The sequence below is a fragment of the Acinonyx jubatus genome, chromosome B3 (assembly GCF_027475565.1).
Source record: "Acinonyx jubatus isolate Ajub_Pintada_27869175 chromosome B3, VMU_Ajub_asm_v1.0, whole genome shotgun sequence".
NCBI lineage: Eukaryota > Metazoa > Chordata > Mammalia > Carnivora > Felidae > Acinonyx > Acinonyx jubatus.
The window spans coordinates 82,839,921-83,128,278 of NC_069386.1; the positions used below are offsets into that span (position 1 = coordinate 82,839,921).

General features: G+C 40.3%; 5 protein-coding genes and 2 pseudogenes across 16 annotated transcripts; 2 read left to right on the forward strand and 5 right to left on the reverse strand.

The window, feature by feature from the left end:
• Window positions 1-1,390: 1,390 nt before the first annotated feature.
• On the reverse strand, window positions 1,391-25,714 carry PPP2R3C (protein phosphatase 2 regulatory subunit B''gamma). 4 transcript variants are annotated; one of them, XM_015085345.3, is made up of 13 exons: window positions 25,329-25,714; window positions 20,261-20,388; window positions 17,120-17,224; window positions 16,359-16,471; window positions 15,823-15,920; window positions 14,120-14,190; window positions 10,824-10,956; window positions 10,357-10,412; window positions 10,204-10,279; window positions 9,346-9,482; window positions 7,072-7,209; window positions 3,753-3,812; window positions 1,391-1,701 (listed from the first exon to the last, which is right to left on the reverse strand). In XM_015085345.3, exons 1-13 carry the CDS (start codon window positions 25,384-25,386, stop codon window positions 1,513-1,515), a joined length of 1,362 nt encoding a protein of 453 aa, XP_014940831.3. In that variant the 5' UTR covers window positions 25,387-25,714; the 3' UTR covers window positions 1,391-1,512. The 4 variants fall into 4 exon arrangements, with proteins under 4 accessions (XP_014940831.3, XP_014940833.3, XP_053080337.1 ...); XM_015085347.3 differs by having other exon boundaries at window positions 25,338-25,687; XM_053224361.1 differs by having other exon boundaries at window positions 1,640-1,701; window positions 3,731-3,812; window positions 25,329-25,687.
• A 162-nt stretch (window positions 25,715-25,876) lies between these two features.
• PRORP (protein only RNase P catalytic subunit) lies at window positions 25,877-158,380 on the forward strand. Of its 6 annotated transcripts, none has more exons than XR_008299360.1 (8): window positions 25,883-26,032; window positions 26,392-27,674; window positions 29,551-29,598; window positions 30,074-30,206; window positions 77,385-77,492; window positions 153,502-153,650; window positions 155,218-155,756; window positions 156,371-156,502. XR_008299360.1 is itself a non-coding variant. In XM_027065578.2 (8 exons), the coding sequence occupies exons 2-8, from the start codon at window positions 26,689-26,691 to the stop codon at window positions 158,201-158,203; spliced, it is 1,752 nt and encodes a 583-aa protein (XP_026921379.1). In that variant the 5' UTR covers window positions 25,896-26,032; window positions 26,392-26,688; the 3' UTR covers window positions 158,204-158,380. The 6 variants fall into 6 exon arrangements, 3 of the variants coding, with proteins under 3 accessions (XP_026921381.1, XP_026921379.1, XP_026921380.1); XM_027065578.2 differs by lacking the exon at window positions 155,218-155,756 and adding an exon at window positions 158,072-158,380 and having other exon boundaries at window positions 25,896-26,032; window positions 156,371-156,566; XM_027065580.2 differs by lacking the exons at window positions 26,392-27,674; window positions 155,218-155,756 and adding an exon at window positions 158,072-158,380 and having other exon boundaries at window positions 25,877-26,032; window positions 156,371-156,566.
• On the reverse strand, window positions 104,456-105,012 carry LOC106987105 (60S ribosomal protein L23a-like; annotated as a pseudogene).
• Window positions 158,381-163,899: 5,519 nt separating the features above from the next.
• PSMA6 (proteasome 20S subunit alpha 6) lies at window positions 163,900-193,932 on the forward strand. Of its 3 annotated transcripts, none has more exons than XM_027065589.2 (7): window positions 163,900-164,039; window positions 185,983-186,077; window positions 186,586-186,667; window positions 187,387-187,542; window positions 190,346-190,524; window positions 191,823-191,917; window positions 193,532-193,925. In XM_027065589.2, the coding sequence occupies exons 1-7, from the start codon at window positions 164,021-164,023 to the stop codon at window positions 193,587-193,589; spliced, it is 684 nt and encodes a 227-aa protein (XP_026921390.1). In that variant the 5' UTR covers window positions 163,900-164,020; the 3' UTR covers window positions 193,590-193,925. The 3 variants fall into 3 exon arrangements, with proteins under 3 accessions (XP_026921390.1, XP_014917078.1, XP_014917076.1); XM_015061590.3 differs by lacking the exon at window positions 163,900-164,039 and adding an exon at window positions 175,107-175,280 and having other exon boundaries at window positions 193,532-193,915; XM_015061592.3 differs by lacking the exons at window positions 163,900-164,039; window positions 191,823-191,917 and adding an exon at window positions 175,106-175,280 and having other exon boundaries at window positions 193,532-193,932.
• A 5,405-nt stretch (window positions 193,933-199,337) lies between these two features.
• LOC128316022 (uncharacterized) lies at window positions 199,338-237,443 on the reverse strand. 2 transcript variants are annotated; one of them, XR_008299365.1, is made up of 3 exons: window positions 237,243-237,443; window positions 207,206-207,288; window positions 199,338-203,149 (listed from the first exon to the last, which is right to left on the reverse strand). XR_008299365.1 is itself a non-coding variant. In XM_053224365.1 (3 exons), exons 2-3 carry the CDS (start codon window positions 233,713-233,715, stop codon window positions 231,029-231,031), a joined length of 648 nt encoding a protein of 215 aa, XP_053080340.1. In that variant the 5' UTR covers window positions 233,716-233,818; window positions 237,243-237,443; the 3' UTR covers window positions 230,913-231,028. The 2 variants fall into 2 exon arrangements, 1 of the variants encoding a protein (XP_053080340.1); XM_053224365.1 differs by lacking the exons at window positions 199,338-203,149; window positions 207,206-207,288 and adding exons at window positions 230,913-231,616; window positions 233,656-233,818.
• Window positions 237,444-257,422: 19,979 nt separating this feature from the next.
• NFKBIA (NFKB inhibitor alpha) lies at window positions 257,423-260,704 on the reverse strand. Its single transcript, XM_027065590.2, has 6 exons — window positions 260,361-260,704; window positions 259,656-259,764; window positions 259,110-259,320; window positions 258,728-258,816; window positions 258,340-258,600; window positions 257,423-258,011 (listed from the first exon to the last, which is right to left on the reverse strand). Exons 1-6 carry the CDS (start codon window positions 260,585-260,587, stop codon window positions 257,964-257,966), a joined length of 945 nt encoding a protein of 314 aa, XP_026921391.1. The 5' UTR covers window positions 260,588-260,704; the 3' UTR covers window positions 257,423-257,963.
• Window positions 260,705-277,374: 16,670 nt separating this feature from the next.
• LOC106965531 (ferritin heavy chain-like) lies at window positions 277,375-278,248 on the reverse strand (annotated as a pseudogene).
• Window positions 278,249-288,358: the final 10,110 nt, after the last annotated feature.

Below are 288,358 nucleotides of genomic sequence, written 5' to 3' on the forward strand. Positions count from 1 at the left end.
GCTGCTCTTAAAAGCTTTTTCACAAACTTAAAGCTTTCAGAGATTAATGGTTGTTCAAAACAGCATTAAGCTTTCAGTCTTAAATATTTTTATATAAAATATGGCTTCAGAGAAACTCTAACATAGGGTACAGTAGGCCCGTTAAGGAAATCTTTTATCAGTGAACACGAACATCTGGCCATTAAGTTCTTCAACTAAAATTTGAAGGATTTAGGAAAGATAATTTTTCATCTGGAATCTTCAGTTACAAGGATTTGTGGTATGGTACTTCATGGTATATGATGGTAATTTTTGGTCATGGGTGTAAACTCTTTAATTTAGTACTTAAAGGATTAATCTTCAGATTATGTAATTAATGTCACCATAAATTTTAGTTTACCAGTAGCGCTAAAACATGTTAACCTGACCTCCTCCAATTTGTTTTAAACTTCATTTGAGATAGAACCTCTAACTCAGATATTTATTGGTTTATCCAGTGAAGGCATGCATATCTAAAGATGATCTGAATCTTCTCTCTTGAAAGGCACTAGATCTGAAAGTTTACCTAGAAACTCTTCTGATTGTAGTAGAAGGAAGATGAATTATGAAGGTTTTGTTTCTTAAATTTCACTTTCTCTACTTGTCCAACAGTGGCCAGTTTGTAATGTTTATATAGTTATTCACTATGCCTTAAATTTTTATACTTTACTTATGCAAACTATAAAATTTCCCAGAAATGCATTAAATGGTTTTGTCTTATTTTTAAGCCTCTTTCACTTTTCCTTCCTTTTCAACTCTTTTTATAATTACTATTTTCTTTGGATCATAGTTCATGATATTTTGCCCTCTTCTAATCTTTTTTCTCATAAACAAATTAAACACAGAACAGTATAATTGAGAATCTTTACACTGAGTTAATTTCTCTAACAAAATCCTTAACGAAATGGAGTTTTGTACAGTGTAACCCTGGTACTGGTTAATAAAGCTAGACAGATTTTTAAAAATACAATAGTGTTTTTAGTTGAAATATTAACTTGAATACTTTTTATTGAAACATCCTAAAAAGAAACATCACGTCCAAAGACTTCTAACCCAGAAATGAAATGGCTCTCTTCTAATGAATGGGTAAGTTTATAATCTCTGATACACTTAATGCTTTAGAAGACTCAAGGTTAAGTGACCACATATAAATAAATTATCCCTCAAATATGCAAATTCTTAATGTCTAATGTCAGAAATATCCCATGAAAACTTCATTTCTGAAGATGATATAGGTTTAAAGTGGACTCCTACCTTTACCAAATCACACTTGCCTTACTTGAGCTAAGTGGAACCAGAATTTACTACCTCCTAAAACATTTCATCCTATTGCTTTCCAACTACTGCAAACAAAATTCCAATAACCAGAACATTTGCTGTGTTCTATAGGCATATAAAGTATTTTATTTAGGCCATTTCTAAGGATCCAGCTTGAAAGGTTTTGCATGCAGCATTCAAGTTTATCTTAATGAACACAGTCTAGTCTTTGAGAGATCATGTATCATCAAGGTCTGCAGAGTTTTCATTGTCATTTGCAACAAGGGCTTCTCTGTTCTCATAAGTCCAGAAGCCATTCAGATCGATTAGAATGGTGGTGACTGTGTCTCCTTGATTACTGTTGATTAAATCCTGAAGAGAGATTTTCAAAGGATCCTTTGGTTTAACCATGTCAAAGATTTCATCCTGTGAGAGAGAAAAAAATACAATGAAACCTGGTACCTGATGAACTTAATTTCTTTCATATAGTGATGTGAAATTCAAGGCTGGCACTTGACCTCACGTAAAATTTTTTGTTCTAGTTTTTTCTTTTCCATTTAACAGACAACTCCTTTTCCCTACACACAATCAAATTTTTACTGGAAGATTCCTTAGGTATGTGGCATCTATCTCTCATCTTAAGAGAGAAAGAAACTGAGGCTTGGAGTTTCATCTGATCCAAGCTATATAGCTAATTAGTGGTAAAACTAATGCAGTGTTCTTTGAATACATGATAAGTATCTTATACTTTAATGTTGTCTTCTAATTGTTGGTAAAGCAAGGTCTTGATTTAAGTGCAAACTCAGCTCAAACTAAAAACTTAAATGCTTCCAGAGCCAAGATAATGACAACGCTTCATTTCCAATAGTGATGTCAATGTTTTATACTCTGGATCTAAGATGGGTGGTGGGTGAGGGACATTCAGTATCAAGGAATTCCAGAATGACCATGAAATTGTGCTAAAAGTTACTGGAATAGATGGAAAAATCTCTTCTATATTATGAGATATACTATATGAATATTTACAAGGAATTAGGTGCACGTTTTCTAATCTTTTTGCAGGAAAATTACTCAGGATTTAGTAGCATTTAAAGGGGGAGATTACATTTTAAAAAGATTAGAAGAATTCAGGTAAATGAAATCTATGAGCTTTTAATCTTGTATGTTTGTGAAACGTCCCTTTCTAGGTTAGTGGCAATTTAAAATTACTAATTCTCAGGTTGCCTGTTGCATAGTTTCAGATTTGTCTCATTTATTATTATTATTATTGTTTTATACTTAATTAAAACTGGATGTGTTATTTTATTATTTACTTAGCCTGAACCTGAATCTGTACTAGATACTGAATGTTTTTCATAGCTGGTAAAGTCTACAAAAATGCTAAGTAGCAGCACGTGTTTCAAATAGTGGTAGTTTTCATATTGTAAGACTGATGTCTCCGTAATAGTATCAAAGCAAGCAAGACCTTTGAAGTAGCAGATTTAAAAAGTGTCCAAACCTAAATATAGTTGATTCTTGAACAATATGGACTTGAAATGGATGGGTCCGCTTAGACATAGATATTTTTGATAAATACAGTATACAGTAAATGCATTTTCTTTTCCTTACGATTTTCTCAATATTTTTTCCCTAGCTTCATTTTTAAAAATATAGTATATAAAACATGTAATATATAAAATATGTGTTAACTGTTTATGTTATTGTTTATGTGAGGCTTCCAGTCAAAAGTAGGCTATTAATTAAGTTCCAGGGGGTCAAAAGTTATAGGTGGGGGAGAGGGGGGCGCCTGGGTGGCTCAGTTGGTTAAGCATCTGACTCTTGATTTCAGCTCAGGTCATGATCTCACGGTTCCGTGGGATCGAGTCTTGCATTGGGCTCTGTTGACAGCGTGGAGCCTGCTTGGGATCCTCTCCCTCTCTTTGCCTCTCCCCTGCTTGCACACACACTCTCTTTCTCTCTCAAAATAAATAAACATTTTTTAAAAAGTTATACGTGAATTTCCAACTGCTTGGGTGAGCAGGGAGGGTATTGCCCCTAGCTCCTGTGTTGTTCAAGGGTCAACTATAGTTACCAAGTTAAAAATTCATTTTAACTTGGAATAGGCTGCCAAAGGATGCAGGTTATATGGATTCTCTTAATTTTCAATCAAATGAATGAATGCTTCCGATGAAAATACAGACTGACATGCTAAAATCATTAACTATACAAATCATTAGTCCAAGTGTGGTCTCAGTTACTAATGATTTAAATATTGGTTCAGAGCAAGTAACAGCAAATACTTGATTTCATTCACTTCATAGTTCATAAGTTTCTTTCATATAAAATTTCATTTAATATAGGTGATTATCTGTATTACATATATTAAAAGAAAAGGTAGAGGAGCCTGGCTGGCTCAGTTAGTAGAGCATGCAACTCCTGGTCATGACTTCATGCTCTATGTGGGTGTAGAGCTTACTGAAAAGGAAAGAAAAGGTAACCTTGACATCTTGAAATGAAACCGGATCTTGTCCATGGATTTTCATTAGTTCCTGTATGGCCTGTATGGATAGAAATAAGTCTGTAAATAAAAAATGCACAACAGCCCCCTTCCTGTCCCAAGGCCCCTTTCTAGTTCCACTTCCTTTCCTATCAGACCACAAGCCTTGTCATTTCAACCACTCTTGCCAATATTCTCAACTTCCTTGACCTTGCTTCACATCCAGTCGGCCAAACTTAAACAATTTCAGTGTAACTACCAACCTTTCAAGATACATAACGTTGCTATTGAGAATCCCAGAAAAAAAGTCTACAGATTATTGCTACCATATAGGAATGGTCTCCAACCTCAGACCGGCCTTTACATGGCCTAGCGATTAATCTGTGATGCCTGATCCACTCATTTTCCAGGAATGCTGTTCAAACCCTCACCGTTCTTTTTTTTTTTTTTTTTTTAATTTTTTAATGTATGTTTATTTTTGAGAGAGAGAGCGCGGGAGCAGGAAAGGGGAAGAGAAAGAGAATCCAAAGCAGGTTCCAGGATCTGAGCTGTCAGCACAGAGCCTGACACGGGGCTTGAACCCACAAACCGTGAGATCATGACCTGAGCTGAAGTAGGCCACTTAACCTACTGAGCCACCTAGGCGCCCCATACCCTCACCATTCTTTAAGACACCCAAGGGGCGCCTGGGTGGCGCAGTCGGTTAAGCGTCTGACTTCAGCCAGGTCACGATCTCGCGGTCCGTGAGTTCGAGCCCCGCGTCAGGCTCTGGGCTGATGGCTCGGAGCCTGGAGCCTGTTTCCGATTCTGTGTCTCCCTCTCTCTCTGCCCCTCCCCCGTTCATGCTCTGTCTCTCTCTGTCCCAAAATAAATAAAAAACGTTAAAAAAAAAAAAAGACACCCAATATGCCACCTCTGCCTCCCACCCTATACTTTGCCTTCTACTTGACAGAAAAAAATGTAAGCAAAACTCCCTCAAACTTTTTTATAACCTTTAAGAACAACAACAACAAAAAACCCTAACTAAAGAAACTACTGTGATCCAGTTGGACTAATAAATATTTTAGGTGAGAGTCATTCACTGGAAAATTCTTGGTAAATAGTCAAATAAATACGTTGCAGGTGCTTACTCAGTATGTGGTGCCACTGGTATCAGTGTGTGCACATGGCATCTCTTTGAAGTAGATGAGAATCTTTAAGTACACCCCCAGCTACTAGAGGGGTAGACCTGGAGGCATGATCTAGAGTGCAACATCTAGGCCCGCTTTATAACTGGAATATTGACGTACAAAGACTTTATGAACAGCTTAGGACTGCAGGACTCAGTACCAATAAATAATTACCTTAGCCCACACAACCAAGCCTAAATACTTTGATAAAATAAATGAGAGCAAGCAGGAGGGGCAGAGGGAGAGAGAAAGAATATTAAGCACACAGCTCGATTTTGCGACCGTGGAATCATGACCTGAGCTGAAATCAAGAATCGGACACTAAGTGAATGAGCCACCCAGGCACCCCAATATAAAATATTTGACAAAATTTAGTATTATAAGAATGTTATAAAGAAATCTTTTTGAAAAAGAGTTGAGGGTTTAATTTCCAAAAGATACATTTACTTTGCTTTCCTAAAATTGAATCTTCATTGAATAGGTCTGCCTAAAGTGGGAGATCCCTATGATGAGTTGGTATTATATTCTTATATTAGCCATTGACTCAGTTTCTAAAAAATGTATACTAATACTGCAATTGTAATTTATCCTAATATTTGCAGTCATTACGACCTAGGAAATCATAATGGAAGTTTTAGAGAATTTAACATGAAACTAAGAAATACATAGTATGAAACTCAGAAACCAAATAGTTATTTTTAAAATATCTAAAATTTTTAAATGGCAAAGAGAAAGCCTCTGGAGAAAATGGTTTATGAGAAAGATATGAAAATGTCATTTTTATCATTTAAAAAAAGCCATTTCTTCCTACTGGTGTCTTAACCATATAAAAATCACTTAGTCTTCTAAGGTAATGGAATGAAATACTACTATACAAAATTATTCTACCAAATGGAAAAGTCACCAAATTTAGGAATGATTTGTCTTAAAAGGGCAGACATTCCTACTTTTATACCTTGTGCACCTGAAGGCTTATCAGATAAGATACAATTAAATTTCCCTTCAGAACTCATCATGTTATTCCCTGAGACCACCTAAGGTGCAATATAAGTACTTCAGCAATAATGTTTTCATGCTGAAATGTGGCACACAATTCTAGCCAGTTTTAAATTTATTATTATTATTCCTATTTCTAAGTTACTTTCTTTTTGTTTATTAGAGAGTGCACGTGTGACACAGGGGTGAGGGGCAGAGGGAGAGAGAGAATCCCAAGCAGGCTCTGGGCTGACAGCATAGAACCTGACGTGGGGCTCAATCCCATGAGTCTGGGATCATGACCTGAGCCGAAATCAAGAGTCAGATGCCCAACTGACTGAGTCACCCAGGCTCCCCTAGCCAGTTCTAAAATTATTTTAAATATGATAATAAGGGGCACTTGGGTGGCTCAGTCAGTTAAGCGTCCAACTTCAGCTCGGGTCATGATCCCACAGTCTGTGAGTGTGAACCCCATGTCGGGCTCTGTGCTGACAGCTTGGAGCCTGGAGCCTGCTTCGGATTCTGTGTCTCTCTCTGCTCCTCCCCTGCTTGTGTTCTGTCTGTATCTCTCTCTCAAAAATAAATATTAAAAATATATACATACAAAAATAATTTTTTTTTTTACAGCACAGCATTTAAAAGAATCTATTACTGGGGCGCCTGGGTGGCTCAGTCGGTTGGGCGTCTGACTTCGGCTCAGGTCATGACCTCACCATCCGTGAGTTCAAGCCCCACATCAGGCTCTGTGCTGACAGCTCAGAGCCTGGAGACCACCTCGGATTCTGTGTCTCCCTCTCTCTCTGGCCCTCCCCTGTTCATGCTCCGTCTCTCTCTGTCTCAAAAAAATAAACATTTAAAAAAATAAATAAATAAAAAATAAAAGAATCTACTACTACCAAAGTCTGCAAAAGTTCTACCTTTTCTGAACTGTTTAATTGAAGCTTCTGTAGGATTTTACACATTAGTTTTTGATCACCAAACAACGAATTTCTCATGCATATCTGTATCTCCATGTCCAGTATAACCCCTTCCATATTTGCACTTTTTTAGTGTTCTACAACTAATCTAATCAGATTTTAGTCAATTTAAATAGGAAAAAAAAAAAAAAAAAAACTAAAAGCAGACTTGATTTGCTTCTAACATCTATTAGTAAACGTTTTGTTAAATGAGACTTACCCTGAAGAAGTAATTAAGTGAGAAGACATTCAGATATCCTTTGTTCTCAATATCAAGTAATTTGAAAATATACTGCAGAGCTGCAGGTTCTTTTCGATTCTCTAACGCAAGAACAAAGTCCAGGTAGGTCTTATAGTCCTACAGAAAAGAAAAGGATGTTCATTAGAAGCCTTATTTGGAATTAATTTTTCAAGTGAGTATCTAATGAATTGAAGCCATTTTACAATCAAAGATGGCAATTTTTTTTAATATGAAATGAGACATCCACTTGTATACTTAATATTGGTTTCTAGGAATTCTACTTAGCAGTTAATCTGTATTGGGAATAGTCTGGGGGACACAGCTCATTTTCTTACGAGAGATTTGCTGCTTTAAGGAGTAATTTTCTTTGATTATGCCTTTGAAATGGACAGGACAGTGACCAAGCTATTGTACAATGCCACTAAATTAGCATCTTCATTTCAATGTCGTCAGTTTTGGGGGTGGGGGGAAGTTTATCTGGAATGAATAGAATAGTATGTTTAAATAGTTACTTTGAAATACTGTTTAAACATTTTTAAATCAGATGATTTCCAGTAAGAAGCCATCTTAAGACTACCAGACATTCTACTTTAACTGAAACTGTTCTGCAAAGAAATGGAAAAAAGCACAAATAAAAGCTAGAATGACATAAGGAGAACAGAAAGCTTTCTCTACAAAAAAGGCATATTCAGATTACTTTTGCATGGTGAAAAGAACACTTGAGAGATTCTCACTTAGAAAAAAAATTTATATTCTTGGAAAATACTTCTTTAGGCTAACATTAAGAATTTCTTTTTGCATAAATTGCAATATAAAGAGCTAAAGAGATGCAGCCTCATCATGGTCTAACTCCGTTCACAGTTGAAGCCTCTGGTTTACTTTATTCACCAGAAGTCATTAGAATAGTACAAGCTCCTCACTCTTGAGTGTAGACAGCCCTAGGAGTCACAAAGCAGAGTTTCTGCACCTTTCCCTCCTTTTCCTGTGCCACCAGCTATCAATTATGTTATTCAGAAAACTGCTTATTAAAGCTAAATGATAAAACCTAAAACCCCAATTCTCTTCTGACAATATGACCATTTCTTTAAAAAATTTTTTTTTTCAACATTTATTTTTTTGGGGACAGAGAGAGACAGAGCATGAACGGGGGAGGGGCAGAGAGAGAGGGAGACACAGAATCGGAAACAGGCTCCAGGCTCTGAGCCATCAGCCCAGAGCCTGACGCAGGGCTCGAACTCACGGACTGCGAGATCGTGACCTGGCTGAAGTCAGACGCTCAACCGACTGCGCCACCCAGGCGCCCCGACCATTTCTTAACTGTCATTCGTTTGACAATTTATCAGATCCCTAACATGTGTTTTTAACAGCAAGGATGGTGATTTTAAAACGCTAGATGGGCACCCAGGTGGCTCAGTCAGTTAAGTGTCCAACTCGGTTTCAGCTCAGGTCGTGATCTCACATTTCATGAGTTGGAGCCCCACAGTGGGCTCTGTGCCGACAGTGTGGAGCCTGCTTGGGATTCTCTCCCCTCTTACCTAACTGCCCTTCCTCCGTGCACTCTCACTCTCTCTCAAAATAAATAAACAAAAAAACATAAAATACTAGTTAGAATTTCCTAAAGTATTTTGCATTGTTGTGATAAAAGGACAGGTGCATGTTAATTGTTAGGTACTAACATAGCCACTTACAGAAAATAATACAACCTGATTCTTAGATTTAAACCATGGCATCTGTGGTACTATACCTGACCTGGTAGTTTAAAGAATGAATCATCTATATGAAAACAGTCGATAGGATTTGCCCATTTGAGATTTTTTTTTTGTTTTCTCACTAGTCCATACTCTTCAGGGGAGGTGGACAGAGGATAGGCTAAATGGGTGATGGGTATTAAGGAGGACACGTGGACACGTGTTGTGATGAGCACTGGGTGTTATATAAGTGATGAATCACTAAATTCTACTCCTTAAACTAATATTACACAGTATGTTAACTAGAATTTAAATAAAAACTTGAAACATTAAAAAAAAAAAAGAGACGATTATGAAATGAAAATATTAAAATTTTGTATTTGTCCTGAGTCCATGTTTAAAGTGAACTTTCCTTAAGATCAAAGTCTCCAAAACTCAAACAATTTGATTAGTTCGGACTTTTTAAGATACATGTAAAAATAATGCTGTATCACATCAAGAAAAGGGTTTGTGGGAGTTGCGGGAGCCTAAATTTTTAAAACTTATCAGAGCTTTAAACTACTACCATTTCTCCATCATAAGTGAGACACTCCTGGAAAACACGGTCTAAGAAGACATTGGTCATGGTTGCTGTTCCATAGCGGGAGAGTTCTTCTTTACTGAGCATGCCATTGTGATCCTTATCAAGATTCAAATACTGGCCTTGGGAACAAAAGTTATAAAAAGACATGACAAAAGTAAAATTCTAATTAGAATACAAAAGAATAAACACAAAAAGTTCTTTCTATTGGCTAATACTTTGATTTTCAAACTATATTAGGGTAGTGCCCTAAGATCAACTATTCCTGGACTCTGTCACACCAGCCCTTAAGCTAGAACCAGTTAAAGAAAACCCATCATGAAGGCCATGGCCTTTGGGCTATTCCGCATCATTATTTGTTTTCAGTTTGCAGGCGTTTAAAACTTTCCTAGGTGTTGAAATTAGAGAGAGATAGGGGTCAATAAAAAGCACTGAAATGTTAGTATTTGAAAGCAGAGATCAAAGATGCCAAAATGAGTCAGAAGACCACCCAAGAGAATAGTGTAGCAGACTAATGAAACTAAAGGAAATAAGCAAACAGTCCCTAGAACACCTGCCTCTGGATACTGACAGCAGTGGCATTTTAATCACAATGCAAGATAATAGCTGATGTTCATAAAGATGCTCCTGAGTCATTAAGAAAGGGTCAAATTACATTCTGTATGTTCTATTAAAGAGCAAGAAAATGACAAGTAAATTTTAGTAATTTATAATACTAGCTCTTAAGGTAATTAGAATACTTTGATCCTAAGCTAAATTAGCCTATGTATAAAACTGTTCTTTGAACACCAATTAACTGAGGAAAGGATAACTCAAATTTTAGCATTGTGATAGGAACCATACCATAAACCCTTAAGGCAGAAGGTGCAGAAAACCAATTAGTTTCTTGACTCTCTTTGGACAGTTCCTCATCCCTTAACTAAATAAACACAGAGACATGATTAGAAGACAGTAACTGTCAAGTGATATAATTAAGTATTTTAAAAACATATTTACCTCCAATAAATCATCTAGGAAGCTGCATGCTAAAATATCTTGAATTTTAATTTTCCCTTTAAAGAACAAACACAATTTCATTTAAAAAAAAATAGAGGAACTCAATTTTATAAAGGTATTTTAGAAGAGTAATCACACAATTGGTATTTTAAAGTTTCATATTTTACATCAAAAAGAACCAATTCTCCGTATATTACATAACAGGAAGAGCAAGTATCAGAACAGAATAACTGTTTTTTAGAACTGGAAGGAGCCACTGATTAACCAATTCATACACCATTTTAGAGGTTAGGTGACATGCCCAGTGTCACACAGCTCGTTATAGTTGGTGCAAATAAATCATAAAAGATATTTATATATTAAGGGCAATGACATGTTAGAAAAATAAATGACATCTTAATGACTTCTCTGCTTATTAAGATTTAGAATAATATCCTTATAATATCTAAGATAAGATTTTCTTTTACCTGTTCTTAGAGGGTCTAAAAAGAAGAAGAACTTCCTAACTGCTGTACAAACATAAAAGGAGTAAAAAGACTTTTCCAGCCCATCTAATTGTGGCAAAGTAGGGATAAGTTCCAATATGTAGTTTTCTAAGTCCTGAAAGAATAAAACAAATCAAAATGTTAAATCAAAGTGTTAAATGTCTAATCTTGTTTCTTCATTAGATACTGGAATATTGAATTTCAGTCCTAAAAATCATTCAGCATTAATAGTATATTAACTATGTGAGTGGTAAAACTTTAATTAAACTACTTAAATTAGTTATATAACTATGTGAGTGGTAAACATATTAAATTGTGTTTCTACAAATTTATTTTTTATTTCAATTTTAACATATTTTTGAGTAATACATTCTACAAAATTCCAAATTCAAAAGGAACAAAAAGTATTCATTGAAAGTCTCGTCTATTTCCTCTTCCCAGAGGTAACCTATATCAGCTTCTGATGCATCTTTCCAAAATAACTTATGCACATACAAACCAATACATATATATGTCTATTTCTCTTTCTCTTAAAAAAATTTTTTTAATGTTTACTTATTTTTGAGAGAGAGAGAGACCGACCATGAGCAGGCGAGGGGCAGGGAGAGAAGGAGACACAGAATCCGAAGCAGGCTCCAGGCTCTGAGCTCTCAGCACAGAGCCCGACATGGGGCTCAAATTCACAAGCCTTTGAGCTGTGAGACCATGACCTGAAGTTGGCTGCTTAACTAACTGAACCACCCAGGAGCCCCTCTCTTTCTCTTTTTATGAAGGATATAGCAGCAAACTATGCAAATTCTTCTGTATCTTGCTTTTATCACTTAACAACATACTTTACAGTCATTCAATCCTGGCTCTCAAAGAGCTTCTTGCTTTTATTTTTTAAATTTTTGTATTTAAATTTTTAAAAAAATATTTATTTTTGAGAGAGGGAGAAAGAGAAAGAGAGAGAGAGAGAGAGAGAGAGAGAGAGAGAGAGAGAGAGAGAGAGAGAGAAAGGGGGACAGGGGCAGAGAGAGAGGGAGGCACAGAATCTGAAGCAGGCTCCAAGCTGTGAGCTGTGAGCACAGAGCCTGATGTGGGGCTTGAACTCACAAACCATGAGATTATGACCTGAGTTGAAATCGGACGCCTACCCGACTGAGCCACTTAGGCACCCCAAGGTTCTTGTTTTTAAATAGTTATGTATTTTTTCATTGTACAGATGTACCATAATCCATTTATTTTCAAAAAAAAAAATTTTTTTATTTATTTATTTTTGAGAGAGAGAGAGAGAGAGAGAGAGAGAGAGAGAGAGAGAGAGAGCATGCAAGCAGGTGAGGGGCAGAGAGAGAGGGAGACAGAGAATCCAAAGCAGGCTCCAGGCTCTGGGCTGTCAGCACAGAGCTGGACGCGGGGCTCGAACTCATGAGCATGAGATCATGACCTGGGCGCTCAACCGACTGAGCCACCCAGGCACCCCAATTTTTATTTATTTTTTTGCTCTCTTTTCATTTTTTTAATTAATTCATTTTTAAATTTACATCCAAGTTAGTTAGCATATAGTGCAACAATGATTTCAAGAGTAGATTCTTTAATGCCTCTACCTGTTTAGTCCATCCCCCCTCCCATGAACCCCTCCAGCAACCCTGTTTGTTCTCTATACTTAAGAGTCTCTTAACGTTTTGTCCTCCTCCTTGTTTTTATATAATTTTGCTTCCCTTCCTTTATGTTCATCTGTTTTGTATCTTAAATTCCTCAAATCAGTGAGGACATATGATATTTGTCTTTCTCTGGCTAATTTCGCTTAACTTAATACACTCTAGTTCCATCCATGTAGTTGTAAATGTGTACCATAATCCATTTAACCAGTCTTCTACTGATGGACATTTAGACTGTTTCTAATCTTTTGTGATACTAAAAACAATACTCCAGGGACAATAAGCTAATTTTCCATTCACAGATATTATGAGAGAACATGGGACATAATTTCTGTAAGTGAAATTGCTGAGTCAAAGAATGTGCATGTTCAGGGGCGCCTGGGTGGCTCAGTCGGTTAAGTGTCCAACTTTGGCTCAAGTCATGATCTCACGGTCAGTGAGTTCAAGCCCTGCATTGGGCTCTGTGCTGACAGCTCAGAGCCCGGAGCCTGCTTTGGATTCTGTCTCCATCTCTCTCTGCCCCTCCCCCACTCATGCTCTTTTCTCTCAAAAATGAATAAACGTTAAAAAAATTTTTTTTAAGAATGTGCATGTTCATAATTTTGATAGACACTGGCAAATTTCCCACCTTGCCCCAAAAGCCCACACCTACTTTACACTCCCACCAGCAAGTCAAGGCTAAACCAACAGTTCCCAAATTGTGCCCCAGGAATGCTGCAGTAAGCTCACAGGGGTGCAGCAGCGTATTTTCAAAATAGTGAACAGTGACATCTGCCAGAGAGTACATAATAGATGTCACTATGAGCTAGAGCTATGAGCTCAAGGTAGTTCACATTTTCAACACTGATTGAGATATGTGCTTTTTAATGACATCAATCTTTGCAAAGCTACGTTCTTGATGGTTGTGGTGATAAAGCAAGTACCACAGGAAAATTAGTATGGAATAGGAAATGAGGATGACTGTCCAATCTAATTGCCAAGTTTGACTACCCATACATTGCTCCATGGGCACAGATTCCGTTAGTAATTGTAATTTAAGAATGAAGCAAAAGTATTACTTATTTTCAACTTATGTGTATTATTTTTTTCAAATGGCTAATACAATAATAAGCTTAATGGATACTTTCATAAATTGTTTAGAACCAGCTGGTTAATAAATGCAACTGCTAGGTATTTCTTCTGATGTAGAGGAACTATGCAAAAATTACGGAGATACTAAGGGCACCATGAATTGAGAGTCTGGGAAACCACACCCTATTTTATATTCCCTTCTTAAATGCATTATCGAACTTTTTGATCTTTGTCAGCCTGAAAAATTCCTGGCCCTATCATTTATGACACTCATGAATAACCAAAAGCTTTCCTCTGTTTCTTTAATGAGTTTTAATGCTGTTAAAACACTATATTCTTTTTATTTTCTTTTTGAAAGGCTCTTTTTAGAAGTTGGAGAAAAAAAGTTGGAGGAAAAGAATCTAAAAAGGAATTCTTGTGGTCAATGTACATTTTAAAAGTTTTTTGGGGGAAACACATTATTTGCAAAAACAAAAACAATATAAGAATCACCTGTAACCCAACCAGTGATAACTACTGTTAACATTTTGGTGTCTACAGTAATTATTAAAATAGGTTAATACTTACAGATTCCCGAAGGTACCCTTGTCCAGCAACATCATATAAACTGAGTCCTATTCTTGTTTGATGAAGCCAAACTGACAATACATAAGAAGATGAAATGTAATTTTAAGATCTGTCCTTTAGCATATATTTGGATAAAAGGAGATAGACAGCTAGATTAGGGGGACAAACTAGTAACTCTACAAACATTTCTCACACATATATTACCCCAAAATTGTTTGTAATGAAATATACCATATAATTAATGGCAGATATCAACACGTCTACCCTGCCTAAAGTGACAATAAAGTTCATGCCCTTGAGAATATTGTTCTACATCCATTAAACTTGGTGTTTCACCAAAAAGGGACAGCAATTATAATGTTATGCCTTCAATGAAGGTGCATTTATTCTACCGAGGTTATTACTGTGACTAAGTATTAGTTAAAAATCATACATCTAGAACTTCACAGATCTTTCTGGAACTTAATAGGAATCATAACTCCAGGATGTTTAATAAAAACTCCTAGAATGTGATGCTACAATTTTGAATTTGAAACTATCCTCAGGCAACTCAACCTACAATACAGCTGACCCTTGAACAACATGGGTCTGAACTGTGTGGGCCCACTTATACATGGATTTTTTTTCAATAAATACAGTATAGTACTATAAATGTACTTTCTCTTCCTTATGTTTTTTTTTTTTTTTTCTCCAAGTAGGCTTCATGCCCAGTGCAGAGCCCAATGCAGGGCCCAATGCAGGGCTTGAACTCACGACCCTGAGATCAAGACCTGAACTAAGATCAAGAGTTGGAGACTGAACTGACTGAGCCACCCAGGCACCCCTTTTTTTTAAGTAATCTCTACAAACAACATGGGGCTCGAACGTACAACCCTGAGATCAAGAGTTATACACTCCACTAACTGAGCTAGCCAGGTGCCCCACCTTACAATTTTCTTAACATTCTTTTCTCTGGTTTCCTTTATTGTAAGAATACAGTATGGAATACATATAACATATATAATATGGGTTAATCAACTGTTTATATTATTGGAAAAGCTTCCAGTCAATAACAAGCTATTAACAGGTCAGTTTTGGGGGAGTCAAAACTTATACTCATTTTGACTACATGGGAGGTCAGTACCCCAACCCTTGTGTTGTTCAAGAGTCAACTGTATATTGGTGAAATAGAATTACCAGTGAATTAAAATAATTTAAATCACCATATATTAAAACTCTTGGTTTAGCCTTTAATATATAGTATGTATGTATGTATGTATTTATTTAATTTATTTAGAAAAAGAGAGCATACAAGTGGGGGAGAGGGGCAGAGGGAGAGAGAGAGAATCTCAAGCAGGCTCTACACTCAGTGCAGAGCCCAACGAGGGGCTTAATCCCATGACCTTGGGATCACGACTTGAGCCAAAATGAAGAGTTGGATACTTAACCAACTGAGCCACCCAGGCACCCCTAATATTTTTTAGTTAGTATCTTTAGGATACATGTTTTTGTTTTGTTTATAATGAACCCAAATTTATGGTAAGAAATCTCAGCTCTAGTAAATTCCAGGAGAGAAATGGAGTAATAAGAAAACAAATCTGGGTCAAATTCTGCTATTCAGACTTACTAAGAGAGTTGTTTCACATGGAAGGGATACTATAAAAGCATGTACCAAAAACTCTTTGATTCCCAGAGGAATTTAAGCACAATGAAAATGAAATCACCTTTCCTCATGACATAATTGAAGAATTGCATAATAGAAATTCTTCCGTAAGAGTCTGTATGAAGGAGTTTAGCAAAGACTTTTGCTGTAAAAAACTGCCTAAGGAAAGGAAATAAAGATTAAAACCATATGCCAACATAATATAAAAATGACTTCTATATTGGATTAGTTAACAACAACACGAATCCAAAGAATTAAAAATCAAAACGAAAAAAATCAAAGTGAGAATCGTAGTTCAAAACTTAAAATATTAAGTCATACGTCTTTGTATTTTATCATCCTAAGAATGAAAGCCCATACTGTTGTAAATAAACGTACTATATATATGTAGTTGCAAGGTACGTAAATACTCCATATTATAAAGTATTATTTCTTTTAACAACTTCATACCAATAGAATTTTGACTAATTTTATTAAACTTGATTAATAACTCAAATGGACTCAAATTGTCACCCCACTGGCTTATATTTTCATTAACATTTATTTGAGGCATTTAAAATGTTTAACATACTCCTTTGTTAGTTATACTATTCTTACTTGCACTTTGGTCCAGCTTTTTCACCAACTTTCAAAAAATTTTCATAATTAATCATTGCTTCCTCTCCAATCATAGGTGGTGTTTGGTGCTTATCCAGCAAAAACCATAAGTTCTTAGGAGAATTGCAGAAATGAAGATGTTACAGTTAACAAAACAAAATTTAACATTGGTTAAATGTGTTATTTCCATTAAAATGGTAGCGTGATAGAAATTTAGTATTAAGATGAATCTTATCCCCTATTATCCTTTTGATTACTAAGAACATAATACAAATAGCTAGCATTTATTGAATGCCTAAGTTTAAAGTTTTCTTATACAGCACTTCCTTAATCCATAAACTATGTGACATAGACACTGTTACCTCTACTTTATAAATGAGATTTGGAGCACAGAAATGTTAAGTCCATTGTCCAAGATCACAGAGCCTGGCTAGGATGTGAACCCCCCCAGTTTGACCCCATACTTGTGGCTCTCAACTTTGGCCTTGTTAGGTCACCTAGGGACTTTATTTTTTATTTTTTTTCAATATATGAAGTTTATTGTCAAATTGGTTTCCACCTAGGGACTTTAAAAAACAAAACTATTTTGGGGAGAACTGTGCCCAGGCAAGTTCTGCAGCTGACTTTGACAGGAACCATTGCTCCAGGGCCTTCACCCACTCTGCAGCAGTGATTCCATTAAGAAACCCTGAGATCCTGTATGACTTTAGTACAAATACAAAATAGCTAACATCCAAAGCAACCTTTTATTCTATGCTTACCTGTAATTCTTCATTATCTAATAGTTCTCTGCTTTTCCTCTGCAGAAAGACAGCTCTGGATTCCTCTCTTAATTTTTGTAGTAAGACTTCATCTTCAGCTGGCAGCTAAAAATACACTAGAGTTAATTTCTCTACACCTAAATTCTAGGATTTACACAGTTCTGGATTATGTAAAATATATTTGGCCTCATAAAATAGTACATAAATTAAGTACACACCCTCAAATTACTTTTTGCATCTCAATTTTTCTTAACTTCAAGTTATTAATTTAAAAAGTTCATTTAGGGGCACCTGGGTGGCCCAGTCAGTTCTAAGTGTCCAACTTCGGCTCAGGACATAATCTCATGGTTCGTTGAGTTTGAGCCCTGCATCGGACTCTCTGCTGTCAGTGCAGAGCCCATTTCAGATCCTCTGTCCCTACCTCTCTATGCCCCTCCCCTACTTGTATGCACACACACTCTCTCTCTCTCAAAAATAAACACACATTTAAAAAAAAGATCCACAGAGAATTCAATGATCAGCAAGACCATATCCCTGCCTAGAAAGAACTAACGGTCCAGCCCAAGTTTCATTTTATATTCTCAGAGTGCTCTTTCCACTATAACCTTAGACTGACAGAATGAAATTAGGACTGAAGATAGACCGCCTTAGCAGAATATGACTTCTGAGCCTGGATGATCTTACTCCTTGGAAATGGTCAAGCCAGTGTCTATTATGTTCCCCTCCAAGTAGAGGGTGTGCCCACTGGAGTGATTTCCATAAACAGGGCTTAAAAATGACTCATTCCAATTCGACTTCAAACAATTTGCTTCAAGGATTTCTTCTTCCATATCTCTGCCCCATTAAATGTGGCTAAGTAACCATAATCCAAATTAGCCATGATTTCCACCTTTCATTTCCAAGAATTAAGATGCCATCCCTCCCATGAAAAGGAAGAAGTATTGGGAAGTAAGGCTGGGGATGAAACTCTGACTGTGCTCCAATGGCTAATCAACCAGCTAATCTGCCAAGGAGAGAAGTGGTGACCAAAGATAAAGATACTAGGTTCTCCAAGGCTGTGGAAAGACAGAGAGAGAAGAAACAACAAAAAGAACATCCCACAAATCCGCATCTGCAGACAGGAAACCATCTGGGATCTGGAAGAGGTCACAGAGAGAAGGAAGAAACAGAAATGGGACATAGGGGTTTCCCTCAGGAACCACAATGGTGAGCCAAAGGTTAGTACTGGAAATACAGGAAAATGGACTGCTGGGTTCAGAAATGGGATCATATCAACATCTAAGGGCTGTTCCTGGGTTAGTAAGATACTATTTCATAATCCTGATTAAATGAAATCATGAATATAAAATGCTCTGAAGTACACTGGCACTCAATAAATGTCAATTCCCTTCCTGTGCCCCCAGACTACCGAAAATTTTCAGTTGTCTAGTGGACTGTTTAAGAAATTATGAAATACAAAAAGCAGAAGTATGTATGGTATCATCCCATTTTTGGTAAACACATACATGTACACAGAAGTATGTAGAAGAATTCATGCAAAAATACTTATATGTCTGCAATGTTATGGGAGAATATCAGCTGTATTTTCTCTTTTCCATGACAAATGTGGCTTAGTTATGTAATTTTTAAAAAGATTTTATTTTTAAGTAATTTCTACACCTGATGTGGGGCTCAAACTCATGACCCCAAGATCAAGATTTGGATGCTCTACCAATTGAGCAAGCCAGGCACCCCTAGTCATATAATTCTTAAAAGACTGCCAAACAGTATTATAAAAAGGTTTCCAATAAAAATGGTTTACTTGGAAAAAGTTTTTTTTTAATATGAAATTTATTGTCAAATTGGTTTCCATACAACACCCAGTGCTTCTTCCAACAGGTGCCCTCCTCAATGACCATTACCCACCCCACCCTCCTTCCCACCCCCCCCCATCAACCCTCAGTTTATTCTTAGTTTTTAAGAGTTTCCTATGGTTTGGCTCCCTCCCGCTCTAACTTTTTTTTTTTTCCTTCCCCTCCCCCATGGTCTTCTGTTAAGTTTCTCAGGATCCACATAGGAGTGAAAACACATGGTATCTATCTTTCTCTGTATGACTTATTTCACTTAGCATAACACTCTCCAGTTCCATCCACGTTGCTACAAAGGCCATATTTCATTCTTTCTTATTGCCAAGTAGTATTCCATTGTGTATACAAACCACAATCTCTTTATCCATTCATCAGTTGATGGACTTTTAGGCTCTTTCCATAATTTGGCTATTGTTAAAGTGCTGCTATAAACATTGGGGTACAAGTGCCCCTCTGCATCATCACTCCTGTATCCCTTGGGTGAATTCTTAGCAGTGCTATTGCTGGGTCATAGGGTAGAACTATTTTTAATTTTTTGAGGAATGTCCACACTGTTTTACTTGGAAAAAGTTTGTACTTGAAGAAATAAGTTTGTACTTGAAGAATATCTGGATAATTCACTTATATTAATACATTGCTCCTACTTTCTTTGTAAATATTGTTATAATTGAGTTTAGAAGGTAACAGGTTTAAGAGACATTCTGCTAAAATTCCACAGTTAACTTTTCTACAGTAGTCACATTTTACATAATACTGAATAGGTCTTATTCCTTCAACTTCAGCTCTAAGTAGCTTTCTTAAGGTCTTACTGTTTACTATAATCTTTATCAAAGACTTCACGGTTTTGGCATGAGGAAACATAATTGAGTCTAACTTTTCAAGTTTTCCATTTTAATCTATTTTTCAGTTCAACCTTGAGCAAAATGTATTATACCTTAGAACACGAGTAAAAGACAAAAGTTAAAAATGGTGATCAGCCAAGTAAACCTAAGTCTTATAAAAAGACAACATAATCCAACAGAATACCTACCACAAATATCCATAGGAAAATGAGGAATAAAAAGCCAGTAACCCAAAAAAAGGGGGCCAAGTAACAACTTTGTGTTCTTATACCAATTTATATCAAGCCCTGAGATATATCAATTCCAAAACAGTAAGATCAACTACAATGAAAGACTATATAAAATTTTAAATATAATCCTGTATTTACACAAAATAAAAGATGCTGATCCCATTTTAAAAATTACATTTCATTTATAAACTCTGTTAAGACATTTGCTTAGATACCACTTACCCTATAATAAAACCGGGGAATGGTCTTATAGAATTCATTTGTGTTTTTCCTATCTCCTTTCCATTCTGAGTAGTATTTGGTAAATAAATCCATTTCTTCATCTTTTAATTCTTGTTCAGTTTTTTTTTCTGGTAACAAAATAGATTAAAAGGGAAAAGCACTTTTGGAATAAGTATTTTTTACCATAGGGTAATTACAGTGCAAAAAAGACATTGAAAATTGTGCTTAGATACTGAACATCTATATTAATTTTCTGAAAACAGGAAGAATCACTATCTTCCACTGAAAAAGCCTCCCCTGCAACTTCAACCATATCTCAGCTGCTCCTTTCACTTCTTTTTATCACTATACTTGTCTCTTCCTCAAGTCACTGCCTCCCTTACAGACTTCTGGCATGTTCATGATTCATTCCATTAAAAGTACTTACTGAGCACCTACTATGTATAGAGCACTATTAGACACTGGGGCTAGAGCAGTAAGAAAACAGTCCTGGACCTCATATGAGTTTCAGCTTGCAATCACTGTTCCTCTACCTAATGCAAACCCCGTCCATCTGAGCTCAGACCTCAGGATGCTATTACCCACCAAACCACCTGCAGCTGGCCTATAGCCATCATATTTAGTCAGTCTGCCAGTTTGTTGACCATAGCAACTGGTGCAGTGTTCTTCACCTCAATGTCTTGCATTAATCATCAAGGAAGGATAACGTTTATGAGAGTAACCATGACACCTCAACTCTGAAGAGGGGGTCACCTCTGTCACTCAGTTCCATGGCAAGACCACAGATCTTATCTGCTCCTAAATATACTAACCTTACATAAAATCTTAAACTCTCATATACCCTCAGATAACTTTTCTCTCCTTCTGGTATTCAAAACCTCACTGTCATCATACCTACACTTCAGCCTCACTGAAATCTTCAATTCTGGGGTCTATTTTCTCAATAGTTTATTTTCCTCCTCCTCTTCCTCTTTCCACTTCCTTCCAACATGCCTATAGTTGTTCCCCTAAACCTCTCTTATGCCTGCATTTCTGCCACATGTGCCATGTTAATTCCTAACCTTGGACCACACTGTCGATTCTCTTATTTTCTGGCCATTTATTTTTGTTACTCTTTCTTCCTCATTTCAACTTTTGTAGTGTGACTTCTAAGTCCCAAGTGTATGTCACTAACACAGACACTGCTCTTGAACTCTAAACTCATACATTCAAAACAAAATATTTTCATCCTCACACTCCAATATACCTAATAATTTCCCATTCCTCACCTCACTACTCTTCTCCTAATTCCATGTTTCTATCCCAGTTAATGGTATTCATCCAGTCACCCAAGCCCAAACCCCTAGAGTCATTTTCATTATTTCACTCATTCTTTTTTCACTCAACTATTCTAGGGACACACAAATATATGTGTGAGTGGACACATGCACATGTGTCCATACATACACACAACACTTTCAACAGTGTCTGGGAAAGCTTCATGGAGATGAAACTGGGCAAAAAACTGAAGAAGGCAAGGAAGCAGGCTATCCAGATATCATGGGAGAAGGGCATACCAGGCAAGGAAATAGCCAGTGTCAAGGCCCTAAGATAGAGGAGTGTGCCTGCTGTGTCCAGGGAAGAGGGAGGCAGTGAGTGTGGCTGTAGCAAAGTGGGCCAGAGGAAACGTAGATGAGGGAAGGCAGATTAATGGGAGACAAGGCCACTAGCTCATTGGTGAGGGAGAGAGCCACCAGAAACAATTAGGAGGCTAATGCAGTAATCCAGGTGACAGATGGTGGAGGCCTGGATCATGGTGGCTGCAATGGAGGCAGTTAGGAGTAAATATTCTAGATATATTTTCTTTTTAGTCCCAGGATTTGCAAACACACTGGATGTGGATATCAGAGAAAAAGAGCAGTTGAACATATCTCTAAAGATTTTGACCTGAGCAGATGGGGTGGCCAATATCAAAAAGGTGGAAAGCTACCAGTGAGCAAGTTAGAAAGGAAAGCAGGAGTTCAATCTTGGATAAATTAAGATTAAGATATCTATTACAGGGGTGCTTGGGTGGCTCAGTTGGTTGAGCATCCGACTCTTGATTTCAGCGCAGGTCATGACCCCAGGGTCATGGGATCAAACCCCACTCCTCACTGAGCATGCAGCCTGCTTAAGATTTTCTCTCTCTCTCTCTCTCTCTCTGTCTCTGTCTCTCCCTCTCTCCCTCTGTCTCTGTCTCCCTCTGCCTCTCTCCTGGATTGTGCACATGCTCTCTCTCTCTCTCTCAAAAAAAAAAAAAAAAGATTCCTATTAAAACCAAGTGGCCATGTCAAGTAGGCAATTAGATATATGAGTCTGGCATTTGGGAAGTGGAAATACACATTTAAGAGACAAAAGCAAATATACAGTATTTAAAGCCTTAAAAATAATGGTTAATTTCACCATGAAGGTAAGTGTAGATAGAGAATAGAATAGAAGCTGACCAAGGACTTAGCTTTGGGCACTCTGATGGTAAATTGCTGGGGAGAAGAAAACAAAGATTGAGAAGGGATGACTGGTGAGGTGAGAAGAAAACTAAGGGAGTGTGTCTCCCAGAAACCAAGAGAGATAAGTATACTTAGGACGAGAGTGAACTACTATATCCCTGGCAGGTCAAGGAAAGTGAGGACTAAACACTGACCACTGGAACAACACAGAGATCACTAATGATCTTGACAAGCAGGAATTACAGTACAGATTTAATCAACAGGTTTTTTTTTTTAAAGTTATTTATTTTTGACAGAGAGAGAGAGAGAGAGAGAGACAGAGCATAAGTGGGGGAGGGGCAGACAGAGGGAGACACAGAATCCGAAGCAGGCTCCAGGCTCCGAGCTGTCAGCAGGGAGCCCAATGTGGGGCTTGAACTCATGGATGGCAAGATCATGACCCGAGCCGAAGTCAGACGCCCAACCGACTGAGCCACCCAGGCGCCCCATAATCAACAGTTCTTTTAACAAGCAATAATATAAGGTGAACAGGGAAATGAGGCAGAGCTAAGAGGCAGAAGTTTAAGACAAGAACATTTCTTAAGGTGAGAGAAATACCACCATGTTTAAATACTGATAGGAATGACTGAGAAAGAAAACCTGGTGCAGGAGACAGAGACAACTGCAGGAGTACACCTTTGAATAGGTAAAAATGGGATCTAGCACACTACTGAAGGAAACAGCCTTAAATAGAAGCTGTACAACCTAAATGATTTACTTATTATTTTATTTATCTCTCCCAACACTAAAGCTTAAGTTCTACAAGGACTTTTTTTTATCTGTTTTGTTTACTGCTATAGCCTAGAACAGTACTTGGCACATAACAAGCATGCAATGGGGTGGGTTTAAGAGCGAAGCAGAGGGGACGCCCAGGTGCCCCAGTGGGTTGGGCGTCTGACTCAGGTCATGATCTCACAGCTTGTGAGTTTGAGCCCCCACGTCGGGCTCTGTGCTGACAGCTCAAAGCCTGGAGTCTGCTTCAGATTCTGTGTCTCCCTCTCTCTCTGACCCTCCCCTGTTCACACTGTGTGTCTATCTCTCAAAAATAAATAAACATTAAAAAAAAAAAAAGAGCAAAGCAGAGAATGGGGCACGTGGGTGGCTCAGTCGGTTAGGCCTCTGACTTTGGCTCAGGTCATGATCTTGTGGTTCATGAGTTTGAACCCCACATTGGGCTCTGTGCTGACAGTTAGGGGCATGGAGCCTGCTTCGGATTCTGTGTCTCTCTCTCTCTGCCCGCCCCCTGCTCGCACTCTGTGTGTCTCTCTCTCTCAAAAAATAAATAAATGTTATAAAAAATTCAAAAAAGAGAAGAGTGACGAGGATGTACATGTAACTTTTCCTATAAACGGCACAGAAAAATGTAGCAAAAGCTGGAAGGAGATGTGAGAAGAAATGTTTTTCTGGGGCGCCTGGGTGGCTCAGTTGGTTAAGCGTCCGACTTCAGCTCAAGTCATGATCTGGCGGCCCATGAGTTCGAGCCCCGCATCGGGCTCTGTGCTGACAGCTCAGAGCCTGGAGCCTGCCTAAGATTCTGTGTCTCCCTCTCTCTCTGCCCCTCCCCTGCTCATGCTCTATCTCTGTCTCTCAAAAATAAAATAAATGTTTAAAAAAATATTTTTCTTACATGGAGTATATTATAACATGTTTGTCAGTTGATGGAAATGATCCAATAAAGAAGGAAAATCTGATAATAGCTGAGAGAGAAGATGAGAGTGAATAAAAGAAAGAGAGCATGATCTAATGTTGGAGTGGAGGAATTGTCTCAAATAGGAGCAGGGACAATTAGTTCATTTTAACAGTAAAGGCAGAGTGTATGGGCATCTACGGTGAGGAAAGGGCTGATAGAAATGGTAAGTGGGTACAGGTGAGCTCCGACTTTCTCAAATACATATACAAGTTCATCAACTGAAGATCAAGAGTAGGTAGGGTATACTGGAGAACTGGATGTCTGGAAGATGAAAACTGCCAGAACTGAGTGTAAGGAAACAAGGAATATGCGTAAATAAATGACTGAAATACTTCCTTTAGGTTCGTGGACATGAACTAAAAGTGAGACCATTCACCATGGTTTCGTTTTTCTCCAGCCACTTTTGGCTACCCTGAAGGCACGTGTGAAATAGGAAAGATAGTTTTAACCAGGTTGGTTAACAGGCAAGCGTGAAGGTGAAGGGAAGGGATAAGGGAAAAATATATTATGAAATCTAAAATGTATAAGGAGGGAAGTAAAAAAAAGTGTAATAAAAAGACAAAAGATCAATGGATTATAGGTTACAGTAGGATTAAAGAGTTGTTGGGACTGGGATTCTCAATTATTCCTCAAAAGCCTAGGTCACAGCCACGTAAGTTGGTGCTAAGGTAGCTCCTCATTCCGCAACTCCTTTTCCCGGGAAGTGGGGATCAAACCTTTCAGTAACCCTAAATCACAGTCCAACTGCCTTTATCGAGAGAGCTTCCATAGAAGCGTAAAGTGCGGCTCCCAGGAGCTGCTTCTCCCGCATCTCCCCGTATCTTCAGGAATTTAGGGCCTGGCTATCTCTGCGAGCAGCCCCTCCCCAACTCACTGTTAGTACCGGTGCTGGGCGTCGCTAATCGCCGGCGAAGAATTTCTTTCCAGTCCATGGCTGACTCCCGCGCAGAAGCTCCTGCATTTGCTGTTTACTAACCGCTCCACCCCCTACCAGCTCAGACAGCAATCACCGCCCAATCCCGTAAAGGTCAGGAATATTCAATCGCCATGTTGGACATGGGCGGAAGTCGGCTGAAGAGGCGAACAAACGATTATTGCCACTGCGGCGAATACGGCTAATCACGTTAACAGCGGGCAACACGGACTTGAAAGGGACGTTAAAAACAATCCTCTGCAAGTCAGCACCCAACTTCACCAAGTCCAATTTGAAAGGTTCAGGATAAGGAAGCCCCACGTGTTCTTTAACTTGGGGCTTAGGCGCGTATGGGCCACGTGACTCAGGAGTCCTTAAGCGTTTCCGGCCCGGGGATGGGGCGGGGGGAAGGTTTTCTTCCTTCACAATTTCTTTTCATTGCTCATTGCTGATATCTAGAGGCCATAAAGGTTCTCTGAATGTAGCAGACGTCAACAGTCAATTCTGCCACTAAAAGCTTCAAAGTAGTTTTTTTAATCGTCCTACGGCCCAGCGAAACCCTCGCGTTGAGTTCTGTCACGACCCCGCGGTCCGGGCCCTCGCGGTGCATTCTGGATGCGGTAGTTTCCGCCGTGTTTATGGTTGCGTCCAGCGTGAGTGCTGAGGTGAGTTGTTGAATGGAGTGAACATTGTTTGCGATCGGTTCGTACACAGCAGGCAGTGACCTTTGTGTACCTCCCTTGCTTACTTGAATTGTTGGCTCTGCTGTCTCCCCACCTCCCCTGCCCTCATATCCTTACCTGACGTCTTTGGCGGCCTGGGAGGGTTGTAATGCAGGCCCAGGGCTCCTAGACTTGGGCTTTCGCCGCTGTCCATGCTGCTGCTAGGTCTGGGGTTGGGGACTCCTGGTAGCGGTTTTCCACTTTAAGCCCTTCCGTCAGCAAGGCTCCCATGGGATCCTACCTTTTTTCAAGGGCACACACGCGAAACAAATTGGACGGACCTCCTTGTGCTTTTTCCTCAGGTTTATAGGTTGGAATTTATCTGCCACCAGAAGATTCCTGCCCTATCGCCTGGTTCTGGGACTTGTGACTAACATTGGCTGTCCCTGGATGGTTGTTTAATGGAGAGAACTCACTAGACTTCGTTGTATTAATAGCCCAAAAAGCAGATCCTTGATTTGTCTGTGAGAAAATGAAAATCATCTTTTAAGAAATTGTGCTTTGGTTCTTCGCCCCTCACGCCCAATTCCTTAATTACGCTGTAGAAGTAGGGGCTTTATGAACATCTCTCTAATTATATCTGGTGCTGATCTCACCGCATGATGACTTTCTGTTTCACTGGTATTCGAAGCCTTCCTAAGTTTTGGAAGAGCAACCCATACCTTAGCGTAGGCCCAGGACACTCTTATTTCTCTCTCTTTCTCAAAGACTATTGTGGCATCAGGAACCAACAGAAGTGGTTTTCTCTTAAAACGGCGTCTCCACAAAATACTAAAGCAGTGAATCTTCTGATTGCCAAGGCCAGATATCTCAGGAAAGGAGATGAAGGCAGTAATCAAGTTTCTTCTGATTCCCATCTTTTTGCTGCTGGAGCAGCTAAGAAGAGATCACAGATGAATACTCATAGGGAAGATCATGGCTTGCCACCTGTGAGGAACACTATTCAACTTCCAACAAGACCTCTGAATTCAGAAGAGTGGGATAAATTCAAGGAAGATTTCAAAGGAAAGGCTAATTTTGAAAGTTGGATCATTTCACAAATGGCTCACTGCCATAGCTCTATAGATGTGGCCAAATCTTTGTTAGCCTGGGTAGCTGCAAAAAACAATGGTATTGTAGGCTATGATTTGCTGGTCAAGTATTTGTATCTCTGCGTCTTTCATAAACATATATCAGAAGTTATTGATGTCTATGAAATCATGAAAGCCAGATACAAGAGGTTAGAACCTGGAGGATATACTCTTCTCATCCAAGGATTAATCCACTCAGACAGATGGAAAGAGGCCTTGCTGCTGTTAGAGGATATCAAAAAAGTCATGATTCCTTCAAAAAAGAACTACAATGATTGTATCGAGGGAGCCCTCCTTCACCAAGATGTAAACCTAGCGTGGAATTTGTATCAGGAATTGTTGGGTCATAATCTTATTCCTATGTTGAAAACTTTAAAAGCATTCTTTGATTTTGGAAAAAACATAAAAGATGATCAGTATTCAAACAAGCTATTTGACATTCTTTTGTATCTAAGAAATAATCATCTATATCCTGGGGAATCATTTGCACACAGTATAAAAACATGGTTTGAGAGGTAATTTTAATTTTTTTATATGTATGTTTTTAATTGAATACTGTTACCTAAAAGCAGCTGCCTCCTTTTTTTGTTGCTGAGAATTACTCTATTCAAATTATACTTTCCTTCCTTGAGATTTATTTCTCCTTAAAGACAACATTTTCTCTCTTTAAAAAAAGTAATAGCATAAACAAGGTGTTGTATTTTCCATTCATCACATAAAAGGGAAATTATAGATCATTTGTATGTTTTTATGTATTTTTTCTGTTTGGAAGGATCATCTGTTTTTTCTGAGGTATTCACTTCGATGTGCCTACCAATAGTACTTATGGCTGGAGTTTATAGCAAGAAAACTGGAGCTGTCTTTGGATCATATTAGTATTTTCAGAAGTTCTTCTGAAACCTAGTGACTGGTATCTGTTTAATCTATGCATTTCATCAACTTGGATGTTTAGAACAGATAAGGGAAGCCTGAGCAGACATGATATGCGAGTGTTAAAAATGGAAAATCTCTTCATTCCAGTTCATTTTGTATCTTTCCATCACCCAACTGCTCTCTCCAAGGCTCTCTGCTTTCCATTTGCTTTTTGTTCACATTCCTGGCTGTGACCCTATTTATTGCTTCAGTTTTTTATTCACTGATTCACTACTAATTTTTTTTAGGCACTTTCAAAAAAATTCATTCTTTTTCTGTTTTTCTCTTTTCAACTATATGTATATCCTTTGCACAGAGCTTTGAAGTAGCAATCATGTTTAATTATCTTATTTAACAAATTTGTTGAATATGAGTGGAGGAGCTAGATTGTGAAATTATTTGAATGCCAAGGATTTTGGGTTTTGTTCTGTTACCTTAGAGTAGAGTTCCAGGGCACCTGGCTCAGTCGGTTAAGCATCCTACTCTTAATTTTGGCTCAGGTCATGAGACCTAATCTCAGGGTTATGAGATTGAGCCCTGTGTCAGGCTCCACGCTGAGCATGGAGCCTGCTTAAGATTGTCTCCCTCTCTCTCTCTCTCTGCCCCTTCCCTGCTCTCTTGCGTGTGCACTCACTCTCCTCTCTCTCTCAAAAAATAAATTAAAAAATAAAAATAAAAAAGGTAATTGCCAAAACAGAAAAAAAGGTTGGAGAGGGATTAAGATTGGAAATAGGAAGATCTGTTTGGAGGCAATTGTAGGTTTGAATGAGAGATGATGAGATCCTGAATTATGAACTAGGGAAGGAGAAGGCAACAGAGTCCTTAGAAACTGATGGTAGTATATGTGAGAGAAAAAAAAGGAATACATTGATTGAGCAAATAAATCAGGTAGTTTTGAATGCTTCCATTTGGGTAGGCACTTTGGGTGTTTTGTGATGTAAGATCTATTATGATGGCATTCACAACCTAATGGAGAATGCAATACTTGACAGTTAATAGTGGTGTATAAGAAGATAGTGTAAGGGAAGGAATTACTCTGGGCAGGAACAATCTCTGGCAGCTTCATGGAGAAAGAGTTGAGTTTGATTTAGAGGTTACACTATTAATGTTAGCTGCACAATCCCGTGAAAGTAGATTTAGACTTGAAGATGAGGGTTGAATGACCAGAGGAGAAGTGAAGGGAAGGAGGTCCACAGTAGGGTACTGTTCCCTCCTTAGCCCCATCACAGTGTATCACCCACTCTTCTAATTAAACCATCCTGGGGAAGTATCCTGAACATTTCAGAGCTCTTGCCTGCCGAGTTTCTAAATACAGTTTCTAAATAAAATGCCTATTTTTTGGTTCTATGGGAATCTGACCTTTTTTCTTTTTTTTAAAAAATTAGAATTATTATCTCATTTATTTTATCAATTTGTTTATATTGTTTCAAGTTTTAGGAATCTGACATAATGATTTGGTGTTGTAATCTTTTTTTGTAGTGTTCCTGGGGAACAATGGAAAGGACAGTTCACAACAATCCAGGGAAGGTAAAGACCAGTATTTTATTTTTAACTTGTTTGATTCAGGTTTAGGAGGTTTTGTTGCTACCGATCAAAAACATTTTAAGAATATTTTAGAAATAGGATAATTAAGAGAGTACCCAAGAAAAAAAGCCATATTTGGCATATGGAGGATTTGCAGTGCTCAACATGTTTTTCCCATAGGTGCAGTGAGCCTCATGTGAAGCCTCAGAGATATTTTGCCCTACAGATCTGGGACCCAGTTGTGTTTTGGGAATAAGTTTAAATACTTTATCTGGATGCCCAGCAGTCTACTTTTTTGGGTTTTCTGGCATACCTAATGTGTGTTATTATCAGTTTTACAAAAAATTGCATGTGATGATCACAAAGATTATAACATTCTTTTTAAATTACCTTTCAATTTCTTTCTGTCCTAGGATTATTCATTCTAGAGAAAATTCTTTTCCAGGATACCATTTAACACAAACTTTTGTAATTACAGTGGTCAGTGTTCGGGCTGTGGAAAAACCATAGAGTCTCTTCACCTGAGTCCAGAAGAGTATGAATTTCTCAAGGAAAAAATCATGAGGGATGTGATAGATGGAGGTGATCAATACAAAAAGACAACCCCTCAGGTGAGTCCTGAACAGGATTTATTCCTTTTTTGGATTGCTTTTCTAGAGTAGGGGTTGGCAATTTTTTTCTATAAAAGACTGATAGTAAATATTTTAGGCTTTGTGGGCCAGTAAATATTTTGGGCTTTGTGGGCCATACAGTCTCTGTTGCAACTTTTCAACTTGAAATACAATACATAATATAGTACATAAATGAATGAGCATGGCTGTGTTACAGTAAAACTATATTAATGAAAGTAACAGTGGGCTGGATTTGGCCTGCCAGCTATAGTTGCCAACCTTTAGGAGAGACTGCTTAGAATTTAATAGAATAATTGGGGTAGACTGTCATCCATGTATTGAAGTCAGTTCTGTTTCGTGTAGATGCAAATCCACTAAAGCCAAAAAGATAGGTGCTTATTTTTTTGTCTAAGTATTTCCAGAAAACTGTGTTCAGTAAATTCCCATGAAAACATGGCTTTTCACAACCCTTCTAATCAAGAGAATTTAAGGTAACTTGACAAAATTATTTCCAAATTTTCTAAGTATTGAATTTGATTCTGTAAGTCATTTTTAATAGCTTCATTTTGCTAATCTTCAGTACTTTATACTGGTTCACTAAGATTAAGTTGAAGAACTAAAACGCTTTTACAACTTGGGGAAAAATTGCTTATCATCTTACTAAATGTGTTTTCTTCAAGATACCAAATAAAAATAAGAAGTAAAAATAGTTTTGCCTTCTCCCCTTGACTTAAAATTGTCACAGAAGGCCCCTAGATCGTATGAAAACTTTTAATCCTCAAAATAAAGTCAAAATATGGTCCATAAAAACGTTAGCTTCATTTTATGGAATACCTTTTAGCTAACTTTATTGATAAATAAAATTAGTTAACGTTTATTAATGATGCTAAGTATTTTATATTCATTATCTTATATATTATTTAATTTTTATAACCACCCTAAAAGGTACTATTTTATTTCTGTTTTATAGAGAGAGTGACTGAGGCTTTGGGAGATTAAATCTGCCCAAGGACCCCTCACTAGGACTGACTGACCCTAAAACCTTTACTGTCACACTCTATTGCCTCTCACTGCATGACAGTCCATAGTTCCATATAAATCTGACAGCCAGCTGGTTGGAGCAGCTTTAAGAATTTCTGCCAGCTGAAATACGATTTAAATAAATAAATTCCATTTCCCTTATCAAACATCTGTTGAACGCTTATCTGTATTTTCTACAGTAGATCTTAAGATAGATGCAAGGTTGTATACAAATTATGCTGTTTGCTGCCAAAAACTTAACCATTTCTGTTGTGGATTAATTGAAGTTTTCTCACCTTTCATTTTTTATTTAATAGTCTTCAACCTAAAGGAAAAATGAAAGAATAGCACAATAGACACCTACATACTCTTCATTTTGAGTAACCAATTGTTACCATGCCATTTATGCATTCCCTCCGTATGTTTTTATGAGTTATATAAATGTAGATTGTGGGGGCACCTGGGTGTCTCTCAGTTGGTTGAGCATCTAACTCTTGTTGTCAGCTCAGGTCATGATCTCAAGGTTTGTAAGTTCAAACCCACATTGAACTGTTAGTGTGGAGCCTGCTTGGGATTCTCTCTCTCTCTCTCTCTCTCTCTGTCTCTCTCTCTGTCTCTCTCTCTTCTTTCTCTGCCCCTCCCCTGCTCGCTCTTTCTTTCAAAATAAACAAATAAAAAAAAAAATAATAGGTTGTAGACATATTACCTTAAATATTTCAGCCTGTATCTTCTAAGAATAAGAAAATTCTGTTATTAAATACCATTATCACATCTAAGAACCTTCATATTAATATAACTTAATAAAAGGCACATATTCAAATTTTCCCAGTTGCCTCCTTGAAATGTATTTTATAACTTTCCCCCCCACTGATCCAGGATTCAGTCAAGATTTGTTCATTGCTTTTGGTGGTTAGGTCTCTCTAAATCAAGAGCAGCCCCTCCCACACTGCTTTTTTTTTTTTTTTTTTAATGACATTGATGTTTTTTTTGAAAAGTCTAGGTGTTTTGTCTTATACTGGACTTCTCAAACTTTGTACCTGTGAATCATTTGAAGGTCTGGTTAAAATGCAAATTATGATTGAGTTGTCTAGGGTCCCAAGACTCTGTATTTTGAACAAGCTCCCAGATGATATGATTCTGGTCTTTAGACCACATTTTGAGCAATAAGACTTTAGAGTGATTGATTGCTTTTTATTCATTAATTCAGTATAAAAGATTTTGGGTAAAGTATGTGGGTGATGCTGTGTGCTTACTGCAACCACATAATACTAGGTTATTTTCACTATTGATGCTAAGTTTCATCACTTGATTAAGAGGACAACTGCCAGATATCTCCATTATAAAGGTACATTTTCCCCTTTGTAATCTTTGTAATTAAAAAGTGGGGTGCCTGGGTGGCATAGTTGGTTAAGCGTCTAACTCTTGATCTCGGCTCAGGTCATGATCTCACATTTCATGAGTTGGAGCCCAGCACCGGCTCTGTGCTGATGGTGCAGAGCTTGCTTTGGATTTGGGGCACCTGGGTGGCTCAGTCACTTGGGCGTCTGACTTTGGCTCAGGTCACGATCTCATGGTTTGGTTTGTGAGTTCGAGCCCTGCATCGGGCTCTGTGCTGACAGCTCAGTCTGGAGCCTGCTTTGGGTTCTGTGTCTCCCTGTCTCTCTCTGCTCCTCCCCTGTTCACACATGTGCACATGCATACTCTCTCTAAAAAATAAATAAACATTTAAAAAGTAATCTGTGGAGTAATATTTCAGGACTAAGCAGATATCCTGTCACTCTTGCGGATTTCCTGTTAACTCTTCACCTAGTGTTTTTCACATCATGGAGATGATCTCTACTTTTGGAGGTTGCACAGTGGTGATCTTCGAGTTATTTTATTCCTTCCACATTTATTAACTGGTACTATTCTATAAATGGTTTTTCTCTTTCTTGGAGCTCTTTTGTTTGTTTGTTTGTTTTTTAAACATTATTTTTGAGACAGAGAGAGAGAGAGCATGAACAGGGGAGGGTCAGAGAAAGAGGGAGACACAGAATCTGAAACAGGCTCCAGGCTCTGAGCTGTCTGAGCCTGACGTGGGGCTCGAACCCATGGACTGCGAGATCATGACCTGAGCTGAAGTCGGACGCCTAACCAACTGAGCCACCCAGGCGCCCCTGTTTTGTTTTTTTAATATTCTATATAGGCATAAGGACAAGGACTTTCTTTTTTTAATTAATTGTGTTAGAATCCATTACCATCATTATTCTTTTTGATGCTCAAATTGTCTTGGATTTATCTTTTAGGAGCCCCCTTCAAGCCATCTCCTGTTTCTTTTTGGCATTTCACCACTACCCTATCAGTTTTTGCCCCCAGCTTTTGCACTTCTCTTCTTTCTGACACAATCACTAATAGAATACTTTTGTTTGACACCTCTCAGTGGTTAAACATTGCTGTAATTCCTTTTTAATGAATATCACTTTAAATCTAGATTAATAGAAGGAAGATTTGTTAGTATTCTCTTTTGGAAAAGACTTAGAACCCAGAGCACATCTTCTCGTTGGACAGCGTTATACTGCAAGAGGAGTTGCAGGCTCCAGACTATGGTGAGAGTAGCAGAGAGTAGTCATATATTTAATTACTGTAATTGACAAAGTAACTGATTATATTCACCGAAGGATTGGAATATTTTAGGGCAAGGGAAATTATTCTCTCTTTTCAGTATGCTTCCCCTTTCCCCCTGAAGGTCTCCAACCCTATATTCCATCTCTTGAAACTGCCTTTCACCTTCAAGCTGTTAACATAATAATAATTGCACCATTTATGGAATGATTATCATATGTCAGGTACTTCAAGATCTGTTATACTCACAACAACATTGCAAGGATATCACCCTTCTGAAGATGAGGAGCTCAGGATAAGCAATGTATCCATGGTTAAAGAGCAGTGAAGAAAGTCATATGATGTGGCTGGATTGTTCAGGGTTTAGTTTTTGTGGTATTGGTGGAGGAGAAGGGGCAGGGATGGATCCAGAGCACCGCTAGTGGATTGGAGTAGAACCAACTCTTTTTCTGGGACTAGAGCCCAAGGCAAATCTGTCATTTGAAGGTGTGAGAAAGCATATAGCCTAAGACCCCTTGAGGAGAGTTTTAAGCCTTGGAAGTTTGGAATATATGGGAGAGGATTGGAGAAAGTATTACTGGATGGTGCTGAAGTCCCAACTGAGGGTGGAGAGCATAAGTTTGTAATGGCATTGATCTGTGAGACATGTTCAGCATTCCTGGGCCATCTAGGAATAGGAATAGGGAAAGCAGATAGATGGGTTGGTACAGGATTTTGCTAATCTGGTATAGTTGAGGGAAAACAGGAGTTGAAGGTGTAGGTGAAAGGATGGATCAGTTAATGGGCCAGGAGATCAAGCTTGATAGGAAGGAAGTAAAGATGGGTGGGAGCTCATGGATTAGGAGACAATAGACATAAAAGTGGATTGGAGGCTCATTGAGGTTGAAGAGCAAGCATAAAAGGAGTGAGAATGACAAACAGGAGATTTTGATCAGTGTGTATTAGAGTTTAGATGTTAGAGATTGAGTGCTCTACAGTGATGACAAAGTCCAGAGTATGACAGTTAAGCAGATGAAGAGACTGAGAGCCACAAGTGCTAGATGGTCATCCACAGATTTATTGAGTGTCCATATGATAATTTTTTTAATAATAATTTTAAAATTATTTAAATAATTAAATAAATTGTTATTTAAATAAATTTAAATTTATTCATGTGGCTTTTTAAAATAGCCACATTTTATGGAATGCTTACCAGGTGCCAGGCACTGTGCTTTGTTATTTAGGCTGGTGATGAGGACTGAGTCGGATGGCAAATTCTTGATGCATGTAGAAATGTCTGGGGTGACACAGGTGATAGCAAAGAGGAGGAGTCAGCAAAGTATGGCCTGCAGACCAAATCCAGCCCACCACGTGGTTTTATGAATAAAGTTTTATTGGAACACAGCCATATGCATTCATTTCTGTATTGTCTATGGCTGCTTTTGCCTTGCAGAATTGGGTACCTATCAAAAGAGACCATGTGGCCCATAAAACCTAAACTGTTTACTATCTGGCCCTTTACAGAAAAATTTGCTGACCACTGGTATAGATGAATATCATAAGCCTTAGTTGATGTGAGGATTGGAGTCAGTGATTTTGAAATTTTATTTATTTTTGAGAGAGAGTGAGAGAGAGAGATGACAGTGTGAGCAGGAGAGGGGCAGAGAGAAAGAAGGAGATGCAGAATGCGAAGCAGGTTCCAGGCTCTGAGCTGTCAGCACAGAGCCTGATGCTGGGCTAGAACTCATGAACTGCGAGATCATGACCTGAGCCGAAGTCAGACGCTTAACCAACTGAGCCACCCAGGCACCCCAAGACATGGTGATTTTGAGGGAGCAGTGGGTACTAGAAGAGGGCCTTTTCTTTCTACTCAGTCCTATAGCATGCTTTGAGAGAATAGGTTCCCTAAGAACTAAGTAACTAAGAAATCATTGGTAACCTCAGGAAGAGTAGTTTTGATACTACACTGGAGGCCAAAGCCAGCCATGTTAGAGCAACTGAGTGAACACACATTGAGTGTAAACTATACTTTTGAGAAGATTAGATGAAAATCAATTAGAAGAAATGGGATAGTTGTGGCTGGAGGATGGTAGACGTCAAGGGAGGGGATATAGGGAGATGGGAGAGACTTGTGCATGTTTAGGTGATGGAGAAAAGGTGTCAGTAAAGATAAAAATGTTGAATAAGCAGGACACGTAAGAGAGAGAATGGATTATGAATGACCCAGCTTCAGAAGTAGGAGGAGTTGCCAAAAAGAGCACAAATGGGGAGGTTAGAAATGAGAGTTCTTATTTGAGACTGTAGAAAAGAAAGTGAAGATGGGTGCAGATATAGATAATATATAGGTAAGAGGGAGAGAAATTTGAGGGAAGTGACATCTGTGTCAAATGGATATAAGGTGAGAGATTGGAGTCAAGTGGAAAGTCTAGTCAACACTAGAGACAGTAGAGACGGTTTGGAATGGTTCTTAAGGAGAATGGCAGAAATGCTAACTCAGGGCAGAAGGATTATGACAGGGTGGGTGCTGAGATTTGAATCAGTAATTTGTAGACATTACATGAATGTATGATTTAATATTTTTCTGACAGAGCTTGACTCACCTAGAATGGTAGTAGTGAAGACAAAATGTAACATTGGTTCAGATTTTGGGTTTTGTTGGTTAGGGGTGACAATATGATAGGGAGCAAGGGAAGGCAGTTCTGACACAGTAGTTAACATGATCAGCATGGGGCTCAGACTAGATGAGGAAGAAGGTCAGAGAGCACTGTCTAGGAGAGTTTAAGGGACTAGTAGTCTCAATGTGGGGTAAAAGAAAAGGTATAGTGGGAATAAAGGAAAGAATACGAGAAGGCTGAGGTCAGAGAGCAGGTGAAATATTTGAGGTTAAGATTTCACAGGAATAGCCATACCACGCTCTGGCCAGATCCAGCATCTGGTTTGGCATATACCCCAGGGTAAAGTTCAGCACCAGAGTATACCACAAACTGGATGGTTTAAACAACAGAAATTTATTTTTGCACAGTTCTGGACACTAGTTGTCCAAGATCAAAACATTGGCAGGTTTGGTTTCTCCTGAGGCTTCTCTCCTTGACTGGCAGATCACCCCTTTCTTGCTTTATCTGCATATAGACTTGCTCTGTGTTTGAGCATCCCCGGTTTCTCTTTGTCCAAATTTCCTTTTCATCCAAGGACACCAGTCAAATTGGATTAAGGCCCGTCCTATGGCCTCATTTTACCTTAAACCACTTCTTATCTCCAAATATAGTCACATTCTGTGGTACTTAGGGTTAGGACTTCTTCAACATATGAATTCTGAGATGGCCACAATTCAGTCTATAACACCATTCATTGCAATATGTATTAAAACTATGTTGTATTCAGCATTTTCAGTTCTTTTGTACTAGGAACAAATAGCTGAAACTGAGTTCAATATTGCTTTCTATAGTTTGCTTATAATTTAGAAATGGAAGGTATAAACCAAGGAGTAAATATCCCATCCATGTTGAGTTTCTTTGTCTACTTAAGGAAAAAGTATGATATCAGCTGACCTCCATAAGCACCTAAAATGAATTCATCAAATAGAATTCTTTTGTTCAAATGAGATGGCACCCTCTGATAAAATCGTTTTCAACCTTGGCTGCTGATTAGAATAGTTTGGGAGATGTTTACAAATTAATGATACCTGGACTCCACCCTCTGTAGATTTTGGCTTTAAATGTACAGTTCAGTGGTATTAAATATATTCACATTGTTGTGTAACCATCATCCATCCCCAGAACTTCTTTCATCTTTTTTTCATATCTCTTTTCATCTTGTAAAACTGAAACTATACCATTAAATAATAACTTCCCATTCTCTCCTCCCTCCCAGCTGCTTGCAACCACTGTTATACTTTGTGTCTTTATGATTCTCACTACTGCAAGTACCTCATATAAATGGAATCATACAGTATTTGCCTTTTTGACTGGGTTATTTCACTTAGCATAATGTCCTCAACATTCATCCATGTTGTAGCATAGTGCAGACATTTCTTCCTTTTTTTCTTTTTAAGTTTTAAAAAATGTTTATTTTGAGAGAGAGAGAGAGAGAGAGAGAGAGAGAATGTGGGGGAGGGGCAGAGAGAGGGAGACACAGAATCTGAAGCAGGCTTCAGGCTCTGAGCTGTCAGCACAGAGCCTTATGCAGGGCTCGAACTCAAGAACCTTGAGACCATGACTTGAGCCAAAGTCAGATGCTAAACAGACTGAGCCACCCATCTGCCCTTCCTTCCTTTTTAAGGCTGAATAATATTCCATTGTATGTATGTACCATATTTTGTTTATCCATTCATCCAGCAATGGATACTTCAGTTGATTCTACATTTTAGCTATTATGAAAATGCTGTTTATGAGCATAGGTGTACAGATACCTCTTTGAGGTTCTGCTTGCTGTTCTTTTGGGTATGTTACTGGAAGTGGAATTGCTATATCATACGGCTAAATCTGTTTTTAATTTTTTGAGGAACTGTGTTACACAGTAGCTGCACCATTTGACATTCACACCAACAATGCACAAGGATTCCACTGTCTCCACATCCTTGCCAACACTTGTTTTCTTTTCTTTTATTTATTTTTTTTAATTTTATTTTTTATTTTTTTTAATTTACATCCAAATTAGCATATAGTGCAACAATGATTTCAGGAGTAGATTCCTTAGTGCCCCTTACCCATTTAGCCAATCCCCCCTCCCACAACCCCTCCAGCAACCCTCAGTTTGTTCTCCATATTTATGAGTCTCTTCTGTTTTGTCTCCCTCCCTGTTTTTATATTATTTTTGTTTCCCTTCCCTTATATCTATCTTTTTTGTCTCTTAAAGTCCTCAAATGAGTGAAGTCATATGATTTTTGTCTTTCTCTGACTAATTTCACTCAGCATAATACCCTCCAGTTCCATCCATGTAGTTGCAAATGGCAAGATTTCGTTCTTTTTGATTGCCGAGTAATACTCCAGTGTGTGTGTGTGTGTGTGTGTGTGTGTGTGTGTATGTGTGTGTGTGTGTACATCTTCTTTATCCATTCATCCATCGAGGGACATTTGGGCTCTTTCCATACTTTGGCTATTGTTGATCTTTTCTTTTTTTTAAATAGTATCTCTTCTAATGAGGTGGTATCTCATTGTAGTATCTCTTCTAATGAGGTGGTATCTCATTGTAGTTTTAGATTTGTATTTCCCTAATGGTTAGTGATGTTAAGCATCTTTTCATGTGCTCTTTGGCCATTTGTATATCCTCTTTGGAGAAATGCCTATTCAATTCCTTTGCCCATTTTTGAACCAGGATTTTGTTTTTTGTTGTTGAGTTTTAAGTGGTCTCTATATATTCTGGATATTAATTTCTTATCAGATAATATGATTTACAAATATCTCCTATTCTATGAGTTGTCTCTTTACTCTATTGATAGTGTCTCTTGATGCACAAAATTTTTTTATTATTGTGAAGTCCAATTTGTTTGTTGTTTTTTTTGTTACCATATGTCTTTGGTGTCATATCCAAAAAAATCATTGTTGAATTCAGTTTTTGTTCTGTTTTCTTCTAAAAGTTTTACTCTTTTAGGTCTTAATATTTAGATCTTTGATTCATTTTGAGTTCATGTTTGTGTATGGTGTTATGTAAGGGTCCAGCTTCATTCTTTTGCATGTCAATATCCAGTTTTCCCAGCACCATTTGTTGAAAGACTGCCCTTTCCCCATTGAATGGCTTGGCACCCTTGTCAGAAATCATTTGACTATGGATGAGAGGGTCTGGGTTTATGTCTATTCTGTTGGTCTGTATGTGTGTTTTTACACCAGTACTACACTGTTTTGATTACTGTAACTTTATAGTAAGTTTTAAAATCAGGAAGTATGAGTTTTGTTCTTTTTAAAGATTGTTTTGGCTATTCAGGGTCCTTTGAGATCCTATATGAAGTTTAGGATGAGTTTTTCTATTTCTACAAAAAATATCATTTGGATTTTAATAGGGATTGCATTGAATTTGTAGATTGCTTTGGGTAGTATCAACATTTTAACAAGGTTAAGTCTTCTAGTTCAGGAACATAGGATGTGTTTCCATTTATTTATGTCTTTAATTTCTTTCAGCAATCTTTTGTGGTTTTCATTATAAAGTGTTTCACTTCCTTGGTTAGGTTACTTCCTAACTATTTCATCCTTTTTGATACTATTGTAAATTGAATTGTTTTCGTCATTTATTTTTTAGATTGTTCATTGTTAGTTTATAGAAATGCAACCAGTTTTTGTATGTTGACTTTGTAATCTGCTACTTTGCTGAACTGATATATTGTAACAGCTTTTTTTGGGTGTGGAATCTTTAGGATTTTTTGCATATAAGATCAAGTCATCTGCAAACAAAAATAATTTTACATCTTCCTTTCTGACTTGGATGCCTTTTACTTATTTTACATGATTAAATTGCTCTAGCTAGAACTTCCAGTACTATGTTAAGTAGAAGTAGAAGGCATCCTTGCCTTGGTCTTGATCTTAGAGGAAAAGCTCTCAGTCTTTCACCATTGAATATTATGTTTGCTGTAGGTTTTTCACATATGGCTTTTATATTGAGGTAGTTTATTCCTAGTTTTTGGGTTTTTTTTTAATCATGAAAAGGGTTTTTTGTCAAATGCTTTTCTGCATCAGTTGAGATGATCATGTGTTTTATTTTTCCTTTATTCTGTTGATGTGGCCTATTACATTGATAGATTTTCGTATGTTGAACCATCCATGCGTTCCAGGAATAGACCTGCTTGGTCATATTGTGTAATCCCTTTAATATGCTGCTAAATTTTGCTTGCTGGTATTTTGTTGAGGATTTTTGCATCACTGTTCATGGAGGATCTTGGTATGTAGTTTTTTTGTAGTGTCTTTCTCTAGCTTTGGTAGAGCCAGTGTAATGCTGGCCTCCAAGAATGAATTAGGAAGTATTCTCTCCTCTTCAGTTTTTTGGAAAAGCTTGAGAAGGATTGATATTAATTCTCTTTTGTAGAATTCACCAGTGAGCCATCAGGTCCAAGATGTTGTTGCCGCTGTTGTTATTGTTGTTGTTGTTGTTGGGAGATTTTCTTACTGGTTCTGTTTCCTTACTACATATAGGTATATTCAGATTTTCTTTTTCTTTGTGATTATGCCTTGTTGTCTGTACCTCTGTGATCAAAAGCAGCGATCAGCAGAGCGTAGATCCCCAGTATTTGGAAGACAGGATCCTTTTTGTCCACCCAGGCTCCCATAATGCGTGCAAGCTGCTCTAGGAACATGACAGATGCCTGCCATTTGGCTTCGGGTGTGGAATGGGTAGTTGCTACTGTATTAAGTGTTAAAACTGAACAAAATTAACCACTGTTTATCATACAAGGCTCCTTCTGCAATTTGCAAGCCTTCAACAGACTCCAGAGTTCCAAAATAGTTACATCAGACAAATTCTGTCAGTGTAATTGTTATCTAGGTGGGAGAGACAAATTCCTGGTGCTTTCATCTCCACCATCTTCCCCTCAACTTAGTGAGTTTTGACACATATATACTCCCGTGGAACTGTCACCACAGTCAATATAATGAATATATCATCTCCAAAAGTTTCTTTGTGCTACTTTCTAATGACTCCTGTACCTCACTCTTTCCTTGCCCCATGCCCCATAAACACCATGGAAGCACACCATATATAGTATTTTTTGTCTGTTTTTTTTTAATATTGAGCATAATTTTGAGATTTCATTCATATTTTGTGTCTCAATCAATTTTATTCCGAGTAACATTCTGTTGGGGTGGATATACCACAACTTATAAATTCTTTCATTTATTGATGGACATTTGGGTTATTTCCATTTTGGGGCTATTACAAATATAGCTAATAAGAACATTCTTTTATGCGGTGCCTGGGTGGCACAGTCAGTTAAGTGTCTGGCTCTTGATTTCCACTCAGGTCATGATCTCATGGTTCATGAGTTTGAACCCTATCTTGGGCTCTGTGCTGACAGGATAGAGCCTGCTTGGGATTCTGTCTCTGGCTTTCTCTCTCTGCCCCTCCCCCACACATTCATGTACTCTCTCTCTCAAATTAGTAAATTAAAAAAATATAAAAGAACATTCTTGTACAAGAGTTTGTGCTTTGTTCCTCTGTGTTTGTTTCCTAGGGGTGCCTAAGGATGCCAAATTGCTACAAACTGGGTAACTTAAAACATCTGTTCTTTCATAGTTCTGGAGGCTAGAAGTCCAAAATCAAGGTATTTGTTGGGCCATGCTCCTTCTGAAGGCTCTAGGGAAGAATCCTTCTCTTTTTCTAGCTTCACAAGCTCTTGACTCCTGGTAATCCTTGGTTTTTCTTGGCTTTTAGGTGTATTTCTCTCCTTCTTTGTGTGCCATATTTTCTTTTGTCTTTCTTTTCTTTTGTTTTTAATGTTTATTTTGAGAAAGAGACACACACAGAGTACGAGTGGGAGAGAGGCAGAGAGAGAAGGAGACATAGAAGCTGAAGCAGGCTCCAGGCTCTGAGCTGTCAGCACAGAGCCCGATGCGGGGCTCAAACTCATGGACTGCAAGATAATGACCTGAGCCGAAGTCAGACGCTTAACCAACTGAGCCACCCAGGCACCCCTGTGTGCCATCTCTTCTTATGAGCACATTAGTCATTGGATTCAGGGCTCATCTTATTCCAGTATGATCTCATCTTAGCTAATTATAACTGCATCCAGATAAGGTCACATTCTGGGTGGACATGAATTAAAAAAAAAATTTTTTTTTTAAATGTTTGTTCATTTTTGAGAGAGTGAGAGATAGCACGAGCAGGGAAGGGGCAGAGAGAGAGAGAGAGAGAGGGAGACACAGAATCCAAAGCAGGCTCCAGGCTCTGAGCTGTCAGCACAGAACCCAACACAGGGCTCAAACCCACGAACCATGAGATCATGACCTGAGCTGAAATCAGATGCTTAACCGACTGAGCCACCCAGGCGCTCCTGGGTGGGCATGAATTTTAGAAGGCATACTAACCACTAAAACTTTTCTTTCTCTTGGGTACGTATCTAGCAGTAGAGTGGTTGGGTCTTATGGTAGGTGTGTGTGTGTAGCTTTTTAAGAAACTGCCAAACTGTTTTCCAAAGTGGTTGTCCCATTTTATATTTTTATTAGCACTATATGAACATTACAGTTGTTCCACATCCTGGTCAACACTTACTATGATGTCTCTTTACCTTTAGCTACTCTAATGGATCTGAAGTAGTATTTCATTGTTTGTTTGCATTTTTTTTAACATTTTTTTTATTTTTGAGAGATAGAGTGGGACAGAACACAAGTGGGGGAGGGGCAGAGAGAGTTGGGGGAGACACAGAATCCAAAGCAGGCTCCAGGCTCTGAGCTGTCAGCACAGATCCCTACTGGGGCTTGAACTCACAGACAGTGAAATCATGACCTGAGCCGCAGTCGCACGCTTGACTGACTGAGCCACCAGGCACCCCTCTCGTTGTTTTAATTTATGTTTTCCTAATGACTGATAATGTTGAGCATCTTTTTATGTGCTTTGGTGAGTGCCTGTTCAGATATTTTGCCCATTGTTAAAACTGGGTTGCTTTCTTATTTAGTTGTAACAGTTTATACGTTCTAGATATACTTCCTATGTCAGATAGATCTTCTGCAAATATCTTTACTGTCTGTGGCTTGCCTTTCATTTTTATAAAATAGAGATTTGATTTAATTGTTCTGGTTTTAGGTCCCAGGCATCAGGATTTTCAAAAGCTCCCAGGTGATTTTAAAGTGCAGCCAACGTTGGGGCACCCGTGTGGCTGAGTCAGTTAAGCGTCTGAATTCGGCTCAGGTCACGATCTCACAGTTTGTGGGTTTGATCCCTGCATCGGGCTCTGTGCTGACAGCTCAGAGCCTGAGTCTGCTTTGGATTCTGTGTCTCCCTCTCTCTCTCTGCCCCTTCCTCACTTTTGCTCTATCTTTCTCTCTTTCAAAAATAAACATTAAAAAATTTTTTTTTAAATAAAGTGTAACCAGGGTCAAGAACCACTGCTTCTGATGTGAGGTTTTGGTCTACAGCCATACCACGATGAATGCATCCAATCTTGTCTAATGTGATGTTTTGCAGAACCCTAATGTATGTATGGCAGCTTCTTTTCTACAGGATAATTTTGGGAGAAAACCTCAGTCATAGGTAAATTTTTAGCTTTTCTGTTTTAAACCTTTGTTTACTGTACTTAGACATCACAGCCAGCAGATGGCAATAGTATCACATGTAAAAATTATCGTATAGTCAGATCAATTAGGTTAAAGGATTTGCTAACCTTATTTATTTATTAAACTGAAAGAAAGGCACCTGGGTGGCTTGGTCAATTAAGTGTCTGACTTTGGCTCAGGTCATGATCTCGTGGTTTATGAGTTCAAGTCCTGCATCAGGCTCTGTGCTGAATGCTCAGAGCCTGGACCCTGCTTTGGATTCTATGTCTCCCTCTCTCTCTGCCCCTCTCTTGCTCCTGCTCTCTCTTTCTCAAAAATAAATAAACATTAAAAAAATCTTTTAAAAAATTATTAAGCCAAAAGAGATGCATGTCATTTTTAAGTCTGGTTAGTGACAGTAGGTAAAGATAGGAGCTGTATAAGTGAATTTTAAGTGAACAAAGCAGAACTCTGAATGGTATGTGTATCTTGCTGATTTAACTATATGAAACTAATTGAGAGAAGATCATTGGAGATCAAAAAGTGTATTTGGAGGACACCTGAGTGGCTCAGTTGGTTAAGCATCTGATTCTTGGCTTTGGCTCAGTCATGATCTCATAGTTCATGAGTTTGAGCCCCACATCAGGCTCCACAGCTGGCAGCGTGGAGCCTGCTTGGGATTCTCTGTCTCCCTCCCTCTCTGCCCCTCCCCCACTTACACTGTCTCCGTCTTTCTCAAAATAAATAAACCTTTTTAAAAAGTGCATTTGGGGGGCACCTGGGTGGCTCAGTCAGTTGAACGTCCAACTCCAGCTTAGGTCATTATCTCACAGTTCATGAGTTCTAACCCCACATCAGACTCTGTGCTGACAGCTCAGAACCTGGAGCCTGCTTCAGATTCTGTGTCTCCCTCTCTCTCTGCCCCTTCCCTGCTCACACTCTCTCTCTCTAAAATAAATGAAACATTAAAAAAAATTTTTAAGTGCATTTGGAGCTATGTAGATACTGCTAGTTTAATATTAATAGTTAATAATTAATGTTAATTTTTAATATTAAGATTTCCTCCCTTTATTTTCCTTCATTCTAAGCAGTAATGTTACTTTACAGTCCGATTTTTTTTTTTAATTCAACTGCTAAGTCTGAATTCACTTCTTTCTGCGGCGCCTGGGTGGCGCAGTCGGTTAAGCGTCCGACTTCAGCTCAGGTCACGATCTCGCGGTCCATGAGTTCGAGCCCCGCGTCGGGCTCTGGGCTGATGGCTCAGAGCCTGGAGCCTGTTTCCGAGTCTGTGTCTCCCTCTCTCTCTCTCTGCCCCTCCCCCATTCATGCTCTGTCTCTCTCTGTCCCAAAAATAAATAAACGTTGAAAAAAAAATTTTGAATTCACTTCTTTCTTTAATCTTTTTATTAGGAAAAATTTCAAACATCTGTCAAGGAGAGAGACTGGTATAATGAACCGCTAGCTCAATGATCATTAACTCATGGCCACTTTTAGTTCATGAACACTTCCACCTGTTTCTTGTTTGCTCCTCAGATTGTGAAGCAAATGTGATCTTAATCATTTGTCCTGTTAATTATAAATTCACTTCACTTGTTTCTCTTACCTAAAAAATTCTTTACACAGTGATTTTTTCTTTTCTTTTTTTTTAATTTTTTTTTCAACGTTTCTTTATTTTGGGGACAGAGAGAGACAGAGCATGAACGGGGGAGGGGCAGAGAGAGAGGGAGACACAGACTCGGAAACAGGCTCCAGGCTCTGAGCCATCAGCCCAGAGCCCGACGCGGGGCTCGAACTCACGCACGCGAGATCGTGACCTGGCTGAAGTCGGACGCTTAACCGACTGCGCCACCCAGGCACCCCCACAGTGATTTTTTCTTAAAAACTAAGAAACACTTGGGCACCTGGGTGGCTTAGTCAGTTAAGCGTCCCACCCCTGATCAGGTCATGGTCTCACAGTTCGTGGATTCGAGCCCCACGCCGGGCTCTGTGTGGACAGCTCAGAGCCTGGAGCCTGCTTCAGATTCTGTGTCTCCCTCTCTCTCTGCCCCTGCCCCACTCACCCTCTCTCTCTCTCTCTCAAAAATAAACATTAAAAAAAAAACAACAACAAACTAAGAATACTTTAGAACAGTAAAAATTGTCAAACTTTTTGGTCTCAAGACCCTTTTACATTCTTTTTTTTTTTTTAAGATTTTTTTTTTAATCTCTCCACCCTATGTGGAGCTCAAACTTACAATCCCAAGACCAAGAGTTGCACGCTCCACCAACTGAGCCAGCCACGTGCCCCACAACCTTTTTATAGCTTAATATTAAGGACTCCTGAGAGATTTTATGTGAGATTATATCTATTGATAATTACTGGATTAGAAATTAAAACTGAGAACCTTTAAAAATATTAATTTAAAACGACAATGTAAATACTATTACATGTTAACATAAATAATATTTCCTTAGTAATAACTATCATCCAAAACAAAAAAAAATTTGTGAAAAGAGAGGCATTGTCATATATTTGGAAGTCTCTTTAATCACATAACTTAATAGAAGACAGCTGAATTTTTATGTCTGCTTCTGTACTCAGTCTATTGTATGTGATTTTGACTGAAGCCTATGAAAAAAATGTGACCTCATATAGGTAAACATAAAAAAGTTAAGAGTATTTTATTGACATTTTCAGGTAACTGTGGTTATTCTTTGATATTCTACCAAAACTCCACACTTTTGAGCAAATGAGAATGGAAAAGGCAGATAACATGTTAGTATTATTATAAAAATCATTTTTAACCTCACAGAGTTCCCAAAGGGGTCTTACAGATGCCCAGAAGTCTGCAAACCACAGTGTGGGAACCACTGCTCTAGAAATATTCCACTGCAGATGTAGTTTCCTTTTTCTAACTCTTTAAAAAGTTTAAGTAAAATTTATTTCTCTCAGTTTTATTCTACAGACATTAACAAAAGAAGTTAAAGACAACAGTCTCACTACTCAGCTTATTTTCTATTTAGGGTCTTCTCTTTTAGCTCTTATTGAGACTTACTTCCTGACCATTGGTCACTTTCCAAAATGGAGGTGCCTTTTGTTCTAATTATAAAAATGATGTTTATTAATTATTTAAAAACTACAGTTAAAATAGATAATTCTAAAGAAGGAAATAATAGCCTACCAGGGTCCTCTCAGTTTGAACTTTTAATAAAACTTTGTTTTTAACTCTAAATGAAACTTTAATCACAATAGCAGTCCCCCATAATCCTGTGATTTAGGACTTCTTAAAAAAAACTTTAATGACTTGGGATTCTGTTTTCTGAAAAAGAAATTGGTGGAAGGCAAATCACCTATAGTACATATTTAATTGAGTTTTTGTTACGGAACCTGGTCTGGATCACCCAGTGGAAGAACCAAGCGGCACACGGCACTCAGAGATCTTGGAAGGCAGGAGGTTTATTTTACACCTGTGGGCTCAGAGGAGCTAACTCTCCAGAGGTCTGAGCCCCGAGCATACGCAGAGGGAACAATTTATAGTCTGTTACTTACGCATTTCGCATTAGTAGTAATTTGGAGCAATGCTGCAAGCAGGGTGGGAGGAAGAACCTGGAAGGGGAGCCTTCGGTCGGGGACAGGAATTTTCCTATTAGTCCTGTCAGCCATCTTATAACAGATTTTTCCCTATCATTTTTAGGGCTAAGTTTAAGTCAAACCATTTGTTCTGCTTGATGATATCTCTTGAGTTAAATGACAGAAGGGAGACCTTCTGGTGTTTCTCTAACTACAGATTTAAGACAGCACACGTGACCCAAATGAATGTCAGTATAAGAAGTGATCCAATGAGGGGTGCCTGGGTGGCTCAGTCAGTTGAGCGTCCAACTCTTGATTTCAGCCCAGGTCATGATTTCACAGTTCGTGAATTTGAGCCCCGCATCGGGCTCCTCACTGCTAGTGTGTAGCTTGGTTTTCTCTCTCCCTCTCTCTGCCCCTCCTGTGCATGCATGCACTCTCTCAAAATAAACTTAAAAAAAAAAAAAGAACTGATCTAATGTAGGTGTTTGTTGTTGTTTTTAGTTTGGGTGGCAGCTGCAAACTTGAAAGATGTGAACTAACTGAGCCCTTTGTTGCAGTCTTCAGAACTTTGCTCTCTCAGCTTTTTGGGTTTGAAGCTCCAGTTATCTCTCTCTTTTTTTTTTGCTCGTTATCTTTTACATGAACTATGAGGTTCCCCCTGCCCCAGATTTTAAAAAATGTTGAATGGCAAATGGCAAACTTGAGGGGTTTGGTAGTTTAAGAAGAAAACCTGAGAAAGAAATTTAATTATATGCAAAGTATAGTTTTAAATCCATGTATTTTGAAGTCTTTATTTATAAAAGCCCATTAATGAATATAGTTCTTAACTTAAAAACATTTTACCAATGCATACTTAATTAATCACTAATTTTATTCCCCATTCCCTCTTCTTCAGCTTCACAATTGAAAACTGGAAGGGACACTTGGGTGGCTCAGTCAGTTAAGCGTCTGACTCTTGGTTTCAGCTCAGGTCATGATCTCACGGTTCATGAGTTCCAGCATGGGGCTCTGCTGATAGCATGGAGCCTCGTTGGGATTCTGTCTCTCCCTCTCTCTCTCTGCCCCTCCCTTGCTCGCTCGCTCACTCTCTCTCAAAATAAATAAATAAACTTAAAAAAAAAAAAAAGGAAAACTGGAAAATAGGCATGTAATCTCTAGATTGTCCAGGGTGTTGGTGCAAGAATTATGGTAAAATGTAATTAGAAAACTTAGGTAAAACTTCTAGAAAAATCAGTGAGTTTAGAAGTACAGGAAAGGTGAAAATGTAGAAAGAAACAGGCTGATTCTTTGCAGTGGACTTCTCAATGTGAAATATTCTCCTTATTTCTATATTCTTCATTTTCTCTTATATAGTACTTACTGAAATTCTTCCAACTGGGATCAAGTCATTTTTATTAGAATTAACTTTAAGCAGTGCATTTCCTCCTGATGCTTTGCCGAGTCTTGTTTTACAAGGGAATGAGAATTGTGTGTGGTCGTGGGTGTTGGGTGGCTGCTGTTTTAGAACTGGGTGGTCATAGAGAACATAAAACATATTTCCAGGCAGATTTGAAGACAATGCTAGAATAGGAGGTTTCATGGAGATTACAGTGTTACAGGCAGAGGATAAAGGTGCTTTTAGACCCTTGATCTTAGCCAAAAGGCCGAGAAGCTTTAATAACGGTGCTTTTAGTATAAGTGATTTGAACAAGGTGGGAGTGTGCAAAGGAGAAACTTGACTAATTTTTCTCTTAGGCCAAGGGCAAGGAAGTCTGGTCTTTCTTATACGCTGTGATCTTTTCTCCCTTAGATTCAGGCTGGTACAGTTTTTGTTATAATGTAGTTCCATTATCTAGTTTGGCATGGAAACCAAGTCATTTCTTTCTTTCTTTCTTTTTTCTTAAGTTTATTTCTTTTTGAGAGAGAGAGAGAGAGAGAGAGAGAAAGCAAAGTGGGGAAGGGGCAGAGGGAGAGGGAGAGAGAGTCTGCTGACAGATTCCCCTGAACCATGAGAACCTGAGCTGAAGTCAGATGCTCAGTCCAACTGAGTCCCCAGGTGTCCCAAACCAAGTCATTTCTTATAAACTTGTATTTATGAGAAAAATATTGTGAGTTCTAAATGACCATTTTATAAGTGAATTTTTAGAAATAATGTGTTGGAAGTGGAGCACTACCCAGAGTGACCACACTTTTAAGTTTTCTTTTCCTTAGAAACTGCTGCCCTAGGTTTCTGATTCAGTTTTTTCTTTCACTATTGAATAAATGTAGTAGTTTTTATTGCCTTTTCATTTGTTCTCCCTAGAGAATAGAATGGTGTAAATAAGAGATTAGAAACGATAACAAACTGGTTCTGAAGACTGTTTACTTCTGAGGAAAGAGAAAATTATTAATGTGAAATGGCAGCAGCAGAAATATTGAGAATAAGGGCAGAAGGTCTCCTTCATCCTTCATAGCTCCAAATTCCTGATCTTTGTAAAGATGCCCTTCTTCCAGCCTTTCTTCTGTCAGTAAATAAAACTTTCTCCTTCTAGTTATTTAGATATCAATATAAATGTCACTCATTCTTGACTTCTCTCTTTCCTTCATACCCTTCTTCCTGTCTACCAGAAAGTTCTGTTGATTTCCTTCAAAGGATATCGGACCATTTCTCATCACCTTTATTCACTACTACCAAGTTTTTGATCTAAGCCACCATCATCGCTAGACCAAGCAATTGCAGTAGCCTCCTAACTGGTTTCCCTGTTTCCCAGCGCCCAAGTTTGTTTTCAGCCAGAGTGATCCTTTTAAATCCATGTTGGATCATATCTCTTCTCTGCTGAAAACTTTCCAAGAGCTTTCCATGTCACTCAGGCTGAAAGTCAGTCTTTACAGTGACCTGAAAGGCTCTGCCTAGTCTGGCATCCCATAGCCTCTCAGATCTTGCTCCATTCCAGCTGTATTGGACTCTTGTGTGTTTCTTTTCTTTTTCTTTATATTTCCTTCTTATTTCTCAATCCTACCAGATATGCTCCTACCTCAGGACCTTCACCCTTGCTATTTCCTCTTCCTCCCAATATCTGCATGATTATTTATCCACTGTTAACTCTTTTCTGAAGTATAGACTTCTTAGAATGGTTCTTTCTGACCACTGCATTTAAAATTGCATATATACCCTCACACCTTGCCCAAGCACTCTGTCCCTGCTTTATTTTTTCCATAGCACTTATTACCATCTGACATTACTGTATATTTTATTAGCTTTTAATATTTTTTTTTCACATATTAGAATAGAAGCTCCATGATAGTAGGAATTTTTGTCTGTTTGAACTCTGTGGTATTCCCATATCTTAGAACAATGCTTGGCATGAAGATTCTCACTTTGTTGAATTAATGAATAATAGTTACCATTTACTAAATGCTGACTATGTATCAGGCACTGTGTTAGACCTTTGTTATCTTTAATCCTTTTGATAATTCTCTAGGGAAAGCAGCATCTCTTATTTGTTAGGTCTCAGAGAGGTTAAGGGACTTTGCCAAGACAAGCTTTTTGGCAGAGCTAGGATTAGAACTCAAGTAACAGAGCTAAGATTAGAACCCAAGTCTCTAAAATCTGAGTTCTCTTCATTAAGCTTACCTGTGTTCATAACGAAATACTAGGTCACTATGAAATTTAATAAGATTGTTTAGTGTTCTTCATTTGATAAAGGAAAGTATGCAATGTATTTCTAACAATTTCTGTCTTGGATTATCTTGACTTTAAAAAATTAATATAGAGGGGCACCTGGGTGGCTCAGTCAGTTAGGCATCTGACTTCAGCTCAGGTCATGATCTCGCAGTTCATGAGTTCGAGCCCTGCGTTGGGCTCTGTGCTGACAGCTTGGAGCCTGGAGTCTGCTTGGATTCTGTGCCTCCTTCTCTCTGCCCCTCCCCTACTTGCACTCTGTCTCTCTTTCTCTCAAAAATAAAAAAAACACATTTAAAAAAAATGTAAAGATTAATATGGAATAAAGTTGGTTATTTAAAGGAGCATGCCTCAGTTATCTTGAACATTTACTTATATATAGAATATATTATTCCCCCAACATGCAAGGTAGAAGGGAGTGTTTATATTCTTGAAGAAATTTGAGAGATCCTTTCAAATATTAATTTTGCTTTTTAATTAGTTTTAACTATGTTTTTTAAAATAAAGCATGCATTTATATAAGGCTTATTATATGTTAGTCACTTTTGTGAGGATTTTATAGCTATTAACTCATTTAACATCATCTTCATAACCATTGGCAAGTTACTTCATTGCAATAGTGTCTGTTTATCTGCAGTTTCACTTTCTGCGGTTTCAGCAACCTGTAGTTAGCTGTGGTCTGGAAGCTGACTATCCTCCTTCTGACGAATTGTCAGAAGGTCGGTAGTAGCCTAAAGCTGCATCACAATGCCTGTCATTCATCTCACTTTATCTCATCACATAGGCATTTTATCACCTCATATCATCACAAGAAGAAGGCTGAGTACAATACAATAGATATTTTGAGAGAGAGGGAGAGTGCATTCACATAACTTCTGTACAGTATGTTGTTATAATTGTTCTATTTTGTTATTAGTTATTACTGTTCATCTCTTACTGTGCCTAATTTGCAAATTAAACTTTATCGCAGGTTTGTATGTATGAAAAAATATAATGTATTTGGGTTTGGTACTATTCCTGGTTTCAGACACCCACTGGGTCTTGGAATATATCCTCTGCAGATAAGGAAGGACTACCGTATTCTTGTTCTCTGTTCCCTCATCATTAAACAGAGCAGATTGAAAAATAAAATTACATTAAACAGAGCAGATTGGACTCCATGATCTCCAAGGCCCCTTCCAGGTCTGAAATGTCAAGACTTTCTAACTGTTGCCAGGCAATTTAGTTATGTTTTAGTTAGATAAGGTAGTCTTTCCCTAGTGGGAGTAGAGATGAGGGTGGAGCCCTGAAAACAGTACAGAGTAGAAGAGGAAGTTGTGATTTAGATGAATAAAAATGCAGAACTTGGGGGTGCCTGGGTGGCTCAGTCAGTTGAGCATCTGACTCTTGATTTTGGCTCAGGTTGTGATCCCAGGGTTGTGGGATCAAGCCCTGCATTGGGCACCATGCTGAGCATGGAGCCTGCATAAAATTCTCTCTTTCTCTCCCTCTGCCCCTCTCCCCTGCTCATGTGCTCTCTCTCTCTCTCTCTAAAAAAACAAAACAATGCAGAATCTGTATCTAGCACAGTATCAGTCTGGGAAGGAAGAAAGGGAGCATCAAATCATTGTTGAGGTTTCAGTGGTGTGAAGCTCTTTCCCTCCCTGCCTTTCAAAGGTAGAAATTTGAAGTTAAGTTTTCAGCAGAGCATATGACACCTCCTTAATATTCAGTACTACTTTTTAGCAATAGGTTGAAACTTGGCCAGTGTTTCTTCTCTCCCTAGGTTTCAAGAAATAGGAGATAAGAGTTAAGAATCTGGTACATGAAAGTGTCAAACTTGAATCTGATCAAGCATCTATAGCCAGCTACTTATTTATAGGAAATATAGGGGAAATGTTACACCTAGAGTATACAGTACCGAATCCAGTCCATGGGAAACTCTGAGACAACCTAGTATCTTCTAATAAATCAATTGCAAGGAAACAGAGACCTGTAAATCAAAAGCAGTTTGTAATATATCAATCATTTGCAGAGTGTGTACTGTATTTGGCTTTTAATTCCTGATTTGAACAATCAGGGAAATCTGAACACTGATTGTTGGAGACACTAAGAAATTATTGTTTATTATTTTTTAGGTATAATAATGCTAGTGAGTTATCTTTTAAAAACTTTATATTTTAGGGGCATCTGGGTGGCTCAGTTGGTTAGGCATCCAACTCTTGATTTTGGCTCAGGTCATGATCTCATGGTTCATGAGTTCAAGCCCTGAGTTGGGCTCTGTGCTGACAGCATGGAATCTGCTTGGGATTCCCTCTCTCTCTCTCTCTCTCTCTTTCTCCCCCCCCCATGTATTCTCACTCTGTCTCTCAAAAATAAACATTTAAAAAACTTTATAATTTAGAGCTACACTCTAAAATATTTATGGATGAAAGATGTGATGCCCAAGATATGCTTCAAAAATAGCTGGGAAATGGGGGATGGAATGGGTACAGTTACATATGAAACAAGATTAGCCATGAGTTGATAAAGTTAGTTTGTGGGTTCATTGGGATTTATTATATTATTCTACTTTGTATATGTTTGAAATTTCTATTGTAAAGGTCTTTTTAAAAACCGACATAAATACACATATGCTTTCAGGATAGAAATTGTGAAGAGGGAGTTTAATAAAACAATGCATCTTTAGTGAATTTCATGCAGAGGCAACATCTTTCTATAATATTTTCCCCAAACATATATTAATTGTCAAATACAAAAGTAGTTTAGAAATGTCACGATAGAAAGTGAAAATCCCCTTCTTTCATCAAATATTTAAAAATACTGAAAATTGTCATGTCTTTTGCACATGATAAATATTCTTTTTTGCATTTATGAAATGCATGAAAGATGAAATTTAGATCAAGAGCAGGAGAGAGATTTTCTATTGAACTACATTGCTTTTGCTTTGCAAAAAGATTAATGTCTGTTCTGGAGTTAAAAAAAATCTTTTACATGTTAATCCATTCTGTAGTGAAAATGATAGCTAAAGTGGCAATCTGGAATGCTCCAGTGTGCATCTACTCCTGTCTTTAGTGCAGGTGGCAACTGCAGATTAATTCCAGTGTGGTTGGGCCTTCCATGAAGGGAAATTTGAACCCAAGAGCTTATGTTCTCAAGCAGTGCTAATTGGAAGATGTGGAGTAAGGGGATTTCCACTCTTTGTTAATAAGATCTCCAGGCGTATTTCCTCTTTGTTTTTGCATTTTCCTGAGCTATGAAGCAGCTGCAGGGTAGTAAAATGTGATTTCCTGCACTTGCAAGTACTGGGTTTACTTCTGGAGACTTATAATTGGAAGAGTGGAATGCATATGGATTGAGCTATTCACACAGCTGATTTAAACAGTTGTGTTGTTTTGTTTGTTTATAAATTCACTGCATTTGTGCCATTTATTCCGATGATTTGAAGTAGCAGATAACTCAGTTGTCTCAGAGGTGGGCATCCATCTTGACAGACCACTGCTTTATTTAACAGTAAGCTTCTTTGCAAACTGAAAAACTATGAATGCCAGAATTGCATTCTGTCATCTTAATAAAAATATTATATCTCCTTTGCAGATTAATGAAATGTAAATGCTTGTCTTTGGGGTTGAACTTATTATTTAACCTATAAATTCTCCAAAATGAGAAAAATGAGAAGGGGTATTTTTCAGGAACATGGGATAAGGCCATATCAGGTACTGCACATGGGTGCAGTGTCACTGGGAAGTGAAAAGAACTTATTAGAATAAATGCTCAGGAGCTATTAAGCATTAGGTGAAAGGGGAAAGGCATTATCAAAAATGTATACCTTTTCTGTAGTCATTGTCTCATGGCCTAATAACCATGGTTCATTTTTTCAAAATATGTTTAGGGGCCTATATTTTCGTAAATATAAATGGGCCAGTCCTCTGGATATAGAAATTTTTGAAGTGACCTCTTTTCAGGTTGCTTAATATTGTGTTAATAGTATAAGGCTTCTGTGTCTGCAATCCGAGAAACTCCATATGATTATTAGAAAACAAGAACCGATTATTATTTTTAATGTTTCCAACTTTATTGAGATGCAATTGACATATAACATTGTATTAGTTTAAGGTGTATAACATAGTGATTGGATATATATAAGGAACTGATTGTTGTATAAAGTACCAAAATAACCTGACAGATCACTTCCAGAACTAGCAGAGCTGACCGATCAGATCTGAAGCACAGCATTCATTATTCCCAACTGTCAGCTATGTTATCAGTGAAGCTGAGCTAGTATTAAAATCCAAAGTGTTTACTTTTAATTTAACATTATTGTGTTAGAATAAAACTTTTAAAGTAGAATAACCTTATAAAGCAAAGGAATAATAGTAGATTTGGGGAGGAGGGAAAAGGAACATAACTCTTCCTCCCCTTGTTTTGTAATTAACTCTGGTGGTTCTTAGGTCTTGTTCCATGGGATTCTGAGACCCCAGAAACTTTAGTAAAATTATGTGTAAATATGTGTGCAGTGTTTCAAGTGGGTTTTGGATTAGTAGGTAGACACCACACTTATATCCAGGGTAAAATTAGATTAAATTCCCTGTTTATATAGCTACGGACACCAAAATTTATCAGACAATGGCCAAATATAGGGGCGCCTGGGTGGCTCAATCGGTTAAACGTCCAACTCCAGCTCAGGTCATGATCTCGTGGTCTGTAGGTTCGAGCCCTCAGCTCAGGTCATGATCTCGTGGTCTGTAGGTTCGAGCCCTGCATCAGGCTCTGTGCTGACAGCTCAGAGCCTGAGCCTGCTTCAGATTCTGTGTCTCCCTCTCTCTGCCCCTCTCCTGCTTGAGCTGTGTCTCTCTCTTTCTCTCAAAAATAAACATTAAAAAGAGAAAGAAAGAAAGGAAAGAAAGAAAATGGCCAAATATAGAAGAAACAAGTGCAGTGTATTTCAGCAAACTTTCCCTAGGTCCCTGGAGTCCCTAATGGGGCTGAGCAGCCAGTGACAATGGCCATCCAAGGTAGGATCTCCCTATGTTAATTCATATTGCATCACAGATCTTTTATACCTAGGCTGACCACTGTTTACAGAGACAATCTGGATGCCTCCTTTAAGAGGACTTTTATGAGTATTGGGCTCTTCTGGACTCCATAGCCCCTCCTCACCAGAGGAGAAACCACATTTCCCTGCAATGGAATGGATTTTTCTCCTGGAAGAAGACCCAGAGCCTTTATAGTGTCCCTGATGGGATTTTTTTCCCTCAGCTTTAATGGTGTTTTGTCTAAGTGACTCCCAAATTGTTTTCTTTAATTCTGACTATTCTCTTGAATGCCAGGTCAATGTAATCAACTGCCTTTGTGACATTTATATGTAATATGCCATTATGAACTCAAATTCAGCGTGTCACAAATCAAATTCTTCATAAACACTTCTTCTCTTCCATCTTCTAGCTTCTGATCACACACCATTGAGTTTCTTTTTGTAACTTTCCTCTTTGCCACTGAGACTGAAGAGAGTAAAACTGCTTTTGACTCCTCTCGTATCCTTAACCTTTGTGGCTAATCAGTCATGAATCCTGTTGTGCAGTATTGCTCTCATCTGCCTGCGCTTGTCCATTTCCACTATTTCCATCCCTTCACTACTTCTTTCCTCAACCTCAGCTCCCATTTTACTTCCCAACTGGTTTTCATGTGTCTGCACTCTCCTCCTTCCATCTCTCTTTCACACTATTGCTAGATCAGTTTTATCAAAACACTGATTTAGTTGTATTATTCCCTTACCCAAAAACCTTTTGCAGTTTCCCATTCCTACCCTAAAAGTAGCTCCTTTTCTGGTCACGACCCACTTTTTTAGCCTCGTCTCTTATTCTCCTCTACAAACACCTGCTGCAGCCAGAGCTGACTCACTGGCTCTGGCCTCCTTTGCTGCTTTTTTCCTCTGCTTTTTCTCCTCCTCTAAAATGTACACTTGTCTCCAAACCCTTTTCAGACTTTTCCTGACCTCTCTAGTCTGCATTTATCTTTTCTTCTTTTGAACTTGTAGCATTTCTGAACCCTGCCACACACTTGTCGTTGACCGTGTACTGTGTGTTCTCATTCTAGTGCTTGGTTTTTCACATCAGTATCTGTTATCTCTTCACTCACATTGTAAACTCTTGGAAGGGCAAGATGCCCTTCTTTGTATTCTCCACAATGCTTGGAATCCAGTAGGCATGCAGTAACTATTGTTTATGTATTATCACTCCAATGTTTATATTTCTTTTTTTTTCAATGTTTCTATTTCTTATGTAATAGCTACCATTTACTTAATATATTGTTTAATCTTTACAATGATTTTGAGGGAACAAGTATTTTATATACTTTACAGATGAGGAAATTGAGGCTCAAAGAAGTTCAGTAGCTTGCCAAAGCCACACTACAAGTCATGAATCCAGGATTCAAACCCAAGTCTTTGGATTCAATTACACATGCTATTTACACTTGTTAGTAATTCTACTTCCTTACTAGTTTGATGATGCATGTTTTTTGAGGGTGGAAGAGTGCTTAACACTTACCTTGCTATTACTTGCTTAATTAATGGTAGCAGAAAAGATGTGCAAACATGGATTAGCAGTAATTGCTAACAGGGATAATGCAAACAGATGCAAACTGTGCCAAGCAAACTGTGTCAGAGTTCACAGGAAACTAAAATTTCCCCTTAGTCTCGTTGCTTACTGGTGTAGTGACTCATCTTCCAGTTGTACGTTGTTTTTAAGCGACTCAATATTTGTTTAGGTTGGACATGGGAGGGAAAACCACTGATGAGATGTACAAGACACGTCATTTGAGCTTATGAGTATTCCCGGGATATCCCCAAGATGTCTGCCTGTGTATTCTTGCCTCTCCCATTTGCTGTTTCAGTCTTTCATCTTTTGGATTTCTTTCAGAGTGAAAATCACTTCCCAGTTCCTTTCTGCCTTCCATGTAGACAGCTTCAGTGGGCTACTTTTTACTACTGTGATGCACAGGGATTTACTGTCTGCTTCTTTTACCTTAGTCAGATTTTGTATTGTTTACTCAGGCACTAGAAATCCCAGCAATTTTAAATTTTCCCTTCTCTCTTCTCCCTTTTCTATTCTTGATTTTTTTTTCACTGAAAGAGGACAAAAAGACAGCCCAAACCATTTTCTTTTTTAATTAGCAATAAAAATGAGTATAGATGATAGATTCATTCAGCTTTACTGCTAATGAGAAGACTTTAAACTTTGATGGCTTTTGCAGATACAATGTTGTTTCTGCTTTATAAATAAAAGAAATAGCTTATTCAGCTCAATAAAGTAATGAGTTAAGTAGGAGTCAGAAATAGAGGTTCTGTATCTTTTACATAGTCATTAACTTTTTTTTTTTTTCTGTATACTCATTTTTCTAAGAGGGTTGTTTGGAGGACAGAATCAGAAGATATATTCAATTGTAAAGCATAAAGTAGTTTTCAAGGATGCACGACAGGCAATCCCAGGGGAGAACATTTGGTTTATAAATTATCTTTACTTGTGTATGGCAAGGGCAGTGGATCTCGTCTTAGACCAAAGCCCTTCTGAAGGGGGTGGGCTGAACAGTTTCTTTGGCCCCTGAATCAGAACACTTGGGGGAAAAAATGAAGTGTAGACATGCTTTCCTCACACATCTGGAGGCAGGTTATTGATACTTACAGGGATCCATCTATTTTACCACGATGTTAAGATAGGAGCAGGGATAGTTATTTTCCTGGTATCCTTTTTTAAAACCAAAGAGTTATATCTGGTGACAAACTATTGGTAAAACTTGTGCTACTGTTTCTACTTACCTAATGCACATGTTAGAGGCTTGTGTAGTGTAGACTTTTTGTAGTCAAATCACTTAATTTTATGGAGTCCTTACAATAGCTCTTTAAAGTAGGTACGTAGCTCTACTTTATACCAGAGGAATCTTGAGGTCCAGAAAAGTCAAGTGACTTGACCAAAGTCATATAAGCTAATGGGTGGCCCAGCAGAGAAGATGCAAACCCAGATCGGCTCCTTTAGTACCCCCACAGCTCCTCTGAGGGTTTGTACTTGTTCCTGGGAGGGATAATAATAATAATACAGTGTCCAAGGTTATTGTTAAAGGAAACATTTTGAATTTGATCATTTTTTAGGGTAGACAATGAAAAATCTGTAATGATTCTTAAAAAGAGCCTTGGGCAGCCCTCTGTAATTTGCTTTTCTCTGGGAATTCTTTTTGAGGGCTTCAAGTTCTGTCTATATATAGTGCTAAATTTTTCTTTAAGACTTTTCCTTGTTTGAAAAGTGTTTATTTTCTGATTTTTTTTTCTTGGAAAAGTTCTTCAATGAGCTTTAGCTGTGCAATATTTTAAATTTTGTTTTGTTTTGGGATCATCCATTGAAGGGACTTAAATTTTCTGTTTGCTTCCCAGGAAGGAGGGAAGTTAGTTAGGTACAGTGTTGGTGCTCTAGAGCTGGTTCCTGGTTGGTTGTGAAGTAGAGGGGATTTCCAGGATGTGTAAGCATGGATGAACTCCTTTAACTAAAAGCAGAATTAAAAAAAAAAAGTGATTTAACAGCATTTCTGGGAGCCAGGTTTGTCGTGTTTCCTCGTCTGGTTTTTTCCTTTCTAATTTGGGAGCAAGAGTCTGCAATTAAAAATGGATTGCCTTTTTGGGGCGCCTGGGTGGCTTAGTTGGTTGAGTGTCTGACTTTGGCTCAGTTCATGATCTCATGGTTTATGGGTTTGAGCCCCACATTGGGCTTTGTGCTGACAGTGTAGAGCCTGCTTCAGATTCTCTCTCTCCCTCTCTCTCTCTGCCCCTCCCCTGCTTGCGTGCGTGTACTCTCTCAAAAATAAACATTAAAATAAATTTTTAAAAATTATTTTTAATGTATTGCCTTTTTGTCTTTCTGTTAGCTGGTCTTAAAAAAATTTTTTTTTAATGTTTATTTTTGAGAGAGAGAGAGAGAGAGCGAATGGGGGAGAGGCAGAGAGAAGGAGACACAGAATCTGGAGCAGGTTCCAGGCTCTGAGCTGTCAGCACAGAGCGCAACATGAGGCTCAAACTCATGAACTGTGAGATCATGACCTTAGCCGAAGTCAGACCCTTAACCAACTGAGCACCCCAGGCTCCCCTTAGCTGGTCTTTATAACTCAGTCAGGGTATGATATGAACAGAAAGGAGAGTGGGATTATAAAGAATACAGCTTTTTATTCTACCTAGAAGTTTAATTTATTTATTTGTTTATTTTATTTTAGAGAGAGAGGGAGAGGGGCAGAGGGAAAGAGAAAGAGAATCTTAAGCAGGCTCCATGCTCAGCACAGAGCCCGTCATAGGGCTCTATCCTCTACCCTGGGATCATGACCTGAGCTGGAATCATGAGTTGCATGCTTAACTGGGTTTGCCACCCAGGCACCCTTAGGAGTTTAATTTTTAAACTATTTTTACCCGAATCAGATCTGTTTCCCCAAAGCCCATGCAAGATTTAGGAAATAACTTTAAGGGGTGCCTGGGTGGCTCAGTCAATTGGGAGTCCAACTCTTAGTTTCAGCTCAGGTTATGATGTCATGTTTCGTGGTTTTGAGCCCTGCATTGGTCTCCATGCTGTCAGTGAGGAGCCTGCTTGGGATTCTCTCTCTCTCTCTCTCTCTCTCTCTCTCTCTCTCTGCCCCTCCTGTGCTTGCTCTCTCTGTCTCTCAAAAACAAATAAATACAAATTTTAAAAATTTTTAAAAAGAAAAATGACTTTAAGCTTGTGAGTATGTACCATTCTGTCTGGGATATTTAGTAGAAAAATCTATGTGAAAATCACTTACCTGCTAGAGAACACTTGTCTTCAACTCTGAATTCTAGATAGTTGAGAATTTTTTAAGGGAAATTTCCAGTCCTTTTTGCAATTAATAGTACGCTATCATTTGTGTTTCAAAGCAAAAGATAGATTATCTTCTTCCCCCCACTCCTCTTCCTTTTCTTCCTCTCTTCTTTTTCTAGCTGTATAGTTTTGCATTGTATAGGATTGTAATGGAACGCAAGGGGTTTACCACTTGGAGGGCATCAAATTAAACACAACCCAAGGTAAATATTGAAAGCAAAGAAAAAGAACTTTCATTACTTGTTACAAGTAAGGAGACAAGGAGATAGCTCCCAAAGCCTGCCTGCCTCTGGGATTAGTACAGAAAGTTTTTATTCAGTGTGTTAGGGGGTGGGGCAGAGAGCTTGCAGACAGCTTTTGTTCAGTTGCACATGCCTAGCATGGCAACATGCTAGTGAGTACATTGTATGTTCAAACAATGGCAGAAAACTCTGCTGATAGCAAGAGATGTTAGTATTATAAGAAGCTAAAGGTAACTTCACGTCAGCTCCCGGGGGCTCCTGCACAGCTCCTTAACTCGAATCCAGCTCAAACTGGCTCATGTAAAAGGGCTGTCAGGCAAGACACAACTAGCAAGGGCTATCAAGTGAAACACCTAATTAGTGTCTCTTTGGCTGGAACTGTTGATTCTGCAAAACAAAATACATTCCTTCCCTACTTTTGTCCCTTCTCCTTCTCCTTTCTGTTTGATAGCTTTCAGCCCTCTTATTTGAATAACTTCCCTTTGTATCCTAGCTAACAGAATGACCATAATTTATTTATTAAAGGATATTTAGGTTGTCTAAATTAAATCTTACTATTGCAAAAATGCCACAGTGAATCACCTTACACATTTGCAATTTCTCACATATTCCAAGATACCGGTAACATAGATTACTGCAAGTTGAATTGCTAGGGCAATGGAAAAAATCAATTTTGATTGGCCTCCATGGAAATTTATATATATATATATATATATATATATATATATATATATATACACACACACACACACACACACACACACACACACACACACACACTGATCAGCAAAGTATGAGAATTTTTGTTTCTCCACACTTTTGTGTTCCAGTGTCATCAAACATTTTGATTTTTGCCTATCTGAAGTAAAAAAGGGAATCTCAGTATAGGATTAATTTACATTTTTCTTTTTTTTTTTAATTTCTTTAATGTTTATTTTTGAGAAACAGAGCATAAGCAGGGGAGGGGCACAGAGAGAGAGGGAGACACAGAATCTGAAGCAGGCTCCAGGCTCTGAGCAGTCAGCACAGAGCCCGATGCAGGGCTTGAACGCACGAACCGCGAGATCATGACCTGAGCCGAAGTCGGACGCTTAACCAACTGAGCCACCTACGTGCTCCTACATTTTTCTTAATGAATAAGTTAAGCATTTTTTCATAGGTTTAAAAACCACTTGTATTTCTTTTCTGCAAACTGCTTGCTTCTGTCTTGCTAATTTTTGAGTTACTGAGAGTTTTATTGATTTTTAGGAGCTTTTTATCTGAAAAATTATGATTTGGATTTTTTGAGACTTTCATGTTTCTTTCTTTCTTTCTTTCTTTCTTTCTTTCTTTCTTTCTTTCTTTCTTTCTTTCTTTCCTTCCTTCCTTCCTTCCTTCCTTCCTTCCTTCCTTCCTTCCTTCTCTTACGTTGTTTCTTCCCATGCAAAATTTTAAATAGTAAAATTTGTCAAACTTTTCTCTATGGCTTTTGGGCTTTATATTTTTAGGAAGACCTTTTCTATTACAAGATTATTTAAAAATGAACAAAGCAACAAACCAAAAAAAAAAAAAACCCTCCTTTTGTCCCCCACTGCTTTTGTTTTCCCTCACATTTTTGATGCATTTGGAGTTTTTTATGGTGTAGATGTAGTATAGTTCCAACTTGACTTTTTTTGCCCCAGCTAATTGCCTAGTTGTGTCAACAACATTTATATAACAACCTATCTTTTCCTCTAGTAGGTTGGTATCCCACTTTTAACATATATCAAATTCCCATATATATTTGGGTCTGTGTCTTGGACTTTCTATTCTAATTCATTAATCTCTGTACCTGACCATACTGTTTTGATTATTGTAGTTTTATAATATATCGTAATATAGTAGAATTAATCCTTAGAGTTCTGACCCTTATTTTAATAAACTTTCAAGGGACAAATATTACAGGCTTATGATAAAATGTATTAATAATGTTCCCTTGGACAAAATCGTGTTTTGTATGTATGACAGAGTCTCATTATTTTTAATTTTTTTTGGCTACAATTCAAGCACAAACTATATTTTATGTAACAACCAATGTTACAAGTGAAAAAAATTTACATACAAAAAATTATGTCCTCTTGGTACATGTGTTGTATTCTAATTGTATACTTTCCCCCCACAAATGCTGGTTGCAACCTATTAAACTAATTTTGTAACCCAGTACAGAGCTGTGACCTGCAGTTGAAAAATACCTTATTAGAATTCTATTTAGGTGAAATCCCATTAGTCTATAGTAGTCATTTTTTTTTTTTTTTTTGGAGGGGGGGAGTAGGAGGAAGGGGGATATCTCATCCTAAATAAATAAGGAAGACCACTTCAAAGCAAGTAGAATTTCTCAACAAAAGAACTCAGAAAAGACATTTGCATTTCTCTCCCATTGTTTGCAAGTACTTTATAGGAGAACAAAGTAGTCTTGATTGGTGTGCCTTGTATAAGAACTTAGGCCACTTTTGAATGCAAACTGTTGCAGTCAGTCTGGAAAATAGAACTGCCCTACAATCCAGCAATGGCATTGCTGGGTATTTACCCAAAGAATAGAAAAGCACTAACTCCAAGGGATACATGCACCCCTATGTTTATTGCAGCATTATTTACAATAGTCCTGATAGGGTAGTAGCCCAATTGTTGAGGATATGGGGAAAGGGGAACCCTCTCAACCTATTGGTGGGAATGCAAACTGGTGCAGCCAATCTTGGCAAACAGTGTGAAGTTTCCTCAGAAAGTTAAAGGTAGAATTACCCTATGACCCAACAATTGCACTGGTAGGTATTTATCCAAAAGATACAAAAATACTGATCTGAGAAGGCACATGCACCCCAATGTTTATAGCAGCACTATTAACAATAGCCAAATTATGGAAAAAGCCCAAATGTCCATTGGCTGATGAGCAAATAAAGAAGATGTGAGATATATATTACTCCGTAATCAGAAAGAATGAAATCTTGCCTTTGCAACAACATGGATAGAACCCAGAGTATATTTTGCTAAGCAAAATAAGATAGTCAGAGAAAGACAAGTACCATATGATTTCACTCATGTAGAATTTAAGAAACAAAACAGATGAACATAAGGGAAGAGAAAGAAAAATAAAATAAGATAAAAACAGAGAGGAAGGCAAACCATAAGAGACTCTTAACTATAGAGAACAAACTGAGGGTTGCTGGAAGGGAGGTGGGGGGGGATGGGCTAAATAGGTGATGGGCATTAAAGAGACCACTTGTGATGAGCACTGGGTGTTATATGTAAGTGATGAGTCACTACATTCTACTCCTGAAACCAATACTACACTATATGTTAACTAACTTGAATTTAAACAAAATCTTATAAGAAAATACATTTAAAAAGAAAAATTAAATAAAAAGTAGCCTGATAGATGAATGGATAAAGTTGTGGGCTGTGTGTGTGTGTGTGTGTGTGTGTGTGTGTGTGTGTGTGTGTGATGGAATATTACTCAGCCATAAAAAAGAATGAAATCTTGCCGTTTGCAACAGCATGGATAGAACTAGGGAGTGTAATACTAAGCAAAATAAGAGAAAGACAAATACCATAGATTTCTCTCTTATGTGGAATTTAAGAAACAAAACAAATGAGCAAAGGGGGAAAAAAGAGATAGAGAGGTAAACCAAGAAACAAACTCTTAACTGTAGAGAACAAAGTGATGGTTACCAGAGGGGAAGTGAGGGGGTGATGGGTAAAATAGGTGATGGGGATTAAGGAGTACAGTTGTCCTGATGAGCACTGAGTGGTTAAAATAAAAGCTTTTATTTATTTATTTATTTAAAACTAAAAGAACAGCTTTTTTTGTTCTGTTTATTTACTTTTGAGAGAGAGAGAGAGAGAGAGAGAGTGCCAGTGGAGGAAGGGCAGAGAGAGAGGGACAGAGGATCCTAAGCAGGCTGTGTACTCACAGCAGCAAGCCCGATGTGGGACTCGAACTGAGAACCGTGAGATCATGATCTGAGTGGAAGTCACACACCGAACCATCTGGGCTGCCCAGGCACCCCAAAATAAAAACTTGAAGAAAAAAAAAAGAAAAGTACATAGGCCGCTTTTTAAATTGGACTATTTGGGGTTTTTTGCTATTGAGTTTGAGTTCTTAATATATTTTTCATATTCCCTATCATATATATGGGCTGGAAATATTTTTTCAAACTATTGCAGAAGCCTTTTAGCTTGATGTAGTCCTACTTTTTATTTTATTGCTTTGCTTTAGGTATGATTTCCAAAAAATTATTACTAAGACCCATGTGAAGGAGCTTTTTTCCCCCTGTTTTCTTCTAGAAGTTTCATGGTTTCAGGTTTTACATCTAAGTCTTTAATCCAGTTTGAGTTGATTTTTGTTAGTGGTGTAAGATAGGGGTGAAGTTTCATTGTTTTAAATGAATATCCAGTTTTCCCAGCACCACTTATTGAAGAGACTATCTTTTCTCCATTGAATATTCTTGGCTCCCTTGTTAAATTTTAGTTGACTGTATATGCTTGGACTTATTTCTAGGCTCTCCATTCTGTTTCATGGGTGTATTTGTTCTTAGGCTGATATCATACTGTCTTAATTATTATAGTCTTATAGTGTAGCTTGAAATCAGGAAGTATGATGCCTTGTTCTTTGTTCTTTTTCAGTATTTCTTTGGCTACTTGGGGTCTTCGTGTTTCCATATAAATTTTAGGAGTATTTTTTCTATTTCTATTTTAAAAATGCTGTTGGAATCTTGATAGGGATTGCATTGAATCTATAGATGGCTTTTTGATAGTATTGGCATTTTAACAGTATTAATTCTTCCAATTCATCAACATAGGATACTTTTCCATTTATTTGTATCTTCTTAGATTTCTTTCATCATTGTATGAAAAGTGGACAAAGGACCTGAATAGACATTTGTCCAAAGAAGTTATATGAATGGGAGCGCCTGGGTAGCTCAGTCGGTTAAGCATCCGACTTCAGCTCGTGTCATGATCTTACAGTTAGTGAATTCGAGCCTCACATCTGGCTCTGTGCTGACAGCTCAGAGCTTGGAGTCTGATTCTATGTCTCCCTCTCTCTGCCCCTCCCCCACTCGTGCTGTCTGTCTGTCTCTCTCTCTCAAAAATAAATAAACATTTAAAAAAAAGAAGTTATATGAATGGTCAATAGGTACATGAAAAGATTCTCAACATTACTAGTTATTAGGGAAATGCAAATTAAAACCACAATGAGATATCACATTACAACCTGTTAGAATGGCCATCTTCAGGGAGCCTGGGTGGCTCAGTTGGTTAAGCATCTGACTCTTGATTTCGGCTCAGGTCATGATCCCAGTGTCTTGGGATCAGGCCCCGGATTGAGGTCTGTGCTCAGTGTGGAGCCTGCTTAAGATTCTGTCTCTCTCCCTCTGCCTACCTTGCACATGTACTCTCTCTCTCTAAAACAAACAAAAAGAATGACCATTGTCCTGAAGACAAGAGATAAATACTGGTGTGGATATGGAGAAAAGGAAATCCTTATGTACTGTTGGTGGGATTGTAATTTGGTACAGCCACTATGGGAAACAGTATGAAATATGGAAGTTCTTCAAAAAACTAAAAATTCTAGTTCTGGGAACATATCCAAAGGAAATGAAAATACTAACTCAAAAAGATATCTACACTGCCATCTTCTTAGCATTATTTACAATAGCAAAGACAGGGAAATGACCTAACTGTCCATCGATGGATGAATGGATAAAGAAGTTACACACACACACACACACACACACACACACACACACACGACGGGAATATTATTTAGTCATAAAAAAACAAGGAAATTTTACCATTTATGACAATATGGATCGACCTTGAAGGCATTATGTTAAATGAAATAAGTCAGACAAAGACACTGTTATGATCTCACTTATATGTGGAATCTAATTAAAAAAAAAAAAAAAAAGCAAAACCCCCACCGAACTCAAACAAAAAGAGATCAGACTTGTGGTTACCAGAGGCAGGAGGTCGTGAGGAGAATTAGGGGAAGATGGTCAAAAGATACAAACTTCCTGTTATAAGATAAATAAGTACTCGGTATGTAATATACAGCATGATGACTGTAGCTAACACTGCTGTAGGATATCTAGGAAAGTTGTTTGGAAAGTAGCTCTTTAGAGATCTCATCACAAGGAGAAAATTTTTTTTCCTCTTATTGTCCCTATATGAAATGATGTTAATTAAATCTATTGTGACAATCATTTTATAATATATGTAAAGCGAATCTTCATACTGTACACCTAAAACTTATACAGTGATGTATGTCATTTATTTCTCAATAAAATGGAAAAAAAGAGCATAGGCCACAATTTATTAGTATGTACTGTCCAGGAAGAAGGAAAAATTATTCCGAAGCAGGTGCTGTGGGGTTCAGGCCCTTCTGAGGACTACTCCACCATCTTCAAACATAGTCATTTGGTTTTCTTCTGGCTTTTGTGGTTGCCAGCTTGATTTTGGTTTCTCTGAGCTGTTGTAGAACATATGAGAGCATGGACTTCTAGGTTTTAAATCCCAAGTCCACCACTTACTAGTTATGTGACTGGCTTAACTTCTCTGTGCTTTCATTTTCCTAATCTGTTAAGTTCCTAACCACTTTTTAGGAAGAAGAAAGTTAATATATGAAAAGCGCTTAGAATTCTTGTTTTTCTCTATTTTGTGATCTGCTTGTCACATAGAAAACCCTATAAAAGTCTTTCTGTAACTCTTATTTGACTTGGATGTATATAGGATTTTTTCTTCAACCTCAAAATTAAAAATTTTGTGAGAAGAGGACTAGGTGAATTTTTTCATTAAGTTTCCCTGAATTTCATGAATCCTTAAAGACTTAGATTTTTTGTTTAATATTAGGAAAGATTTTTTTTTAATGATTAGTTCTCATCTTTTGTTCTTTTTAAAAAAGTTTTTTAACATTTATTTGTTTTTGAGAGACAGAGAGAGGCAGAGCATGAGCAGGGTAAGGGCAGAGAGAGAGAGAAGGAGACACAGAATCTGAAGCAGGCTCCAGGTTCTGAGCTGTTAACACAGAGCCCAACATGGGGCTCGAACCCATGAACTGTGAGATCATGACCTAAGCCGAAGTTGGACACTTAACGGACTAAGCCACCCAGGCACCCCAGTTCTCATCTTTTTGTCTGATTTATTCCTCATTGTTGTGAGGCTTAAGTTGTCTCTGTTCTCTGTCCTTTGTATCTATAATGTTTTTTTCTCTTAACATTTTCTTTTAGTTCTTTTCCTCTGCATTCTTGTAGAATTTCTCAAAGTTGGTTCACCAAATCCATGTTCTGGTAAATTACTAATCTAATCTTTATGGCTTTTCATGGAGATTTAAATTCTGCAGTTGCAATTCGTTTTTTCTTGCATTTCTTTTACTTTTGCCAGGTCTCTTTCTTCATAAATGCAACTGAATTTGTCCTCAATAATAAATAAACAATAATAAAATATGTCCTCTATCCCCTGAGTTTTTGTTGTTTCTGAACTTCTGCTTCTGCTTTTGCTACACTACCCATTCTTTCTGGCCATTTTACCCACTCTGGTTTTCTCTAGCACCTGTGTGCCAATGACTGAAAGATATATATAGCTCTAGCCCTCACATTCTCACCGAACCCCAAACTTCCTGTTGGCCATCTTCCTGAATACCATCCTTTCAGTGACAGGATGAGAGTGGTAAACTATTTTATTCTTTGTCTGTAAATGTCTATTTGAATGGTAGTTTAATTACATGGAATTTAATGTCTTTCCTCAACACTTTGATGATAGTATTGCAATACCTTCTGGTCTCTATTTTAGTTACTATTGAGAAGATTGCTTTGGTCCAATTTTTTTTTTTTAAGTTTTTTATTTAAGTAATCCCTACACTTAATATAGGGCTCGAATTCACGACCCCAAGATGAAGAGTCGCACACTCCTCCAACTGAGCCAACCAGGTGCCCTATCAGTCCAATTTTTGTTCTGTATATCATCTCCATCCTCCTGGTTGCTCTTTAAAATTGTTTTCACTTCTGTTTCACTATGATATGTATTATGAATGTATTTCTTTTTCCTGCTTGGGATTCACTGAGCTTCCTGAATCTGATGTTTCATATCTTGAATCACTTCTGAATAATTCTCAGCCCTTATATCTTCAAATATTGCCTCTCCTGAAATTCCCATTAGACATTTGTGAGACCCTTTCACTCTCCTCTATGTCTCTTACTCTTTCTTTCTTTCTTTCTTTCTTTCTTTCTTTCTTTCTTTCTTTCTTTTAATATTTATTTTGGGCAGAGCACAAGTCAGGGAGGGGCAGAGAGAGGGGAACAGGGGATCCAAAGCAGGCTCTGAGCTGACAGGCTTCCAGCAGTGAGCCCAATGTGGGAGCTCGAACTCACGAACCTCAAGATCATGACCTGAGCTGAAGTCATACACTGTACTGACTGAGACACTGAGGTGCTCCTACTCTTTCTTTCATATTATTTCATCTTGTTATATTTCTGAATTGCATTCTGGGTAACATTTTTAGATCTATCTTCTAATTCACTACTTCTTACCTCATATGTGTCTGTTCTTCTCTCTACCCATTTATTTCTGGGCTTTTCCCCTATTGTTTCAATAATTTACAGACCACAGAATTCACCATTTTAAGTGAACAGTTCAATGATTTTGAGTAAATTTATATACTTGTGTGGCTACCACCATGATTCAGCTTTAGAATACTTCTTTCACCAAAAACTTTCATCATGCCCTTTGGAGGTCAGTCCCTGCTCCTACTCCTATAACCCAGCAACCACTGAGCTGCTGTCTGTCTCTGTAGTTTTGTCTTTACTAATAGTTGCGTATAAATAGAATCATATAATCTGTAATGTTTTTGTCTTTCACTTAAAATAATGCTGTGTATTTGTTTTTACAATATATTAGATTTAGTTTGAAATATAGTGTTTTTGAGTTTTTGTTACATGTATCAGTTATTTTTCATTGCTGAGTGTATTTAAGTATGTTAATACATCAGAGTTTGTTCATTCACCAACTGATGGACATTTGGATTTTCTCCCATCCGTTTAGTTTCAGTTAGTTATTTTAGGATGTTAATTTTAGAACTTCTCTTTCAAATTGTTTTCTTCATTTTTTTCATGGTCTCTTTCTTTTCTTACAGTTTTGATTCTTTTTGTACATTTTAATTATTTTTACATATTTTATAATGTCTCTTAGGTTTCTCCATTTTTCCTTTTGCCTGAACTCTTTGGGCATTAATCCTTAGGTGTGTCAGAAGACTCCCACATGGTAGATTGTTTACTCTTGTGTTTTTTAATTTTAAATTGGTGAGTTCGGTTTTAGAAGGACTTGCTCTTTCTATGAGTGTCCCTTTGTTGCCTAGATTATCGGTATTATCTCTCTGGAGAGGTTTGGTATTTGCTTCTGCCAAGTGTCCAAGAGATGTTACTGGATCAGAACCAGGTGTGTGTGTGTGTGTGTGTGTGTGTGTGTGTGTGTGTGTGCGCGCGCGCGCGTGCGTGTTTTAAAGTAAGCTCTGCTCCCAACATAGGGCTTGAACTCATGACCCTGAGATCAAGAGTTACATGCTCTACTGAAAGAGCCTGCCAGGCGCCTCTGGATCAGAACTAGTTTTTATGTAATTTCTCAGTGGAACATTTTAAAACACATTTAAAACACAAACCTGGAGTTTCTTTTTGTTCAGGGATTTTTTTCCTCCTACTTAGATCCCTGGTAGAGATAGAAAGGGTGGTGTATTGTGTTTTGACATCAGTGTTCCCATCTGTAAAGGTTCCTCTTTTATTTGGGAATTCACTTCCAATTTCTCCCTTCATTTGGAAGGTTTGATATATCTCCAGGTTCCAAGGTGGTATCAGAAACCAGGCTCCTGTTTGCTAATACCCACTCCATTCCTTTTCTTGTCTCCTAGACAACATTAGCATCAATTTTTATCCTTACCATTCTGATTTTCAGATTTGGCTTTATCTCTGGCACTGGGATACTTTTTCTTTTTCTCTTTCTTTCTTTCTTTCTTTCTCTCTTTCAAGTTCAACCATGCATAGGTATTTTTGTTGTATTTTACACAGCCTTTTAGAAACTTCTGGCAGAAAGGGTTTGTTGGGGTTTTTTTCATCTTTCTGGAATCAGAAAACTCAGATAAGATTGTAAGTATTTAAAAACAGAGTAGCATAGTATAGTAGTTCTAGCTATAATTACTAAATGAAAAACATCTCCTAAAATATAACTTGTTATTAAGGGAGTGTAAGCTTTCTAAGACTATTAGTTGTTAGATTGCAGTGACATTTTCTAGACATACAATTTCGTTTTTCTTTGGCTACAGTAAGGCAATCATTTTAGTGTTCTTTTTATTTCACACTTATTTGTATCTCATGGGGTAAAGAAGGTATGCAAAGAAATTTGTCCATTAGATGCAGAGATGGATTTTTTATTGTGGTTCCATGTTAAGAACAGTGCTTCCCACCAAAATAGCTGGTATTCCCCTGTTTTTCCATATCTGTTATGACTAAAGCCAGTTGTTTTAATACTCCCTTTCTTCTAATCTTTGGAAAATATAATGATTGTTGTAGTACATTGGATATAATTAACATGTTGAGTTCATTGTTTCTTTTATGATGTAAAGTTTTGAGTATACATTGTTGTAGTCCTGTTTCCCCTGAGTTGCCATTGTAGAGGAGGATGTTAACTCAATACAATAAATGAGAGAGATCTGTTTTGAATTTCCTGGTGAGGTTTATATCAAAGTGTCCTAAGTAAACTGCTATAAACATATGGACCATCATTTCAAAAAATTGAAGAATTTAACCTCTTCTAGGTAGAAAGGTAAAAGAGAAGTTTTAGCATCTCTTGGAATATCATTTGTTGAGAAAAATCAGTTGCTTAACCTCTTTGCCTTCTCATCCATAATGTAGGAGGAGTAATAAACAGAAGAGTCAATTTCTATTGCCATGTATATTGTGAGAGTCATTTATAATTAGGAAGTCAGATCTTTGATGGCAGGTGCTGGAATCATCTGTGTAATGTATATGCTGTCCCATTCTTTTATTTCTTTTTTTGATGCACATATTTGGATCATTTTGCTACTCATTTATGATTAGGTAACAACTACAAAACAATAAATATCAATTCTGCTTCTTTGTTTCAAATAAGAAATTGGATATGATACAGAATTTAAAACTTTTGATTAGCTGTTTTAGAATTGTTTTACATTTATTTCCTCTTTCCCATATTGTAGTAATAAACAAGAATTGAATTTTTAAAACTTAAACTCAAAACATAATACATAAAAACTTTATAGTTATTTGAACTTTCAAATTGCCTAATCATTAATCATCAAACGTTCAAAGCTTTTGGTGTTTAGTTAAGGGCCTTGGTTGTTCTTTCCTCTGCCTAAAAGGCTCTTCCCTCAGAGGAAGCATGGTTGTTGACCCCTTCACTTCATTCAAGTCTTTGTTTAAATGTTACCTGATTAGAAAGACCTTTTTCTTTCACCATATCTAAAGTAGAGAGGGGCTTGGAAGAGTTGGGGTAACACCCTGCCCTGATTAAATTTTCTTCAAGGCACTTTTCTCTACCTAAAATTAAATATCTATTTGTTAACTTGGTATTGCTTGTTTCCTCTACGAATATATAAATTTCTTTAGCTCAGTGAATTTGTTCACTATTCTGTTCTGTTCCTAGGAAGAAGAATATTATTTGGCACATAACACATGTTCAATGAAAATCTATTGACTGACCAAGTGAATGTGTGAATGTATTATAAACTTGTGGTCTGCAGGTGGAATCTAGCCCAAAAATGTTTTTTGTTTGAGCTTCTTTGTATTTTATTCTTTTTAATAGTTATTTAACAGTGTTTCAAAATGCCAGATTTTTTATTTTCCTTGAAAAATTAAATCTCCTAGCCCTGGGTATTTATTTCATGTGGCAGCAATTAGCTGGACTGAGCACTGGGCTACTCCCTTTGTAAGGGACCTACATTCTCCAGTTTGTCAGCCTTTACTTCTTTCTATAGAATCTTGGACCATGAGACTTACACTATTTGCTATTTGTCATTTTGCCTGCTCTGTTGTGTTTTCATAGACTTGGCCCATTTTACTTATTTAGGTCACCTGCCTGGTCCTTGTAGACATTTGAGCTAACAATCTCTATTGCAAGTTATGGTGTTTGTAATTCCTATGCAGTAACACCTCTTAGATTTAAGCCTAGAAGTGTAAAATGAGTAAAGATGACAGCAGTTGTGACTTTTTATTGAAGGAAATATATGTTGAATTTGTAAAGCCTATATGTCACACAAATGAATTCCTTTTAGGCCAATGAGCACACAATAAGATGCTCAACATCATTAGTCATTTGGGAAATGTACATCAAAACCGCACTGAGGTACCATTTCACATCTGAAAGTATGAGTATAATAAAAAACACATAAAATAACAAGTATCGGTGAGGCTGTCGAGAAATTGGAAGCCTTGTACATTGTAGTTGGGAATGTAAAATGGTATAGCTACTTGGAAGACAGTCTAGCAGTTCCTCAAAAAGTTAAACAGAGAGTTACTATTATTACATATGGTAGCTCATGACAGTTTCCCTCCTAGATGTATACCCAAGAGTAATGAAACATACATCCATCTAAAATTTGTACACAGATGTTCATTGCAACATTGTGTGTAATATCCAAGAAGTGGAAATAATCCAAATGTCCATCAACTAATGAATGGATAAATAAAATGTGGTATAATCCATACAATGGAATATTATTTGGCAATAGAAAGGAATGAAGTACTCATTTATGTTATAATACTAATGAACCTTGAAAACATTATATTGAGTGAAAGAAGTCAGTCACAAAAGACTATATATTTGTATAATTCAGTTTGCCACGTGGTAAGGTAGTGGAATGGGGGTTGACTGCTGAGCATGGAGTTTCTAGTAGGAAAGACAGAACTAAAATTGGATTGTAGTAATGTTGCACAACCTGTGAATTGTATACAAGTGAAACCTTGAATTGCAACTGACTTGTTCTGCAAGTGTTCTGCAAGACAAGAAAATATTTCTAATAAATTTTAACTTGATAAACGAACGATGTTTTGCAACATGAATAATAAGTGATGCCGAATGCGTGGTCACATGATTAAAACTGAGATGGCATGATCACAACTGAGCCAATGGTTCTGGAAATTTGATTTGGTATACAAGTGCTTTGGATTACAAGCGTGTTTCTGGAAGGAATTATGCTCACAAACCAAGGTTTTACCACACTTCAAATGAGTGAATTATATGGTATATGAATTATGTATCAATAAATTTTTTTCAAAAGAACTTCTTTTATTAGTCAAGAAACAAATGATCAAAAGATTGGTGGATTTTCATACTTTAAATCATTAGCCAATCTAATCAAGTACAATCCCAGCAACAGCACTAGAAAGAAATAATTTAAATTTACCCTCCATTAAAACACTTAAGCTTGCAGATTTGTATAGGCCTGTGCCATAGTTAATATGCTGTCTCAGTAGGTCACCTCTTTCTTTGTCATGCCTTATCAGCATGATCTACTCAGTGGCTTTTGAGTGCAACGACATATAAACTTGTTTAGTTTGAAAAGTGAGCATCTTGGATACACACAGAAAGCATTACAAAGTAATAAATTGTTACTCCTCGACTGGTAATATTTAGTAAATGGAGATTTCGTAATGGGGGAAAAGCCCAATCTGACATTTAAAATTTTTCTGTGTATTAGATATGAATCAGGAGGCTAAATCTCCAGATGGAATTTTACTACACATTCTATGATTGCACAGAGGTTCCTGAGACTCACCTTTCAAACAAACCATCACAAGTATAACCTTTTCCATTCTGTGATTTTAAGGGATTTCCAAGTCTTGTTAACATAGAATATCGGAACTGGAAGGGGACTTTGTAAGTTATCTAGTTTGACTCTTGATTTTCCAAATGTCCATTTTGTCAGTCATGGTGAACTGCCTTGCTTTGTCATTACTCCTGAGGTGAATACAACATAGTACTAAGAGCAACACCACAATGATATATTGGAAGTATAGTGGGAAATCTTTTCCATGTTAATTAGTGAAACCTGAATTTTAGAATTTAATGCACTTGTTTTGTTTCCCTTGGTTCATTCAGACCAAAACAAGAAATGGTCATATTGTATGCAAACTGTTTTAATTCTCCTTGATAGTTTTATTTCCATTTATAAAAAACAGTATTCCTATTGCAACTTTATTTAGTTAGTTTTGATATTAGTTGGAACTTTCTAAACATTTTTCAGGAAATATATTTGAGCAAAGAAATTTTTAAAAAGTGTTATGCTGAGTAGAAAGGAAAGAGGTTGGTCCCATACAACTGGAGTTGGCAAGGATAGAAAAGCTAAAGAAGTCAAGTGAGAAATGAAAGCATGCATATGGATTAGTGGTTGTTTTATTTTATTTTTAATTAATTTAGTTAAAAAAATTTTTTTTCAACGTTTATTTATTTTTGGGACAGAGAGAGACAGAGCATGAACAGGGGAGGGGCAGAGAGAGAGGGAGACACAGAATCGGAAACAGGCTCCAGGCTCTGAGCCATCAGCCCAGAGCCCGATGCGGGGCTCGAACTCAAGGACCGCGAGATCGTGACCTGGCTGAAGTCGGACGCTTAACCGACTGCGCCACCCAGGTGCCCCTAATTAATTTAGTTTTAAATGAAGCCTGGTTGACATACAACATTATAGTAGTTTCAGGTGTACAACATAGTGATTCAACATTTATATACATTATGAAATGCTTACTGAGGTAAGTATAGTTATCATCTGTCACCATACAAAGTTACTACAGTATTATTGATTATATTTCCTATGCTGTACTTTACATCCTTATGACTTATTTTAAAACTGTAAGATTGGGTGGCTCAGTCAGTTAAGTGTCTGACTCTTGATTTTGGCTCAGATCATGATCTCAAGGTCATGAGATCTAGCCCTGCATCGAGATCCATGCTCAGCATGGAGCCTGCTTGGGATTCTCTCCCTCCCTCTCCCTCTGCCTCTCCCTCACTTGTGCATGCTCTCTCTCCCTCTTTCTCAAAAAAAGATTTAAAAGAAGAAGAATAATAAAACACCATACTGTCGTTCACATTTTGCATTTCCTCTAATTTCTGCCTGCTTTCGGTCATTGTCTAGTATCTTCAAATAGTTGGTTTTTATGTAAAATTTATATTATCTCATAGTCCAGGACAGACTATTCCATCATTACCAGAAATGGAGCTCCTTCTCCTCCTTTTCTTCCTTCCATAGCACTCATCACATTTGACATTTAATATAATTTATTAACTTATGTGTTTATTTTATGTCTCCTTCCACTAAAATGCAGATTCCACTAAGTTAGAGTTTTATCTGTCTGGTAACTGCTGGGCACACAGTAGATGCCCCACAAATATTTGTTGAATAACCCAACTCTTCAAAATAGCCAGAAGTAAATAAAAACCTCTTGATGACCAAAGAGCTATTGTAGAGCCTTGTTCTTTCAACACAGTTGCACTAGTAGACTGACATATCTAAGGTTTACTTCTCCTTGGCATACAGAACAGGATATAGAGATTTTGACATTTCATTCTCATCATGACTACCATGTAAGTCAGTTTAGTAGGCAATAGCTAGGTGCAGATCGAATGAAATAGCATGTGAAAGTACTCTAGGAAGTGTACAGTGCTATGAGATTATAAGGTATATCAGTTAATTACATGTGGTTGCATTTATTAGTCTGGTCTTTTTGGATTTCATTTTGAAAGTATCTTTGTGTGCATTTAAAAAAATTTTTTTAATGTTTATTTTTTTATTTTTGAGAGAGAGAGAGAGAGAGCAGGGGAGCGGTCAGAGAGAGAGAGAGAGACAGAATCTGAACCAGCCTCCAGGCTCTGAGCTGTCAGCACAGAGGCCAATGCGGGGCTTGAACCCACAAACTGTGAGATCATGACCAGACCCTGAAGTCGGGTGATTAACTGAGCTACCCAGGTGCCCCTTTTTGTGTGTATTTTTAAGGGATGGATATATTTACTTATCAGAACAATAATAAAAGTCATAACAGTGTGTTTATGATAAAGCCCTTGCTAACTTTTATTGTTTTATCTGGCTTTTCTTTTTTAGGAACTTGAGAGATTTCAGAACTTTGTAAAATGCTGTCCTCCTTTTGATATCGTCATTGATGGGCTCAATGTTGCCAAAACATTTCCTAAAGCTCGTGAATCTCAAGTTGTAAGTACAAGTTTTATTTTGTTATTCCAAATCTCTAGAAATATTTAGTGTACTTATTTGTGATCTTCCTTGGATGTGTTAACTCCCCATTTTTCCTTCCTCTAAAAATAAGCTCCTAAAGGTGTCACAGTAACCAACCACTTATCTAAGATTCACTGTTTTCATCTCTGGCAAGAAAGTGACTCTTATAGGCTGGCCAAGAGTGATTAAAAAGCCATGTAGTAGAGGGCCATTTCAGCCCTCTTTCTTTCTTTCTTTCTTTCTTTCTTTCTTTCTTTCTTTCTTTCTTTCTTTCTTTCCTTCCTTCCTTCCTTCCTTCCTTCCTTCCTTCCTTCCTTCCTTCTTTCTTTCTTTCTTTCTTTAAAATTTTTTAAATGTTTATTTTTGAGAGAGAGAGAGAGAAAGGGAGAGAGCACAAGTGGGGGAGGGGCTGAGAGAGAGGAAGACACAGCAGGCTCCAGGCTCCCAAGTTGCCAGCACAGAGCCCAAGGTGGGACTCGAACTCATGAACTGCAAGATCATGACCTGAGCCGAAGTCAGACACTTAACCAATTGCACCACCCAGGTGCCCTCAGCCTTTTTACTTATATAACCTTTAACTAACCTTCTTCTACATCTCTACTCTTTCTTTGGGGTTACTCTGTCATTTCCCTGTGAGTCACATTCCTCTATTTGAAAATTTTCAACATAATCTAAGAGATGTTAATATACCCATACTTGTTTTTTCTAAACATAGTATGTTCATAAATGAATCTAACCAGCTCTTTTTTTTGTAAGGTAATCATTTGTTCTATAAGTTTATAAGTGTCCTGTAGTTTCTAATAGGAATATCATGATTTTTAATAGCAGTTATATAAAATCTTACATATAATTTATAGCAATTTTTATACTCTATAGCAATTATTTTAATCCTCATTTTTATAGATTAGAATACTAGAAAAGTGAAGCCAATTTTGTATAGTAAATCTGTAGAAAGCAGTCATAACATCAGAATTAAATTGTAGACAGCTCCTGGATTTCAAGCTTGTGGTTCTTACTGCTGGCAATCTATGGCCATTCATCTGTAGTTAATCTGTGTTATTTCTTAAAAATTACTGCCAATTTAAAAGCTTTTTCTCAGAGATGCGACTAGTCCCATTTGGCCATTTATACTCAGAAAAGCTTACAAGTACCAAGGACAAGGTTGATTTACAGAAATTTCTTTATGTGTCTATCCTTTATGCCTACATTTTTATGGTCAAGTATGTACTTTTCAATCCTTTATTTTTAAAAAACACAAAAGCAAGTTGAAAATATTTTTGTCCTTTAGGTACTTGAAGGGTTATTTGAGGCAGCAATATTGAAAAGGGCAAAGCCAGAAAATGAAGCATAAAATTACTATCACTAGTACATGGTGGAGCTCAAAATCAGAACTTCCTCAGCTAATCTGTGTAAAGTTTTGTATTTGTTTACCTTTTATTTGACATTCAGCTTCACACAAAGCAGTAAAAATTGGCTTGCCAGAAATATATAGCCCAAATTGGGTGAACATTTTTGGGGAAAGTAACACGTTGAAAATGCTGTAGTGGATACATCCCCTAGTATTATAGGAGATTTTTTTTTTTTTTAACATTTATTTATTTTTGAGACAGAGAGAGACAGAGCATGAATGGGGGAGGGTCAGAGAGAGGGAGACACAGAATCCGAAACAGGCTCCAGGCTCTGAGCTGTCAGCACAGAGCCCGACGCGGGGCTTGAACTCACGGACCACAAGATCATGACCTGAGCTGAAGTTGGACGCTTAACCGACCGAGCCACCCAGGTGCCCCTATAGGAGAAAATTTTTTACATTTGGAAAGATCTTAGCAGATTTTGGCAAACCAAGAGGCAAAGAACAAAATTAACCTGTGAAATCATAGGCAGCTGCCACCACTTTTAGCTTTCACTCTTAAAATAATTTAATGTTAACAACACTTTATGTGGACAGGTAACTGTTATTACTCAGCTCGTAAAAGCACCCTTATCTTGTAGCAGTACATTGGTATTATATTTGGGAAACTGCAGCTCAGAGGCTCTCAGCTTAGAGATGCCACCTGAATAAGGAAAAAGGAAAAAATTTGCTTCTCAAGTTTTTTCTCAAATCTCCGAATCTAGAGATTTATATTTAAAAAAATACAGATATATCATATTTCTCATAGGCCTCTCTCCCCCCCCTTTTTTTTTATATCTATTGTCAGACCCTCTTGTGGCTTAGTTTTATTCTTTAACACTTTGTAGGTTGTCAGAACTAGCTTCCCAGTTTTTCTGTTAACCTTGTAAATAGAATTTTAGCTTAGAAGTTAAGAATAAGGATTCCAGAGTCAGACTTTTTGAATTCTAGTTCTGGTTCTTCCACTTTCAGTAGCTTTCATGGTTTGAACAAATTACTTAACCTCTCTGTGCCTTAGTTTCCCAGTGTGTAAAATGGAGATAATAATAGTACCTATCTCACAAAGATGTTATAAAGAATAAATGAGTTAATATATGTAAGCATTTGGCACATTGTAAGTATCTAATAGGTGTAACTATTATTGTGATTACTATTCAGATTGATTTCCTATCTGGAACCGTAATTCTTGCTTTCAGTAGACCCTTATTTGGCAGTTTTTTTCCGTCGTATCATCTATGTAAATAGAATTAAAATACAAAACTCTGCCTTAGTATTAGACTGAATCTAGGTCAGGTATTCAAATAATAATTGAGAATTGAAGGCAGTACTACCAAAAACTTAAGAAAAATTTTAAATGCAATGATGTTTTTAAAAATGTTTTTACGTTTATTTTTGAGAGAGAGAGAGCGAGGGCAAGTGGGGGAAGGGCAGAGAGAGGGAGACAGAGGATCCAAAGCGGGTTCTGTGCTGACAGCAGATACCCCAATGCGGGGCTGGAACTCAAGAACCACAAGATCATGACCTGAGCCTAAGTTAGATGCTTAACCTACTGAGCCACCCAGGCGCCCCTAATGTGATGATTTTAAGAAATTTTAGTTTCCTCTGATTATAAAAGTAATGCATGTAGAAAATTTGGAAATTACAGTAAATAAAATTATATATAGCCCTATCATTCAACAATAATCATTGTCAGTGTTTTATTTCCTTGCAGTGTTTTTCCATTTTCTTACCTAATTGAGCTTCAACTGTGTAATGACTATATATCTGCATTTTAATTCACAGTTGTTGAAAGCTCTCAATAAAAACGAAATTCTAAAAGGTGTAGAACTACCCATTTAAAAATATTTGAGGGGTGTCTTGGTGGCTCAGTTGGTTAAGCATCTAACTCTTGATTTTGGCTCAGGTCATGATTTCGCAGTTCTTGAGATCAAGCCCTGCTTCGGGCTCTGCACTGACAGCACAGAGAGACTGCTTGGGATTCTCTCTCTCCCTTTCTGTCTGCCCCTCCCTCGCTCATGTACATACTTTCTCAAAACTCTCAAATAAATAAACTTAAATAAACAGTTAAAAAAATAAAATATTTGAGATGGAAGCACCTTAAAAGAGCACATAAAAAGGGGTACCTGGGTGGCTCAGTCTGTTAAGCCTCTGACTCTTGATTTTGGCTCAGGTCATGATCTCCAGAGAACTCTTAATGACATTGAAGAATTACCTTCCTGAATGGCACCCCCAAGGCATGGGTATAAGATTAAATGACCTTTTAAGCTAATGACCCTTTAGAAAGTTTAATCTTGATTCAGGGGCCAAATCTAGACAAGCAAGTCATTTTGGAGAAAATAAAATAGCTGAATCCAGCTAGCAAACTGAATATTTAGTGAACTACCCTTTAAAAAAATTTTTTTTAATTAAAAAAATTTTTTTTCCTCATGATAAGTGCACCCCTTAATTCCCATTACCTATTTCACCTACCCACTCCCTCTTCCCCTCTGGTAAATCCATCAATTTGTTCCCTGTAGTTGAGTCTGTATCTTGGTTTGTCTTTCTCTTTTTCCCTCTGCTCATTTGTTTTGTTTTGTTTCTTAAACTCCACAAATGAGTGAAATCATGGTATTTGTCTTTATCTCTATTTTCTTTTTTTTAATGCAAGATTTTTTTAATGTTTACTTTTGAGAGAGAGAGAGAGAGAGAGAGAGCGAGCATGAGCAGGGGAGGGGAAAAGAGAGAGATACAGAGGATCTGAAACAGACTCCATGCTTGACAGTGGAGAGCCCAATGTGGGGCTCAAACGCACAAACTGCACGATCATGACCTGAGCCAAAGTCCGACACTTAATTCACTGAGCCACCCAGGTGCCCTGGTGTTTGTCTTTTTCTGACTTATTTCATTTTCACATTATACTCTCTAGCTCTGTCCATGCTGTTGAAAAGGGCCAAATTTCATTCTTTTTTTTGGCTAAATGATATTTCATTATATATATATATATACCATATATATATACCATTTCTTTTTTATCCATTCATCTGTCGATGGACACTTGTGCTGCTTCCGTTGTTTGGCTATTGTAAATAATGCCACGGTAAACATAGGGGTATATGTATCCTTTTGAATTAGTGTTTTTTTGTATTTTTTGGGTAAGTACCCAGTAGTGCATTTACTGGATTACAGGGTAGTTTTTACTTTAATTTTTTGAGGAACTTCCATACTGTTTTCCACAATGACTGCACCAGTTTGCGTTCCCGTCAACAGTGTGAGAGTCTTCCTTTTTCTCCACATTCTCGTCAACACTTGCTGTTTCTTGTGTTTTTTATTTTAACCATTCTCACAGGTGTGAGGAAATATCTCATGTAACTTGATTTGCATTTCCCTGATGATGACTGATGTTGATCATCTTGTCATGTGTCTGCTGGCCATCTAGATGTCCTTTTTTTTTTTTTTTGAATGTTTATTTATTTTGAGAGAGAGAGTGCACGAGTAGGGGAGAGGCAGAGAGAGAGGGAAAGAGAAAATCCCAAGCAGACTCCACTCTCAGTGTGGAGCCCAAAGTGCAGCTCAATCTCAACAACCATGAGATCATGACTTAGCTGAAATCAAGAGTCCAATGCTTAACTGACTGAACCACCCAGGCTCCCCTGGATGTCTTCTTTGGAGAAATGTTTGTTCATGTCTTCTGCTCATTTTTTAATTGGATTGTTTGTTTTTTGGGGGTGTTGAGTTGTATCAGTTCTTTTTTATTTTGAATACTAACCCTTTATAGGATATGTTGTTTGCAAATATCTTTTCCCATTCAGTAGGTTCCCCTTTAATTTTGTTGACTGTTTTCCTTCACTGTGCAGAAATTTTTTATTTTGATGTAGTTCCAGTGGTTTATTTTTGCTTTTTATTTCCCTTGCCTCAAGAGACCTATCTAGAAAAATGTTGCTAGGGCCAATGTCAGAGCAATTGCTGCATGTGCTCTCTTCAAGGATTTGTATGGTTTCAGGTCTCACATGTAGGCCTTTAGTCCATTTTTAGTTTATTTCTGTGTATGGTGTAAGAAATTGTCCAGTTTCATTCTTTTGCATGTAGCTGTCCTTTCCCAGCACCATTTGTTTAAGAAACTGTCTTTTTCCCACTGTATACTCATTCTTCTTTTATCGAAGATTAATTGACCGTATATTTGTGGGTTTATTTCTGCGTTTTATGTTCTATTCCATTGATCTACGTGTCTGTTTTTGTGCCAGTACCATACTGTTTTGACCACTACAACTTTGTAGTAAGTTTTGAAGTATGGAATTGTGATACCTTCCCTTTTTTTCTTTTTCAAGATTGCTTTGGCTATTTGGGGTCTTTTGTGGTTCCATACAAATTTTAGGATTGATTATTCTAGTTCTATGAAAAATGCTGTTGGTATTTTGATAAGGATTGCATTAAATCTGTATATTGCTTTGAGTAATACAGAGATTTTAACAATATTTGTTCCTCAACCCATAAGCATAGAATGTTATTCCATTTCTTTGTGTCCTCTTGAATTTCTTTCATCAGCATTTTATAGCTTTCAGAGTACAGGTCTTTAATCTCTTTGGTTAAGTTTATTCCTAGATATTTTTTATTGTTTTTGGTACAATTGTAAATGGGACTGTTTTCTTCATTTCACTTTCTGCCGCTTCCTTATTAGTGTATAGAAATGCAACAGCTTTCTCTACATTGATTTTGTATCCTGCAACTTTACTGAATTTATCAGTTTTAGTAGTTTTTTGATGGAGTCTTTAGGGTTTTCTATATATAATATCATGTTATCTGCAGATAATGAGAGTTTTACTTCTCCCTTACCAGTTTGGATGCCTTATATTTCTTTATGTTGTCAAATTGCTGTGGCTAGGATTTCCAGTACTATGTTGAATATAAATGGTGAGAGTAGACATTCTTGTCTTGTTCCTGACCTTAGGGGAAAAGCTCTCTTTTTCCCCTTTGAGTATGATGTTTGCTGTGGGTTTTTCATATAAGGTCTTTAGTATGTTGAGGTACATTCTCTGTAGACCTACTTTGCAGAGGTTTTTTTTTTTAATCATAAATAGATGTTATACTTTATTGAATTCTTTTTCTGCATCTATTGAAATGACCTTATGTTTATTATCCTTTCTTTTATTGATGTGATATATTATACTGATTGTTTTGTGAATATTGAACCACCCTTGCATTCCCAGAATAAATCCTACTTGATCATGGTATATGATTTTTTTAATGTATTGTTGGATTTAGTTTGCTAATATTTTGTTGAGGATTTTTGCATCTGTGGTCATGAGAGATACTGGTCTGTAGTTCTCTCTCTCTCTTTTAATCTTTTATCTGGTATTGGTATGAGGGTAATGTTGTCCTCATAGAATGAATTTATAAGTTTTCCTTCCTCTCCTATTTTTTGGAATAGTTTGAGAAGAATAGGCATTAACTCTTTTTTAAGTGTTCAGTAGATTTTGCCTGTAAAGCTGTCTGGTTCTAGACTTTTGTTTTTTGGGAGTTTTTTGATTACTGCTTCAATTTCATTGCTGGTAATTCGTCTGTTCAAATTTTCACTTTCTTCCTGCTTTATTTATTTATATGTTTCTAGGAATTTATTCATTTTTCCTAAGTTGTCCAATTTGTTGGCATGTAGGTTTTCGTAATATTGTTACAGTTGTTTATATTTCTATGGTGTTGGTTGTTATTTCATATTTCATTAGTGATTTTGTTTATTTGGATCCTCTCTCTCTTCCTCTTTTTATTTTTTTTAGATGAGTCTGGCTAGAGGTTTACCAGTTTTGTTGATCTCCTCAAAGAACCAGCTCCTGGTTTCATTGATCTGTTCTGTTGTTTTTTTAGTTTGTATATCATTTATTTCTGCTCTTATCTTTATTATTTACTTCCTTTTGCTGGGTTTGGGCTTTGCTTATTCTTTTTCTAGCTCCTTCAGGTATATGGTTAAGTTGTTTAGTTGAGATTTTTTTTTGCTTCTTGAGGTAGGCCTATATTGCTATATGCTTCTTCCTTAGAACCACTTTTGCTGCACTGTGTGGACATGTTTTCTGCTCTCTTGGATCTATAATTGGGAGTAGAATTGCCAGGTCATATGGTAATTCTCTGTTTAAACTTTTGAGGAACTGCCAAACTTCCAAAGCAGCTGCACCATTTTACATCTCCATAACAGTATATAAGAGTTCCAGTTTTTCTGCATCCTCACCAACATGTTACTATCATTCTTTTTTATTATAACCATTCTAGTGTATACGAAGTGGAATTTTTTGTGGGTTTTGATTTGCATTTCTAATGACATAGGATGTTAAGCATCCTTTTATGTTTGTTGGCCATTTGCATGTCTTCTTTGGAGAAATACCTATTAAAATCCTCTATTTGGGTGGCACCTGGGTGGCTCCATTGGTTGAGTGTCTGACTCTTGATTTTGGCTCAGGTCGTGATCTCATGGTTTGTGAGTTCAAGCCCTGTCTCAGGCTCTGCACTGGCAACAGAGAGCCTGCTTGGGATTCTGTGTCGCTCTCTCTTTCTGTCCTTCCCCTGCTTGCGTTTTCTCTCTCTCATTCTCTCTGTCTTTCTCTTTCAAAAGTAAATAAATAAACATTTAAAAAATACTCTATTTTTTAATAGTAACTTGTCTTTTTATTGTTGAGTTGTATTTTTTATATATTCTGAATATTAGATCTTTATCAGGTAAATGATTTGCAAATATATTCTCCCAATTAGATTGTCTTTTGAAGCACAAAAGTTTTTAATTTTAATGAAGTCCAGTTTATCTATTGTTTTTCTTTTGTTGCCTGTCATTGTTGGTGTCATATCTAAAAAAAAATCATTGCCAAAAATAAATTAAAAATAATAATAATAATAATAATAATAATAATACATAAAAATTAAAATATCATTGCCTAATCCTAGATCATGAAAATTTATGCCTATGTTTTCTTCTAAGAGTTCTATAGTTTTAGTTCCTGCATTTATGGTTTCTGAATATTTAGAGATATAGTCATGGGTAAATGATAAGCAATAATTTAGAAGATAGATTCAGATAGGACTACCTTTGACTGTTTCTGATTCATTTGTTTAATCTTCAGTAAATCTGGGGAAAATAAGACTTGTTACTAATCTTGTAGATATTTTTCAAATGTAAAGTGTATCCTGCTTAAAAATATATATATTTAGTTTCAAATTTTCAGGAGAAGAAAAGATCCAATTTGTATTTTTATTTTGAAAAGTGGGAAGGGTTCTGGGTGACCAGTGGTTAATTATATAGTCTCCTTTTTGAGGACAGTTAGAACATCTTAGCCAGGAATTACAATGTAGATTCAGTTACTGTTTGCTGAGCACCTATTCCATGTCAGATATTGTTTTAAGATGTGAGGATATGTCTGTAGGCCAATAAATGCTAGGAACATAATTGGGCTAATAGGTATGTTATCTAAGCAAGACATTTGTAGTATATTGTGCATTTTGTTGTCCATTAACAGTGATTCTTATATTTGTATATGATTCTTTTTTTAAAAATTTACTTCAAATGTCAGAGTAGAGAATAACGTTTACCCAAAATACATGGGCTAAAAATTTTTTTAATAAGTATTGCAAAACAGTTTTCATAACATTCAGTTCTCCAGAATGTGTTGTAATTTGGGAGAAACTAAATTTGATTAAATTTTAAACTTTGACTAAAGTATCAGGTATGAACTCTTGCTCCATTGAACCCTTGACTCACTTGAACTGGTATCTCTTTAGCATTACCTTCTGCAAGATACAGTATTTTGGATTTTCTTCAATTGCATTTATTGTCTTTTAATTTAATAAACTTATCTTTTTAGCGTAGTTTTAGGTTCATGAATCTCTTTATTAACAGCCATCCAACAGCATGCTATTTTGACTCTTACAAATACTTCTAAGGAAAGGGGCACCTGGGTGGTTCAGTTGGTTAAGCTTCCAACTTCAACTTAGGTCATGATCTCACGGTTCATGGGTTCGAGCCCCGTGTAGGGCTTTGTGCTGACAGCTCAGAGCCTGGAGCCTGCTTCGGATTCTGTGTCTCCCTCTCTCTCTGCCCCTCCCCTGCTCACACTCTGTCTCTCTCTCTCTCCTTCAAAAATAAATAAAATATTATAAAATAAAATAAATCCACAAGTCTTCGGAGGAAAAGCTTTGCATAGCCAGAGGTAGAAATTAACTTGTATTTTTTAGAGCTTAAGTGAATAAGTTATTGGCACCACCATCTTCCTAGTTGTTCAAGTCAAAAACCAAAGATTCTAGCCTCAATTGCTCTTTTTCACTAGCTCCAAATCCAGTTGACTGACAAGTTTTTTTGTTGTTTTTATTTGCTTAAAAACAATTTTTTTAATGTTTATTTTTGAGAGACAGAGACAAGCAGGGGAGGGGTAGAGAGAGAGAGAGAGGGAGACACAGAATTCGAAGCAGGCCCCAGGCTCTGAGCTTTCAGCACAGAGCCCAGCACGGGGTTTGAACTCATGAACCACAAGGCGAACTGAGATGAAGTCGGATGCTTAACTGACTGAACCACCCAGGTGCCCCGATGACAAGTTTTATTGGTCATAACCCCCAGATATATCCCATAATCTTATCTCTTTCCATCTCCATTCACATCATCTCTCATCTAAACTCCTAAGTGGTCTCCTTGCTTTTTCACCCTTGCCCTAATGTCTTTCAGTTACACTTAGAATGAAATCCAAGTTCCTTATCATGGATTATAGTACTGTTGTTTTTTCTTTCAATGAATAATGGGCACACTAGCATTTTTCCTGTTCCTCAAACACACTGAACTTGTTCCTGCCTTAAAGTCTTTGTACTTGCTATTCCTTCAGCCTTTAATGTTCTTTCTTCTTAAAATGGCGGGGTCATTATCAGCACCTCAGAGGCCTTCCCTAATTCTTCTGAAGTAACCCCAGTCTGCTTTCCTACCTTCTGCCTGCATTTTCAGTTACATCAACCTTATTTACTTTGATAATGGATTAAAAATGGCCACAGATTCTTTGCAGTTCCTCTCATATGGAGATGGAGTCTGTTTCCCCACATTTTAAATCTGGGCTTGCTCTATGACTTGCTTTGGCCAGTAGAATGTGGCACAAGTGACATTGTGGGACTTCTGGGCAAGGGCGCAAGAGGTCATGCGGCTCTGCTGTCACTCTCAAGGAATTACCACCTTGTGAACAAGCCTACATCAGTCTCCTTAAGAATGAGATGCCACATAGAGAGAGAGGGAGAGGGAAAAACAGGGCAAGAAAGATCAGGGACACAGCCATCCCAACTAAGGCTCCAAACATATGAGTAAGGTCATCTGGGACCAGACAGCCTCTGGACAACCTGCCAACTGATTGTGAACACATGGATTGGCCTAACCAATGCCATGTGGAGCAGAATAACTGTCCAACTGAGCCCAACCTAAGTTGCCAACCCATAATACTGTGAGAAAATAAGTGGTTATTTTAACCCAAGTTTCAGGGTAGTTAATTATACAGCAATAGTTATTTAATTCCTTCATAGCACTTAGTATCTACAATTTCCGATACATGTCTCTGTTTACTGTATTAACCTCCATCAGAATGAAAATGCCCCAATATTGAAGATCTTGTACATCTTGTTTACAGTTATAGTTTCAGCACTGAGAAAAGGGCCTTACACATAGTAAATTGCTCACTAGATACTTAGTAAATGAATGAAAGAATGAACAAATGGATATAGAGTTACAGGAAATTATATAAACTGTTAGAAATAACTGGGTTTGGGGGTTAACTCTGAAAGACTTTTTGAGTTTCACTCTGCAACTTCATTCACTTCCTAGCTTTGTGATCTAGGCTGTTAAAGCTCTTCATGCCTTCTGTAAAGATCAAATGAACTAATCATTGAAAAGCACTTATTGCAGTGCCTGGCACATAGTCCAATAAATTTAAGCAGAAAAAAAAAAACAAAAAAAAAACCACCACCACCTTGTGAGTGCATTTAGTTGTCCATGGTCTTAACTTTGTAGGTACCAAAGTATGGTAGTTTTTTATGATGCGTTTAGTTTCCTAATTTAAATATAACTGACAATCCGCTCTTAGTTTTTTCAATTTGGGGGTCTTCATTGTTTTGAACTGATGCTTAGAATCTAAACCTGAGTGTCTAAATAAATGGCTAACTTTTCTGTAAAATAATTAAATAAGAAATATATTAATGGTACAGAGAAAATAAAAGACTGTATTAGTATTCATTAGGATAGGTTATGTAATGCTGCAGTCATAAACCCAAAATTTCTGGGGCGCCCGGGTGGCTGAGTGGGTTAAGCATCCAACTCCTGACTTTGGCTCAGGTCATGATCTCGTGGTTTGTGAGATTTTCTCCCTCTCTGTCTCTGTCTCTATCTCGAAATAAATAAATAAAATTAAAAAAAAATTAACCCAAATTTCAATGGCTTAAAACAAATTATTTCTTGTTCATGCTGCATGTTCAGTGTGGATCATCTGTCTCATTGTCATCCTTATTCCAGGATTCCGCATAATTTTCTGAAATATTGCCAGTCACTGTGACAGAGGGAAAAGGGAAGGTGTAGAGCACATGCTGACTCATAAAGCTTCTACTCAGATCTGATACCTATCACTTCTGCTCATAATTTATTAGCAGCTAATGCAAGCTATGCAGCTACACCTGAGTTCAGTAAGATGGGGACTGGGGGGAAATCCTACCACATGTGCCCAGAAGGAGAAGGAGAATTAATGTTTTTGAATAGCTCTAATGACTACCACACTGAGGTTGGTGATGTCTTGCTTGTTACAATGGTCAAGTGTAGCCCAGGAGCTAGAAATGAGTTTCAGCATGACCATGCAAACTGTCTTCACCTAGGTTCTTTTTTCCAATATCAGTTTCCTTCACCATGGTTTTATGCAGAATGAACTGATGGTTGATTTTTTTTTTTTTCTAGAATGAACAGATAGGAATTCTAAAGTCTCCATGACTCATATTTTACACACACTTTCACAACTTTCATTTTCAGGATGAGTTTTTCTTTTGAGCCACCAATTCATCATTAATAATTGGCCATGTGAGATCATCTTGAGGGGACAGGGACACCGTACTAACCTTTTACCTAGAAAATAAAAGGATATAAATTGGAAGGGTTCTTATTTTGAGTTTTCTCTCTTGTCTCCCCTGCCAAACACACACACACACAGGCTCACGCTCCTACCCATAATTCAGTCCTAGTGTCCTTGTTCCTTGCTCCGTTTGCAGCTTGCATTTTGGATTTTCGTTTGTTCATAATAAGCTCCTTTAGTAGAGGGTATAGTATATAGGGGGAAAAGTACATCATTTTAGTTAATTTTGCTAGCTGTTCAAAACTCTGCTACCAATTTTTGTCGATAACTGAGAATTGGTTAAAATAGCTTCTACAGAATGAAAATATATAATGTAATTTAAAAGAATTATGGCCAGACATCAGCACTGAATGCTTTATCCTTACAGCGTGCTTGAGGCATTGAATAGAAAGTAGTTTGGTGGAAACACTGCAGAATTTGTTTTGATTGCCACCTCTTAGTTGGTTTTACTATAGTGAGAGAAATACTGGGTATTAGCCAGTAAAGGTTATTTGGCAGTAGCATTTACTTAGCAATGAGTTCTCTCTTTTTTTCTGCCACCCAAGTTATTTTATTTCTTTTGGTTGATTTACATAGTCTCTTGTAAATGTTTCAATACCATAAAAAAACCTAAGATACAATAAACTATGCTCAGTGTTTTGTGTGGTGTGTGTGTGATCTTGGGCATTTTTTTTTTTCTCAAACTGTAGAAATATTGTAGAGTTTAACACCAACTGTGCTTGAAATTATGTTTTTTTTTTTTTTTTTTTTTTTAGCGTTTATTTATTTTTGAGACAGAGAGAGACAGAGCATGAACGGGGGAGGGTCAGAGAGAGGGAGACACAGAATCCGAAACAGGCTCCAGGCTCTGAGCTGTCAGCACAGAGCCCGACGCGGGGCTCGAACTCACGGACCGCAAGATCATGACCTGAGCCGAAGTTGGCTGCTTAACCAACTGAGCCACCCCGGCGCCCCGAAATTATGTTTTAATAATATTAAAGTAGCACAGAAACTCTTAAATTATCTTACTGTGTTTGCAGTGGCAAATGTTAGATTAAGTATTGAAGTATTTATATTAATAATACCTTCTTAACTTTTAAATACTTTTCTCCATATAGTTTTTCTTCCTACTTAAAGACTAGCTCTTAAGGACTGGCTTTAGAGGTAGAAGGTCTTGTTCCTTGGGTCTCAAAACTAGGATGTCATGCTGCTATTGTTGCCTTCAGAAAACATGTACTAACCCCCATGTTTCCTCTGAGAAGGTGTTTGAGTAACTTTTTTCTGTACTGAAATGTCAAATTGAAAACTTGTCATTTTTCCCAGTTTACTTTCGTAAGTTTCGTTGATTACTAATAATTGGAAATAAGTGATTGGAGATTGTTTCTAAACATGTTCTTAATTTTAGTCAACTGGTTAACAATAGTTTCTTTCCAGTGGAATTTAAAGACTGGTTCTTTCAGTGTTTTTAAGGCTAGGAGCTGTAAGAACAATTATGAATCCAGTTTTTTCTAGGTTAAACTCTAATCCGGCAAAGGACTTCACTGTTCACTTTATGTTTCTTTAGAAAAAATTAACATATTTTTAAAGAAAAAAAACTTTGAAATAAATATGTAGTATTACAAACTTAACCTCTAGTGATTCGGCTATATTTTAGAATATTGACTCTCAGACTTTAATGTGCCTCAGAATCACCTTGAGGGCTTGTTAAAACAGGATGCAGGCCCTACCCCCAGAGTTCCTGATTCTGAAGGTCTGGGGGTGGGGCTGAGAAGGTAATGCTGATGCTGCTGGTTTGGGGACCACATTTTGAGAACCACTATAATATAAAGACAGTTTCTCAGAAGTGTGTTCATACTGCTTTACAAAAACAAGCAGTTTATAAAAGGTAAACACTCAAAATTATTAGAAGTCTTAATAATTTTTAGATCGGGATTCTGCTTTTTTAACTGAATATATGAAACTCATTTTAAGGTACTGAAACTTGGTCCTAAGAATAATATACTTCTTCCACTTTCAAAGTAGAAGTTTGTTATGTTTCCATAACCAACAGTTACATTAACAAGTTGTTATATTAGCATTATGATGATTTTCAGGTACCTAGAATATGACTTTAAAAAAATATGTTAAGTAGCCCAAAGAGAATGTGCTAACTGGGGAAAGCCTAAGACTCAATTAATTAATTATAGGGAGTATCAAACCAGTGGAATTGCTTGTTTCTCTCTAGGGCATCTGAAATAATCACCCAAATAAGTCATTGTTAGTATGTATTTATAAGCCTAAGATTAAAAGAAAATCAGTGGTAACTATAAACTTGGACTGTGAATCTTAAGGCAGCTAACCTGTAGCAGCATTTAAGTTCTGTTTTATTGGGATTTTGGAAGGGCTGATAAGAGTTCTCTAATCTATAAACTTACTACATGGGAGAGAAAAAGTAGGTCTAATCTTGATTCCTTATTTTTAGAATAATTATATCTAGCTAGTCAAAGATGATCTAAGTGACTTGGGGAAATAAATAGGCATTAGTGAATGCCAATCTAGAATTTACTGAAAAACACAAAATATGTTCCTTTTCTTACTATTCATCTTTCATGACATGATAACTCAAGGAGGTCACATTACCTGCAATCAAATAATGCCACACTGACTAGGTACTTCCTTTCATCCACGTGCAATTCCACCCACTCTACCTGCCTGACACACATAAGAATTCTGTTTTGTTATGTGACTGCTAGAATAGTCGACACCACTCAAAATTATTCTTACATGTACCAACTGCTAATGGGGTGAATGATCAACTGTCACATAAGTGGGGTTTTGGTGAAGTAATCAAGGGAATAAGTAGAAAGATGAATGAAGCCAGGCAAAATTTCTATAATGATGTTAGCCTCATGTCTCTTTCTTTCCAGACATCTCCAAAAAGGTATTATTTTGCATAGTGTTTGAAAGAAAATTTCCCCCATTGCGTTACTCATTCAAGTGATTGTGTGTCTTAGAACAGCATTGTTAGGAATACAGCGTTGCCAGGCTTCCATATCTGTTGTCTCTCTGACAAAATCTCAATGACAAGTTGATTCTTCTCTTGATGTGCCACTGATAATGTTTGTGTGATAACTGTTTGGGGTGTGGTGAGATTATCTTTGTGAATCGTTATTGTGTGTACCTTGCTTCTATGACAATGTTTTAAAACACTTCTCAGGAATGTGGTAGGCAGAGCTCCCTATGAAAATATAATACCCACTTTAATCAAAATTTAAAAATATATATTTGTTAAATCTCTAAGGTAAACAGCAATTCCAGAATGAGTAGTAAGTTTACTTAAACATGTTTTTGAAGTTATATCAATTATTCTTACCTATTATTATAGTGGTAATACTTTATTAGTCATTAATTTTATATTAAAATATTTATTTTAAAATAATTCTCCTTTTAAAATAACTTCTATTTCAGACTTTTAACTACTGAAAGGCTGATTTTTCTCCCAGTCAAATACAATGAAGATCGATTGATTGAGATCAATTCAGATCTTAGATTTTATTGCAATATTTCATTTAGACGTGGTTTTTTTTCCTAGATAGTATTAGGAAGTGTATATAGTTCTTCAGGTATTCATCTCCCCCTCCACCATAGCTATTCTTTATTTGTAGATTATCTGTGTCCCACTTTGTTCTATGAGATAAAAGATGATTATAATAATGTGTACACTGCAGGGGCGCCTGGGTAGCTCAGTCGGTTGAGCGTTTGACTTCAGCCCAGGTCATGATCTTGCAGTTTGTGAGTTCGAGCCCCACATCGGGCTGGCTGCTCTCAGCGCAGAGCCTGCTTCAGATCTTCTTTCCCCCCCTACTCCACCCCCGTCCCTCCCCTTCTCATACTCTCTCTCTCAAAAATAAATAAAGCATTAAAAATTAAAAAAAAAAATAGTGTGTGTAATGCAGAAAATAAACTTAAAATAAGTTAAAATAAAATGAACTTAAAATAAGAGCACAAAGGGAATATAAGCTTAGGAAAAACAAGAGGCTTGAGTTTGGTTCCACAAAATTTATACCATGCAGTACTCTAGTAATTTGGCTGTAAATTCTGTCAACAGACTTGAAGATGAAAACATGATTGCGGAAGAGTAGGGGTTTGTCCTTTTATCTGCCTGTACATCATTCATAAGCACTCCACACTGCCATTTATAAACACTCTCTTTCCTAAAAGAGATTCTCACAGGGACTGGGATGGGTTTTGGGAGAGTGAAGAGATAATCAGAAAGTAGAGCAGTTTGAAGACACACAATTCTGGTACACCTTCTAAGGAAGTTATTTCCACTGTAAGGTTCATTGATTTGGGGGATTCATGTAATTCATAAGACCAAATGGAAACAAATTGTTTTGGGAAAGTACCGTTATTTCTAATATTTGAACCAAAGAGATTTCACTTGCAGGCCTTTTTAGTACAGGGCATGTGGGCACTGTGGGTGCTCTTTACAACACCCTTGTTAGGACCAGGCGAATGGACTGTGTAAGTATCAGCAGTAAAGGAGTCAGAAGAATAATATACGAGCTTGAGAGAACAGGCCTCAATAACTCATTATCATTAATGCTGTCTCAAGTTGGTGAGAAGGCCTGGTAGCAGAACTCATGCTTCTTGACCTCTTTGGAAAATGGGTAAGCTGGTTTTTCACTTTGGATCCACAGTAATCCACAGTGGTACTACACCTTGTTTTTATTTTATTTTTTATTTATTTTTAAAAAATTTTTATTTATTTTTGACAGAAAAAGAGACAGAGCATGAGCGGGAGAGGGGCAGAGAGAGAGGGAGACACAGAATCCGAAAAAGGCTCCAGGCTCCGAGCTGTCAGCACAGAGCCTCACGCAGGGCTTGAACTCACTAACTATGAGATCATGACCTGAGCCGAAGTCGGATGCTCAGCCAACTGAGCCACCCAGGCGCAACCTAGACCTTGTTTTTAAAATGTATAATTTGATTTCAGTTTTTTAAAAAATCTGGCTAGGAAACATATATCTTTAATACACTGCCTATGTAGCAAGCACTCTTAAGATTTAAAGAGATACTCAGGTGGGTTGGAGTATCTGAAGTGCCTCTGGTTTTTGTTAAGTAATTATAGCAAATACCATTTATTTTATGTGAAAAAAGAAGCTTGCAAACTCAACATCATTTAATTTAATCAGTGTAGTGCTTTCTCACTCAGTCTTGTGTAAATCATAAATGCCTAGAAAGTACTTGTGTACATAAAGTTACAAAATTAATCTTAATTGAAGCTTTCCGATTATTATAGATATCCCTCTCCACAAAAATATCTGCACATATTATGATATGAATGGCAGGAAAACCTCTTGAAAATGTTCTCATTGTTTAGGAAAGAGATAACAGGCAATTTTACTGGGTTTAAGCTTAGAAGATAAATGGAAATAGCACTTCCTCTTAAAATGGACCAAAATAACCCTGCAAAATACACATAAAGTGTTTTATCAATATCAGTCTTTTACCAAAATAAGAACTTGAAAGTGAAAACTGCAAAGCCGCATAGTTCTATGGTTATGAAAACATTCTAAGTATACCAAATTCTTTATTACTTCCAATATTTTGTTTTATTAATTCCATTTCAATGTCCACTACCTGGTTGTCATTCTGACATGTCATCAGAGAGAAAAAAATGACATTAAGATATCATAACATCTGTCATAGGGCCTCATCCAGAAATACCACCTTACATTTAATCATTACATCTTGTTAGACTCCTCTTCCCTGTGACAGTTTCTCAGACTTTATTTTGATGACCTTGACAGTTTTGAGGGGTGCTGGGCAGGTATTACATAGAATGTCCCTCGGTTGGGGTTTGTATGATGTTTTTCTCATGATTAGTGTGGGGTTATGGGTTTTGGGGAGGAAGACCATGGAGGTAAATTACCAGTCCCATAACATGATATTAAATGTACATAGTATCAACATGACTTATCCCTCCTGTTGTTACATGTGATCACCTGGCTGAGGAAGTGTTTGTCAGACTTCTCCAATATGATATTGAAGTTTTTCTTTTTCCCCCTCTTTTCATGTTGTAATCTTCAGAAGGAAGTCAGTATGCAGCCACATGTGGAGAGGAGGGAGTTATGTTCTTCCTTCTTGGAGGCAGAGGATTTACATAAATTATTTTAGATTCTTCTACATGGGAAATGTGTGTATTGTCCCCCATTTACTTATTTATTTAATGCTTATTTATAGTAGTATGGACTCATGGATATTTTATTTTATACTTTGGGTTATAATCTAATATTTATTTTGTTGTTCAATATATTCTAGCTTTGGCAATTGCAAACTTTTTGTTGGCTCCTGTGTCTCTTTGACATACCCCCATCATTGTCAATGTTGTGAGCATTTCCTTACTTTCTGGCACCACAGTGTAACTCAGTTGTACAACATTCTTTTTTGAAAGCTAGAAAACACAGGTAATTAAGTAGGCTGCATCAGTCTCCATTGAAGGGAAAGATGCTGTCTCCATTTTTGATTATTGAGAACAATAAACAAGAAAGGTTAGTGTTTTTTCTACTTTTACTCCATTTTTCAATATCAAATAATACTTGTTTCTGCCACTTAGTGTAACAGTTTTGCCCAGTCACCTTTGATTTTTTTCCCCCAGGGGTTAATCTTATTTGTGTGTTGCCTGTTTTGGAGGATCAGCGTGTATTTTGAATTTTCTTTTTCCTTTTTTGTTTCCTTAGCAGTGGAGTAGGAAAGGTAACAGCTCAAAGGATAAATTGAAATAATTAGCATAAACTTGTTCAGAGCAGCTCTACTATTACTGTGTCTCAAGTAATCAAAAAGTGGTCGTTACCCATCTGATAAACACTAGTTACCTCTAAAAGGGAAGGGTTATATAGAATGTTGGCTTTCTGTATTTGTGTAGTTTTAGAATTTTTTTAAATAATGAACTTACATTTCTTTTATAATCTGGAAAATAGTAAAGGCTTATTTTTAGAGTCAGTGGAGATGAAAAGAAAAAAACTTGCCTTTTCTGTGGTTTGAAATGCTTTGGAACTTAAGGACTTTTCCCCCCACACCTGATGTACTCAAGACTTGTAGTTATTTTGCATTAATATTGTTTACCTGTACCTGTACTAGTGAAATTGGCATATCTGCCCAATTGTTTTATGTAATCGCAGTGCCTGCTTTAACATGGAGATTTTTGGTATTCTCTGACAGTCGTTTCAGAAGTGTAAAACTTTTCTTTAATGAAGTTACAGATATATTGTAGGTAGAGAAGACCACTTACAAAAAGACATACAGTTTTGGTGTGTTGCTGCGGAAGGAATAGGTGGGAATCTTTCCCACTGGTTCTTTGTTCTGCTGCTTTTCCATGCTATCCTGAGACTTGATTTCTTTCTTTCTTTTTTTATATCCACTGGGTTCTCTATTCTATGCACACTGACCCTTACACCCTAAGGTTACTTACCTGTTCTTTTCCCTCTCTTCTTCACCCACCAACTTGGACCTGCCAACTCAAGGGAACCCCTCCACATTTTCCCTGGGATATGGCACGATCTCAAAATAAGAATGTCACTGCAGCCAGTAATCTGTTTACCTCCACACCCCCACAAGAGCCCCTAAAAAATGGCTATCCCATTTCGAAATTAGGATATTTTAAATAAAACATTGATAGAGTTTTGTTTATATTTCTTTGTGCCATAAAATGTGTCTTTTTGTCCTCTCCGTGTGTTCTTATTTTTATTAAAGTATACCATAAAACAACCAGACATTTGTGTTATATAACTCAAAGCCAAAGAGGTTTTGTTTTACTATAACATTTTGTTTGCCAGAGTTTAAGTACAGCATAGTCACTTTCTAATAAAATCTTCTGCAAATCAACAAAAATAAGTTTAACTCTCTGTGCTCAGAATTCAGTTCAGTAAATACTAAGTTACTATTGTGTGGTTCTGGAAATGGTCTTATGGTGTTTGCCCTCAGAAAACTCACAACCTAGAAGTGATAAGACACATATTCAAATGAGGGAGGAGCAGGAGTATTAACATCATTAGTGAGATGTAGATCAGGAGATTAGGTAAAGACTTCATGAACAAGGTGGCATTTGAGATGAACTTCATCAGGCAGAGTCAGTGGGCAAGGGTGGTCTAAGCAGAGGCAATGGTTTGAGTCATGAGTGTTTAAAGGCAGAAAATAAAGGCACACTTGAAGACTAGTGAGTAGACCACTAGTAGTTGGAACATAGCTTACTTGTTTGGTAGTAGTGGGAGATAAGGTTGAAAATGTTGGTTGTGGCCCTGGTTTGGAGCACCTTAAATATAATATTGAAGGGTTGGAATTTTCTTTCAGTCATTCAGCAACTAGGTACAGTGGTAAATCAAAACAGGCATGATCATCACCCCTGTGGAGTTTATAGCCTGACGTTATAATAATCCTAGAAATATGTGTAAAATTGCAGTTGTGATAAATGATACGAAACAAACAAACAGAAGGTACATGGTGCTATGAAGACATTTAAGAAAACAAAAACAAAACTTGACCTGGACAAGGAGATCAGGAAAGGTTTCCTTGAAGAAATGGCAAATGGGTTGAGGTCAGAGGGATGAATAGGAGTTAACTAAGTAGAGAAAGATAACAAAAAAGGAAGTATTTTAGGTAGAGAATAGCATGTGCAAAGGCCCTTGGTGGGGGCTGGTTAACAGGAAGATGACAAGTATGAGAGACTGAAAGGTCAGGATGGTAGGATTGGAAAAGGTCCAGACATTATAGACTTCAAGGAGTTGGTTCTTTATCCTAAGAGTGATAGAAAGCAGGGAATTGACATAATGCAGTTTTCATTTTAAAAGTATAATTCTGGCTGTAGTGTGGAAAGTGAATCAGTGATTTCCAGTTAAGGCGGTTCCATTAATTCACACTTTGATGTACCACTTCTATACATCTATATATCAATGATAGATGAACTATAGAAACTACAAACTAAAAAGATATTGCCAAGCTCAAAAACAAAACAAAGCATAAACAAAACCTTCAGTAGAACTGTAACCACAGGCCTGCTTAGCTCTGAGTCCTAGAATAGGCATGGAGTCAGGGATTTAACTCCTTTGGGGTAGGAAAGACTAAAAGTGTGCCATGTGAGTGGGGCTTTATTGTTTAAAGCTAGAGCAGGAGCAAAGATTCTCAAAATGGCAGAGGAAGCTGGGGTACTGGGGTGGGGGGGTTGGGGGGGGACCTTTTAACTACCACTTGAAGTTAATGGCCTGTCAACTAGTTGCAAGCCCCAGGAATGAAGATGGAAGAATACTCTAGCAACTCACCAGTGACAGGATCTGTGATATCCCCATCAACAAAGGACTCAGGAACTAGGGAGATGAGTAATCCCAAAACTTTTAGGCAGGGATAGAATCAGCATAATGGCAGCTAAGAATGTGAAAGAGAAAAGAACCAAAAACTCTAAACTTAAAATGAAAATAAGTCTACAAACCAAAACTCAAAGTGTGAAGAAATTTAATGCTAAGAAAGAAAACCAACAAAACAATTAAAACATAAATTTACAGGGGCACCTGGGTGGATCAGTTGGTTGAGCATCTGACTCTTGATTTCAGCTCAGGTCTTGATCCCAGGGTCTTGGGATTGAGCCCAACATTGGGCTCCATGCTGAATATGGAACCTGCTTGGGATTCTCTCTCTTCCTCTGCTTGTCTCCTCTGCTTATGTGCTCTTGCTCTCTCTCTCTCTCTCTCTCCCTTTCTCTCTCCCTAAAATAAAATAAATAAAAAACACATAAATTTATAGATCAAATTAATTCTGTAAAGTTTCAAATATTTTAAAGTATGTTTAATATATTTGCTCAGATTCAAATGAATATATTCTATTTAAGGCAAGCAAGAAAATATGAAGCAAATGAAACAGAAACAGATGTTTAAAAGAATCAGAACTCTTGAATGAAAAATAGTCATTGAAATAATTCAGTAGACATAATAAACTCTAGACTGGCCACAATGAAAAAATTTATGAATTGGAAGTTGGTACTGAGAAACTCACCCAGAATGAAGCATACAAAGATAAATTTAGAGAGGGAGAGACTAGGTAGAAGATGGACGAATCTTCAAATATTTAGGAATTAAACCGAGAATTTGGTAATGAACTGGATTGGGGGGGTGTTAATTGGAGGAAGTGATCAAAGATGATATCAAGGAATGGGTTTGTTTAACTGGACAGAAGGTGATGCCATTTCCTGAGAGGTTGGAAGACAATTGGAGGGAAAATTATGAGTCTGCCTTTAGATATGTTGAGTTTGATGCCTCTGGGGTATCCAAAAGGAGATACCTAATAGATAGTTGGGCATATAGCCCTACGATGCAAAAGAGGAGTCTGGGCAGGAGGTAGAAATTTTAACTCAAATGCCTATAGGTGATAATTGAAACCATATGGAATGAAAAAGGAGTAATTCTAAGACAAAGCTTTAAGGCACTCCAATATATAAACCAGTATATAGAAGAGGATAAGCTTGCAAAGGACATGGAAGAGTACCTACACAGATGATAGGTAAACTGGAAGAGTAAGTATGTTATGGCAGCCAAGGGAAGAGAATGTTTCAAAAGGGAGCAGAGATTAATATTTGCAAATATTATACAACTATCATGGGGGAATGAGGATCAGGAGGTGTCATTGAATATAGTGATATGGAGATGATTGGTGACCATAGAGTGAGCTATGGAGGTGGAGAGAAGAGATAAGCAGTCAAATGGAGTAGCTTGGACTACACACTCTGTGTGTCTCTCCTTTATCACTTACACAGAACATCCCACACTTTACTTAACTTGTGACACCAGATGTGTGGGTATTTCACACATCAAGCAATTATCTGTGATACCAGCTGGTTGTCCTACAATTGAGTTAAATTTTTTTGATACTAACTGCAGTTAGCGCAGACTCCATAAGTTAAGGGCTCTCCCTCAAGATTCCCTATACCCCTTAAATACCAATTGCAGTTCCCAGGTTGTCACCTGTACTTCTGACTGATCAGCTATAAATTGGAGGTTCCCATGACCCCTCCTCAAGTTTTATCATTTGCTAGAATGGCTCATGGAACTCAGGGAAACACTTATGATTACCAGTTTATTATATAATAAAGGATATGGTAAAAAATACAGATGAACAGCCAGATGAGGAAATACATAGGGCAAGGTCTGGAAAAGTCCTAAGTACAGGAGCTTCCATACTGGTGGAGTTGGGGTGTGCTACCCTCTTGGCATGTAGATGTATTGACCACCCTGGAAGCTTTCCAAACCCCATACTTGAGGATTTTTATGGAGGCTTCATCATTTAGTTATGATCATTAACTCAGTTCCCAGCCCCTCTTCCTTTCCTGGAGGATGAGGGGCTAGGGCTGAAAGTTCCAAGCTTCCAATCATGGTTTGGTCTTTCTGTGGTGATCAGCCCCTGTCCTGAAGCTATCCAGGAGCTCACCAGGAGTCACCTCCTTAGAAAAAAAGATGCTCCTGTCACCCAGGAAATTCTAAGGAATTTAGGAGCTCTGCATCATGAACTGGGATCAGAGACCAAATATTAAAACAAAAGATGAGCTCCTAGTATTCGTATCACTTAGGAAATTATAAGGGTTTTAGGGACTCTATGCTGGGAACCAGGGCAGAGACCAATATATGTATACTTTTCATTATGTCACAAGGAATAAAGGAAATTGAGGCTGTGAAGTAGGAAGGATAGAAACAGGGCAGTATCTGAAGGGGGATAAAGTAAGTAGACATGTGAGAGAAGATCCAGGTTGGGGTTGAAGCTGACTATGTAAGAGAAAAAGAGTGAATGGTTAGTGTATTAAAGAAGGTGGAAAGCAATAGGGTCCAGAGCATAGAAGGAGGAATTAGCCAAAACAGGAAGTATGGAGGGAAGAAGAACGCAGTGTATACGGATATTTTCCAAGAGAGGATGTATTATTTGACTGTGGAACTTTTTTCACAGAGCATTTTGAAGGGCATATTCTTCAAAATACACTTGGGGAAATTTTGCCTTAAAGCATAACCAACCGTCTTCCAAACTTTCTCAGTCATCAAGTACTATTCACTTGTTATATGAGAAGCTGTAACAGATATTCGAAATTAGTGTTTTTAATGCTTTTTAATCCTGGACTCCTTTTAGAATAAATTAAAAGTAATTTTAGATAGTAAAATGTTCTTTATACTTTCTTAAGATTAGTCTATAAAAGCAAAGAAATTGTATATTAATGTAGATTTAAACCTTATTTAGTTTTGCTTGATCTTACCACTAATAACATCTAGATTTTAGTGTAAGGGTATTCTTTTGATAGAATTGATCATTTTGTTACTGTGTTGAGGCAAAAAAAAAAAGAAACCTGAAAATCAAGCAAGAATATCCGAAAGGTTTTTTTATTGAATTAGTTAATTAAATTCTGAACTACTAAATATGTACCCCTTATGTAGTTATCTAGAGCTTGGTATTTCACAAATGGTATCTGTTATCTCCTTTAATCTGGCAACCACAAAAAACTTCCTGCAGAGGAAGAGGTAATTTTCTGTTTACTTACCCTTCTCCTTTAAAATTTTTATCTTCCACTTTAACTTTGTTACAGGTGATACTCATGTCACATGGTCGTGTTACTGGAAAGTCATATTGGGAGATGATTTGTAAAAGAAATGAGAAAATTAAGAATTTCACATGTGCCAGAAACTGTTCTAAGCCCTTTACGTATGTTATCTCATTTATTCCTCACAGCAGTCTTATAAGGGGTCATTTCCATTTTACAGATGTAGAAACAAGGGGTTGAAAAAGTCAAGAAACTTGCCCATGATAAATTTACACTTAGTAAATGTCAGAATTGAGACTCAAACCCAGGCTCTCTAACAGCAGAGGCTAAGACTAATAACACTGTGTTATATTCTTTTCTATCGATCTTGCCAGCTTTCCATACATCTGTTCTATTAACAAAGAAAAGCAGCTTCAGAAGTGAAAGGAAAGCCATCAGTGGCATTTGTTTATTTTAATTAAGTATTGACATGATCTTGAAATAGAAAATGTTCACAGTCTACCAAACACTTGAGACTTGTAATATCACCATAATTTTTTGCTTTTGTACATGTTGCTTCTGTAGTATGGCTAAGTTCTTCTTGCCTTTCAGGGCTCAGCTTGGGAATCCTCTCTCATTCCTAAAACCCCTTCCCCACATTCCCTGTCTTCTCCCAGAGGTCATCTTTTGTCTGGGCAGTTGGCCTCTTAATGTGTGCTCTCTGAGTACCCCGCTCTCATCTCTGGTGTAGCATCAGTCACACGATTGCAATTATCTTAAGCTCCTTGATAGCAGGAACTGTTCTTTTTAGAAATTTCGACATCCAGCACAGTGTCTGGCATATGCTAAGTATACGCAAAAGGTTGAGTGAATGTTTGACCCAAAGTGTATTTTTAGACTTGTGGAATGTTTCGTGGCTACGATAGTGGTTCTTATGATAGACAACGTACCTTTTGTTTGGCTCTCCATTTCTTTCTGGTGAATAGTGTTTTTCATATCCCTAAAGGCTTGAGGTCATCAGATGGGAAAAGAGTGGGGGAATGCTATTAGCGAATTCCCTGAGTAGGGTAGAGGACACTGGTGTTACTCTTACTTCCCTTCGCAGTGAGAAGGGGGCCAAGCTGTAGAGTTAGGGGGAGGATAGTGGCACTCACATGAAACCTCAGAGTCTGTTAGTAGCTTATGGTTTACTGGTTAAGACCTCTGATTTAAATATTGGCTACGTCTACACTGTGCAGGCCCATAGCTATTTTATACTTTATATTCTCACCAACCAGCACCAGGTTTAAACCTTTTGGTCAAGGTGATAGATCATTCCTAAATATTCACCCCTGACCTGAAGCCAATCTCTTTTTCTCCATCACAAGTCTGTAGACTAGCAACATCATCATATATCAGATGTCAGAAAAACTGCACACCATTCCCACCACCAATGTTTTTTGACCAGTGACATAAGACAGTGAGCTTCTTTAGGCCTCATTCATCTGTTTTCTAATGTGAGAGTTTTTATGTTCATGAGACCATAGAACTAACCTGGATTGTTTCTCAAGGTCCATTCCATTTCTATTTTAGGACACATAATTTATATTAATTATTTAGCAGTGTTCCAGTGCTGCTCATTGAGAAAGTCAATGAGAAGTTTTCTTCTCTGTAGTGATTATACATTTGCCATTTGTTTGTCATTGTTGATGACAGTGTTAAAATTCTAACACATGAACTTCATTACATTCAGTATGTTGATTTTTAACCCCTGAAGTTTGCTGATAGTAGATTATTATCACGTGGAGTCGTCTCTTTTTGAATTCTTTTCTCAAGGTGGTTGTGTTTCTTTTATTTTTTCTTCAGGACTAACAGCCTAATAATGCTGAACAAATGAATACTGTCAAGCCATTTACCTAAGGACGCCAGAGCCTTTTGGGCATGCGCCTACATTTATATCCTACATGACATAAATGCTGAAGTGTTTTCCTGGGCCTTTTAACTCTCTACTCTTTTTTTTTTTTTTTTATGTTGAAAAAATTTATATTTAGATTTAGCCAGCTGGACTCAGTTTAGATGATCCCAATTTTGTTGGCAACATCCAAAGCATCATAGTCAGGAGCCAGTTGAACATATGCTTTCTTTTCTCCATCAGGCCTGATCAGAGTGTAGACCTTGGCCACGTCAATGTCATAGAGCTTCTTCACAGCCTGTTTGATCTGGTGCTTGTTGGCCTTGACATCCACAATGAACACAAGAGTGTTGTTGTCTTCTATTTTCTTCATGGCTGACTCGGTAGTCAGGGGGAATTTGATGATGGCATAGTGGTCAAGGTTGTTTCTCCTGGGGGCACTCTTTAGAGGATATTTGGGCTGCCTTCGGAGACACAGTGTCTTGGGCCCTCGAAATGTAGGTGACCTGCGGATCTTTTTTTTATGACTGTGGACAACTTTCAGCACTGCTTTCTTGGCCTTCAAAGCCTTTGCTTTGGCTTCGGCTTTGGGAGGGGCAGGGGCTTCCTTCTGCCTTCGCTGCCATCTTCATGAAAGGGATTAACTCTCTACTCTTAAAAAAAAGTTTTTGAATGTAAAATAAAAGACCTTATAGTTTTATTGAAAAGCCTTACTTCCTGAAGGCAGAATTCAGATAACAAATATAAAGAACTGTAGTTGTCAGAAAAAAATACTTTCTTCACTATTACTATGCATACATTAATAGTTCATTGTCCTGTTCTCCACCAACAAAGAAACTGCAAAGTATACATTTTAACAGCAATGGTATCTGGAACAGGCCTCCTAACCCTCCAGTTTAATCCATATCAGCTACTATTCCATGCTGAGACAATGCTTACTGTTTCCCTTTTTTTTTCAACATTTTATTATGAAACATTTTAAAAATACATTAAAGTTTAAAGAATTTACAGCGAACGTCTGTACACCCATCTCCTTGATTCTGCTATTAACATTTTACTATACTTGTTTTGTTAGCTGTTTGTCTTTCTTTCATCTATTCATTAATTAGTGTGGATTTTAAAAATATATTTCAAAGTAGATTATAGCTGTCTATATCTATTCTCTTTGATCAGTGTATATATTCCTGTCCAAACTGGCTGGATTTAAGTGCGCAGACATGACCACTTCTTCTGACTCCTCTTAAGTTCTTAACGCATATTACCAGCCTTATTGGTACAGTGCTGTCAGCTTATACAGAGTGGTTTTCACAGAACAGACCAGTAACATTCTAGAGTAACATTGTAGATCAGCACTATTCAATAGAAATATGTTAGATTAAATCTTCTAATAGCCATATAAAAAAATTAAGAGAAACAAGTGAAATAACATTAAACCTTATTTAACCCAGCATGTCCAAAATGTTATCATTTCAGCATGTAATTAATATTTTTTAAATTACTGATGAAACATTTTATATTCTATGTGAATAGTAATTTTCATAGAAATCCAGTGCACCTCAGTTCTACTTAGTTATATTTCAAGTGCTCAATAGTAACGTAGCTAATTGCTACCATATTGGACAAGATAGTTCTAGACTTTTAAACCTCAGGAGTATATTTCTTCTGATAAATGTCCATGCCTGAATATAATGACTTAGCAATCAATTTCCTAATGAATGCAAAAGAAGTAGTGGTATGTATCACAGCAAGCCATACCCTTTTGTGTTGAGGTCATTTTTATTCTTAGTTCCCTTGTTAGAAACGTATTAGTCCACTCCCTCTAATCATTTCTCTTGATTTCTTGGCATCAATACTTAGAGTTGAATTGCATTCCCTATAGCAATATTTAATGTATTTTTTTATTAGTTTTCTGCCCCCTACCTCTAGTTTCAAGCTGTGCCAGTTTACCTTCTCCTTTTTTTGCTAGAGCGGTGTCTCTAAAACAGATAAGATCTTTATATTGCAATTGTAAAAATAAAAAATAAATGCTAGTGTTAAAATATTAACCAGCATAGAATTATAAAAATTAAAAATTAATTAGTGGTGAAATTGTTCTGTATCCTGATCGTGGTATTGATAAAACTCATAGAATTGCATATATGTGTGTGCATGTGTGCACACACGCACAGACACACTCAAACTCACAAATGGAAAAAAAGAAATTGATTAGGTGTTAACGAAGTTTTGACTAGGAGAAAGACATTTGGCTGAATAACTAGAAGAATGTTCCTATGTATAAATTGAGCTATCGTTAATTATTTGTTGGAAGACATCTAAATTCTTTCTTTCTTTCTTTCTTTCTCCCTTCCCTTCCCTTCCCTTCCCTTCCCTTCCCTTCCCTTCCCTTCCCTTCCCTTCCCTTCCCTTCCCTTCCTTCCTTCCCTTCCCTTCCCTTCCCTTCCCTTCCCTTCCCTTCCCTTCCCTTCCCTTCCCTTCCCTTCCCTTCCCTTCCCTTCCCTTCCCTTCCCTTCCCTTCCCTTCCCTCCTTCCCTTCCCTTCCTTCCCTTCCCTTCCCTTCCCTCCCTTCCCTTCCCTTCCTTCCCTTCCCTTCCTTCCCTTCCCTTCCCTTCCCTTCCCTTCCCTTCCCTTCCCTTCCCTTCCCTTCCCTTCCCTTCCCTTCCCTTCCTTCCCTTCCCTTCCCTTCCCTTCCCTTCCCTTCCCTTCCCTTCCCTTCCTTCCCTTCCCTTCCCTTCCCTTCCCTTCCCTTCCCTTCCCTTCCCTTCCCTTCCCTTCCCTTCCTTCCCTTCCCTTCCCTTCCCTTCCCTTCCCTTCCCTTCCCTTCCCTTCCCTTCCCTTCCCTTCCCTTCCCTTCCCTTCCTTCCCTTCCCTTCCCTTCCCTTCCCTTCCCTTCCCTTCCCTTCCCTTCCCTTCCCTTCCCTTCCTTCCCTTCCCTTCCCTTCCCTTCCCTTCCCTTCCCTTCCCTTCCCTTCCCTTCCCTTCCCTTCCCTTCCCTTCCTTCCCTTCCCTTCCCTTCCCTTCCCTTCCCTTCCCTTCCCTTCCCTTCCCTTCCCTTCCCTTCCCTTCCCTTCCCTTCCCTTCCTTCCTTCCCTTCCCTTCCCTTCCTTCCCTTCCCTTCCCTTCCCTTCCCTTCCCTTCCCTCCCTTCCCTTCCCTTCCCTTCCCTTCCCTTCCCTTCCCTTCCCTTCCCTTCCTTCCCTTCCCTTCCCTTCCCTTCCCTTCCCTTCCCTTCCCTTCCCTTCCCTTCCCTTCCCTTCCCTTCCTTCCCTTCCCTTCCCTTCCCTTCCCTTCCCTTCCCTTCCCTTCCCTTCCCTTCCCTTCCCTTCCCTTCCCTTCCCTTCCCTTCCCTTCCCTTCCCTTCCCTTCCCTTCCCTTCCCTTCCCTTCCCTTCCCTTCCCTTCCCTTCCCTTCCCTTCCTTCCCTTCCCTTCCTTCCCTTCCCTTCCCTTCCCTTCCCTTCCCTTCCCTTCCCTTCCCTTCCCTTCCCTTCCCTTCCCTTCCCTTCCCTTCCCTTCCCTTCCCTTCCCTTCCCTTCCCTTCCTTCCCTTCCCTTCCCTTCCCTTCCCTTCCTTCCCTTCCCTTCCCTTCCCTTCCCTTCCCTTCCCTTCCCTTCCCTTCCCTTCCCTTCCCTTCCCTTTCCACTAACAAAATACTTAGTTTCAGGGGCGCCTGGGTGGCTCAGTCGGTTGAGTGTCTGACTCTTGATTTTGATTTTGGCCCAGGTCATGATCTCACAGTTCATGAGTTCAAGCCCTGTGTCAGGGTTATCCCTACTTGGGATCCTCTCTCTCTCTCTCTCTCACCATCACCCTCCCCTTCCCCCCCTCTCCTGGCCATTCTCTCTCTCAAAATAAATATATAAACTTTAAAAAAATCTAATTTTGGATAGTGAAGATGCATCATCTCGTTCTCTGTTTTCAGAATGGATGAGGAAAAGTCAAAGTTATATAAAACATTTCTGATTTCAGTTACATCTGGGTGGTTTTCATTTTTAACATTTAGCTCGTAGTTAGGAGTCTTGACTGAGCCCATGGAGAAGAGTTAGACTGGGAAGTCAGCAGAAGTGGCAAGAATAGCTAGTATTCTGACAGTGGCAGAATTTCGTAAGAAGAAGCTCATGTTGGTAAGTGTTAATTATCTTGAAAATCAACACATGTGACTAGCTAGAAATACCTGAAACATTGCCTAATTTAGATACTAGATAAATAAACTAATTTAAATATCTGGAATACTTAGATATGCCCACTAAACTTCTGGAAAGAGAAGAAAAAGAGCACAACAGTTCACCTCCTCCAGTTTTCTTCAGTAGAACAAGTCACTATAGGCTTTATGCCCACATCACATTGCACTATAATGGACAGTCATATATATAGGATTCGCTCAGTTGCTACAGTGGAACTGGTGAACAATTTTTAGTGGGTGTTCAACACTGTAAAGATTAATTTTATGTTTTTTCTTAGGTACCCATTTTGTTGTCTTCACATTTCACAATCACCTTATTCGTTTGTTTTTCTTTGTTTACTGGTTCTCATTTTGCTTTCTCTCTTCCATGAGAGCAGAGACCTTGCCTCTTTTATTCACTGCTATATTCCCAGCACCTAAAACCATGCCTTGCAGACAATAGCTGCTCAGTAAATATTTGTCAAAAGAATTAATGATTCTTACTTTTATAGATGCATCAATAGACAAATAACTATCAATCAGGAATAAGTATCATGTGCCCAGTATTCAGTATACTTTAAAGGCTATTAAAATGCTGCTGATGATAGAAGCCATACTTTATTCTTTTATTCAACACTTGTCACATGTCTTTTCTTTTTTTTTTTTTTTTTTGCTAATCATCCTCCAAATAAGAGGAAAACACAGGGTGTTCTTTCAAAGAATACTGCCTATCAGGGAAGTAGGTATACTGTTCAGATCTACAAATAGGAGAATAAAAGCTGAAATAGTCCCTATATTATTCATATTTTTGGAAAAGAGTTATATACTGTTTCTTTCCCTTTATGAATAGACATTCATAAACCAGCCTAAGTAGTGAAATTGTAGGACTTTACTCCAGAATAATATCCCAGTACATTAGGTCAGTTATCTGATAGCAGATTTTTTTCAGAAGCCCCAAACTAATATTGAATCTGTTCTCACTAAAGAATAGATTTAGAGAATAATTTTTTTAGAACTAAACAGAATGATTTTACTTTCTTATCTACTGTTGCTTTTTATAATTTTTTTTAACGTTTATTTATTTTTGAGAGAGACAGAGCATGAACGGGGGAGGGGCAGAGAGAGAGGGAGACACAGAATCAGAAGCAGGCTCCAGCCTCTGAGCCATCAGCCCAGAGCCTGACGCAGGGCTCGAACTCACGGACCGCGAGATCGTGACCTGAGCTGAAGTCGGACGCTTAACCGACTGAGCCACCCAGGCGCCCCTACTGTTGCTTTTTATAATAAGGATGTGTTATTAATAGATGCAAAGGTTGTGAGGTATTATAAATTCTTTTTTTTTTTTTAATTTAGAGAGAGAGAGAGAGAGAGAGAGAGAGATAGGGAGCAAGAGCAGAGGAGAGGGGCAGAGGGAGAGATTGAGAATCCCAAGCAGTCTCCATGCTTAGCGTACAGCCCAACACGGGCCTCAGTCCCACAACACTGGGATCATGACCTGACCCAAAATCAATAGTTGGTCACTCACCCAACTGAGCCACCCAAGCGCTCCTATAAATTCTTATTCTGATTTGTATCAAGCAACAGGCAAGAATGTACGTGCCCTTCTAAAATAATACTTTTATTTTTATTTATTTATTAAAAAAATTTATGTTTATTTTTGAGAGAGAAAGAGAGAGTGCAAGTGGGGGAGGGGAAGAGAGAGAGAGGGAGACACAGGATCTGAAGCCGGTGCTGACAGCTCAGAGCCTGACGCTGGGCTCGAACCCGTGAACCATGAAATCATGACCAGAGCCAAGGTCAGACACTTAACCGACTGAGCCACCCAGGCGCCCCTTCTAAAATAATTCTTTTAAATGGCTGGGTGCCTAGAGTACTTTTTGAGTTTAGGCTCTCATACTTACCAAAGAATGGCAGAGTATTATTTTTTTTTTTAATCTTTAAAAAATGTGTTTAGGGGCACCCGGGTGGCTTGGTCAGTTGAGTGTCCGACTCGATTTCAGCTCAGGTCATGGTCTCACAATTTGTGAGATCGAGCCCTGCATCCGACACGGCACTGACAGCATGTGGAGGCTGCTTGTGATTTTCTCCCTCTCTCTCTGCTCCTTCCCTGCTTGTGCGCGCGCGCGCACACACGCACACACACACACACACACACACACACACACACTCTTTCTCTCTCTCAAAATAAATAAGTAAACTTTAAAAAATTTTTTTTTTTTTTAAATTTTCTAATGTGCTTAATAAAAAATGAAAAGAAAAAAAAATACTCTGGTTAAGATCTAATGTGGGGCTCTATTCTCAGCTCTGCTGCTACCTCCCTTTGTGATTTGGGTAGTGTTTCCTTTCTGAACCCCAAATTCCTATTTATAAAATGAGGAGACCAGGCTTAATATACTAAGAGACTCTCAGTTCTAAAACTTAGTGATTCCAGCAGACTCCCTGTGAAAAACAATGCATTTCTTCCAAAAGAGGGTGCTGTGGTATTTCTGAGAGCCTTAGCATTTTCTTGAAAAGAACTGAACAGAGGTAGAATCTCAGCTTAATTTTATGTCTTCAGACTACCAACCTTTGAGAAATAGCATCTCATACCCTAAATTTATATAGATAAGGTAATATAAACCAATTCTTAATGTTATTGATGTTTCTAAAAGCTTTTCTTTAATGTTGACTTTAGAAAATCTGGCAAATAATATTTCAAAGAAAAAATTTTCAGTACACATAATCTCAACACTCAGTATTAATATTTTGGTGTATTTCTATTCTTTTTTTTTTGTCTCATTCAATTTTTTACCAGTGAGTGTGTATGTGTGGGTGTGTGTGGGTGGGTGTGTATGTAAATATATATATGTATATGTATATATATATGTATATGTATGTATGTAGAATGTGTGTATATGTATATATTTAGATCTTTGATCTATTTCAGTTGATTTTTATGTATGGTATAAGGTATGATCTAGCTTGACCATAAATGTGAATATTTATTTCAGGACCCTCAATTCTATTCCACTGATCTGTATGTTTGTTCTTATGTCAGTACCACATAGTGTTAATTACTGTAGCTTTGTTGTAAGTTTTGAAATTGAAAAATGTGAGTCTCCACCTTCTTTTTTTTATTGTTTTGGTCATTCTAAGTCCCTTAAATTTCCATGGGAATTTTAGGATCAGCTTGTCAATTTCTACATAAAAGCCAGCTGATGTTTTGGTATAGGGATTACATTGAATCTAAAGTATCTTGTTTTCATTTGTATTTTTTAAGTAAATAATGAGACTGACAGTTTTCATGTTTGTTAGCAGTTTTGATTTCTTCTGTGAATTTATGTTATTTCTGTAAGTTTATATGTTTATGCTTTTTTTTCTGTTGGCCTAAAATTTATTTTGTTTGTATGCATTCTTTATAAAGCAAGTATATTGGACCTTATTATATTTATTACAAATATTTTCCCAAGCTTTTAGTTTTTAAGTGGCCTAATCTAATTTTTTCTTTGTTTCTTTGGAAAATTTCCCCCTTCCTAAATTCATTCTTTTTAGGAAATCAGATGAATCTTGGCCACTGTGGTCCAAAAAGCCATTTAGAGGTAGATTACATTTTTAAACTTATTTTTAAAATATATAAATAGAACTGTTTTATTAGTCCTAAAACAACAAAATTTTAAATACTTTATAATAATTATATCAGAGATGTTGTCAGTCTATCCTAATTCCTTAGTTTTATTTTGGGGTTGTTTTTGATTCCCCCTCTGCCCCGCACCCCACAACAAACCTCACCAAAGTACCTTAGTATAATTTGCTAGATTTACTTGGTGTTAAAAGACTTTCCTATGCACGCACACATCACTGGGTTTTCAGTAGAGCAGTGTAACTTCAAGTTTTTACATGTAACCTCCTTCAAGATTCCCGTGTTCTTTTAATTCTGAGAAAGACTTTGATTTGCCTTGCCTTGCCTGTGTTCTCTGTTCTTAGTTCTTTTCCTGTGTCAGAAACTGTAAGAGTGGCTATTCCTTTTTCATTTTCTTTTCTTTCTTTTTTAATGTTTCTCATACTAATTAGCCAGCTTCAAGCTACAGAGTTTCTTCTTATTTTTTTTTTCTGTTCAGTCCTCTTCATTCTCTACCTCTTTCATCTCCTTCTTTCTAACTTGCTCTCTGAAGTAGAACATTCCTCGTTCTATCTTAATCAGGAGTGTTGAGACCAGATAGCGTAGCCCAGGGGTTCTTAAACTTGGCACTATTGACATTTTAGGCCAGATAATTCTTTGTTTGAGGTTATGTTGTTCATTGTTGTTGTTGTCCATGCTTAGCAGGATCCCGGGCCTATGCCCACTTAGATGCCACAGAGATGCAGTCTCTCTGACTGCTTCATCTATAAAAGGAGGACAAATACCTACCCATTGGATTTTAGTGAGAATTAAATTTAAAAATGCAATTTAAATGTTGATAAGTGCTCAGTTAATAGGTGATGTTATCATCATCATCACCATTCCATTGCTTACCTCCTCTAGTGAGCTCTGAGATATCACATGGGCACATCTCAAAAATTTTCCCAGATTCTACCACTCTACTCTTATTTCAGGCTAAAAATAATCTCTTTCTCTTTGGAATTCCTATTTTGTCTCTGTCTTGTAGCATTTGCCACTCGTTATGTTATAGTTTGTTGTTGTTGTTGTTGTTTGTTTTTTTTAATTTACATCCAAGTTAGTTAGCATATAGTGCAATAATGATTTCAGGAGTAGATTCCTTAATGCCCCTTACCCATTTAGCCTATCGCCTCTCCCACAACCCCCGCCCCCCCCAGTAACCCTCTGTTTGTTCTCCATATTTAAGAGTTTCTTATGTTTTGTCTCCCTACTGTTTTTTTTAATTTTTTTATGTTTATTTATTTTTGAGAGAGAGAGACAGAGTGCAAGCAGGGGAGGGGCAAAAAGAGAGGGGGACACAGAATCTGAAGCAGGCTCCAGGCTCCAAGCTGTCGGCATAGAGCCTGATGCGGGGCTCGAACTCAAACTGTGAGATCACGACCTGAGCCGAAGTCAGATGCTTAACTGACTGAGCTACCCAGGCACCCCTCCCTCCCTGGTTTTTATATTATTTTTGCTTCTCTTCCCTTGTGTTCATCTGTTCTGTGTTTTAAAGTTCTCATATGAGTGAAGTCATATGATACTTGTCTTTCTCTGACTGACCAGTTTTGCTTAGCATAATACCCTCTAGTTCCATCCACGTAGTTGCAAATGGCAAGATTTCATTCTTTTTGATTGCTGAGTAATACTCCATTGTATATATATACCACATCTTCTTTATCCATTCACCCATCGATGAACATTTGTTACAGTCCATGTTTTTTCTTCCCTACATGTCACTCTATTTCTTGCAGTTCTCTGTATTTTTCACCTTTGTGGCTCAACACATTCTCACATAGTACACTGTCGTTAAATATTTTGAACAACTAAATAAATTTAGACACTGGTGGACCAGCTCAGGGTAGCCTGTTAACACCAATAGAATAATAACTTGGGAGACACCATGACAGACGGCTTAAGAGCGCAGGAGCAAAGGTATCTGGGTTTGGATCTCCCAAATCTGGGTTTGGATCTGTCTTTCTTATTATCTGTGTGCAGCCCAACTCCATCACACACTAGGCTGTTTGATAAAATGGTTTTGTGATTAGCAAATAAAACTTATATTGGAAGGAGAAAAATACTCCTTTTTATTTAAAGTATTTGGTCTTATGAAAACAGTTTCGAGGTGTAAAAATCACTGGTGACATATAGTTAAGATTTATTCCTTTTTCTTAGTTGTGCTATCCCCCTTTTTAATTAACAATCCAAAAAGTGTGAAATTGGAATGTCATTATTTTTGGGTATTTACATTTTCTTTAAAAGCTTAAGAAATAGTCACAGATTTTTTAAAGCCCATTTTGTAAATTAATAGCAAGTTATGGGCAGAATAAGATGGGCCTACAGAAACATTTTTTTCTACAAAGGGACATACAGCATTTATGAAAGTTAGTGGCCTACACGTGACATTGTTTAGACACTGAGTATTTGAAAAGTGTTTGGTGGACCCTCAGAAGAGCATACTTTGTCCCTTACCTGCATAATTTGGATTAGCTACCATTTCCTAAGTGACCATACATGACATTTGGATGGAGTCCACATCTAAATCCTACGTGTTAGACATAGCTTCATGCATTTGTTAAAGATAAGTTGGTACCATCAACTTCACAACATTACCAGTTAATTTTTTTGTAGTTTCTGTATGCCAACAGAAATGCTACTTGATTGTATTAAAATACTTACCCTTTTCTTTACTGCATGAAGAGTAGAGGTGTCAGTTTCAGGAAACATCGCAGAAAAGCTTTCCTGAGTGGTAGCTTTCCATATGGTCTCGGTTTTTCTGGTTTTCTGTTTTTTTTTGGTTTTGTTTTGTTTTGGTTTTTTGCTAAGCAGGAAATGACTAGAAACAAAGATTCTTCAATTTAGAAGTTCTCACAAATCTACTTGTCTCATTTCTCCCTGTCTCCATATTCATGTCTGTTTCTCAGTGTCCCTGACCTCTCTCCTGTCTCTTGTAGTCCTTGGATTTAGGACTCATCTGGGTAATCCAGGATGATCTCACCTTGGAGATCCTTAACTTGATTACATCTTAAAAGACTCTTTTCTCAAACAAGTTCACAGTTTCCAGACATTAGGACATGGATATATCTTTTTGAGGTTCACTATTCAACCCACACCCTAATCTCACTCCACTTCCTGCCAGATTCACTTTGCAACACCCTGATAAGGAGCTGCAATGTTCATGGTCATGGCACATTCATCATTTCTCATCTCTACCTATCTTGTTTATGAGCAGTTCTAAAGGGTAAAAATCCTTCTTTCTGTTGAGCCAAAACCTGTTCTGGGATAATATTTGACAGTGGGTTCTAGATCTCCTATAAAGCTATATGGGATAAGAAAAACTTGTCCCATGATTCTCAGGTTCGGGGAGAATAACACATGTACTGCTTCTCTAGCATTCTGACACAGTCTTCTAGGGGTATGAGATCCTTTCCAGGATCTCACCATCACCCTTCAAAAAAAAATCCCATTAAAAATATATTAAATGAATATTTAATATCATTGTGAGCCAGTTGTGATGGATGTGTCATGAACTTCCTCCAGGAGGGTGGAGAATGGACAAAAGATTGAGAAATGCAATCTTAACCTTCTTCCTCATGACAGCCATTCAGGTAGATGAGGACAACTATTTATATTTCCCTGAGTCTTGTTTTCTGGAATCAATACTTTTCATTTCATTTACTCCCCTATGATATGGCTTCCATACCTTTCATTCAGAAAGTATTTATTGAGGGCCTAATATGAGTCAGGCACTATGTTAAGTATTAGAATGATGTAAGGATGAATATCCCAGAATCTGTGTCATCTAAGACTGTAGTTTGGGGGAGGATGTAAACAAATAAATGGTAAAACACTGTGGTAAGTATTTGGTAAGCTTACGTATAGAATACTGAGAGAGCATAGAGGAATAACTAAATCAGTAGTGATGAAGTGAGATCTAAACTGAGACCTGACAATCAAGAAGAGAGGAGGGAGGCAGGGCAGATTTATGTTCCAGGCAGAAGGAGCATCCACATTCACTTCCTATTTTGGAGCCATGCCCTCCCACAGGGAAAATCAAAGATGGCTCCAAACAGTTCTTCTTGTTGCTCCTTGGAACCAAGGGGCAGGCCTGAGGCTGGGGTAAGAATGAGGCACTCACCTCAGCTGTAGTATTTAAGGAGATGCCCCAAAATGCAGTAATTAATAAGGATAAATGTTTTAATGCAATATTTTAAAAATCACAATTAATGTAAAAAAATCCATGATGGGAGTGCCTGACTGACTCAGTTGGAAGAGTATGGGACTCATGAGCTCAGGGCCATGAGTTTGATCCCCACATTGGGTGTAGAGATTACTTAAATAAGTAAATAAACTTAAAAAAAAATCCATGATGAGCAAAATATCGAAATTTTAAAGAAAAACTGAATCACTGTTATTGATTGTCCCTTTTGTCATAGGCACCAGTATGGCTTGGCGTGGCACTATTATTGAACCTGTCTTTCTTTAAATTTTGATATTTTGTTCATTGTGGATTTTTGTGCATTGATTTTGATCGTGCAAAATACTGCATTAAAGTACTGTTCATCTTATTCAGTGAATTTTTTGGTGCCCCTTTAAATTTTGTGCCCAAGGCAAGGGCCTTAGTCACCTCATTCTGGTCCCAGCCCTGCAACTAAAACGGACAGACAAGATCCATGCTTAGCCAGGTGGGCTTTTCCTCCTGGGACTTTGACTCTGGAGGATATAAAGACACAGATGCGGTTAGAGACATTTCACAACGGCAGTGGAAGTCTGTATCCTGCCCTACTGTGACTGTGGTGTGTGTGCCTGCACGACATGCAAGCATGCTCACCTGAGGGTCCAGTGGCGGGCCCCAGAGGCAGTGTCTAATTAACCACTCCTGTGGCATGACCTTGGTTGTGTTACTACTCTGACCTTCTTTGGTCTTGTTCCTCTTCTGAACTGGTGTTGTGGTATTCAAGATTTATATTTCCTTCCTTTTTGAAAATTAGTCATGTTTGTTTATCTCCAGACTTCCATTCTTCCTTCTTTAGAGATAACCAGTAATGGCTGCACAATTATATATATACGTTTTCTTGGTATCTTAGGATGAAATTCATCCAGGCCTAGAAAAATGAACTCGCTTGGAGTAATTATTTTTTTCAGTCAATTCTCTTGTACTTCTTTTCTCATTCAGTCTTTTGTGCAGCATTTCCAACTTGAATATAACTTGGAACTTTTATTTTCTGTTGTCCATAACTTACAAATTGTAATAGTCATTGGCCCTGAATATATGAACAGCAGAGATTAAAGGATGCCAGCTCAGTGGATCTCACCAAAGACCAGCACCAGAGGCATCCATGGATGAAAACAAATGATACTCACCAAGAAACAGCTGGGAGACATTATTCAGTATTTATTACACTCAGAGTCCAGTATTTGGAAAGAATGGCCTCAAAAATTGACATATGTGTAACAGTACTACAGATTTGGTTCAAGAACTTCAGAGCATATTCAGTAAAAGCAACAAAAAGCTCAAAATAACAGTTACCTACAGAAAAAGTCATGAGAAATACGGACATACCACTCAGATCCACTGATGGGGCTAGCCCTGTCTCCCTGATTTCTGTAGATATCTGGCACCCCCAGTCCAAGTTAGCATGTCCCGATTTTAAGGTCCCCATAGACCACTCTGATAGCCATAAAATAGCTTATTTTGGATACTGCCAAGTCCCTAACACATACTGTCTTTGCCCCATTTTGTACTCTCAAGTTCTTTTCCCAGGCTGAGATTCTAATTCTCTGGTCTCCTTGCTAGGTAGAACTTAACCAGCAGTTCTGACCTGAAGGAGAAGCAGGCTGGGGTGGAGGGGGGAGGCAAGAAAGAGCAGGAAACAAAAAGGTCATGTGCTTAGGAAAAAAAATAATCTCTTTCTGGGCGTTAACTTTCTTGATATTATTGTAGTGAGTTTGCACCAGTTTTTGTATTCATCCTTTAATAAATGCATCTCTACCTGTGTTTAATTTTTTTCTTTAGTTGCTTCTCTCCTTTTTTTCTCAATAGAGTCAATAATATTACAATTTTGTTTTTAAAGCCTTACCTTCCACTTGTCTTAGGTTATACTCCCTGTTAGAGTTTCTAGCTTGGAATTACTCCATACTGTCTGAACACTTTGACATTTTCTCTCTCAGGGTCTAGGGTCCTCCCATGGGAAATGTTTCCTTCCTTTGCTCTTATAAAGTCCAGACTAGTGAGGACCATCATGTCTTTTAAAGCCGTTGTCACATCATCTATAGTTTCCTCCTCGAGAGTCTTTATACTCCTGAATAGCAGTTCTCTTTGTTGTTTCCTCTGCTGAGAAATGAAATTGTCAATATGATATCAACTTATCAGGTGCTCTACTTTTACCAGAATGAAACCTCTCACCCATGCTGGGAGAGGTGACATTTCCCGTTACTACTGTATGTCGTGTCTATATCTGTTTTGTAATCTGTATTAGGAAAGCATCACAGTTCGTCAACCACAACAGCATCATTAGAATAGAACATACCTTTCCAGTGTCATGAGTCTCAGTGACACTTGCCTCCATGTGTTAACCTTTCAAGTTTTCCTTTTCTTGTTATCCATGTTCTAGAGATTGTTATTAGGAATAAGGCCATTATCTTACTCTCCATCTACTTGATTTTTCACTGATAAATTATTGAAAGGCTCTACTATAGTATTCCTTAGGTATCACACCAGCACCTCTATGTGGGAGCTCTTCCTGATTTTACATGGTCTTATTGAGACTTCAGACCCCACTCTATCCGCAGCTTTACTGTGTACTGTCATATATCTAACAGTGGAAATGATGCATATCTTCTTATATCCTCTCTCTATGTATTCCCCTGACATGTGTGTGTGTGTGTATGTGTGTGCCCTTTAATTTCTTTAGGGTCATGGCAGATTTGGAGGCAGTGAACACTTAAGCACCCTGAGTAAGAGGTATACTGTTTCCTGGATAACTATCTTTTAACTAAAATTATAGAAACAGAAATCATAGCAGGGGGAATGAAGGACAGACAGTAAAGTCAAAGCAGGGCTTTTTCAAAAATAGAAAACTATTTTTTAAATTACACCTAGTGTCATCATAATACGTACATCTGAAGATCTTCTCGATCATGGCCATCAGAGTGGTCTATGGGGACCTTAAAATTGGAACATGCTAACTTGGACTGGGGTGCCAGATATCTACAGCAATCAGATCAATCTCAAAGTTTTTAAGTCAGATGAACAGTGGGAATATTGAGGACCGATATTATTTATCAAACATTCACGTAGCACTTCTGTGGGAGACAGTTCCAAAGTGCCTTATAAACAATAAATTAATTTACTAAATTAATCATTTAACCATCATAAAAAACAAATCCTCCTATCAGGTGAGAACCAGTATTAGCTCCCATTTTGTAGATGAGGAAACTGAAGCTTAGAGAGATTAGGTGACATCCCTGAGGTCACAAAGCTAGTTAAGCAAGAGCTAGAATTTGAATTAAAGAAATCTGGCTTGAGCCTATGCTCTAAACACTACATAATGCAGCCTTTCCAATTTATTTTCTTTCTAAAGTTCCAATGGAAAAAAATGGTACAGCCTATACTAGAAAATACCTAAAGAACATGAAACATTACTGAAACAACAACTAATTAAGGATTTTATCAGATGTGTAGCACCTTGACCTTCATAATTATAACTTTCCCCAAAGCTACCTAATTACAATAGTGTTCCCTCCCTGGTAATTATTGTCTCCTTGGTTCTCTCCCCATTTCCCAACTTTGAAATTACATGGTTTGTATCTAGCTCTTGTTTATCTTTGACCACAAACTCCTTTTGGTTGATTGTGGTATGTTTTGGGTTGAGATTGTGGGAAGTTTATTGATTGTTTCCAGGGTTACACTAATGATGTCTTTTCATCTATTTCTCTTTTAGCTTAATTATAATTTTTCCTGATAATTATTTCCACCTGTCCATGTTCATATCTAATCATTGATATTGATTGGTTTTGCTAGTATCATAAATTAATTTTTTCCATATCTCTGCATAGATTTGTGTTCTTTTCTGAATATATTGTTCTTGATTGTTTTAAAAGAAACTCTGTTGTAGTTAATTTTATGTAGTATAACATACCACATACATAAACTTATTAGGAACTCTGAATAGGAGAGTCTCAACACTTGAATACCTTGGTAGGGCATTTTTCTACTGTAGTGAAGAGAGACCCAAGAAATGAAATCAGTAAACAAAAGGCTAAGGATTCTAATACCTGCCCTTCTTCCCAACATTTGGTATGTTTTAGAATTTGTTATGCTTTCCTTTCTGGTAGTTACGACATCTCCCTGGCAATAGTACAATCTGTCTAGTCTATAAATTAATGATTAGAAAAGAACTTTGGAAGTTTTAGCTCCTTGTAAATCAAATGCCCCTAGCCTAACCACAGCTCTGACAAGTTATAATATTAAGTTGTCACTAGACTGCTAGTGACTTAATGACACTAAGTATTACTCTTATAAAAACCATGAGCTTAAGTATGTATATTTTACTGTAGTTGCCATAGATTCTGGCTTTCCTTGCCCAAGAAATATTTAACAAAGACCCTTCTGTTGTTGATCTTTGTGCCATGGTATTCCTCAAAAAAATTACTTGTGGACAATATAAATTTTGAAATGTAAACACACATTATTCATCTTTACTGACTTCCTATCCTGTGCCAGGCATAGTGCTGGGTATTGTGGCAGATACAAAGGAGAGTAAAATGCAGTTCTCTCCTTGTCAAGGAGTTTATAATCTTGTAAATACTCAAGTTGTTCATATGTAGACTATTTATAAGGGCCCTAAGAAGTATTTCAGAAAAACTAAAAAAAAAAAAAAAAAAAAAAAAAAAATCATAGGCTAAGGAAAACTACTTTTAGCTAAGGAGGAATAAAAGAATACTTTATGGACAGACATCACCATTTAATTGGTTCTTTATGACTAGGTTAGGTTTCTATAACTAGAGCTGAGGAGGTGAGAAAGAAGGGGGGCTGATTCTGTGTGCAGACAACATGTTCAAATAGCACTATGTAGCAAAGTAGTTCTTGGGAGGTAGGGAGTAAAGGGTGTGTGTGGGGGAAGTACTAAATATCACCCTTTTTTTCCTATTGTCAAACACTTCGTACCCATAATAGGATGGGATTTGAGAAAAAAGATGAAATTTTATACCCAGTTGGCAATAGTTGGATAAACAACCCAGAAAAATTCACTGTCTTCTTAATATTGGTGGTTATGTTATCTCCAAAATCAAATTTCTTCTTTTTGATTCTAAAGTGTATTTTGAATGGATTCCACTTATTTACCTTAAAAGCTGTGTTGTGACAACACAGCACATTGGTATAATATTCTCTTGGGAACATGAAGATCACCTGTGGTTTGGGATAACTTCATTTAGGCTTTTCCAGCTTGTACCTACAAATATGAGTCAGTCTGTTCACTTTTGATGGCCCTTCCTCCTTTTCCATCCTGTCTGTCCCTACACTAACCCACAGGTCAGTAAAGAGAATCCCACCAAAAATAAGAGATTCTTTTCACTTCAAAAAAGGGACTCTCTTTACTTCTCCTTGGAGAGTCCCAATTTGTATCTTATAACAAAATGAAGTGAATGAGAATTTGAGCATATTAAAATATTTCTTAAAATTCTAGGTTAAAATTATAAATTAGTTCTTTTTTTCTTCACTATTAATAGTTACATAACATGTAATTTAAAGACTTAAAATCATAAGCTCTAGCTTTACACTATAAATTTTTAAAAGATAATAACCAACCCATTAAGCATTATTACCTTTCAAAATGACAAAGAGAAAATATACCATGTAACTTTGATAAATGCATGTATTTAAAAGGGCATGAAGACATTAGCCTGTTGTGTGCCAGACGTTTCATTTCTGTTATTTCCTCCCTAAAAAAATACCAGGATTCCTAGATGTACTGTAGATGGCAGTACTTATATGAGAATGATTAGCAGATGGAGTCTTAAATGAGTAAAGTTCAGTTGAAATGTTCTTAATTTTTCTCATTTGCTGGATTTTTAAAAAATAATCATAAACTTTCTTTTTCACTCATGATGTTTCTGTTCATTTTTATTTCACCATCACCTGACCTCCCTCTCACCTCACCTTTGTTTCAGAAATCACATGTTATACAACCATTTTCCCTTTACATGGCAGTGATTGGAAACCAGGTGATTATACATATAGGATCCTGTGTAAAGTTCTGTAAAATTATTTTATGTCAAGGAGGTTGAGTGCCACATGGCATTGCTGAAAATTCTGACTGGGACAGGGAGAACACTGTCACCTGTGTTTCAAATACACCATCATTGTATATCTACAGTTCCAGAGTTGATCAAATCTATCTTTGTATGGAGGGAAGTAGCTCTTCCATGAATATGAAAAGCTCTCTCATTCTCCCTAAACGTTGGGAATTTTGCTGTGGGATTCACTGAGTAAATATTTATTAAATGCTAATTATATGCTAGGTCCTGTGCTGGGTAGGCACCTTGCATTATATCCATAAAAGAGCATGGTACCTACCTTTAGACACCCCTTCCCAAGCATAATAAAGTGTGGTAATTCTTATAATAGAGGCATGTAGAAGATAAAGTAAGGCACAGAACGGGAATAGATGGCTGTAGCAGATATTACAGAACATTCACAACATACTGTCCTTCAAGCCTGCTGGCCTCAAGCTCCTTCACAACACAGCACTTGAGGAAACTGCTATCGTTCTATCTAACAACGACAAAAAAACCCATATGAGAAGCCTATTCCCTATCCATGGCACAGTGGGAGAAGTGCTTAGGAGTCTAAGCAGTATACATTGTGCCACCCATTGTGCAAAGAAGGGGAAAGAAAACACACACACACACTTGCTTGTTCATGTCTCTTGAGAAGGCCACCCAACAAGTGGAAAATATTGGTTGCTTCTGGGGAAAGGAGCTAGGTGGCTGGAGGATAGGATGGGAGGGAAACTTTTCAGTGAATACCCTTTGGTTTCTTTTGGATTTTTGAACCATGTGGATTTATTACCCATAGAAAAATAAAGCTTTAATGGCTTGGTACATCACATTACCACATGAAGAGTTGTCCTTTATTTGGTGGGTTCTATAACCTACTAAACTCCTAAACATATGGTGGATAGGAGACAGGTATTGCTAAGGATCACGTAAGTGTTTGTAACATTTTTGTTTTGGTTACAGGGAACTTCCCACTCTATTTTTCACAGCTCTCAACTAATAGATCCTGATAAACATCAAGTGGCTGTGAGTAGGAGTGGTTCCTCCCAGAGAAGCCAACTACAGATTTTTTATACAGCGAAGAGCTATGTGTTTTGTTTTTGTTTGCTTTTGTTGTTTTAATGGAAATTACAGATGGTGTGTCCCAAAACCCATGGCAGAAAACAGATTGTGAACAGAAAAAATATGGTTCAGTAAGTACCTTTGTATTGCTCAGAATATAGAGCAACTTAGCAAATTTCTTTGGTGAGATTAATTGTTTGTGATATGTCATCAGAGGAATCATAATAGGACATATAGAGGCATCAGCTCTCCTGAAATAAATTTTTGTAGCTGAAATTTTAAGAAACATTGTGAATATGGGGCACCTGGGTGGCTCAGTCAGTTAAGCATCTGATTTTAGTTCTTGATTTTAGTTCAGGTCATGATCTTGCAATTCATGAGTTTGGTTCCTGCATTGGGCTCTGTGCTGACAGGGTAGAGCCTGCTTGAGATCCTCTCTCTCCTTCTCTCTCTCTGCCTCTCCCTCACTTGTGCTCGAGTGTTCTCTCTCCCTATCTCTCAAAATAAATCAATAAAACTTAAAAAAAATACTGTGAATGTGTAAAGAAATTCCATATAAACAGCCCATGTCCTTAGAAATTCTATATATATTTAATGGGATCATGTAAAGATGATGTTGAGGGTTTTAAGGAAACAGACTACAGGTCTAGTTGAAACCTGATAAATAGAACAGAATGAAAATCAAGGAATAATATAAGTTACCTATTTTATATACATGCATATATGCTCAAGTTCAGAATATGGTCAGTAGACATTACGTGACTGGTTAATCTTTCTTTGTGAATTCTGTTTCTATTAATTGGATAATAAAAACAGCTAACACTATGGTAGTGTATAACAATTTAGAGATCACTTCTGCAGTGTTCATCTTACTTGATCATGTGTTCAAGAATTTATTTGTTGGGGGGGGGAGTCATATTATGGTGAAAATCCTCTTCTGACTTCCACCTCCCTGTATGGTTATGGCCATGTAGATACTTTTGATAGAAAAAAAGCAATTGAGTGAACTTTTCTTGACATACTTAGCCTGTTAACTAAGAAGAAAAAAATAAGAAGAAAAGTTCCCATCTATGCCAACATGGTCTTTCCACCCCTCTTTATTAATATAACTTTAGCTTCACTCTTAATAAGTCCATGCCAGAGCACAATAAAACTTGGCAAGACAGTTCAAACTGGTTCTGTCATCCCTTCTTTCTCCTCCTACATAACAGGTAGGAATTCCATTCCAAGGTTCTGGGTTTTTTTACTTGCTCAGTCTTCCAGTTGAAAGGAATCCTGCTCTAACATATACTTCCCCTCTGCTCTCAAACTTCAGTTTTCCCCTTTTCTTTTATTCATTAATGCATTCATTCATGCAGCACATTTTAATTGATCGTCTTAAGTACCAGGCCCTATTCTTTGTGCCAGGGATACCATGAATGAAACAGAGAAAATCCCCTGCCCTCTTGGAGCTCACATTGTTTTCAGTACATGCCTGCCATCAGGGCTGCTGCTGCGCATCACCCACAGGGGCTCTCACATCTTAGTCTGTGTGAATGTTGCCCTAGAGTTGTGCAGTGCACAGCCAGCTCAACTCCACACAGTGACCTTGTCTACTATGCTTAATTTGGATGTTTGTCAAAATTAATTTCCTATAATAAAGTCAGTCATTTCCCACGTTCCAGCATTGCCAGAGTGCAACTCTTTTCTTTAAGGAAAGCACATAAGTTCTCTCCCAGGGGGTGGAAGAAGTTTTGTGGAGAAACCAACCTTTGTCTTTCTTCAGACTACCTGTGTTAAGTTGCTCTCAAATTCACTTACCACTTCTTTCTTTACCTTCAGTAGCAATTGGAAGATTTTTTTCTTTGCCTTTAAAGAGTTCTCTAATTTCTTTTTCCTTCCTTCCTTCCTTCCTTCCTTCCTTCCTTCCTTCCTTCCTTCCTTCCTTCCTTCCTTCCTTCCTTCCTTTCTTTCTTTCTTTCTTTCTTTCTTTCTTTCTTTCTTTCTTTCTTTCTTTCTTTCTTTCTTTCTTCCCTGTACAGAGAAACATGGGAAGTTTTTTCTAGTTTTCTTTTCCCTCACATGATCACAGCATCTCTCTTTTTTTTTTCTTCCGAGCTATGTGGTTGCTCATCCACCTTGATTTGCGGTCAGTAAATGTGCAGTTGGTAAGAAGTCTGTGCCCTGTATTTTGAAGAGAGAGTTGCATTTCTTGTATTTATTTAGGAAGAGAGATATGAAAAAAGAATAGCATTGGATTCCATTATACCATTATCTTGCTTTTTGAGTCTGTGCAGTTCTAAATTCTTTAAACGTTAGGTTTTCTCTGTAACCAACATATGAAGCTGAAAATATTGATAATTTCACACACATACACACACACACACACCCCCCATCTGGAATAACTTTGAATTTATTTAAGAAAGCTGTCATGTCAAGACTAATTATTAGAATGAATGTATGTTTGAAGAGAGTAATTCTTTGTGCATTTGGGTTGGAAAACTTGAGACGTATATTTGTTTGAACATCTGTTATAGTTAGAATCAGATGGGAAGATTTAGAGATTGTGCAATTAGGGAATGTTTTCTACCCACAAATTCTCTAGCTGTGTGCTTCACATTTGTTAACAGGCCCAGGGATGCTTGAATTCAAGTCTGCTTTGGAAGCTAATATTCTTAAATATTTTGTTTCCTCGATCTTTGCTGAAATGATCAACAGCACCAGGCTCCATCAAAACTTTCCTCCATGACGTGGCTCATTTGACCTGTGATCCTTTCCATGTCCAGCTTTCTACAACTTCCATCTTTGTTGCAAATTGCACCCTTTATAGACCAGTGGGGGACCTCTATTTCAAATAATTTGGGGACGTACACTAATCATATATAAGACATGAGGGCTCCTCTGGCCTTAGTTTTTCTTGGCAGTTTACTTGCCTCATCGTTTTTAGGCTTCAAACATGGTTAACTCTCTCAGATCCTTTTTCTCTTTCAATTCTTGTTCCCTATTTGTAATATTTCATAACTGAATGCCTTAATCTAGGACAATTTAACATCATCTTCACTGCTTAGTTGAAATGACACTCTTCAATGTTACTAGTGACTTCTGTGGGGAGATAGAAGCTAGTATTTGTTGAGTATGTTCTGTGGAGCAAGCAGAAGGTGCCTGTGCAAGGCACTTTTATATGTAGCATCTCGTTTAACTCTCACAGCGGATCCACAGATAGTGGTATTTCTTTCTTAAGGATAAGGAAACTACAACTCAAAAAGGGTTAAGTAATTTGTCTCATAGCTAGGAAGGGGCAAAGTTACAGGATTATAAATACTTCTTTCCAAAATCCATGTTCTTCTATAACAGATCTATTTGTCCCTCTTTCCTGAAATTCTACTTTGGCCTCTTTGTATCATGCTTTTGATTCTTTGGATCTCCATTGCTTTAATCACTAACTCATAAACAGCTAGCTTGCTCTAGTTTCTCTCTTCCTCATCTAAACTTCTCAAAAGACTAGTATACAATTTCTTTCTTGCTATCCATTTACTCCCTAACCCCTAAGGGATGGCTTAGCCCCCATCACTTTTTTGAAACTAGCCCCACTGAAGCCATCAGTAGTTTCCTAATTGCCAGTTCCAGTGGACATATTTTAGTCCTTGTATTAGTCCATTTGAGTTGCTATAACAAAAATACCATAACCTGGGTAACTTTATAAACAACAAACATGTATTTCTCACAGTTCTGGGTGCTGGGAAGTCAAGTTCGTGGCTCTGCAGATTCAGTGTCTGGTGAGTGCCTGATTCTGTGTTCATAGATAGCCAACTTTTCACAGTGTTCTCACATGGCAGAAGGGCAAGGGAGATCTCTCTGACCTTTTTTCTAAGGGTACTAATCCCATTCAGGAGGGGTCTGTCCTTATAACCTAATCACCACCCCCAAAAGACTCCCATCCCCACTTAATATCACACTAAGGGTTAGCGTTCAATATGTGAATTCAGTGGGGAGATACAGACATGCAGACATTTTCTCTTATATTTAGTACTTTATTTTTTTTTTCTTCTTGAAATGTAAATTCTGTGAGTCCATACTCTTATCCTTCTTCTTGTACTCTGACCATTCCTTGTCATCTTTTATACTTGAGCTCCTCTTACCCCTTAAGTGTTGATATTCCCTGAAGCTCTGTCTCAGGCTCCACCTTAGTGGATCTCATCCACTTTCTGGGCTGTCAAGTTCCAAATCTGCATCTCTACCCTAGACAAGTACATACTTCGAACTAAGAATGTCCAAAACTGAAGTCAGCATCTTCATCCCTAACCTCTACTCCTACAGATGATACCACCATCCTTCCAGGCATCCAGTGTAGAAACCTGGGCGTGGTCTGTGACTCCTCCCTCTCCATAGCCCTCAAATCCAGTCATTCACCAAGTCTTGCCAATTTTACTTTCTAATTATTTCTCAAATCAGTTCTCTTCCTTCCCTCTGTTCTATAGCCTTCTCTTCAAATCTTTATTAGCATTTGCTTAAATAGCTACCATATCCTCGTAACTGGATTCTCATCTCCAGTTTTGTTTCTTTCAAATCCAACCTATCCTACAGACAAAAATGTAAATCTCAAACTTAATTTACAGTGTAACCATAGATTTACATTTGATGTTTTGACCAAGGAGATATCTGAATATGTCAAAAGATTTATTTTGAGGGCCGCCTGGGTGGCTCAATTGGTTAAGTGTCCAACTTTGGCTCAGGTCATGATCTCAACGGTTCGTGGGTTCTAGCCCCACATCAGGCTCTGTGCTGACAGCTCAGAGCCTGAAGCCTACTTTGGATTCTGTGTCTCCCTCTTTCTATGCCCCTCCTCTGTTTGTGCCCTGCCTTTCTCTCTCTCAAAAATAAACATTAAAAAAAAAAAGATTTATTTTGGGAACAGATGTGAACTATTTTGTTAAATTGTTCCCTTTTCCAATGTAGCCTTTTTATCTTCTTGCACTTTAGATATAGTACCTGATTATGCAGTGGAGCAAACAAAACTCTAAATATACAATGCACATAACCATTTTGTTTTTATTAACATCTTATTTTTCTATCTGTTTTATATGAAGGGACAGAAACTAAAACACACACACTAATAAAGTTAGACACTGTGCTTAAATAACCCTATGAAGTAAGCAATTAACTTTCCATTTTACAAACTGAGATGCAATTAAACCATTTCCTAGAGTAAATAAATACAAGTAATAGATTCAGAATTCAAATGCCAATCTGACTCCAAAGTTCATGGTCTTCCCATTATGCTACTCTTCCTGTGTTGTGTATGTTGTTCTGTGTTATAATTTCCAAACCTGCATATGTAGCCCTCTCCTCACCAGGTAATTCTGGATTTGTCATACCTACAATTTAGGATAGCCTAGAATCCCAGAAATTGGGATGAATCCCAGAAAGTAGAATGAATAGCAGGAAAAGTAACCTGGCAGTGATCCAGGAGAATCCTGGTTGGAAGACTAGTCAGGAGACCTAATTGCATCTTGAAGTCAAGTGATGACAGTGAAACCAAGAAGAAATGAATGTGCTTAAATCAAGGAGTTAAAGCATCTTTGCAAATATATGTCCACTCTTTTTTCATGAAAACTTAATTCTCTTAAAATCGTAATCTTTTAGGATCTGTCAAAGCCATGTATAAATGGACCACATTTTTGTGCTTTCATAGCCTAACAATAACAATATGTAGTCTTTTACAGCTTACTGAGTCCTTTCATAGATATTATCTGATTTTATCCTCATATGTTTCTTTGGAGTAAGTGGTTGTATTTTTGTCATTTTACATATGAGGAAACAGGCTCAGAAGTTAAGTGACTTGCCCAGAGGTTAACAGCTGTCTAGTACTACACGGAATCCATATACTGTGCTTTTCTCAGAGATGTTCTGCCTCCCCGAAAACGAACAATATTTCTCAAAGCAAATGATCAAATTCTCACCGTTTGAATGCCAGCTTGGCAGCATATCATGAGTTGGTTAGATCAGGCAGTGGGTAAATAAGAACAGATGATCTGATTCATGCTATGGGCTATGGACTGAATTGTGTACCCCTGCCATGTTGAAGCCCTAACTACCAATGTTTAGGTTAACATGAGGTCATGGGGGGTTCTTATGAGAAGAGGAAGAGACCTGAGATTAGTGTCAGAAGAGGAAGAGACAGCTCTCTCTCTCTGCCACGCCAAGGACACAGTGAGAAGGCAGCTGTCTGTGAGCCAGGAAGAGAGCATTTACCAGAATCCAACCATGCTGGCTCCCTAATCTCAGACTTCCAGCCTACAGAACTATGAGAAATACATTTCTGTTGTTTAAGCCACCCAGTCTATGATATTTTGTTATGGTAGCCCAAGCTGACTAAGACAGTTCATAAAATGATTTTCTTGTGATAACTCCCAACTGCAATATTTTCTAGAATTTGATGCCTGCCTGGTCTACATCTTACAAACAGTATTGTCCTTCCTTTTGGCAGGTGACAGATAACAGGCACATTATTGCTTCTGCATTTCCTATATTGCCTAATAGGAGTAAGTAAATGAAGCCATACCATTGCCATTTCAACTCAGTGGTATGTCACACTGAAATAACTTTCCCATGGACATGAATTGTCCTGCCTTGTCTAACTGGAAAACCAAGGGTCTTCTGCTCTGTTCTCTATTTAAAAAATGAGAAAAGTTTTTTTAAACAGAGTGCTTGATAGGAATGTTGTGCAGACTGGCACAGAGTTGGTGGTTTATAAATCATTTCACTATCACCAGAGTTACTACTCAGACTGCATTCTGTACACATACATTCTAATTTTAGCATCCTTTAAAAATATTGTGGCTACCATTTCCTGGATAGTGGTCAAAATTTAAACCATTCTTTTCTTTGTTTTAAAACTGACTCAGGTAAGTTTTCTCACTTTGCCTGTTTCTGTTTTGGAAAATCATGCCTTTGAAAACAAATTATTTTGTTTATTCCCATTCATAGATAGCTTTGGGGCATATATGGGCAGGCGCATGTGCATGTGAGAGTGTGTGTGATCATAGTCATTTCTAAGGCAACCAGTTGTATTTTGAAGCAGCAAATAATCCCAAGGACAGCTATTATGCCACCTACTTTTGGATGTATCATTTTCCCAATACTCTCTTCCTAGGCATATATGCAGGAGAAACCAAAATTTAATTCAAGTAAACATCTGTGAATTCGCATATAGAATCAGACTGCACTTTTTAGCATATCAGAAGGTCTTAGTGATTTTCTGACTATCTGGTGAGTCTTAAAAATTAATACCTTCACCTACAGTATGGACATAATTTTGATGAAATCTTAAAAATCCCATTTCTAGGCTTGGTGTAAATTTACAAAGTAGGATATAGTGCCTTGGAAAGTGTATTTTTTTACATTAGATTTCTTAAATTGGGCATATTTCAAAAAATCTCTTGCTGTCTTTCAAAAATGCTGAAAATTATGGCTGCACTATTAATGCACGAAATTTGGAAATGGAATGAAAAGCCTCACATACTTGGGATTTTTAATTTTTTTGTTTTGTTTTCTGAGACATGTCAATGTGAAGGTATTTCATATTGAATGAAAATAAAGGGAGACTTTGACCTCCCATGCCTCATCCTTCTTTTTTGTCAAATCCTCACTTAGAGTAATCTTTAGAAAAGGTTTGACATCAAAGAGATCTGGGTCAGGATTCTGGCTCTGTCATGTATTAACTAGGTTACTAGCTTGGGCAAATAACTTCATTGCAAAGTTAACACTCTAAAACCAAACTTTCTGTCTCCTCCCTTCCCTCCCTCAGACCTATTCTTCTTTCTATATCCTCTATTTGGTTTGCTGGTACCACTGTCCATCCAGTTACCCAAGCCAGCAATTCCAGGTATTTCTACCTTCTTATTCTCCACATTCATGAAATTAACAAATCCTGCAAATCAATATTGCCTCCTAAATTAATCCCTCCAGTCCTGCACTAATATGGTAGCCACCAGTCAGTGGGGCTGTTGAACCCTTGAAGTGTGGCTAACCAAACTGAGAAGTGCTGTAAGTGTGAAAAACACACCATGTTTTGAAGATTTAGTGTACAAAGGGATAGGAACTAGTTCATTAATAATTTTTATATTAATTTCATATTGAACTTTTGATTTTTGATATTGAACTACATTTTTGATGTAGTGTGTTAAGTAAAAATATTTTGTGTTTCTTTTTGTTTATTTTCTTAACTTTTAAAAAAAATTTTAATGTTTTATTATTTATTTTTGAGAGAGAGAGAGAGACAGAGCATCAATGGGGGAGGGGCAGAGAGAGAGGGAGACACAGAATCCGAAGCAGGCTCCAGGCTCCAAGCTATCAACACAGAGCCCATGCAGGCTGGAACCCACCAACCGTGAGATCATGACCTGAGTCCAAGTCGGATGCTCAACTGACTGAGTCACCCAGGCGCCCCTCTATTTGTTTTTAATGTGGCTACCAAACTTATATTTGCAGCTCATGTCATATTTCACTTGGGCTGTACTTCTCTCGTCTGTCTTGTCCTATCTTATTTAGACTCTTCATCTCTCACTACTGCTGAAGTTTAATAATTGACCTCCCTACATTTTGAACCTCAGTGAGAATGCTCTTTCTGAAATGGACATCTGAAAGTGTCACTACTCTGCTGCCACAGCTCTTCAGAGGCTTGTCATCACATAAACCCAAGGTACTGTACAGTGCACAGTCCTGATTGTTTGACTTCTACGTACCTCTTGGCCCTTCTCTCACCTTCTCAGCACCTCCTTCCTCCTACCCTGCACTGTACATTCCACCAATTCTAAAATTCCTGCCTTTCTTTAAACATACTGTGTTGTTTCATTCATCTGTGCCTCTGCATTTGCTACTTCTTTAATCTAGAATATTCTCCCCTATATTTCCCCCATGTGACTAGGAAGTTTCGTTTCATTTCATTTTAACTTTCAATACTTGCCACAGGCCTCTCTTTTCAGCCTCCTTTGTAGAGATTCTGCCAACACCTTATATTTACTCCCAGTGAGCTCTAAGCTCCTTGAGGGTAGGTTACCATGTCTTGCTCACCCTTCTGTCACCTGGAGCAGAAGAGTTATATCCACTTGGTAAATTTTTGTATTGCACTAAAACTATATATATTACAGTGATTTGTTTACATGTCTGTGTCCCTGGACAGAACTCTTGGAAGAAAAGAAGTGAATCTTATTGATATAAAGATCTATTAAAAAAAAAAAAAGGTCTATATATCCCAGCACCTCAAGTAGTGCCTGCCAGAGTGGACACCATATTTGCTGAATTGAATTAAATAAATTCAGGTAGAACCTACTCTGAGATCTGCTGATTTTCAGATTGACCTTTTAGGCTCAGTCATTCAGAGAATTACTGATTTGGAAGATCTCTAGGAATCCTTTTTTATCTTTAGTTTGGGGGATTACTGTGTGTGCTGTTGTTGCTATTTTTCCCCTTCGTTTTAGGTATACTGATTTGTATACCTAAAGTTTGAGGTATACTGATTTGCTTTATAGATATTCGAAATAGTGAAATGATTACCATGCTAAATTTAGTTAACATATCCGTCACTTCACATAGTTTTTTTTTTTCTTGTGATGAGAACTTTTAAGATCTACTCCTTAGCAACTTCCAAATATATAATGCAGTATTGTTAACTGTGGTCACCATGCTATACTTTACATTCCTAGAACTTACTTACCTTACAGCTGCAAGTTTGTACCTTTTGGCAACATTCACCCGTTTCCCCCACTTTCTTCTTTCTATTTTTTAACCATCAGACGTTTTTCTTGTTTTCTAAAGGTAGTATACATGTTCATTGGGGAAGAAGTCAAATACTATCAAATGATAGAAATTGAAAATTCTTGGGGCACTTGGGTGGCTCAGTCAGTTTACTGTCTGACTTCGGCTCAGGTCATGATCTCGTGGTTCATGGGTCGAGCCCTGCGTCAGGCTCTGTGACCGCTCAGAGCCTGGAGCCTGCTTTGGATTCTGTGTCTCCCTCTCTCTCTCTCTCTGCCCTCCCTTGCTTGTGCTCTGTCTCTCTCTCTCTCTCAAAAATAAACAAACATTTAAAAATTAAAAAAAAAAAAGAAATTGAAAGTTCTCTCAGTTCTGCTCCTCAAAGGAAACCACTGATAACAGTTAAGTGTGCATCTTTCAAGACTGTTTTCACACATACACACAATTATTTTGCACAGAAATGCCATCATTAAACATAGTTTTCTAAAATTTGCATTTTAAAAAATATATGCATTTCCAGTAAGTACAAAGTTTTGGAAGTGTCTTTGAACAGTCAGATTAGGGCAATGTTCCATAGTCTGCCTTTGTTCCTGGGCTGGTTAGAGTGCTGTTCTCTGCTGACCTACTTTACAGCCCAGTGATCATTCCTTAACACTTGTAGAGGAGAAAGCACCTATACCCAGAGGTTGCAGTATATGACCCTGCCACAAATAGAAAATATATCTGGAGTCTTGTTTGTTTCATCTTAAAAGTCAGTATAGATCTTGCAGTTGAAGATATCACAGCAGTTCTGTGTTTGTTTTCAAATCAGAAGCAAGGAGAGTCTCAAAACTGAAGTAAAATGGTCAGTCCAGGAGGATGTGCCTGTTTATCCTATGGGCTTCTGGGTGCCCCCAATATGTTGCCAAGTACTGTTTGTGCATACCCCAGTGTAAGAAATACAGCGTTAGGCTGTCAAAAAAAAGTAGCTAGGGATTTCCCACAACTCAGGAAGGAGGAAGCAATAGATGTTACTGGAAAAATCATAGTCACAGCTATAGATTAAGGGGCAGGATTAAGAAGGGGGGGGAACATTTTGAAAAGAAAGGAGTTAGAATCAAGATGTATTCAGTATAAGAGGGTTACTGATTAAGAGAATGGGTTTGAAGTTAGAATTAGCCCAGGTTTGAAACCTGGCTCTGCTATTTACTGGCCTGTGACCTTGAGCTAGTTCCTTAACTTTACTGAGCCTCAGTTACTCGTACGTAAAAGGGCATTAGGAGCAGGGTGGTAATAATGGTACCAAATTCATAGGACGTCTATGAGGATGAAGTGAAGATGTATATAAAGATGTTTAAAGTGCTTCTGACCCACCAGAATTGCCCAGTAAATTATGCTAAAGGGAGAAAAGAAGATGATTCTTTTTAGTTTACATGAGTGTTTATTCTGTATGCTTGGAAAAAGCCTCAAAATAGCTCTTCTACCAAGAACCAACTCAGTCTGCCCATATCTCTGCCTTGATTAGAACATAGTGAATACACTTGTCTCATTTGATATCTAATTCCTCTTCTCACACCTCTCCCTCAAATCACATCCCCATTATTGCTTCCTGCCATTTCCAGTTTCTGTGCCCCTATTTCTTTAAGAAAAGCAGAAGTGAGGGAAATGTGAGGGTTTGGGGATTTCTAAAAACTGTTCCTAAGTTCTCATTGTTACATTACATTAAACTATACTTATGTGAATATAATATTTGCCAGATCTTTACTCTGGGAAACACAAAGGAATTTCCCCATTAGTCTTACATTTTAACTTTTTGGAGGACAGGAATTATTGTATTGGGCATACATAGTATGAGAGTTACACAGTTATGAGAGTTCATTACATTGATTTCTCTGTTGTTTTATTTTTCACTCTACACTTTGATTTCTCTGTTGTTTTATTTTTCACTCTACACTTTGCAGATGGGGAAACTTAGGCTCTTAACTCACCTCAAGGGTATAAGGTACATTGCTGAGCCTCAACTATTAGATTTAAACATAGGAGGTTGCTATTTTGCACCTCAAAAATGGTAGAATATTGGGAACTTCATATGATTCATATTACAGAGCCTGTGTGTGTGTGTGTGTGTGTGTGTGTGTGTGTGTGTGTGTGTGAGAGAGAGAGAGAGAGAGAGAGAGAGAAACATAATCATCTATAAATAACACTTTTTTTTTAAGTTTATTTATTATCAAGAGATCATACGTGCATGCACGCCTGCAGGGGAAGAAGAGAGAGCAAGGGAGACAGAATCCCAAGTGAGCTCCATGCTGTCAGCAGAGCCTGACATGGGGCTAGAACCCATGAACTGGGAGATCATGACCTGAGCCAAAATCAAGAGATGGATGCTCTACCAACTGAGCCACCCAAGTGCCCCAAGAACACTTTAAATGTAAATGTATGATGTAAAGAATAATAATAATAAAACTCTCCTATACCTGTCAGATTAAGAAGCTCTCTGCCCTAACTTATTTTTCTTTCTTCTACTAACCTCTTCTTCATCCTGCCACCCTGAGTATGGTATAAATAATTTTCTTGCTCTTCTTTGTTTAGATTTGAAAAACCAAGTAGCAAGCTCAACCCTAGCTGTGTAAAGAAAGACCAGTGTTGTTGCTATTAGATGACAACTCCCTGGAGAAGGTGAACAGAATCTTTGGTTCATGGCTTCTCTGAGAGCTTGTAAGAGCCCCTTCTGGGGAAGTAAGCATTCAGCATTAGGCATGAGTCTTAGGAAACAGAGGTTTTATCAGGCATCTGGCAGAGTTATAGTTTGGATCAGTTAGACAACATTTGACAGAAATATGGTCAAACCAAACAGGCTGCTGTTTACTGCCTCTACACTCACATGGCTTTCCTCCAGCTTTTAGGAGTAGATCAAAGCAAAACTTTCTTGCATTTTCAGTAAAATGCAAGTCTTTACCGATCCAGGCAGCAGGGCAGGGAGTAGAGAGTATAGTAACTCCAGACTGTGGTTAAGACAGCCAAGTACAAGCTCACGCATTTGAGCACTCTATGCTCAAATGAAAACGATGATGTGATGGTAGTGGAGATCGTGGTGATGACTGTCCCTAGTGTGGCTGTCTCTGGACTCACTTTCCAATCTAGATTGATTGCCCTCTGAATCTGATACATAGACAATTATCCTGGAATCTCTCTTCACCATCCTCCTGCAATTCCCATCGCCTCTCTCCTGTATTGGATTCTATTTCCTGTCTTCTTCTTTCTTGGGTTAGTGTCTTTAGTGGAAAACATTCTCCAGGAGCTTCTTAAGGAAGGATGCATGGGAGGTAAAATTTTGGAATGCTTCCATGTCTGAAAGTGTCTTTATATTATTCTTACATATGATAGAGTGGCTGAAAATAGATCTCTAGGTTAGAAATAATATTCTTCCAGAATTTTAAAGATAGTACTTTATGTTTCCAGTGTTGAAAATTTGAAGACATTTGTTTTTTGTTTTTGTTTTTTTACTTCTATTTGCATTTAGTTTATGCAGAATGTACTTCAGAGCCATAAGTTTTTGTTTCTTCAGTTTCCTCTAGGATATCCTTCTCCTCTGTGCAACCTCCTCTTCTGCTTTAGGAACAATCTGCTCTTTTTTCAGTAAGGATCATTTCAGTGTGGAAGGGAGAGCTCATGTATGGGTTAATCTGCATGAGCCCTGTAAGTTCTGCACCACATCTTGGGGTCTTTGCTCACCTGGATGTGCTCAATGACCAGAAAATCTACATCCAAATCCTTAAGTTCAGCATTACTCTGTGCATTTTTAAACACGTACAATAAAAATTTGGCACTCTTTTTGGGACACCAACCTTGTGTCTAGCCCCACTCTTTGTAGCAATGGAATGGCATACATTGCTTCTGCAAAGTGACATCCTTCAGATACTGTGTGGCTTTTTGGATATGCATACCCTTGATGGCCTAGGCAGTTTCACATGTGTTGTTAAAGTGAACATGAAGATTTGAACCTCTTTTTTTTTTTTTAAGAGAGAGAGCACATGCTCACAAGTATGGGGGACGGGGGGGGGAGGGAGAGATACAGAGAGAGAGAGAGAGAGAGAGAGAGAGAGAGAGAGAGAGAGAGAGAGAGAATCACAAGCAGGCTACATGCTCAGCACGGAGCCTGACACTGGGCTCAATCCCAACAAGCTTGGGATCATGACCTGAGCTGAAATCAAGAGTCTGAAGTTCAACCAGCTGAGCCACTCAGGCACCCTTGAACCTCTTGATTTGCATGATTTTGTATGATTTTTTGGGTCAACTGAATAGTGAACCATTTTCAGAGATCATCTCAGGCTGCTTACAGGAAGAGTGGAAATCTGAAGACATTCTGACTCCCGATCTTTTCTATATGATTTTTTTTTCTCTCTTTGGAAGCTTTTGGAATTGTCTTTTTGTTTCCAGCATTGTAAGCTTTTACAGTAGTGTGACTTGATATGGTCAAGTTGCTATCCATTCATTCTAAAAACTCTTATCTTTCTGTTTTGGGAAATGTTCTTTGATTATTTCATTGATGACCCCTCCTCTCTTTTTTCCCTGTTCGTTCCCTTCTTCCTCTCTCCCTTTCTTCTTCTCTGTCTCTCTCTGTCTCTTATTCAGATGTTAGATCTTCCAGGCTGGTCTTCTAAATTTCTTAATTTTTATCCCTTTGCTCCTTTCCTGGGAGGCCTCTTCAGTGTTCTCTTTCTACCCTTCTATTGCTTTTTTTTTAAATTCATGGTTGCAGCCATATTTTAATTCCTAAGAGCTCTTCTTTATTTTCTTCCTTTAAAAAAAATACATAATGAATATATATTATCTCATGATTTTAATGATAAGTTTTTGTAGGATTTTGGCCTTGTCCCTTTATAGTCTTTTGTTTTTGTTTTTTTTTTCTTATTTATTTTAGACTCTTCCATGTCATAGGCTCTCCACAGCTGTGATAATTCTTTGCTATGTGCTTAAGATTAAACATAATCTCAAGAGCTGATTAGAAGCTCTGGGTGTGTAGGTGGGGCTTATTGACTTCATGGTAGGGTGATCTGGGTGGGCCATTTGTTGGGGAATTCCCAACAGTCAGTATGTCTAGGGTTTTTTCTTTGCCTGGTCAGATTCCCCAAAGGAGAGTTTCCAATCTCTTGACTGCAGGGCCAAGGGCTTACTACTGCCAGTGTTTCTGAGAGCCAAGTAGAGGAACAGGAACAGGTCTGAGTTTCTCTACATCCTGCTTTCAATATACGTATATTCACGTCATGCCTATTTTTCAGTATTGTATTCACACTGTGAAATGTGCACAGTACTTCAATATAGAGATCCTTTGATTTACCACATCCAAGTAATGAACCTTCAGACTTCCTACCCCCACCACAGCAGAAACAGTATGTATGTGGAGTGGGGAGGGAAGATTTAGGAATCTGATGCTTCCTTAACAGCTTTTATCCAGGTCTTCTGAGTGAAGACATACGCCTCCAGTTAGCCTGCCTCCTTTGCTTCCAGTTCTGGAGTATTTTGAGAAACTAGGTTGGTTCTTAGTTCATCCCTCTTCAAAATTGACTTTGTTGGATCTGCAAGATTAGTTACCACCTGTCCATCTCCTTTCCAGCTTCCAAATTTTATTGCTGTTATCTCCCTTGTTTCCAGGTTCTTGTGGATTTGTCATTTTAGAAGGCTCTGTATTATAGGTTTAGTAGGGTTTTAAGCGGGGTTAATATTAGATGCATGTGTTCCTTTTGTCTTCTTAACTTGAAAGCTTATGTTCTACTCTTAACAAGTGTTGACAGAGAGATTAATACAAAAATCACCGAGGTCTGTGATAATACCAAAATAATCTCTCTTTTCTTTCTTTTTTATCTGTTTTATTCTCTTTCTGTTTTGTTTTTTGTTTCTGTTTTTTGAGGGAGTGGGAATACAGTGGGGTTTGGGAGGTCTAAATTTACTAATCCAGACTGTACTGTCTAATAATAGCTAGCATTTATTGAGTATTTTTCCATGTGCTTTGTAGCTAAATGAATCTAAATTAATCATCATAATAACCCAATTTGTATCTCCATTCTACCAATGATGAAACAGAGGCCCAAAAAAGAAATGTAACTTTCTTGAGGTCACACAGCTCTGACACAGTAGAGCCAGAATTTGAACTAGGCAGCCTGATATCAAAGCTTATTGCTGTTAATTACTATACTATCAAATACTAGATATGAATTGCAAAAGTTTCTTTTATGTCTCTATTCAGTTTCATTTACCATATCAGCCTTTCCACTACAGAACTGTATAGATGACTTGGAACATTAACTGGAGATATCCAAGGTGTCTTATTATATTCCTATGTCTCTCATATATTTAGAACTGACAGGCTTGTTCAAGAAAACAAAATCAAGGGGCACCTGGGTGGCTCAGTCAGTTGAGCGTCTGACTTCAGCTCAGGTCATGATCTCATGGTCATACTGCTCATGGGTTTGAGCCCCATGTCAGGCTCTGTGCTGACAGCTTGGGGCCTGGAGCCTGCCTCAGATTCTATCTCCATCTCTCTGCCACTCCCTTGCTCACACTCTGTCTCTCTTTCTCAAATATAAATAAACGTTAAAAAAAACTTTTTTAAGTGAACAAAATCAATAGCCATAATATACTCTTGTGTGTGGCTCTCTACTAAAATAGAACCTATGTAAATCAATGCAGCCATGGAAAGGTTACATAAATTTTCAAGCCTCCACAGCCCCAGTCATCATATTCTTTCTTTTCTAGTCATTAAATGGTATCTATGAGCCTGAAAGTATTTACATACTTTACCAGTGTGAGCAGATTACTCCCCGTACATGGACTGGATCTAGAACCCTAGTGGAAATTTTTATTAAATTGTTGCAAGTGGAAATTAAAATGTATCCAAGTAAGTTAATTTAATCTTCCTGAAATTAGTTTTCAGCCTTCAAAATACTATCCTTTTCTGTCTCACAGTGATAAAGGAAACGCAAGTATCTTACAGAGAAACTAAAAAGACCAAAGGATGCATGTAATGTTTGGAGAAAAGTCATACTATGAGTCAGGAGCCAAATCTTCTGTTTTCTAGACAGTGCTGACTCTCAGCTAGCTGGGGAAATCCATCTTGGCCAAGTTAATCATTCTCTAAAAGGCTGGACAATTGTGTGGGTGCTAATGGCATCAGAGAAGACAAGGTATGCAGGAAACACATCCCACACTTGACAGGATGTTCCCAGGGCAGGAAGGGCATTTCTCTTCCTCAGTAGAATTGTTTCATTGAATAAAGACAACGTGAGATCATTCAAATCTCCCCAAAATACCAAAGACTGATGAAAGCAGGATATATAGAACATGGTGAGTCTAGTGTAAACCAGTGGGATCATTTATGACATCATAATAAAGTAACAGTATTTTGTGTATATACTTTCTTCCAAGAGATTCAAAGAAATTTACATAGTCAGTCATCAAAGTTTTAAATCTTCTGTGGTCAGAGTACATGGTCCCAGAGATGGGAGTGGAACCCTGGTTTAGTCTCAGCCTTTTCTCTCTGGAACTCTACCACCATGTTGATGAAGCTTCCATTTGTTTTTTGTTTTTTTTCAACGTTTATTTATTTTTGGGACAGAGAGAGACAGAGTATGAACGGGGGAGGGGCAGAGAGAGAGGGAGACACAGAATCGGAAACAGGCTCCAGGCTCTGAGCTATCAGCTCAGAGCCTGACGCGGGGCTCGAACTCACGGACCGCGAGATCGTGACCTGGCTGAAGTCGGATGCTTAACCGACTGCGCCAACCAGGCACCCCTGAAGCTTCCATTTGAATACCACCCAGTAAAGTACCCCTCCCCTCCTCACCCCAGCTTCTGCCACTTCTCTAAAACATTTCCTTTTTTCATCTTCTTCTAATTCTCCCATTTTCATCAAGTGCTAATCTACATCTTACATGGTGGATAGCTCTTGAACAGTTCCACGAACGAAGTATCATTCATCTTCCTTAAGTAAAGAATGATATCTCTCTCTAAGATAGAACTGAGGCTGAGACAGCACCAGTAAGTAGTTGGCAAATGAAAACATGATGAGAAGCCTTGAGCCAAAACTTTGGTGGTTTTCCTAAACTCCTCCTTGTTGGTATTTTCCAAGGTATACAGAAAAATGTTGAATATAGCAGTCACCTGAGCAGGAATTCTCTTCCCAAAACTTAGCTCAAGAGAACACTGAGACTTACAAAAACAGAAGAGAGAATGAAACTAGATATGAGCTTACCTGCAGATGGTAGAAACAACACAGAAACAAGTAGAAAACTCCATTGTTCAGTGTAAGTTATGACCTGCCTTGTTTTTTCTGCTGTAAACTTTGTGGAGAGCACAGTGCATCAGTTATAAACATTGTGTTTGTAGTCTTCTGAGTCTGAGAACACTGCCTCTATAGAATCATTCATTGTGTATCTAAAGTGATTTCATATTCTTAGTTTGTGGGAAATAATTGTCAATATTAATTAATGCACATGAAAGAAAAGGACCCAAAGAATTTTTACTTACTTTTCTTGCTTGCCTTTGACTTAAATGTTTATTTATTTTTGAGAGAGAGAGAGAGAGAAACAGAGTGTGAGTGGAGGAGGGGCAGAGAGAGAGGGAGACACAGAATCCAAAGCAGGCTCCAGGCTCTGAGCTGTCAGCACAGAGCCTGACTCGGGGCTCGAACTTATGAACCATGAGATCACGATCTGAGCCAAAGTCAGATGCTTAACCAACTGAGCCACCCAGGTGCCCCATAGCAACATTGTATTTAAAATTAATCTGCTTTCTGGAGCTCCTGAGTGGCTCAGTCAGTTAAGCATCCAACTCTTGGTTTTGGCTCAGGTCATTATCTCACAGTTCGTGAATTTGTGCCCCGCATCAGGCTCTGCATTGACAGCATGGAGCCTGGGGATTCTCTCTCTTCCCTCTCTCTCCCTGACCCTACCCCATTTGTGCACTCTCTCTCTCAAATAAACTTAAAAAAATTTTTTTTTAATTTTTCATTTTGCAGTTCAGGTGCTGAACTACAGCTGTGTGTATGTGTAAAGAGGAGACAGGTCAAAGACAAAATCACTTCACATCTTCCTTGGTGTGAGCACTAGTATGGTTTTATCTGAGAAAAAATGAGGCCTCCAAAAGCTTGGACCAGTCAAATGCATGATGCCTTGCTCCTCAAACACCCCACCTGATCAGTTTTTACCTATAAACAGCTGCTGGTCATTTTCAGAGAGAACAACTTCTACTTTAATTAAGCTCCCCATCCTTTTTTTTTTTTTTTCCTTATTTAAATTTTAGTTAGTTAACATACAGTGCAATATTGGTTTTCAGGAGTAGAATTCAGTGATTCATCACTTAAGTACAACACCCAGCGCTCATCACAAGTGCCTTCCTTTAATACCCATCACCCATCTAGCCCATCTGCCACCCACCTCCATCCATCAACCCCCAGTTTTTCTCTGTTATTAGGAGTCTCCTGTAGTTTGTTTCCCTCTTTTCTCTTTTTTTCCCACTTCCCATCTGTATATTAGATCCTTTAAAGAAAACTGTCCACAGCCAAGTGCAGGAATTTCAACTTTCCATGATTCCTGAAGAGCTGTTTACACTTATTCATTTCACACGTTGAATATTACCATCAGAAGCTGCCAGGGAATGATACTGGGTGCCTTATCCACTGGGTACTGGGCTCCAACTAGCTGAATAGAATTGGGGACTGGGGCGGGGGGGCGTCTGCTCTTAACTAAGGCTAAGATAAGTAAATACAACTTCTCACCACCACCCCCCATTCTCCCCCCCACACACACACACACTAATACATTAAAAGGAGAAAGGTAGGGCTGAAGGTGGAGAGGTAGGTTGAGGAAGGAAACATACTTCAGCACTAACATGCGGCCTCCTGGGACCCCTTATCAAATTGACCCCTGGTGGTTTCCAAAAGTCATTAGAGGGGAGAAACATTGCCAGAAAGAACATGCCGTGAAAGCCAGATGGTTTTGAGATCCTTGCTCCAAAGATCTTTCCATATAGAAGTTGTATGTGAGTTGATGTCATTTTACATTTTTACTGATGATAACTTGATAGATAAATGTTCATAATACTGTTGAGGATAGTGGGAGGGGGAGTGAAGAGGGTGGGAGGTAACTTATTTCACATTTTAAAAATAAAGCAATCTGAGTAAATAAATAAAATAGGAATTTGAAATTCCTGACTCAGGCCAGAACCCCCAAACCACAGATCCTATATTGATAAAAATTTGGAGTGAGATCTTCAGTAGTAAATAGGGAGAGCGATATTAGATGACTGATGTTTTGATGATGGTTCCACCTGTAAGTGCCTTTGGACCAAATGCGGAGCAAGGGATTATCATTACCCACACTGGCCTTCTCACTCAGCCAGGATGATGCCTGCTGAAAATCTCCCTACTGTGCCAACTGCTACTGCCTCAAGGCACTCCCGGCTTCCACCCTCTTCTGGGTTTTTATGCTGTCTGGCTTGCTCTGTGAGTCCGAGGTCAGCTCCTACTCCTAATCTCACACCAGCTGTATCTCCTCCGTGTCTCTGCCCTCAAGCCTCCTGCTCTACCCTCCCCACCATCCCGCTGCCAGTGACTCACCTCCTGTCGCACACAGAAAATAGAAACTGTCAGGAGGAGTGACCTCACATTTCAACATACACACCACACACATACATAGACGAACCACATGGTCAGGCCAATTTATCTATGCTCAAATCCATTTCAGTGCTAGAGGTGTTCTCTCTTTCTTTCTTGCCTATTCTCTGGATTCTCTTACTGCTTTCTCAGGAAACTTGTTCCAACAATTATCCTTTCTGTGCCTTGTATCTTCATCCTTTACCTTGCCGCTGACTTTTTCTGATCAGGATATAAATATTCTCAAGTCTTCTGTCTTTAAAAAAACAAAATCAAATACCTCCTCCCTTCAAAATGAAGCTTCTGGAGATTGGAAGTTTTGAAGAGACCACACAACATCGTTTCTGAAATGAAAAAGCAGAATTGTTATTTTTGGTAAACAAAATACAGATATGCTTGTAAAACAGAGTCTCTCTGGAAAAAGCAAACTGTAACCTTATGTAGTTTAGGAAACCAACTGAAATCCCACTCCTGTCCCCGTGGCTTCCTCAAAATGACTCCACGTTGCAGGCCACACTTTGGTGTCTCTATAAGCACTGATACCTAGCCTCTCCTTTCTTCTTAAAAGCTCTTGATAGTCTGAGAGACTTCTGTCTCCTGGTTTTTCTTTATCTCTCTGACCATTCCTCAGTTGACATTAAATTCTTATCATTCTAGCCTTCAAAAAATAGTATTCTTCATATTTCATCCTCAGCTTTATTCCTTTCTGTCTGTATCCTTCCTGTTAAACTTCTACTCCATGATGCCTTGGAATCTTTATCTCCAGCCCAGAGCCCCCTGCTAGATAGTAGAGTCACATAACTGGCTGCCCACTGGATATCTCCCACCTGGGGATATGATGAGCTTTTCTTCTCATAGACCCTGTCTTGGTACTAACATTTGTCCAGCTGTCCCAGTCTTCCTTGGTTTATCCCTCTCCTCATTTCCACAGGTAATCAGTGACTAAGCTTGATCAGTTCTGCTCCACTAACTCTACTAACTTAGAAGGCTCTCATCTCTCCAGCTTTACTGCCCGTGCCTCAGTTCTCATCTCTTACTTGAATTACTGCAGAACCCCCCCCCCCCCCGCTACTTGATCTCCTAGTCTAGCCTTCTCAAAGTTCACAGTTTTGATCTAACTTGGTAGTCATATCATGCTCCTGTTTTAAATTCTTTGTTTCCCCCCCATTGCTTTCAGGTGGGAAAAGATTCCTTATCACAACTTACAAGGACCTTTGTGAACTGACTTCTACATTTATTTCCAGCCTTATTTGTGGCATTCCTCAGGTCATCCCACACCTTTGCTTAAACACATTTGACAGCTTGCAGTTCCTCGAATTCGGTGTACTAATAAAGAGCTTCCACCTTCAACATGCTGCTCCTTGTCCTTGGAAATTCCCATTCCTTGCCTGGATAATTCATCTGAAACCTCAGCGGTCGCTTCCTCTGTGGAGACGTCCCTGACCACCCTCCCTACCCTCAATGTGATTTAAGTGCCCATCCCTTGTGCTCCCTCTTAGACTTATTCAATTCTGTTAGAATCATTTGACTGTAAACTCCTGGAGGTTAGGGATTACTGTGTCTTTATATCTGTATCTCCAGTGCCCCCTGTTTATTGACTGACAGAGAAGTTCTCGTTCATGTTCCATGAAGGAACTGGAGTTTCCCATACACGCACATACATGAGTACACACCAAAAAAAATCCTTGAGTTTGGTTGACTCTCTAGATCCAACTACTAATTTATAACAAAAACAGGGGACTGGAGAATATGTTACATGATACCATAGGGTTGCGGTCAGCAAAATCTAAGTACAGGAAATACTGTAAAACAAACGGCCACATTTCTGTAACTGCAGTCAAGCAATTGAAATATATGGAGCTTTTTTAGATCCTGATTTTTTTTTTTTGAAAACTGTAAAAAAAATCATGAATGAGAAATACGAATAGTGTATATTTGACATTAAGGAATTATTGTTAATTTTTTAGATGTGATAATGGTATTATGTGCTTATTTTTAAAAAACAGTCCTTATGTTTAGAAGTATATTCTGACATATTTACAGATGAAGTGATATAATGTCTGGGATTTGTTTCAAAATAATATGAATGGGAGAATAATCTGGGTGGGGATATAGATGAAATTGGATTGGCCATAAGCTGATAATTATTGAAACTAGTGACAGGCACACAGTAGTGTGATTATATCTGACTGACTTTTGTTTATATTCTTAGATTTCTATAATAAAACTTTCATTGTGGCAAAACATACACAGCATAAAATTTATTTTAACCATTTTTATAGTTTCTAGTTTTTATTTAAATTCCAGTTAGTTAATGGGGCACCTGAGTGGCTCAGCCGGTTAAGCATCTGACTTCGGCTCAGGTCATGATCTCGCCGTTAGTGAGTTCGAGCCCCGTATTGGGCTCTGTGCTGATAGCTCGGAACCTGGATCCTGCTTTGGATTCTGTGTCTCCCCCTCTCTCTGCCCCTCCCCGACTTGCACTCTGTCTCCCTCTCTCAAAAATAAACAAACATTAAAAAAAATTAATAAATAAATAAATTCCAGTTAGTTAACATTTAGTATAATTTTATTTTCAGGATAGAATTTAATGATTTCATCCCATACATATAACACCCTATTTTAACCTTTTTTTTTCTATTTTAATGATTTTTAAGTGTACAGTTCTGTGGCATTAAATGCTTCACATTGTTGTCCCATCATCGTCACCATTCATCTCTAGAACGTTTTAATCTTCCCAAACTGAAACTCTGTACCCGTTAAACAATAACTCCTCATTTTCCCCCACCCCTACCCCTTACAATCAGTATATTTTCTGTCTATGAATTTGACTACATACGTCACATAAGTGGAATCATACAATATTTGTTCTTTTGTGTCTGGCTTAATGTCTTAAGTTAATGTAATGTTAACGTAATGTCTTCTAGGTTTCTCCATGTTGTAGCATGTATCAGAATTTTATTCCTTCTTAAAGCTGTATAATGCTCTGTTGTGTGTATATACACATTTTGTTTATCTTTCCATCTATTGATGGACATTTGGGTTGTTTCCAAAACTTTTTCCAGAAGGTATCTGATAATAACTATTCTCATATATAAGGTATACTGCTGAAGAACTGGCATAAAACTAATTTCTGTAGACATCAGATCCCAAAGGTTTAAGAGTTTTTGAAGACCTACAGTCCACACAACCCAGGAAGCGCAAGAGACTGCAGGGTGTGATGTATAAAGTTAAGAATAGGGAAAGGAAGTTACACTTGCAGTTTAGGATTACTCAGAAAAACTCTTGGTCTCATTGGCCTCTACCACCTCCCAGGCAGCTTTTCTACTTCCTGAGTATCCCTACGCAGTTATTTCTAACAGATGTGGCCCTGCCAAATGTATTTTTACCCTAAGCTCAGGAACTACCTTTCAGCAATTTTATACCAAAAATAAGTGTCACTTACAAGTAAAAAAAAAAAAAAACAAAACAAAAACAAACAAACAAACAAAAACCTTTTATCTGTTCCTGTAGGAGATAAACCAAATTAGAATGGAAGCCAAACCAGAAAGTGTTTGCATCAAATATTAGTCTGAAATTTATTCTTCTTCTTCTGGTTTTTGGAAAATTATCCTTTAGACATCCTAAGGAGCAATGGGGTTGGGCGGGGGGTGGTGGTGGCGTTGAGATCCAATCTCTGGTTAACCTTGAGATACCCAGAGAAGTTCTAGAATCAATTTGGAATTTTGGATACTCTCCAGAAGGAGCCATACTATTTATTTTGTTCTATTATGTGGCTCAGATTCTAGATTACTTAGACAAACCCAGAACTATCCCTTACCATTTCATTCATGGTTTTCCACATTAGAACAGTCCAGAGTGGATTGTGGCTTCTCTGGTCATGACTGTCCTGAGTTTAAGAAAACCCTTCCTTATCTTTCTTATCTAAACTTATTTCCTGCTGATAGTCTCAGGAGAGGATTGCCTTTTATATCTTATACTGACCATCCAGGATGCATTGGATATTTGTCACATACCCGTTTGTCCTTAGGAGCCCCAGTTTGTTTTGGTTTAGAGGTTTTGTTTTATTTTGGCTTTTTTGTTTAACTTCTTATTTTGAGATAATTGTAGATTCGTATACAGATGTAAGAAATAGTGACAGAGATCCCGTGTATCTTTTACCCACTTTCCTCCAATGGTAGCATCTTGCCAAACTATATTATCACAACCAGGATATTGACCTTGATACAGTCAAGATAGAGAACATTTCCATCACCACAAGGAACCCTCCTGTTTCCTTATTATAGCCATACCTACTTCCCTCCTGACCTCACCTTCTCTTTAGCCCACAGCTGCCACCAATCTGTTCTCAGTTTTTATAATTTTCTCATTTCAGACATGTTATGTAAGTGGAATCACACAGTACATAACCTTTTGTGTTTGGCTTTTTTCCCTCAAATAATTCTTTGGAAATCAATCCAGATTGTTGCAGTATCAATAGTTTGTTTCTTTTTATTGTTGTTTAGTATTCGATGATCTAGATGCACCAGTTTAACTGTTCACCTATTGAAGGACATCTGGATTGTTTCCAGATTTTGGCTATTACAAATAAACCTAAGTAGCTAAACATATGTGTACAAGTTTTTATGTGAACATAGGTCTTCATTTCTCTGGGATAAATGCCCAGAAATACAATACCTTGGTCATGTGGTAGTTGCATGTTTAGTTTTACAAGAAACTGTAGCTAGAGTGGCTGTACCATTTTAAATTCCCACCAGCAATATGTGAGTGATTCAGTTTCTCCTTGTCCTCACTCACCAGCATTTGGTGTCATTACTATTTTTTATTTAGCCATTTTGATAGATATATAGTGATCCCTCATTGGGTTATAATTTGCATTTCCCTCATGGCTAATAATTTTGGATATCTTTTCATGTGCTCATTTGTCATCTGTGTGCATTCTTTGGTGAAAGTTCTTTGGATTTTGTTTTGTTTTAAAAAAAAATTTTTTTAACATTTTTATTTGTTTTTGAGAGAGAGAGAGAGAGAGAGCGCGTGCGCGCATGGGCAGAAGAGGGGCAGAGAGAGAGGGAGACACAGAATCTGAAGCAGGTTCCAGGCTCTGAGCTGTCAGCACAGAGCCCAACATAGGGCTCAAACCCATCAACTGTGAGGTTATGACCTGAGCTGAAGTCAGATGCTTAACTGACTGACCTACCCATGCACCTGTTTTGCTTTGTTTTTAAGTAAACTTTACCCCCAATGTGGGGCTCAAACTCACAATACCAAGATCAAGGTCACATGCTCTACCACCTGAGCCAGCCAAGCACTTGAAAAGGTCTTTGTTCATGTTTTATTTGGATTATTTGCTTTTTTTTAACTGTTGAGTTTTGAAAGTTCTTTATATGTTCACTTCTTTGTTGAATATGTGGTTTGCAAGTATTTTCTCCCAGTCTGTAACTTGTCTTTTCATCTTTTTTAACAGGACCTTTCACAATGCAAACAGTTTTAATTTTGAAGTCCAATTTATCAACGTTTATTTATTTTTGGGACAGAGAGAGACAGAGCATGAACGGGGAAGGGGCAGAGAGAGAGGGAGACACAGAATTGGAAACAGGCTCCAGGCTCTGAGCCATCAGCCCAGAGCCTGATGCGGGGCTCGAACTCACGGACCGTGAGATCGTGACCTGGCTGAAGTCGGACGCTTAACCGACTGCGCCACCCAGGCGCCCCTTAGTCCAATTTATCAATGATTCCTCTTTTTTTTTAATTTTTTAAAAAGTTTTATTTATTTATTTTGAGAGCGAGGAAGAGAGAGAGAAAGCATGAGCAGGGGAGGGGCAGAGAGAGAGAGAGAATCCAAAGCAGGTTCTGTGCTGTCAGCGCAGAGCTCAACTCAGGGCTTGAAGTCACGAACTGTGGAATCACAACTTGAGCCAAAATCAAGAGTCAGATGCTTGACCAACTGAGCTATCCAGGCACCCCCAAAGATTCCTCTTATAGACAATGTCTTAGATGTCAAATCTAAGAACTCTGTGTAGATGTCTGGTCATGAAGATTTTTCTCCTAGGTTTTTTCCCTACAACTGTATAGTTTATGCTTTATATTTAAGTCCATGATCTTCTCTGATTTAATTTTCTGTATAAGGTGTGAGATTTAAATAGAGGTTCATTTTTTACTTATGGATGTCCAATTACTTCAGCACCATTTGTTGAAAAACTTACCTTTCCTTGGCATATTTATTTGGGTCTATTTCTGGGTCATCTATTCTGTTCTATTGATCTATATGCCTATCCCTTTACCAATATCACACAATGTAGATTACTTTAGCTCTGTAATAAGGCTTCAGATGAGGTAGACTTATTTTTTCCACACTTTATTATTTTTTTTTTTCAAAACTGTTTTAGCTGCTCTTCCTTTGCCTTACCCTGTAAGTTTATAATAATCTTGTCTATATCTACAAAAAAAAAACTTGCTGGGATTTTGATAGGAATTGCATTTAAAACCCATATATCAATTTGAGGAGAATTGACATCTTTACTGTCATGAGTGTTCCAATCCATGACCATGGATGGTGTTGTTGAGTTCTTCTATATACTTGCTGATTTTCCATCTGGGTCTTCTCTCAGTTGTTGAGAGAGGAATATTGAAATCTCAAACTATAATTATGGATTTGTCTGTTTCACTTTTGCATTCTATCAGCTTTTGCTTCACATATTTTGTAGCTCTGTTGTTTGGTGCACACACATTTAGGATTGCTGTGTCTACTTGGTGAATTGATCCTTTTATCACATAATGTCCCTCTGCATATCTGGTAATTTTCTTTGCTCTAAATTCTACTTCATTTAATATTAATGTAGCCACTCTGGCACTCCTTTAATGAATCTTTGCATGATTTAACTTATTCCATCCTTTAACTTTCCACTAGCCTATATTTTTATATTTAAAATGAGTTTCTTTTACGTAGTATATAGTTGGGTTATGTTTTTTAATCCACACTGCCTGCCTCTGTTTTTTAATTGGTGTATTAAAACCCTTTGTATTTCATGTCCTTATTGAAATGTTAGGATTTATGCCTGCCAGTTTATTTTTTGTTTTATATCATCTCTATTTTTTTTTCTGTTTCGTTTTTCCTGCCTTCCTATTGGCTACTTGAACTTTTTTATAGAATTCCATTTTTATGTATCTGTCCTGGGTTTTTTACTGTGTTTTGTTTTTTAATATATAGTGTGTTTTAGTGTGGATTTTTAATGGCTGCTCTGGGAACTGCATGTATATATGTACACACACACACACACACACACACACACACAATACCACAGTCTTCTGGTGTCATCATTGTAACAAGTTTTCTGTCTTGCTGGATGGCCTCTTTCCTGGTCCTTGGGCTATAGAAATTGCGCCTTTCTTGGGGTCTTTTTGTACCCATTGGCATTTCTGGGTTGCCAGCTTCTTCACTCTAAGTCTAGGATATATGAGTCAAAAAGAATATACAGGGAACTCACTTACCATGTCATTCTTCATGCCCTCAGGTCCCCAGCCAGTCTGCTTTTTTCTCTGTACCTTTCACAGTCTTCTTTTTTCTAATTTCTGATATTTTTCTTATGTGCAAAATGGGTATAAATTTCATTTTATGGTATTTTTCTTAAGGTTTTATTTTTAAGCAATCTCCACACCCAGCATGGGTCTTGAACTCACAACCCTGAGATCAGGAGTTGCACATACCATGGACTGAGCTAGCCAGGTGCCCCTATGATGTATTTTATATTTTAGATGTGTTTGAAAACATTTTGATTTTTGGAAACATCAAACTTTCAAAGTCTTTATATGTTTGTTTTTTAGAATGCCTGGGCTTTTTAGTAGTACTTTAGAGATAGGGAAAAGTAGATCTACTTCCATCTTCCAAGAAGTGGAAATCCCCCCCAGTTTTATGTTTGATCTAACATAGAATTAAGGTAAATTTTCTTTTTCTTTACTATTCTGAGTATACCTGTGACTCTAACCCAGCCCACTGGATCTAGCCTTGGAATTTACTGCAGAGGAAGTCTGCTCATGGCTAGACTGTCATAGAGTTTCAGGCCAGTGCCTTTATTCTGTAAACTCATCTTTCTTTCCTGTATCTTTCTTTTATTCTCTTTTGTTAGCATCATTTCAGAGAGCTGCTGCTACTACAGACCTCTAAGCCACAAGATGGTGCCCCAGAGCAGTTCAAGCTAATCCTTTTCTGTTCTTCCCTGGGCCCCTCTTTTTAACTTAATATTAGTAAACTCAAGGCCATTTATCTAAACCAGGGTATAGTAGTAAACTAAAAATATAAAGCAATAATCCAATGGAAATTCATATGGAAAATTTTAAAACTAATTGTCATTCTTCTTAATGAATCCAGTTGCCGTTTTATAATTGAGCTCACCGAAAATAATCTGTAATCTCAGCATAGCTTTAAGAAAGGAATGTTATGGGTGCCTGGGTGGCTCAGTTGGTTAAGTGTCCAACTCTTGATTTCAGCTCAGGTCATGATCTCACAGTTTGTGAGATCAAGCCCCGAATTGGGCTCCACATTGAGCATAGGCCTTCTTGGGATTCTCTCGCTCCCTCTCTCTGTCTCCCCCCTGCTTGTTCACATGCTCTCTCTCTCTCTCAAAATAAATAAATAAAGGGATGTTATAAATGCATTCTAAAGGAGATGCACCTCTCAGTATCTTTTGAGGTGTTTGAATCAATGAACCAAACTTTCTTATAGTGTAGATGTTTGCTTTTGATTACTAGCCTTTTAAAATTATGGCTTATAAGATTATATAAAAATGCATGAAATAAAACCACTGGTAAATACATATTAACAATCTTTGGGTGGGGAACAGAAATTGACAGATCTTTGAGTGGAAAAAAGAATTTCAGTGAAAGGTATCAGTCTCCGCAGAATCATGACATGGAAAAGTTGGCTGAAAAGATGCAATCTATTCCAGCCATATACAAACTTACAAGAAAAAAAAAAAGTAGAACACTTTGTTCACTTTATTCAAGTGACAACTTATGCAGAATACCTATGTATAAATGTACCAAAGCTGAGCTTGTTTTGGTTGAAACAGGGTCGGGAGTATAGGAACTAAACCCCATCCTCATTGAACCTCTCTGTCTCTATCCCAGTGGACTCTGCGGAACACACTTTAAAAATAATTCATTTTGGGGGCGCCTGGGTGGCTCAGTCGGTTAAGCGTTCGACTTTGGCTCTGGTCATGATCTCACCGTTTGTGAGTTCGGGGCCCTGCGTCGGGCTCTGTGCTGACAGCTCCGAGACTGGAGCCTGCTTTGGATTCTGTGTCTCCTTCTCTCTCTGCCCCTTCCCCACTTGTACTCTGTCTCTCTCTGTCTTTCAAAAATAATTAAATGTAAAACAACAATAACAACAACAACCTATTTTGTCTATGCTTAGGAACCCCTCCCCTCCCACCAGACCCAATGTAATGTAGCCTGACCAGTAGGCTGCAGTTGTAACAAAGAAACATTTGCTTCAGGCTTACAAAGATGCAGAATTGTTTTAAGGAATGTTTTCTCACCCCTTACCAGAAAAGAGTGTTTCACCATTGAGACTACCAGGTAGAAAAATCACTCCACTTACTTGACATTCTTCTCCTGGCCCTTTTGGGGACTGGCTTTGTGTTTTTTAGCTCTTGCATGTGGTCTCTCAACTAGCCAAGCAGAATCTGCAGCTGCTGGTCTTGGGCCGAAAGCACATGCTAACACAGCACTCCAGGTGGAGAAAGGATGAGATGAAAAAGGTGCAGAAGCAAGCCAGCTGCTTCTTTGCTGACAACATGTAAGTACTGAAGGCACTAGGTGAATTACACTAGGCTTCCATCATCTGCTTGTTAGTTACCTATTCTTGCCATTTTTAAAGTGCATGTGTCTGAATGTATATATGTACGTATATTCAGCCTCATTCTAAAAGAAGATTTGAAGCAGCTTACGAAAATATACTTTCTACAGCGGGATACATTTAAATGGGTGAGAAAATAAGGATAAAGGAGAAATAGGAGGGAAATAAAGTCAGAAGTGAGATGACTACACAGAATGCATGCCATAAGGTCCTACACAGATCATTTAACCAGTATTGTATAAATATGAGCACCCTCTGTGTTCTTGGAAAACAGCAGTCGTTCATTGAGTGCCTGCCTTCTTGGGATGTAAATAAGTAAACAAATAAAAAGGTCATGTAAAAAAATAAATAAATAAATTAATTAATTAATTAATTTAAAAAAAAAAAAAAAGGTCATGTAATTCCAGGCAGTGATCAATGGCTAGGAAGACAATAAAGCAGGGTAAATAGATTAAAAAGGATTAGGTAGGGGGTAGGTCAGAGGGTAGTAGATGGGGTGGTCAGGAATAGCCTTTTGGAGGGGGCAAAACCAGAGGGAAGGAGTCATTTGAGAAAATGGGGGAGGGTGGATGGAAGAACATATGAAGCAGAGGGAACAGCCACTGTTCAAAAAGCCCTGAAGCAGGAATGTGTTTGACATGTTTGAAGAAAGCAAACAAACTATTGTAGATGAGCTGTAGCAGCAAGAAGGAAAAGCAGGAGGTTCTGGACTCAGAAGGAAAGGACCATAGTACAGAAGACCTGTGGACTCAGATAGGCAAGCAAGGAGCCTAGAATTTATTCTAAATATAAAGGGAATGTTGCTATGAGCCACAGCTTCTCAGGAATCCAAAGAAACATGGAAAACATGGTGAGTGACAAAATGGTACAGTGTCCATAAAGAAGAAAGCAGCTAATCAGGAGGGGGCACAGACCCTCAACAGGACGTGTAAACTTTTAACATACACTTAGTTTTACATCCGATTTATGCTGACAAAAGTTTATTTTTAACTTTGCCTGGATCATGTGTGTACCTCACTCCTGGGTATAGATTTCATTATGTTGAATGTGGTAGCTTCAAGATTTGTCAGTATTCCCCAAATCATTTATTCCTAAAAAGGTAAAATGACTCTCTGTGCATGGAACAGGGGGCTAACCCCTCGTTCAGATCCCAAACCAATCCCTTTTTCCTTAGCTAAGTCCTTTTATGTATTCACAGGAAAGGTTGCTTCTTTGTCTCTGTGAGTAGAAGACAATAATAATACTCTTCACACTCACTTTAGGCAGCATCGGACAGACAAGAGGAACACAGGCTTGGGAATTAGTCTACCCAGATTCATATCAGCCCTGCCACCTCCTATCTTGGAAGATGTTTCCCTCTGTGTCTTCATATATAACCCCCATGGGGTTTCTGTGAAGATTAAGTGAGATAATATTTGTAAATAATCCATGAAAAACTGTAGCAGGGTACCAAGTACTTGGAAAGCATATATGTAAGTGCCATCATCATCACTTTTATTTTTCTTAGGTGGAGGAACTGGATAAATGCAGTGTTACAACCAAGAAGCCTGTTGGAAATTGGTCTCATGCTTGGTTTGGGGCTTGTGTTTATTGTGTCTGTTAAAGTTCCAAACCCAGTTGTAAAGACTGATTCAGTGACCTCCTGTGGCTTTGAATATTTAAGTTTTTAACATTAATTCTATTTTCCACTAATGTACCAAAGAAGCCTTTTCAAACAGATACTATACTATAAGAGAATAGTATAGTGAATCTCCATGGAAGTGTCACCCAGCTCCAGCAATTACTATCATTTTTCTGATATTGTTGCATATAACCCCCTACATTTTTTCTATTTTTCTTTCCGCTCTCTTTTTTCCTGGAGATTTTAAAGGCAGATAGATTCTAGTCATTTATCATTTCATTTGAAATAGTTGAGTATAAAATAAACTATAAATGGTCCTACTTTGGGTCATTTGGATCAAGGCATAAGACATACCACGTGCTATAGTCCAAATCTCCTGAGCAAGGCAACTACTTGGCTGTTTTTACAGCACACATACTACAGTGGTAAGTGCTCAAGTGGAGGGCCTGTTAGAAACTCTGAGTCACTGGTTCATCTCATAGCAGGAGATGCCTTTGACTGCTGATCTGGGTGACTACCCAGAAGCTTCTCTGAGATACCACTATTAGCTTTGAGGGCAGCCCATTATTTTTGGTAGCTTGCAAGGAAGTGTCATCCTGCCTTATTAATATTTTGAATATTCCTCAAATTTAAATGAGGAAAGGTGAGAAGGGGGGTGGTGTGGGTGTGCCCTGTGGTGGATAAGGCAAATAGGAACAACACCTTGGGCACACAGAGAACCAGGGTTCTCTGTGAATGTGAAGAGAAAGTCATTGTTAGAATTCTTCATTTTAGTGGGAGAGCCCACTACAGTGGACCAAGTTGAGCATTTGCATTCCCTTCCACTTAGCTTTCCAACCTGTGTTCTAGAGAATGCTGTCTACTAGCAAAGGACATGATGCAGGTAGTTTGTAAGCATCACTGAGATCATGTCAGTTAAGAATGCAGAGCACCTCTGAGGAAAGTAGATAGAGTAAGAAGTAAAAAGCGTGGTGAAGAATGCCATCCTCTGCCTCCTTGGGGCTGTGCTTAATTGTATTCTTTCTTATGCCTGGCTTAGCTCGGCAGACGACCCATTCCTTCTGTATGCCACGCTGCACTCGGGGAACCACTGCAAGTTTATCACAAAAGATCTGATGCGGGACCACAAGGCCTGTCTACATGATGCCAAGACCCAGCGCCTCTTCTTTAAGTGGCAGCAGGGCCATCAGCTAGCAATCATTAATAGGCTTCCAGGATCAAAAGTAACCTTTCAGGTATGTTATTTGTTCTCTACATAATGCCAACAGAGTCAAGTACAGTATATAGTCACATATAGATAGATAGATAGATAGATAGTAAGAATGTGGCATAGTCAAAGAATGTTGCACTTAGTTGAAGGTTCTGAATGCTTTATTTTTCTCAGCTGTAGTTTGGTATTTGGGATTAGCCAGCTCCTGGACACAGAAAGTCTGCCAGAGCAAAAGTTTCCATAGACCAGCCTCACATCACGTTAATTGACATATCAAAAACATCTGAGATGTCATCAATTGTGACTTCAGTTATGTCACCAATTATAACTCCTCATACATGTTTTTTATTTTCCTGAAAATTCCTTATCCCTTATGGTTCGTCATATTTCTGCTAAGTAACTCTTTTTCCTGTTAGTTCACTTCTGCAGCATGGTCTCAGTTGAGTTCTCCTTTGGTTCTAGTTTAGATCCCTGAAAATATGAGATCTCTTATCTCTTGTGTGAAAGCAAAGGGAAAAAATCCAAAGGCAAGCTATTATAGAAAAATACACTAGCCAATGTATATGTGGTTCAATGGTCAAAAAATATACAAAACAACAGCTCTATAGGAAAAATCAAGACTGGGGGAAACTATTCAGGACAACTGACTTGGTTTCCTCAACAACAACAGAATGACAAGAAAAACAGAGATGAAAAGTAAAGCTCTAATTAAAATTAACAGATAATTCAGTCACGATGTAATAACCTAATTTCAACTCCTAATCAAAGAAATCAACTGTAAAATATATGTACACATATTTAATAATTGGGGAAATGTAAATAGCAGATATCTGATGATAAGGAATTATTAACTCTTAAGTGTAATAATAGTATTGATCTTATATTTACAAAATAGATCCTTACTTTTTAAAGGTACATACTGAGGGGCGCCTGGATGGCTCAGTCAGTTGAGCTTCCAACTCTTAATTTCGGCTCAGGTCATGATCCCAGAGTCCTGGGGTCGAGCCCCACCTCGTGCTGCACACTGAGCATGGAGCCTGCTTCAGATTCTTTCTCCCTCTGCCCCTCTCTCCCACTTTCTCTCTCTCTCACAAATAAAAATAAAGGTACATACTAAATATTATAGAAGAAGGGATATGATAGCTGAGATTTGCTTCACAATAATCTTGGGGGGTGGTATGGATGAAATAAAATTATCCATGAGTTGATAATGGCTGAAGCTGGGTGGTGCATACATGGGAGTTCATTATACTATTTCTCTATTTTGTATATATGAAAATTTTCTTTCAGTCCAAATATAGACTCTCCTGTAGAGAGTCTTTAACCTTAAAGATGAACTCTCCCCCAAAAAAGAAACCCCTAATGCTAGGGTTCATCTTCACAGAGCTAGCTGCTCTTTGAAAATCCATTGTTAAGTAAGACAGAGAATACTCCTGAAGCAAACTGAGAAGTTGTCAGAAAAGAAAGGGAAATGGCCAGGTAACCCCTCTGTGTTGTTCTCAATGTTTGGCTCCCTTTTTAATTCAACAGCATATCCCCAGTTATGACACAGTGGTGCAAACAACTGGAGACTCATGGCACATACCATATGATGAAGACTTGTTGGAAAGATATTCCTATGAAGTGCCAACCAAATGGCTGTGCCTTCACCGAAAGACATAAAGACTATACCCCATGCAGAACTTGTGTTTGGGTGCCCTTCTGGTTCGCATCAGAGCTCTTCAGTCAGTGCTTGCTTAGAGCATTGCTCCTGTGTGATCCACTTTGTCCTGTTTGGTCCAGGTGTCAACAAATTGAGGGGTTTTTTTAAATTAAATAAAATATAATATCTTTTCATAAGCAGTTGTATTTGTATTTTTTTTTTTTTACCAGCCATTTGTTTTTGGAGAATTTATCCATAGTTGGGGAAGTCAGGGCAGAGTGAAGTCTACATTTCTCCTGTCGGGCCAGCTTGGCCATTCACTTGGACAACAGGTGCTTCTGGTATCCATTTTGCTACCCCTGACCTCACCTTCCAGGTCCACAAATAGCAGAGCCAATGCATCTAGGCCTAGGCTACTCGTGTTGTTTCTAAACCCCTTCTACCATTTCTGGCATGATCTCATCCTCTACACATGATCTGCTACTCACACTGAATCACTTATGGTCCTCTGTGATAAACTGGCCAAGAAATCAGAAGCTTATTAGCAACTTTTACTTACCACCCAATGATTTGAGTGGGAGAGAAAGGAGCAGTTTGTTCTCTTTAGCCTGTGGTCATTTCTTCATTCTACAATGCCTTTTTCAAATTGGTTCAATATTTTGTGAACACTATTAATTCCATCACTCAGAATATGAGGGCTTTTTAAAGGATACAGATTTTTTTCATTTAATCAAGTTTGACTTAGTTTAACAAAGTGATTAACTTTTCATGTTTGCCTCTCTTTTACTTCCTTGCCAGCCTGCCTATACCTCACTGGGCCTTAATTTTAGCTGGAAATATTCATGTCCACAATACTTTATGTTTTTTCTTTATTTATACATGCTGTATGATTTAATACTCAAGAATAGGCAAAACCGGGGGCACCTGGGTGGCCCAGTCAGTTAAGCATCTGACTCTGGATTTTGGCTCATGATCTCACAGTTCGTGAGTTTGAGCCCCACATCGGGCTCTGTGCTGACAGTGCAGAACCTCTATAGGATTCTCTCTGTTTCTCTCTCTGCTCCTCCCTCATTTGTGCACTCTCTCTCTCAAAAATAAATAATAAATAAACTTAAAAAAAAAAAAAAAGAACAGGCAAACCCAGTCTATGGTGATAAAAATCACAATAGTAGTTGCCTGAGGCAAGAGCACAAAGACCTTTCTGGAAGGTGATATAAAGTTCCCTCTATATTGATCTGGGTGATGCTAACTTAGGTGTATGTGTATACTGGTCGATTTATCACACTACTTAAAATGGATGCCTTTACAACAATGTAGCTCAAAAAACATTAACCTTAAAAAGATAGTTATTGGGGCTCCTGGATGGCTCAGTCAGTTAAATGTCTGACTTCAGCTCAGGTCATGATCTCACAGTTCGTGAGTTCGAGCCCCGCATCAGGCTCTGTGCTGACAAGCTCGGAGCCTGGTGCCTGCTTCAGATTCTGTGTCTCCCTCTCCCTGCCCCTGCCCCATTCGTGTTCTGTCTCTCTCTCAAAAATAAGTATTAAAAAACTTTTTAAGATAATTATTTACATGAAATAAATAATTACCTCACTTACATAAAGCCATATACACAGATATAAGTAGGGTGTGTATTATGCACAGAGAGACTATTCAGGAAAAACACAGGAGGGGAATGTTTCATCCCCTTATCCATTTACTGGATCCTACTCTGCTGCGTGCCTGGAAAAAATAGCTTTCCAGAAAAGTGTGCAATAATTTGAAAATATTGAAGATCAGAAAATTCTCCTACATCCAATCTGCTTATTTTCTAAATTTCATAAACTACAGACAGAAAACTGTGTTTTCAGTGAGTTACATTTTTTTAAAGTAACTATCCTAGTTTTTGGAAAATTTTTAAAAAAGAGAAATGTGTTTGTTAAATAAGCTTATCTGACAGCCTAACACAAATACCTCACAAGGAGCACATGGAGATGGGGGAGAATACAAAAGGAATCCCAGAACTTTGAGTGAACCTTGAAGAACAGAAAGTCCAGCAGTAGCATTTTATAGAGGAGGGACAGACCCTGAAAGATGAAATGGCTTCTGTGGATCCCATAGCTAGTTCGTGGAGACATTTCAACTGTAACCCACCTTCCCTGATTCCCAGCCAAATAATCTTCCTTCTCTACACTGTGATTTAGGTTAGGGTAGTTCATAAAAACTCAAACAGACTGAATCATAGGGCATCCAGTATTTAGACTGAGGGACTTAGCCACATAAGAGAAAGGGGGAAGAATGAGAGCAAAGAAACAAGGGAGTACCTCTTTAAAGGGTCCACATTTGTAGAATGGCTCTTCAGTGTACAAAATTGTGTCAGGGAAATTACATTATTTTTGAACTCTTTAATACCATTAAAAAATACAACTCTGGCTCAGTCTGAAGAACATGTGACTCTTAATCCCAGGGTTGTGAGTTGAAGCCCCACGCTGGGTATAGACATTACTAAAATAAATAAATAAATAATTTAAAAAATCCTAATTTCTGCTTGAGTTGAGGTGCATCTGTTCTTTGTCCAGGAGTAAGGGAATTCTAGGTCTGCTTAGCGTAAATGACACTGACACAGGACACTGAGGAGTGCAGGGATCTTCTGAAGGAAGGGAGCTGGTACCAAACACTTAGGCTGCCCTTTTGTATTCTGAGTGAAAAAGAAAAAAAGCTACCAGTTAAGCAAAGTCTGAGACAATGGGAAGAGGAATTCTTTTAAGTTATGCTCAAGGGGGCCTCAGTGGCTCAGTTCGTGAAGTGGTGAAGCAGTTAAGCATCAGACTCTTGATTTCAGCTCAGGTCATGATCTCACGGTTCATGAGTCCCAGCCCAACTACCAGTGCAGAGCCTGCTTGGGATTCTGTCCCCCTCTCTCTGCCCCTACCTTGCTTGCTCTCTCTCTCAAAGTAAATTAAAAACAATAAATTCAAAAAAAAAGTTATTTTCTGGATTAATAGTGTCTTTTAAGTCAGCTATGAACAAATGAAGGCTTTGAAAGGGCAAATGAAGGCTTTGAAAGAACATTAACTCTGCCACTGAAAAATACCTCCAGGGGCACCTGGGTGGCTCAGTCAATTAAGTGTACGACTCTTCATTTTGACTCACGTCATGATCCCAGGATCATGAGGTCAAGCCCCAGGTGGGGCACCGTGCTGACAGCATGGAGCCTGCTTGGGATTCTCTCTCTCTCTCTCTCTCTCTCTCTCTGCCTCTCCCCTGCTCATGTTCTCTCTAAATCAATCGATCAATCAATCAATCTTCTAAAGTGCTTTGTGTTTCCCTCAGAAATGCTCCTGAATTTATACTCTCTTTGCCTCCTGCTGTTCTCGGACTGAATAAAGAGAAGATCTCAAAGGGGAAGCCTGAGTTAATTATTCTCTCAGGACTACATTGACACTACCTCACCTCAGGTGTCTTGTTCTTCACATTAATTTGTGTCTTCAAGTTTGCATTTAAATATAATTACTTGCTCTTTGGTCCTGTAGCAGGTTTATCATTTTTTGAAAAATTGTCCTGATGTATTATAAAATACATCATATATGTTCACGTTGGATTTCTTTTTCCCTAATAACTTCATTCTAAAGCAGGAATGGAAAGGAAGAGTGTGTTATATGGGCACCTGAATTCTGTCCATCATGGTGAGTCTTATACTCATTTGCTAAAAATTAGTATTATCAGGGTAATTGAGGGCAAAGCTAAATGGAGTCCAGATCTGGTATTTCAGCTGTCCTTCAGTAATTTGGAATTCCTAGAGTGAAAAACACCTAAGGGAGCCCTTGTGGGAATGACTGGGAGTATAGCAACATAGACCATTGTGAAGATATGGTGATATTTCTTTTTTCTTTTAAATGTTTTTTTTTGTTTTTTTGTTTTTTTTTTTTTTAATTTTTGAGAGACAGAGGCAGAGCATGAGCAGGGGAGGGGCAGAGAGAGAGGGAGACACGGAATCCAAAGCAGGCTTCAAGCTCTGAGCTGTCAGCACAGAACCTGACACAGGGCTCAAACCCATGAACCGTGAGATCATGACCTGAACCAAAGTCAGACGCTTAACCGACTAAGCCACCCAGGTGCCCCTATTTTTTCTAATGTTTATTTATTTATATTTGAGACAGAGTGTGAGCAGGGGAGGGGCAGAGAGAGAGGGAGACAGAGAAACCTAAGCAGGCTCCGTGCCATTAGTGCAGAGCCTGACACGGGGCTTGAACTCACAAGTTGTGACATCATGACCTAAGCTGAAACCAAGAATTGGACACTTAACTGACAGAGCCACCCAGCCACCCCATTTATTTTGAGAAAGTGAGAGAGACAGCACATGAGCAGGGGAAAGGTAGACAGATGGAGAGAGAGAATCCCAAGCAGGCTCCGCGCCATCAGCGAGGAGCTCAGCCCGTGAAATCGTGGACTGGGCCAAAATCAGACATCGGATGCTTAACTAACTGAGCCACCCAGGCACCCTGAAATGGTGCTATTTTGATTTAGGTATTCTTTCAGCAAATAGAGTTCTCAGTAAGAGAGACCAGGCAGCTGTTAGTGCCCCCTATAGCCCACAATGAGTAGGGTTCTCAACTAAAATATAGGACTAGGAGTTAAATTTGCATTTACATTTTTTTAGTGTAAATATGTCTCAAGTATTGCCGGGACAGACTCATACTAAAAATATTGCCTATCTGAAGTTCACATTTAACAGGGCACCCTATATTTAGTACATCTGACAACCCTAGGTGAGACATACATGGGAGGGTGAGTGGTAGTGGGGAATGAAGCATCTAACAGCCCAGTAGTCTTACAGGAGGCAGGAGGGAAACAAGGAGAAGAAAGGAGGTGAGTAAAAGGCACCTGAGAGAGGAAAGAAAGGCAAGAAGACCAGCTTTTCCCTGCTGGTCCCAGCTAATAACAAATCTGTTTGAATGTACACTCTATAAGCAAAGGGACTTCCATTTAGAGAACTACTTAGAAAAAGCCATAGAAAGCAGTGAGATGAAAAAATATAAGAGATGGGAACACCAATGAGTAAATGCAGTAAATCTGGAGAGATAGTCTTTAATTTTCTCTTGTCATGTCTATTTCATTTGATGTTTCAAAATTCCCTGAAGCTCTGCCACTGAAAAATACTTCTAGGGAAGCTCTGTCTTCCGAGATTTGTTCTTTGTTGGCAATATTCAGTCCGACGGATACTTCCAGAGACCCTACATACACAACTTGCTTTCAACCCGGAATTGAAATAAACAGGAAGACAATTATCTAGTAGTCATTGATGGCAGCCAAAAATAGTTTGTACAGAGTCCTCTCCGTTCACTATTATCAAATGGATTAGGTTATTAAGGTAACCACGATAACTTATTGTAAATAACAGTGTCATATGAAGGGGTTTTGGTAGTTTCTGACAAGAAATGTGATGGAAATTTCAACCACATTAAAATGATTACCCCACCATCTCTTTGGTGTTAATTAAAATCCAGCACAAAAAGCAAATGCTGGAAAAATGACTGCTAGGGACTTAAATTTCTACTATGGTAGAGACATAAATTCATTTTTGAAGAGACTGGGTCAGATTGCCCTATCACTCTCAGCTAGACTAGAACATTACTTGGTATCAAGCTTAGTTCACATAGAAACCTTTAAAATTGAACAGATTTCTTTTGCTTTCTATGACCACATCAGAACAGAGAATGTCCGGGTTCTGACAGGTGCCAGTGGAATTCTCTCACAATTCTGCTGTTCCTTGGGCTGTCCGGGGCAGAGTGGTGTCCTGGCCTGGGAGAAGAGAATGGGCCTCCACTTCCATGAAATAGGTTCCTTTGGAAGTGGTCATGGCAGGTCTTCCCAAAGGTAAGTCCCCTGTTGCTTAAGATGTACTGAATTACTAAGTCTTTTTTTTTTTTTGTAAGTTTATTTATTTTTTTAAGTGATCTCTACTCCCAGTGTGAGGCTCAAACTCACAACCCTGAGATCAAGCCACACGCTGTACTGAGCCAGCTAGGTGCACCTATTCCTAAGTCTTTAAAAATATATTATTCTATTTTCCTCATTTCAGTGACCTTGTCCTAGAATCCACAGCTGCATTTTTTTTCTATCCCTTGCTCCAAAGCTGGGCTGTCTGTTGCTACTAAGTTTTTATACATACGTAGATATGTCTATTACATACATATGATTTTTTTAAAGGATCAATTCTCTGTAAACTCTTTTGTAACTTTTTGTTCACCTGAGAGAAAATGAAAACGTTTGTATGGTCTTCTACCATTTCTTCTTCGTATACTCTAATCATAATAATGTAAATTTATAAAGAGAGCCAGCCAAGTTAAGCTAGGGCTGTTGTATACCATAAACTACTACTTGCAGAGCTGTATACTCATATACTACTCAAGGCTTCCTTGTGTTCAGAAGGAAATTTGTGTTCCAGGAAGCTGTCACTCTGATAGTATCTATTGATTCAAATTAAGGGTCATGTCCTTTGGCATTTAGTCTTATTCTGTGGCAGGAGTAGTCAGATCTTTGAAGAAATGGATCTTTTCCAAGTTAGGCCCTCTGATGTCCAACTGCTAAAGAAATAAACTCTAGTCAGACCAAGTTTTTGAAGAGAAAGTCTCAGGAAGGATTGCTGCTTTACACAGATAACAAGGGCTTTTTATCTTTTAAAGCAAATCACATGGCTCTTTTTGTTCGTTGACCCACCAAGGGAAGTTTATGTGAGGCAATCAGTATTGAACAGTTTGTGCTTTATAAATGTCACCAGATTTTTTATTCTGGTCCACTGCCATTATCCCCAGAGATCTAACACCACTCATATGTTGGTCTTGTTTCTTAACCTCTTAAACCTGGTCATTTTCAGCCCCCTTAAAAGTGTTCCAGGGGTGCCTAGGTGGCTCAGTCAGTTAAGCACTGACTCTCCGTTTGGGCTCAGGTCCAGATCTCACAGGTTGTGAGATCAAGTCCTGCCCTTCATAGAACCCTGTGCTGATTGGAACTTACTTGGGATTCTCTCTCTGTCCCTTCCCCTCCTCAACCCCCACCTGCTCTCTGTTTCTCTCTCTCAAAATAAATAAGTAAACCAAAAAAAAAAAAAGGTGTTCTACCTTCAGGATTTCAAACTTTTAAGTTCTTCATTTTGACCACAACCTCTTTACCAACCCCACTCCTTCATCCCAACTACCAGTTCCATGGTGTATTCTTTGGCCCATCCCTTCCTTACCTAAAGGCCTCTATTGTCCATCCCCATCTGCCTTTGCTTGCCTTCTTTTGTTCCTTTCACCTCCTGCAGCATCTTACCTAAACCTAATTTTGGACAGCCCCAAACCATTCCACTTCCTCCATTCCTACACACAAGTATTGCTAGAAAAGTCGTGAAATTATACAGCTGGAACTTCACTCTCATTTGAAGATCCTTGTTTTCATCTTTAACTGAATTCCCATTAATTTCCTGAAGGAGCTCTCTCACCCTTTGCAATATTAACTTGAAAAATGGCTTATCTCCTAAAACCTCCATTCCCTTTTCTGTTAATTGAGAAGATGGGCTACAGCAGTACTTCTCAAACTTTAATAGACATAGAATCATCTGGAATCTTGTTTAAAATGCAGATTCTGATTTAACGTCTGGTGTACCAAGTGATGCAATGCTACAGACCATATTTTGAGTAGTATCGTGAGTAGCTTCAAGTGAGCTCAAGCTTATTTTAAAATAATAATACAACAACACTCATGAGTCTGAGTCCTGAGTCATAACCTCACTATTCTCACTGTCAGCAGATGACTTAACTAAGATCTACAAGCCATCTGCAATCTGCTGAAGCCTCTTCAGCAATTTTTGTCCTTTCCAGTAACTTTCCCATCCTGAACTTTTCTCCCTTTTCTTTTCTAGGTTACTTTTTCTACTTGCCTCCATTCTGTCCCTTCTTGGTGGCTTGAGACCTTGTTCTCTTCAGTTAATCCCTTTCCACTGGCTCTTTTCGCAGCTAACTGCAAATACCTTTAGGCTTGTAGCCTGACATAAACCATGCCTTGCTAGAGTTAGTATAATAGACAAACATCTCAAAGGTAGGCGCCATCTCTACCCCTGGTTTCTTTCTAATTCCACATTTGCTGCTGAGTATCTCTACCTGGGTGGCCTGAGGACCTACAAACTGAACCACTGTGGGAACCACTCATCTTCACCCAAAGCAACTTCCTGCCTTACTTTGTTATTTTTTCTTGTTCCTTTCCCCTTACTCGCATACCTACTCAATTAGCAAATTGTGTTGATTTATACCTTCAAAATGTCTGTTGCAGGCTAGTCGACTCTTGACTGTCTTTCAAAAAAAAAAGTTCTTTTGTAAAGCTTTGTACCTGAAGATGTTCATAATAGTGTTACTGATGATAATAATAAAATTGGAAATAACTAAGTGCTCAAAACAAGGGAATAAAAAAGTAAATGTAGTTTTTAATGTTACAGTGACTAAAATGAAACTCTGTGTGTTGGCATGGATTAAATGAAAAGCATCTACAAAATGGTATGTCTAATATGATCCCATTTTTTAAATAGGAGGGAAGGAAAGAGATACCTGGAGAAATGTATCTTAAATAACATTTCATTGTGCTGCCTGCCTGGCTCAGTCGGTAGAGCATGCAACCTTTGGTCTCAAGGTTATGAGTTCAAGCCCCATGTAGGATAAAACATTACTTAAAAACATAAAGTCTTTTTAAAATTAAAAAAAAAAAGAAGTAACATTGTATTGATTCCAAAATATTAATAGGTATCTCTGGGTGTTAGAACTGTGGATGATTTTTACTTTCTTCTTTTCATCTCCTGCATAGCCTGAAATTGTTACAATATATGTGCTGTATTCCACTGAGGCACAAGTACAGTACATACTAAGATTCCCAGATGAATGTGAGGTACATACACAGATTTTACAAAAAGAATAAAGAAGAATCTGACTCACAACCTCTGGCCTCTTAGCCAGGCCAAATATATAAAAGAGTCAGAGGAAAGAAAAAGATGAAGAAGTTTCTTTAGAGAGCCATTGCCAGGCTCTGAGTTGTGTCCTCTGCCCCCAGGATCCCAAGAAAGATGCTTCAGCAGGAGGACTTGGAGAGCCTCCTACAGTATGGGTGACCCAGAGTTCTGGTGCCTGAGAAAGCTGAAGCCTTTGGGGATGGGGCCTGAGTGTGTCTGCAAATATAGAAGATGACAGAAGGGCCAAAAAGCAGTATTGGAAAGGGAGTCAGAGGCTCCCTTGAGTCAAGGCCACTGCCTTGAAAGGTTTCCCAAGGGCCAGATGGGAGCCCGATGTGTTGGGGTTGGGTTGTCTTGGGCTGGAGAGGAACTTCTGGATGCCCAGAGGGTTGAAGAAGTTGCTGCAAGTAGCCACCTACACATAAAGATATACGGCCCTAGAAGAGTGGTCAAGAGAAGAAGCATCAGCTTTAACCAGGCTCACCAGAAGCACCAGCTTTAAGTAGCTGCTAGGCCTAGAAAATATTAACCATTCATTCTTACCTACCCTCCCATCCTAGCCCTCCACTGTCCATCCTCCACCTTGGCTGGGGGCAGAATTGAACCAGGAGTGACTGAACCAGAAAAGCCAACCACGTTCCCAATCCCTTTCCGCTGGGAGGCTTTAATCTGAAACCAATTTAAGCTGGCAGATTAGAAATGATGCAGTGCTGTTTGGAATTTTTATTGTTCTAGAACTGGATATTCTGATTTCTGAATTGAGACTTCATTTATTACTTAAAGTGACCATGGAACTGCATATGGTCTGAGGAACAGCAAAGTAATGGGACCTGCCAGGTTTTCGTGTAGAGGAAAGAAAGATTGAAGAAAGGGTGGGAAAGGAAAAATCAAATTGGAGTTTTATCACAATCTGTTCATCAGATTCTGTTAGCAGAACGCAGATGCCTGCTTCCATCATTTCTTGCCCCCGCAAACTTAAACACTACCTATTCTAACAGTATAGATTCATTCTGCCTGTTTTTATACTTTATATAAATGGAATCTTCAGGAGGTGCTCTTTTGTGGCTGGCTTCTTCAACATTATGTGAAGTTCATCCATATTGTTGCATGTAACTGTATTTCAGTCATTTTTATTGTTGTACAATGTTGTATAGTGTGAACACCACAACTATTGATTGTACCATTCATGGGCATTTAAATGCTTCCAGTTTTTGCCTATTACAAATAGCACTGCTTTGAATAGTATATTACTTTTAACAATAGGGGGACAGCTATTTAAAAATCTCTTGTAAATATTCTTTCCCTTTCATAACCATTACTACCACCCCAGTTCAGGCCTTCAGAAACATTCACTTGGACTATTCACAATAGCCTCCTGATTGATATCCCCATCTATATATAGTTCATCATAAACAATGCCACTAGCTTTATATTCCCAGGGCATAGTTCTAATTATGCTGCTTCCCTTAGTCCAAAACATTAAATATTGGTGCACCTGGGTAGCTCCATTGGTTAAGCGTCTGACTTCGGCTCAGGTCATGATCTCACAGCTCGTGAGTTCGAGCCCTGTGTCAGGCTCTGTGCTGACAGCTCAGAGCCTGGATCCTGCTTTGAATTCTGGGTCTCCCTCTCTCTGCCCCTCCATCACTCACACTCTGTCCCTCCCTCTCAAAAATAAACACTAAAAAAAAAAAAATTTTTTTTTAAAGCAAAAATATTAAATGTCTCCCCATTGCCTTCCAACCAGAGCCTAAGTTCCTTAGCTTAGGCATTCAAGGCCTCTTCCTTGCATTTGTGTCCTAATCTAGAAAATTTGTGAGTCCTAGTCAAGCTACGCCATTGCCATGTCCTAAGCACAGGCTTTTTTTCCCTTCTCTGCTTCTCTCTTCGTGTCACTCCCACTCCATGTTACATCTTGGTGCCACTGATTGACATTGCTTCCAACAACTAACACACCTGGAGGATTTCTTGTCTTCCTATGCTAAGCTCACATATACTTCTTACAACAGGAAGCGTACATTCCCTATGGCCCAAGGTAATTTGCCATTTACAGTGCTCTGTTGGAGTCTACCTTATGTATCACGAACTGTTAGTGTTGCTTTTAGTCATGTTTCATCTTCCCCACTGAACTCTGGTTCTGGTGGGGCCCTTGTCTGGTTCATCTCTGTGCCTCCCAGAGCAGCCAGCCCAGCTTCTTACTCATAGAAGGGGCTCAATACATGTTTGTTGAATGACTTTGGAGAAGTTGTTTGAAAATATCTTCCTGATTTTTATCTCCAATTCCCACTTCTCCTTTGAGTGAATTCCCCTCTTGCTCCATGGTATTTTGTGTGTGAGCTGGCTAACTCAAGAACATAGTCTTTGGTGTCTGATCCTTTGATCCTCAAGAAATATTAACTTCTCACTGCCACCCTCTATAATCATTACCATGTAAGCCCCCTGTGTCTTATATGAATTCAGTATGATGTATTAGGCATCATTATGTACATGCACTGTGATAACTGGAATAAAATTTGCTGTACACCTGTAAGACCTCATTCCAGAATTTTTACTCTTGGAAATGTTTTAGATCTGTTATTGGTTGATTTTCCAAAGTTGCCTTTGTTTGACCACTGTGGACAAAATGCATTTGGGGTGAAATTTGGGGATCTCAACTCAGGTCCATCAATCGTTTCAAAGCAAGGAGAAAGTAAGACTGGAGCATTCTCTTACTTTCCCATCAATAACTGGCTTCTCAAAACTAGTTCCTAAATTAGTGACTGAAAATATTGGTTATAATGATCAGAAACCTCATTCATTTGCTGTCTCCCCTGTTACTACCCCAAGAGAGGCTGGCTGATTCTGAGCATCAGAGATGACTTAATTTTGTGGTAAGAAAATAGGAATTAGAGGAAGCCAATTAGGAAACCTCAAGGAAGAGGAAGTGTCTCTAGGCTAAAGGGAAGGCTGCTGAGTCTTATTTCCTCTCTGTCCTTAATTCGGTCTCTTGGTGCTGGCGAACTTCTGTACCTCCCTTTCCCCACCTGATTAGGGGGCTGGAATGGGGGTAAGGGTGAGGGTGGCGAGCAGAGCGAATGAAGTTAAATAACATTCCTAAAGACCTCAAGATGATAGGTATGAAAATCTTATCAATGAACTGATTGATGCTTACAGTTCCCACCCCCTGTCCACAGCCGTGGGTGAGGCTGCATGTGTGTGGGACAGGGTGGGTAAGAACTGGCTGCTCTCCAAGTTAAGAAAATAGACTTTCACTTCTGAACAATAGCAGAGTGCAGTGCAGGTTGGTGCAGTACTTGGTTTCCTTCTGTACTAGGGTGAGATCAAAGCAAAATAGCCAACAATCCAGTCCTTTATTCACCAGTGGCTCCCCTTTACAAAGAGAGAAGCTGAGTTCAAGTCTATTAGTATGTGACTTATTTTCACAGTAGTGGTTAATATTTTTTTCTTTGTGCCTTTAAGGTGGGTACAGCATGCTTGCCTGTTTAAGAAACCGAGGTCATGGTCATCAGGTAGTCTGTGGCAAGGCTCAGATTGTAATTCAGCGCTTCTGACACTCAGAGCCTGACCATGTTCGAGACTCAGGCCCCTCCCTTCCCCTTCAGATTTTTCACTGGAACATTTGCTGTTCTCTTAAGCTATGCAGGGCTTCCTGTGTTATCATGCCTAAGGGGAAGTTGTATGTTAAAAACCACCAACGGTTAAGCCCAAGACAGCTGGGGTCTTCCATTGCTTCTTCCAGTATTCTGGGGAGACCCATGAGAACTCTCAAGTGTTTCTCAAGACCTTTGGCTTCCAGAAACAAGAGATCAGTCGAGCACTGCATCTTCACTTAAGGAGGGTTTGAGAAAGCAAGAGAAACGTCAAAAGTTGTAAGAGGATAATACTGACGTTGTTATAGCTAAAAATCAAGGGTAAACTGAAAGCTAAAGGTTTTGGCTCTAAAAAAGAAAAAAAAAGTTTTGGCTCTATATAAGGGAAGGTGGGGGATTCCTGGATAGTTTTAGTTAAATGTCCTTTGGGTTAGGCTGATGCAAGTTTATTCCCTTTCATAGCAAAGGACAACATTCTCAATATTGGCGATGACTAATAGAATCCAGGCACAGAATTATATGGACTGGTAAGGAAAGGATGGAGCAGAATGGAAATGACAGTTGTGTGACTGCTCTGTTGACAGACATCATCTCGTACCCACCATTGGTATTGGAGGATGAGAGAACCACACAAGATGTTACGGACAAGGGGGCAGGGGAGTGTTGCTTTATTGGAATCTGGTCACGTAAAGGATTTGAAGGACTTTCAAGTAAAGGCATAATCAAGTGCTTCATGTAAGTCACAGAAGCACACTTCCCCCACATTTGGTGCATTTGTCCTTTTCTGCCCATAAATTATATAGAACTAGAGTACAGAGACATCACTTTTCTCCTTCCCAGAGACTCAGCCAGAATGACAACTCCCAGGCAGCCAACCATAGCTACTGGAGGAAGAGCTGTAGGACTGACATTGCTGTGAGAACGATACAAATAGGGAAACATACAAATAGAGCCAGGTCCCTGCCCTCAGTCCCCTGAGAAGCACCTGACTGGGAAGTCTGGCCAGGGAGCTGGGCAGAGGTCTACCTCCCTCCTACTGTCCACCCAAGCTGCTACATCCTGAGCTCTGTCCTGGCTCCAGTTGACCTTTGGGGTCCCTTAACATCAAGAAATCCTCACTCTCCTAAAATACTGTTACCAGTGTTGATGGCTAACTCACAGGGCATTGTGTTTCAACATCTGCTAATATCACATGGAAACACAGATAAGCTCCATTTTTATATTCCCTGGGCTCACTGTAAGCTAAGGGCTAAATTCTTATCTTGCCTTTAAACACCACGTGATTCAGCATGTCTGCAGTCACTGGGAATCTACGCTGCCACTTTTTACCTTTGCCTTGTGGGTAACCCCAACCTTCCACCTACCTCCACCCCCAGGGGAGAATGTGGGCCTTGCCAAATGGAGGCCCCCAGGAGATTTTCCAAGACTCACAAGATGTCAAGTCATCTCTAAAATTTTTCAAAAAACCAGAAAGTCATTTCAAAAAGTCTAACTTGGTGGCCCCACAGAGAGGAAGATCAAATTTTCCACACAGACACAGCAAGTCTGCCCCCATAGGCCTGTGTTAAAGCTACAAGAGTATTGACGACTTTGGTGAAAGCTCCCTAACCCAAGGGGGAAGTCCACCTGGGTGAGTAGTTTGGCTGCTGCTTGGCACCCAGTGGCACATACTCAGTCTGCTTCCAGGGGATTTCCCTTAGTAGTGGAATCAGCGAGGGGTTTGTCTTTCAGAAAGATTTCCCAGAGGAATTCATTTGTGTATGGGGAAAAAAATCTCAAATTCTAATATAAAATCTCTGACCTTTTAGGTTTTTGAAATTTGGATTTCTCATTTATTCACAACTCTCTCCAAATTAGGAAAAACAAACATAACAGAAAACTCAGATAGTGAGCATGCATATCCATTGAATGATCTGAGTGCTTACTTCATGCTAGACATGGTTTGCCATTGAGGATACACTGGGGAGCAAAATAAATGTGCCCACTGCCCTAAGGGAGTCTAATGTTCTAATTGTAGCTTTCAGTTTGTGTTTGTGTGGAAAATGAGGTTGATTCTTTCCAGGTTGAGTACTAAAATGTATATACCATCTGAAATCCAATGCCTCTTTCAGGGCCCAGCTTAAATGTAACCTCAAGAAGGGATGAGGATTTCTTTGAACATGTGACATTCTAATGGCTTCCAGTGTCTGTGATTTTAAATATCCCATCACTGCATGGCAGTGGTATGAAAAGCAGACATATCCTATCCCATAGGAATAATCAACAGGATTTGGTAACTGACCAGACAGGAAAGCAACAATAACATAAACTGTTTAATGCGCCCAGTCACCTGCTAGGTACTTTATTTAGTTCTTCACTTGCCTTCTCATTTAATCCTCACAACAGCCTCCAATAAAGTGGATCTTATCCAAAATTAATAGATAAGGGAATCCAGACTTAGAGAGTTTGCATAAGGTCACATATCTAGTAACTGCCACAAATGGCATTTAAATCCATATTTAAATAGAAAAGGATGTACTCCTAACCCCGATGCTGTAAGGGATTCATTCATTCAACTAGTATTTATTGAACACTTGATATATGCTAGGCATTGTTCAAGTTGCCTGAGCTACAGGAGTGAACAAAGATTCTTGCCCTCATGGAGCAAGTGGGGGGTGGGGGCAGTGGGGGTGGGGTGGGGGATGGGACAATAAACAGTGAACAAACTTATGAATTACAGAACAGAAAAAAAGAAAATGAAGGATCAGGATACTATAGGGACAGAGTAAGAAGTTTTGAGGAATCGAAGACTGCTGCAAGGTTTGGGTTCTGAGTACTTGTAAAGTGTGGTACAAGGGGCGGGAACTGGCTTGGTGGGGGAAGAAATGACATGATGAGCTCTGTTTTAAATACATTGGGTTTTGAGGTACCTTTTGTCTCAAAGTGAAAAACATCCCACAGGCAATTAGATAAGAATGCGTTCTGGAGAAGGGTCCAGCTAGAGACATAGGTTTGGGAGACATTAGCATGGGGTGGGGGTGGGGGGCTGTTGAGGCTGTGCAACTAAAAGAGTTCACCCTCCTTAGCAGCCTTACAGAGAACTCTTTATGACTATTCAGGTAAAGTCTGGTAAATTATAATACACTAGCGTTGTTCAGAGTGTGAGGAAAAAAGCGCCCAAAAGGTCAGGAGTTGGTCCTGAGGGTAGGGTAGGGACCTGCGGCAGAAGTAAGGGACAACTTTTATCGGTACACTTGGAAATTAGAGCTGGAAAGTACCCTGTGTGCCAAAGATGTTGTATGCATTTAGTATTATCTTAATCATGTCTCACTTTTGGACTTTTTCAGCTTGATAAAAATGGAGGTTTAATTTTTAAAAACATTGTTGACATTTGGGGTTTCCTTAAGAACTACTTAAGAGGGTCTTACACATTTTTTTCCTTTAAATGCAAAGTGAGCTTAGGAGAAAATATGTTAAAGAGGTAAGAATCCTTGCTTTAGTATTAACTTACAGCAGGCACTCAAGTGCCAGAAACCTTGGCAAAACCGGCCTCCCAGATGCACAAACGGGGGAGGTCAGGAACACCAGCCTAACGTCATGTTTTGCATTCAATATTGGTTAAGTAGGAGTGTGCCTTGGGGAAAAGTCAAAATAGGCACCGTTTTACAATTTGAAAAGCCACTTTTCCTCCCCGGAGCCACCCAGTCCGCTACTCCCATTAGTTCATTCAACAAATGAACAGGGCTATACTCCATGTCCTTTCCGTTCTTATCAATTAAAGCAACTTAACTTCATGATTCCTCATATTCCTCACCTATATTTCCTCAGTTCTACTTCTAAGACAAAACTGTCGGGATTGCTGGCCTTGCCTGGCCAGAAGACAGTTCTGTTCTTTCCAGTAGCTACTAGAACCCGCTCCCTTCTGTACCTAAAATTAACGGTTACTGCCGCAACACCTGCAACGCATTTTCTCCTGTAGTAGGAAGAAAAGTGGATGGGTAAAAAGTAGATTAGAAAGAACGCAAGAAATCTAGACACAAGCTGGATACATACGTCCCCAAACTAACGAGAGACTTAAACACATCATCCAACCATTTAGGTCCCACCGGTAGGCAGATTATTACTCGGGGCCCCCAGAAAGCTTTTTCGTCCTTGCTGCAGTCCATTCACTTTCCAGATGAAAACTCTAAACCGCCACAACGCCAGTTTCACCTGGTATCTGCACAGAGCTCAGACGCGTAGCTGACGCAAGCGCTCACCGAAAACGCCCCCCACGCCGCACCGTCCCTGCTCTCCCCAACCCCCAAGAAGGGGTGTGGCCTCGGAACGCTCTCCGCGCCAGAATTGGAGCTGGAGTCGCGAGTTCCGCGCGTAAGAGCGGATGAAGCCGGCCGGTGCCCCGGAAGCAGTTGCTGCAACTTCCGGGGGGGGTTTGTACGCCTGGTACGGGAGCTACGGGGCTCAGAGACAGTGCTTGAAATAGTGGGTGCGCCAACATGTCCCGTGGTTCCAGCGCTGGGTTTGATCGCCACATTACCATTTTTTCGCCCGAGGGCCGGCTCTACCAAGTAGGTGAGTGAACCGAGTCCGCCTGTGGTCCACTCGAATTGCTCTGTCATGGTACGGCCTGGAACAGGCAGACGCGGCCGGAGTTTAGTCCGCGATTGAAGCATGGCCCGAGCTGGGACGGGAGAAAGGCCGAGTCAGGGTCCGTTCCCAAGGTGTTCCCACGCCTGTTTGGAGGCAGGGATCGGGGGGCCCGAAGGCTGAAGGCCTCGAGCTCTTAAGGGCGAGAGGCCGCACCTCCTGGACACAATAAAGAGTTAAGGAAGGTAGGACTGCAATTCTGGACTCTGGTTTCTTGAAGCTTTTTCACTTGTTACGTTTTGGCCTGGATGGGCCCAACATCTGGACTTCTCTAAAGAATAATTGGCACCTTAAGTTTGCCATTAAAACACTCCTCTCCGTTTTCCTTTGTTTGCAACATGTACTTCCTTGTAGTAGTTAATTCCACACTGGCATTCAGACCCTTTTATGTGGAGGACACTGTGGCGGTCCTAGGGGATGCAAAGATGTCACACCCTCTCCTATACTGAAGCTCACAGCTTAAAGGGAGTAACATATAACGTAAACAAACGTATAAAAAGAAAAATAAAAAGTGCCAGATTACAAGGATCTACAGATCAGGACATCTTTGAAAAACTGGCAGATCGAGTGAGTGGCTGTCAATTCTGGAGCTGTTCTTGAAATTAGCATCCCCTTTTAACCCACATCTGAATGTTTCTAAATAGTTTAAAAGCTTGTTTTGAATTGTGGATGAGAAGTGGTGAACTAGCTGTTTCCTGAAAGACAGCCTTAGTGGAAATAAACCCTAAACTATTTACCATTCATTCAGTGTAACAATATATTTTGTTGGATTGAAATGGTGTCAGGGATTCTTAATCTCCTGCCATAGGGAATTTAATTAATATCTGGAGAATCTGATTTACATCTGACCCCATGATCCTTTGATTTTTGAGTGAGTTTACTGCCACAGTGCTTTGGGGAAGACAGTAATACCATCTCTGGTTGGAAATCGTAAGAGAGTTGACCTATAAATGAGGTTCTCTTCATCTGTAAATTTTAGAAATAGTTCAAGATAACTTGGAATGAAACTTACACAGTATATGGCTATATACTGTTTACAAGGTAGCAAGAAACAAGGGTAATTCAGTAACCCTTTTCACTCATCCTCAATCGAAAAATATGACCAAAGACAGAAGAAAGATAACTCCTCAAGGAAGTTTCATTTTTAGTTTCTTTCCCGAGTTTTAGAGAATTTTTCTGTATTGGACTACTGCTTTGAATGTTCTATTTTATGATTTTTAATATGTGAACAGGAAAAGTCAGACCTACTCTTTGCTTTGCTATATACCATATTGTGAAATCCAGCCAAAAAGTAGTCTTTAATACTTCCAGATTAGGTGAGTGGAAAGGCTGGATATAGTGTCAGTTAAGTAATTTAAAAAGATTTGGAATGAAACATGTAGTCCAAAAGCTTAATCTCTAGACAGGATGACTTTAAGCACTGCCTTGTTGAATAACACATTCTGCTATTCAGGGCACTAATTAGATATTGCTAGGAAAAGGAAAGTGAAAGAACAGTTAGTGTGAGCAAGCAGTATAGCGAAGACCCTGGAGCCTTACCTGAATTCAGATCCTTGCATACTGCATACTAGCCAACCTGGGCAAGTGATCTATGACATTAACATTAGCCTTAGTTTCCGTTTGCAGAGTTGGGTTAACAATTCCTTCCTGTGTGCTTGTTTTGAGGATTAAATATGATGATACATGTAGAGTGCTTAGCACAGTATTAAATGCTCAGTAAATGTTTTTAGGTGCTTATTTGATTCTTTGGCTCATTTTTTTGGTCTGTTAGCTTAGTAGCTCTGTAAACATGGAGTATTTACTTTTTTATGGTCTATGCATACTTGGTTTTCTAGTGAAATATTTGTACATTATAATATTGTGAATGCTGTTGATGAGTTTATAAACTTTAGAATCCACCAGAGACAAAGTATATAAGAATTATGAGTGCAAATTGTTAACTTTGATAGTGGAAAAAAATAAAGCAAAAATGGGGAGGTGACTGGGGAAGGAAAGATTAATGGAGAGGTGAGTGTATGCTCCTCCTCTTCCATAGTTGGACTCAAAAACATAAATGTAGTCTAAAGGCAATAATTTAAAAAATAGAGATACAAATTTAAAGTTAAAATGTTACCCATAATTACAAACTGTTGACAGTGTTTGCTCCCAGGGAGTAAGAGAAAGATTTCTCATTGTTGTTTGTACTCTTTAGTAACTACTGAAAATTTTCTTTTAATGAATGTATTCAGGATGTGTGTATGTAAAAATTGTAGAACTATACACAGAGCACCAGCTTCAGAAATCCCTAAGTTATCAATGAAGAAACTAAGGCCCAGGTGGGACAAAATAAACCTCACTATTTTCGGGCTTTTCTCTCCTGATTTTGCTGATCCTTTGCTGGATAGGTCTGGCAAGGGAGGAGAGGAGTGTCATTTGAATGTGCCTGCCAGGGGGATATGAGCACTGCCCAGTTGCTTCTAAGAAGGGAGTATACTGATAAGGAACAGGAAAGAAATAGACTGGTAGAATCAGACTGGATAGGACACTTTTCTAATCTAGAAATACCAGTCTGGCATAGTATCAAAGCCAGGATTCCTGAGTTCAAGTTCTTGCTCCACACCAACTATGAGAATTTTCTTCGATTTGTAAAATAGAAATAATAATTTCATGTCCCTTATAGGGCTGTAAGGATTTAATGACTTAATAGATACAATGTACTTATTAGAACAGTATCTTTCACAAAGTAAGTGCTCAATAAATGTTTCAGTGAGGGATGCTGTCAGGAAGAAATGAGTGGGTGATAAAAATGGAATCAAGAGTTTTATAAATAAATGGACTGGGAAGTATTTACTGTTTACATTTTTTGCTATTAAAAAAAAAACAAAAACTCGTGTTAAAGTAGTATTTCTGGGGCACCTGGTCAGTCAGTCGAGCATCCGACTTCGGCTCAGTCATGATCTCACAGTTCATGAGTTCAGGCCTCACATTAGGCTCACTGCTGTCAGCCTGGAGCCCATCTTGGATACTCTGTCCCCTTCTCTCTTTGTCCCTCCCTTGCTCATGCACCTCTCTCTCTCTCTCTCTCTCAAAAATAAATAAACATTAAAAAAAATAGTGTTTCTGAACCTAGACTTCTCATGCCCTCCTTGAATCGATTTGAAATTAAATGTCTGTATACATAAATACATACATATTATAACTACACCAGAAAGTAACTAGATCAAACACTATGTTTTCAAACCTTATATACACCCTCTGCATCCCCACGCCAGTGCCAAGATTTCTAATGACCCCACCTGCTTAAAGATCACAGTTGTTTTGTCTTTTCATTTGGGAGAGCGCCCACGAGTGAGTGGAGGAGGGGGGCAAAGAGGCAGAGAGAGAGAGGGGGTGGGGAAGGAGAGGATCCCAAGGAGGCTCCACACCCAGCGCAGAGCTGGATGCAGGGTTCAATCCCAGGACCTGAGATCATGACTTGAGCCAAAATCAAGAGTCGGACGTTCAACCGACTGAGCCATCCAGGCACCCCAAAGATCACAGTTTTAAAGAGGGTAATAGGTGGTGCTAAGGGATGAGATGCACTTCTCATTTATGTTCCAAGGTTAGGGAAAGACAGAAGAATAAACAGCTTCCAAAAATCTTACTAACAAAAAGTTTCTAGCATGCAGCATTGAAATTAAATAGACATATTTTGCAGAATACCTGCCTTGCCCCAGGAGAACAACCCTTTTTGGTTTTTTTTTTTCCCATAACCAAACTTCATAGAATGTATAGATCTCTCATTTTTTTATTTTTCCAGCCCATGTTTATTATATGGGGGAAAAAAACCCATATCTATCTCTCAAAACTCAGTACAGCATTTTAAACAAAATTATGGGTGGGGAAAATCTTGAGTATAGTCCTGTAATTGGCAGAACCTCAGAATCATCTATAGATGCCTTGCAAAGCCGATGAGTGTTCGTAAAGGGGATATGCATCTCTGCTGTTGCAGGTCGTAGTATGAGCCATTGTCTGTATTGTGATTGTCCTAAACGTTTTATCACAGTATCTTTTATATTTTCCCACTGTTTTTTTCCTAGTACTATACAGATGACTCCCAGGAAAGTTGGGAAAGTGCTGGGAAAAAGTATGAGGAAAGAAAGTGAATAAGAGATGACTGTGAAATAGATAACTATACAAAACAACTGTTGATTTACCATTTTGTTTGTGGTCAAGGAAGCAATTTGCGTTCTAACCTTATGGTTTATTGTTAGGTTGAACCATGTGAAACTGCTGATATTTTACTATTTTTTTTTACCTATTAAAGTGATTTTCGTGGGTCAACCTAATACTTTACAAATATGTATTTTACTATGTATTTAAGGAAATGAAGACTTGAGATTGAGTGTAATTCATTATAATATGTTCCATTTAAAAAATGGGAAATGGACTATCAGTTATTATCCTGCATAATTTTGGGCATTCAAAAACAGATTATGGAGATTAATGTAATAGTGCTTGCTAGTTTGTAAGTTTTTCTGAAATTTTACCCTAAAAGCCCCAATCTTTAGTGATGGAAATAAAGTGTTTAATTACTATTTCCAATATTTGAATTCTGGCTTTAAAAATCAAATACACCTTTAAATGTTCCCCTTATGCTGTTCTGTTTTTTTTTTAATTAGCCTTCCTGCTCCCCTCTGCTGTAAACTATATTTTTACCCTACCAGTGTTTCTTTAGAAGATACTTTTTACTTATTATGTTGTCTCAAGATTCTTTACTCCAGCAGTTTCCATTTTTCTGGAAATTACTATAAAATATATATTTTACACTGGTAATATTACAATAGGGATTCATTTATATAAAATTTTATTGGAAATTACAGTGCAACATGGTGAGTACTAAAATAACAGTACAAAGAAGGTTACTATAGAAAGTGACATATGGGCCACCTGGCTGGCTCAGTTAGTTGAGCGTGTGGCTCTTGATCTCAGAGTTATGACTTCGAGCTCTATGTTTGGTGTAGAAATTACTCCAAAAAATAAGAAATAAAAATCTTAAAAAAATAAAAAAAGGAAAGAAAGTGACATAGCCAGGGAGAGCCAGGAAAGGTTCCTCAGAGAAGGTGAATTGATATAGATGGGAATTAGATAAGGAAATCTGGGGGGAACCAGGTTTATTTTACCTTTCCTTAGTTTCTTATTTTTTTAATGTTTATTTTGAGAGAGGGAGAGAGAGCACATGAGCAGGGGAATGGGCAGAAAGACGGGGGGAAAGAGGATCCAAAGCGGGCTCTGAGCTGATTGCAGAGAGCCCCATGCTTGCTCGAACTCACAAACTGTGAACTCGTGACCTGAGCCAAAGTCGGAAATTTAACCAAGTGAGCCACCCAGGTGCCCCTTCTAAGTTTCTTTCTTTTTATTTAAAAAAAATTTTTTTAAGGTTTATTTATTTTTGATAGAGTGTGTGAACAAGGGAGGTGTAGAGAGAGGAAGAGACAGAATCTGAAGCAGGCTCCAGGCTCTGAGCTGTCAGCACAGAGCCCAATGTGGGCTCGAACTCATGAACAGTGAGGTCATGACCCAAGCTAAAGTTGGGCACTCAACTAACTGAGCCACCCAGACACCCTCCTATTTTCTTAAAGTAGTAACTTAAATAATTGATTTTAGACCTTGTCTAATATAAACAAGGCTAGCATATTAGTTTTCTATGCTGCGTAAACATTACTACAAACTTAGCTGCTAAAACTAATACATCTATTAAGTCACAGTTACTGTGGGTCAGGAGTAGTTTGCTTAGAATATCACAAGGCTGCAGTCATGTTGTCTGGGTTGTGTTTTCATCTGGAGGTTCAACTAGAGAAGACTCTGCTTTCAAGCTCACTGAGGATGTTGGCAGAATTCATTTCCTTTCAGTATAAGACTGAGGGTCCCAGCTACTAGCTGACTGTTCACTGAAGACACCCATGGTTCTTTGTCATACAGCCATTTAGCAAGCCAGCAAGAGGAATCTCTAGAGTTAGTCTGCTAGCAAGACAGAGTCTTTATATATGTTTATATTTATATAAATATATATGTTTATATATCTGTTTATATATAAACTATATATATAATTTTATTGATAAATGAGACACATACAAGTACAGTTAAGGACTGAAATTAGCCTCATGTCACAGGTAAATCATTTTATAAGCTCACTTAATGACATCTGTAAATGCCATAATTGTTACCTCTGATAATATTTTTGCATTCAAAGCTATCAGTGTACATTTCAACTTATGAAGTGATTGCAATTAGTTTGGCTGTTCTTAGAAGCATTAAACTGTATTAATTAAACATTTTTATTTTTAAATTTTGCATATTCATTTGGGGCAGACATTTACCTTTAAGGCAAAAAAACAATGTTACAAAAAGATGATGGTAGGAGAAATATGCAATGGAAGGTAACATACGTTTTTGCTTTTAAGATGTCTTATGTAATTAGGAGAATGACATCCCATCACCTTTGCCACATTTTGTCAGAAGCAAGTAAGGGTCCTGCTCACATTCAGGAGGAGGGGATTACACAAAGGTGTGAACACCCAGAGGCAGGGATTATATAGAGGAGGCCACCTTAGGGTCTTTCTACCATAGCAATACAATTCCTTCCTTTAGCTGCATCCTACAAATTTTGATACATTATTACCAGTCAGTTCAAAATATTTTTAAGTTTCTCTTATGATTATGTCTTTGATCCATGGATTATTTAGAAGGGTGTTTTAAATTTTTCAAATAGTTAGGGATCTCAGTACTTTAAAATTTATTGAGACTTGTTTTATGGTCTCTGATATATGCTCTGTCTCAGTAAAGGTACCATGTACATTTGTATTACACCGTGTGCATGTATATTCTTCAGTTGTTGCCAGTAGTGTTCTGTAGATACAACTCCGTCAAGGTGATCGATAGTGTGGTCCATATCATGAATGTCTACTTTGTGTGTTTATGTCTATTTCAGTTGCCCCGGTGGTGGTGGTAAAATCTTAAACTGGATGGGATTGGCCATTTCTCTTTTTAATTTTGTCAATTTTACTTTTATGTATTTTAAAGTACTCTTATAAGGTGCATATACATTATGATTGTTCTGTCTTCTTTCTTATGAATTGATTTTTCTATGACATCTTTTGACATTCTGTGACATTTTTTTGAAGTGTCCCTCTTTATCTCTGATACATTTGTTGTCTTGAAATCTCTACTTTGTCCGATATTAATATTGTCCATTCAACTTTCTGATGCTTCTGTTTATATGGTAAGCATATAAACATGATGCTTACTGTTTATATGGTAAGCATCTTTTTTTCCATTCATTTAGTAAAGTGTGTCTGTGGTAGATAGCATATATTTGAGGTTTGCTTTTTTATCCATTCTGACAGTTTCTGCCTTTAATTGGAGTATTTTATCCATTAATATTTAATGCAGTTGACATGGATTCTGCTATATTCCTCCAAAGAATGTTGATTTGTTCTAGCAGGCAGTTAATTTGGGTGGCAGCTCAAATCTCCCTTTCTTTTATCCTTAGCTAAGCTGCCTGGAGTCTGTCTTGTGTATATGTGATTATGGAATCAGCCAGAGATTTGGGTAACATAATATATGGGTTGAGTCTTTCCCTCTCTGGCTCTCTCCTTTCTTTCCCTCATTTTCCAGTAGCTGTAGTTACCCCCAAACTGTTCTCTAATTCTTCAGGCTAAAAAGACTGAATTTTCTGTGGGTATTTAGCCCTGACCAGGGCCTGCACTCAGTCTATAAGCTGTGAAAACGGGAAACTCATTCATGCCATTCCTTTCTTCCAAGCATTGTCCTCCCCTTCTAGAATCTGCCTACTGTTTGTCACTTCCTGGTGTCTTCAGGTAGTTATTCAGAGTTTATGGTTTTTTATCTGTGGAGGTTTGATCTGATAGAAGCTTTTTGGCCATATAAGAAATAGAACTGAGAAGCATTTTGAAACATTATGCTTTAGAAATTATTTGTGGTGATGGTAAAAATAAACTAGTATAATCTAGTTGAATCTAAGGTAGATTTGAGGATTTTCTTTATGGTGTTTTGCTAGAGTCTTTTTGACTCTATTTTTCTGTCTTCAGTCTATAGCTGCTTAGAAATATTTGATGAGTTTTTTTTTTTTTCAACGTTTATTTATTTTTGGGACAGAGAGAGACAGAGCATGAACAGGGGAGGGGCAGAGAGAGAGGGAGACACAGAATCAGAAACAGGCTCCAGGCTCTGAGCCATCAGCCCAGAGCCCGATGCGGGGCTCGAACTCACGGACCGCGAGATCGTGACCTGGCTGAAGTCGGACGCTTAACCGACTGCCACCCAGGCGCCCCAATGAGTTTTTTATTATAGCTCCTATTAAAGGAAGTTCTTTGGCACAGGTAATCTTTCTTGGCTGGTCCTCATCACCAGTTGGCTTTCTGAACATAGAAGACTAGGATTCAGACCCTGTGCCCAGAGTAATACTTGACAGAATTTTTAAAACATCTATTATGTTAAAATGTCAATAATGATTAGAGTTATGAGTGACTTTTTTTTTACATTGTATTCTATAATCCCCGTATTTTCTACAGTGAGCAAATATATCTGTTGCTATTTTTTATGACTAATATTTTATTTTAATTTCTTTTAATTTTTTTTTTTTAAATTCAAGTTAGTTAACATACAGTGTAGTATCGATTTCAGGAATAGAACCCAGTGATTCATCACTTACATATAACACCCAGGGCTCATCCCAACAAGTGCTCTTCTTAATGCCCATCACCTATTTAGCCCACCCCCCATCCACCTCCTCTCTAGCAACCCCAAGTTTGTTCTCTGTATTTAAGAGTCTCTTATGGCTTGCCTTCCTCTCTGTTTTTACCTTATTTGTCCTTCCCTTCCCCTATGTTCATCTGCTGTGTTTCTTAAATTCTATATATGAGTGAAATCATAGGATATTTGTCTTTCTCTGCCTGACTTATTTTGTTTAGCATAACACACTCTAGTTCCATCCACATTGCTGCAAATGGCAAGATTTCATTCTCTTTGATAACCAAGTAATACTCCATTGGGTATCTATACCACATCTTCTTTATCCATTCAACTGTCGATGGACATTTGGGCTCTTTCCATACTTTTGCTATTGTCAATAATTCTGCTATAAACATTGGAGTGCATGTGCCCATTTGAAACATCACACCTGTGTCTTTTGGATAAATACCTAGTAGTGCAATTCTGGGTTGTAGGGTAGTTCTGTAGGTAATTTTTGAGGAACTTGCATTCTGTTTTCCAAAGTGGCTGCACCAGTTTGCATTTCCACCAACCTTGCAAAAGGGTTCCCCTTTCTCCACTTTCTGACAGCTGTGAGGTGGTATCTCAGTGTGGTTTGGATTTGTATTTCCCTGATGATGAGTGATGTTGAGTATCTTTTCATGTCTGTTAGCCATCTGGATGTCTTTGGAAAGGTGTCTATTCATGTCTTCTGCCCATTTCCTCACTGGATTATTTGTTTTTTTGGGTGTTGAGTTTGGTAAGTTCTTCATGTATTTGGATATTAAGCCTTTATCCGATATGTCATTTGCAGATATCTTCTCCCATTCTGTCCGTTGCCTTTTAGTTTTGTTGATTGATTCCTTTGTGTACAGAAGCTTTTTATCTTGATGAGGTTCCAATAGTTCATCTGTTGCTACTTTTATAATTACAAAGTGTGTTTATATTAGATTTAGATATTACAGAAATACAAAACATAGAAAGGGGTAGTCTCATTTGTAGTTCTACTCTTCAAAAGCAGTTGTTGTCAACTGCATGGTGTTAAAGTAGTTTGTTTTCGTGCTCCCTCTTTGATCCATCTGTTTTAACCTGGGGACTGGTTTGATAGCAGCTAGAAGTGCACAAGCTGAAGTTTGTTATAGACAAACTAAAGAATCCTTGTTTTAGATAAAAAATCAGAAAAACTATGATCCAGAAAATTTCAACTTGGTAGGGGAAAAGACAATACAGAATAATCTTAATAGCAATTAAAATTGCATACGGTCAAATTAGTTACTGGCCAAAATTAGCAGTAGTAGTAGATCTTGAGAATATTTAGAGCAACTAAATTTGACCTATGAAAACCAGACTTGGTACAAATAATGACCACAAAACAAACTTTTCAAATTATAAAATGTAATTGATAAAGACTTGATATGATAGGGGTGCCTGGGTAGCTCAGTTGGTTAAATGTCTGACTTCAGCTCAGGTCATGATCTCACAGTTTGTGAGTTCAAGCCCCGCATCGGGCTCTGTGCTGACAGCTCAGAGCCTGGAGCCTGCTTCTGATTGTGTGTGTCCCTCTCTTTCTGCCCCTTCCCCACTCATGCTCTGTCTCTCTCTCAAAAATGAGCATTAAAAAAAATTTTTTTTAAAGACTTGATATGATAAATTAAATCTTTTTTGGAAATTTGGTACTTAGTCTGATGAAAATGATTAGTAAACTAAAATGAAAAGAAATGGAGTTGGTTTAACTGGAATTTATTGTTATCATTATTATTTTAACTTTGCATGTCTTGGACAGCATTCCATGTTAGTTTGTATAGCTCTAGCTCATTCTTTTCAGTGACTGCTTATTCCATTTGATGAATCTATAATAATTTATTCCACCTTTTAAAAACACTATTCTGTTTTCCAGAATATGCTTTTAAGGCTATTAACCAGGGTGGCCTTACATCAGTAGCTGTCAGAGGGAAAGACTGTGCAGTAATTGTCACACAGAAGAAAGTACCTGTAAGTAATACTGCTCAGATAGCCTGTTGTTACAGAATATAATGTAAGGATTTTTCATGAGTTTGTGCAACAACAAACTCATGAGTTTGTTTTGTATAAACAAAGTTATATTACAACCTATATACATTAACATTCTTGCTTTCCTCGTGCTTTCCCGTTTCACTCCAGAAGTATTTACTCGGCAGCTATGGACTGTTTAGCTGAGTAGACTGAATTAACATATTGAACTTTGTGGTAATGATTATAAGCACAGTGGGAATTCTAGGTCTTTTTTCTTCAGGAATCTTGCAACAGGCTTTGGTGATATAGTTCTCCCCCACAGGAAACCTATCATCTAACAAAGGAAGACAAAGTCTATCCCCTGCCTTTTTTAAAAAATTGGGTTTAACAATAAAATGAACAGAAGACATTTGTTACGTAGTTTATCATAACTCCATAGTATTTTTTTTATCCCTGCACTGGGACCTCTGATTTTACAAAAATTATCTTGATCTCTTTTGTTCATTAGGACAAATTATTGGATTCTAGCACAGTGACTCACTTATTCAAGATAACTGAAAACATTGGCTGTGTGATGACAGGAATGACAGGTAACTGATTTGATGTCTACTTAGATTTGTTATTTTCTTCAATTATTTTTGAGTTTTGTATTAATTTTAAAAGGCTCCCTTTAGTGCCTGATGTGCCTGATATATAGGAGTATATTTGCCATCTTCCAAGGTTAGTATCAGTATATTCGGAGTATTGTGAGCTTTTTTGAAATCATAAGTATAATAGAATTAGATCTGTGTACTACTGTCAGGGAAACTGGGCTGAGGCCCCTCTCATAGATGATTTATTCATATATAGTTAATACTTTAAGGGCAGTTAAGTCCATATATTTCACACCTGGTAGTAATGGCACAGTTAGAAGTAGATGAGAATTATAAAAATTACTTTGGGTTTCTGTTTTCTGAAATCAAGAGAAAATTCAAGCCTACAAAAAAGATAAGAGAAACATTCTCCTTAAAACTTGTTCTTTTGGGAATTATTAAACACTTGTGGAAACTATTTTGACGGCTGATAAAGGACTCAGCGTAAAAGGAAGTGCTATGTGTAGAACTCCATCTTTAAATATGTTTTCCTTTTTTGTCATGTATTTGTTGCTGAGTCATCGACCGTTCATTGGTGGTAGAAGAAACCATAGTGGACCACTCTACCTTCCTTAAGTTAGAGTGGAGATTTTATATATGTATGGAAAATGGAAAATTGTCTGATTTTACGTTCACTCTTTCCTCTAAAGAAGTAAACTTGTTTTTTCTGCTCTAAGCGGACAGCAGATCCCAGGTACAGAGGGCACGCTATGAGGCAGCTAATTGGAAGTACAAGTATGGCTATGAGATTCCTGTGGACATGCTGTGCAAAAGAATTGCTGATATTTCTCAGGTCTACACACAGAATGCTGAAATGAGGCCTCTTGGTTGTTGTAAGTATGCTAACAAGGCTCACAAATAATTGATGAATTACATTTTTTCAGAAAGAGGAATAAAAGAAAATTATATAAAGGGTGGAACTCTCTATAATAAATCAGCGATGAAGGGTAGGTTTCACAACAGTATTTTAGGTATTATCTCTTAAGCTTTAGGTGCTATTAGACTTTATTAAAATAGTTCTTTTAAGGATGTTTGATTTGAAAGATCCAAGTCACTGTTACATTGGGCTGTTGTGATGGGAGTTGTACTGCAATTCCAGATTACTCTTTCCATGCAGATGTCTCAATAGGCATCTTAACAATGTAGCTCTTTTTTTTGATCACCCTAAAGAATTAGGCTCAAACACATATACCTGTGGTTCATATTTGTAGACTATATTATGTTTTTTTAAAAATAAGTAAAATTCTATTAGGAGAGAGATGAGGTTTACTGATTTTAGATTGAATGTAATACATTATCCTGAAAAATTGAACACATTTGTTTTTGACATTGTGTCGTTTATGGGAATTAAAACAGTGAGTGTAATGATTTTTCTCTAACATATGACCCTATTTTTGACCTCTCATTTAAAAATGCTCCCTCAGTTTCTTCAGTGATGCTCTTTCCCCCTTTTCCTCACTTTCCTTAGCTCATCTTCTGCTTTTCCTTTAAATGTTTTTGCTCACCAGGCTTTCTCTGTGGTCCTTCTCTCCCTCTTGGTTCTGTGTCAGTGATCTCACCCTCTTTCATACTTTCGTTTACTACCTGTATTCAGCCAGTCACTACTACGTTAGTGTTAGCCCAGTCCCTTCCTCCACAGCCTGCAGATGCTTCAGACTTGAAATCATTGCTGTTTTCCTGCTTTTATCCTCAACTTCTCTTTGCTATGCCTACTCCACCTTCCCTGGTCATATGATTAGTCTTCGAGCTTCACCTCAGAATATCTGTTCTTTCCTGTCTCCTCTGTTCCTTCTTCATCATCTCTTGCCTTTGCCACTTAGTTTACTTGTCTCTTCTCTCTTTTTTCACTCTTTCCTAGTCTTCCATGTTGCTATGTGAGTTATCATTTTAAAATTAAATTTTGATTGTTACTCCCTAGAAAAACTGATTCCTCATCAGCTACAGTGTAAATTCCAAGCCCCTTAATATGACATGCAGCTTATTCCCAAGCACCTTCTTCCGTGTACTGCTTTCCTTCCTCACCTGAAGTCCCGGTAGTGCGTGGGTCTTTTGTCATCACCTGGGTATAACAAGACCTTTCATGTCTTGATGCCTTTGTGCATGTTGTTCCTTTTGCCTTGATTGTCCTTCATGTCTCTACCATCTATTAAACCCAGCTGATCTTGCAAGACTGGAGTAAAAAAGTGTTTGTTCCCTCAAGCAGTAAGTGGATATCTCTTTGGTGTTGCCCTATACTTTATATCAAGTATAAAATGTAAGGAAAATTAGAGGGTGACATAACCTTTGATTAAAACAGATATCTGATCACTGTCATCGTGTTTATCAATTAAATAAGTTTCAAAATTCCTCATTGGTAGACTCGGTAAAACATCTCTAAATGTGAATAAAGTGATTGACTACTACTGAATCTTAAAACAGAGGAAACTACAGGCATACCTCAGAGATATTGCAGGTTCAGTACAGACCACTGCAATAAAGCTAATATCACAATATAGTGAGTCAAATGAACTTTTTGGTTTCCCAGTGCATATGAAAGTTATGTTTACACTGTACTCTATTAAGTGTGCAATAGCATTATATCTAAAAAAGCCATGTACATACCTTAATTTAAAAATACTTTATTGCTAAAATGCTAACATCTAAACTTTCAACAAGTCCTAATCACTGATAATAGATGACTGTAACAAGTATAATAAGAATAATGGAAAATGTTTGAAATATTCCAGGAATTAGCAAAATGTGACAGACATGAAGCAAGCAAACACTATTGGAAAAATAGACTTAACACAGGGTTGCTACAAACCTTTATAAAGAAATGCAGTATCTGTGAAGTGCAACAAGGCAATACGCAATAAAACGAGGCATGCCTATACATAAAAGAGGTTCAGATCTAGAAATACAAGAAACCAGGAGTTAAGTCATTCTTTAAATACTTTATTACCTGCTTTGCTGAGTAGAAAGAAGTTTGGTGTGGTGTTTATTTTAACTGTATGTCATTTAACTGTATGGATTTGTAATAATAAAGTTCTGTGTACAGAATTTAGAATTTGGTTTCTCCTGACTACTAGGGGAATGTACACCAGCAGTATCAAAGATGGGCAGTCTGAAGATAAGCAAGTAGCCTCAAGGTGTATTTCGTTTTGCGCCATTCCCAAGGTGTATTCCACAATTTTGGTTCCCTGGAACCTTAAATTCTTTAGAACCTTAAGTTCTTAAAAAAAAGAAAAAGTCTTCCTTGGTCAAATAAATTAAAGAACTACTAAGTTTAAGTAGGTCAGTCTACAGCAGAACATTTACCATACTACTATATATTATTTTCTCTAAAAGGAAGATGAAAAATTTAACTGAATTCAACTTCAATTCAATTCAAATTTATTTGGTAACATCTCAAGGGTTCAGAGGAATATGCTTTGAGTAATAGCAAGGATTTAGAAGGTTGTAAATTATAATTGTAATAATTCAAATTTTAAAAACATCTTTGATAACCTGTATTTTATCAGTGTTCTTTAAGCAAAATACATATCCTAAAATAGATGGACAGAATAGTGATTAACAATAGCTTTGTGACAATACAAAGAAAGAAGAAATTGTGTTGTACAAAAGTATAAGATATTTCATGAGGGTCTTTCTTTTTAGGTATGATTTTAATTGGTATAGATGAAGAACAAGGCCCTCAGGTGTACAAGTGTGATCCTGCAGGTTACTACTGTGGGTTTAAAGCCACTGCAGCAGGAGTTAAACAAACTGAATCAACCAGCTTCCTTGAAAAAAAAGTCAAGAAGAAATTTGATTGGACATTTGAACAGACAGTGGAAGTAAGTTAGTCAAAAGGATCTGACCTTTTTTTTTTTAATGCTAAATAGAATAGGGAAGATCATTGTATAAATTGACCATCTAAAAAGGCTGTTCTGGATTTATCACAGAACCAAGTTTGTTGGCTTAATAGTAAAATTGGTGTCATTCAGCTGACATGGGAACAATGAGGACTCCTTGTGTTCACGTAATTCCTTATCTCATGTCATAGTGTGTTTGAAACTGCTTCCAATAAAACACTTATAAAATGGGAAGATGTAACTAAAAATGAGAATTCAAGACCAGGGCCTGAGACCTGCATGGTTGTGACTCAGATTAGACTTAAGCTTCCTGGAAGCAAAAGTGAAAAAATTGAGTCCGCAGTGTTACTCTTATGGCCCTAAAGGAGAAACAGCCACATACCAGATTCTCAGCAAACAAACATCTTCTTGGTTAAAGAATATATGCTCATGCGATAACTTGACAGAGAAATTCTATCTGGGATGCAAAAGCAGAGCTAGCTTAATGCAGGAATGATAGGGGATTGATTATTCATTATGATTGGGATGTTTTAAATGGAGACAACAAGCTAAAATTTTACATAAATGTTTAGTAATATTAGACCAAGGAAACCTCTTATTTACTGCCAAGAAGTTGAAAACAAAAATTTTAGTAAATTTTGGAAAGGAGGGTCTGGGATACAACCATTCCAAAGACTTAAAACATGATTCTGGTAAGTGACAAAAGAAGAATTACTATCTAATACTTTTATGTTTGGTTGGCAGTATTATTTATAATAATGGGAGATATAAAGCTAGTTCTCATCTGGGAGGTACTGTGTCCTGTTTAAATGTTTATAAAAGGTCTTTTACTTGCAGTTCATAATTACATAAATGATTAATCACATCAGATACAGAGCTACTTTAAAACATTCTTAAATTGTTATTACTGTAAATTTGCCTTGAAGGAAGGCTGTATCATTCATGTTTATCCTCTCCCCCATCTCACCCCAAGTGCTAAGCATAGTGCCCAGCATGTAGAGGTCATCAAGCAAACAGACTGTTGTGTGTGATTCATCCTGTGTTTTTTGATAGACCCCTTTCATTTATGACTTGACTTAGTATAAGCCAAGTTTCTTCTCATTGGCAGGCAACATATTAGAATTAAGCAATCTGTTGGTAACACGTGGTTGTAGAACTGCATCACTGAAACATGGAACAAAAATGAATAGTTTGTGGTTAATTCATGATCTGAATAAGCTTGGAATGAAAAATCTTGGAATCTCTGAAAAATACTATTTTAATGTTGATACTTTTTTCAGACTGCAATTACATGCCTATCTACTGTTCTATCAATTGATTTTAAACCTTCAGAAATAGAAGTTGGAGTAGTTACAGTTGAAAATCCTAAATTCAGGTGAGTTATATTGTTGGACAGGTGCTTAAAGAAGTTTGCCAAGAGATAAATTACAGCCTAGAAGGGTAGAAGTGTGTGGGTCCATTTGTCCTACAACTTGGGGGGGGAAGCATTTTTTTTTTTTAATTGCAGTTTTTTCCCTCATTACCTGAGAGATCTGTTTTAAAACTTACCAGAAATCTCTTTAAGGCAGACATAACTGCTTCTCATTTCTCAGTGATTTTATATCAAATATCAGAGGCAACATAAAATAACCTTCTTTATGTTAGGAGTAAAGTAAGCATAAGTGTTACCTTTTTTTACCTTATGGCCAATAGAAACCTCATCTCCCAGAGTAGTAGTTTTTAGTTTTTTTCAGGTGAAGCTTTGATTATTTAGTGATTATTTAAGTGAAGCTTTGAGAGTAACATGAAATACTGATCTATATCAGACCCTGTCTGGAGATCTTTGGAAACCCCAAATTTTGAATATAGCTAATTGAATTGCAGATGCTGGATGCTGTCTGTTCTTACTAAGTAACTAACTCCTACAGATCAACCTTATAGCTTCCATGAGTCAAATCTATACTGGGTGCTTAACATATACCATCTCATTTAATCCCCCCAGAACCTAGTGAGGTGGTTTACTTACCATGAATCTGGATGCACTTGTGAAAAATACTTCAGTTAAATCCACAGATGCAGGGAACTGCTGGAAGGCATGTTAACTATAATTTGTATTTACTCTTAGGTCACAGTTACAGGGATACTTGATAATGGTTAGGGGTGGGAAAAAAGGTGGTAAACTAAGCTTAACTGGACCTTACAGAGTTTTTTGTTACCATGCATTTTTTCTTCTAATTTATTCTCTTTGTTGCCTGTAGGTAAATGGTTTAAACATGAATGATTTAAGAAAAATTCATGGAATTAAAAATTTTTTGAATCTATACTTTTTTTTTTTTTTTTTGGTTCTGTGGGAAGTAATTGTGTGTTTGGTTTTAGCAGTATTTTTCCTGCAAGAGCAATTTATAAATCTGCTTAAAGGACCTGCAAGTTCTTTTCTCTTTTTTTTTTTTTTAAATGTTTATTTATTTATATTGAGAGAGAGTGAGCAAGTGGGGGAGGAGCAGAGAGAGAGAGAATCCCAAGCAGGCTCCACACTGTCAGCACAGAGCCCAACATGGGCTCAGTCTCACAAACCATGAGATCATGACCTGAGCCAAAACCAAGAGTCAGACACTCAACCAACTGAGCCACCCAGATGTCCGTCTTTTTTCTAAAGGGCATTTTGACATTGGAGCTAAAATAGAGTACCTTATGTATAGGTTTGCTTTAAATATTTTCTGTCGTAGCTACAACTAAAAGAGTTTGCTTTCAGAAAACCTAATTTTAGATCTGATGTCAAAGAAGTAAACATTTTTGTGTATAGATAAAGTTGATGAAATACCTAGGAATTCTAAAGGGATGACAGGTATACAGATTTTTTAAATCTGTAAATTGATAATTGTCCAAGTTGGGTGTTAGGTACACAGGAATTCATTACTATCTATTCTACTTTCGTGTGTTTGGAATTTTAGATAAGAAAAAGTTTTCAAAAAGTAAAATAGTTACGGGTTTTTTTCTCCTTGCCTTCTAGGATTCTTACAGAAGCAGAGATTGATGCTCACCTTGTTGCTCTAGCAGAGAGAGACTAAACATTGTATGTAGTTAGTTTACCAAATCCATGACGCCACTTGCCTGTGTGTTTGGTAACAACAGACCAACATTATGGAGGCCCCTGGATTGAAAAAGGAACCTCTCCCACTCCTCCTGCCACTGAAGTGGTTAGGACTCTGTATAAATAAAAAAAAATAGTGCTTTTGGAAAATAATCGCATCTTGTCTTAATTTCACCTCAAGTTTTAAGTCGTAAGCCTCTGGTGCATGCAGACTGTTAGTGCCCACCATCCTCACATTGTAGCTTTATTCTTTTTGTTGACAGAGATCCAAGTTTCTTTGGCTTTAGGAACTTAACAGGCAGAAGTTTAAACTATAGCTCTATGGCCTAATGAATAAATGGCAAACTAAAAACTGTGGTTGTAAAACTTGCTCTGATTGTAAGCTGGCATGTGAGGCAAGACCTTTATTTTGCATTTCTTCATTCATTCAAATGGAATATTCCTGAACTGGACTCCCAAGTTCTGTCAGAGGTTTTAACCAGAGTGAAAAGATTGGCATTGTTATTAGTGGTTTTGAGATACACATTTAATCTCTACTCCATAAGATGCAGTGTTTTTAAGAGCAAAAATTGCAGTTACCTTTGAGAAACAATGAGGCCAGGAAAGTTGTAGAATATATGTATTTTCTATGCTGCCTTAAAATTATTTAAAGCAGACTTTAAGGAATTGGCCTATAGTAGAGAGGCCACTATAAACAATGTTAAGGGAAAAAGAAGAGCAGATTATATTCAGAAAAATCATTACTGAACAGAATTAAGTTTTTTTAAATTCCCATAGTGATACCCTGGTGACATGAATCGCTAATTATTACAGATGATCCAAAAATCTCGCAATTTCTAAGGCTGATACGTTTCATGTCCTCATTTGCCCTGGGTGAGACAGGCTGTTACCACACACAACAGGTGAACGTGGCTGCTGGCCTAATACAAATGCCTGGAGGCAGTTGCTCCTGTATCTGTAGCCACCAGTCCCACAAAAGGGGAGACCATGTGAACTTGTGACCACTAAAAGCAGGAAACTTCACAGACCACATCCTCTTCAGAGCTGAGTCATGAGTCCTAAAGGGGAAGCAAGGTCTTCCAGTTCAGGGGCTGCTGCTCTGGGATTACCCATCTATATCCACTAGGCCCTGTAAAGGTACTACCATTTTCAAAGTGGGGTCTGTGTAGACCCTCAGCCTACTTCACTGAACAGACAACTATACCCTTAGAGTCTTGACCGACTCCACCCTTCTGGAGTCATGGGTGAAAGTCTAGCAAATACCTTGGCTATTTTGTGAGAAAATACCTCTTAGTGGTAGAAAATGCAAATTGCCTCATTTGTTAGAAAAATAAGTTTTACATTATGCAAAATCTAGACAAATTTAAGTACAGTAAACCCTTGGATTGTAAGTAACTTGTTCTGTGAGTGTTCTGCAAGACGAGCAAACATTCTAATAAATTTTAGGTTGATAAATGAGCAATGTCTTTCAATAAGAAGAGTACATAACATCAAATGTCACATGATCACAACTGAGCCAATGGTTTTTGAAATTCACTTTGATATACAAGTGCTTTGGATTACAAACATGTTTCTGGAAGGAATTATGCTCGCAAACCAAGGTTTTACTGTATAAAATAGTGTTGTTTTTTTAAGACTTTATTTTTAGGTAATCTCCACACCCAATGTGGGGCTCGAACTCATAACCTTGAAAGCAAGAGTCACATGCTATACCGACTGAGGCAGCCAGATGCCCCAAGTATAAAATAGTATTAAGCTTCTTGGATTGGCTAAATTATGCTTAAATGAGCCAGAAGAAATGGAAATGATCAATTTAAGTATGAACATTAAGTCACTCTAGTTCTGTTTGTGTGTGTGTGTGTTTTAAGAGTCTGGGATATATAAGAGTTAATGCAGAAAGGATCATAAATCCATACTGTCAATAGTCCCCTACCGCAAGTGAAAAAACTGAGCTCAGTAAATTAATTTGTCCAAGATCACACAAGCATTGATGACAGGAGTAGACCCACACACAACTGTCTGACCCCAAGACTTCTTTGTCAGGGCATTAGATGAAACCTACAATCACTTACGTCAAGTTCTCCCCTCCCCACCATCAGTTAGGTGGCTAGATTCAAAATTCTAAAAAATGCCATTATTCTATACCAAGAATGTTCCAAAAATAGAACACATATATTTTCTCTATAATTATATGTCATAGAATATATTCAGGTCAACAGAGGGAATATTCTCTATGTATTCTGTCTCTATTTTGTTGTTGCTGCTGTTGTGACTATAACTTCCTCAGAGACCTGGGCTCACCCACAACAGAAGGGCCGTGAGCTGCGCCTGCTGATAGCTGTCAAAGTGCCTATAATTCATGAGAGATGACAAGGCCACCCCAGCAGAGGAGGACGAGTAGGAGGAAGCAGGAAGATAGCCCTCGCCCTGGTGCCACCTGCCACGCCCTTGCCCTTGGTGGCAAACAAGCAGGTAGGGGTGGGGTACCAGAAGGGGATGTACATTTGGTACATGTAACTGTCCCAACATCTCATCCCCCAGGGCAGCCATAAGTGTAGCCCTGTCCCAGCCTCTTGTCAGTCATTTCTGGGATGGGCCATAGAGGCCTCTAGACCTCTGGAACTTTGCAAAATTTAGTGCATATCTTAATTTCCTGGGAGAGACCCATAGCTTTCATCAGATATTCAAAGAAGGCTATTGCCCAAGAAAGGCGAACCATTGGCAGAAAAAAAACAGAAGGAAAACAACAGAATATGAACTGTGGTTATTTCTGGTGGAAATTAATTTGGTTATTTATGGTAGAACTATGAGCACGTTTTTTTATACTCTTCTGTATTTCTAATAAGGAATATGCATGAAGTTAAAGATGGATGTTAACTAATCATAGCTCAGTAAAATATTTTGCTGCCATTAACAGTGTTTAAAAATTTTTTTAATTACATTGGAAAATGCCATGACATAATTGAGAGAAAAAATAGCATGTGATTGTTTACAAAGTCTATGATTTCAACAATACAAACAATGTAGAAAAAAACTCTTGGAACTGTTGGAACTAGTAAGTGTTTATAGGACGGTTGCAGATATGGATTAATATACAAAAGTCAGTTGCTTTCCTATACACCAGCAGTGCACAATTGGAATTTGAAATTAAAACACAACACTACCACTTACATTAGCACCCTCCAAAAATTAAATACGTAGATATAAATCTGATAAAATATGTGCTGTATCCATATGAGGAAAGTTTTAAAACTGATGAAAAATTTAAAGGGTTTTTTTTTTATGTTTGTTTATTTTTGAGAGAGACAGAGCGTGAGCGATGGAGGTGCAGAGGGAGAGGGAGACACAGAATCTGAAGCAGGCTCCAGACTCGGAGCTGTCAGCACAGAGCCCAACGCGGAGCTGGAACCCACGAACCGTGAGATCATGACCTGAGCTGAAGTCGGATGCTTAACCGACTGAGCCATCCAGGAGGCCCTGATGAAAGATTTAAATAAATGAAAAGGAAGAGTCAATATTGATAGGAAGAGTCAATATTGTCAAGTTGCCAATTCTTCCCAACATAATCCATAGGTTCCACACAATCCCAAACAAAATCCCAGCAAGTAATTTTGTGGACATTAACAAGCTGATTCTAAAGTTTCTATGTAGAGGCAAAAGACCCAGAATAGCCAAAGATACCAAAGAAGAACAAAGTCAAAGGACTGATACTATCTGACTTAAAGGCTTACTACAAACTTAGGGTAGTCAAGATAGCTTGGTATTGGTAAAAGGATAGGTAAATCAATTAGGACAGTTGGAAATCCCAGAAATAGACTCCCACACATGTAATGAACTAATCTTTGAAAAAAGGAGCAACAGCAATTCAATGGAGAAAAAATAGTCTTTTTGACAAATGGTGCTGTAACAACTGGACATTCACATGCAAAACGTTCACCTATCACAAAAAGTAACTCCAGATGGATCATAGACTTGAAGTAAAACAACAAACTATAAAACTTTTAGACCATAACATAACCCAAGGTTGGGTTTGGCAATGAGCTTTTGGATATACCACCAAAAGCATATTCATGAAAGAAAAAGCTGATAAACAACTTTTTCTGCTCTGTGAAGACACTTAAGAGAATGAAAAGACTGGGGCGCCTGGGTGGCTCAGTCGGTTAAGCGGCCGACTTCGGCTCAGGTCATGATCTCAGGGTCCGTGATTTCGAGCCCCATGTCGGGCTCTGTGCTGACAGCTCAGAGCCTGGAGCCTGTTTCAGATTCTGTGTCTCCCTCTCTCTGACCCTCCTCCATTCATGCTCTGTCTCTCTCTGTCTCAAAAATAAATAAACGTTAAAAAAAAAAAAAAAAGGAAAAGACAAGCCACGGGCTGGGAGAAAATCTGCACACTCATATCTGATAAAGAACTGATATCAAAAATATATAATTCTTAAAACTCAACAGTAAGACAATGTCCAGTTCAAAAACTGGCAGAGGTGCCTGGGTGGTTCAGTTGGCTGAGGACCAACTTTGATTTGGGTCACGGTCTCACAGTTTGTGAGTTCGAGCCCTGCATCCGGCTCTTTGCTGTCAGCATGGAGCCAACACTGTAGGTCATCAGGAGTTGCAAATTAGAACAATAATGTGATATCACTACACATCTATTAGGATGGTTTAAAACAAATTGACTATATGAAATTCTGGTGGAGATAAAAAGCAGCAGAAACTGGTGAGAATGACTCTGGATGGCAGTTTGATACCATCTTGCTGTAAGATCTAGCTTATGCCCACACAAAAACCTACACACAAATGTTTTTAGGGGTGCCTGGGTGGCTCAGTCAGTTAAGCGTCCCACTCTTGATTTCAGCTCAGGTCATGACCTCACAGTTAGTGGGATTGAGCCCCGCATCGGGCTCTGTGCTGACAGCACAGACCCTGCTTGGGATGGATTCTCTCTCCCCTTCTCTCTCTGTCCCTCCCCCACTCACACTCCCTCAAAATAAATAAATAAACTTTAAAGACAAACAAAAAACCCCAAATGTTTTTAGCAGCTTTATTCATAATTGCCCCAAACTAGAAGCAAGCAAGATGTCCTTCAATAAATGATTGGAAAACAAACTGTGGTACATCCAGACAATGGAATATTATTCAGCTCTAAAAAGAAATGTGCTATCAAGTTATGAAAAGACATCGAGAACCTGTAAGTGAACATTTTAAGTGAAAGAAGCCAGTCTGGAAAGACTAAGCTTCCAACTGTATGACATTCTGGAAAAGCAAAACTATAGTGACAGTAAAAAATCAATGATTACTGGGTATTTGGAACGGGTGAAGGAAAGTGGAGGATGGTAGGGATCAGCGACTAGAGAAGCACAGGTTTAAGGTGGTCAAACTATTGTTTGATACAGTACTGGTGGATGCACAACATTCTGCATTTTTCAAAACCCATAGAGATGTACAACACAAAGGGTGAATATCTATATAAACCATGGACTTTGGTTCATAATAATGTATCAATATTAGTTCATTGGTTCATTAGTTAATGTATCAATATTACTTCATAATAATGTATCAAATAAATGTGCTACACTAATGCAAGGTATTCATAATAGGGAAAACAGGTATGTGTGTGGGTGCAGAGGGGAGTTATATGGGAATTCTCCGTACAACCCACTCAATCTTTCTGTAAACTTAAAACTGTTCTAAAAAATAAAGTCTATTAATTTTTTAAATGCTTGGAGAAAATTTCAAGAGATAATCCAAAGTGTTCATATCAGTTATGAATAATTTTTCTCATTTCTTATACCTTAATGTATTTTCCAAATTTTTAAATGGATTATGTATTACTTATACGACGAGGCAAAAATTAAGTTCTGAATTCTAAAAACCTATACTGAAAAGCATGGATTTTGAAAACCTGATGGAAATTTTCAGTTTTTTAATGAGCAAATTTAAGCCCACATTTTCCTGGTGAAATACCAAAAGTGAAGGTATGGAGGGTCTTACCCATTTTTGAAGTGTTTGCACAGCCTACCTGGAGGGAAGCATTAACTGGAGAGGAGCCTTGCTCAGCTAGTCATGTGTTGGTCAAGACCCCTTGTTCAAACTCTCCATGGGTGCTTGCTTTCCCCAGTTCAGAGCACAGACAATCCCTAACCCAGGTGGCCCAAACTCTGAGTATGCATGAAGTGTTTACATTTCCCGGGCCAAATCATCAGTGCCACACACAGCACACGTTGGGGAACCTACAAAGTTCCCTGGTGCACAATCTCACCGTGCTTGTGGGTTATCCATTAGACCTCACCTCTAGCCCTGGGAACCTGCCTCACCTTAGCTTTAGAGAAAGCATCAGGTGCTTCTGACTGAAAAAGAGCCTCCTGGGTAGCGAAAAGCACTATTTTGCCCACTGACCTCTCTACCAAGAAGGAAGTCACTGAGCTCAGTGTGGTTTCAAATTCTCTGTAATACCACTTTTCTATGCCCACATCTCATGAGGGTAAGCAGTGAAGATTTTTAAACTGAAATGTCTGACTTAGTGTTCTTAGCCAGGGTTTCACATCAGAACCACCAGGGGAACTCTTGTGAAGAACACGAACCTGGCTTCTAATCTTGATCAATCACTCAGAGGTTCCCAGGATGCTGCTCTGGACATGTATTTTGAGGTGCTCCCCAGTAGTTCTGGTGTTTGCTGCTGGTTAGGAAATATTGTAAGAGGTAATTAATGGTGGCGTGATCATAGTGAAGTGTATTTGGGGCTTATCTCCCCTTTACTCCTTTTTTGGTAAGTGGGAAGCTTCTGGGGTGCTGAAGAGTCAAGTGGGTGTCCAGGATGTGACCCCTGTACATTAGGTTAATGTCATTTGTGCCTTTCTGACCTCATCCTTGAGTCCTAAAGTCAGTCAAGGGGACAAAAAATGCAAATGTCTAACAATAATTAACCCTTCTCAGCAGCCCAGCTTGCAGCAACTGTATCCTGGGGTTCCCCTTGCAAGGGCTCAAGATCCAGAGGGACGTGAAGGGAATACAGGGAAATACACATTTAGGAGAAGGGAATGTGCCATTGTCCCATAAGACAAGTGGTGTTGCAGAAACTTTGGTGATGCTCTTCATGCCCCTTCTGAGAGGTTACCACAAGAAGACTGTCTGCATTAGACATCTTTCACACAGAAATCAGCATCTGGCCTAACTGCACAAGTTGACCTGCAAACCTCAGAGTTAACCCAGTCATGTAGGTTTTACCAAGAGCTACAGTGATTAAGGCTCTACTGGGGACTGGAATGAAGATGAAAAGGAGAAGCAGAAGAAGAACAGGAAAGACCTGGTTTCCCTGGGCAGAGTAGGGATGAATTGGGGGGAGCCCCAGCGAACAGCCACAGAGTGCCCAGCCTCGCTGGGGTTTTCCAGGGATAAAGGCAGAACCTCAGTTATCAATGGGTCCTAGCTCTCTAGTTGATAACCACCATCAGAGCTACGTTTGCCTGGGTCAGTATAGCTAGGGCCAGACTCCTTGGGCAGCCTCCAGGGGCCTGGTGAGCACAAGTTTCAGGGAGCTTATGTAAGTTCTCACCAAAAGGGAAGGCAAGAAAGCTTCTGTGAGGATGGCCATGCTGGCATTTCTTTTTTAAAGATTTTTTTTTAATGTTTGCCTATTTTTTGAGAGAGAAACAGAATGCGGAGATGGGGACGAGCAGAGAGAAAGAGAGAAAGAGAATCCCAAGCAGGTTCCATGCTGTCAGTGCAGAGTCCGACGTGGGGCTCGAACCCACAAACCATGAGATCATGACCTGAGCCAAAGCCAAGAGTCGGACACTTCACACACTGAGCCACCCAGGCGCCCCAAGGCACTTCTTAAGTAATGGTGACACAAGGTGCCTCCATGCCCAGTGTGCTTCTGGGATGGCTCTAGGTTTTGGATGGACACGATGGGACAAAATCACCCCCTCCAAAAAAGTAGCTCATTGATCCTAATAGAATGGCTGGAAAGACTTGGGGAGTGACTTGGAGCAGGCTGCCAGCTTCTCTGTGCCTCTGTGTCCAGCAACCACCCGACAACATGTGCTTTAGGAGGGACCCCGGGGAGGAGAGCTGCTGAGCAGGGGCCATGTTATTGCACCATTTCCTGTTAATGTAGGAAAGTTCTCTTTAGTTCTTCTGATTTACCGGCAAATATTTTTGACCCCTGCTACAAGTCGGACCCAGGTTTTGGGCCTGGGGTCACAGTGATAAACAAGGCGATGCAGCCTAATTCTCTCCAGGTGCTAAGGATTTGGGCTCTTGCTTCTTTCTCAGAGCATCTCCTGCGAGTGAGCTGTCACGAGATGTTTGCATCCTGCCTCCATCCAGCAGGGTAGGGAGTGGACCCTTCACAGAAGCACACTGGGCATGGAGGCACCTTGTGCCAAATCAGCCTCCAGGCCGTCTTCCAGATGGGCTTTGTTGGGGCCCCCAGGGACCAGCAGCAACCTGCCTGTGATGGGTGAGAAGATGCCTCTAACAACTCTCATTTGTCATATGCTTAGTGTGTTCCTTTCCTGCCACAAACTACACGGAGATCCCTTCTGGGTTTTTTTTTTTTCTTCTACTCTGTGTTCTTAAAAAACAAACGTCATTGTAAAACAGAGTATTGTATGGTTTCTTCTGAAGCAGGAAGGGCTGCAGGCGCTCACAGCTGCTCACAGCTGATTTCACATTTCTGAAAAACCCCAGTACCAGGCCTCCTTTACACAAAGTGGTGGGGTGGGGGTGGGGGGGAGCTGATGGCCTTAGAGGGAGGGGCTTTCCATGCAGAGGTTACAAGAACCCGACATCAGACAACAGCGAAACTGGGAGTGAGGAGGATCCCGCTGAAAACACCATGCCAACAGCGCCTGCTGGCTACATACACACCCACCACTGAAGTCTCAGTTCTGCCTTTGTTCCATTTCAGGAAGCCTGAGGAGACCCAGGTGACAGAGACAGACTAGAGAGGTGGGGGAAAGGGGCACTTACACCCCCAGGCTCTCTCTGTTAGATTCAAGTGCCAAGGACTTCAACTCTCCAACAGAGAGGCTCATTGAATTCTTGATCCACAGCTGAGTAATTTACAGCCTCAGTTTTCTCTTCTGCAAAATGATATAATCATAGGATCCATCTCAAAGGGTTGCTGTGGGTATTAAATGACATAATGCACTTAAAGTGCTGAGAACTGTAGGTACTATCAACAGAATATGGTGTAGCTCTTCCAGAATGGCTCTTAAATGCTTTCAAGTTTCTAAACCATTCTGACCTTCCAAATTACAATTTCCTGGGAAATTTTCACCTAAGTAGTAGGGTGGACAGGGCAGAAGCCAGCCTATAGTGAAAAAGCCTTTCTCGCAAGCCAGAGCTGAGCAGGTGTGGCCTCAGTAACTTGCACAAGGCTCATGGCTCAGCCAGCTTCCCCCTTCTTTCTGGGTGAAGGGATTCCTTCCTGGGAACCTCCATTGCTCACTTGCTCATGACATCCACAGGCTGTAAGTTTTCCCCACGGGGGTCCCCGGCCTTTGGGGCTAATCCTGTCCTGGATAGAGCCTTCTTGTCCTGGAAGAACACACAAGATGGCATCAGGAAGCAAGCAGCTTCTGACCCTTCCATGAGTCCAGTCTCCCGGAGCTCTGAGGGGAACCCAGGCTCAGATCTCCTCCCACCTCCACACCTTCAGGGCCTGCAGAATCCTCAAGAACCCTGGTGGTCCTGGCTCAGCTGGACCCCAGCACAGAGCAGTAAGGCTCCTGCCTGTACCTAGAGCCTGCCTGGCCAGGGGCTCCTCACCCTGGGTAGCCTGGGGAGGAGAGCAAAACAGATGGAGGGAGGCCAGAGGGCAGGTGCCTCACCCAGAGAGTGTGTGAGTCAAGGCCACTTAGGGAGGGAGGGGCAGAGGTGGAGGAGCACTAACTGGCCAGAAGAATGGGGAGGACAGACGAGAAATCCTCCTGTGCTACTGAGTTCCTCTCTGTAGTTTTGGGCCGTGCTAGTCAGCCTCTATAGAACGTCCAGGGTTTGTGCACCTTCTCTTCATATCCCTGTGGAAAAAGCATGTCCTCTTGAAATCTGCTTGTGTGGGAGAGATTTTGCAACCTCCTAGTGGCTTTGTCACCTGTAGAAAACTACAGGTTAGCTAACAAACCAACTTGCTTATCAGGTGATTGGAGCCAGATTGTAGGCCTTGAGGTGGGGAAGTCCTATCTTGCATGGCTTCCTTCCTTCTTCCCTTGGCTGGGCCCCACACAGCCTCCCCACACTGGGGACACATCCGCTGATACCTAGATCCTTCTCATCTTCCTGGAGTACAGGGAACATGAAGTTTCTGCTCCAGAGACTGACTGGATGGAAAACACCTACATTCCCAGGGCCTTGAGACAGTCTGTTCGAGCCTGGCTTCTTGGGGGTAACTGAGAGGGCAGAGAGATCAGGAGTGTTTCTATGTTGCTCTGTACTCATCAAGCACACCCTCCTGCTCACAGGGCCCCTACCAAGCAAGAACTGAAGGAGAGACTATGTGACGGTGCCACCACACAGCGGGTGCCCCATGGGTGTTCTTCCTTGAGGCCCAAAGCCCAGTACAGCCTGATGTTCATCAGTATTGGTGGCAGCTTAGAATGTCTGCATCTGACTTTTAATAGTGACTTACATGCTTGTGGAATGCTGTTTGATTTCTTTAAACCACTATGACCTGTTTTTTTTTCAGATTCCCAGCCTATTTCGAGTGGTCATTGGACCTTTTTTATATTCAGAAAACGGGTCTGCCTTCTCTCATTTCCTCATGGCCTCCGCATCCCACCCAGCACATACGAACACTAAGCCTGGAGTCAGGCCATTTCTCAGGACACAAGAATAAAGAGGAAGGTCAAAGGCCAGGTTTCTATTCCCTTCTCCTCGAAGTTGTTCAGTTGCTGGCGCCCTGATGGCAGCCGCCCTGCCAAACCCAGGAGTCAGGCACATGCCTCCTGTAGTCAGGGACTGAGTGGAGCACGGTGCCCAGCCCCCACCCTGGGTGCTGCCTCACGTGTAGGAGCGCCATGGGGATTTTCCATCTTACAGCCCTGTCGGCTCCTCCTTAAATAGATCATCACCAGCCACTGACACAGGCCTGGGCTGGGCAAGCTTTCCTGCAGGTCAGCATGGGTGGTTCAGGCAGTGCCTGGGCCTGCTCGGGCCCTGGCTTCGCCCTCTGCAGCTCAGGAGGGTGGAGGAGGGGTTCAGCGCCCCAGATATCCCTCAGCCCAGTGTTCAGGCCAAGGCTGTGTTCCCCCACAGCCTCTACCTCTGCCCAGGCCTGTTTCTTCCTGGCCTCCTGCTCTCTTGCTTCTTTCAGCTTTCACTCTGGAAGGCTCCCAGCTCTTCCAAAAAACCCCCTCCAGGAAATTTGCTTGTTGCCACCAAATAATGCAAATGTGCTCCTGGGATTGCTCAGGCAGCTGCAATGTCTGTCTCTGAGAGACCCAGGAAAGGAGGACAAGACAGGCCCGTGTTCCTCATTGCCCTCCGCGACCACACCCACGGGGCCAAGAACTCACAGCAGGGCCACGTGGGGACCAGACAAAAGCCTTGGCTTTGCGTGTAAGGGAACAGAGCTCAAACCAGAGACCTCTCCGATGTTCTGAGGTCCTTTTTGTCTGTTTAGTATATAAAAATGGGAGGCGTCTGGGTGGCTCAGTCGGTTGAGCATCCAATTTTGGCTCAGGTCACAAACTCACGATTCGTGAGGTCAGGCCCACGTCGGCTCTCTGCTATCGGCTAGTCAGTACAGAACCTGCTTCGGATTCTCTGTCCCCCTCTCTCTCTGCCCCTCCCCTGCTTGCGCTCTCTGTCTCTTGAAAAATAAAGAACATTAAAAAAAATTATATATATAATAAAGTTTTATATATATATTATATATATTATATAATTATATATATATTATATATATTATATAATTATATATAATATATATATATGGTTTGTATAAAGTTTGTGTTCATGTTTAGCCTTTATCTCTGTTTAATTTAAAAGCATTGTCCTGACCAGAGCAGAAAGTGGAGACATGTGAGCAAACACCTGTAAGTCCCACAGTCCTGGGTCGTGACTCATGCAGTGACACACAAGAGCGCCCGTCGTCTAGGGGTAAGGGCCAGGACCTGGTGAGGGCCGCGCAGTCATGGCAGCCAACCCTCCTCCTCTCGCAGCTGCTGCCTCTCGCGATCAGGTCATGATTACTCAGGAGAGGAATGGAATCCTAGGGGCTCTGGCTCCTAATTAAGGTGAGGTAGCAGGAACACTCACTGAGCATCTACTGTGTACCAGGCCCTCAGACTGGTGCTTGAAGTAAACGCTACCTCCACCGACTGTCTCTTGAGAGCAATCCTATGAGGTGGATGTTGTCATGCTTATTTGACAGATGGGATTCTGAAGCTCAGAATGATTAGCGATTTGCCCAAGGACACACAGGTGGTAGACGATGATTCAAAGCCAGGTCTGTTTGGAATTCAATGGCCATCAAGTCTTTCCACAGGCAGCTGTTGCCCAGAACACACAGCCTTGTCTTACAAAAGCCAGCACAGTTCATCCTATTCTCGCCCAGCTCCCGACTCCAAGTCTTGCAGCATCCTGACGCCTCCAACAGGGAGCCCAGAGCCTTCCTTGAGGCCCATAGAAGACACAGGTATGATGAGTTGGCTCAGCTTTCTGAAATGGCCTTTCTGGAGTGGTGGTTAACAATAATAAGGTAGGCGAAGCTGTCCCATTTTCACACTGAGCCCTCCAAATTAGGGTGTAGACCCAATGAGATATAAGGCCAAATAAGAAGCAAGTCAAAGTAAACTTGCCTTACAATTTCAAAGTGTAATTTGCTCGTGTTGGATGGTAATAGGCAGCTAAATTTATTCATTGTGGTCAATGATGTGGATCTCACCAGCCAGAAGTCAGGGAGGAGTTTGGGGCTCTGGGGCTGAGCCTGTGAACCTATCTCCTATTCAGGCAGAGCAACCCTTCTTAACCCCCAGTTTGGCAGCTCTCATGGGAGAAAAGCCACAGGCTACAGCTTGGATCAGAGCTGGGAAGGGACGAGAATTATCAGGGCAAAAGCTCTGCCTCCCACAAAGTCTAGCAAGTCGTAACATAGGCCTCATTCTGCCCAGCCCCCCAAGCAAGGGCCTTAAGGTCAGCCCCACAGTCCAGGCGCTCATCTCCCCAGGGCTGCAGTTCAGGATTTAGGAAACAATGGGCTTCAGGTGAGTAAGAATCTTGAGGCCCTAAAATTTATGCAAACAAGGCCCATCTGCTCCCAGGTAAGCACGATGTGCCTCCACCATGTCAGTCTCTGACCCTGGAGAGGGGTGGCCAGTTGAGGGCAGCATCCTTGACCTGCCTGAGGTCCTCCTTGGGCCTCTCCACCCCTCTGACTCTCCTGCCAACCAGGATACTCACCCCTGCCTGTGGCATGTGTAACCTAACAGCTGTGGGGTGAGCAGAGAAGTAAAGCTTTGATGCCACCAGGTTCTTAGCAGCTGTGAGCTCTCTCTACTGCTTGGTGGTTTTAAGCCTTTCTTGTGGGATATTCATCTTTGTCCACTGACAACATCACTATCAGCTGAGTGCTGGTGGTGGGGAAGGACTTACCTGAAGGTAAAATGCATTCATCTTTGAGGTCCCAGACCGAGGCCACCACAAATCCTCATGTTTGCTTTGTTCAGGCTGTTTTTCTGGTGGAAAAAAAACATTATTGAGAATATGGAGGAGGGGGCTTTCATTTATGTGTCAGAGCACAGATAGAGCAGGTGGAAATGCCAGCAAGAAGCCCCCCTTCTGAGATCTTGTGGTGGAATGAGGGGGGAGGCGGGTACTGATATGTACCAAAGGAAAAGTCTTGGGGTCTCTGGAGCTGCCATGCCCCATAGTGAGCCACGAATTCCCAGCCTCCCTGGTGACTTCTGTGCCATGTAGGCCCAATTTCCAGGGCTCTGGACCCACCAGCTCCCTGCATCAGTATTGCCTGGGTACTTGTTAAAACTGCACATTCACGGGTCCCACCCTAGACATTCTGATCTCAAAGGAGGGGAAGAAGCTCAGGGAATCTTCATGCTAACAGTCCCCTCTGCCCCCAGGTGAATTTTGCACCCTCGAGTTTGAGAACCATTGCCCCTCCTACTCAGGCCAGACCCAGACCAGGGGTACCTCTATACAAAGCCTGTTTCCTCTTCCCTAGCCAGCTCCTCCCTCCCTGAATTTCTGTGTTCATGGCCAGACATTCAGTAAGAGCAGCATCTCTCAGTATCCTGGTGCTTTCTACAGACAAACGAGTGGCCAGGCCTGAGGAGAAGGAGCCCCTCCCTAGAGTCCTGCCCCCTTCCTCACCCTGCCTGGACCTTGCCCTATGGAATTCTGGCCAGGCTGACGGCCTGGGAAAACCCCGTGGGAGCCTCAGAGGTGGCAGGAGGAGGGGGGGGACCATGGAGGTCTGGGAATGCATCCTTTTCTTGGGTGCTCTCTGACCCTCCGGGTGGAGGCCTTGGGCCTCTCCTCTCAGGGTGCCCACTGCACCCCATTCCAGCACATTCCTGTGACCCTGCTCTGCACCTCTGTGCCGGGTAGGCCTCCCCCTTGTGGGCCTGCAAATTTGAATTCATCTTTCAAAACCAACCTCGACTCCCTCACATTTTCTATGAATCCTTCCTACCACCCTGACAGAGACCTGATGTCTCCCTCTCCCATGGTGCCTGTGAGGTGGCACGTCTTTCACGTCTGTGGTCACGTCCCTCATGTCTGTGAGCCCTCTTGTCAGCAAAGGCTCCCTGAGGGCCTCTCCTCTGTGAGCAGCTGCAGCTTGGAGTAGGTGTGCAGGGAAGAGGGTTCTTCTGGATTTGGTCTGGAGGTAGTTCAGGGTTTGTTTTACATCTGCCAATGATTTGGGTAGGTTTCTTATGATCTTATTTCAGAAGTGAAGCAGGACCATGGGGCACCTGGGTGGCTCAGTTGATTAAGTATCCGACTTCTGCTCTTGTCATGATCTCTCGGTTAGCGAGTTTAAGCCCCACGCTGGGTTCTGGGCTGACAGCTCGGAGCATGGATCCTGCTTTGGAATCTGCGTCTCCCTTTCTCTCTGCCCCTCTCCCAGTCTCTCTCTCTCTCTCTCTCTCTTTCAAACATAAATAAACATTAAAAAAAGAAAAAGTGAAGCAGGACCAGCTCAGTTACACCTTCAACACTCACACAGGCCAATTGCTCTCCCCTGTGGCATGCTATTTGCTCCCTGGGGCTTATTTGCAATTTGCAATTATCTTGTTGTTTTCTTGCCTTTTCGTCCATCTGTCTTACCCACTAGAATGGTGCAACCGCTTCCCTGCTGAGTTCAGAAACAATGCTGAGTGAGACCCAGGAGGTGGTCAGTTAATGTTTGCTGAAGGAGTGAATAGGGCTTTGAGATTAGTTTTCGTAAATCTAAACATTCTTGTGCATTATGTAATGATGGGTATGAAATTAAATCATTGGTCTTGCTCCAATGTACTTGACTCCCGGCCTTGGCTTCCACAGGCTCACTCCTCATCCTGATTCTGTGTGACCCAAGCCACTTGCGATGACGTCTGATTGGTTCAGAGGTGACTCTGCCACAGTGGCAAAAGCTAGAACGCAGGCAGGAAGGATGTGGAAGCAACCGGTCTGGGGAGGAGGAGAGGGATCTGGGTTTTCTCAGCCAGAGGCCTCAGGCTACTCTGCAAACCTGCTGGTCACCTCCTGGGCCGAGAGTTTACCAACCCACCACACCAGGTCAGATGTGCAGACCTGAAAGCATCACCCCAAGGACTCCCAAGGCCGGCAGATATCCAGTGTACAGGGCTCGCCTCTGATGAACAGCCTCCTCTGACTCTGGCCTGGTGGGCACCAGATACCAGCCAGCACCAGGCCTTTGTGTGATTTGGAAAAAGGTGACCCATCATTCAGATGGACACAACCCAGCACCATCTGGGTTAGTCCCCACTCATGCCTCAGCCCACACCTGCACAGTTGTACACAGCAGCCTTGACCCCAGGAAAGTCCCCAAGATTTGTAGGAAAAGGAAAGGCAGACACAGTACATTCTCCACCAGGCCACTTCTCTGGGCCTTCCCCAAGCATTCCATCCCCTTTTGGTTCTACCAGATCCCAGCTGGGTGAGGCTTGGACCCCTTCAATAGGACCCTGAACCCTGGGGGTGTCACACTGGCCCCACATCCAAGGATTCTAAGTCAGGTTCCTAGCTGGAGCCAGCACTGGCTGGGCTGTCCCACCTGGCTCCCCTTCAAGGCCTGACTTGGGCTCCTGCCCACACCTCCCCACCCTCTGTCCCCACACCTCCCTTTAGTGTTTACCACACAGAAGGAGGCGAGGCGAGTGAGCTGGGAAACTCCCGGCCACTGCTGCCGCCAGCTGAGTATAATTAGCTCCACTGCTCCCACAGAGGCGACACTGTGTGCTTGCCAAGCCCCTGCCTTCCACAGCTTGTTGGCAGCTACCCAGGGCAGTCGAGCCTCCCAGCCTGCCTCCACTGGGGGAAAGACAAGAGCTGAGAACAGAAGAGGGGAACAGAGCCAAGATGGGGGGGGGGGGGGGAGGGAGCTTGAGCTTAGGGCTGAGTCCTGGAGCCCAAGGGAACCCTCGGAGTGGCTGTCTCCCCAGAGTCACCTCCTTGTTCCTTGGCCCCAAGCCCCTTGCTCGCAGCCATCCTGGGCACTGTGCAGGGGTGTGGCAGGAGATGTATCTCTGGGCATCTCTGGCCAGCAGCTGCCCTTGTTGGCCGGGGCTTTCCACAACAGAAACCTCCTGGGCTGCTGGGGGCTGGCCATAGGGGCCTCAGCTGTCCCACATGATGTGTTTCAAGTGGTTTTGCTTTTGAGGAACCTGCTGCCCAGGACTTGAAGGGCCTCCCCTGCCCCATGCATGTCCCAAGGATTCCACTGGCCATAGCCCCATTCTCTACAACCCTCCTGGCTTCTACCTACTTGCTGCTGGCCCTGGGTTCCCGTGGCCAAGGAGAGCTGAGCACGCACTTGAAATGCATCAGCCCTCACCCTAGAGTGATCCCAGGCTCTGCTGGAACTTTAGAAGGCAGACAGAGCCAGGGGATGCTCCATAAATATGTGCTGAATGAAGGAAATGGCCAGAGCTGCCAAAGTGTCTTTGATACTATGGCCTAGCCCTGTCCTCTCCACCAGGAACAGGCATGGATCACTCAGAAGTTTCATTTGAAAATTTGAAAATGGCCATTTGATTCCAGAGACAGCCTTCTTACAACCAAGGCTGCTTCGGGCAAGGGACTTGACCCCTGTGTGAGGAGCAGCCTGCGGCTCACAGGCGTCATAAGTCATCCATGCGACACTAGAAGAGGCTGCTGACTACTTGATCTGTATTCTTACTGATAAATATCCCATCTACCCAGCACTGGCCTTGCAGACAAGAATCAGAAGCTTCCGGTCTGTGGCCTTTTGGCCTCCTTACCAGCATGCCTTTCTGTGTGCCTGAATGGAAGGGGCAGTCACTTTCTTTATGGTTTGTCTTCTCCCTTATGTCTAGTTCATTCTGAACTTTGACATTCGAGGCAGGACTGTAAAGAGCCAAAGATAGATGATCTAGGATCTTCTGTTCTTATGCTGTCTCAGCCCCTGAGGATTCAGCACAGACAGATGATGGTCTCAGGTGGCTGACAAGTTATCCACCAGGTATCCTGGAAATGTGCTAAGGGATATAAAAGCGTGTCTGGATTAATGTTCTGCCCAGGGTCCGCCTGCTTGGGAGAAGTCTCAGGGACTGTAACGAAGGATACAATGCCTCCCATCAGCCACTCAAGTAGAGGACAGAACCTCACCTCGGAAACAGGGCCAGAATCAGAGGAAGTGTGGTACTGTGGCCTTGGCATCCTCCGTTCTGGGCACAAGGGAGACATCGAGCCTCAGACACAGGTCTTGATTCAAGAATGATCTCAATATCACCCCCACTCTTGGGAGGCAGGTAGTATAACTCTAATGCTGACAGAAAAGGTTTCCTCCCCACTGCTTGGCTTCCCTGGAGCTGCCAAAGGGACCAGCGTATCTCCAACCTCTCCCTCTCCTGGGCCCCCAACCCAGGCACCCACCAGATCCTGCCAGTTCTCTTTACCGGCCCTCAGGCTTCCTTCCCTTTCTTTCCAGACCCTCCCAAAGAAGATGTCACCTTGAGCCCCCAAATGGTGACACTGACACTACTAGCTTCCCTACAGTCCTCTTACCCCTCAGTGAGATAAATCTCCTTAAAGCCTGAGTCACATCACTCTCCTGTCCTAAACCCCAATGGGCACTGTACCACCTCTTGAGGGAAATCCTCTCCTCAGCTTTGGGTCAAAGGCTTTCCCACATATCCAAACTGTCTTTCAAGCTCATCACCAGCACCTCTTCTCATTGGTTTATTTTTCCTTCAAATACACCATTTGTCCATCCACTCACTCACTCATTTATATTTACCATGAATGGAGACTGATAGGGATGAAAATCAGCTTTCATTTTTTTTTATTAACTAATTAATTTTGAGAGAAAGAGATCACGCACACAGCGGGAGAGGGGCAGAGAGAGGAGAGAGAGAATCCCAAGCAGGCTGTGAGCTGTCAGCACAGAGCTTGATGTGGGGCTCTCATTCACCAACCAGGAGATCACGACCTGAGCCGAAATCAAGAATCAGATGCTCAACTGACTGAGCCACCCAGGCACCCTTCATTTGTCAGTTTGTAAAGAGACAGGGGCAGGGAGCAAGGACATGGCCCATGTGTCCATTGACAGATGCTGATATATGGCCTGGCCATTGTCTTTTACATTTTTTAAAGTATTTTTGACTAACAAATTGATTTTATTATATTGGTGCTCTTTCAAAATAATGTATCTTTAATGTTTATTTATTTATTTTGAGAAAGAGACAGAGTGCAAGCAGGGGACGGGCAGAGAGAAGGAGAGGCAGAGTCCCAAGCAGGTTCCACACCATCAGAACAGAGCCAGATGTGGGGCTCAAACTCATGAACTGCAAGATCATGACCTGAGCCGACATCAAGAGTCTTAACCGACTGCCCCAGCCAGGCGCCCCTAAAATAATGTATTTAAAAACAATTTTCAAAAATAAGGTTGTTTTCTCTGTGCAGCGAGGTGGTTTTATTAAAGCACGGGGACATGACCCATAGGCAGAAAGAGCTGCTTCAAAAATAAGATTATTTTATTTTATACTTAAAATTTTTTTAATGTTTACTTATTTTTGAGAGAAAGAGAGGCAGAGCGCAAGCAAGGGAGGGGCAGAGAGAGGGAAACACAGAATCTGAAGCAGACTCTAGGCTCTGAGCTGTCAGCACAGAGCCCGACACAGGGCTCAAACTCAAGAGCTGTGAGATCATGACCTGAGCCAAAGTTGGACACTCAACTGACTGAGCCACCCAGGAGCCCCGACCATAATATTTTTAAATGAGATTTACCCTCTGTATAAAGACTAGGAAGCTCAGAGAAATTCTGTAAACAGAGGGTATCCTTAATACCTTCTGCAATTTTTGTACTGCAATTTGTAAATCTTTCTTGGGCTCTGAGTTTCTAAAGGAACACTTGGCAGCTGGGAGGGCTGACATGGTGAGTGCTTGCTGAGAGTAACTTTTCTTAGCTGTGTGGCCTTGGGCAGGGGCTTCCCCTTCTGAGCTGCAGTCTTTCCTCAGCTGTAAGGCAAGAAGATTCTACCCAGCTGGCACATGTGGTGAGGGTTTCATGACAATGGATACAGCAGACCCAGCACAGGGCTGCCTCTGAGAGGTGCTGGATGAGTAGCTCTTTTTGTTACTTCCAGGTGCCAGCCTCACCAGGATACTCACTGCTGCTTCCCCCTTCTCCTCACGGAATGGGCCTGCTCCATTGCACCGGGCCTCAGTAGGAACCACGGAAAGCTTTGGGTCTCACAGGGGAGGCTGTAATAAGTAAGTCACAAATCGCATATAGGGTTTACCACGTGCACGGCACTGTTCTAAGCACTGTACGTGGATATTAAATTTAATACTCCTACCAGCCTATCGGAGAGGTACAATTATCCCTGTTACAGATCAGGATGCCTAAGGGCACCCAGGCAGTCAGTAGCAGGCTGGTGCCTGGGTTTGCAAGCCGTCGCAGAGACGGTCCCTTTGTCTCACCAGATCCTCTCCTCATCCTTTGCCACCCTGCACCTGACCCACGTGACTGATCCTGCCCTGACAGGTGCACCTGGCCTCCGGCTGCCTTTCGGTGTTGGCCAAGGGGGAGCCCATGAGACACTAAAGGAAGGGAAAAGATGGAAGTCAGGAAGACCCTCCCTGTAGGGTCACCCAGGCTGGCTGTGACCCAGGAAGGAAGGTCACAGCCTCTGTCAGGCAGCCTCTTGCAATGATTCTCTCCTTCCTAATTCCAGTAAGTAGTATGAGTAACTGTTGCTTTTGACCCCAGTGTGCTGCACTGTCCACATGCTCTCTTTCCCCCCTTTACATCTTTATAAATAGTTCTTGTGAAGGGGCGCCTGAGTGGCTCAGTTGGTTAAGCGTCAGACTTTGTCTCAGGTCAAGATCTCATGGTTCGTGAGTTCGAGCCCCGCGTCGGGCTCTGGGCTGACAGCCCAGAGCCTGGAGCCTGCTTCAGATTCTGTGTCTCTCTCTGTCTGCCCCTCCGCTGCTTGCACTCTGTCTCTCACATTGTCTCAAAAAAAAATAAACATTAAAAAAAAATTAAAAAAAAAAAAAGTTCCTGTGTAAGTGAGCCAGCCACCGCCCTGTACTGCTCACGGCTACCCATCTGGCAAGGCTTAGCTTGTTTTGGGGTCTTATCAGTCTGCTGCCTCATTTATTTTTCATTTTTCTTAATTATTTTTTGAAAAGATTTAAATGGGCACAAAGGGATGTATAGTAAAATTTTCCCTTCCTCTCTCTCTCGAACACCCTGCTCTCCCCACAGGCAACTGATGAAATGTTTGGGAGTATTTTTATTGTGGTTAAATATATATAAGATTTGCCATTTTGATAATTTTAAAGTGTACAATCTGTGACATGAAGTACATTCACACTGTTGTACAGCCACCTGCACCATCCTTCTCAGCACGTTTCCATCTACCCCAACTGAAACTCTGCACCCATTAAACATGAACTCCTTGAAGTTGTTTCTCAGTGAATTTCTCCAGAGACATTTTACACATATTCAAGCAAATGCACACAAATAAAAACATGAATGGTAGCTTCTTTTATACACCGTTGGCAACTTGCTTTTTTCATTTAGTGATACATATTGGATGTCATGTCACATCAATAAATAATGCAATTCTCATCCTTCTGTTCAGCCTGCCCTTGTATGGATAGTCCCTATATGATTCGGTCTTCCCACCCTGATGGAAACTGAAGGTGTGTTCAATCTTTGCACAGATAGCTGCAGTTTGTTTCTAAGCTCCTGTTTCCTTTCCTGGCTCATTACCCTGCATCTCCCACTCTGCATCCCTACAAGGGAAACCAACCACTGCTGTGACTTCAGAGCCTTCCAGTCCTCCAGGTTCCTGACTCGCTGTTCCCTCTCAGGGAACTAACTGTTCCTTCACCTCTGGCTCTGCAGTGAGCCCAGCCCACGTCTCGTGGGCCCAGCACCCTCCCTGGTGGCCTATGTTTCAGATGTGACAAACCACAATGACACAAAGTAATGGAAGAGGGCATCGGTGGCCCCCGTAGCATCCATGGGTGGGGTTGCCTTCCTCACACTGGCTCGTGGGGAGCACCGCACCTGCAGGGGCAGGGAGCCTGGCTGGCACCTGCTGATGTGAGGAGCTCAGCACGAGGTTTCCAAACTTGATTCAATCCCAGCTGAACTTGCTGGCACCTACTCGAGGGGGTGTGGCTGCTGATAGCCTGTTTATCTTTCCACCCACACCCAGCACTGCTTTTCCTCCCTAACACTGCCATTGCCATTTCCAACTTCTAGTTAAAAAAGGAATTGTAGGGGTGCCTGGGTGGCTCAGTCGGTTAAGCGGCCGACTTCGGCTCAGGTCATGATCTCGCGGTCCGTGAGTTCGAGCCCCACGTCGGGCTCTGTGCTGACAGCTCAGAGCCTGGAGCCTGTTTCAGATTCTGTGTCTCCCTCTCTCTGACCCTCCCCCGTTCATGCTCTGTCTCTCTCTGTCTCAAAAATAAATAAACGTTAAAAAAAAATTAAAAAAAAAAGAATTGTAGAAAAAGGAGAAACAAGATGGTAGAGAACACACCCTCCCCTGGTGGGGGGGGGAATATATATATATATATATATATATATATATATATATATATATCTATATATATAGGAGATATATATATATAGGAGATATATATATATATAGGAGATATATATATATAGATATATATAGATAAATATATAGATATAGATATAGATCTCCAGATTTATGCTAGATATAGGGCAGGGTCAATTATAAAAAATGCTTTTCACATTATACTACTACTAATAGCACATGTTTTAGAAATATGCACATGATGCCTTTGTAGCCCTCACCCTGCTGTGAGGTAAGTACATACTGGGTTTTTTCATTACTGATGAAGAAAGAAACTCAGGGAAGTCAAGGGACCAGCCAGTCAATGCCAGAGGTGGGGCTGGACCCTCTTCCTGACCTCGAATCTCCACTACTGTGGACATTTCCCGGAGTTCAGCCTGCAGTCCCTAGGTAAGCTTGCTGGTGGATAGTGTTGCTCAGATGCTACCGAGGAAAAGATTAATTACCATGAAAGAACTGGAGACAGTAAGCCGCTGGGGGTAATGGGCACAGATGTGAGGTAACAGGGTCAGCAAAACTAGATCAGATTACAGGCTGAGCCCCTCGAGAATGTTGGAGGGAACAACTAGAAATGGCTGGAAGGCTGGAGACCAGCTAAAGGTATGTATGCATGGTCCTGAGAGCTGGCCCTGCCCAGGAAAGAGAAAGACTTCCCAGAAGGGACCTTGTCCTCACCAACTGAAGGCTTAAAGGTAGAGGTTTTTTAGCTAGAGGCAAAGTAAAAATGGAACCAGGAGTACAGTAGGGATGGGATTCATGAGGAATGAATTCAGTTGTATTCACCTCCTCTCTGGCTCCTCCCTCCAACATCCCTTCCTGAGGACCTGAGATCTGAGGTCATCTCACGCTATCCAGCCCCCTAGCCTGCAGGAACAGCAAAAGTAGGAATGGAGACTAGGGGAGACAAACTTGGGTGAGGAGGCCTCATCTGCCGACAGTGCTCTCTGGAGAAAACCTTCTTTCACCCTGGTTTCTCAAGGTCAGCTGAGGAATGCCTTCAGAAGAAAGCAGAAGCTGAGGAGGGTATTTGGGGACCCCTCTCACTGATGCCCCACCTTCCTGGCCTCTCGGAGAGCACCAAGAACAAGGACAAGCTGGCTTGGTAAAACCAGCAGGTGCTTCAATGCCATACATCCTGAGTGCCCAGATGTGCAAGGCCCATGGTCTAGATGCCACAGAGGATAGCAAGATGGGCCAGCCCCCACCCACAAAGGGGGCACAGGCAACCACTCAACCCACAGCAGCCTCAGATGGTATCAGAGAGGGCCTAGGAGAGAACAGACCCCCAGCAATGAGGGGTGTGGCTGAGACTTGCTGGGAGAGGCTGGGAAGGTTCACAGGGTTTCCTGGGGTTCCTGACAAGTTTTGGCCTCTCCCTCCCCAGGAACCACACACACACACACTTCTGACCATTCTGTGTGTGCTGCCTCAGGGAAAGGATATGAGACAGAAACAGAAGAAAAAGTATGGAAAGAAAGTCTTCCTGACCTCTGAGTTCCAGAATTATAAGTCCACAGAGGAATGGAAAACACAGGAATAGATGTGGGAGCTCCTTGACAAGGAATAGCAAGGCTTGCCAGTCTGGGCTTGGGAAGAGGGCAGAGGTGAGGGGTGTCCTGAGATATACGTGGATGTTGTTGAGGTCCTGAGAAAGAAACCCTGCCTGGGTTTCCTAGGCGGAACCCAGAGGAAGTGGCAAAGGTCCAGGTTAGAAATGGCTGTGGCGTGTCAGGCAGATGGGTCTCTGCCTCACTATGGGTGGCAGAAAGAGTCCTGTGTAACTGGTAGTGTAGGGGTATGGAGGAGAGAGCAGACATGGAGGGATCCTGTGGACAAGAAGTGACAGCCCAAAGTGACCAGCCAGGGAATCCCAGTAGATGCCAGCTGGCCAGCTAGCCTGGAGAATTGAAGGTGCTCCATCTGTCCTCTCGTGTACTGAACTCAGGACCATCCCAGGAACTTTGAGGGGACGAGAGGACCAGCTGATCTTTGAACTGATGACAAGACGTGTCTGCCCCCTCAGGGGGATGGGAGATGAAATGTAGAAATGAGAAAATCGATTATTGCACACCCAAATATGTATATTGAAATTCTAACCTGCTGTAAGACAGAATCTATAAGGGCAGCATGTATATTTTTTTTTAAAAAGCCTACCAACAAAAGACAAACAATGAACTGGGGGGAAATTATTATACCATATATAACAAAAATACTAATTTCCTTCATATATGAAGAATGCTTCTAAATCAGTAAGATAAAAACTGGCAACATATGGGATAATTCATAAAGGATATAAGTAGTTCACAGGAAAAGAAATATAAATGACTTCTTGCCACTTGAAATATATCCCTCAGGGTGCCTGGGTGGCTTGGTCAGTTGAGTGTCTGACGCTGGATATCGGCTCAGGTCATGATCTCATGGTTTGTGAGACAGAGCCCCACATCAGGCTCTGCACTGACAGGGTGGAGCCTGCTTGGGATTCTCTCTCTTCCTCTCTCTCGGCCTCTCCCCAGCTAGTGCTCACACACACACTCTCTCTCTCTCTCTCAAAATAAATAAATAAACTTAAAAACAAAAGGAAATACATCCCTCAACCATAATGAGAGAAATGCAAATTAAGATTATAATGAGATACCATTTTCACCTATCAGCTGGGAGGAGGTTTATAAGTATAACAGAGCTGGATGCTGGTGAGAGAGGACAGGGAGATAGCCTCTCTCATGACTGTTGACGGGAGGGTAAATTGGCACAGCCCCTTCGGAGAGCAAATTGGCAATATCTATTGGAATTAAAGTACACCATTTTCTTTGACCCTGAAATTCCAGTTTAAAGAATTTACCCTGCAGGTATAACCCCACAGGTCCACAAGGATGTTCACAGTAGCATTCTTTCTAGTGGCAAAAAAAAAAAAAAAAAAAAAAAGGAAAAACCCAGTATCTATTAAAATGGGACTAGATAAACAATAACACATCAGTGGAATACCATGTGGCCATTCAAAATGACAGATTTGTGTAGGCTGATGTGGAAAGATCTTCGAAATACACTGGTAATTAAAAATAAAAGCAAGGTGCAGAACACTGTGTAGAGTTTTCTGCCAGTTGCCTTATAAAAAAAGAATGTATAGGGGCCCCTGGGTGGCTCAGTCTGTTGTGCGTCCTGCTTCGGCTCAGGGCATGATCTCGCAGTTCGCGAGTTTGAGCCTCTCGTCGGGCTCTGTGCTGACAGCTCAGAGCCTGGAGCCTGCTTCAGATTCTCTGTCTCCCTCTCTCTCTGCCCCTTGCCTGCTCACACTTTCTCCCTCTCTCTAAAAAATAAATAAACAATGGGGCACCCGGGTGGCTCAGTCGATTAAGCATCTGACTTCTGCTCAGGTCATGATCTCGCAGTTCTCGAGTTTGAGCCCCGGGTCAGGCTTTGTGCTGACAGCTCAGAGCCTGGAGACTGCTTTGGATTCTGTGTCTCCCTCTCTCTGCTCCTCCCCCGTTCATGCGCTTGCTCTCTCTCTCTCTCAGAAATAAAGAAACTTAAAAAAAATTTTTTAATACTAAATAAATAAATAAACAAACATTAAAAAAAAGAATCTATATGCAAATATATGCCTGTTTATGCATGGTTATTTCTGAAGAGGCACAGAGGTTAAACAAATACCCATATATTTTCACAGGATAATTGTGTACTGTTTGAATGGTTCGTGTCTGTGGACGTTTCATTTGTATAATGACACTATGAGTTAAAGTGGGGAGCGGGAGTAGAGGAGCAAAGGGAGGAAGGCACAGAAGAGCTTCTGCTGGCCTGAGGCTGAGGGAGGCATGTTTGTGCTAGGGAATGAGCGCTTTCTAGGTGGACAGCCTCAGACTTCAGGAACAGGGGCTGAGTCACAGTCACCCTGGAAACTGTGACAAAAGTTCACAACCTCCCAAAGGCAGGCATTGCTGACGTGTTCTAGAATAGTTTATCCTGGAGGCAGGAGCACCGGAGGGGCTCTAGATGGGGCTGGGAAGGACTAATAAGGAAGTGCCTGCAAGGAGAGATGGAAAATGAGTCCTCTTGTCCCCAGCTGTGCTGTTGTCAGTCTGTCAAAAGAGCTTCCATTTCTCAGCAAAATCTACCTAAGCTCAAAGGTGAGGTCAGCAAAGAGTTTTAAAAGAGTCATTTTAGATATTATTTGGAAGGATGCAAATGCTTATACAAGATAAAAGAAGATGAAAGAAGAAATTCAAAGTCTAGTAACAGATGAGCAGTGAGAAAACTAGAAACATAAGTTCAAAGTCAATTCAAATTATTCAAACACGGAGATCCCATTTTCCACTCATCAGATCAGTAAAAATTTGCTAATTTTGTATTTGCTACTATTCAGTATTGGTGAGAGTGTGGGAAAACAGGTGCTCTTAAGCACCACTGGGAAGAGTGAAAAACACTCTTTTTTTTTTTTTTGAGGACAACTAGGCAGTAACAACATGTTTAATGTGGGTTTGCTCTGATCCAGAAATGTCACTTATGGGAATCTACCCCTGATGCAGGCTGGTAAACACGCATATGTCTTTTCTCTGTCACCTGAGAACCTGAAAAACGACACCATAGTAGCAATAAGCACACTGAGCACCCAGATCTTGGTTTCTAGAACCATTCTCCAATAACAGGGCCCCGTGGAGAACAGACTGACTCTAAGACTGAGAAAGATGAGCCTGGAGCACCTTGGAGTGCTGGAAAGTAAGGAGATAATTACAAATACATTGATAGGGTATGTCAAAGGGGCACAGGAGCCAAATGAAAGAGATCCTGATGGCCTAAGCTGGAAGATTTGGGCAACACAATCAATTGGAGTAGAACCCAAAATATAAAATGAGTCCATATTGATATAAATAAATTAATAAATGGAGAAAAAGAGACATATCTTTGCAGAACATTTTTAAAAATTTTTTTAAATATTTGAGGCTGACAATAGCACTTTTTTTTAAATTCAAATCCAAGTTAGTTAACATATAGTGTAATAATGATTTCAGGAATAGAACCCAGTGATACATCACTTACTTATAACTCATCCCAACAAGTGCCCTCCTTAATGCTCATCACCCATTAGCCCATTCTCCCACCCAACACCCTTTCAGCCACCCTCAGTCTGTTCTCTGTATTTAAGAGTCTTACAGTTTGCCTCCCTATCTTATTTCTCTTTCCCTTCTCCTATGTTCATCTGTTTTGTTTCTTAAACTTGTGCAGAACAATTTAAAGACAGAAATGCATGCAGAGTCCAGAAATGCTCAAGACAATATCATGGCATTTTCAGAAAAAAAAAATATATATATATAGTGTTACTTGTCTATAAACATTTTGCTTATAAAAGCTTCAAAAATCTCAAGCTTCAAAACATATGCAATACAATTTGCAAACGTATACATACATATTATGTGTATGTATACATGTACATGTATATATACGTTTACAAATTTTAATGCTTAAAAATACACATACACATATATACATATATATACTGTAACTTCAATCCTGGCAAAGTTGTAAGAAACTTAGTATGTACGTCCATCGCGGCAAGCAATATAATTTCATACATGCCTTTTGGACAGCGCCTTGGCAATATCCATCAAGAACTAGAAAAGATTTCATACCCCTGAACACGGTAGTTTCTTTCTTTTCTGGCAATTAATTAAATCCAAAAGGAAAGACAGCAAAGAAAGCAAACTGCATTTTTGCTGCTATCTTATTTAAACAAAACTGGAAACTGTCCCACAGGAGGTTACAAAATGATACAGTCACTTGGAGTATTAGTTAAGTACTAAAAAGGATGATTATGAAGACTATATAGGAATATGGAAAATGCTTCTGAGCATTTATGAGAAAGAAGTATAAAGCAAAACATGCAAGTATACTATAATTTCAACTTTGTAAAAGTCTGCACACGGTGGCTGGAGGCCTGGGAAACTGAGCAGGTATACCGTTGGCGCCTGGACCCTGTCCCTCCCACATCACACACCCAGCCTTTCCTCTCTGCCTTCCAGGGCTCCACAGCAGACGGCTGTGCTCATCGCTTAGTTTACTCCAGGCAAAGAGAAGGTGCTCAAACACATATTTTTGGAAGAAATGTTTTGTCAACGTTGCCGCGATATTCTGCCACTTTAAAAAATTCTCCTAGAGGGCTCCTGGGTGGCTCTGTTAGTTAAGCATCAGACTCTTGATCTCAGCTCAGGTCTTGATCTCAGGGTCATGAGTTCAAGCCCTGGGTTTGGTGTGAAGACTACTTTTAAAAAATGTAAAAAATTCTCCTAAATATTTACCGGTGAACCTGGATTCAAACTTTAACAGTGTCTGTCAATGTCTTAGTCCCCACTGAGGCCTCACCAAAACCTCCCACGACTCACACATCCTATTCAAAGTTTCCGTTGCTATCACACAGCCACCTACCATCTCTCGAACGAGTGCAAGAAAGCCCCTGTGCGCCTTCATGCAATGCAGAGGATTTTGAAAGGTCAAACATGACTGCTTGAAACTCAAAAGGGTTTTCCAGGGAGATGTTTGGATCTTTTCTGGAGAATCTAAGAATCAAGACATCTCCCATCTGAGCTAGTTCATTTTCAGTCCAGGGAAAGGGGTGGAGCTGAGGCCCTCTACAGTGTGGCAGGAGCTAGAAGTGGGGCTGGAACCCCAGGGCAGCCCTGTGCCACGGAAGGCAGCTACCCAGGGCAGCGCTGCAAGAGAAATGGAGTGTGGCCGCAGATGTAACTGTAAATGCTCTAGGAGCCACATTAAAAAGAGTGAAAAATAGATGACATTCATTTTAATGTATATTGTTTAATTCAAAATCTCCAGGCATGCCTGGGTGGCTCAGTTGGTTGAGCATCCGACTTCAGCTCAGGTCATGATCTCACACTCCGTGAGAGACACTCACCCCGCTTCTGGCTCTGTGCTGACAGCTCAGAGCCTGGAGCCTGCTTCGGATTCTGTGTCTCCCCCTCTCTCTGCCCCTCCCCTGCTCATGCTCTATCTCTCTCTGTCTCAAAAATAAATAAGAACATTAAAATTTTTTTTTAATCTCCAAAACATCATTTCACTGTGTAATTGATAACCATTATTAATTGGTATTTATTTTACATGCCTTTCTTTGTACTGAGATCCAGCATATATTTTATTCTTACAGCGTATCTCAATTCAGATCAGCTGTACTTCAAGGACCCAAAAGCCATTTGCGAGCAGAAGCTACCATATGGAACAGCACAGCTCTAGAATTTTTATCTTTTTTCCTTTTCTTTAAAAAAATTTTTTTAAATGTTTATTTATTTTTGAGACACACACACACACACACACACACACACACACACACACACACACGGAGCGTGAGTGGGGGAGGGGCAGAGAGAGACACACACACACAGAATCTGAAGCAGCCTCCAGGCTCTGAGCACAGAGCCTGATGTGGGGCTCGAACTCACGAGCTGAGCTGTGAGATTATGACCTGAGCCAAAGTTGGATGCTTAACTGACTAAGCCACCCAGGCACCCCTCTTCTTTCCTTTTGTGTTTTCTTCCTCCCTCTTTTCTTCCCCCACCCCTTTTCTTCCCCTCCCCCTCCGCCTCCTTCCCTCTTTCCCTCCTTCCTTCCCATTTCTTTCTTCCCTCCCTCTTTTTCTTTCTTTCTTTCTTTCTTTCTTTCTTTCTTTCTTTCTTTCTTCTTCTTCTTCTTCTTCTTCTTCTTCTTCTTCTTCTTCTTCCTTCCTTCCTTCCTTCCTTCCTTCCTTCCTTCCTTCCTTCCTTCCTTCTTCTTTCTTAGAAAAACAAATCATTCATTAGAAACTAAACATTTTGGGCACCTGGGTGGCTCAGTTGATTGTCTGACTCTTGATCTTGGCTCAGGTCATGATCTCACAGTGGTGCGTTCAGGCCCTGAATGCTGAACATTGGGATTCCCTCTCTCCCTCTCTCCCTCTGCCCCTCCCCTGCTCATGCACACTTGCTCTCACTCTCTCCCCACCCCCTCAAAATAAATAAATAAACTTAAAAAAAAAAAGAAATGAGACATGTGTCTACCTGCCTACAGCATTCTCCAGGCAGAAAATTCTAGGAAACTTTATTTTCCAGAACTCTCTTCTGTCCAGTGGCTATTTCCCCTTTCTTGCTGTCGCATGCATGTGACTAGTTACTTTCTTTGGGCTTTCTGGTAGCCCTCTGATTACCAGATCCAGTTACATATCTGGTTACATATCCAGTCCCTATACACCTATTGTCCATGGTTGTAGGTAACAAAGGTGAGCTGTCTCTCTCTACTGAGTGATGGGGGCAGGCTCACGCAGGCCCTTAACTCTTTTCCGGTAGTCTTTAGTATTTGGTGAGGCTCTCCATGTCTGTTTCATGATTGGAGTTGTACTTTGCATTGGAAGTTGGCTGGTGGCCAGAAGTTCTTCTAGCCTGGAGAGTCCCTGCATCCATCTCTGGGCCTGAGGGAATGTTTGAGCCCCAAAGTAGGGGAGCTCACAGAATTAATTACGCGGACTGTCCCATGTCCCTTTACAATCCTGGAAAATTGCTGTGGGAATTCAGCTCCTGAAAAAGAGATCTAGAGAGGAGCACTTTTGAGGAGATGGGAGGGATAGAGAGGAAGAAGTCATCTTCTAGGCATCATTTTCCCAGAAGTCATTACTTCTTTATTTGCATTTCCTTTCATTATCAAAGTTAAAAAAAAAAAAAGGCGCGATTGCAGTTATGCAATGGTTTATGCAGTTGCTATGAGCCTGAAAGCATTCTCTGGGCTGTGTGTGAGTCGGCACATCCCTGGCTTCCCGCACTCAGGGCGACAGGAGGCACTGGGAATTTCTCAAATGTTCACAAGAATGTCAAGAGGGAGTTCTGAGTAATCATAATTCCTTGAAGTTCTTGTGGGAAAATGCAGTCCCGATTTCCTTTTAGAGACAACAGTCTTTGAAAACCGCTTGCCATGAGGGTTTGCATTTGTTTATGGTGCAGAGAATGGTAAAAATGCGCTTCTGTGGAAGGCCCCAGCCAGTGAAAAATCCTCCCATGTGGACATCACAGTTCTAAGCAGAGAACAAACTCGAATTCTCCAGCCACCAATGCTTGATGTATTTCTGATCCACGCAGCTCTGGTGTTTTGGCAGTTTATGTGATCAGCCCAATAAAACTGTTGATGTTTCTTGTCTTCTTCTCTTAGAGACCCAAATCTTGGTGTCTCTCCCCTGCCCCTGTTCTCTCCTGCCCTATAGCTATTTCCTGGGCAGAACCTCAGAACCAAGTCTCCAGGATGATAAGCCGGATCTGCTTGTCACATGGCGGGCCAAGGAACCCCCTAGTCACCCCATCCTCACTACTGGGCTCTTGCTGCCCCTGGAAGTCTCTGTCTAGTGTCACACCCTCTCTGGCCTCTGGTCTCTACCAGCCAGGCTGATAATTAGACTAAGTAAGGAGAAGGCAAAGAAAGAAAAAGGAAGAGATAGAAAAAGGATAGAAAAGGAAAGAAAAAAAGCCAAGATGCCTGGGTCGCACTCTGCAGTGAGGAGTAGTGATGGCAGGAGCTGGTCTAAATGTGGCTGTCCAGCCCGCAGGTGTAACTGAAGATGGAGATTTCAAGATGTGAGGAGATGCATGGGTTGATGGAGACTGCAGTGTGAGGACCTGCCTGCCCACTCTGGCAGGGCTGCCTGACCAGACCCACTGGTGGCTGCTCACTCCTCCCAGCCTGGCCATGCTGATCTAGCCTGGACTCTTAGCACCTGTCATCAGGCCTTTGTTTTTGTTTTTGTTTTTGCCTTTAAGGAGCAAAATAATAATAATTTAAGAAATCTCTTTTGAGGATCTCAGCCAACACAAACTCTTTATAATTCCAGAAATAGGGGCACCTGGGTGGCTCAGTCGGTTGAGCATCGACTTCAGTTCATCATGATCTCGTGGTCTGTTAGTTTGAGCCCCGCTTTGGGCTCTGTGCTGACAGCTCAGAGCCTGGATCCTGCTTTGGATTCTGTGTCTCCCTCTCTCTCTGCCCCTCTCTTGCTCACACTCTGCCTCTCTCTCTCTCTCTCTTCCTCAAAAATAAATAAACATTAAAAAAAATTTAAAATTCCAGAAATAGCCCAGATATGAGTGGCCTTATTCCCTCAAGGTGTTCGGGGCCAACTCCTACCTTCTTGGAGGAATGCAGAGAAAGGGTGAGCCCTCGGGGTGCATGGATCTCTTGGCAGCCAGCCAGGCATCTGGTCTGTCTGTGGAGGTTCAGGCTCCCTTGTGGGGACCATATGAGCATCACTCCTTTTTGCTAAGCAGCAAGACACACATAGGAAAGTATGGGCTTTAGGTTTTCGTGCCAGCTTCACTTTGTTTCTTCTGTTGTTCATTCAGTCATCTAACAGACACTTATGGAAAGCCTAGGAGCTGAGGTAACAGAAGCGAACACCTACGGGGCCTGGCTCGAAGGGGCCCTCACCTGGACTGCTGGGAAGGCTCATCTCCTGTGCATCCCCGGTTTCCCTCCAGGACATGAAGAGCCCTCACTCCGAAAAGTGCCTACAGAGCAGTTTCAACCCCTCTGTGAATGAGTTTTGGCAAGCACACGGTTGAGTCACAGTCTTGGTGACACAGAGCACGTGGCTTTAAATTGCCCAGAAGTATGACTGGCACTCCAGCCTGTGACAGCCTTCCTACCCTGAGGGATTCTGGATGAGCCACTGTCAGCTCACAGCAAGGGATCCAAAGATAATCCTTCTTGTTTTCTAAAAGCCAGCTGTTGAATTTCAAAGCCCGTCCGTACATGGTGAATTCCTTGAAGGCAGTTGAAATAACCACTGATTTTTTTTTTTTTTAATCACCTAAGCTGAGTGCTTTTTTCTGAGAAGAGCAGATTCCCCTGTGGGTCTCCCGAACTTGAGGGGAAGGCAGAGAATGTTCTTGCTTGGGAGATGAATGGGTGTGATCAGGCCAGGTTCAAACAGCTTGCGGATGGCACCTCAAGTCCTGACCCTGGAGGTTTACATGACCCACAGCGGATGTCTGCCTGACCCTCCCCTGAGCAGCCCCACTTCTCCTACGCAGGGCAGAGCAGAGATGGGAGAAGGCAGTGAGCAGCCATCCCGATGTCCACCAAGCAGGCTAGAAGCGAGGCAGCTGGTGGCTTATCAGTGACAGGCTGCGGTCTGACTCACCACCCTGTCACAGCCCTTGGTGGAGGACTGACCCACAGAGGAAATTACACAGCACTCCGTGGCCCATGGTAGAGGCAGGGGCTTTTCCAAGTGCATCAACTGGGAAGCAGCCTTCACCCACGCCAGAAGACTTGGAGACCCCCACTGGCTTCAGGAATAGGGTAGCCTGTGCAAACGCCTCGCACGGTTCCTCACTGGCCGGCAGGACACCCAAAGCCCTGACCCATCTGTGACACGGCTGCTATGCTCACCAAGCCGGCCTTCCACACGGTTCCTCAGGCTGCAGCATCAAGTTGAGCTGCAGCCATCCGCCCAGAATCTACACTGTCCCAGGAGCTTGCTGAGGGACCCTCAGTCAGAAAAGACAGTCCTGCCAGCAGAACCAGATTCTACTCCTCTCAGGTCGCTGTGTGACTCTGGGCAACTCAATTAAACTCGCTCTATCTCAGTTTCCTCATCTATAAAATGTGTCTAGAACACCTACCTCACACACCTACCTCATGCAGAATACATGCAAAGGGCCTGGCACATAGTAGGTGCTCTTCAATACATGTTCCTCATTTTTTTTTAATGTTTTTTAATTTATTTTTGAGAGAGAGAGTGAGAGCATGAGTGGGGGAGGAGCAGAGAGACAGGGGAACAGAGGATCCGAAGCAGACTCTGTGCTGTCGGCATAGACCCCTAATATGGGGCTTGAACTCACAAACCATGAGGTCACGACCTGAGCTGAAGTCAGACACTTAACTGACTGAACCACACAGGCACCCCTTCATGTTCCTTGTTCTAAACCTGCTCTGAGGCACAACTCAAACTGGCACCAGAGTTGAGCCCTGGTGTCAACTCTCAGAGCTATCGCTTTCCCTCCCCCATATCCAGTCCCCAACTTTTCATGCAAATATGTGGCTGGAGGAAACAAGTTCCATCATCGTAATTGAGGAGTTGATTTCTCTGGGTGGTGTGAAGGATGGCCTAGCTCGAGACACCCACCCAAGGGGCAGACCACTGAAGGGGATTCTTTTCCACCCTCTCCTTTCCTACTCTGGATCTGACACCCCAGGACCATCCTACAGGTAGCCAGATGTGGACAGAACTGGCTACCTTCTCCTAAAAGTGGGGTGGGCAGGAGGGAAGAAGTGATGGGTGGCACCCAGGCCTTGCACCTGGAGTTAGTCCTAGGAGCTACCTCGGGGAAAACATTCAGTCCCATGAGGACTGTGGCTGGTTAGGATTCTCCTGGAACCCAGAGGACAGGACTCTTCTGTAGATTCTTCCAGTCCACCTGTGCTATTATCTGGGGTAAGAGCTACACTGCCATCCCCTTCCACGACGGGGGTTCCATGCTGGGATTACTGCGTACCGGTTATGCAGAGGCCTGCAAAGGTGGGCAGCCAAGGTCCTGCCTCTCCAGAAAGTACCAAAGAATAGATCAAATAGGTATGTAACCAGAAAATACCATCCAAGAATCTTCCCTCTGCCTAACCCAGTCACCCCAGAGCTCCTGCCCCCTCCTTCTGTGCCTGCTGTCCCCTCAGCCTAGGGGCCCTTCTACTAGCAGGTACTTTGAGGCCAAATGGAGTTGTGTGTGTGTGTGTGTGTGCGCACATGTGCATAAAAGGAACAAATTCATTGTGCATCTATTAAGTGCCAGGCCAGTGCTAGGCTTCTTCAACTGGGGTGGGGACAGGGAGAACCCTATCTCTATTTTTATTTCCCCCATTGCAGGATGCTCTGCCGACAGGGCCCCTTACCTTCCCAGGCTCTTTCCCTTACCCACAGCTGCAGCTAAGAGCTTTAGGTTTGCAAAGGGTTTGCTTAGGTTTGCTTCACATCCAAGGCCTGGGCCGCCTTTTCCAGAAGACCCTCCTCTCAGACTCCATCCTGGGCTCTTTGGGGGCAAGATCCTTACTTCCTCCTGGAACATGGGAACCACCTGGGATGGAACAACTGCCCCCACTGTTTCAAGAGTTCACTCGGGCTAATGGTTTCCTCCCTGTAGCAGCCTGGCAGTGGGGGCAGACAGGGACTCTGTATGGCTAAGGAGCTCCCCTGAGACCCCTGCACAACTATCGAGGTTGGTTTATTTTCAATCCATTCTACCCCCCAGCTGAGCTTTAAAAAGTGCAATTTGGCGGGGGCGCCTGGGTGGCTCAGTCGGTTAAGCATCCAGCTTCAGCTCAGGTTATGGTCTTGCAGTTCGTGGGTTTGAGCCTCGCATCGGGCTCTGTGTTGACAGCTTGGAGTCTGGAGCCTGCTTCGGATTCTGTGTCTCCCTCTCTCTCTACTCCTCCCCTGCTCTCACTGTCTCTCAAAAATAAATAAACGTTAAAAAAAATTTTTTTAAATAATAAAAAAAAAAGTGCAATTTGGGGTTGGAGGCACGGCAGAGACTCATGATGTCACCTCTAGGAAGAACTTTTAGTTATTTTGCATTTGGTCTTTAAAACCACCCTGCATGTGGGTTTGTGGGGAGTGCAACTATTATCTCTAATTTACAGATAGGAACCCTGAGGCCCAAAGATTAAGGTCACTCAGCTGCCACACTGAGTATCTTCTGAATCCTAACTCAGGGCCGCTTTCCACCACCAAGGCAGGTCCAGGTGCCTGGCACTCAGGCTAGAGGAGGCAGAGCCTAGAGAGAGAGTTCTGGAGACACCTCCCCCCAGGGAACGAAGATCAGGAGACCCATGGCTCCACTTAATGGCTGGCTGGCCCTGGGTGTTGAGGAAGCCCTGAAGCCATAGTCTCAAAAACAGAGACCGTGAACCCCCTTTGGGCTGCCATGTGATCGTAGCTGATATTGAGGTAACATGTAAATACTGCTTTTCTGTGCACCAGATACCATTCAAGTACTTTCCAGAGGTGGACTCATTTAATACTCACAAAACCCTAAGAGGCATTGAGATTATTCCCATTCTACAGATAAAAAGTTGGGGGCACAGAAGGGTTAAGAAACTTGTCCAGGTTTACAGGACCTAGGAAGTAGCCAATAAACATTACTTTTTGTCAACTCTTTTTCAGACTATTAGAAACAAGACTGGCACCTAAAGGTCTGCCCAGGACCTGAGATCAAGTGGCCCCAGTCTGTTTCATCATTGCTCTGCTTACAAAGGTACCGCTTTTGCTTGGTAGGTACAATCGTGGGTGGTTTGTTGGATTTTGTAAAAAACATAATTCCTCTTAATGTTTTATGTTGTTGGGATAAGAAGTATATTTTTATTTTTAAGTAACTTGGAGTCACTGGTGCTTTCCTTCAGCTGGGATTCCGCACAACGGGGCCCAGAGAAGGGACAATAAGTAAGCAGCTGTAATTTCTAAGTGGTCTCGGGGTGGAAACAGCGATTCAGGGGCTTTTCTGGACAGGAGACCTGAGCATGCTGGTGACAGTGGCCACGGAGCAGAAGAGCGTGCACCTGAGGCTGGTGCTAGAGACCTCAGAGGAGGAAGTATGTGCTCCACGAATGGCCCCAGAACACAAAGCCAGAGAGAGGCCTGGCGTTTCAGGGGGACTCCCTTGACTCTTGAGACCTCTGGATGCAGCTAATTTTATACGGTTATCTCTAAACTGCAAAGACAAAACAAAACCACCTAGACGTGAGCTAGCAGTGCATGACGGTTCTCCCTCCGGCTCCTCTCTCCCGCCCCCTTCTCTGCCCCGCGGGGGGCAGCAGCACAGAAGCTGGGCGTCCAGGGCTGCGGGAGGGAGAGCACGGCCGGGCCGTTCCCTGCCCCCACCCACCCCCACTCGCTGCTGCGGGCTCTTGCAGGGCTCGGCCATCGCCGCCCTCTCTCCCCCGTAGGCCTCTAGGGTCGTGACCACTGCTGCGACTCTAGGCCTTGCACTGAGCCTCAAGTGCCCCCCACCCCGCACACCCTCCCCCTCGCCTTTCTCAAAAGTCTCTTTATTCAACTCTGCAGTGAGGAATTACCTGCTGTGCGGGTGACGGTTACACCAGTGATGTGCACAACAGATATTTCAGACCCTCTCCTCGTATCCAGTCCTCACCCCCACAGTATCCTGTCAAAATGACCTCCACGAATGCCACCCTCCACTGGGGACGCCCAGAGCCGGGAAGATCCAAGAGCGGTGCATTTAAAGGAATTGGTAGGGCTTATAGTCTGGAAGCATGAATCCATCCTGGGAGGAGGGCCCGCAGGAACACGACAGACGGATGTGACGAGCACATTCCTCCAGATGTGGAGCCTCTGGATGCACCAGGGATCAATGTGACCCCCTCCTCCGCGCCAGCCGCGTGCGGCGCACGCCGGGGCGCACAGAACCCTTAAGGAGCTTCCAGGCTGCGGAGCTAACCCCTTCTTTCCCACAACAGCAACACCGAGGAGCAGCGAGTGGGGGATGACAGCTCCCGGCTCCTGCGTCAGAGGGTTTGAGCGCACGGAAACCACGCCCAGCGCTCTAAAGAACCAGTGAGGCCTGGAGGTTCGGGCATTTCGGGAGATGCTGGCCTGCGCTGCTCCGGGGATGCGGAAAGCCTGTGAGCCTTGGGAGAAACAGGAAGCGTTCACGTACAGGTCCGCCCTTGGCACTCTCGGCTTTTTCCAGGTCCAGAGAGCAATATGAAATGTATCCTGTTACGGTAACATACATGAGTCAGCTGAATCCTGTTGGGGCTTCTTCCCCAGGTGCCCAGATTTATGGTTGGGGTGGGGGCAGGGCCTGGAGCGCAAAGGATCCTGGACGTAGCAAGCCAGAAGAGAGGTTGGGGAGCTTCTGGCCAACTTCCTAACCACCCTGATTTCATAGACAAGGAAGGGCCTGGGTTGCAGAGCCGGGCTAGAACCCAGGAATCCAAAAGCCTGGAACTGCACCTTTCCCGCCAACCCTGCTCTCCTGTGGCACTAAGCTGTCTTCTGAGCAGCTTTTCTAAACCCTTTGCCAAAGGCCTAGAGGCTCAGGTGAAAGATACTTTGTTGAAACCTGGTTGTTCAGATGCTGGGAGGGATGATCCTGGCAAATTAGAGAAAAGTAAATGCTGCTTTCCAAAGCTTTTCCTGATGACCCTTATTGGAGTTACTGTTCCCTTTCCTTCCCTGAAATCCTGTTTCTCTGGATCTCCCCAAGTCGACTGTAAACATTAACGTTCATCTATATCAATCCACCTTTTCCATGTAATGTCAGTGCTCTTTCCTCCTGCACAGTACACAGATTCCTAGGCAATTTTCCACTTCCCCATTCATGTCCTACCTGAACAGTGTGTGTTCAATTTGGATAAACAGTCACTCTAGAACAGAAGCCACAGACATCCAAGGACTGAGGTTGAAGAAGGTCTGAGTGCTAATGCCTAGGCCATCCCAGCTGGGACAAGGCCTTCTACAGCCCAAGCAGGGGTGAGGATGGGGGTTGGGGCCAGATTAACAGGAACCGATTGAGATTGTTCTCTGGAGCAGAGCAGATAAAAAGACTTCCTATTCTCCCCACCTTATAATTAATATTCATGGTTGTATTATCGAGAGCTTACCATGGCATTTGGATTTCTCCTTTTAACTCTATGGATAAGAACTTCCAAACCCCCCAATTTAAAGATGAGAATACCAAGGCACAGAAAGGTTGAATGATGTTCTCAAAACCTCATGGTTGACAAGTGGTAAGGCCAGGAGGCCACCATTAACCACTATGTTCTACTGCCCCCTCCCCCTGAAAGTGATTCTGTGGTGGCCTCCCTGCCCTTGATGGGATGTTGAGGGGTCCTCTGAGCAGAGAGTCACAAAGGCTGCTCAGGCACGCGGAGTTCCAAGATCAGGGAACTTAATTCTTTTTTATGTCACCATCAGGACTCCAATAGTTCCATGACTATTCCTCTGAGCTGTGAGACATCCTTGCCCGGCCTCCACCCCTGGGTGGGTCCACCCTCCACCCAGTGGGTCTCTGAGGCAACAAGTAAGCACGGAGAGGATCCGTGGGGAATGGGTTCAGCCTGACCCTAGCCCCAGTCCCGGTGCTGCCTGCTGGAGGATGGGTCGTAGAACCCTCACCAGAGAGCTGGTTATTTGAACAGACTGAAACAATAAGGCTGGAAACCAAGCCAAAATGCCAGGCTAAGAAGCCAGAAAAAATAGGAAAGGTGCCTCCCCTTATCAAGATCACAGAGGTCTTGTTCACTAAGCAGCTAGAACAAAAGGTTCCAATCAGAACTCAAAGTTGTTGTTGAAGGACACCATTTGGGAGGAAAATCAACACTGTGTGGCTGGTCCACTCCTTTCCCAGGACAGGGTCTCAGCAATCTTTCCTGCATCTGTGAATGGAGATTTCAGCAAACAGAAAGGCATGTCCGGCTTCCAGTTTCCTGACCCTGACGCAGTCCTCGTTGTCAACACCAGTGGCTTTCTACCTTCTGTGACATTTACTGGGCTATTCATTGTACTACTTTCTTAATCAAGGGAAAATGAAGTAAAAAATCTTGGGAAATATAGGAAGCTCATTGCAGGAATACCTCAGAAAGGTGACTCAGTACTTCTTCATTTCACAAAGGGAACCAGAAGTTTCGCAAGAACGTTGTTGTTCCCTCTAACTAAGTGGATTGAACCAGGATTTCCTGACTCCTGAACTTTTTGCTGATGGCCCTGGGCTCAGTTACAAGATTCGTGATTGGCAGCAATGGCGCGCTCACCTTTTCAGAAACAGTTGAGTCTGGAATGGCTGAGTGACCTGATGTGCTTCTGCAGAGCATCCTAGACTAGTTCAGCCCTGGTGGTAGCCAGGGCGTTCTTCTGGAACACTGGGAAATGTTGAACTATGAGTCCAAGAAGCAACGTTGCCAACAGAAAATTTGCCTATGAATAAGACATGAAATCACATTCAAAAGCAGATGCTCCCCAAAAGCTTTCACTTACTACAGTATGCTCAATGGTTTCTGATTTTTTCATTAATGTCCATTTCCTCTTATAAATGTATTTTGCAAATGTATGTGGACATTTACTATAATTAGTCAAGAAACTGGAAGGATGGAGGTAAAATTTTTTTGTTTTACTAGTTGCTTATTTTGCACAATTACTTAAGTTGTTTATTTTTTAAAAAATACTTTCCCAGAAGTCATGCCCTCCTTACCAATGCTATAATCTTCCTAATTTTGCACAAACTTCACATATAGTGTATTTTAGCCAGCAAGCATTCAGTTAACTTTAGAACATCCCAACTGACATCCCACATCATGTCATGCACTCGCTGATGGCAACCACAGCATGATTAGGCCTGAGTTGACTGGAAGAGTTGAAAGAGTTCAAGACTTATCAGTGAGTCCCAGGAAGGTCCCAGAGCCTACGGACTGAACCGACACTGCCAAAACCACAGAGGCTCAGGACTGGGCAGCATTGGGGAAGGTTCTAGTGCTGGATTACTTTTTGTTAGCATGCATATGCACACACACACATTCATATGCATACACATATACACAATCATTTTGTTTCATAGTGGAACTTCTTCCTTACTGAGAGCCACTTTTCCAAAAAAGAGGATGTCAATTGCTTCTTCTAGAAGCCATCCTAGCCTTCTGCTGACCCCAGAACTTCTCCGACTCAGCCAGTCCCTCTCTGGGCTGGGAGTCACAAGTATTGTTCCCAAAAGCTGACTGGCACTACTTTTCTCAAGGATTGGAAGTTCTTGAGACTAAGAGCCATGATAGACTTTTTGAAATTCCCTATAACACTCAAAGAACTATATCCTTAAAAAATAACCTAATGAACACTTGGGCTATTTCCATAATTTGACTTGGGCTGTAGATAATGCTGCTATAAACATCAGGGTTCATGTATCCCTTTGAATTAGTATTTTTCGGGTAAATACCCAGTAGTGCAATTACTGGATTATAGGGTCATTCTACTTTTTAAAAAATTTTTTTAATGTTTATTTATTTTTGAGAGAAACAGAGACAGAATGTGAGTGGGTTAGGGGCAGAGAGAGAGGGATTCACAGGCTCCGAGCCGTCAGCACAGAGCCCGACGCGGGGCTCGAACTCACAAGCTGCAAGATCATGACCTGAGCCAAAGTTGGACGCTCAACCAATTGAGCCACCCAGGCACCCCCCCTTTTTTTTTTTAATGTTTACATTCTACTTTTAATTTTTAGAGGAATCTCCATACTGTTTTCCAGAATGGCTACACCAGTTTGCATTCCCACCAACAGTGCAAGAGGGTTCCCCTTTCTCCACATCCTCACCAACACCTGTTGTTTCTTGTGTTGTTGAGTTTAGCCATTGTGACAAGTGTGAGGTGATATCTCATTGTGGTTTTGATTTGCATTTCCCTGATGATGCGTGATGTTGAGCATCTTTTCATGTGTCTATTGGGCATTTGTATGTCTTCTTTGGAGAAATGTCTGTTCATGTCTTCTGCCTATTTTTTAATTGGATTATTTATTTTTGGGGTGTAGAGTTTGATAAGTTCTCTGTAGATTTTGGATACTAACCCTTTATCAGATTTGTCATTTGTAAATATTTTCTCCCATTCTGTAGGTTGCCTTTAGTTTTGTTGATTGTTTCTTTCACTGTGCAGAAGCTTATTATTTTGATGAGGTCCCAATAGTTTATTTTTGCTTTTTTTCCTTTGCAGTAGGAGACATGTCTAGAAAGAAGTTGCTATGGCTGATGTCAAAGAAGTTACTGCCTGTGCTCTCTTCTAGGATTTTTATGGTTTCAGGTCTCACATTTAGGTCTTTAATCCATTAAAAATTTTTTTTTAAATTTATTTAATTTTTTAATAATCTCTACATGACCTTGAATTCATGACCCTGAGGTGAAGAGTAGCATGTTCCACCAACTGAGCCAGCTAGGCACCCCAGTTTGAATTTAGTTTTGTGTATAGTGTAAGAAAGTGGTCTAGTTTCATTCTTTTGCATGTTGCAAAATGTTGGTTTTCCCATCACCATTTGTTGAAGAGACGTTTGTTTCCATTGGATATTCTTTCTCTCTTTGTTGAAGATTAATTGACCACATAGTTGTGGGTTCATTTTCTGGGTTTTCTATTCTATTCCATTGATCTCTTTGTCTGTTTTTGCACCGGTACCATATTGTCTTGATGACTACAGCTTTGTAATATAACTTGAATTCCAGAATTGTGATGCCTCCAGTTTTGCTCTTCCTTTTCAAGGTTGCTTTGACTATTTGGGTTCTTCTGTGGTTCCATACAAATTTTAAGTTTGTTTGTTCTAACTCTGTGAAAAATACTATTGGTATTTTGATAGGGATTGCATTAAGTGAATGGATAAAGAAGACGTGGTAGATATACATACGATGGTATATTCCTCAGCCGTAAAAAAGAATTAAATCTTACCATTGGATTGAGCTACAGAGTATTATGCTAAGCAAAATAAGTCAGAGAAAGACGAATACCATATGATTTCACTCATATGTGGAATTTAAGAAATAAAACAGATGCGCAAAGGGGGAGAAAAGAGAGAGAAAGGCAAACCAAGACACGGACTCTTAATTACAGAGAACAAATTGATGGTTACCAGAGGGGAGGTGGGTGAGAGTATGGGTTAAATAGGTGATGGGGATTAAGGATTGTACTTATTGTGATGAGCAATGGATGGAAGTATGGAAGTGTGGAGTCACTCTTTTGTACACTTGAAACTAATATTAGGCTGTGTGTTAACTAACTGCAATTTAAATCAAAACTTAAAAAAAAAGGAACCTAATGAACAGCACTTTCTATAATTTTTAAATGTTTTTTATTAATCTATTTTTGAGAGAGAGAGCACAAGCAGGGAAGGGGCAGAGAGAGAGAGAGAGAGACAGAATCCAAAGCAGGCTCTGGGCTCCAAGCTTTTGGCACAGAGCCCAACACAGGGCTCGAACTCACGAACTGTGAGATCATGACCTGAGCTGAGGTCAGACGCTTAATCAACTGAGCCATCCAGGTGCCCCATTTTCTATAATTTTAAAGTGGCTTTTAGTACTGGTTTGAGAGAGAGAGAGAGCATGAGTGGGGGACAGGGACATAGAGAGAGAGGGAGAGAGAGAAGATCTTAGGCTCCACGCTCATCGTGAAGCCTGACATGGGGCTCTATCCCATGACCCTGGGATCATGACCTGAGCCAAAATCAAGAATCAGATGCTAAACTAACAGAGCCACGCAGGCACCCCAGTATTTTACTTTCTCACTTAACATACTACAGTATATACTGCATGTACATTTCCATGTATTTCAGCCATCTGTTACTGTTTAACAAACTACCCCAAATTTAGTGGCTTAAAACTACCTTGATTTATTATTTTTCATGATCCTGTGGGTTGGTTGGGAGATTCTTCTGCTCCACATGGTGTTACTCACGTGGCTGCATTCAGCTGGGGGCTCAACTGGGCACCTCTGTTCTTCTCCATGAGCTGTCTCATTCTCCCAGGCATCTCCACACTCCCACTGGCTAGCCAGGACTTCCTTAAAGCATGCAGCTGGATTCTAAGAGGGAGTATGCCAAGCAGACAAACCTAAAACACAAGCGCTTATCAAGGCTGTTCATGTATTATGCCTCCTTAAAGTCCCATTGGCCAAAGCCAGACACATGGCCAAGGCCAGGGATGATGTGGGAGGGACTACACAAGGACAAGGATTCCAGGAAGCTTGCTTCCTGGGAGGGCACAGTCTACCACAATGTAGCAGTCTGCCGCAACATCCTTCTTTTCCAGAGGACCGCGAATAGTTATGGATTTGATGATGTCAGGTCCAATCACTTGTGAGCAAACCTGATGTCGGGATTGTGATTTTGCAAGGACAGTGTTAGAATTGTGTCTCCAGGCCAGTGCTGAAGTGAGAATTACTTACTGGTGAGTGAGCCTGGCTGTCTGTGCAGCACCTGTCAAAGTTTAGATGGCATCCACTCACCTTGACTACTGGGTAGTTCTCCTAAAGTGTGGGATGGGGGCAGTGGGATTCAACACTTTCTCCTTGTGGAAAAAAAGAAAGGACATCATGTGAGAGATCAAACTAGTGATGGTTGAGGGCACTTGGGTGGCGCAGTCAGTTGAGCATCAACCCTTGATTTCTGCTCAGGTCATGATCTCATGGTCTGTGAGATGGAACCCTGTGGAGCCTTCTAGGGTTTCTCTCTCTCCTCTCTTTCTGCCCTACCCCCACTTCTGCTCCCACTGTCTCTCAAGAAGAACCCAAGACCCAGAAAATGACTACTAGTGATGGTTGAAAAGATGCAAGAATAAGCAAGAGACACACAAGGAGTCTCTGTGAAGACACGGTCCAGCAGGTGAGCAGATGGATGTTTCCTTATGTACGTATTTGGAGATTAACAAAGTTCTTGAAACATATCCATTGCAAATGTCAGGCAGCTGCTGTATTAATGTAATAAATCTTTTGCTGATATTAATAGAATTTAAATTTAAAGGGAAAACAATTCATTCAGGGGCACCCTTCCCAACTCCAGATCCCCTTTCTGAATACCTTTCAAGAAAGGGACAGACAGCCAGGGGCCACCCCTGCCCAGCTGCAATCAGTAATTTACTCACAACCCTACCACTTGTGTCTTTTTCCCAGGCTATGGTCATTTTCTTGCCTGATTATATGTAAGTGTAAACATAGAGTAGGTACATTTTGTATTCTTTTTAAAATTCAGGGGCGCCCTGGTGGCTCAGTTGGTTAACTGTCTGACTTTGGTTCACAGTTTGTAAGTTCAAGCCCCGCATTATCGGGCTCTGTACTGATAGCTCAGAGCCTGGAGCCTCCTTCGGATTCTGTGTCTCCCTTTCTCTCTGCTCCACCCCACTCATACTTTCTCTCTCTCTGTCTCTCAAAAATAAACATTTAAAGAATTAAAATTCATCACACGTACCTTTCTTTTTCCTATTCCGTGTCATGGTGTGTTTAACTCTTCCTCTGGAGTAGGTATCTAAACTTTCTACACTGTTTCTATTATAAATAGTGCTGCCATGAACATCTGGGAAAATCTTCCATTTTGAATTACTTTCTTGGAAGTGTACTTCTAAAGTGGGTCAGAGAATATAAATATAGCTCTTGTTGCCTATTTCCAAACTGACCCTATACTTAACCTCACCAAAATAAATTCCATATGGAATGAAGTTAGATATTTTAAAAAAAAGAGCAAAAACCCCACAAAATTTAAAGGAAAGCAAAAGAAAATAAGTAATATAACCATTGGAGATGAGAGGACTTTCGGAATTTAAAAGAGAAATAATCATGGTGCCTGGATGGCTCAGTCAATTGAGTGTCCAACTCTTGATTTCAGCTCAGGTCATGTTCCCAGAGTTGTGGGATTAAGCCCCACATGGAGCTCTGTGCTGTGTGTGGAGTCTGCTTGAGATTCTCTCTCCCTCCCGCCTTTGCCCCTCCCCCTAGTTCGCACACATTCTTTCTCTTTCGCTCTCTTAAAAAAAATAAAAATAAAAAGATTGATAAGGGCGCCTAGGTGGCTCAGTCGGTTAAGCAATCATCTGACTTCAGCTCAGGCCATGATCTCACTGCTTGGGAGTTCAAGCCCCACATCGGGCTCTGGCTGACAGCTCAGAGCCTGGCTCCTGTTTCTGATTCTGTGTTTCCGTCTCTGTCTGCCCCTCTCCTGTTCATGCTCTGTCTCTTTCTGTCAGAAATAAATAAACTTAAAAAAAATTTTTACAAAGATTGATAGATTTGATTTAAAAATATTTTAAGCCACACCAAACTGAGATGAGTAAAGATTATTTCCTGTGGCAAGGAAGGAAATACCTCTAGGCTGGCCTATGGCCTCTGCATCCCAATAAAATGTAGACGGTGAAATCCTTTCCCAGGAATAGCACAGAAGTAGCATGTACCTTGTGGGAGAAAATATACTCAGAAAACAGCATTAGAAAACACATGGTATGCCTGAGATTTAATACCATGGCTAAACATTTCAACTAAGTCCAATACTATGATTATAAACTTTTTAAAAACTAAAAGAAAATCTGGTGAAAGATATTGATAGGCAAGGTGACAAAGTGTTAAAACTCTTACTGTATATTAAATGGGAAAGAAAAATAATATAATTCCAAGATAAAGAATATGAGTAGACAAATCACAAAAGAAAAATACAATTGATTACTAACCAATTGAAAAGGTATAACAATCAAATATTTGCATTTAGTTTTTTTTCCATCTTAGAGAAAGCACACAAGCAGCGGGGAGAGGGCCGGAGGAGCTCAGCATGGAGACTGACTGTGGGACTCAATCCCATGACCCTGGCTGAGATCATGACCTAAGCCAAAATGTAGTCTGACGCTCAACTGACTGAGTCACCAGGCACCCTCAAATATTTGCATTTAAAATAGGGTATATTTCCCATCTATCAAATTAGCTGACTTTAAAAATGTATAATATCCAGGGTTAGAAAAAGTACTGTTGTAGAAGTGTTCTTACTAATACCCTGCTGGGAGACTGGGGCTTGCTCCCAGAAAGTGCACAGATTTAGCAATGTTGTAAGGAGCCTTAGTAAGCCCATCCATGCCCTTTGGCCCAGTCAACACATGCTCTTATGAAATTCCATCCCAAAGGTATCACCTTAAATACATAAGAAGCTCTGTATTCAACATTCTTTCCAGTACCAAAAAAAAAAAAAAAAAAGAAAGAAAAAGAAAAAAAAGTGGAAATTAAGTATCTAATATTAGAGAAGTGACTTGGTAAATTACAGTATTTACTTGTTAGATTTTATGCAACCATTAAGACTTACTATTTAAATAACTTCTATAATATGAAAACTGCTTACATTATGTTACTTTTTAAAATAGATTATGAAAGTATATATACACAACTGTATAAAGAAAAAAATGGCATAAAATCAGGAAAGAAATGGGGCACCTGGGTGGCTCAGTTGGTTAAGCGTCCGACTTCAGCTCAGGTCCTGACCTCACAGTCTGTGAGTTTGAGCCCGCATCAGGCTCAGTGCTGACAGCTCAGAGCCTGGGTCCTGTTTCAGATTCTGTGTCTTCCTCTCTCTCTGACCCTCCCCGTTCATGCTCTGTCTCTCTCTGTCCCCAAAATAAACAAACGTTAATTTTTTTTTTTTAAATCAGGGAAGAAATAATTCAAAATAGTAATTTGAGAGCTACTCTGTAGCTGAGTTTGTTGGGTAAGGAAAGTCTTGTTGAGTTGAATTTTTTCTTTCTTTCTTTCTTTCTTTCTTTCTTTCTTTCTTTCTTTCTTTCTTTCTTTCTTTCTTTCTTTCTTTCTTTCTTTCCTTCCTTCCTTCCTTCTTTCGAAACATGCATTTCCTTTATAAAGAAAAAGAACTAAATGTATAAAAGGAAGACACCGTGAGCCCTCCCTTTCTGATGGCTGGGATTAGATCATCTGATTTCTTCCTGCTGGCTGAGAGGGGCCATTTATAGTCATTTGATTTTGCATTTCACAAATTTTTATTCAAATGTCCTCCAAAAGATCAGGAGAACTGAAGATGTTATATGGGAAATTAGGTGATTACAAGGAGGGGGTGCAGGAGCAGGATCCATGTGGATTTAAAGTTTAGAACTAATTGAGGCACCTGGATGGCTCAGTGGGCTGTATGTCTGACTTCAGCTCAGGTCATGATCTCACAGCTGGGCTCAGCTCGTGAGTTCAAACCTTGTGTAGGGCTCTATGCTGACAGCTCAGAGCCTGGAGCTTGCTTCAGATTCTGTCTCCCTCTCTCTGCCCCTCCCCCGCTCATGCTCTGTCTCTGTCTCTCAAAAATAAACATTAAAATGAATGAATAAATAAATAAAGTTTAGAACTCAAAGTAGAACTTGATGGAGACAGGCAAGATGGGAAATGAAGCAGCTACCATGACTTCACATTCTCAGTAGAAATATTGAAATTAACTCGAGCCGTGTTCATATTCATATATTTATTCAAAAGTATTTATTGAGCACCTAACTGGGAATATAGAGGGGAAAAGATACAGGCCCTGCCCTCCAAGGGGGACACAAATGGTGAGAGAGAAATAGTTACAGCACAGTGTGCTGGTTGCCATGATGATGCTGAGTAGGGAAAATGAGGGCACCAAATGATGCTTGGAGCATGACGACACTGATGTAAATAAGCATAAAATCAACACCACCAAAGACCGGTACTGAGCACTGGTTATGGGTAAATAGAAGTGTATAAAAGTAAACAAAATGGATCTGGAGGCTACCCAGCAAATTCAGGAAAGTGCTACCTCTACAAGGAGGGGAGAAGGGAGGGAAATGCAGCAATGGGGTGGGTGGGGGGAGGTGGGGGCAGTTAAAAAGGACTTTTTACAAATTATGTGTCAAGTCCCCTTTCTAACTGAAAGGAAAAAAGTATTGCAAACAACTATCATACAATGTGATATTTGGGCAGGGGGAGATGCTTTGGTTGAGATATGTACCAATGTGATAGGATGGAAGGAGGAGGGTTTAGGAATGCTAGGGAGATTGGGGAAGGGGTTCTGCGAGCTGAAGAGGAGTCTGCTAGCCTCAGCCAGACCTGGGCTGGTGGGTGGATCCAGAGGTCTTTCAGCAGAGGAACAGCAGAAGCAAGGATATACAGAATGTGGCAAGTGTGTGTGGCTGATAAGGGGGCCACACAGGCAGGACCAGATCCTTGGGACCTCATGTGCCCCCAGAAGAACTTAGCTTCATCTTGAGGATGCTGGAAGGTTTGCTTTGGGGCTATGTGAAGGTGAACTAGGGGAGGAAGTTACCCTAGGAGTCAGAGACCACCCTGAGTTGTCCTGAAAGCCCAGTGGTCAGCCCACCACTCATCCACTTGCCCAGGGGCAGGCATTCTCTGTCATTGCAGGAACCTCAAATGCACTCCCCAAAATCAAGCAACACAGGATGTTTGAGCGGCCCTTACAAGGGCAGTAGTAGTGGAGAGCAGTTTCAGGAGAGGAATAGTGTTGGTCAGAGATCTCAGAATCTCTGGGAATGGAATGGAATCTCTGGGAATGAGAAGCAAGGGCTTCCATCAGTGGGATGGAAGCAAGGGCTAGGTGGAAGGTAGTTGTCATTTTTGGGGTGTGTCCAGCACCCACAAAGAGCATTCTCACCTCCTTTGGAGGAGACTGCCTCATCCCTACTTCCCTCAACAAAAGAGAGCCAAAGAGATTTAAGGCAGCCAAATCCTCTCCACTCCACCCCCTTTCCTGCCCAGTCAGGACAGGAATGTGGCCTCCACCTGGCCAATGGACATTCTTGCCTAGGGTTTCAGATCCTGGGCAAGTGAGCTGAGGACAGTGAGTGGTTAGAGGTCATTTACACAAGCAGGTGCAGCCGGGTTGCTGCAGTCTTGGTGCACAGGCCATGACCTTCTTCTGGCTCTCTAGAGAGCTCGGTTCCTGACTTTCCTGAGCCTGCTCTTCCCAATCTCTTGTCTATTCTGTGAGCTCTCCACTCCCTGTGGGCTTCCACCAACTTCCCCTTTGCTTAAAACCTGCTGGGGCTGGCTTACAGATTATGGATGCAAGCATCAGCCTGAGTCAAGCACTCATCTGATAGTTAGTAATGGGGAGTCAGCCAGAGTATCCCACACTCTTCTCTTCACAATATATCTTGTTTTTAATTCATCCCCCATCCCTTCCATCTGGGCAACTGCAACTGCTTCCTAACTGTTTTCCCTTATAGCTCACTCTGCATCCTTAGCTGTGCTGTCACTGGAGCCCTTTATCCCGTCACTTCTCTGCTCAAGAACCTAGTGTGGGTCAAGTCTAGACATCCATACACTCCTTTAATCTGGTACCGCTCCCGCCATCTGACCATAGAAGCCCTGTGTGTACTCCTTGAATGGCTCCAACTGGACACCCACCTTGGCACTTCCCCTGTTGGAAAGCCTGTCCCTTCTTGTCTGTCCAAACTCTGGCAAGAATTTGGCTCTCTGGATCTGGTTCAGGGTTTCTAGGAACTTGTCTTGGTTTGGGGCATCACTGACCCTCCCTGTGGGCGGCTGCTGTCCTCTGTAGAAGGCCTGGGATGGGTCAGGTGGCTGTTGATGGTTCCTCCCAGTTTCCCAGTCGAACAAATTCCATGCAAAGCCCCCTCCCCACACTGTTGTTCGCCCCTTTCTTTCATGAGGCCCCAGCCCTGGAAGAGGTCATGGAGGGGCCATCCAAAGGTCTCCCTTTCTCTCCCTTCTTCCTTCATCATTACAGTCCTATGAACTGAGTGGGTGCAGCTGGTCTTGGCCTGTTGCACCCCAGAAAAAAGGAGACACATACGGTCCACAAAGGCACAGAGCCCACTGTTGGCCCCAGTCACACGGACCGCAGCCTGACTGGTGTACAGAGTCTGGGAGTCGGTAATGCTGTAGTCTACAGGACTCTCCCTGGTGGGTGCTGCTGCCCGGGCCACCGCCAACCCTGCGTCATGCTCTGTATGACTTTCTAACCATTTTCCGCATTGGGGCTTTTCCTGAAACCAAACCCTCTGCCAGCACAGACCTCTTGTGAGGTGAGCGCCTACTAGGCTGGCTCTCCAGCTCATGGTGGCTCTCCTTCTGGTCATCGATCTGCCTAGGCTCATCGGCCGATTCGCTGCAGGCTGTCAAGACTTGACAGGTGTAAACATGCCCTACTTTGGGGATATAATTAGACCCATCTGATTGTCTCCCTCGGAGTGTTTATGGGACAGGGGTGTGAACATATGTGTGTGGGTGAATGTGTAAGTATGAATGTATGTGTTAAGAGTGTGGATGTGTGTCAACGTGTGTGTAAGAAAAAGAGCGAGATTCATTGAGGGGTTGGCCTGTCTCCATCCTGTGCCTATCACCTGTGCTCTTGGCAGCCACAGCCAGGCTCACCTGCCATGTGACAGGACACACAGGAAACAGGTAGAGCTATTTGTTTGAGAGGAGCACAGGTGGAGGCCCAGGTGATGTCTGATGGCCTCACCACTTCGGTGAGCCTCCAGAGCCCTTGCACCAGGGACTTCTGTTACTTGTGACCCAAACCATGGCCCCTGTCACCCTGGGTTATGCTTCTGTGTTTCCTGACTGGCCCCTGTCTCAGACTGAGTTTGTGAGGCATGCCCAACTGTGGTTAATGTTTTTTAGAACAAATTAAATATGACAATAGCTTTATTTTTTCCTGACAACTAAAGTAATAGAGAAATATACGAAGAAGAGAATTTTAAAAATCCCTCTGAATTATTGTTAATTATTTTTTTTAGGTGTGATAATCGTATTAAAGTTACATCTTTAAAATATTGCTCTTCTCTGGAGCACCTGGCTGACTCAGTCGGTGGAACATGCAACTCTTGATCTCGGGGTTGTGTGTTCGAGCCCCATGTTGGGTGTAGAGATTACTTAAAATAAAATCTTTAAAAAAAAGAAATAAAATCAGGGCACCTGGGTGGCTCAGCCGACTTTGGCTCAGGTCATGATCTCATAGTTTGTGGGTTCAAGCCCATGTCGGACTCTGTGCTGACAGTTCAGAGCCTGGATCCTGCCTCACATTCTGTGTCTCCCTCTCTCTGGGCCCCTCCCCCGCTCACACTCTGTCTCTCTCTCTCTCTCTCTCAAAAATAAATAAAAACCTAAAAATTAAAAAAAAAAATAAAATTAAATAAATAAATAAATAAATAAAATGTAGTTTGTATTTTTAGGCATAAGGACTAAGATATTTAAGGGTGAACTTATATGACCTTTTATGAATGTACATGTGATGACTGGTGTTTACTTCAAAATAAGAGAGGGAAAGCAGGTGGATGGAAGTATACATGAAACAAAATTGCCCAAGAGCTGATAACTGAAGCCAGGGATGGGGGTTCATTTTAATATTGTTTCTGCATTTTTATCTGCTTGAAATAGAAAAAAACAAAAACAACACCTCACCCTTAATCCAACTACCCAGAAATAACTACCATTAACATCTTGGGACATATGCCACTCAAATTTGTCATCCTAACCCACTTATTATGTTTGGAGGAGATGCCATAACTTGAAGCAAAAATGCCAGCCACTCATGTTCTCAGCCTCCTTTCTCAGGCACATGACAGAGCCTCCAGCAATCACACCCTCTCCTGGGACCTTGAATCAGAGGCTAATAATGGGAGGTATTGTGTGGACTCCATTAGGGCCACAGTGGGTCAATTTAGGCTGCCGTGGTAAGCTCACTAGTTCTTCTCTTTGGCTCCTTAGCCTTCCTGGAGATTCTGAGGGCTCCCCCAAATCCTCTCACAAATATTTTCTGCCTAAATTATCCAGAATTTGTTTCTTTCCCTCAAACTGAAAATCCTGGTGGGCACAACATTTTGTATAGTTTTTTGCTCACTGACAAGATTATACTATGCAAACTGCTCTGTAAGGTGCTGCCCCCACCTCTTCCCCCCCCCACCCGCCGCCACTTAATAGCATGAGGAAGGAGTCTCTGTAGGTATACAGACCTCCCTCCTTTATTCTCTCAAACTGCTGCTAATGCTGCTTCAAGAATGAGGGCGCTCTTCCCTGCCTTTCCCACAAGTGGTAGAAGGGAAGGAAGGGTCTTCATAATAAAAGTTCACTTTCTCATAATGAGTCACGATGTGCCTGACCAGCCATCCCCTATCAGTGGGCTCCCGGCCAGGCCCCAAGAGAGGGGTGTGTGTCACCCTCCATAAGCAGGCCCTGCTTTTCCACTGAGCCTCCTCCCCTGGGCAGACTGAGCCTGACCCCCTGCTGATTACGGGAGCAAAGGTTACACCATCCAAGGCTTTACAGGGCTGTCGGAGGTCAGGAGCCACCAGGCCTGCCGCCCCCCTGCCGGGGCCCACAACAACCTTCAGTTTCCCACCTTTGGTCAGGCACCTCATTGATCAGGCCCTCCTAGTCCAGCCCCGTGGAAACTCCTGTGTGTCAGGTACAGTTTGAATGGGCTCCCCTCAGCCTGTCTGGTCCCCGTTCCAGGCGACGACAATAGGAGGCCAAAATGGGGCTGGGTGAGGGTGGAGCCCTGGGGCAAGGCACAAGGTCATGGAAGCTGTAGGTAAGCTCCTTGCCCTAGTTTGTCCCTAGAGAATCTGGTCCCACAGGTCCTGGGCTTCCCTGAGAGGTAGAGGAAGGAGTGCTACTTGCAGGGGTGGGATGCCAAAGGGAGGGTTGTCAGCTGCTTCGATGCTACTAATGAGAATACTTTTTTTTTTTTAATGTTTATTCATTTTTTGAGAGAGAGACAGAGACAGAGCGCGCGTGCGCGCGTGTGAGCGGGGTGGGGGGTGGGGGCAGAGAGAGAGGGAGACACAGAATCTGAAGCAGGCTCCAGGCTCGGAGCTGTCAGCACAGAGCCCAACATGGGGCTAGAACCCAGGAAGCTTAACCGACTGAGCCCCCCCCAGGCGCCTGCTCATGTGACTAATCCTAATAGGACAAGCTGTCATCAGAGCTTTTACTACGTGCGGGGCGCTTTGCCAGAGTTTCACAGACACTAGCATCACAGCAACTGCCAGAGAGCTGTGCCATCCTGCTTTACACAAGAGAAACTGAGAAGCAGAGAAGTTAAGCAACTAGCCCAGGGGCGCAGTGGTACAGATTGGGGCCCAGAGTGGGAGCCAGGTTGGTGTACCCTCAGGCCTGCCTCATTATGAGGAAAGTGAGCTTTAATTATGGAGACCCTGCCTTTCCTTCTACCTGCCCACTTGTGGAAAAGGCAGGGAAAGAGAGTGAGAGACCGCCCTCATTCTTGTAGCAGCATTAACAGTGTTTGAGAGAATGAAGGAGGAAGGAGGTCTGTATACTTACAAAAGGACACCCCCCACATACTCTTAACTGGGAAGTCCCTCTGGAGGCTGCCTCTGTCCAGATAGTCACCAGTGGTGACGCCCCTTGAAATAGCTGCCCCCAGGCCCCACGGGCATTTGCTCACTGTACCAATCTCCGCCTCAGAGGGTCAGCTGAATGTGGTCTAAACTTAATCACAAATGACCTTGCACAGGGTTTCCCAGCAGGCCCAGAGAACGTGGAATTTTCTCTCTCCTTTGCAGGTGGGTTCCTACCAGCCGCTTTCAAGAACTCTCCCAGCACTGCGTCCACAGCTGCGCGGTGAGTTTCCTATGCACTTGTAGCAGCTCTATCAGTTACTTTTTTTTTTTAAGTGTGTAGATATGTATGTAATCTCTACACGTGGGGCTCGAACTCACGACCCCCAAGATCAAGAGTTGCATGCTCTTCTGACTCAGCCAGCCAGACGCCCCCCTCTCAGTTACCTTTCAGACACTCCTGTGAGGTACTTTTCCAACCTTTCCGATGAGGAAATTTTATGAAATAGAAGTCGTAGCAAGTGGCTTCTCAGAGTAAAATGGGTTTGTGTGGCAGTCAGAGCTACTCAAGACTAACGACAGCAGTAGTGGAAAATGGCAGTTATTGGGAGCTTCAGACATCTTCAGTAAATGAGGAGGCTCACCCTGGCCAGCCTGGTGGGAAAGGGCCTTGGGGGCCCAGGGGGCAGCGTTCGAATCCCAGCACTGCCACTTTTCCTGGCTGCATCACCTCAGACAAGTTGCTAAACCTCTCTGAACCTCTGTAAAATGGGGCTAATAATGCCACCTCTGCCCTGTAGTGATCTTATATGTAAAATGGCTGGCATATAGCCACTGTTTGAGAAATGATGCCTCCTATTATTTTTCACCAGTAGCTGGATTACCTGGGTACTTGGTGGTGTGAATTTGTGATGTGAATTAATGCCTTTAAAGAGAGATGTTGTAGCTCAGGCTCTTCAATTACAGGTGAAATGACAGAACATGTAAAACTTGTTTCTTGACCCTTGCCTCACTTGCTCTGTGCTCCAAGTGTAGAGTTTCCTCTGCAAACTCCCTGTTAGCCCACCCCCAGCCCCATTCCCCCTCTCCCCCCGCCACCCCCCCCCCCCCAATTGCTCACGGGTCTATGTCCTGAATTTTTAATCATTTTATCACAATGTCCCTGTCATGTGTCCTCATATTCCTCAGACCCTTACTCTAGGCCTAATGACTAGTCAGGTTGGGGATGAATCTACCCCATCCTGCCCCCTCCTTTACTGCCTACATTAACGTAACTATTCTTCAACTTCATTATAGTAACTTAACTATTCCAAGCTGCTCTTGCCTAGGCAAATAACTTGATTGTTTATCATAGGAATTTCCTAAAAGACCCATCAACTCTTTAGTAGGAAGCATCAACAGACAGTTCATGCCTGAGACACTTCAAACCCCTTGCCTTAAATAACCCCTCACCTTGCTCTTTCCAACCCCAAACTGCTGTTATCTTGAACTTTTGCCAATCCCAATCAAGCCCTGCATTGAAAGACCCCCTTAAGACAAACTTGAAATTCTCATTGAGATTTGACCTTGTGTCATCCCCTTGGGGTGCTTTGGGGACTGTGGGCGGAGGATCCTGTGCGTAGAGCCACTCTTGCCCATCTCTGGGTGTGCATTTCAGACCTGGAAAGTACTGCTTACACCCCAGCAAGGCTCTTTGGTGGTGAATCTGCTGGTGGAACAGTTGTTATTCCCAGTTCTGCCTTCAAAAAGGTGAAAGCTTTCTACCCCATTTGACTTGTAAATTGATGGTATTTACATATCAATGGTTCAGGCCTCTCCTTCAAACCGGAGGCTTACTCTGTGTTTTGTGGAGAACAGCTGAGTTAAATGCAAATACCCAGAAATGTTTTTTTGACCCTGGAGCCAGGGCTGTTCGTCCCCTACAACTGGCCGGCCACACACGGTGGGTCACACGGCAAAGTCCTGTCCTGGGAAGTTGCCTCCCAATGGCGGTGGTGTGTGTGTGTGTGTGAGGGCTTGGAAGGAGAACGTTAAAACCCAACTTAAAATGGAATCAACACTAGAACATTTCACCTGAAAGAAGCCCATTCATTAGTCCTTAAAACTTGCACTTGCTAGTTTGTATTAGGCCTCCCTGGAGATGAATATTAAAATACAGCCAAGTTTTTAGAAGTCTGACCAAAATGTTTAATGTGGTGACTTTGGGTACACCTAGCCTCAATCACAAGTGAACCTAGACCGCACAACTGGAAACTCCTGGAAGGACAGACATGCCTCACTTCCTTTTATTTAGCACCACATGAAACTCAACACTAAACATTCAGAGATGAATCCGGGTCCCCACTATTGTTCAGGTTACTGAGGTTTCCTGCGAGCTCACATCTTCCATTCTCTGCCTTATCATATAGTTTCTATGAGACACTCTTCCTTTAACAGGACACCTCAGAATTCAAACCATCCTTTGGAATATTTATCCCATTTCTGTAGGATACCTGTAATGAATGTGTAAGAAACAGGTTCAAAATTGATGAGTTGCGATCACTTCAGTCAGTGGGAATCCCATGCGTGCCTTTGAAGCCTGCTTTATTTATTTGTTTGTTTGTTTTATTATTTTTTAAATGTTTATTTATTTTTGAGAGACAGAGATAGAGCGGGGGGGGGGGGTTGTGTGGAGGGGGGAGGCCAAGAGATTGGGAGAGAGAGAACCCCAAGCAGACTCTGTACTGTCAGCACAGAGCCCAATGCGCGGCTCTAACTCAGCCGAAACCGAGAGTTGCACACTTAACCAGCTGAGCCACCCAGGTGCCCCTGAAGCCTGCTTTATACTAACTAACAGGTTGGGAATGTGGATCTGGAGCCCACCCAAGCCTGGCGTTGTGTGGCCTGGGCTGAGGTTCTTAAGTTGACTGTGCTTCAGTTTCCTTATAAAAAAATATGAAAATAATAATAGCACCTACCTCACAGGATGGTTTGTAGATTACAGGAATTAATATTTGCAAACCATTTAGAATAGTGTCTGGCACATAGGAAATGCTGTATACATGTTTAATAAATAAAAGGTGAATTTATTATTTTATCCCATGATATATGTTACCATAGATCAGTTGAGTGAGATTTTGAAAAATACATTGTACAAACAAAATACGACAATTTAAAAGACTTTAAAAACTTACATTTAAATAGCTGAATGCTTTCCATATAAGCTATAATTCAATAAAGTTAAAAAAATTAATTCCAGTGCAATTAACATACAGTATTATGTTAGTTTCAGGTGTACCATATAGTGATTCAACAATTCCATATACTACTCAGTGCTCATCAAGATAAGTGTATTTGTGGGATGCCTGGCTGGCTCAGTGCATGGAGCATGTGACTCTTGATCTCAGAGCTATAAGTTTGAGCCCTACTTGGGTGTAGACATTGCTTAAAAATAAAATCTTAAAAAAAAACCAGAGGGGCACCTGGATGTCTCAGTCTAGTTCTTGATTTTGGCTCAGGTCATGATCTCACAGTTCATGAGATTGAGCTCCTGGTTGGGCTCTGCTTAAGATTCTCCCTCTCCCTCTGTCCCTCTCCTACTGTGCACGCTCTCTCTCTCTGTCTGTCTGTCTCTCTCTCTCAAAAAAAAAAAAAGATAAGTGTGCTCTTAATCTCCTTCACCTAGTTCACCCATACCACCCCCCCCCCACCTCCCCTTTGGTAACCATCAGTTCTCTATATTTAAGAGCCTGTTTTTTGGTTTCTCTTTCTTTCTTTCTTTTTTTCTTTTGTTCATTTGTTTTGTTTCTTAAATTCCATATAGGAGTGAATTCATATGGCATATGTCTTTCTCTGACTGGCTTACTTTATTTTGCATTATACTTTCTAGATCCATCCATGTTGTTGCAAATGGCAAGACTTCATTCATTTTTGTGGATAAATAATATTCCATTGTATATATATACCACATCTTCTTTATCCATTCATCTATCAATGGACACTTGGGCTCCTTCTATAATTTGGCTTGGGCTGTAGATAATGCTACATAAACATTGGGGTGCATGTATCCCTTTGAATTAGTATTTTTCGGGTAAATACCCAGTAGTGCAATTACTGGATTATAGGGCCATTCTACTTTTAATTTTTAGAGGAATCTCCATACTGTTTTCCAGAATGGCTGCACCAGTTTGCATTCCCACCAACAGTGCAAGAGGGTTCCCTTTTCTCCACATCCTCACCGACACCTGTTGTTTCTTGTGTTGTTGAGTTTAGCCATTGTGACAGGTGTGAGGTGATATCTCATTGTGGTTTTGATTTGCATTTCCCTGATGATGTGATGTTGAGCATCTTTTCATGTGTCTATTGGGCATTTGTATGTCTTCTTTGGAGAAAGCTCTGTTCATGTCTTCTGCCCATTAAAAATTTTTTTTTAATGTTTATTCATTTTTGAGAGACATAGTGCAAACATGGAGGGGCAGAGAGAGAGGGAGACACAGAATGTGAAGCAGGCTCCAGGCTCTGAGCTGTCAGCACAGAGTCCGGTGTGGGGCTTCAACTCAGGAACTGTGAGATCATAACCTGAGCCGAAATCGGACACTCATTCGACAGAGCCACCCAGGCACTCCTGCCCATTTTTTAAGTAGATTATTTGGGTTTTTGGTGTTGAGTTGTATAGTTTTTTGTATATTTTGGACTCTAACCCTTTATTGGATATGTCATTTGCAAATATCTTCTCCCATTCAGTAGGTTATCTTTTGGTTTTGTTGTTTGTTTCCTTTGTTGTGCAGAAGCTTTTTTTTTTTTTTTTAATTTGGATGTAGTCCCAGTAGTTTATTTTTGCTTTTATTTCCCTTGCCTTAGGAGACATATCTAGAAATATGTTGTTACGGCTGATGTCCGAGAAATTACTACTGTGTGTGCTGTGTTTTAGGATTTCGATGGTTTCCTGTCTCACATTTAGGTCCTTAATCCATTTTGAGTTTATTTTTGTGTATGGTATAAGAAAGTGTTCCAGTTTCATTCCTTTGCATGTAGCTGTCCAGTTTTCCTAACATCCTCTGTTGAAGAGACTGTCTTTTCCCCATTGCATATTCTTGCCTCTTGTGTTGAAGATTAATTGACCGTATAATTATGGGTTTCTTCCTGGGTTTTCTATTCTGTTCTATTGATCTATGTGTCTATTTTTGTGCTAGTACTTTATATTCAATAAATTAAAAATATGAAATGATGGCAACATTTAAAAGAAGTTATTCTTTTTAAAAAATTAATTAGTTAATTAATTTTTAGAGAGAAAGAGTGAACATGAGAGGAGGAGGGGGCAGAGGGAAAGAGGAAGAGGATGTCAAGCAGGCTCCATGCCCAGCACAGAACCCCATTCAGGGCTCAACACGGTGCTGGGCTGGGGGCTTGATCCCACAACCTTGAGATCATAACCCCAGCTAAAATCAAGTGTGGGACGCTTCAAGGACTGAGCCACCCAGGTGCCCCAGGGAGAAGTTATTCTTTGGTTAAGGTTTTCCCCAGTATATTTTCGTCACTCTTTGTTAGGGCTTCTCATATTCTGATAAGGATAGTGGGGACTATGTCATAGGGAAGCAGCTCTCCCTCCCCTCCTTCTAGGAGCCTGGTCAGGGCCACATGCCACACCAATCCTATAAGAAGGTACAAATAGTTCATTTTAAAAACCAACTTGTCAGGGCGCCTGGGTGGCTTAGTCTATTAAGCGCCCAACTCTCGATTTCAGCTCAGGTCATGATCTCATAGCCGTGGGATTGAGCCCTGCATCAGACTCCGTGCTGGGCATAGAGCCTACTTGGAATTCTCTCCCCCCCACCCTCTCTCTCTCTGTCTCCCTCTCTCCCCCTCTCTTTGCTCCTCCCCTGCTTACACTCTCTCTCTCAAAATAAATAAATAAAACTTTAAACAACAACAACAAAAACAGCCTCCTGGGTGGCTCAGTTGGTTAAGCATCTGACCTCAGCTCAGGTCATGATCTCATGGTTTGTGAGTTCCAGCCCCACTTTGGGCTCCTTGCTGTCAGTGCAGAGCCCACTTGAGATCCTCTGTCTCCCTCTCTCTCTGCCCCTCCCCTGCTCATCTGCTCATTCTCTCTCTTTCTCTCTCAAAAATTAGTAAACATTAAAAAAAAATAAAAACGAACTTGTCGACTTCTTAATTAGTGTATCACCCTTCAAATACATTTCCTTGAAGAATTTTGTTCCTTTCTTGGACCTCAGTTGATTATACCTTTGGCCTTGTATACCTTTGGTCAGCCTCCTTCCTTATTACACTTACTTGTTTCAATGGCAGCTTTGTTGGTCTTGGCCAGCAGTGCTCAGGATCCTGCCCTACTTTCCAAAAGACTCATGTTGCCCGATGCTGGATCATCCTCATATGTGGCTGCCGAAGAGCTTATCCTGGTTTGCAGTGGTACCAGCTGGAGAATGCCAGCAAGTGCTGGCCTTAAATAACTAAAACAGCATTTTATTCAAAATGTTATTCAAAACGCTCTTCAGAGTGTGCTCCTCGGACCAGCAGCACAGACCTTGTCTGGGAACTTGTTAGAAATGCAAGTGTCAGGCCAGCTCTGGGCCAACTGAATCAGAACCTGCATTTCAACACCATCTCCAGGCCACGTTGCATGCTGAGTTGAAGATGCTCTGGCCTAAGGCGTGCACATCATTTGCCATTAATTCAAAGGCTGGCGGCAGATGCCAGACTCAGCTCTGGATTCCAGGATCACACACAGATACAAAAATGAACAGCCTATCCCAGCCCATAAGTTTTGTTCTGAGTATATCTTTGTTCTCTGCCACTTGTCAAAAGGGTGCCACTGGTCACTTGGGACATGGAATAAGAATAGGTAGTACTGGCCGGGGGAGGGGTGGGGGCAAATAACTCACATGAGTGTAATCCCGTGACCCCTTCCCCCACTGCACTCAGTGTTAGGGACCCCTGATCTGAGCTCACATCATACTCTGTGCTTCATCTTACCCGCCTGTCTTAAATGTGCTTGTTCAGTTCTCTTTCTGACCTAAGCAAGGAGCTCTTTGAGGCAGAGGCTGTGACTGGTTCCTCTTAGGGTCTCTGGTCCCTGGCACAGGACCTGGCGAATAATAGTGCTTTATAATGTGAATGAATGAATGCATCTGAGAGTTCTACTTCTCTAGGAGGGAAACACACAGGATATCTGTTTTTAGTTCCTGTAATGCTCCCTTAAAATGGGGGACACGACCTGGGCTATTCTTGCCCAAGTACCAGTGTTGGGGAATGCTTTTTGGGCATGTTTCTGACTGGAGTTCCACTCTGACCTTTCTTGCCAAAGGAAACTTCAACTGCACCTAAGGCAAGCTGATGAAAACAGGGAGGAAAGGGGGCGAAGGAAGAACCCATCTCACTGACTCAGTTCTAACCGTCAGCACTTAATCACTTCCAGTAGCAATCGAAGTTTCAATGCAAATACCCCCAAGCACCCAGGCCCCACATGGTCTTCAGATTGCTCAGACTGGAGTTTGTTCCCTCTTAAAGAAACACCCTTCCTTCTGGAAGGGACTTGGAACATGTGACCTATAAAGGAAATTTGTCCTGAGGATGAGGCAGGCAGAAGGAATCAAGGAACTAAATTCAAGGAAGTTGCTGATGTGACTTTTTATTTCCCTCTTCTGTCACTTCCCTCTTTCCCAAGGCTCTCGTACTTCTACCTGTCCTGACAAGACCTTTGGCTCCTTGGAGAAAATTGAAGTGCATAAAAGGCTCCCAGTCTGCTGCTCTGTTTTCTTTGAAAACTTCTGGTTTGCTTAGAAATTTGCTGAAGACTTTCTACAGATTAGAATGTTTCCATTCTAAAATTTTTCTTTAGGGAACTCCAGACTCCAGCCACCCAACCAATGGCATGAAGGAAAGAAAGTAGGTTTAAAATATAAAGAAGAGAAAGAAAGGAGATGGAGAAACAGGAAGAAGAACCAGAGAGTAAGAAACTGGGCCAAGCGACCTCAAGATTTATGCAGACAATGGAATCCACTCCCTCCCCCTCTTCAGGGTTGGGGTCCTGAAGAGCAGAAAAGCCGAAGCCTAGAAATGTGGGAGGCTGGGCCCAAATGGGTCAGAAGGGGCCCCTCCCTGCCATGACCATGGAAGGTGTCACCCCCACACAAAAGCCAGCCATGAAGGAGGCTTCGGAAGAGTGGGCCACATCCCTTTGTCCCATTTCTCCAGTCTTCTCATAGACCTGGAGTACGAGTGATGAGCAAGTTGGCACAAATTCAGTGCCATCACAGGGGGAAAAAGAAGCACGTCTGACTGAGCAGACCTAAGCGAATCATTCCAAATTTGGAAGCCAAGTTTCCAACCTGTGTTCTTTTAGATATGAGGTGGATATTCCTCCCTCCTCTGCCCCCACACCCCTCTTACCTCTTCTCTCATCAGCTGACAGAGCTGAACCTAGTTAGTCGACATTCACGTGTCACATCACAAAGCGGCTGGGTTCATGTGTTCTGGGATGCACAAGGAGTTTCAGTGATGGGGGCCTGGATCACTTTGAAAGATGGAAAGACTGGTACAGGGGCTATCACAGTGCTCAGCTCTAGATGACTGAGCTGTAGGAGGGGGACAGGACTGGCTTTGGTCAGTCCAGTTGACAGCAATACACTTTATACATTGAAAGACCCACTGTGTATTGGCTCTTTTTTGGTCTGAGGACGGTGACCATCATATTCACTTGACTTTGACAGCATTTACGGATCTGGAAAGGGACAACTTAATGGCGATGTTTTCTAAGGTATAAAGTTCATGAATTGTATTTATATGCCCTTCTGTATTTTATAGAATGCCACGAACTTTCCTTTATTACTCTTTCTACCTAGGCAAGAGATGTATTTTAGGGATGAAAACATCGATACAGAGCATTGAAACATAAATTTCACAAGTTACTGATTTCTTGTCAAGACCATTAAGTAGAATTAGACTGCATTGAGGAAAAAGATTTTTTCAAGCCTTCATACTACAGCTGGTAACAATAGGTTAATTTAGAGGTGGAACGCAGGTAAAAGATGTTAACCACCTGAAAACAAGAGTATTAGTTGACCGCCTGCCTCTTCTGCAAGGTGACCTAGGACAGGACATTCTCTCTGGACTTGTTTCTTCCCCTGTGAAATACAGGATGTTGTGCAATAGCTTGTATTTTTCTTTAGCACTGTGTGCCTGGCACTCTGCTATGCTTTGTACGTACATTGTCTTGTGCAATCTTCACAACAGCCCAGTTTATAAGTGAAGAAATGAAGGCTCAGAGGTGGGTACCTGCTAAAAAAACATTAGTGCAGTCCCATTCCCGAGCCCGTTCCTTAGGAACTGCCAGTATTATGGTCAAGATCTTTCCCAGCTCTATGACATAGGATTTCAGCATATCCCACTTGACCCAAATAATTTCCTAAAGTGAAACGGTCTTGGCACAGATTAAACCAAGATGAAAGCAATTGATAATGGAGGTTTCCAGCTGTAGGCCAAGCAGCTTGCTGCCACCCCCAGCCTGAGAATGGTGTTTCCTATCTTCTTGCAACAGCCTCCCCTCCCACACACAGGGCCCTGGGGCCGCCTGCAAACCCCGGCTGGAAGTCCTGCATACACAGCGTGAGAAGCTGCTCTCTGAAAGGTCTTTGTGGCTGGCTGTGGTAAGTGCTCCCACACAACTCTCCACCGCCAGTGGATGATCGGATAACTCTCAGATTAGGACCCCGCTGCAGCCCAATGAGAATGATCAGGATAATTCTGTTTGTAAAAATCTGTTTAATAAATACACATTTTAGAAGTACCAAAATAATTACCAACAAAATACACAATGTACACCATTTACAGGAGGGTAACACAAACCTTGATAGGTAGTGACTTTTAACCCCACACCGCCAAAAGGTTGAACAACACACCTGGTTGTTACACGTCACAGGATACCACTGAGCTCAGCCACGGAATCCATGGTGACTCAATGGCAAAAGCACAATAAATAAAATGTAATCCTTTCATCACATTTTTGGATAACCTTCTCCAAAAACCCCATAGAGGTGAGGCTTGAAAGTGGTTTTCTTTGAATTCCAACGATCTTCTTTGTCCCCCTTCCAAAGTTCACCAAAAAAAAAAAAATGGGGGCTGATCCAGAACAGTAAATGTTCAGGCCACGCAGTGTGAAGTATGGTTGTAAGTAACCCCTTTTGATTTTTTTTCTTTCTTTTTTTTTTTTTTTTTTTAGAAAAATAAAACTCTCTTTTTGTACAAATATACAAGTCCATGTTCTTTTAGGTACTTTTTGAAGCTCATAACGTCAGGCGTTGGCCTCCAAGCACACAGTCATCATAGGGCAGCTAAACACATGAGAAAAAAAAGGCACGTTAAACTCCCAGAGCTTTGCCAAAAGCCCTGGGATAATGGTGAGGGCTGCTCCTGGAAGGAACTCAAGTATTCTTGGATTCTATTCTCCATAACCCAAACATAAATTAACTTCAGGGGCTGAAAAGTTTTCCTTTAATGTTCCTCTCCTTTAAAAAGGGCAAAGACAGACACTCTTAGGATACTACTGGTCATGCACCCTGAAGTTTGAGAACTTCACTACATTGAGACCTTTGGATAAAGAGTAGCTCTAGGGGCCTGGGAAGGCAGTGCTTTGTGCAGAGTGACAAAGTGGAGACTCACCTCGTCCTCTGTGAACTCTGACTCCGTGTCGTAGCTCTCCTCATCCTCGCTCTCTGGCAGCATCTGAAGGTTTTCTAGGGTCAGCTGGCCCAGCTGCTGCTGTATCCGTGTACTTGGACGGCCCCAGGTGAGCTGGTACGGGGAGTAGCCTTGGTAGGTGACTCTGTTGACATCAGCCCCACACTTCAACAAAAGCGACACGAGGTCGGAATTCTGCAGGTCCACTGCAAGGTGGAGGGCAGTTCGGCCATTACAGGGCTCCTGAAACCAATAGGAATTTGAGATGTTTACAGCTGAGTTTGGAATTTCTGCTTGCAACAAAAATATGTGAAATCTTAGGAGGGCCCTGGAAGCTGATGCATTCCATCTGGAGACATGAAGCACTCACCTGAGCATTGACATCAGCACCCAAAGACACCAAAAGCTCCACGATGCCCAGGTAGCCATGGATAGAGGCTAAGTGTAGACATGTGTGACCTAGGAGAACAATGAAGAAAGTATAACCAACCACTTGTTTCAACCCTCAGATCCCAAGAAGAACCTTTCACCTATCCTTTTAGGGAACAAATTCTTCTGAATTTGAAGAAGCCAGAACATGGGTTCTGAATGAACTTTATAAAGGGATCAAATAGGCCTTTTGCACGCATATTTTCTCAACCTTTCAAGTGTTGAGTGTTTTAAGCTTTTGCCTGGACTCCTAAAGTCGGCCCACCTCTCCCTTCTCCATGTCACCTGCCTTCTAATCGGCAGGGTAGGACAGGCAGACCTACCATTGTAGTTGGTGGCCTGCAAGATGGAGTAGAGGTGCTGGGTCCTGCAGGTCTGAGTCAGGACTCCCACACTGGCCAGGCAGCCTTGCTCACAGGCGAGGTGTAGGGGGGTATTTCCTCGAAAGTCTCGGAGCTCAGGATCACAGCCAGCTTCCAGAAGTGCCTCAGCAATTTCTGGTTGGTTGGTGATCACAGCCAAGTGGAGTGGAGTCTACAAACAGAAGAGGGAACAGAAAGAGCATTAGCATGGCCCAAACTCAGTCTGTATTCCCTTGAACCCCAGAGAGCTCCTGATTGTGGGTGATGCTCCTCCCGGACAGGTATAAGGGGCAAGACAAATCCCAGAGGCCCCAGGTGGGCTTTCATAAAGTCCTCACCAAATCAATGGGATTTTCTTTACTCTCTAGGATGTTGGCTGATTCCAATGTAAAAGGCCAGGACAGATAATGACCAGTGATGATTAATTTAGGAAGGATTGGGAGCAACTGTGCTAGAATGTAACTTCCTCACTGGGCCAGAGGCACGGGGCTGGGCAAGCCGGCGCACCTGCTGCAGGTTGTTCTGGAAATTGAGGAAGGCCAGGTCTCCTTTCACTTGGCGGACTACTTCCATGGTCAATGCCTTCTCTTCATGGATGATGGCCAAGTGCAGGAACCTAAGGGTAAGAGAGGGAAAAACCCCCAGGGCCGCTGAGTGCATTGCGTGGGGCCCAGGGGAGGCGCGGGCTGCGGGGGATTGCGCAAGGCCGGGGTTTCTGGAGGCCGAGGCCGCGGTGTTTTCCGCGAGGTTATTATGAGCTGAGTGTTCCTGGCAGGCACCCAGGGACTTTCCGGCCCCCCCCCCCCCCGCCCCCTTCCTCCTAGGCGGGCGCCGGCCAGACCGCCCCGCCCTCCCGCCGGGCCGGAACGCCCTGTACTTCCCCTCCCGGCCGCGCGGCGCCCGCCAGCGGGGCAGAAACTCCCGCCCCTCTTATGCAAGCCGGGACTTCGCGTCCCCGCCGCCGCCCCGCCCCCGCCGAGAGGACCGAGGACCGGGACCCGGGGTTGGGGGGAGGGGTGCGCGCGGCTGCAAGGCAGAGCTGCTGCAACGCCGCCCCGGGATCTGACCCTAATCCTCTGCGCCCCCCCCCCCCCCCCACGCAGCCCGCTGCTTTGCAAGGTCTCAGGGGCGGTGCATAAACCCCAATCTGCGGACGCCTCGCGGGCCTCGCGTTGCAGGCCCGGCGTCCCCACCCGGGCCCGCGACACTTACGAGTCTCCGTCCTCGGTGAGCTGCTGCTTCCAGGGCTCGGTGCCGCGCGGCGCCTCCTGGGGCTCAAGCCGGATCTCCCGCAGCTCCTTCACCATCTGCTCGTACTCCTCGTCCTTCATGGAGTCCAGGCCGCTGTCGTGGCGGTCGTCCAGCAGCCGCTCTTTCTTGAGCGCGTCCCGGGGACCCTCCATGGCCCAGTCCTGGGCGTGCTCGGCGGGTTGAAACATGGCGCGGTGAAAGCTCAGGCGCTGCTGCCCAGGTGCGCTCGGCCGCGGGCTGCGCGCTCGCTGCCTCGCAGTGTCACGGAGGGGAGGACCGCTGGCTGCGACTGTTGTGGGCTCGCCAGCGCCGCCGCGGCGCCCTATAAACGCTGGCAGGGGATTTCTCTGGGGCGGGGTCAGGCGCGGGGAATTTCCAAGCCAGTCAGACCAGAAAAGAGAACTGGCCTCGTCCTCTGCTCGGGCGGGGGGGTGGGAGGGGGAGAAGCCTAAACTCTGAGCCGGGGTTCATCAGAGAAACTCCCTGCGATGAGCCACTGGGGTCATGTACTGGGAACTTTTTGATGAACGCTGAGTGGCTGGAAAGTCCTCCCGACTAAGGCCCCCTCCCCCGGTACTTCCCTGCAGCCTGCACCTAGTAATCCTGTCCCTCTGCAAGAAACCTTTCCCTGGGGTTTCCCACGTTCGATTCGATTTGGGGTCGTCGACTGCTGAGATCCCAAAGAACGCAGACCTGCCGGGCAGTTCCTCCTTGGGGTTTGCCAAACTGCCGGTCCTTTCCGATTTTTGCTCTTTTGAAAACGGGAGTGGAAATGATGGCTAGACGAGGGGATTTGTTTCCCCAAACTTTTCTCTGCGGGGAAGGACGCCCTGGCGGGTTAGAAGGTTGCAGACTGCCTCTGCCATCCTGTCAATACCAGGCTCTTTGCAGCACAGGGACAGGTAGCAAGTCCCCGAGCACTCCCTCTCCTCAGGTAGAAGTTGTGAATGCTTTGGCATTAAAAGTCTAAATGCTTGGAGAACCCTCAAATAGTTTCCTGGGGGTTAACAGTCCTATTGACTGGAGAGGGAAGCACTCTGCCCTGCATTCAGGGGAAAATGCTGAATATGACCGTATGTTTTTTCAAGTAAAGCAAGGTGTTAATCTTTGTAGTAGAGGTTATAGGTTGCTACCTTGCGTTAACAAAATAATTATTGAGGTCATGTTCTCTGATTTGCATTGTGCTGCTGTAGAGAATGGATCCTGTGACTGCTTCTGGGTGCCGAGCTGGGCGACTTTCCAAGGGCATTTGGAAGAGGCTAAAGAATTAATTAGTTGAGTAGTGCCTTACACAAGATTGGGCCTTAAGGATGGTTAATAAAGTAGTTGCTAAGCACACCACAAGGAGGCTCATGGCAGCCCTAACATTACCCCCTTGCTGACTCCATGCACACCTGTCCTGGGATGGGGGTGGGGGTGGAAGCAGTTGGACCTCTCCCGGCAATATGTGTAACTACTCCAGACTCCTCATCCTCTGGTTTCACCTGCAGAAATAGAACTTATGTTCCCTGCCCCACCCCCATCTCCTAGCCAACAAGCCTGTAATTGAACTCATCTACTTCTAGAATTGGTTCAGGCAAAATAAAGCAACTTGGGTCTGAATTCTTCAGAATTAGCCCCAGAAGCCTCTATAGTTGTGCAGAAATTTCTGGTGATTATTGCAAACATCTTTAACTTGACTGGCCATTCTCCTAACGCCCCTCCAACTATCTGAATATAGGGAATCTGGTTCAGTGGGGGTAAGATAAACCATATAAGGGGGAAAAAACCTAAAATCAAGAAATAAAACCTTCAGGATAGTAATGATCACATGTTACAATGAAAGGTTCCCAAGCATAGACTCCATTGTCTCTGGAGGCACACGATGTACAAAATATATAATTATTGAGGCAGGGTAGAACAGCAACTATAAGTAAATCTCAATTCCAGGCTCTACCTCTAATTAACTACACATTAATTGGAGAGATTAGTTAACTTTGCTGTGGTATACCTGCTTCTATAATAAGATTGGATTTAATGTCACTGAAGGTTTTTTCTGAGCTTAAAAATTTTATTGCTTGTTCACAAATGCATGTATAGCTGCTTAAGGGTGACTGTGTCTCTTAGAAATATCACAGTATAAGTTTTTGGAAGGACTCCAAGACTTTATGCAAACATCGTTCTCAGAACTAATTTTGTAAGATAGGTATTGTTCCTACTTTCCCCCAAAGAAACTGAAGTGCAGAGAAATTTACCTAGGCACTCCATGGCAGTTTACCTAATTTCTATCCCAACATATTAATCATTTGGCCAAAGCAATTGTTGTGTTAACACTGTTGAAAACATGTTGTGAAAATATGAAAATATATAGTATATTGAATATACTATAATTTGAAGAAGATACTCAAAATATTTTCTACTCCAATCATGAGGTAAAATAGAGGGTAGATGTTCCCCTGTTTGGAAATATTCATGTCTGTAAAAGAAAAAAAAAAGTACAGAAATCTTGAACTCTAAGTGCCCCACTTATATACCTTAGAGGAGGATTTTTAGCTCCAGGTTTAAAAATGATTATTAAAAAAGAAAACCATGCATAAATAAAAAGTATCTCAAGAATAGCTTTCTTTGCACCTCTTACTGCTCTGTGTTCCTGATGGAGTTGAAGTACTGGTAGTCTTTATTCCTGATTGTGTAGTGTGACACCTAGTGGTAAGAGTCAGGCCCAGGCATTCCCTGATATATGTCATAGTGCTTTTGGAAATTTTGGGTGGTGCTGAGCCTTGATGACCTGTCCCTGTGGTGGGGATTCCCAAGGAGGTACCCTATGATTTTCTGCAACCTGGGAGACAGTTTTGAATAATGTGATCCAACATATTTTCTATCATAGGTAGCTCTATGTGGTTTAAATCAACAAACGTTACAATTTAGACAATAAAATAACGTACTTGGAAGTCAGAAAACGAGCAGGTGGGGCAAAATAAGACAGCAAGACTGATGATTGGCTTAACAACACCTTTATGAACTCTTGGGCATTTAGACTTCTCCCAACATTCTAAAGATGTTAAAACCTTAGATAACTCATTTTTAATGTCATTTGCCTTTTTTTCCTTTTTTAATTTTTTTCACTGTTTACTTTTGAGAGAGAGAGCACAAGCGAGAGAGGGGCAGAGAGCGAGGGAGACACAGAGTCCAAAGCAGGCTCCAGGCTCTGACAGAGCCTGACTTGGGGCTTCATTCCATGAACCCTGAGACCATGACCTGAGCCGAAGTCTGATGCTTAGCTGACTGAGTCACCCAGGTGCCCCTGCCTTTAAAAATTTTAATGCAAAAGACAAAGGAATGAATATGTTCACTTCAAAGTGGTTTTATATTTTAGCCCAGAAGGGAGCCAGAGAGAATGACAGGATGGTCAGTGATGCTCACTGGGCCTCACTCTGGGCAGGAGCACCCCCATGGAAGAAGGAGCATCGACAGAGGCCTGTGTGAACACAGGCCCTTCATGCACTCCTCCTGGGTAGGAAATGCAGTGTGGACTGGACCTACCGTCTGAAGTGCCCAGTGGTCTAGCAGCTTAGAGCATTGTCCAATATATTTGGCTTTGCTGAACATCATGGACAGGGTGTCCTATGCCAGTTGCCCTGCCCATTGAAACTAAAATTGTGTTAGCCCCAGCAAACTGAACTCCGGAAGAAAGCTACCCGATTGCTTGATACAGCCAGACTGGAAGAGAGAGTGGCCATGGCACCGCCCTGAAGGGCAGGCAAGTCAGGCACACCACAGATGGACAGCCCCATTAGGAAACTCGGCATTTATATTCCGCTTTCAGTCCCAGGCCCTGTCTTTTCCTCCTGTGATAGTTAGCAACTGCTGCCCTCCATCCCTCTCGGAACCTGGAGCTCCCAAGCTCTGGACCTCTTCTTAGGAAAGACCATCAGGACCTTCATTTGTACTGAACTGAAAATAACACTGTCAAAGCCTTCATGTGTTTCTTTTGCTACAAATTCTGCAAATTAATGGGGGATCAAAGCTTTAAAGGGTCTCAAACTCAAATATCTAATGCATAGGGGCCAGGAGGGTTTCACAAATGAGTGAGGCCAGCCATGTGCGTCCAAGAGGGATGTAGTGGCATCTCTAACAGCCTAGACCTGGGAGACCACGTCCCTCACCCTCAGCTCAGGCAATTCTTACCAAGCAGCACAATTCAGTACTGATGTTCCATTGTTAAAGAAAAAAAAATCAGAAAATGGATTTTGATGTGAACATTTTAAAACGTGGGAACCAAACAAAATACATATCTGCATCTTCTGGCTAAGTTGAGCCCACAGGCTTATGTGTGTACAACCTCTTTTTCAGCTGAGGTATGATGTTTTTATGGTGCTTTGGGGGAAGGCACTAGCCTTTGGCTTCCTTGGTATCGCAGGGTCTCTGTTCCTCTGTGCAACTGGAGGCCGGGATCACAGTTGTGTCCGTCCAGGAAGTTTTGCTTTGCTCCTCGCAGGCAGGATTAGAATCAGAGGCTCTAAGCCCTAAGAGGAGAGTTATCTTTCCCCCAAAGAATTTTTAAACATTGCATTGTAAAACAAGTATAACAAATTCAACAAAGTTCTGATTTTTCTCACAAAGACTACTTAGGTAGTCTTGTTTTATTTTATTATTTTATTTTATTTTATTTTATTTTATTTTATTTTATTTTATTTTATTCTATTCTATTCTATTCTATTCTATTCTATTCTATTCTATTCTATTCTATTTTATTTTATTTAACTCCTTTTAATGAACACCTCTTCAAGGCGTTCCTGCTCTGCTGGTGCCCCAACCATGTGCCCAGTCTGCGTGTTGGACAACCTGCTGTCAGAGAAGGAGGCCTGCACGTGTCACCCTGGCCAAAATTCCTGGCTCTCCCTTTTCATTGTTTGTTGGCAGTAACCAAGTAATATCTATAGGCGTGCGGGGTTGTTTATGTTCTGTTGTGTTTAGGGAGGAGTAGCTGGATCAGGAAGGGGGTGGAGGCTTAAGAGCACATTGCTTCCTCTGCATGCCATTATATTTGCTGTTTTGTCTGGTGTGTTAAATTCATTCTGAGTTTAGTCAGGGCATGAGGACATTTTCAGCATTCAGGCAATTCTACACAGAAGCCTGGTAGCAAGATACAGGACATGAATGATAGGAGGTCCCTGTTCTTGGGCACCATAATCAGGTGGCAGGGGGTCAGCATCAGAGTTAACATCTACTATCAGAAACATCAGGTAGGGGTGCCTGGGTGGCTCAGTCGGATAAGCTTCAGACTTCAGCTCAGGTCATGATCCCACAGCCAGTGAGTTCGAGCCCCGTGTCAGGCTCTGTGCTGACAGCTCAGAGCCTGGAGCCTGCTTCGGATTCTGTGTCTAGCTCTCTCTCTGCCCCTCCCCCACTCACACTCTGTATCTCTTTCTGTCTCAAAAATGAATAAATGTTTTTTTTTTTTTAAAAAGAAACTATATGTGGACATTTTTTTTCCCCTCTTTGGTCTAAGGTCTTGGGAATGATTTAGGACAAAGGTAAACAGAATCATAGCTGCTAAAAGATGTGCTTCAGCTTACAAATAAAGATTTAGGAACCTTGATCCTCAGCCCTTTCTTGTAATCATAAGATAATATCTTTCCCGAAACTCCTTTTAGAGCCTCTCTCCTCTGGAGTAGAGCCGCAGGTTACTTGGATAAGTGTTAGAAATTGAGATGAGTCTCGGAAGCAATTAATGAGGGATACCTATAAAAATATTGATTCTGAAAGTTATTTTTAGGCTTATTTGTAAGTACTGAAATTAAGTGAGAGACAGAGTAAGAAGAGTCACAAGCAGGAGCTGTGAGCAGGAGAAAGGGGGAAATTGGCCTAGAATGGCTTTCCTTTGTTATCAGGTCTCTGCTGTCAGAGTCTAGTCTCATGACTGTGACATATTGCCTCTGGATAAGTCACTCAGCTTGGCTCAGGAATGCTCATCATTTCCTATATCCTAGGGCTGCCTATAGCCTACAGTTTAGGGATTATTGTGCCAAGAACACTAATATTTTCAGAAAGCAAAGTGGATTAATGCATCTCCAAATCTTTAAATGTTAATATTTAAAAACTGGGACAATTTAGAAGAGAAGTTAAAGACCGTGGGAGATAGGGAATGGGAGTGCCCCGACATTCACTGACTGAAACTCAGGAAGCAAGGGGACCATGGGTGGGGGTGACAGCATGACTGTAGGTCTTGGTAAATAATCTATATGAACAGACAATGGAGAGAGAACAGGGAAGCACACATGTAACCCAGTCACAACGTTGACATTGTCCATAAAGGACTCAGATCCACCCCCAGGTGGCCTGGGCATCAGGACGGGGAGATACGGGGAAGGACAAGGATTCACACGAAAAAGAGGAGGCTGCCTACAGGTCAGGAGCATGGAGGAAGGGGAATTAGGTAAGGAGCCACAGTGGAATTTTTCCTTCACAAATGGCAGGATCCAGCCGCCAAGAGGAGGAGCACAGTGTGGATGGAACTGTCTCCAGTGACATCTTCAGGCCGTCTGTGGAATAACTGTTCTCTGAGGAATCCCGTTTTCTTGAGGGGATTTTGGGAAAGTCAGGTTAAAGATGTCCACTGAGGCTGGATGCTTAGTGCCACGACAGTGCATCCATCGTTCGTCACAGTCCCAAGGGAAAGCTGTGAGTGTTCCTTCTCCTGAAACCCTTCTAGCTGAGCACCTCCTCTCATCCTGCTTTTGCTGTGACTCCAGCGCCACCCTCCTTCCATTTTCACGGTCCCCTCATTAGTGAAGGCCCTGTTTTACCATAGTAGCCTCTCATCTATGGGTACAGTCCTTGAATGCTTACCAGGGTTGCCATTTGGCATACTTCAATCTTCACAACCATTCTGTTGGGTGGGTACCATTATTTCTGTTTTAAAGGAATTAGAGGCTCAGAAGGGGGTAAGCCCCTCACTCAGAAGGCAGAAGTCAGCGTGCAAACCTATCACCCCGTGCTGCCCCTCCTTTCTTTGCTCTCCACACTGTACAATGTTGCTTATTTTTATTTAAAAATTTTTTTAATGTTTATTTATTTTTGAGAGAGAGAGAGAGAGAAAGAAAGAGAGAGCGTGCTCAAGCAGGGGAGGGGCAAAGAAAGAGGGAGACACAAAATCCAAAACAGGCTCCAGGCTCTGAGCTGTCAGCACAGAGCCCGATATGGGGCTCGAACCCACAAACTACGAGATCATGACCTGAGCCGAAGTTGGACACTTAATTGACTGAGCCACCCAGGCACCCCTTGACAATTTTTATTTTAAACATTTGCAAAGATATTGACACAAATTATACATTGCATTTTCTATGGTAATTAGTTTTTAAATTGAAATAATAACACTTGCACATGGTTAAAAGTTCAAGTAACATACAAGGGCTGCAATTATACAATTAAATTCCCTTTCACTATTGTTTCTAACACACATTTCGTCATGTTATTTCCTGTAACAGAGCCTGGAGAGACCTACCGTGGCCTGTAGCATGGAGTCTGAATTCCTCAGGCAGCATTTAAAACTCTCCAGAATCAGACTCTGCCTAGCTTGGCCACTCTTAGTCCCCATTTCTCCCCGGCACCAACACTCTGTTCCAACTTCTCTGGGCTTCCCTGGGATATGTCCTCTGCTCTCTTGCTTGGTCCAAGGACCAACTTCTTTCTGTTTCCTTGCCAGGGCGGGCCCTTTCCAAGAGTCCTTCCCTGTCCTCCCTCTCCCTGGAGAACTCTGTTCTCTTCTCAACCCTTCTAATTCTTACCGTCTGTCTTACGTACAGGGCCTGTGGTCACACGTTGCCTTGCGCTGCCTAATTATTCCTCATGTCCTCATCTGATTCCAGTTAGACACTTAAGAATGTGGGGTGGAATGGGCACTGCTGGGTGTGGAGGAAAAGCATTCATTTCTTCTGTGTCTCCTTTGTCCAGCCATTGTTTAAGGCATGAGTATCCCCTTTTCCTCAGACCTATCATAATTGTTCTTTGACTCTTCTTCTCTGTCACTACCTGACTTTTCATCCAATCAACTTTTCTTCTCTATCTGAAAATCATCTCAAGAACTCATCTGGCCCAGCTTCTGCCTTGGTGTTATTCTCACTTTATAAAGGAAGGAGGCATTGTGGAATAAAGGCTGTTAGGAGGACAGGAAGTCAAACCAGAGCCACCATAGATGCAGCGCACCTGGACATTAGAGCATTTGTAAGAAGAGTGAGGAGACTATAAATAGACCTGGACAGTACCTGCCTCCCCCTCTTTTCTCTCTTTTTTCTTCTTTTGCTGCCTGAGAGTTACCTCTGGTGGGCCCCAGAGTTAGGAGGAAGACTCCTTTACTTTGGAAATTGATGAGGTTTTAGAGTCTTGCTTAGTGCTTAGCCCAGCTCTCCAGGACAAGAGATCAACAAGGAAACTGGGGCAGGAGCTCCAGTCTAGAGGAATAGTTGAACATTTGCTTAGAGTACCCCCTGGGTCAAAAATCCTTTGGGGATGTAGAATGAGGGGAAGGGGGCTGAACAGGGGGAGTCAGTCTGGTTGATTGAGAGCTTGCCAGGCAGGATGATGCATCCCCAGAATTCCCATCAATGGACCGCAAGGCTGAAGGTGCATGGACACATGGCTGGCTGGACCCAGTGGAGGTGCAACTGGGAAGGCCCAGTAGCTGCCCTTCCAAGGTGATCTGTGATGGCTTTCAGTAGCAGAATTTCCAACAGCAAATATCATACGTCAAGAGTTTGACCGACCTAGTTTAACAAAGCATACAGAAACTAACCTAATCAGAAAATAGCCTGGTGTAGTCTATCTGACTCAGGTAACATCTAGAACCACTCATTTTTCAGATAAGTTTTCCTTAAAGAGGAAATCCTAGGGAGGAGTTTAGGTTTTCTGGTGTAGGCGCCACATCTCAGACTGATCACAGAGAACTTCTTTCAGATCACATTACATAGGAATATACATGAAATTTTGGGTAACAGTAGCAAAGGGGGGCTATTAGACATATTAGATGTCAGGGAATCACTGCAACTTTCCACTGTCCGAGACTTTACCTTTTGGCTGCAAGTCTTTTTGTTCTCATTTCAGGTCTAGCAATTTTCCAGGCCAACCCTGGGTGATTCATATTGGCAAGAGCAAGATTGAAAGTTAACATAGTGGTATGTGAGAAGGTTGCTGTCTGGAGGGTGTTGAACTGAGGCTAAAAATAGGTGGGGGTTCCTGAGGCAGCCTCCTTTGTGGCCACAGGCACCACAAAAGGAAAAGTCACCAAAGAAATCTGCCCACAAGAGAGGACAAAAGCCCCTACCTGTGTCACCCCTTTTGCCCCACAGAAAAAGGCTCAAGATGACAGTGAATTTGGTGCTTTCAAAATATCACAGTTCCTACAGACAGGGTCTTATTCCTCACCCCTAGACCTCAGATCAGAGGCTTTCCTTCCGGGTGAATTCACGTTCCTAGTTCCTACTCCAGGATCAAGCAAAGACGTCTGTCCCTAACTGCCTGGAGCTACATTTAGTCAAAAGATTGGTTAAGATAATGTGAAATATTGACACACATGGCTAATATGGAAAAAGAAATCTCTAAAGAGAAAAGCGTATTATAGAAATCAAAAAATAAACACGAATTCATCAAGCATTTCTTATGTACTTATTTTGTACCAGGCACTGTACTGAGGTCTGGAAATACAAAGAAAATCAAAGAGGGCTCCCATTCTCAAGGACCTTATAGATGTGGAGAAATAGGTAAATGAGTGATTCTAGTAAGGAGTGTTAAGGGCTCTGGTTGAGGTAAGAACAAAGTGCTCTGGAAGCAAAGAACAGGGGAAGCCACAGCAGATGGGGAGGGCTGGTCAAGGATGGCTTTTGAGGGACAAGTAGGGGTCGGTCAGAGGGGTACGAAGGGCATGCCAGAGAAGGTTGAGCCTGTGGCAAAGCATAAGCACGGAGTTGTAGAACAACTTGGTGTTGTGTGAGGAGGCTTGGTGTGTGGTAGAGGAAGATGAGAGGGTTAGGCAGGAAGGAGATGGTGTGTGGCCATGTGACCAAGCAGAGAAGCTGGCACAGCACCCTGGAAGCCACCGAGGGAGTTTATATGGTGGCCATCAGCCGTGTGTGTTTCAGAAGACAGTGTGGCAGATAGACTGGAGTGGGTGAGACACGAAGCTGGTGACCAGCTAAAGGCAGTGACTGGAACATGAAGAAGAGAGATGGCTAAAGAGAGATCCAAGAATGAGGATCTGCCAGCCATGGTGACTAACTGGATGTGAGGGAAGGCGAGAGGAAGCATCTAGGAGCTCTCAATTTCTGACTTGGGCTGCCCAGTGGGGAAACAGGAGAAGTGGGTTGGGGGAAAGAGACTGAGTTCTGTCTTGGACATGCTTATTTGAGAGCCTGCTGGATATAGAACAGGTGATTTAATGTGGGCAGTTCTAAGAGAATGAAATATCTAAAAGTCATGCCCTTATCGAGAAATAAAGGCAGGGTGAAGACAAAGCCACGCAGGAATTGTGTGGAGAGGTCCAAGGTGGAAGACAGGAATAATAGCACATAAGGAGTGAGCTGAGGCTAAGAAGCCAGTGGAGGAAACTGAGAAAGAACATTCAGAGAAATGAGAAGGAAACCAGTAGAGAGGGCTGTCCCAGAGGCTGAAAAAGGTGAGCCGTGCAAGGCGATGGTGGTCATTGTGAAGAGTGTTGAGTGTGTCTGTGTGAATTGCTCACTAATTCTTCTCAAGGCTGACTTGAGAAGAAAAAGGCCAGGCTGAAAGAAAAGGTTTTACTTGAGATATGATGTTTACTCACAAACATACAAAGGCGAACTAAAGGGGTCCTTTGGGGCTGTGAATTAAAGATTTACCATTAGGACATTAAAAGCATGTAATAAAAATACAGCATCTCTTTCATTTTTGAAGTGAACAGATGGAAGTAGATGAGGTTAAGGGATGTACCAGAATCACCCAATGAAATAGATCAGGACCTGAATCCAGCTCTCTATGTATTTAGCCCACAGCTCTTTCCTCTAGATCAGTGGTGGGTTCTCAAACATCAGCTTGTACTAGAGTCACCTGGAGAGCTTTTAAAACAGGTAATGCTGACCTCTCCACCAAGATTTTATTTATTTATTTATTTATTTATTTATTTATTTATTATTTTTTTAATGTTTCAAATTTTTATTTCAATTCTGGTTAGCGTATAGTAGAATTGCAGGAGTAGAATTTAGTGATTCATCGCTTACATACAATACCCAGTGCTCATCATAACAAGTGCCCTTCCTTTTTTTTTTTTTACAAGTGCCCTTCTTAATACCCATCCCCCACCCACCTCCCTCCATCAAACCTCATTTTGTTCTCTTTTGTTAAGAGTCTGTTATGGTTTGCCTCCCCCAAGATTTTAATTCAGGAGGTCTGGAGTGGGGCTTGAGAACCCACTTCTCACAACTTCCCTGTTCTCTATTGCTTCTGGCCCGGGACCACTTTGAGAACCACTATTGTATATGGCTTCTTTATCCCTAACACTTAAAAGTGCTTGAGGAATCTAGAAAGCAGTTAAATCTCCCAGGTTGCTTAATCATTCTTTAAGTAACCCTCCTTATAATATTAATTTGCTTAGAAAGAATATTTTTTTCATGCATCAGAGTGTCTCTGTGGAAAGTATGAATATGGAACAGAACTTTATTCAAACCTCTGTTTTGAGCACTCTCACTCTTCTATACACTCTTGTAGCTTTGGGGGATATGGTCAAAACTCTGCTCTCAGGGAGGGTCCCTTGTGCAGGAGACACAAATATACTAGATAAATGAGTGAAATATATAATAAATTAGTGAGAATGCTGAAGAGAAAAAGGGGAAAAGGATAGAAATGTCAGGGCAAGAGAACATGTTAAAATTTTGGGGTGCCCTGACTGGCGATCAAGAGCATGTGTCTCTTGATCTTGGGGTCATGGGTTTGATTGAGCTCCATAGAGATTACTAAGAAAAATAAACTTAAAAAAAAAGAGGACCTCTTAAAATTTTAAGGAGGACGGCTGGGAGGTTAAAAGGACAACATTGACAGACTGATCTGAAGGAAGGAAAGATGAGTTGTGTGGGTATCTAGGGGAAGAATGGTCTGCACAGTATTCAGTGAGTGCAAAGACCCTGAGGTGGGAACACCCTTTGAGGAACAGCAAGGACTCAGTGTGAGTGACCTAAAGTGACTCAGGGGAAGACTAATAGGAAATGAAATTAGAGATAATAGAGCACCAGATCAGTGTTGGGGATCTTAGGGATTGATTTTTAACAACATTTAGAAAATTCTTCCATAAGATATCACTCTGTTTTTCTTGAACCAAAATGTGCTATTTACTTTTGAGGGAACACTAGGTCCCAAACTTGAGCTATGGATCTCCCAGTACTAAGATCTCATTAGTGAGCTCTCATTAGTGGCTAATGAGTTTGCTCAACTGCTTGTTTTACCAAAACAATTGAATGCAGACCAGCCTGGAAAGACAAATAGAGACAAATAGAGAAGGAAATGTTTCTTTGGTTACCTTTTATGTGTATGTGTGCACTACCCCATTCTCTCCCTCCCTAATCCACTGGGGCACTCCCCCCTCCCCCCCATCTCTTCACTAAATTCCAAGAGAATTGCCCTGGCAATGTCTGCTGCATTTTTTCTGTATTACAAGTTACATTGTGTGCATTTCTGGGAAAAATTGACCCCACCCATATGAGTCGTGGGCGGTGGCTCAGACCTTTAGTTTGTCAGCCTACACTCTTTTTATGGTCAAGCCTTTTGGGGACTGGCGCACCCCACAGCCACCTGTACTGGGGAAAAAAACGATTCATTAACACATTAAAGGACAGGCTAGCATGTTTGTCTTTCTGGCAGATTACTGAATTTATATTCAAACATAGAGAAAGCTTAAAAGTAACAATTGCCACAGTCAAAGGCAAACTACTAGGCTGGATGGATCATTGTTCTAAGAAATTTTGCCTTTTTTTATGTTCTCACAAAAACAATATGACTTGGGATAGAATTGGGTCTGAGGCACAGTGAAGTGCCTGACTACTGTCTGCAGAGCCTTGAGCTGGGTCCCGCACAAACGTGGGACTAAAAAGATGCAGTCCCGGACTCTAAGAGGTTATGTCTGAGACCTCTGAGAATGGAGCGGTATCTATGAGGATTCATGTTGTCATATCAGTACATGAGAAATAGTTTCCAGGAGAACAAAAGAGAATTCTAAGCTTTCCCTCACAATTTGGTTTTGAATCTTCAGAGACCACATCTGTTTCCTAGAACAGAAGTTAGTTTGGAAGCCATATTTATGCATTATCAAGTTATCTGTGGGTAAAAATTTTAAAGCATGGGGTTCAGATGAGATCTGGCGCGTTCAGGGTGTTACGGCCATAGACTAAAGCATGGGATTCAAAAACACATGACTTTTCATCAATGACTCCCCCCTGCCAATGTGAATTGGCTCTTAGCAGCCCACACGGAATAGAGGTGACTTTCTGCAGGTGAGGTCCCCCACCTCTCTAGAGCAGGCCTTCTGTCCCACACAGAGGAATACAGTGCTTGTGGACTGCTCCTAGGCACTGGTCCTGCTTCTAGGGTCTGAGGGCTTTTGGGGGCAGGGACAATTATTTTGTTGATCCTTAAAATCTTAGATGTTAGGGCCCCGAAGTGCCCTTAAAGGTCATTTAGCCAACTACTCCATCTATGCTTAAAGCATGCCTCAGCATCCTCACCAAGAGGTCTAGCAACTTTGGTGAAACACCTCTAGTGTTTGTACCTAGGAATAGTATTAGAAGGGAGACCCCAATTTCACTTACTCAGGAAGGCCTTTGTGTAGGAGATAAGTTTTGATGTGGTTAATTTGTTCAGTTCAAATGTAATTCAGTTCAATTAAAAGAGAGGAAAAGGAAGCTTGACTAATGCCTCTTTTCTTTTGTCAAAGGAAATCATATTGTGGATGGAGAATCAAGAATATCTTTTTGGAAAATAGTTAAATGGCAAGCACCCTACACTTGTATTTCCCTCCTAATGAGAAAAACAACCCCAAATGTCTGACCATAATAGCGTAATGCTTAATAGTGCCCCACAACCCCAAAAGCCATAACTTCTTGTCTCCACCAACAAAAACAAATTTTATGGCCCAGTCTTTAAATGAATCACTCTGTGGAAATGATAGCAAATGTAATAATGCCAGACAGCTGCAATTATCTAAATGTTTCCCTATTAGCCATTTGAATGGCTAAAGTTTGATAATCAAATCAGAGTGAACGCTAATTGAAATCTAATAGAGCTTGCATCCATGTGATTAGGTATCAGAATTTGATTCCAATATTGTTAAATTACAGACAAGGCCCATCAAATCACACTAAAAATAAATATTGTAACCTCAATGGCAAAAGGAGATGGATTTTTTCAATAAACAGAGATCAAACTGGAACCTGTTTGTACGGTGTCAACTGCCACCTAGTGAGACTTAGTGGAACTGCAGAGACAGTCTGTCTTTGGAAGTGGGGCACAGCCATTCCTATTTTCCCAGCACAAGGAGTTTCTTGACAACGGAGAATATGAATAACGATCATTTCCAGAAGAGGCAGCCAAGAGGATTCCAGCTGGAAGGTGTATGTTGGCAAGAACTAGAGGTGAGGTTGGATGGACTTGGGGGGACTGCCTATAGAAATGAGACTTAACACTCCCCGTGTCCCAGGTGACTTTTTTCCTCCCCTAGTTCTGCTAACAGAAGATTCACTTTCTGTTGGTAATACCTCTAGAATAAATAACATTTATTGAATCTCTAATATGAACACAGTCTCAAAATCCTGTTGAGTAACAGGAGTATAAAATGTGGTCCCTTCCCCAGGGAGTTTGTAATTGTAATAGGTTCTGTGGGGACATTAGAGAAAAACACATGCTACCTTATACCAGCAGTTATGGACTGACTTCTGTCGTAGAGTAGTCTCTGAAGAAAGAATGCTTGCAATGTAAATTTTTGGAGGCTTTGCATGTATGACAATGCCTTTGTCCTACACTCATGCTTAAGACAGTTTGGTTAGATAGGGTATAATCTTCTCTCACTTGTTGAGTATATAGGGAAGCTTGATTTGTAAAATCTATGCCTCTGGGACGTGAGAGGTAATAGAGGGGTGGCAAATCAAATTAGTTGCTTAATTTACTAACTGCATAGAAACTTAAAAACATAAAGACTAAGGCCTACATATGTGCATACTGGATTTGGACTGAATTAGCCCTGACTTTTTTTCAAAAATTTTTGGTAAAATATTCAAAAGATAAAAATTGTCATCCGAATCATGTTGAAGTGTGCAGTTCAGTGGCATTAGTTATGTTTGTATTGTTGAGCAACTGTCACCACGATCCATCTCCAGAACTCTTTTCATCTTACAAAACTGAAGTTTCATACCCATTAAACAATAACTCCCTATTCCTCATCTCCCTAGCCCCTGGAAACCACCATTCTACTTTCTGTCCCTATGATTTTGACTACTCTAAGTACCTCATATAAATGGAGTCATACAGCATTAGTCTTTTTGTGGCTGTCTTGTTTCACTTAGCATAATGTTCTCAGGGTTCATCCATGTGTAGCATATATCAGAATTTCCTTCTTTGTTAAGGCTGAATATTCCATTATAAGTGTATACCACATTTTGCTTATTTATCTGTTTATGGACTGATGGGTTGCTTCCATGTTATGGACCGTTGAGTTGATTTAGCTATTGTGAATAATGATGCTCTGAACATGGGTGTGCAAATATATCTTTGAGCCCCTGTTTTCGATTCTTTTAGGTGTGTACCCATCAGTGGAATTGCTGAATCATATGCTGCATCTATTTTTAATCTTTTGTGGAACTGCCATACTGTTTTCCACAGCGGCTGCACCATTTTACATTCAAACCAACAGTGCACAAGGGTTCCAATTTATCCACATCCCTACCAACTTTTTTTATTTCAAATTTTAAAAAGTTATTTTAAGTATCTTCCACTCCCAGTATGGGGTTCAAACTCACAGCCCTGAGATTAAGAGTTGCATGCTCTACTGACTGAGACAGCTAGGCACCCCTTACATGTTTTCATTGTAGCTATCCCAATGGATATGAAGTGCTATCTCACTGTGGTTTTGCTTTACATTTCCCTAATGATTATAATGTTAAGCATCTTTTCATGCGCTTACTGTCCATTTGAATATCTTCTTTGAAGAAATGTCTATTTAAGTCCTTTGCCCATTTTTGAATCGGGTTATTTAAAAAAATTTTTTAAACATTTATTTTTGAGAGACACAGAGAGAGAGAGCAAAAGCAGGAGAGGAGCTGAGACAGAGGGAGACACAGAATCCAAAGCAGGCTCCAGGCTCCGAGCTGCCAGCACAGAGCCCGACGCGGGGCTCAAACCCATGGACCATGAAATCATGACTTGAGCTGAAGTCAGCCAGTCAACCAACTGAGTCACCCAGGTGCCCCCGAATCAGGTTATTTGTTTCTTTGTTGTTCAGTTTTAGAGTTCTCTATGTATCTTGTTTTAAAGTTTATTTATTTTTGAGACAGAGAGAGACAGAGCATGAACGGGGGAGGGTCAGAGAGAGAGGGAGACACAGAATCTGAAACAGGCTCCAGGCTCTGAGCGGTCAGCACAGAGCCCGATGTGGGGCTCGAACTCATGGACCGCAAGAACATGACCTGAGCCGAAGTCGGATGCTCAACCGACTGAGCCACCCAGGCGCCCCTTAGCAGGTATATGGTTGGCAAATATTTTCTCCCATTCTAGGGATTGCCTTTTCATTCTGTCACAAAAGTCTCATTTTTGGAGGGAGTACCAAATTGCTTTATTTGAAGCAATGGTACAAATGAAAGAACCTAAGTATTCATTTTGGTAAGACCTATAGAAAAGGTAAAGGTAACCCCAACATGCATGCACTACCTTGGTGACCAGGAAGTCACCTCTGTGGCTATGACCAGGGAAGTTACCCTCAGCCTAAGTCTTAGCTCTTGTTATCACTCTCTGTCTGTGCGTACTTGTCAAACAGACACTCTGCCGTGCCAGATTTCTTGTACAAGTTGGTTATGTGGTCATCCGATTCTTTGTGGATTTTACCTGCTAATTCAGGTGATGAGTCTCGGTGAAGTCACACAAGTAGGGTTTTTTGTCGGTGGCCATTCTGGCCATTACCAGTAGTGACTGATTCATGCTTTCCAAGTAAAATGCATACTCCATTGCATTCAGCCTGTTTTCCCAGTCCTTTCTGGTCCTGTTTCTTGATAGCCTTAAGGAGGATGTGGTCATTGGTTCTGCAGCTTCATCAGTTTCTCAGCTTTTTCTCTCTCTTCATGAGATTGGTGAGGAAAATATTTGTTGAAGTTCTTCAAAGCCACATCACTGAGGTCAAAGGAGTAAGACATGGATAGGTAGATGTAGGAGGTGTAGAGTTTCAGGCTGATCTGGCAGTGGATAGTGGCCTCTGAGTCCTGGTGGTATTTCCGGCCCATCCGTGTGGGAGACGAGGAGGTCACAGTGAGCAGCTGAAGAGAGGCAACAGCAGCTGCCCACACACCCCCCCCCCCCCAGCTGCTGGAGAGGGGTGATGGCCTTGGGGCAGTCTGAAACTGTGAGGCGGTGCCCAGGGCTGGCTCTGAGCAGCCGGGGCCGGGGGGGGGGGGGGGGGGTTGGGTTAGCGCCTTTTCCCTCCAGGCACTGTCAAAGCAGGAAACCATGGCAACTATCAGGAAAGGCTGTTCAAAGTGTCCTTTGATGCACAAAAGTTTGACATTTTCTTGAAGTCTGACTTGTCTATTTTGTCTTTTGTTGCTTGGGCCTTCGGTGTCATATCCAGGAATCGTTGTCAAATCCAATGTCATGAAGCTTTTGCTCCATGTTTTCTTCTAAGAGTTTTATGTTTAGGTTGGTGGTCAATTTTGACTTAATTTTTATATATGGTGTTAGGTAAGAGTCCAAGATCATTCTTTTGCACGTGGATGTCCAGTTTTCACATCACCATTTGTTGGAAAGACCATCCTTTCCCCATTGAATGGGGAAAAGGCTTTGGCACCCTTGTCAAAAATCAGTTGTCCATATATATGAGAAGATTTATTTCTGGGCTCTCTATTCAATTCCATTGGTCTCTATGTCTGTCTTTATGCCACCACCACCCTGTTTTGATTACTGTAGTGTTACAGTAAGTTCCAAAATCAGGATGTAAGAGACTTCCAATTTTGTTCTTTTTCAAGATGGTTTTAGCTACTCTGGGTCCCTTGAAATTCCATATGAATTTTAGGATCATTTTTTTCTACTTCTGCAAAAGATGTCATTGGTATTTTGACAGGGATTACATTGAGTCTATAGATCATTTTGAGTAGTAAGGATATTTTAACCATATTAACTCTTCTAATTCATGAGCATGGGATATGTTTCAATTTATTTATGTCTTTAATCTCAGTAATGTCTTTTAGTTTTCTTTGTATAAGTCTTTTATCTCCTTAGGTAGCTAATTCTTACGTATTTTACTCTTTTTGATGCTATTATAAGTAGGACTGTTTTTTTTTTAATTTTTATTTATTTGTTTTTTATTTTGAGAGAGAGAGAGTGTGTGTGTGTGGGGGGGGGTGGGGAGGGGCAGAGAGAGAGGGAGAGAGAGAATCCCAAGCAGGGGATGCAGAACTTGATCTCATGAATCAGAACCACAAGATCATGACCTGAGCCGAAATCAAGAGTTGGATGCTAAACCGACTGAGACACCCAGGTGCCCCTATTTTTATTTTTTATTTAGTTTTTAGAAGTTTATTTATTTCTTTTGAGAGAGAAAGAGAGAGCAGGGGAGGGGCACACACAGGGGAAGAGAGACAAGCTGCCAGCACGGAGTCCAACATGGGGCTTGATCCCACGAACTGAGAGATCATGACCTGAGCCAAAATCAAGAGTCAAACACTTAACCAACTGAGCCACGGTTGCCCCACCAGGTGCCCCAGTAGAACTGTTTTTTTTTTAATTTCCTTTTTAGTTTGTTCAATATTAGTGTATAGAAATTCAACTGATTTTTGTGTGTACTTTATATCCTGCTGTTTTGCTGAATTAATTTATTCTAACAATTTTTTTTGTGAAATCTTTAAGGTTTTTTACATATAAGATCACATTATCTGTGAATAGAGATAATTTTACTTATTTCTTTCTGATTTAGATGTTTTGTTCTTTCTTTCTCCTAGTTTGGTGTGCGTGTGCGTGTGCGTGTGTGTGTGTGTGTGTTTATCCTAAAAGAATGTTGAATTTTTATCAAATACTTTTGCTGCATCAATTGAGATGATCATGAAGGGTTTTTTCCTTCATTCTGTTAATATGGTGTATTATACTGATCAATTTTTATATGTTGAACCCTCCTTGAATTCCAGGAATAATTCCCACTTGGCAATGATGTATTATCCTTTTATTATGCTGTTGAATTTGATATGGAGTTTCCTCAAAAAGTTAAAAATAGAACTGCCCTACAACCCAGCAATTGCACGACTAGGTATTTATCCAAAGGATGCAAAAAATACAGATTCAAAGGGATACGTGCACCCTGATGTTTATAGCAGCATTATCAACAATAGCCAAACTATGGAAAGAGCCCAAATGTCTATCGACTAATGAATGGGTAAAGAAGATGTAGTATATACACAAATATGCAATGGAATATTACTCAGCCATCAAAAATAATGAAATCTTGTCAATTGCAATGGTATGGACAGAGCTAGAGTGTATTATGCTAAGCTCAATATGTCCATCAGAGAAAGACAAATACTGTATGATTTCACTCATATGTGGAATTTAGGAAACAATCAGATGAACATATGGGAAGCAGGAAAAAAAAAAGAGAGAGGGAAGCAAACTATAAGAGCCTCACAAAGATAGAGAACAAACTGAAGACTGATGGAGGGAGATGGGTGGGGTAAATGTGTAAATGGGTGATAGGCATTAAAGAGGACACTTGCTGTAATGAACATTGGGTGTTACATGTAAGTGATGAATTGCTAAATTCTACTCCTGCAATCGGTATTATACTATATGTTAGCTAACAAGAATTTAAAGAAAATTTTGACCAAAAATGCTGTCGAATTTGGTTTGCTAGTATTTCTTGAGAACGTTTGCGTCAATGCTCATAAGAGATAATAGTCTGTGGTTTTCTTTTTTTGTAGTGTCATTGACTGGCTTTGGTATCACAGAAATGCTGATCTCATGAGATTAGAAGTGTTCTCCCCTCTTCAGTTCTTTCAAAAGTTTGAGAAGGATTGGTATTAGCTCTTCTTTAAATGTTTGGTAGAATTCACCACGGAGCCATCAGGTCTAATGCTTTTATTTTGGGGGAGGTTTTTGATTACTGATTCAATTTCCTTATTTGTTACAGGTCTATTCAGATTTTCTATTTCTTTTTTAGACTTGGCAGTTTTCGTGTTTTCTAGGAATTTGTCCACTTCATCTAGGTTATCGAATTTGTTGGCATATAGTTGCTCATAGTATTCTCTTATAATAATTTTTATATCTGTAGATTCAGCGGTAATATCCCCACTTTCATTTATTTTTATTTTTTTGTTTTTTTTTAAATAATTTGTGTCTTCTCTTTTTTCCTATTCAATCTAGCTAAAGGTATATCGATTTGCTGACATTTTTGAAAAACCAACTTTTGGTTTTATTGATTTTCTCCATTGTTTATTACATTTATTACTCTTACCCTTTATTACATTCATTTATGCTCTATATTATCTTCTCCTCAGCTAGCTTTGAGTTTATTGTTACTTTGTTTCTTAGTTTCTTAGGTTGTTAAGTTAGGTTATTGATTTGAGATCTTTCTTGTTTTTTTAATATAAACATTTATAGCTAGAAATTTTCCCCTTAACAATCCTTTTGCTGTGTCCCATAAGTTTTGGTATGTTGTGTTTTCATTTTCATTAGTTTCTAACTATTAGAAAATTAGAAATTAGAAAACGTCCTTTGTGATTTCATTTTTGATTCATTGGTTATTTAAGAGTGTGTTGTTTAATTTCTATAAATTTATTAACGTTCCAGTTTTCCTTCTGTTACTGATTTCTAACTTCATCTTGTGATGAGAGAAGATATTTTGTATGCTATCCATCTTTTAAAGTATTTTGAGGCTTCATCTGTGGCCTAACATATAGCTTATCCTGGAAAATGTCCAATGTGCACTTAAGGAGAATGTATACACTGGTGTTGGGTAGAGTGTTCTATATATGCCTTTCAGATCTATTTGATTTATTGTGTTCAAATCCTCCCTTTAATTATCTTCTATTTGTTCTATTAATTATTAAGAATAAGGTATTAAAGTCTCCAACTATTATTGTGGAACTTCCACTTTCCCCTTCAATTCCGTCAGTTTCTGCTTTATATATTTTGATTTTTATTATTAGGTGCATAAATGTTTACAATTGTTATCCTCTTATTGTATTCAACCACTTACGAATACATAATGTCTTTCTTTGACTCTTGCAAGCTTTTTAAATGTTTATTTATTTTTGAGAGAGAGAGAGACAGAGTGCAGAGTGCAAGCAGGGGAGGAGCAGAGAGAGAGACATAGAATCCAAAGTAGGCTCCAGGCTCTGAACTGTCAACACAGTCCAAAGAGGGGCTTGAACTCATGAACCTGGAGATCTTGACCTGAGCTGAAGTTGGATGCTTAACCGGCTGAGCCACGCAGGCACCCCATCTTGCAAACTTTAAAAATTTAAAGCCTATTTTGGGGGGTGCCAGGTGGCTCAGTTGGTTAAACCTCCAACTCTTGATTTCCGCTCAAGTCATGTTCTCACGGAATCACTTCTTGGCCTTTTGGCTAAGATCAAGTGAAGTCACATTCTCATGGTTCATGAGTTTGAGCCCCGCATTGGGCTCCATGCTGACAGTGCAGAGCCTGCTTGGGATTCTCTCCCTTCCCCCACCCCTCTACTCCCCCTGCACGTGCTCTCTTTAAATACATACATAAATAAATAAATAAATAAATAAATAAATAAATAAATAAACTTTTTAAAAAGTCTATTTTGTCCAATATTAGTATAGCCACCTCTGCTATGTTTTGGCTACTATTTGCATAGAAAGACTTTTTTTTTAATCCTTTCACTTTCAACCTATTTGTGTCTTTGGATCTAAAGTGAGTCTCTGAAAAAAAATAAAATAAAATGAATCTACAGTAGAGAGCATAGAGCTAAATCATTATTTTAAGTCCATTCTGTCAACCTCTGTATTTTGATTGGAGAGTTTAATCTATTTACATTTGAAGTAATAACTGATAAAGAGGAACTCCTGTCATTTTGCTATGTGTTTTTGTATGCCTAATAGCTTTTTTTGTCCCTTATTTCCTGCATTACTGTTTTCTTTTGTGTTTAGCTGATATGTTTTGTAGTAAAATGCCTTAATTCCCTTCTTCTTTTGTGTATATTCTGTAACTATTTTCTTTGTGGTTGCCATGGGAATTAGATTTGACAGCTTAAAGTTATAAACATTCTAATTTCAATTTATGCCGGCTTAACTTTAATAACATACAAAAACTGTGCTCCTATATAGCTCCCTCCCCATTACTTTTAGTTATTGATGTCACAGGATCCATCTTTATACATGGTGTGTCCCAAACCATAAACTAATAATTGTTATTTATAATGTATTAGTCAGTTGTGTAGGAAATAAAATGTGGAATCATAAATCAGTTATAAGAATATGAGCTTTAGATTAATGATTGTTTTTTTTTTTTTAATGTAGTATTCTTGGGGTGCCTGGCTGACTCAGTCAGTGGAGCTTGCAACTCTTGATCTTGGGGTTGTAAGTTTGAGCCCTATGTTGGGTGGAGAGATTACTTAAAAATAAAATCTTAGGGGCGCCTGGGTGGCTCAGTCGGTTAAGCGTCCGACTTCAGCTCAGGTCATGATCTCACGGTTCGTGAGTTCAAGCCCCGCGTCAGGCTCTGTGCTGATGGCTCAGAGCCTGGAGCCTGTTTCAGATTCTGTGTCTCCCTGTCTCCCTGACCCTCCCCTGTTCATGCTGTCTCTCTCTGTCTCAAAAATAAATAAACATTAAAAAAATAAATAAATAAAATAAAATCTTAAAAATGTATTATTCTCTTAAATCATGTAGAAAGCAAAAAGTAGAGTTACGAACCATTTTTTACAGATGATACTGGTTTTATAGTTGCCCACATATTTACCTTCACAATATCTTTATTTCTTCACACAGCTTTGAGTTATAGGCTAATGTCTTTTCATTTCAACCTGCAGGACTCCCTTTAACATTTCCTGCAGGGTAGGCCTAGTGGTAACAAATTCCCTCATCTGAGGCTGTCTCATTTTTGAAGGACACTTTTGCCAGATACAAGATTCTTGGTTCACAATTTTTTCATTTAGCACTTTGAATATTTCAGTCCACTGCCTTCTGGCTCTCACGGTATCTGATGAGAAATCTGTGAATAATGTTATTGAGGGTCCCTGATATGATGAGTTACTTCTCTTTTGGTGTGTTTAAGATTCTCTCTTGTTCTTTTTCTTTCAATAGATTGATCACAATGTATCTTGGTGTGGGTCTCTTTTGATTTCATACTACTTGGAATTTGTTGAGCTTGCTGGGTGTTTATATTCATAGCTCATCAAATTTGGCAAGTTTTCAGCCCTTATTTCTTTAAATAATCTCTTCTCCTTTCTCTTTCTTATTTTGAGACTCCCACACTGTGTGTGATGGTTTGCTTGATGGTAGACCCTGTTGACTTTCCTTTAATCTTTTTTCTTTCCATTCCTCAGACTCGATAGTTTCCATTGTTCTTTCTTCAAATTTGCTAATTCTTTCTTCTGCCTGCTCAAATCCATCTCTGAAAATTTTATTTTAGTTATTGTGCTTTTGGGCTCTAGAATCTCTTTTTGGTTTCTTTTGGTTACGATGGGGATTAGATGGGGTAATCATCTCCCTATTGATATGTCTACTTTGTTCAGACATTGTGTAGTAGGTCCACCTATTGAGACGGGTCTGTTGGTGTGGTTTTTTTCCTCTTCCTGTTTCTTTGTATGCCTTGTGGGTTTTTTGTTGTTGTTGTTGTTGTTGAAAACATGAATATTTGAATCTAATGATATGGCCTGACTCTGGAAATCAGATTCTCTTCCTTTCCCAAGATTTTTTGGCTTTTGGTTTTGTTTTGTTTTGCTTTTCAGAAAACTTGTAGGCTGGGGTGCCTGGGTGGCTCAGTTGGTTAGGTGTCCGACTCATGGTTTGGGCTCAGGTCATGATCTCATGGTCATGAGATCAAGCCCTGTGTTTGGCTCTGTGCTGAGTATGGAGCCTGTGGGGATTCTCTCTCTCTCTGACCCTCCCCTGCTCATATTCTCTCTCTCTCTCAAAATAAATAAACATTAAAAAAAATTGTAGGCTTTCTCTGTGAAGGGTCAGCCTGCAGTATAGAATTAAGGTGCTCTCAGGTCATTTTTTGAGTCTGTGCTTTTCTCTGGGGACATATGGTGCCTTTCTTTTTCATTTCCTTTTTTTAATGTTCATTTATTTTTGAGAGAGAGAGAGACTGTGTGCAGGGAGGGGCAGAGAGAGAGGGGGTGACAGAGGATCCAAAGTAGGATCCGTGCTGACAGCAGTGAGCCTGATGTGGGCCGCAGAGTCACAAACTGTGAGATGATGACCTGAGCCGAAGTCAAACACTTAACCGACTGAGCCGCCCGGGTGCCCCTATATGATGCCTTTCTAATTTTGTAATCTCTACACCCAACATGGGGCTTGAACTCACAACCCCGAGATCAAGAGTCACATGCTCTTCTGAGTGAGCCAGCTAGGTGCCCCTGAATGCCCTAGTCTTTAATGTCTGACTCCCAAAATGGGAAAAAGAAGAAAATGAAGAGGTGGCAGGGCGGGGTGGGGGGTGGGGAGATGGTCTAGTCCTCTAAATTTCATTGCAGTTGCTTCAGTCAGATGGGGAGAGGTGTGCAACAATGTGAGGTGAGGGGGCCCATGGGGCAGTGCAATAATAGCTGTCCATCTCTGTGTCTGCACCTGTGTGATCAGATGCAGCGATTAGGGAATCAGGGTACAGATCCCCAGTATTTGGAGGACAAAATCCTTATTGCAAACACTGGCTTCCATAGTTGTATGCAGGCTGCTGCAGGAATGCCCATAGAGCTGTCTGCCTGTAGGGCTGGAGGGTAAAGGATGTGCAGCTGCTATTGAACTGAGAGTTGAAATGGACCCAAATTAACCTGTTTGCTATCCAGGCATTTCCCTGTAAGTTCAAACCTTTCGTAGACTCCAGAGCTCCAAAATAGTTACATCAGACAGATTCTACCAGTGCAGTTGTTGTCTAGGTTAGGAGACAGATTTCTGGTGCTTCTTATCTACTATGTTCCCAGAATCCTTTTTTCAGCCTTGATTTTTTTTTTTAAACTTGTTCCATCTCAAAGGGAAATTTTTAAATGACATAAAATCAAATTATAAATGACATAAAACCAAATTACAAAAGTTAACTTATTTCCCCTTTCACATTGCATTCATAAATCATCATGTTGTACACTTGATTTTTAAAATTTTAGTTCCAGTTAACATAGTGTTTTATTAGTTTCAGGTATAAAATATAGTGACTCAACAGTTCCATGTATCACTCAGTGCTCATCAAGATAGAATACTCTTTTTTTTTTAATTTATTTTTTTTATTTTAGAGAGAGAGAATGAGTTGGGGAGAGGGGCAGTGGGGGAGAGAGAGGATCCCAAGTAGGCCCCATGCTCAGCGCAGAGCCCGACACAGGGCTTGATCCCACAACCCTGGGATCATGACCCAAGCTGAAATCAAGAGTCAGATGCTCAGCTGACTGAGCCACTCAGGCTCCCCTCAAGATAAGTGAGTGTACTCTTAATCCCCTCCACCTATTTCACCCATCTCCCTACCCACCTCCCCTCTGGTAAACATCCAATTGTTCTCTATAGTCAAGAGTTTGTTTTTTGGTTTGTCTCTCTCTTTTTTCCCCCTCTTTGCTCATTTGTTTTGTTTCTTAAATTACACATATGAGTGAAGTCATATGGTATTTGTCTTTCTCTGACTGGCTTATTTTGCTTAGAATTTTACTCTCTGGATCTATCCATGTTGTTACAAATGGCAAGCTTTCATTCATTTTTATGGCTGAATAGTATTCCAGTGTGTGTGTGTGTGTGTGTGTGTGTGTGTGTGTGTGTATCTGTCTCACATCTTCTTTATTCATTTATCTTGAATAATTGAAAATTTCAATTATCTTGAAACTTGGGCTGTTCCCAAAACTGGGCTATTGTAAATAATGCTGCAATAAACATAGGGGTGTAGATATCCCTTTGAATTAGTGTTTTTGTATTTTTTGGGTAAATACCCAGTAGTGTGATACTGTATTGTAATGTAGTTCTATTTTACCTTTTTGAGGGAATATTCATACTGTCTTCCACAGTGACTGTACTAGTTTGCATCCCCACCAACTGTGCACAGGGTTACTTTTTCTGCATCCTTGCCAATACTTGTTGTTTTTGTGTTTTTGATCTTAGCCACTTTGACAGGTGTGAGGTGATATCTCATTGTAGTTTTTGTTTTTAATGCTTATTTTATTTTTGAGAGAATGTGTGCACACTCAAGTGGGGGAGGGGCAGAGAGAAGAAAACAGAGGATCCAAAGTGGGTTCCACGCTGGCATCAGAGAGCCAGATGTGGGGCTCAAACTCACAAACTGCGAGATAGTGACCTGAGTTGAAGTTGGACACTTAACTGACTGAGCCACCCAGATGCCCCTCTCACTGTAGTTTTGATTTGCATTTCTCTGATGATGAGTGATGTTCAGCATCTTTTTTTGTGTGTCTGTTGGCCATCTGAATGTCTTCTTTGGAGAAATGTCTGTTCATGTCTTTTGCCCACTTTTAAAGTGGATTATATGGGGGTTTTTTTGGTGTTGATTTGTATGTTCTTTTTTTAATTATTATTTTTTTAAAGTTTATTTTTGAGAGAGAGAGAAACAGAGCATAAGCAGGCTTAAGCAGCACCCTGAGTTGTAGAAGTTCTTTATATTTTTGTATACTAACCCTTTATCGGCTATGTTGTTTGCCAATGTCTTCACCCATTCTGTAGGTTGTCTTTTAGTTTTGTTTATTGTTTTCTTTGATGTAGAAGCTTCTTATTTGATGTCCCAGAGTTTCTTTTTGCTTTTATTTCTCTTGCCTCAGGAGACATATCTAGAAACATGTTGTTATGGCCAATGTTGGAGAAATTACTGCCTATACTGTGTTCTAGGATTTTGATGGTTTCCTGTCTCACATTTAGGTCCTTAATGTGAGAGCTTATTTTTGTGTATGGTGTAAAAAAGTGGTCCAGTTTCATTCTTTTGCATGTAATTGTCCAGTTTTCCCAGCATCATTTGTTGAAGAGACTGTCTTTTTCCCATTGCATATTCTTGCCAACATTGTCAAAGATTAATTGACCTTCTAATTTTGTGTTTATTTATGGGCTTTATATTCTGTTCTGTTGATCTATGTGTCTATTTTTGTGCCAGTACCATACTGTTTTGAGTACTAGCTTTATGTGCCCCACCCCCTGCCCAATCACATTTCAGGCCAGGTGACTCCTGCACAGCAGATGTAGGGGAGGCTAGCCTTATGGAGAGTAAAAGCAGACCAATTCAGTGGAAGCAGTTATTCTGGAAACCCTGATGGCAGCTATAGCTCCAGGTTAGTAAAATTACATTTGCTTCTCATTAATCACAATTATCAGCTACCAATTCAGAGTGTCATTGTTTTTATTAAGTTTTTGGAAGGATTCAGAATATGTAGATCTACAGAATATTAAATATAGCCCTAATGTTTGCAAGCGAGGATCTTCCCAAAGTGAATTTTTTACTTGGTAGCCCTTCTAATTAAAAGTGGTCATTGTGCCTGGGTGGTTCATTTGGTTGGGCCTCCAACTTCGGCTCAGGTTGTGATCTCACAATTTGTGAGTTTGAGCCCCATGTC

Bases quoted from the DNA above. Each gene is read 5' to 3' on its own strand.
- PPP2R3C (XM_015085345.3), bottom strand. From the start codon at position 25,386: ATGGACTGGAAAGAAATTCTTCGCCGGCGATTAGCGACGCCCAGCACC. The intron at 16,472-17,119 runs GTAAGCATAGAA...AATTCTCCTAAG, and splicing joins TAGATAATGAAGAATTACAG to AACTTATGGTTTTTGCTGGA. The intron at 10,280-10,356 runs GTAAATATGTTT...GTGTTTATTTAG, and splicing joins TCCTAGATGATTTATTGGAG to TTAAGGGATGAGGAACTGTC.
- PRORP (XM_027065578.2), top strand. From the start codon at position 26,689: ATGATGACTTTCTGTTTCACTGGTATTCGAAGCCTTCCTAAGTTTTGG. The intron at 30,207-77,384 runs GTGAGTCCTGAA...TTTCTTTTTTAG, and splicing joins ACAAAAAGACAACCCCTCAG to GAACTTGAGAGATTTCAGAA. The intron at 153,651-156,370 runs GTAAGTACTGAA...TGCCTGGCTTAG, and splicing joins TGCTTCTTTGCTGACAACAT to CTCGGCAGACGACCCATTCC.
- PSMA6 (XM_015061590.3), top strand. From the start codon at position 175,205: ATGTCCCGTGGTTCCAGCGCTGGGTTTGATCGCCACATTACCATTTTT. The intron at 186,668-187,386 runs GTAACTGATTTG...TTCTGCTCTAAG, and splicing joins TGTGATGACAGGAATGACAG to CGGACAGCAGATCCCAGGTA. The intron at 190,525-191,822 runs GTAAGTTAGTCA...TACTTTTTTCAG, and splicing joins CATTTGAACAGACAGTGGAA to ACTGCAATTACATGCCTATC.
- LOC128316022 (XM_053224365.1), bottom strand. From the start codon at position 233,715: ATGCTCTGCAGAAGCACATCAGGTCACTCAGCCATTCCAGACTCAACT. The intron at 231,617-233,655 runs GTGAGCGCGCCA...TTACCGTAACAG, and splicing joins ACTCAACTGTTTCTGAAAAG to GATACATTTCATATTGCTCT.
- NFKBIA (XM_027065590.2), bottom strand. From the start codon at position 260,587: ATGTTTCAACCCGCCGAGCACGCCCAGGACTGGGCCATGGAGGGTCCC. The intron at 258,601-258,727 runs GTGAGTGCTTCA...TATTGGTTTCAG, and splicing joins GTGCTGATGTCAATGCTCAG to GAGCCCTGTAATGGCCGAAC. The intron at 258,012-258,339 runs GTGAGTCTCCAC...TCATGTGTTTAG, and splicing joins CAGAGTTCACAGAGGACGAG to CTGCCCTATGATGACTGTGT.